General features: G+C 33.5%; 17 protein-coding genes and 1 long non-coding RNA gene across 23 annotated transcripts; 7 read left to right on the top strand and 11 right to left on the bottom strand.

Annotated features, from left to right (window-relative positions):
* Positions 1 to 2570: 2570 nt before the first annotated feature.
* LOC130636472 (potassium voltage-gated channel subfamily A member 6-like) lies at positions 2571 to 4060 on the top strand. The gene has a single exon (XM_057446210.1). It carries the CDS (start codon positions 2872 to 2874, stop codon positions 4048 to 4050), a length of 1179 nt encoding a protein of 392 aa, XP_057302193.1. The 5' UTR covers positions 2571 to 2871; the 3' UTR covers positions 4051 to 4060.
* A 64-nt stretch (positions 4061 to 4124) lies between these two features.
* LOC130636471 (mediator of RNA polymerase II transcription subunit 12-like protein) lies at positions 4125 to 35219 on the bottom strand. 4 transcript variants are annotated; one of them, XM_057446205.1, is made up of 43 exons: positions 34757 to 35219; positions 34498 to 34660; positions 28832 to 28894; positions 26825 to 26866; positions 26528 to 26572; positions 24532 to 24636; positions 24003 to 24086; positions 23449 to 23535; positions 22804 to 22879; positions 22341 to 22504; positions 22055 to 22165; positions 21558 to 21709; positions 21133 to 21391; positions 20525 to 20624; positions 20284 to 20411; positions 20023 to 20157; positions 19441 to 19540; positions 18718 to 18911; positions 18369 to 18510; positions 17668 to 18001; positions 17197 to 17553; positions 16504 to 16612; positions 16189 to 16319; positions 15887 to 16003; positions 15621 to 15762; positions 14709 to 14838; positions 14057 to 14263; positions 13545 to 13673; positions 13040 to 13194; positions 12760 to 12855; positions 12484 to 12555; positions 11345 to 11547; positions 10696 to 10828; positions 10551 to 10619; positions 9047 to 9307; positions 8194 to 8379; positions 7509 to 7782; positions 6699 to 7437; positions 6322 to 6574; positions 6136 to 6220; positions 5591 to 5722; positions 5236 to 5370; positions 4125 to 5107 (listed from the first exon to the last, which is right to left on the bottom strand). In XM_057446205.1, exons 2-43 carry the CDS (start codon positions 34591 to 34593, stop codon positions 4884 to 4886), a joined length of 6756 nt encoding a protein of 2251 aa, XP_057302188.1. In that variant the 5' UTR covers positions 34594 to 34660; positions 34757 to 35219; the 3' UTR covers positions 4125 to 4883. The 4 variants fall into 4 exon arrangements, with proteins under 4 accessions (XP_057302188.1, XP_057302192.1, XP_057302191.1 ...); XM_057446209.1 differs by lacking the exon at positions 5591 to 5722 and having other exon boundaries at positions 34498 to 35219; XM_057446208.1 differs by lacking the exon at positions 13545 to 13673 and having other exon boundaries at positions 34498 to 35219.
* An 82-nt stretch (positions 35220 to 35301) lies between these two features.
* Positions 35302 to 46025, top strand: LOC130636473 (tetraspanin-6-like). The gene is made up of 7 exons (XM_057446211.1): positions 35302 to 35497; positions 40411 to 40602; positions 41651 to 41725; positions 42821 to 42889; positions 43134 to 43328; positions 44163 to 44246; positions 44882 to 46025. The coding sequence occupies exons 1-7, from the start codon at positions 35432 to 35434 to the stop codon at positions 44945 to 44947; spliced, it is 747 nt and encodes a 248-aa protein (XP_057302194.1). The 5' UTR covers positions 35302 to 35431; the 3' UTR covers positions 44948 to 46025.
* An 8249-nt stretch (positions 46026 to 54274) lies between these two features.
* Positions 54275 to 57998, bottom strand: LOC130636470 (uncharacterized). Its single transcript, XM_057446204.1, has 2 exons — positions 56602 to 57998; positions 54275 to 55041 (listed from the first exon to the last, which is right to left on the bottom strand). Exons 1-2 carry the CDS (start codon positions 57673 to 57675, stop codon positions 54361 to 54363), a joined length of 1755 nt encoding a protein of 584 aa, XP_057302187.1. The 5' UTR covers positions 57676 to 57998; the 3' UTR covers positions 54275 to 54360.
* Positions 57999 to 58587: 589 nt separating this feature from the next.
* On the top strand, positions 58588 to 61604 carry LOC130636464 (uncharacterized). 2 transcript variants are annotated; one of them, XM_057446197.1, is made up of 3 exons: positions 58588 to 58749; positions 58928 to 60040; positions 60394 to 61604. In XM_057446197.1, exons 2-3 carry the CDS (start codon positions 59603 to 59605, stop codon positions 61153 to 61155), a joined length of 1200 nt encoding a protein of 399 aa, XP_057302180.1. In that variant the 5' UTR covers positions 58588 to 58749; positions 58928 to 59602; the 3' UTR covers positions 61156 to 61604. The 2 variants fall into 2 exon arrangements, with proteins under 2 accessions (XP_057302180.1, XP_057302181.1); XM_057446198.1 differs by having other exon boundaries at positions 58591 to 58738.
* Positions 61605 to 61748: 144 nt separating this feature from the next.
* LOC130636465 (tol-Pal system protein TolA-like) lies at positions 61749 to 66805 on the top strand. The gene is made up of 6 exons (XM_057446199.1): positions 61749 to 61923; positions 64188 to 64259; positions 64807 to 64949; positions 65341 to 65540; positions 65831 to 65984; positions 66455 to 66805. Exons 1-6 carry the CDS (start codon positions 61764 to 61766, stop codon positions 66647 to 66649), a joined length of 924 nt encoding a protein of 307 aa, XP_057302182.1. The 5' UTR covers positions 61749 to 61763; the 3' UTR covers positions 66650 to 66805.
* A 504-nt stretch (positions 66806 to 67309) lies between these two features.
* On the bottom strand, positions 67310 to 98489 carry LOC130636467 (platelet-activating factor acetylhydrolase IB subunit alpha1-like). Its single transcript, XM_057446202.1, has 6 exons — positions 98480 to 98489; positions 70279 to 70378; positions 70074 to 70163; positions 69455 to 69571; positions 68875 to 68997; positions 67310 to 68118 (listed from the first exon to the last, which is right to left on the bottom strand). Exons 2-6 carry the CDS (start codon positions 70348 to 70350, stop codon positions 67855 to 67857), a joined length of 666 nt encoding a protein of 221 aa, XP_057302185.1. The 5' UTR covers positions 70351 to 70378; positions 98480 to 98489; the 3' UTR covers positions 67310 to 67854.
* LOC130636994 (uncharacterized protein K02A2.6-like) lies at positions 74694 to 78794 on the bottom strand. Its single transcript, XM_057446849.1, has one exon. The coding sequence runs from the start codon at positions 78792 to 78794 to the stop codon at positions 74694 to 74696; it is 4101 nt and encodes a 1366-aa protein (XP_057302832.1).
* LOC130636469 (MORN repeat-containing protein 4-like) lies at positions 81149 to 82784 on the top strand. The gene is made up of 3 exons (XM_057446203.1): positions 81149 to 81368; positions 81484 to 81639; positions 81940 to 82784. Exons 1-3 carry the CDS (start codon positions 81335 to 81337, stop codon positions 82218 to 82220), a joined length of 471 nt encoding a protein of 156 aa, XP_057302186.1. The 5' UTR covers positions 81149 to 81334; the 3' UTR covers positions 82221 to 82784.
* On the bottom strand, positions 86205 to 103897 carry LOC130636463 (ubiquitin-associated and SH3 domain-containing protein B-like). Its single transcript, XM_057446196.1, has 8 exons — positions 103770 to 103897; positions 96469 to 96655; positions 95664 to 95717; positions 94311 to 94497; positions 93560 to 93758; positions 92118 to 92287; positions 91139 to 91341; positions 86205 to 88372 (listed from the first exon to the last, which is right to left on the bottom strand). The coding sequence occupies exons 2-8, from the start codon at positions 96564 to 96566 to the stop codon at positions 87118 to 87120; spliced, it is 2166 nt and encodes a 721-aa protein (XP_057302179.1). The 5' UTR covers positions 96567 to 96655; positions 103770 to 103897; the 3' UTR covers positions 86205 to 87117.
* Positions 103898 to 104031: 134 nt separating this feature from the next.
* On the top strand, positions 104032 to 109391 carry LOC130636466 (uncharacterized). Of its 2 annotated transcripts, none has more exons than XM_057446201.1 (6): positions 104032 to 104130; positions 106073 to 106231; positions 107265 to 107351; positions 107673 to 107747; positions 108384 to 108681; positions 109203 to 109391. In XM_057446201.1, exons 2-6 carry the CDS (start codon positions 106081 to 106083, stop codon positions 109297 to 109299), a joined length of 708 nt encoding a protein of 235 aa, XP_057302184.1. In that variant the 5' UTR covers positions 104032 to 104130; positions 106073 to 106080; the 3' UTR covers positions 109300 to 109391. The 2 variants fall into 2 exon arrangements, with proteins under 2 accessions (XP_057302184.1, XP_057302183.1); XM_057446200.1 differs by having other exon boundaries at positions 104034 to 104130; positions 107265 to 107408.
* A 3002-nt stretch (positions 109392 to 112393) lies between these two features.
* LOC130636462 (protein boule-like) lies at positions 112394 to 115139 on the bottom strand. Its single transcript, XM_057446195.1, has 4 exons — positions 114553 to 115139; positions 114357 to 114428; positions 113906 to 114109; positions 112394 to 113763 (listed from the first exon to the last, which is right to left on the bottom strand). The coding sequence occupies exons 1-4, from the start codon at positions 114559 to 114561 to the stop codon at positions 113314 to 113316; spliced, it is 735 nt and encodes a 244-aa protein (XP_057302178.1). The 5' UTR covers positions 114562 to 115139; the 3' UTR covers positions 112394 to 113313.
* Positions 115140 to 118192: 3053 nt separating this feature from the next.
* Positions 118193 to 136410, bottom strand: LOC130636459 (hormone-sensitive lipase-like). Its single transcript, XM_057446191.1, has 9 exons — positions 136167 to 136410; positions 129681 to 129902; positions 126210 to 126514; positions 125122 to 125358; positions 124061 to 124240; positions 123597 to 123719; positions 122655 to 122841; positions 120867 to 122434; positions 118193 to 120291 (listed from the first exon to the last, which is right to left on the bottom strand). The coding sequence occupies exons 1-9, from the start codon at positions 136291 to 136293 to the stop codon at positions 120046 to 120048; spliced, it is 3195 nt and encodes a 1064-aa protein (XP_057302174.1). The 5' UTR covers positions 136294 to 136410; the 3' UTR covers positions 118193 to 120045.
* Positions 136411 to 138349: 1939 nt separating this feature from the next.
* Positions 138350 to 142155, bottom strand: LOC130636461 (rhomboid-related protein 4-like). The gene is made up of 3 exons (XM_057446193.1): positions 141277 to 142155; positions 140521 to 140568; positions 138350 to 139146 (listed from the first exon to the last, which is right to left on the bottom strand). Exons 1-3 carry the CDS (start codon positions 141959 to 141961, stop codon positions 138686 to 138688), a joined length of 1194 nt encoding a protein of 397 aa, XP_057302176.1. The 5' UTR covers positions 141962 to 142155; the 3' UTR covers positions 138350 to 138685.
* A 138-nt stretch (positions 142156 to 142293) lies between these two features.
* On the top strand, positions 142294 to 157828 carry LOC130636460 (dynein assembly factor with WDR repeat domains 1-like). Its single transcript, XM_057446192.1, has 16 exons — positions 142294 to 142463; positions 144744 to 144816; positions 144983 to 145074; positions 151349 to 151401; positions 151489 to 151547; positions 152076 to 152198; positions 152281 to 152320; positions 152407 to 152466; positions 152718 to 152825; positions 153184 to 153290; positions 153363 to 153450; positions 154851 to 154906; positions 155164 to 155314; positions 156608 to 156700; positions 157213 to 157282; positions 157411 to 157828. The coding sequence occupies exons 1-16, from the start codon at positions 142424 to 142426 to the stop codon at positions 157443 to 157445; spliced, it is 1248 nt and encodes a 415-aa protein (XP_057302175.1). The 5' UTR covers positions 142294 to 142423; the 3' UTR covers positions 157446 to 157828.
* Positions 157829 to 160547: 2719 nt separating this feature from the next.
* LOC130636457 (glutathione reductase, mitochondrial-like) lies at positions 160548 to 170031 on the bottom strand. Its single transcript, XM_057446190.1, has 14 exons — positions 169786 to 170031; positions 169363 to 169389; positions 168718 to 168806; positions 166154 to 166223; positions 165921 to 166053; positions 165405 to 165459; positions 165172 to 165271; positions 164833 to 164922; positions 164293 to 164466; positions 164034 to 164075; positions 163764 to 163833; positions 161997 to 162128; positions 161587 to 161720; positions 160548 to 161227 (listed from the first exon to the last, which is right to left on the bottom strand). The coding sequence occupies exons 1-14, from the start codon at positions 169939 to 169941 to the stop codon at positions 161078 to 161080; spliced, it is 1422 nt and encodes a 473-aa protein (XP_057302173.1). The 5' UTR covers positions 169942 to 170031; the 3' UTR covers positions 160548 to 161077.
* A 17336-nt stretch (positions 170032 to 187367) lies between these two features.
* On the bottom strand, positions 187368 to 190644 carry LOC130635464 (uncharacterized). The gene is made up of 3 exons (XR_008982161.1): positions 190232 to 190644; positions 187895 to 187963; positions 187368 to 187813 (listed from the first exon to the last, which is right to left on the bottom strand). It is a non-coding gene; the product is annotated as an uncharacterized LOC130635464 (long non-coding RNA).
* A 2384-nt stretch (positions 190645 to 193028) lies between these two features.
* Positions 193029 to 193597, bottom strand: LOC130636993 (N-lysine methyltransferase KMT5A-like). The gene is made up of 3 exons (XM_057446848.1): positions 193564 to 193597; positions 193344 to 193509; positions 193029 to 193257 (listed from the first exon to the last, which is right to left on the bottom strand). The coding sequence occupies exons 1-3, from the start codon at positions 193595 to 193597 to the stop codon at positions 193029 to 193031; spliced, it is 429 nt and encodes a 142-aa protein (XP_057302831.1).
* Positions 193598 to 228676: the final 35079 nt, after the last annotated feature.

Here is a 228676-nt window from a genome sequence, read left to right as displayed (position 1 = left end):
AAATTTTATTTTTCCAAAGTGCGCGTAAACTAGATTGTGCGAAATTGGAAACACGAACAATGAGATATTTTTTCACACAAAGTTGAACTTAATATTAAAGATCATATCAATAACCACAATATCGTTAGTGTTGTAAACAAAATGAGAACAATTTAATAACATTTTAACCTGAAGCCATATTTCTTGATTCTCATAACAAGTTTATAACTCTCTAAGTCAACACATTAATTACACATATAACACCACTTTTTTGTCAAGCTCTAATCTTATATGAATATGTTAATATGGGTCAAGACTTTTACCCTGCTTTGTAAGTTTGACCTATAACCGACTGGTTGCCTTGTGGTAGAGTGTTCAAACCCTGACTGAGTCATGCAAGAGACTACAAAGTGTGAATCAATCCTTTCTGCTTAATGATTAGCATGAGAATAGGATTGATATCTTAGGCGGTTGTCTAGTTGAGCGGCTGTTGTGTTTGCACGCCTTCTGTAGCTCAAATGGGAGCTTTAAATGCACTAGGACCTCCTTCGCAGGACCCTCGTTGATAACAGTTCTGTTAGTAACTGAAAATGCTATCCTTGGTAAATAATAGCAATAATAATCATTTTTTTCGTGGACTAAAGCTGAATTTCCGCGAGCAAAATAGATTGGAGCAGAGTTATGGAACAAGAAAAATATCCAAATCTGATTGGCTAACTGCTAATTATTCTTTTATTTTTATATATTTTTTTTATCCACAAGAAAATAAAAAGATCTTAACTTTTAGATTGGATCGAAAAGAGTCAAAACGAAAAATTTTAGCAACCAGTCAACTTCTAGAAATCACAATTTTTCGTTCCTATAAGTTTCATATCGTTTTTGACTGGAAATTCAACTTAACATTTTTGTAGACGGGCCTGCTTGCAGATGCTTCAACAGAAGCAACTAAGGTTCATTAACAATACTACCTTGACGTGGACGGAAACAACATGTACAGAATGCAAAATTCAAGTTTGACTTATAGCTGAAATAAAGATGCAGATAAAATGCATTTATTTTCACGTCTCATTAATTATAAATTAAATACCTTGACATCGAATTGAAAGTTAAAAATGTGTAAGTTTAAAAATAAAATAAGAACAGTACAAAATAAAAAGACATGCATTTTAAACTAAAGACAGCGATATAAATATTTAAATGAAATCAATCCTCCCAAATGTATAAAAAGAACTCATGGTTTTGAGTCATGCAATGAATTTTATGGTCGATTAATTAATGACAAAAAAAAAAATTGGCAGTAAATTTCAGTCAGAAATAGAAGGACAAAAAAAGACTTTTTTTCTGAAGAATTGATCATGATGTTCAAGAATTTGATTTGTTATTTATGGATTGGAGATTATCAAGCCACTTATTTATTTATTTATTTATTTATTTATTTATTTATTTATTTTATTTATTTATCTTTGAAACTTATTATACACGTTGACTGATGCGTTACGAAGAACCGTGTATCGTATAGCCAAAAGTCATCAAACTAAGTTTTTGTCATTTTGGAAGAATTTAAACTTTTCTCCGATTTTTATATGTGCCTTTATTATTATCCCGGTAGAGGCTTTTTTCAGAGAGACGCTTGTTGTCTCTGATTCAGATCAAAAAGACTGTAGATTTTGTATTGCTGTTATTACTGAAATAAACTTTCCTTCAAAAACTCACCTATTGTTAAAAAGTCAATAACAAGTGACAAAATATTGACTCGGTAACATTTTTTAACAATCAATTTTGCCCAAAGCAGCAGTTAATTATTCTTCGGACAATTTTGTACAATTTACAGACCAGAAAAAAAATGAAGTCATAAAACAGATTTTTGTTAAAAACTCCGCTTCTACTGCATTTAAAACGTTTATACTTAACACACTGATAGGCGTGGACAAAATCTAACTTCTGTCAAAATTTAAACAAAAGGGTGTCATTTTTGTTCAGTTTACAGACCAGAATGTATTTTTACGTTTTGGTCTGTAAATTAGCTGTTTGGTCATTGAATCATATCAAAATTATAGTTAAAAAAATATCTTAATGTTGATTCTAACTGGCCTGGTGTGTGTGTTTTGCAAGGATTCCAAAAATAACTTTTGCTCTGGGCAAAAATTCTGCACGGAATGAAAATATCAACATTTCCAATCGTCCTAAAAGGATTTATTAATATCTTTCATGTTAAGATATACATTAGTTACGCTCTATATTAAGTTTTGTTTAAAAGTCTGGAAACAAGGTTGATCCAACGTATAATATTCAAAAATATATATAAATAAAAAAATGGTAAAGCAATATCGCGTTCATATTTCCGTTTATTTTTATTTCATTTTTTTCTCTTTTCTTTGTCTTGCAGTAAAATATTATTGTGTTCTTTATAATAATTGATATTATTAGATATATTTATTATCGTTATTATTTTGATATATTTAATTTGCTTCCGCAATAAGGATGACTCCAATTCAATTCTTGCAACCTCTTTACCAGACCTATTTTTGGCACTTATGCCTTTACGATGAAAGAAAATTTTGTTGTTTATATTCTGCAAATATGTTCATGACAAACATTCTCATGCATATATCGTGAAACAAAATATATTATAATGCACTTTGTAGACCAATGAAACATCTGTTTTTAAATAAATTTTGAGCTTACGAACACGAATATTTCTTTTGATCGTGACGTAACCTAACACGGAAAGAAAGAAGATGAAATATATTCGCCGCACTATTTCTAATCACAAGAAGATTTAGTTTAAAGTATTTATTTTATTCTAAACAACGAATTTTCTTTTCTTTCCTTTAGTATACACGTGAAACTAACAACAAAAGCCATCACGAATTAACAAAATCGTAAACAAACATGGCTGTTAATCGAGTAAAGATTAATGTTAGTGGTTTATATTTTGAAACATACGAGAATACGTTGCGACGGTTTCCACAGACACTTCTTGGATCACTGAAAGCTCGTAAGTTTTTCTACGATGAGTACAAACAGGAATACTTTTTTAATAGAAACCGCCAGGCGTTTGATGCAGTGTTATTCTATTATCAATCGTTCGGTATTTTACGAAGACCAGCTACTGTTCCTGAAAATATATTCGAAGAAGAGTTAAAATTTTTTGAAATTGAAAGACCCAGTGAAAAAGTTTTAACCGCCCAAAAAGTTAACCAGTTTTCGTTAGGAGGAGACATACCCTTGCCTAAAAACAGATTACAACGTAAGGCATGGATCCTATTCACACGTCCATTTTCTTCTCGTTCAGCAAAAGTAATCGAACTACTAAACATCGTTATGTTGACGTTGTCATTAGTAACGGAATGTGTAAAATCAGTACCAGAATCAAAGTCAGCCTCCGTATCTTATTTCATAGATCATGTCTGCTACGATTGGTTTTTCTTTGATTTCACAGTAAGATTTTTAACATCAAGAAAGAAATATACATTCTTGAATTCCTTTTCAAGCTTGGTAGACGTTTTAACATTTCTGCCATTTCATATTCAAATCGTGCTTGAGAAGATCATGACTAATAATTTTTCATTTGCCCGCGTGTTAGGTCTTCTACAAGTTATTCGCATATTGAAAGTAACGCGGTATTCAAGTGGTGTACGCGCACTTTTGTACACCGTGTATATGAGCTGGAAAGACTTACAGTTATATGTCATCATTGTTATTCTACTAAACACATTAGTCGCCTCTTTCACCTTTTTCTTCGAAGACGGAAAGCCGGGAAATCTATTAACATCAATTCCAGAAGCAATGTGGTGGAGTGTTAATACGTTTACCACAGTTGGTTACGGTGATACTTATCCCAAAACAACATTCGGTAAAATCTTGGGTTCTGCATGTTCCGTAGCTGGTATTATATTTTTGGGATTACCTGTATATTGCTTGGTGTCGAACTTTTTGTTGCTATGGGAAACGATTAAAAACATGGATGAATTAGGCTTTGCCAGTAGATTAAGAATTTCTTTCAAACGAATGAAACGCGTATGGATGTTGGAAAGCAAACGTTTGAGGAGATCACTTTCCAGAAAATAACCAGTACTGCGTATATAAAAAACTACAGGAATACGACATGCGACCAAGTGGAACAAAAAATATAAATAAGCACATTATATTAAATAAGTTTGTTTTATTTTTAATATTGTACAAAAAATATTAACTTTAAAATTCAATATTACAAAGAGGCTAGCATACTATATGCATCTGCAACCGTGAACAAAATTATTAAAACAACTTTTTTGTCATTTTTTAAATATGGCCAAAAGGTCTAATCGTCAATGCTCTGCAACCAGCTAGCTCAAAATCGCTACTTTTGCACACACGTGCAACGAAATAATGTAAGTCGAGATCCATAAAGGTTAAAATTTTTTGAGAAAATAGTCATGCTGGCGTCTGAAACAATTAGCCGATTTAACAATTTTTAACCAAATAACTTATCATAAGTTATTTGGTTAAAAATTGTCCTTCAAATAAGTCCTTTCTAAACAATGACAAGTTGAAATAGCCTATGTAATTACTTGTGGTGGTGAACTTTAAAGATAGCTGTCTTCTTTAAACATATTTTATCCATGATTGTGGTTGAAGAGACAAGAGTTGACAAAAATATACACTGATGATAAAGTGGTTGTAATTTCTGAACTTTGGTGAAAACAAGACTAGTTTTGTGTATTATACAGGAAGTTCTGTGAGAATCCGTTCAAAAAAATTACAAAATGGCGCAAAAATTTCTTTCCGCGAAAAAATTAATTCAGGTCGATCTATTGTTTTTATTACAACAAAAAGACGAAACTTGCTTGCCAAAAAAAATTGAAAGAAAAAAAAGAAGAAAAAAATTGGGAAACTAAATTTGTAGACTTGGAACTAAAGTCCTAAAAAGGTCCTTGGTTAGGAAACTGTCCTTGCTGGATTTGTCCTTGAAACTGCTGCATGAGCATCTGTGGTTGAAATTCGTTTGATTGTCCAGATAATTGTCGTTGAAACATGTTGATGTTAGCCTGTTGTTGTTGTGTTTGTTGTTGTTGTTGTTGGAAGTCATTCTCAGGAACAGATAGTTGACGTTGCATGGTGCCCAGTCCGCCCTGCATACCCATACCTTTTGACAAAGTAGTTAAATGTTATAGCAACTCACCCGCTTGATAGTGTTTCATTAAAGATCCTAAGGACAATTTCAATCTCGTAGCCGAGTTGTGAAGTCTGTAGAAATAATTTTGCAAATCCTACCTTTCATCATCATTTGTTGTTGATACAAGGCGGTTTGGTTTCTTTGTTGCTGTTGTTGTTGTTGTTGTTTTTGTTGTTGTTGTCTTTGCAATTGCTGAATATGTTGTTGTTGCTGTTGCTGCAATAAGTTTCCTCCTGATATCAAAATGACAGCAGGTTCAAATTAAGTATAGTTAGAAATTATTATCCTCTCTAGTATCAGCTTTGTGCTTTTGTTTTGTAGGTGAAGTCATTGTAATGTTTCTGTATTTAAACGCAAGATGTTAGAAATAGAGCACAATTATTAGGTAGGGAGAAAGGGTACAAGGGTTTGGTAAGCTGGCATTGGTGGGTGAAAAACAACAAAACCACCTACTCATCAATTGCTGTTCGGGTGGTATGATACGTTGTTGATTTTGGGCGGAACTGTGTAACAGTTGTCGTAAGGTGGATTGTGTCGCCCTCATTGGGTGGGATTGTGAAAAGTTGGGTTGTTGAATTTGTTGACCTATATAATTCGTAATTCTAACATTAATATAATCTTCTTTGGCTATTTTCGACTGTTAGCCATTATTATAGAAAGTAACACATCAGATTTACTTTGCACATAACAAAAGGCAAATTAATGGTAGGTGCACCAAAGACAACCTATGCTGAATACGTTGGGGCTTTTTTTGGATACCTTAATCGCCTTAGTATTTTTCCAGCACCTATTGGAGTTAAACTGGAGAAGGACTTAAACTGAATTGGTAACATTGAAATCAGTAATTTTTTTTAACTACAGATATTATAAAACACTAACGATAGATGACATAGACTGTTGTGAAGCATTACTAATGAAAAGAAACTGGCCACAATCATTAGGGTGACGAATAGTAACGCATCAATTGAGTACAAGTAAACATCATGCAATTAAGTAACCTGTCATTTTCATTTGTTGGCTCATTAAGACTTGTTGTTGGTTACCCATATTCATTGAAGGTACTTGCACGTCTGTTAGGTTGACCTAGAAGAATACAAAGCTCCTGACTTTTATACTGACCACGATTACAGTTGAAAGATTGCTTGATTGTAACAAAGAATGGAAATTGCTTAACATGAACCTACGTTAGGTGCTACTTGTTGCGTTGCGAATCTTTGTTGACTAAACAGATCAGCCTGTTGCGGTTGCTGCTGCTGCTGCTGCTGCTTTGGCTGTTGTTGTTGTTGTTGCTGTGGAGCTTGTTGTCTAGAAAACTGTTGCAGTTGCAATAACGGACTGGACTGAAGGTTGGGGGTTTTCTGTCTTAACATATTTTGAAGAGCAGTTTTCGCTGAATCGTTAGTTGCACTGCTTGTCATGGTTGCAGTTGGAGCTATCCTAATAAAAATTATGAATAACGACATCAAAAACTTGCGAAACTCAGCATACCTCCGCCTTTTTTATTGCATATACATATACAGGATTTATAGTGAGAAAACAAAAAAAAGGTTTGGCTTTGTACCTATTCGGTGGTGCGTTGGCTGATGACATCATTGATTGCTGCATCTTTTGCAGTTGAAGTTGCTGTTGTTGTTGCACTTGTTTCAGCTGCTGTTGCTGCTGTTGTAGGGACTGTTGCGTCTGTGCTTGTTGTTGCGTCTGTGTTTGTTGTTGCGGCTGCTGTTGCTGTTGTTGTTGTTGTTGCTGTTGTTGCTGTTGTAGTGATTGGAGCTGCTGTTGCTGTTGGGACTGCAACTGATGCTGTTGTTGTTGTAAGTGTTGTTGAAGCTGTAGCTTTTGTTGAAGTTGTTGCTGCTGTTGTAACAGTGATTGTTGAGCTGGTTTAAGTTGTTGGTTTGGCTGTTGTCCTTGCTGCGATAGAGTTTGTTGTTGCTGTTGTTGCTGCTGTGGTTGCTGCCCTTGCTGTGACAGCGTTTGTTGCTGCTGCAGCTGTTGGGCTTGTTGCTGCTGCTGTTGCGCGAGAAGCTGCTGTTGAGCGAATGAAGACCCTGCTGCAGTCACACTTCGGCCCTGCATCTGTACCATTTTCTTTTGCTTGTTATCTGGCGCCAACATTTCCGGTTGAGGACTAGTTCTGGAAAGTTGTCGTTTTAACTGGTTTGAGCGTTGACGTTGAAGTTCTTGATGTTGTTTTTTCATCATGGCAAGCTTGGTAGCATCGTCCATTTGTTCGTCATTGGTGAGAACACTGTTCTCGTTCACCGAAGGCAAAAATTGTTGATTCGAATTTAAGGGAAATCCTAGATAGAGAATAATAAAGTTTAGAGAGGTACAGTCAGTAAAATAACGGAATGAAAGATTCACACAATACCTGCTAGCGCTACCGGGGTGGAGGGTTGGCTTTTTAAAACAGCTTCCTCTTTTTCGTCCTCCTCTTCTTCAGGGTTGGCGTTTAAAAAATAACTCATCGGTTTCCTATGTTGATGGGTATGACTAATCAGGCGCATAGATTCTTCTACGTATCGCAATGGGCGTTTCTCTATGCGAACAGCACCAAACATGGACAGCGCAAGCGGAATAGGACTTTTTGTGTCCTCCAGCAACTCCCAAGCACTTACCTTTTGAATGCCAGTACGTTTAAGACCCTACATAACAAAATGTTACCGTTAAAATTCGCTTGGGAAAATAGTAAATTAAAACTTACAACAAATAAACAAAATTACCTTAAGACTATTTGTTTTTCATGAAAAACAAGTTAAAAACAATTCTTAGGAAAATAACCCGAATTTTGCTTTAGGATTTTATCACTCTACCAGGAAATAACATTGTTACAACTAGATACAAATTGTGAAAGGTGTTTCGTGCAAGATACGTGAGAAGAAACGGCTCAAACACAGCCTTATGATTTAAGGCAAGATATTTTAGACTATTCGCAGATGATTTCTTGAATGATTTTTTATACTACTGTAGAAAAAAAAAAGAAACTTAAACCCTCCCGCAAAACCTCCTCCACAAATGCTTTGAGAGTACTTTTCATTTAATGATAAATCCCTTACATATTCAGGTTGAGGCGTGCTCTCCTCCGTTTTGTTTTTATTCAGAGGAGTTGAACTGTTGGTCTGTGTTATATCGTTCGGTCTGATTGGCTCAGTGGTGACAATTTCACAGAGGGGTGTGTGCAACGGAAGAAGTTCTTCGCAATGTAAAGTGGTAGCTGTTATAGCACGATTAGATAATTCTTTCTAGAAAACAAGATCACAAAAATCACAAATTTAAGCATTTCTTAAAAGTCAAGCACGTCAAATGGATTTTATAGACTTCTAGGTATCTCTAAGTTTTTCAATTTTGATTTTAATAATTTTGCTAGTTCTCTTCTAAGACTTTGTACGCTGGGTGTTTTCCCCTTCACAACACGCAATTCCTGAGTTTTCCCGGATATTTAGAGTTGATTATCAAACATAATCTGTGATCTTCAATTTCATAACAAAAATCTGTTTTTTAAGTGTTCCTATTTTATCCGGGACAAATTTTGATAAAACAAATTTGAGGGGTAATCTAAGAACTGTAACAGAGAATATAAAATTCCAAGAGAACGATACTTAAATACTTCTTATAAACTAAAACGAAGAAAAAACTTCAAAAGTATTCTAGTTTTTTGGGGGGTTACTAGACATCCTATTGGCAACATTTTGTGCACGGCATCAAGGTTGTGATTTTGAATAAGATTTTTTTTTTCTAAACTAGTAGTCGACGTACGTAAAATGATAATTTTTACAAGTGAAAGTTAACATTCCCTCTAATGCTTTAGATAAATATATATATAGATAAAATATACATTAAGTTGCTGTTTATTGAAGTATTCGGCGATTACAAAAAAGCTAATTAACAAAAAGCATGCGAGTAACCCACCCTTAATCTTTTAACAACAGTAGAAAACTTGTGGGTATCATTGGGTAGCGTTTGTTGTTGACTGGGTGTGGCCGCTTCATTCTGTTGCACCGTTTGAAGAAGGATAACAATCATGTCAGTAAGATCAGTGCACATAGAACTTCTGCTATGATCGTAGTCCTTCAGAGGTATAATACCACACGCCAACAAATAAAACAATGACACGATCCAATCGAATAGTATCGTGTTAGTTTTTAAAATAGTATCGAACAGCATGCCAATCTAAACGATAAAATATATAAAACAAAACGGGTGTCAAATAGCATTGTTTTCAAATACCCGTAGACAAAAACGCCTTTCAAAAAATTTGATATTCCATCTTTAATATTAAATGTAACAAAATTGTACATTTATTTAACCTATGCTTTATTTTTACTTCTAATCCATGTCATGTTGATTTCAATTATTGAAATTGTTCAACCATTAATTTCTTTTGTTTCGAATTTATTACCTGATTGGTTTAAATTATTCTAAAATGATAAAGGCGGGAACTTTGTGTTCTGGAAAACAGTGATTTATGCAACAAGAATTAACTTGCTATATAACAAAAAATACAGCAGGCAAATTTTCTTGTTGAATATCACATTTATCCATTCTTGGAAAATTTTACTCCACGTTATCTCGAGAAATATTGCTTTACTCCTTGTGGATAAACCATATGTTATCATCCACCCGTAAGCAAATCGCTCTGTCAAAATTTTTTTTTAGATATTTGACATCGAATATCGTAATTATTTAGACACTTATCCGCTTTTTTATCTCAAAAGACGCCTGTTTTGAATAATCATAGAACATTTGTTTTAAATAATCTCAAAGAAGGAGAATGGCATACCTTGGATATAATGGCACATCTAATCATTGTGTATGTATAGAATGTAAAATGTTTGTTTTTTTTTTTTGGCGCAGAGAGATGAGATAATAAGTAGATATACAATAGGTAAACATAGGTTATTGAGATTTATTAACCCGAGGTGATTTATATTCAACGACGCGCAGCGGAGTTGAATATAATATCACCGAGGGTTAATAAATCCAATAACCTATGTTTACCTATTGTATATATGTTTTATTATATACCCAAAAGAGATTGTTATAATTAATATTACTAATTTTTCAATTCTTGCATCATCTATGTCCCCGAAGCGATTCATTTTTGTTTCGATTTCTTTGTTTTGATGTTTTTGTAAAAAAAATTTTCTCGACAAAAAAGTTCCCGCCATTTCACGTGTTTAGAAATCGACCAATCAGAAAACGGACCACTAAGAAACAACCAATCACAGTTAATTACGATAAAAATTAATGAGGCGGAAAGGATAAAATCAAAACATGCGTTTACGAATGTTTTGTCAAAACTATTGTTACGTCACAAGCATTGAATAATACGGGTGGAATACGATTATTTATTCAATGGCTGTTTTTGCTTACGGGTATATAATAATAACATATAACGTGAAGCACAACTTACTAAGTTTAATCTCAAGTGGATCGCATCCAGAAGGGCGTTGGTTGCTTCAGGTGACAAATCAAGCTTTTCCTAAACGTAAACATTAAAGAAATTAAGACTAACTGACGTATCTAGTGCAATCACCTACTAGGTTTAAATTTCTCACTTCTTCAGGAGCTACTACCAACGACTGAAGTTGCTTCTGTAAAGAATTTAAAAAAATGGATTTGTTTTCTTCTTGGTTACGTAAACAACTTGAGATGAGCGTGAACAAGGTCTTCTGCGAGTTAGCTGTTAACCTGTTTATGAAGTGATACATTAACATTTAGTAAAATCAACAGGAATGGAATCTCGAACAAAACTTTCCACCAGACTACTTTAAGCCTTTCTAATTCAAATTATTTAACGTCGAAAAACACATGCCAACACATTCGCTTGGTTTACGTAAACTTCACACGTCAGTAATTTATATTTTATTTTGTGATCGCATGCTCCCATATACAGAGGCAATAAGAGTGAAACTTTTGTAATTCCAAGTTACATCCAACTTCAACACAAACCACAAATTACCGACGCGAATCAAAAAATTTTGTTAACGTGTCGGTATTCGCCTCAGCAATTGCCGAGTGACAACGTGAATTGCCGAGTGACAACGTGAATTGCCGAGTGACAACGTGAATTGCCGAGTGACAACGTGAATTGCCGAGTGACAACGTGAATTACAAAGGCTGATTTATTCCTTGATCTTCAATTCTGAAGACAATATTTCTTGTTCTTTTACATAACAACAAAAATAAAAATAAAAAACAGTTTACTTTGAGTTACTACCAGATGGATTCCACCATTTTCCTTTCTCCATAGTTTCTGATGCAGACTTTAAAATTCTTCCTTGTACATTGACGGGCAGTTTACTAATCAAAGGACCAACAAGAGAACTCTTTTTATGCTGTGGCTCCTCATCTTCTGTCAGTGTAGACATGACAGCACGTCCAATTGCTGACAACAGTCTGGATGTGTCCTAACATAAATAAGAAAAGAGAATATTTTATAATTAAACGAGTGACGACATGGCGTCACATAGAATGATTAAGTGTCAGATTATGGCCACATAACATCGACTTGGCGTGGAAAATTTGGCGATAAGGTGAAATGATTTTATTAGAGGGAATTTTATTTAGCGAAAATTCTTCAATTCTAGTTTACATTAAATTTGGCGGGCTGTAGTTGAGAAATTTATTTATTTATTTATTTATTTATTTATTTATTTATTTATTTATTTATTTATTTATTTATTTATTTATTTATTTAAAAATATTTATACAGGATGAGGACTTCAGTAATTTGCAAATATATACATAAAGACAAAAAAACTGCTATCAATGTCCGTCTTGTCTGAGAATAAAAATGGAAAAAAGCAGTAAAAACAGTAAAAATAGTAAAAACGATAAAAACAAACAAAAAATTAATCAACTAGAAATGCAACAGTATGCATACAAGGTGTGAAGTGACTTCATGGGGGAGCTAAATAAAACCGGCTTTTTGAAATTTCTGCAGTGGAATCTCTTATCTCGAACTCGCAAGGGACCAAAAATTTGTTCGAGATAGAGAAAGTTCGAGATAAGGGAAAGGAAAATACCTTAGGCGGACCGAGACTTAAGTTCGAGATAAAGAGAACTTCGAGATAGAGAGTAGTTGAGATAGAAAGATTTCACTGTACTTACTAAACTAGAAATATTTTATTGTACGATAAAGTAAAAAATATATTAAACAAAAATCGCCATTTTTTAAATATTTCTACGAAATATTTAATTTTAATAGGATTTAAAAAGAAAAAAAAGAAAAGATATTTTCTTCAGTGGACCTGTATTTAACTGCTGTATTTAACTTCTACAAAGATAAGAGAATTTAAACTATTTAGCTAAGCTAACCAAACATTAGTTTCTTCATAACATACCTCTTTATTACATATTTTCATTAGAAATTGCAACTCAATTGATGAATGATGCAAACACCATTTATCCAAGTTCTAAAAAGTAAATATGTTTAAGATAAAGTTGATAATACAGAGTATCTGATTGCGCCATGATTTTTTAAAAAACAATAGCGGCGTTCCTGTAATACACTGCATTTGTTACAAGTAAACAAACAAACAAACAAGAACAAACAAATAAACATACAAACAAGAGATGTTCTTCTTGCGCCAGAAAAACATGAAAAGTCGCTTACTTACCTTGCATATGCGATTTGTGGATAGTTGAAAATCAATATACTGCGTTGAAGACGCACATGGGGTTTTGCTTATCAACATTGACATAAGATTTTGAACCTAAAAGTAAATGTGATTTTCAGTATTCTGTATGTTTGCTACGAAAGAACGAACGAACGAACGAACGAACGAACGAACGAACGAACGAACGAACGAACGAACGAACGAACGAACGAACGAACGAACGAACGAACGAACGAACGAACGAACGAACGAACGAACGAACGAACGAAAAATTGCATACTTGATTAATTGTTAATTCTGCATCATTAAACCCTTTTAACAGAGTATTTTTGTTTTCATTGAGCAAGATTTTATTTTGAACCCAACTTTGATCACATATGTGCAGTAGACAATTCCTCGCTAAGCTGCCAGTATTGACTGCTTTATCTTGTGAAGCTAAAGTTAGAAATATGAAAATAAAGATTGAATCACATTTATAACAGATAACATTTATGCTTAAGTAAGTATGCCAAAATGTTCAAAAATGCAAATAAATCTGATAATACTTGTTCCTTCCGTTCCATTGTGGTGTGATCTCCAAAGATGGGGGACTCGATTTTACTAGATTCAGTGGCTCTTATATTTTGACTAGCCTGATTAAGGGGTCAATATTTACTCTCCCTAAAGCTGGTGAAGGAAAGCTTCAGGACACCATGAAAGTTCCTTGTCCTTTGGCCGGACTTTTTACTTGAGAATTGTCAGTCACATGCAATAACCATTATAACAGATAAGAAAATATTACGTACAAGACGATTTTGCTTGAGAAAATGGCACGTCGAACAAATCTGTATTTTGCGGTAAACCTAACGTTTCATTGCTAAACAGAGTGTCAAAGACTTCGTCGCGTGACGAGGATTCGGTTAAATTGTTGATAGCTACAATAAAAAAATACTACCATACACTCTAAATGAGGTAGCTAGGCCCATATTAAACAACCACTTATTACTAACCTTATTTGTACAATTTGTTGAAAGAGTATTGTGGAAACGATTTTAAAAAAAACAAAAAGAACGAAACAATTTCCTTTTGACTATGATTTTGATAAAACAGGTCTTGGTTTTAGGATAACATTTGTGTTGAAACCAATTGTAGGCTAATGATTTAAAAATCTCATATTGAAATAAAATTAATGATTAAATGAATGAATGAAGAATGAATAAAGGAATGAATGAATGAATGAATGAAGAATGAAGAATGATTGAATTAATAAATGAATGAATAAATGAATGAATGACTTCATCAAAAACAAACTACAAACCTTTCTCCCCAATAACAACCAGTCTTTTCAACACGAGAAGGATGTGCTCCACACTTATGTTATTTAGTTCACCAATCAGCAAATAATGTTCGTAAGGAGATTCTGCAAATTCATTCTGATTGACTTGTGAATAATGATCCATGTTGTCATTAAGCAAGTGTTCCAGAATAAGAATGGTTAGCTGAATACCACTGCTTGATTGCAGACCTGTTTAAACGAGCAGAACTTATGTACATAATTTTTTAAAAGAAGACATGTAGACAAGACATGTGCGGTGTAGACTGACAGGTAAAGGGTTATGTCATGTCGCACTCATAATTCATAAAATTTATTGACCTATGTAGATTTAGGATTAAAATCAAGATTTAACATGAGTATCAAAACAAACAATAAATAAAATAAACCAACCACAATTGTCACTTAGGGCCAGAAAAGGTAGGGCAAACAAGATATTATGATTTGTTATATTGCAACGTAAACATCAACGTCCGAACTTCTTAATTCAAAAATCCTAACCGCCTGCCTGCCCCCTCCCTCACCCACCCTTATTAATCAACCTGCTTATATAGGAAACATATAATGCTTTCATGCTGCATTGCATAACTGCCTATTTCTTTTGTAACCTATCCCTACATATAAAATCAAAACATACTTTTGCTGGACCAGTCTTTTAACGCTGAATGTGTCACTTTTGATAAAAAGTCGTTCAAGTTAAAGCAATGACGAGCTATCAACACACACACAAATATTGCAAGCGACTGCTGGATTGCAGAGTTGCCGAGCTGAAAAAAAACACTATTTAGAATACCATGCTATCTGCACAATTTACCGTATAACCTTCGCCCCAAAATAACATTATCACCAGGGTGTCCATTAAATTAACTCTTATTTTCCAGACAGCGCGGGAATCTTCTGACCCTTTTTTGACTGATTATTATTGGGCAAATACAGATATTTTATTGGAATCTTGGATTACGCTATACAAACAGCATAATGATAAAAATTATTATAAATTTTGAGAAGTCTGTATAAACAGGTTACCGTAATGCTTCGAATAATTCGAATTATTAAATTTTTGACATTTTTTTTTTGGGGGGGGGCTTCTATTCTAGGGGGGCGTTTAAAAGAGGGTGCGTTTATTAAATTTTTTACACTTCGTCTCTTTTGCAGATTTTAAGGATACCAACCTTAAACCTAAGATTTAGGAAAAAAGTAAGTAAGTATGCTTTTACTATCGCCTCGCATAAACTCCCCTTATGAGGGAGGGGCGTCTATTCGAGGGGGGGTGTTATTTAAAACATGACTGAAAAGGGGGGCGTCTATTCGAGGTGGCGTTTGATAGAAGGGGGCGTTTATTTGAAACATTACGGTAAACTGAAAAATTTCTTACATTTTTCTGACAGAAAAGAGAAAATTTGCTGACATTTTGAGAATATTTCGGACAGAGGGGACACCCTGATCACGTGCAATAAAGCTGATTATATACATACTTTGAAAGGTAATAAAAATAGTTATGGTGTTGACTTGCACGTGTAAAAGAGCGACACAGACAAAATCTGCTTACATTTATAGAAGTTATAAGATCCTCGTATCCTAATCCAGGGTTCGATGGGCAACAGCAAGCATTAATCACGCCAAGCCATTCTGTACGTAGACCAGCAATGTGGGATGTTGCCTCACAACATACCATACTGATGTCATGCAGCCTGAAAATACACCAGCATAATGTATTACAAAAACAGTTCATCGTTTGATAAAATCTCCAGAAAAAACGTTTACAAATTCAAAACCAACAACTGCTTAAACATTTTCCATATAGTTAGTCATTACCTTTTCTGATTTTTACATTTTGTTACTGCCAGCACTGCATTACAAACAAAACTGTACAGTCTTGCAGGTCGATCGTTAGTTAGAAATTCTTTCCAAATCACATCCAACTTCATCTTCCTATATTGGAAACATATTATTTATTACCAATACTGTGTTAAAGTTGGACGGTGCGAGATTTGGAAGATATGTGTTTCCACATAAACTTAATGTTGCATGCAAGAAAAATGAGAATCAAGTTTTAAAACAAGCCTATGGCAGATATGCTCAAAGTTTGTCCAAAAAAGAATGCTTTGTCAACCAACCTGGGGTCTTTAAAACATTCAGAGAGTAAAGCTGTGTCCCATAGCAGGCTGGTATTGGAAGGTTGTAATGGTGAGCAAATCGCAGCTGCTATTTTACTAGATGCAGTACTGAATATATCAGCATATCGATGCTAAAAATAAATTATTGGTATGTTAACAACCTTATTCAAAGAACTTAAATTTTTTTGAAAATTTGCATTGATGAAATGTCCCTTCTTAAAGTGTAACATGATGATGCAGGATATTAAAAAACGTTTAAGACCCGTAACCCGGCATTTCACATTGTCATTTTAAACAAATTCTTATACCACGTACCTGCAAATGTAAACAGGATTCATACATGTCGTGAAGCAGTACCATAACACAACGCTCAGTTGAACCACAATATGCTGGATCAGCTATGTTTTCTACTGTTTGCAATAAGCTGAAAAATTATAGTAGAGATTTGTGTTAACCGAATGGTTCAAACCACGTGATATATTTGATGTTAAACAATAAAAATATTAGTACTAAAATAAAGCATTTCACCATAAAATATCAGTCTTCCTCCTTAAAAAGCCACATAAGATTTACTTCTATTTTTTAGCTGTACTTTTTATAGATGAAAAAGACATTTTTGATTTACTGAAAAGACAATAGACAAATAAACCGTGCCTTTTAAAACTAGAGAGATGGAGATAATTTCTTCCAGACCCAATGATAATATCTGCTGTCACTGCTATAATTGTAGCAGGACAAAATCCAATAAGTCCTTGTTTTCAATAGACAAAGAATTTTACTGCTGAATTATAATAAATGGATCTTATAAACAATTTATTTCAATGTTTTCTCATTTGTGCCCTTTGCAATGTCATTTTTGGTACTAGACTTAGACTTCTTGTTTTTATGTGGCCCGGATTAAAAAAAAGATATTTTTAGCAAAGAAATATAATATGCACTTGTATAAATGTGTAAACAGGATTCATACATGTCGTTAAGGAGTACCATGACACAACAAAATTATCTTACCCTCGGAAGATGTTTCCACAAGCCTCTGAAAAATTTAAGAAACAAGAGTAGTATTTGCGAATGTAGGACACAACGATGTGCAATTTCGAAGGTTGATCGCTATACATGTAAGTATTCTCGTCATCCTTGATAAATGCGTGTTCCCGAGGCGATATAAAAGAACTAATGAATTGCATCAATCCTTGGATATTCCCAGACATTTCCAATAAATCAAATAACAAGGCTAATTGAAATGCAGATGGAACTCCACCGAGCACCCCATAATGGCCAAGGTCTTGTTGTTTTACGTCTTGTAATTTAGCAGCAAAATTTGTTGATAAATTGTACTGATCATGAATAGGCAGTTGTTGGAAATTCCTAAGAAAATAATAAATATACAATAACTATAAACAATGTACAAAATATATAAGTAATTACATGATCAAAGTATTTTTTTCAAAAAACTTAATTAAACTTAAATTTGTTCCTTACTTTAAGATTTCTGTCTTTTTCTCAGTTAGGTTCTTTGTCTCTTTTGTTTTTGCACGTTTTTCTTCCTTTTGAGAAGAATCAAACAACTTAGATAACTTCTTTTCCATGTCACTGACATGCTTGATTTGTCCTTGACGGTTTGCACCCACTCCATACAACAACACAAGTCGTTGGTTACTGTCATGGGTCGTTTCAGAGTTAGGCGGTATGGGAAAATGCAAAGCAAATAACGCATGCGCTTCTTTTCTAGATCCATCTTTGTCTTCTTGATTTTCAAGTATTAGTGTTGTAGGTGGCGTATGAGCAGGTGAAGTCATCCCAAACAAAGGAGGTGCTAAAACAAATTGAAACAGATTAGACAGGACCACAACAATGTGTAAACTTATAGAAACTTTATAAAAACACCCAACCGTGACTTATAGTGCTCCCTTAAAAACCCAGGTGAAAATAATTGTTTTTAATAGAATCCAACTCTGCTGGTACTTGGCAGTCTCAAAAAAACGGCCAAGGTAGTTAGTAAAAAGAAATTTCAAGTCGTTATGAAAAGCACAGAAAACGAAACGCAATTCTTTGTGGTAATTTGTTAACTACACACTACACTACGTATACTTAATTTTAATTTCAAACACCAAAGGTGAAGCTACTTCTGTAATTTCAAATTCGCCTTTTGGGTAAAATAACTAAAAAGAGAAAAAAAGAACCTGCTTCTGAGACGGGAGTTCCATTCAATATGTTCTGTAAATCACTGTGTGGATCCATAAAAGCATCCAACTCAAACTTCGACACACCCGCCTGGTAATCATGATCATTTAAACTTGGATGACGAACTTTAATTTTTTCATTCTGCAAAAAAGAGAAAATATTAGCAGACAGGACAATACAGACGCATTTCATCGTGACCCATTTGCGGGACGACACAAGGCAAATCAGACGTAGTACTCAAAGAAAAGAAAACAAACACTTTAAGTTAGTGTTAAGACTTGTGTCTAGGATATTGGCAGAGAATGTAAAAGATTAATAGTCTAAATATTTTTTAAAAATCCTCCCTACTGTGGTTGTTTTCTTCTCACTTTGTAGCAACCCACGGCATGATGAAATCTTTCTAAGAATTTCAGGTGAGAAATCACCCCGAGCAACCAAGGTGCACATGTATTTATCATGACTGAACACATCATAAGATATCAACTCCGAAAATAGGAGAACCAACTGTCTAAAAGACGTGTCTAAGTACGCAGAAGTAAAACCTAAAAAAAGTTTTGCATGAAGTCAATCGCAACCACAAATGTCTTGGTCACTACTTCAAACAAGACCTTAGGATTTAAAGTTTAAGTAAAAGTACGTAAAAATGTTTCACAAATGTTTAATCAATAATTTGTAATTGTGATTTTTGCTTGTTTGTTCCATTAATGACCAATGTTTACAAAGTTTACAGAACATTGCAGTTTTTTGTACATGCACACATAATATTGTAGGCAAAACAGCAGGACCATATAGGATAAAATGACTATCATTCAATTTCATACAGATTTTTTAAGGAGCACAAGATTCAAAAGGCACTGAATTTAGTTTTTTTAATTATATCCTTTAATTTTTAAAAAAACTTTCACCAATTCCAAGCAAATAATTCGTATTTTAAAAGAATTTATTTTGATTCTATGGCCTGTTGTCTAAATTTTTACTAAAATGAGTATGCCTGTCCATTGTCAAATTTAGCGAACTATGAAATAGCTTACTGAAGCTTATTAGAGTGTAATTTTTAAACTAAATACAAACCTGGATTTGGAGCTGAAGTATCTAGAAATTCCATTAAAACATCTTGATATGGATATGAAAGTTTCATGTTGTTTTCGCTCTCACCACTATCCTTAAAGATCTACAAAAACACACAAAAATGTAACAACAAAATGTAACCGCAAAAAGAAATATAAAAAGTTGCATGCTAAATTTGGGAATAGATAAAGTCGGGAGCAAACAGTTTATGCATCAATTGATTTATGTTTAACAAGACCAGGCGAACCAAATGTGAAGATAAAAATCTTTTCAACACCCCCAGTGGGGTGTTTTGCAAGAGGAATTGTTCCTAATTATGTAGTTTTGGGACTGTGGCAACAAAATTGTAAATTGATTTTCATTTTTAAATGAGGTATATTGTGTCCATGTACCCAAATTTTTCAAACTCCTTGTAAACTGTGCAAACATGTCCAACAATTTTCTTTTTGCTCACAAAATGCAAATTTTTTCACAATGATCCTGAAAATCAAATACTTGAAAATTAAAATTTAACATGAATCTGCAACACATGCTAATTTTACACTCTTTTTACACTCAGATTTCCTTTTACTTTAGCCTACTTACTTGGTCCAAAAGGTAATTCTGCCGCAATTGAATAATAGTAGCAGCAATAAGACTTCTATGTTTCCCATGTCGCTTCACAGTGGTGGCCCATTCACAAAGCAACAAAATAATTGGTTTGTCAATTTCAAATTGCTCCTACAAAAAATGTGGTTTAATGAAAAAATCAGTTTTCTAATTATGATGCAATTTAACTCGCAAAAAACAAGGTATATTTAACAATAATAAAGGTTATAGTGCATGGAGCACAAATAATCAACCTACTTTATAATCTACAGTAGCATTTTTGTTCATGAATATGGATTCGTGAAGTGTTTCACCAATTCCTGTTGATTTAGATTCATGAAAATTTGTCTGATCAAGAATGTCCAACACGAACAGGTATTCATCAGCTAAGAAACAATGCATATAAATATTATCCAAATGCTTTTAAACATTTCGCAGCTACATAATTGAATCATGCATCTGCTGTGTACCGAAATTCTTAGTAAGGGGCTAGACATACCTGTTTTGGTGCCTTGATTTGACGGAGATATCCATCGCCTTTCAATTGCAATACTTCTATTCCTGATTTCATTCTCCCGTTCCCTTAGTGCAGATCGAATCTACATAAAAAAGAAATTAATTTATTACTATTTATGGCCTGATTTATGTATGGCCTATCTTCTGTGTCATTTGTTGCATCCATCCCTATATTATTAGTTGACTTTGGTTTAGTTTACATGTATAGTAAAACACTGACAATATATTCTCGTGTTTCGTATCAATGCCTTAAACATGTTGAAAGGGGACGCATTTTTTATGGACAATGCCAAGTGATTTCATGCCTGTGCTGCTCTAACGTGGAAAAAATTTAATCCATAATTATTGCGGACCCTGGGGATTCTAACACTGCTTCTTTTCCTGAGCTTTTTTTATTCAATTTACTAAAACACTTATTACACATAAACCTATAAAAGTCTTAACTTTGTCAAGCATTAAGTCTTTACAGCCTAAGTTTGTATAAACCTTATACAAAGTCCTTGACAACACTGCAATGTAATATGTTTCCTTTTAACACACCAAAATACAATGGTCTGAGCACATAAACTATAGTAAGCAAAATTTACAAACCTGTTCTTTCTCTGTTCTTTCATTCTCATTATCCTCAGCTGAAGTGATAAGCAAATCACTTGGAGGACATGGCAGTTTATCTAGAGGTGATCCCAAAATATGTGATTTTGATGGATCCGTGTTATTTACTTTTGCTATGCTCCAAATCAATGCTGCAGGGCACCTTATCGTAATGGCTTGTATGATTCCACATAAAATGGTTACCATTGATCTATGTTGGTGGCAGCCTTTATATTCTGTCAACATTGGTAAAACAGGGCTACAGCATAAAAATGAAAGTTACATAGCATTTTGGCAAAGCTGTACTGTCATTACTAAAATATGTTGGCATTTATTGCCAACAATTTATCTATCATCTACGTTATCTACTGTTGCACACTGCAATATAAAAGGTGAAATCAAATAGGAAAACAGAAATTGAATACCTGGAACTTCGAATATTCAACTTCCCTTCTTGATCTACTTCCCTCAAACTTTGCATATTTTCTGCTGAAGTATTAATTAAATTTAATTTCTTGATTGCATAATTAGCCAATACGCGAGCTAAAACTTGACTTTGAACAATGGTGTCCAAATGCTGAAAAAAGGAAGTCAAAAAAATACAATGTTGAAGTTATACGCAAAGCTAATCTGTACTGTATCTGTAAAAAAAAATGCACACCTACCTGTTATTATGTTGTTTATGTACCTTTGGATTAAAGAAAACTCACAGACAGTTAACGTTGTTATTATTGTTATTTTGTTCAAAACTTTTAATTCATTGTCCATACATTTTTTTTATTGAAATTGAGAACAAATCAATTTTATATGTTCTTCAGTTGATTCCTCCAGGCAATTTCATTTAAAACGTTTTTCGTCTTCCTAATGAAATTGCTAACAAACATTTTTGCGATAAGAAGCACAATGACTTTCAAAAACTCACCCGTAGAATGAAAGGTAAAATATGTTTGAGCAAAGTATCGTCTTGATTTATTTTGTTGTTCATAAGTTCAATAGCCCATTGAAAGAATTCATTCTTGTCCAACAGTTCCTCCTGAAATAGAATTTTGAATATATATTAAATTCAAAGTGAAAAGTTATCCAACGTTTTTAGTTATCCAACTTTATTTAACATTGTGTCACTGATACCAGAAAAAATAGGAAAAACAAAGCTTCTACCAATAAGAGTAACAATCCAAAAGCTCTACCAATAACAAAATAACATCTACCTTCATCATCCATTCAGCAAGTAAAATTCCATAAGACCATTGCTTGTTAGCTGTGTCGATTTCCAATGGGGGTCGTTGACTTAAGCTTGTATATGGCTGTGAATAGTAATCTGATAGCTTGGTAAGTTGTTCTCTGAGAAACTTAATAATAGTTTGAGTCCACTCTAAAATTAAATAATATTACGTAAAGATTTAAAAAGTGAAAACGATGTGAAAAATATAACATACAAGAAGCATGAAGTACATCAAGATCTTGGGTGTTAGAAGTAACAAATTTTGATATAATGATCCTATATACACAGAAACATGCAAGGCCCTTAACTCTTTTTTAACAGCTATTTGATATTATTTTGATGGGTTATGTGAGGTCAACTTCGTATTAGCAAAATTACCATCGATGGGAAAGAAATCCTTGCACAAATCAAAATCTTATGACCTTATTTTAAAAACCAAAAAGATGTACCTGGATAAGGATCAAAGTTTTGTCTCTTCTTAGTCTTGCTCTCGGATATGCTATTTTGGTGTGCAGCATTGGTTATCTAAGAAAAAATATACAATTCCATAAGACAATGTCATGGATAGTAAACCGAGGAGAAAAGAACTATGGTAAGAAAGGTGGTGGCTAGGGCTATGGCGTTAACCTAAACCAAAACGTCTTTAAACAAATACAAAAAAAGTGCTTCTTAGGAAAGAAATAAAAGGAATATTGCTTATGCAAATAATAAAGAATTTACAGTAAATGTAAAGCTCAAAATTTTTACGTAAATTTTTATATTTTAGACTGCGCATGTAAAGGTGGCTTTTAATTAAAGGGTGGTCTTTAATTTGAGGTGACATGCTTACAAATAAATAATCAGGATATATAATGTATCTTTTAGAGTTTTTGTAGAGTTATGAAGAGACAAAAAATTCTGGCAACATAATTTAAAAAATAGAGGAATACTGGAAATAAATGTAATTTACAGTATTGAGAGCTTATTTGTCAGGAAACTTATTTGACACAAACATAATCAATGCAACGCAACCTACTTAATACAATATCGTGCGGGGAACAAAGGCAAATTATGTATTAGAAATTCAACTTAAATTCCAGAACATGTAAACATACCTTCAAAAACCATGTGGCACGAAACAAAGGAACATTATTATCTGCTAGAAAACTAAATATCTCATCCTTCTTATTAAATATTGGAACCTAGAAAATAAAGGAGCATAACAAGAAAGCATACTGGATAATGTAACAAAACAGTGATGTAATAACACCAAGGGTCGGTTTGTGTTCACCTTATGTAAACAGTTACAAAATGCATATTCATGTTGACTTTTCAACCACAAACAACTTAACAGTTTTAAAACAAGTGTGATCTTTAATTGTCATTAATGCATGTTTTTGACATGGTTGACTGACCATTATAATATAATCTTAAAAGATCTCTTTATTTTCCTTTACATTATTATACGAATAATTTTACAAGAACATATTTAGTTTATAAGTTTTTAGTTTTAGTTTAATTAGTTGGGATACTGCGGTGCTGTACTCTTTCTCTAAAACAATCCACTACAAATCAAAAAAAAATGAAAAATGAAGTTATACAAGCCCTATAATAAATAAACCAAATAGTGATAATACATTATAGAATAAAAATAAAAATAACAACCAACCTTTTTAGCTAGCTGGCTTAATGGCTTGGTTCCAGCTAGTTCCTGCATCCATTGTGCTACGTGGTGTTTGGATCTTGCTGTAACCTACAAAATAATGTTTTTTTTAAGCATCACTGAAACGAAACAAAACATACAGAAACAACAACAGTGCAGTTGTGAAGTGGGTAAATTAAATAACATAAATAACATGAACTTGACATGAAATTTTCTTTCAAAGAAAAACCAATTTATTAAACACTGTTTCAGCTTGATTGAAGGAAGCTAAAAATTCTTTAAATGCAAATATCTTGAAAACAAAAGGAGCTTTTCCAAAAATTCAAAATACCTTTTTAACCAACTTTTTAAGCTCTATAATTTAAGTCCAACATATTACTTTCCACTAATCAAGCGCGATAACCTTGTTTAACTTTACAGAAACTAGTTTAACTTTACCAAAATTCACATTTACCTGTGAATCAGTGAATTTCTGTAAAAGTTCATAGAATGTCTAATTTGTAGAACAAATAGAACATCCTATGTGGATACTTACATGCCAAAAGTTTTCTTTAATATTAATTTGTAATCTTTTTCTTGTATCCTGGACTGTATTATACTTTTGCTTTTGAAGTAGGATCTTGTTGAACTGTGTTGCAAACTAAGGAAGAGATCAGTCAGAAAATAAGCAACACTTTTTTCCTGGTGAGGTTGTCTTTTGCACTCATTTCTCATATTGGTAAATAAATACTAAGAACTTATATTTTAATGTCAGGTTCTCAGCCTTTATTTTACTTTATCAGTGCATTGGCCACCCTTTCACTGTGCCGGATTGCTGATACAGCTATCCATAACAACCACTATGATTTACGTTTTTTTAGTTGAATGAAGAAAAGTCAATCTTTTGGTTAGCATATCATGCCAAAACAAAGATACAGCATGCGTTTTTGATTAAAAAATTGTAGATATAGCTTATTACACAAAAATAAAGAAGCAAATAAATAACTATTAATTAAATTCCCCATTAACTTTACTTCTTAACAATAACTTTAAAACACCTTCAAAATAAGGATATATAGTTTTGAAGGTAGTTAAGTTTACTTAACTTTAGTTAATTGCTAAACGACATGGACTGGCGTTAGTACGGTAGCGCGTAGCTGTGGTTGCCATCTTAGTTTCACAGGCCTGGGCTCCAATCTTCACTTTGTTCGTTCGGCTCTTTTAGTCACGGTCTCGCTCCACGATTCCTCTTTCGCTCGTGCTAGCCAACAGTAGTTGTGGTTTTACCGCCCACCCATCCCGTCAGGGCATTTTTACTGTTTAGTTCATTAGGTTTTATTCAATGTGAATATTTTTAGGACATTTATACACGGGAGATGTATATATTTTGTATACGTTGTATATATATTTACTTTGCGTTCATGTGGTCTGAAAGACAGGGTCGAGGGGGTGTGTTGTGTATTTTAAACTCATGCTGGTATTCTTAAGTAATATTTTGCTATTCATGAACTATCAATCTTAAGCTGTCCTTGTTGGCAGTTTGTTAGAACCTGTCTTTGTTGACAGTTTGTTTAGAACCTGTCTTTGTTGACAGTTTGTTTTACTTATATTGATTGACAGTTTGTTTATGTGATCCTTGTTGACCACACTACATTTACGAGAAACTGTCTTAGACAGTTTGTTGTGGTCTTTGTTGACCTCTGTTACAATTAGATACAGTACACACATATCCTCCGAGACCCCTCATATCCGCCAAACTTGCAGTTTTTATTGTTGTTTTTCCATGCGCGTTGTCAGCAATTAATCAATAAAAATAAAAAGAGAACAGACATGTGAAAACACCATCAAAGATAACCCATTTCAGTAATCTTATTTTGAGCATTATATAGACAGAAAGACAAAAAAAGGGGGGGAGACATTTCTTTCTTTCTTTATTTTTTCTCTCAGTTTGAACCTGTAAAAAAGTGTCTACCTTTTTGAGAATTCGCGTTAATTAAATAACATCTTAAAATTTGAAATTTGTTGATTTGCTAAAACTACTACACACTTTGAAATCCAAATTCGATATTTGAGTTAATTTTTTATCTCATTTATTATGGGCCTGGTAATTACTTGCTTCGTTATTTTCATGTAAAATAAAATTATTTAGGTATGCTTACTCTTGAAGTTTTTTTTAATGCTGAAAAATTTATTTTTTTAATTTTTAAGCGTTTGAGCTAATTTTTACCTGCCATTTTTATTGTGAGCGTCAGAGAAAAAAAAAGTTTATGAAACTCTGAGACTCTTGCAGAAGCAAGTTAGAATTTTTAATCTTGTTAGAATTAAAAGATGACCAGTGATAATGCTAGTCTTTTTAATCAACATGCGAAAACACAGGTTCAGCAAAAACACAGGATCAAGAGGCAAATTAGCTAAAAAATCATAAAACCTTTCTCAACTTTTATTTTTGTTGTTGTTGTTAACAAAAATATGTTAATCCTATTTTATTGAATTTGGTGAATAACTTTTTACTTGGAGGATAACAATCCAATAATAAAAGAAAACTGACTTACTTTGGAAAGTTGTGCCATTGGTGACACTTCTCTTGCTGAGCCATACTATATAAGAGTAAAAAATGGTAAAATGTATAAAAACACACTCCATAATCAACTATGATAACTACAAACTTTATGATTTTTAAAAACAAGTACACTTTTATTTACTAAAATATACTAGTTATTCCAGTTCAGCGTTAGATCAACTTTACAGTAAAACATCTTTGTGTCAAGATAGTCAAATGTGCAGTTAAATGTGCGTGTGCAGTTAGTGCAACATTTGTAATGCATAAACCTACAAAAAAAATTACTTACATGTTGTCGTTGTGTCAGTTGAGTGTTTCGAAATGTCAAGAACTTTATAAAATAATAAAAAATGTCAAGTATATACAACGTACAGGTGTATGCAAGTACAGATATACACATAAAAATATTCTCATGGTTGTCACAATGGATGTAAATTCTATGGGTTACTTAATTAAATACATAAAACGACTTCAAGCATAAATCCAATTTGTGCACAACACCTTAAATTTCTATTTTTTACTACAGTACAGTCTAAATGTAATCTACCACAGATGCAAAACTTGCATGAGTGGTTAAATAGAACAACAACATTGTAGTAGCCTTTGTTTTTCAAAATAATACATTGATAGATAATAGCTTAGCCCGATCCATTATTTAAATTGCAATAAGTTGCAAGATTACTCTTAGTAATCTATTTTGCAAGAAGAAGTTATTAGGTTTGCGCCTTAAAACATAAAGACACAGTCTATTTAAAAACTGTCCTACAGGATCGTGAACTGCTAAAAACTATCAAAACAGGATTGCAAAAAACTAAAATGTTGCCACATTGATTTAAAAACTATCAAAGAAACAGCTAAAATATGGCCATACTTTTCCAAGTTATAAAAAAAGGATTGTAGAAAGCTTGATGAATGTAGTCGTAATTTTTTTGAAAACTATTAATATAGGATTATAAGAAGCTTAAATATCAACCCTTGGACGATTATAAAAATAGGATTGTAATCAGCTAAAAAGTTGAAGTAACTTATTTGAAATGTATCAAAACAGGGTTGTAGAAAAGTAAAAGAGTCGTTATTCAATCGCACAAACCTTTTGTATATTTTTGTAATAACAGTCAAAAGTCCGAAAAGAATGTCAAAAAATAGTTTTAAGCAATAACATTGTTAATTTTGCGATTGGGAACACAATTTGTTTCAGCAATCTATGTCAAATTTATTTCAGATTTATTTCTTAAAGTCGTTCCAAAGTATTACAATAAAAATAGCCTCTTGCACAATGTAGTATATGGTACTTCGCAAAAGAGTTTTATTATTCTCTAAAATCACTAAAAGTTAAAAAAAATTATTAGTATTTCTTTACAAAATCATTGTTTTTAATATGCGAAACTCATAAAAACCCATTTATTTATAACAAAAGACAAACAACTGCCAGAGCTAAGGAAAGGTTTGATACCAGGGACTGTCTCTACCATTGTTTCACACTCTATACAAATGGAAATGATGATTGGGGTCCCATCATCATTTTTAAAAATCAGTTACAAATCATTTTATGAAACGAACATGAAACTTTCTGAAATTGATTGTTATTTATTTTATTGTTTTTAACTTAATGTTACGAAGTGGAAGATTTTAAAACAAATCTAAAAAGCGTTTATACGGCAGATTCAGATCACTGTACTGTATTTTTACCACAAATAGTGCCTTGAATATTTTAACTTGTCTTTTAACCCTACTAACACTGGGCTTTCTTGGTCTAGTGAAACACAGAGGGAGACAAAAAGTGATTGCAGGCAAGCCTGAAACTTCTTTTCCTTAGGTGATAAAACAAGGTATACTTGTAGAAAGTCTTAATACAAACAGATTTCAGCTTTAAAACTAATTTGATGAATTCATTGAGATTAGAAATGATAACACACATGGCTATAATAGGCCATTTTACAATTTTTTTTATAAATTTGAATGTCGTAAAGGGATTCCTGCATTTAAAATGATATTTTTGTATGTTATAGAGGACAAAAAGTTAATTATATTTTGGAATTTTTTAAAAATCTTTACACCTTAGTAACCACCTGGTAACGAACATACATGATAAAAAATTTTATAACTAAAACAATATCTTACAACACTTATACATGCATGGCAGCAGTTTGTAAAATTTACAAAAAATCACCCCCATCTGCAAAATGCAATACTCTCTTTTAAAATATTAATGTGAAAGTCTGAGTGCTACATGCACTGTTGTAAGGGCCTATAACTTGATTGAAAACTAATTAAAAAGATAATAAAATATGAGTACCTCATTCTGAACAGCCAACTTGTTTACATAGCCTTGCTTGACATTCGACTCACAAAGATCATCCTAAAATGTTAGATGCAAAACGTGTTAATCCTTTACAACCCAAGCAGGGTTGCCACCCAAATTTGCAAACCAAATTAACTGATATTCCATGATTAAAAAGGGTGTTTTTCACTAATTTTCCCTAAAAGCCAGTTCCAGTGCCAAAAGTCCTAGAAACTAGATAATTAAATTAATGCCGCCGAGTGACACTTAAAATTTGCTACCACATTTTGACGAAAAACATAATAATTTTAATAATAAATATTTAAAGCGGCTGGGCCAGAAAATCACAAAAAGCTAAAGTTAGTGGATTGTTTTCACTGGGAACCTGTTTTTTGAAGCTCCTCTTGTTTGATGATTGTGGCATTTATTTGCCAAAAGGAATTTGGAACGCCTATAATCAGGAGCAATGTGATTCATGGCTTTGAAAACTAATATGGCATCAATTTTGATGAGTAAATTATTCAGTGAATATTCAATCTCTTTCCCAAGATAGGTACAGACACATTTTAATCATTTTTCTAGTTTTCCCAATCTACCTTGGGTGGCACAAGCTCATGCTGAGGAGCAGTAGTTGAATTTGGCATGACAAGTACATTAATTAAAAGGTTTTTTGTGTGAGGCGTTAAACAAGATGCAATGGTTCTAAATTTAGAATGTTTAACTATTTATGTCATTAATGTGCTCTTCCCATTTCTTTCTTTGATCAAATGTTACCCCGAGATATTTAACTTTTTCGCTCCTCTTCAAAGGAATATCCATATAGTTGATAGTTTTGTTCTCAAATTATTTTAACTAGCTGTGTTTGCCAAAAAAGATTGTTTCATTTTTGTCCGTATTAATAGTGATTTTGTTATTATTCAGCCAGAGGTCGATTTGCGAAAGTTCTAACTCGACCTGCAAGACAAGGGTATCCAAGTTTTTATGGGATAAAATAATTATTGTATCATCTACATATAGATGGTAGTAGTTTGAATTGCCGACAGAGTTTAAGTCATCAATATACAAAAGAAAAAAGCAGGGGGCCCAACACAGATCCCTGTGGCACCCCAAAAGCATCTTCATGAAGCAGATCTGATCTTGTGTCATTTACAAGAGTCAGCTGCATTTGGCCCGTTAAGTAGGACTTGAACCAGTCAAAGGCAGCATCTCTGATGCCAAAACACCATAGCTTTTTTAACAAAATTTTATGATCAGCTTTTTTAAAGTCAATGAGCACAGCACAAACAAAGTTTTGTTGGTCGAACTTAGTAAGAATAGACTACTGCAGTTTCTGTGGAAAAGAGTTTTCAAAATCCAGACTTTGCTCATGCACTAACTTTTTAAAAAAATTCATAGGAATTGGCAGAATGGAAATAGGCCGATAATTACTAGGATCTGTTTTATTGCCACTATTAAAAATAGGCGAGACCCTTTTAGTCTTCCAATATTTAGGTACATAACCAGTAAGTAAAGATTTGTTGAAAAGACTTGATAAACAAATACTTAAAACTAACGAACCTGCTTTTAGCAGTCGTGAACCAATTCCATCCAAGTCTGTAGCTTTATTAAGTGTTGGTAAAATAATTATTATTTCGACACTTTTGGTCTCAATAAGAGCCCACAGAAATTCGTGTCTGCTAACAGGTGGTTAACATTAGTAGTGCTAAAAAGATTTTTGAGGCTAGTTTGGCACCAGCACTGACAAAAAATAAATTGAATGTGTTTGAAATTTCTTTTGGGTGAGATGTTTCTGTACCATCATTTTGGACTACTCGTTTATTGGGGGAGTATTGCCTGACTTATCAGGAACCATTTTTTTAGGGTTTTCCATAGTTGTTTTGGCCATTTTAGAAAGTCCTGCAAAACGTCTTTATACAGTACTGTGAAAAGGTTTGTTAACATCATGGTTCGTGTTTATTTCATGTTACGCATGAACCACGATAGCCCAAGATGCATATTTTTTTGACATTGTGGACCTCACGATCATGTTTCGTGTACTACACGAACAAAAATTAAACTTCCACTATAGATAACTTCTATTGTAAAACCGTATTAGATCATAAATTAAAACAAAAACCAACAGCAAAAAATTAAATTTACACTTGTTGTTTTAATTCGTTGTCATAAAGCTAGCTACATAATAGATTTTAATCGTTCGTAAATCAAAATGTGATGTAAAAAACATTTCTATCGCCGCTTTTCGTTTAGAAACTTTTAAAATGTGATCTTAAAAACATTTTTCTCGCCACTTTTCGTTTATAAACTTTTAAAATGCAGGCCTCGTCAGGAAGAAAAATGCTGGCGTGCAAGCTTCGCACGTCATGATACTTCTTAATAATTTTGAGGCGTGCGTTGTTCGCACGGCATAATTTTCAATGGCGTTTGCTCATTTTTGTTCCATTTTTTTTTTGAATAATCATAGAACTCGCATACAGCAACACTAATTTTGCCATGTTTTGAAAAGCAGGTAATTTGTTGCGACGAAACTGACGTAGCAACAGAACGAAGAAAAATTATAAAACATGCAAGTTACAGTCATAAAACTCTTTCAGTTAACAACTTTTTTGTAAATATTTTTTTAGAGGTAAATATTTTTTATTTTTATATTTTTCAAAAAAAATATATCATTGAACATTAAACTGTTTTTTTATAAAAAAATCCCTCACGTTATTATTGTTGCTTCAATCTTAAAACATTCCCCCTAAACGTGACGTCCTGTTTCTATGGCGATGTTTTAAAACTATACAGATTGTTGTCTGAGTTGTAAAGCAATGTTTGTTGAAAAATATTCAGAAAGCAAAGTCTGCATGTGGCAATTGATCACCATAACTGTAATTAGATATGGAAAAGTTGCACTTTAAAATTTATTTATTAATTTCAAAAGAGCAACTAAATTAAAAAAATTAAATGGTGAATTAAAATTAATGTCTTTGTTTTTCTTTAATATAACTCGCGAGTAACATGATTTTTAAAGATTTACTTGCGAGTAGTTTAATTATTGATTACTCTTATTTATTTTACTTGCACTCGCATTGTACTCTCACTCTGAATTATTTTACTCACATTTATTTGTACTCGTAATCTCAAAGATGTGTAGCTTTACTCGCGATCGGCACTTTTTATTATTTCCGTAGGCTTTCATTGAACAGAACATTATTTAATTTGGTGTGCGATTAGCGCACGCCTGAGGTATTTAGTGTTTTTTTGGCGTGCGAAGATCGCACAGGAACATTCAAACATGGCGTGTGTGGGCGTGGGCGCGTGTGATCGCACGCCATTCCTGACAAGGCCTGAAATGCGATCTTAAAAAAACATTTCTATCGCCGCTTTTCGTTTATAAACTTTTAAAATGCGATCTAAAAGAGCATTTCTATCGCCACTATTCGTTTTTAAACCTTTAAAATGCGATCTAAAAAAACATTTCTATTGCCGCTATTCGTTTTTAAACTTTTAAAATGCGATTTAAAAAACCATTTCTATTGCCACTTTTCGTTTATCAACTTTTAAAATGCGATCTAAAAAAACATTTCTTTCGCCACTATTCGTTTTTAAACCTTTAAAATGCGATCTAAAAAAACATTTCTATTGCCGCTATTCGTTTTTAAACTTTTAAAATGCGATTTAAAAAACCATTTCTATTGCCACTTTTCGTTTATCAACTTTTAAAATGCGATCTAAAAAAACATTTCTTTCGCCGCTTTTCGATTATAAACTTTTAAAATGCGATCTAAAAAAACATTTCTATCGCCGCTTTTCGTTTATAAACTTTTAAAATGCAATATTTCTATCGCCGCAGACAAATTTAACTTTTCTGGACAAATGATAATTCGTAAAAATACAATCGCGTCCATGACAAAAAAGTATACACCAAGCAAAAACTACGAATATGGTTTTTTAACTTGATAAAACCTAAAAGAAACAAATTAACTTTAATCAAAGACTTTTTTAAAAAGAAAAAAAAATTATACTGGCTATAAAAATCGTGGAGCTTGCGAAATTAATCCTGGGACACACGATCCTTCGTGGAGATAATAATATTAGCGTGGTGGCCACGATAGACTGTTTGAATATTTGTTATACACATAAAGAACACGATTTTATCGTGGTTCGTGTGCACCACGCTCATTACACGAACACAACAAACCTTTTCACAGTACTGTAGTACTCGTTTTTGATGTTGATGTTGATTTTTGAGACCTATTACCTGGTGCCTTCTTTGTTTGAAAGCTTTGATGGATTTTGTTTTTGACGCTTTCTGTTTTAAGAAGTCTCTTTTTTGATGGCTATTAATAATTTATCAGTGACCCATGCCTCAACACGGCCGGAAAATCTATGTGTTTTGAAAGAGGCATGTTTGTCAGGCACTGTTTTAACATTTTTATTCAGTTTATCACATGCTTCATCAAGGTCATCATAATTATTAAAATATGACCAGTCTAAATTCATGAGGTCCTTTAGAAAAGCGTCTTCAATCAAGGTTCTTGTGGCTACAAACCTTAATAGTTTTAGGTTCAAATTTTGGCCTTTTAAATTATTTGACCACATAAACTAAATTGTGATCACTGATGCCTAAATCCATGACACCAGTTTAAGAAATACAAAGACTGTTAGAAAGAATCAAGTCAATAAGAGTGCTACTATTTTCTGTAACACGATTTGGCTCTGTAATATGTTGTTTTAGGAAAAGAGTGGAGCATAATTCCTTTATTTTGGAAGCATATTCTGTTACAGTTAAAATCTCCATTGTTTAAAATGAGTTCACAGGTTTTCAAAGATGGGCCTAACATGGTCTTTTGTCCAATCTTGTGACGCCCTGCCCAGTCTAAGACTGGGTAATTTTATGTCCAAAGATTGGGCAGCATCCTAAAGATTGGGCAGAACAGCAGCAATCTCTCTTTCTCTTTACTAATCTCATTAGATTACTAAAGAAAAAATAATGGGAAAATTTGGCAAGGAAATTTAGGCTTTCTCTTTGTAATGTTTTTTTGAAAACTTTTTGTGCAATGTTTAGGCTGTTTTCACTTGCAAAAACAAATGCGTTTTTTAACAGATCAAAATTTTGTATTAGCTATTAGGGGCCTTTGAAAATTCTTTTCAGGACCCGTTAGCGGGATATCACCGCTAAGATTCGGACCCCCTCCCCCCTCTCTTTTAGCGGATTTCCGTTTGTGAAATACACACATTCGGATAAATCTTGGAAGGTTCAGGGGTGTGTTTCATAGATAAAAGTTATCGGAATTGATGACAAGAGGAATTATGCTCGCTAACGACGAAGAATTTTCAGGTCACGAACAAATTTTTGAAATTTCTCAATCCTTAGCGGATTTTTTTTTCAAACTTCAGACCCCCTCCCTCCCTTTAGCAGCGCAGCGATATCCCGCTAACGGAGCCCAGAAAATTTTTTCAAAGGTCCCTTATATTCCAGAAGAAACCCTGGAGACCTGTAAACTTTTTTATTACAACATTGTTGTGTATAATTTGTCAAAATGTCAGGAATTTTCAGGAACTTCCAGTAAGGCAGTAAGATAAAATAAATATATTTTCAAAAATAAAGAATCAAACACAGGTATTTTAAGAAAAGGCTAGATACAGATCTTGCAAACATTTGTCAAAATATCTAATGTGCAAATTCGAAGTAATACCTCTTCCTGTTTGTAACGCTGGGGATAAATATCAGGAACACCTAAGCGTGACTTTTTCAGGGGTCTTGAGTAGATATCAACAACTGTTGCAGCCATGTTGATTTGTTCCACTTCCGTGAAACGTTACTTTATGTAAAAGGCCACAAAGAAGTACATTCCGGTCCTGAAATTAGACAAATCGGACGGAACAGAGAAAAGCTAAAGATAGATAGATGTGCATATTTTACATGGCTAGCCTTACAAATATCGAGGGATGTACCCTGTCTATTATTTCCAGGAGGGGCCATGGCTTAGATGGAGAGACCTGAGTATTTAATGCTCATTTTGAGCTATGATTCAGCTCCAATTAAGGCCCATGCTCTACTGGACAACTCCCGGCAACATCCAACGACCCGAAGCTATGGTAAAATTTACTCGCCCATATTAAATCGTCAAGAGGAATCGAACCCCAGTCTCCCGCACAGAGTACGAGAGCTATAACCAGTAATCTACGGCGCCTAAGTAAATCAGGCTAAATCCGTTTACGACATGCTGCTTTTTTCTTTAGCGATTAGACTCGTAGATTTCATTGTTTTTTGTGTTATTTATGCATCGATTCAACGCAGCTGTATTATCAGTAAATCAGACTCTTGTTATGTTATGTGGGTTAGCCTGATACACTTGTTCGGTTGGGAGGTTAACTTCCCTCCTATCTTGCCCGTTTTTCTATCTCCGTTCCTCTTGTGTTTTTTGTTTGTCATATTCCACTCGCGGATGGTTGAACATTTTGCAGACCAGGAGGCTTCACTGGATTTATTCGTTGTGACGTCCTCAAGGCAATCCGGTCACAAGTTCACAAATGCTGACTGTTGGTGTTGAGTGGTGAAGTGGTGAACCATTACAATCAAGTTGCCTCAAGCAGTTTTGCTGTTTTTCAATTTATCTGTGATTAGTGATGGGTTCACAACCATTAGTATCATGTATGAAGGGATGCTTCCTTATTTTCAATTTTGTTTTCTGGGTAAGATTACTTTTACTTTTGAACTTTTATAACAAGTGCAGCACATATGATTATAGATCGTTTCCCTCATATTTTTTTTTCTTGATAACTGTAGCTAGCTAAATACGTAAATAAGTTGCTAATGTTTACAAAGTTATATGTACATACATCCTAGTTTTTTATATATATATATATATATATTTTGAAATACAGGATTGAAAATGCATGGTCATTGTTTTTTTTTTCTCAAAAATTATCTTTTATTTTTAGGAGCAGACTTTACCAATTGCAGTGTCAGTCTTTTTTTAACTTATAATATCTTTGTTTATCATTAAAGTCCATGTTGTTTATATTTATGCTTGTGCAAATGCTGCGCAGAAGCATATCCTTTTTTCTCAAAGCTAAATCAAAACATTACATCACACCACAACTCATCTGTTTGACAAAATAATTCCTTTGACAACTTTAGGGGCTTTGACAAAAGATGTTTGACTTTTTTATCAACACATGGCCAAGGGGAAGGGTCACACCGTTTACCGTTAAAACATGTAATAAAGCTATGTATTTCTAGATAAAAAATTCTAATACAAAAATGTATATTCGTTAACCTACCAACTGCCAATACCAACTATAAAACTATATATAATAAAAATCACATGTTTTACGATCCTTGCTGAAAGTCAACTTGGATGTATCACAATAGATACTGAAAGGGAATGGTCCTAACAACGTGCCCACCATCCTGCTGAAAGAAAATATTAATACTTTTTCTGACATTTTATGGCAAATAAATAACCAAAAAATAAAGGTGTGTTTCTACAAAATTAAATTTACCAATTGAGGTAAAATTTACTGACCTATTTCATTACTTACTAATATTAATAAGGTCTTTAAAATATTAATTACAAACTGCCTAGTTTAATTTTTAGAAAAATATAACATTTTTAATTATTTATTTGAATTCAGAAGTAAGCATTCTACCATCTCCACCCTTATCAGTTTGACAGAAGCAATGCATCTGTATAGACAATGGACAATTTGCTTGTAGCATTTTTATTCAATGCTGCTAATCATAAAAATTTTTGTCATTAAAACCTAATTATTATATAAAACATGGCTAACTCTTATAGTTACGATCTTACTCAATTAACAAACAAGTTATAATTCAGAGTTTAAATCTCAAATTTTAAACATGAAAAATCGTGTTCCCCAAGGCTTAATCTTTGACATTTATTATTTTTACTACATAATAAGTTTACTTAATCATTATGCAGTTACTGTCATTTTTTATTTAAAACTAGGATCGGCATTGGAGATCAACATTTCTATGATTTTTTCCTTAAAAACTTAGATGGCTACTTGAAAGCTTGCACCTGCTGCAATTAATTTGTGTTAAATGCAAAAAATATTGTGTATGAGTTTTTTATACCCTCTGAGTTTTTTTATATAATAATTGAAGTAAAAATGGAAGTAAGGTAGATTTTAATTCTTATATCAGTTATGCCAAGAAATTTCAATCTCTTTAGTCCAAGGTTAAAAAAGCCAGTCTATCTATAGGTAAGAATAAAAAGAGGTTAATATATAGATGTATTTTTAATGTGTTTTTTTATGTGTAGACATAAACAAACTAAAATTACACTAAACATTTTCACAACACACAGTTTCCCTAGGTGAGTTTAGACAGTTTAATAAAACTTTTATTAATTTTAATTATTTAGGAGCACTTTCAAAATAAAAAATAAAAACAAAACAATGGTGAACTCTGTTTAACAAAACACCTTTTCACTATGCTGGTAATGGTTAGACAACCTGCACAATAAATATTGGTGCGAATAGATAATTGTTTTTTGTTTCCCAGGAATAATTTTCACTTTTGAGAAATATCAATTTACATAGAATCCATGCAGCAGGTGTGTTTTCATTCATAATAGATATTAATATGCACTGGTTGGTAGGATAAAGCCTTAATTTTCTCATTTGAAAAATAAATATTTGTTTTAAAAACACCTTTCCTTTCGATTATTTAGCATAAAAATAACATTGCCAAACTAATATAGGGGAGTAAGATGATTTTCAGATTTTAAAATTCCTAAAATTTCTTTGAAATTTTCCTAAAAATTGAAAGTAGTAAAACAAACATTAAAAATTATCCTTTATATAAAAAAAGCCACATAATAATCCATGGGATGTGATTTTTTTTTTAAGAATCATCACACCTTTTGAGGTTTCGAAAGTTTTGAAATAAAAATTTAGTTTTTGACAAATCTCACTTGAATGACCCATGAATTTAATAACTGTCTAACTTAACCCTTCACGTCCCGTTCCCGGACTAGTCCGGGATATTGCTGCGCTATAATAATCCTGATCCCAGACAGGTCCGGGATTTCACTAGGACCACTTTGAACGGCCCACACGGCTGCCCTGTATCTTTAAAACTAACAAGATCGATTTTTTTTAACACTAGAATAATTTATCTCTCATTTGCGCCCGATCTGGCGATTTTTAAATTCGGCTACCGTAAGTTATGCAGATTTGCTTTTCAAAATTAAAACAAAGATGACGACTGGATTTAGCGCATGCTGTAGCTCTGGATCTACGCCTTTTAGCAGCAGTAATGCATCATTTGGCCTCTCCATTAATGAACTAAACCTTGAAGAGGATAGCGATGAGAATTTAGTAGCAAGTGATGATCCAATTAACAGATTATTTGGCCAGAATGATAGTGAAGACGACGATTTTTTGGGATTTCCTGATGGTGGGGAAGAATGTGTTGATGAAAGTTCAACTGATAATGATGAATTGGCAGAACCTAGTTCGAAGAAAGCTAGAAAGGAACCAAACCCTTCTGGTTGGAACATGGGGCAATGGAAATCTGGTAACAAGAAGTTATATGCTTCTTTTGATAACAAAGAAACAAAGGAACACCGAAAATTCGATGGAAAATTATCAAAAAATGTTCCCCGTATAAACCCAATTAAAAAACTGTAACCTCTGCCTTAACGAAAAGTATGAAATTTTAACCTTTAAAGGAAACATCCTTTTGAACCATAAAAATGAACTTATATCAAAATGTAGACACCAAAACAAATTCTTGTTGGCCAGTTTTGACACTAATGACTGACGTCAAATGAAGTCATTGCATATACGTGAGAACATGATATTGAATATTAAACGTTAACTTTGTAAATTTTTAGTCAGTTGGCTGAAGATTGTGTTCAAAGAACGCATGAAACTTTGAGTTCCAAACGAAGTTGTTTTTTTTTTCATTTTACACGCTACATTATGTTTTATATATCTCAAAATTATGTTTTATATATTTGATAAGAAGTTCCTCTTACATTCCTTTTATTTGCTGGTCTAAAGCACTAACTAAGCATAGGTTGTGGTCCAATAAGCACAATTTGAGCATGGCTAATAGACGGATTGCCAACTTTCCTTTTATATACTTACAATTCTTACTGAATTGTCTATTACCGGAGTCGAACCGGGACTTAGTTAATGCTTTATGACCATTTTTAAAAAAAGAGAAATACCTTACATGTGTTTTAAACATAGTATTTGCTTTAAATTAGTTGTTAAGGTTTATTTTAGACTAATATTATGAAATTTACGAAAAATGTGTTTTTTTGCTAAAAACGCCTTGGATCAGGGACATAATGTGTTAAAAAAAGCCTGGGGTGGGAAGGGTTAAGACATTGACAGATAAAATCTGATTTTTCATATTCATTGGTTTTCATTTTCGCAACGTTGAAATTTAAGAACTAAAAGAAATAAGCCCTGAAGGAACAAAAGTTTGACCTAATATTTTAATTTTACCTTAAGAACAATGGATATGTGTGCAAATTGTGGAGATGGCAAAATATAACATAAACAGTGACCACCATATCTGTCATAATTAAAGAAAACCAATTAAAAAGAAACCTTTTCAAAATAAATTGTCAACATTAATACTTTAATACTCCCTTCACAGGATTAACGTTTCCACCTTAGACATGTTTGCTAGTGAGGCAGGAATATTAGAGAGGCAGAATTATTTTTTCAAAGGTCACAGAATTATGATGTGCAAAAAATCATAAAAATGCAATAGCTGTACACAAATCTATTCCATGCAGTGAATAACACAACTTTTACAACTTTATGTAAGCACCCATTATGGTAAGGTTGTGGACAAGTTCATTAATATCGGACCATATTTTAATGTTTTTTGGACATTGGTATCAGTTGTTTTAAGTTTATCAGAAAATGTTTATGAAGAATAGGTTAAAAAACCAATTTGATTTTAGATTTAGCATTATAGTCAGAAGTTCCTGAATATGAAATCCCTGTTTCATAACTGCAAATATTAACATAGTTATTAACGTTTGTTTCAGGAACAATAAATTGATAAAAAGCCCAGAATTAATAAAAAATGCTCTAAACTCCTTATTTTTATGAGTTATGTATTTTGCTTTGAATATGATGTTTTTAGGAACTTTCTGAGCAATTTTGCATATTTTTCCAGGACACAAATTGATAAAAATATAACACTTTAAAGCTACAAAAGTGTTAGGTTTTATCAGCTTGTGACCCCAAAACAAAAAGAGACATAACTATTTTTTTGCCATGTCCAAATCAGTGTCTGATATTTATGAACTTGTTCTTGTACTCACACCATGTGGTGAACAGAGAATGGGTAAGTGAATGTTACCATAGCACCTGGTTAAGCCATGTGAGGAAAATTGGGTAGATTGTATTCTGTGTGGGCAGTTGGATGTTGCATGGAGTTGTGTTGTAGAGCGCTGACCTTAATTGTGTCTGCGTATCTCAGGCTAATATACATATAAAATTCGCTGGTGTAGAAACCAGCAATTATTCCTGAATTCTTCAAAGTTGCGCTTTACACCGGTTTCATGCTGTGAAATGAAAAACATTAAAAATGTTGTTTTCAATTTTAGTTGACTGGTCTGGCATTGCTGATTATTGGAATACTGACCAAGTTTGCTTTCAATGACATAATGAAATTGTCAACTGATATTAATTACAATCTTGGTCCTTATATTATGATTGGCTGTGGAGTCTTTATTGTTTTAATTGGATTTGTTGGTTGCTGGGCAGCAGTGAAAGAACATTCTTGGGCTTTGAAGATTGTAAGAAATTTGTTTGTGCTATATATTATTTTTATTTCTTAATTAAACTTATCTATTTATACTTTCGGAAATTTTATTGGTCATTAAGTTCAAATGTTTACCTAATCGAGTCTTTGACATTCTCTCTTTTATCTTACTCTTTGTTAAACAATATTTAAAAAGCGCAAGGACAGAAATTACTCTCCATAACATCTAGCAACAACAGAGACGGTAATTTTTTTAGGCTTAATTTAGTTAAGAATAATGAATAATGTGCTATTTTAACAGAATGCCAAAACACCAAAATATTTGCAGTCTTGTTCAGTAATATTTTTGCATGCTTGTCCACTAATCAACAAAACAATTGCAATGCTTTTGCACAAAGCCATCAACTCTCCTATTTTTAAAATGAAACTGACAAGGGGCTTTTGTATGTAGAGTAGTCTAGACTTTCATGAACCATACATTTTATCTATATTATAATACCCGTATACGTCTGTCCGTCACGCAAAATGGTAGCTTAGCTGTGCAAGTAGCGAGATGCACACAATGCGGTATAAAAGGGACGGGCAAACCCATGGATTTTTCCACGGGCTAACGACTAGTCATGTATAAAGCAATGTACAATGCTGTCAAACTTAAAAATGTCTTGAAGCCTACAACTTTGCTGTATTTTGTCAACAAGTTATCAAAAGATCAAACTGTCATCATGGGGTAATTCTGATACAGAGTGTTAAGCATGTGTAAAATCCATAGCAATTAGCCTACCATTCTTCGCACCTACCATTTTGGCTCACAAATAGACGGATTAACACCGTGCATTGTTAGTATACACGTTTTTTTTTTACAAGAAACATGCAAACAACAAACATAGGCTCAAATTGGCAAAAAACTAAGAAACAATTTTTTTTAAGAAACAATTTTTTTCTAAGACATATTCTTCTCCAATAACCAGAAACTAAAGGCTTATTTCTCGAAAAAACTAAGAAACATTGAGCTTAAGTCCAAGTGCTTGTTTGTGTATAGCGTAAAATAACAGACATTGCCATAACCTTTTTGTTTTTTTTAGTACATGTTTGTGCTCATTGTTATCTTCATCATTGAAATGATTGGTGCTATCACTGGATATGCTTTCAGAAACAAGGTTTGATTTAACAATGTTTGTATACTATATATATATGGCATTGTGCTAGCCAGAATATGACCTTTCTTGGCATAAATAGTTTCGTTTTCGAATAAATTTTGTAGATAAAATAGTATGTAAAAATTTTGTATATAACTGTTATTAAAAACTTCATGGTTAAAGAAGAACTAATGATTGATGACAAGTGGGATTAATTGTTTATTATAGTGTGGATAAAAAATTTGTGATTCTTGATTCTCAAGATATTTAAGGTCAAATTGATGGCCATGACAGTGTCACTGAGAGTTTTCTGTCCAACAAACTACTGACTTGTGTGATGTACTTCCAACAGGATGTAAACAAATCCATGCTGAATGAAAGAAGCGAGGGTTGATGGTCTCCTGGGTTTGTCTGAGTATAATTAAAACAAAACAAAAAATTTTTTTGTACTGGACAAAGTTTGTATCAAGCAAGTTTTTGTATTCCTTGCAACATTTTCACTTCTTAAAGTTTGGAATAACAACACAATTTTACATTTGCAGCAGTGCAGATTTGTACTGTACTGTACTTAGAACTTTTTTAATTTGGTCTTGGTATATTCTGGTGAGCATATGAAGCAGGGAAGTCTTTACTCATTGCGACTAAAACTTCATTTATTATTCTGCAAATCTTGGGCTATGTTTGTCATACGATGTCAAAAATCAACAAAATATGTTTGCAACCGTAATATCATTTTATGGAGGCGAAATTTAGACCAAAACAGCCAAGAATTTCAAACATTTCAAATGTTTTTATTGCATAAAAAACATATATATAGTTTTTTTTCGTTAGTTCTCCTTTAAACTGGTAAAACTTCAACATTTGTCTCATAAAACATTTACTGAAGTTTTTTTTTTCATTTTCGGACGGTGATAAATTATCGGTTTTGTTCTTAAGTTTAAAAAAAAGGTACTATCTAGATTTGGCTAACGCTTTTTTCTTTTTTTCACATGTTTAATTTGTACTTTTAAGTTTTTTTTTTAGTTATAGGCATACTCTTTAAATACAGTGGCAGAGCTAATTTTATGCAAAAAATGCGAGGCTTTGGTTAATCATTATTTATATATTTTGTTTCAGCTTAAAAAAGGTCTGGAAAAAGGTCTAAGAAATGCTGTTGATAATTACAAAACTGATAAAGATCTCAAGGTAAAATCAATTCCTATCGTTGCCTTCTCAGTAAGAATATACTGTCATTCCAATATGAAGTCTGTGGAGTAGTAAGGACCCGTGAAATACGTTGGACTCGTTTTCTGTGTAATCGCTTTCACTCGATTGTCTTATCTAGGTGGGGAAAAAAATAATTTCTGCCAATACATCGCAAATTTGAAAAGTTTGGGAAAAATCTTCTTTTTCATATGTTATTGTCACTAACCTTAACTTTCTGCCATAGGAAGGATTGGATAAAATACAAGCAAAAGTTAAATGCTGCGGTGTCAACTCCTACAAAGATTTCTTCAACTCCTCTGCCAGTAACTCGACAGTTAAGTCTGTTCCAAAAACATGTTGTAAAAATCAGGGGTCACCGGATTGTCACTACAAGGATTTAAATGGTTTTACACCGGACAAGATGGGAATACACACACACGTATGTTGATTTTTGTTTGCTCATTGAGGCTGAATTTGTCAGGAAACCTCAATTTACAGCAGAACTTGCACAGTTTATTCAAAAGAAAACTTTTTTTTTCAATTTAAATAAATTTACGAATTGTTAGAGTTCAAATCTTCTCAAGTTTCTCCTGTGCGTTATCAAGCCTTTCAGTGTGAGACTGCGAGACTGTGTTGTTTTTAACACCTAAGGCCTGTTCTTTTGGAGTCTTGTTCCTGAAATTTACACTGCTAAGGTCAAGTGTAAAACTAGTTACGAAGTGTTGAAAAAGGTTTATAACCACAAAAAAGTGTCTATGTGGTTTTTCGCAAGTAGGTCTATGCTGTAAGAAGGTACACCTATTTTCTCAGGACATGTTTTAGTCTTTAAAGTATTTCCATATTAACATTTTTGCAACCTAATTGCTTTGGCACAGCTAATGTTTAAAGGATTTATCAGCGTTCTTATGTAATTTTTGTACTTGCTGTGTATTTCAGAGTTTCCCAAAACCCTGGAAAATGCCGAAAAACATTTTTTAAAAAGTGAGGGAAAATCGGCATAAGTTTTTGTGCGGAAGTTACCTGAATGAAACGGACACGAAATTTTGACTATATATCAGGGAATTTTGCTTTACATTTTTCGAGGCAACCTGTACGATACAAGTACATGTACGATACAAGAGCCTCTTAATAATTATAAAAAAACCCTTGAGTAAGTTCAACGTTAAATAAGATGCTTGCTAGCCATGATTTAAAATTACCTTGATTGTCATTAATCCTAAAATTTACTTGAGAATGTAAGTTTCTTATCTCCACAGCTGTTTTTATTTTTTAGGGTTGTTATAACGAACTCTTGGATCAAGCGAAGGGTAAATTCCTTCTCATAGGTGGCGTGGCTTTGGGAATCGCCTTGTTTCAGGTTTGACATTGCATTGTTTTAACGTTTTTTTTTACTTTGGAAGTAGCGGTACATCGTGCGAATTAATTTAGTTTCTCCCTTAATTAAGTAATTTTTGCAATTAATGGGTGATCGTATTTCGCGAGTAATAAATTTTTACAAAAATCGCGATTTATTAATTTAGTAATATTGGAAGAAGCTGCAAAGTTTCGTTACTGATCACTTAATCGATAACCCAAAATCCTTTCTTTTTATCCGTTTTGTTTTCGCAGAATATAAGTTTCGTGGGCATTTTTTTATTTTTGTGTAAATTGCGATTTCGCTGTTTTTAATTAATTTAAGTTCTTTGGGTTTTGGTCAAATTTTTTGTATTTGGCCTAAATCCTACATGTTAGATGCGCAGAAATTAGTACAAGGATGTGTAAGTAAAAATACAAAAAAATAATTTACCTCCCACCCTCCTAAACCTAATTAACCTTTCTTTGTGAGAAACTGACACAAGAAGAGTTATTCCTTGTTATGTTTCTTACCTCTTACGTACTGTGTTCTGCCTGTCGTGGAACAAAATACGCTAAACCAAGTGACAGTATAAAACCATCTTATTTTTAGATATCCTAGCTAGATTTCCGGAAGTTAAATTTATTTATTTATTTTAGATTTTGGGTGTGGTATGCGCTTACATCTTGACGAAACAATTCAAATCGAGTTATGAGCAAATGTAATATAACGCAGTACTGTAATTGGTATTAAAAGTTGGTTTCTTTTTGTGTCGTGGGACTTAATTTAGATCTTTTTTTATAAACCTTAGTATGATTAAAAATAATTAAGAAATTGGCCATCATGATCTATAAAAGAAGACATCGTTTTTCGCAGGTTATGGAAATATTCAAGAAGTACTATATCGTCTGCCATACCTTAACATGACCTTCACATTTTAAATGTCATTTTTTTAATATTTTCTTTATTTCAGAATAGTCGTAAGGCATTAGAAAAATCCACGTGTTTGCCCGTCCTCAAAATTGTTACAACTAAGTTAATAGAAATATATCGCATTTGCTTTTTTACGAGTAATAGTGTAAGAGACAATTTGGTATCCCGGGAATAAAAAGCCAGGTTTTCGCCCGTCCTTTATATATCACATTTCGTCTTTCCGTGTAACCCAACTTTGCGTTCCAAACAGACAGACGGCTTACGGGTATTAATATAAGAGATTTAGATTGGTTATTACTGATAAGTAATATATTTTGTTATTTATGTGTAGTATATATAACATATATCTTGTGTTATCCTAATACTGATCACTTTATGTTACGTATGCTGTACAATATATTTTAATATATATTTTAATCATGGTGTGTGAGTGTATACGTGTCTACTTCTCGCTTGTTGTTTTTCATATATTTGTGAAAATTTGAATGTGGTGTTCTTCGTTGTCTTTTGTAATTTCTTCATATAAAGGGATTAATTTTTTATGCAGAAGTTGAATTTTTTTGGATTCGGGTTTGTCTTATATCACTTCGGTAAGATTTACCACTTCATTAACGAAAAGAGAAAACACAACTGTTTTAAATGTCATTCTATTTCTTTTAGAATGCGTCGGCCGAACGTCGGTTTTTTTCACGGGGTGCCTGTTATTGATTCGCAGTGTTTGTAGCTATTACTTTTATATGTTTGTTGTTCCTTTTAAGCTTCATATATTTTTATGATGGCTGCAGAATTAATATTGTTTTATTTTGGAATGTTAGTCTGATTTTTACACCGTTGTGTGTTATTAAAGGGGAAAGACAATTCGTGACTCGATTTCTTTGTGTTGGTGTTGTTTGAGCTATGTTGTTGCGCTCCGAAAAACTCTAAAATCCCCTACAAAACAGATTCTCCACAAACTGTACAAATTATTTGCAGAAGAATATTGCGGACATCGTATATGCATAAGTTCTGTATAAAAAATTAAAAAATCGGTTTTACGCGAAATATTTCTACCGTAAAATTTTTAATTTCTTATATCCGCAAAAACTTTACCGCCAATTTTTTTATTTATTTGTAAACCAAAACCATTAAGTTCTGCGTTGCTTGTTTTTAGTACGAAAATACAAGTGAAATCTCTTCATTTCTCCATATTTTTGGCAATAAAATCTCATACATAACTGAAAAACCTTTAACTTTCTCATATTTAAGCGTGAGTGTCCAATACATGATTCATTCGAATTTAAATTTTTTCGTTGGTTAATTTTTTCGTTTTACTGATTTCTATGAATCATTTTGAGCAGGTATGTAATTTTTGGTCAAAAGCACTAAATTTTCTAAATTTTATTGTAATCAGCTCAAGAATCCCGCGTGCTGCAACAAACGCGTTTAAAGGAGATACTACAAAGCCATGAGAAACATTCAAGAAAGAACAGTGGGTTACTTAATACCAGTCATCTTTGTAGATTCGCTTATAGCACACGGCACAAAAAGTGTAAAGGATTACACTGTGTAGGAAATAAAAACTTCCCAAATATAGCTTTGCTAACAGACCTGGTACCAATAACAGTGACAGGTATCTGAGAAATAGTTGTCTAATAAAACTAGAATTCAAAGTTCAAAACGCTAGCCCAGCGGATCATAAGTTGGAGACAACGAACTTAGTAGAGATTTATGATTTTCATTAGCTACATCTTATTTTGGAGAAATAATCTAACGATGATCTACCAAAAATAACTTTTATCACGTAACCACGTTACGATTTTATCTATCACATAAAACTTTGTCTACCACGTAAGGATTTTTTATACCACGTAACGATTTTATGTATAACGTAACGATTTTATGTATCACGTAACGATCTTATCCAACACGTAACGATATTGTTCACCACGTAACCATTTTGTTCACCACGTAACGATTTTGTTCACCACGTAACCATTTTGTTCACTACGTAACGATTTTGTTCACCACGTAACCATTTTGTTCACCACGTAACCATTTTGTTCACCACGTAACCATTTTGTTCACCACGTAACGATTTTGTTCACCACGTAACGATATTGTTCACCACGTAACGATATTGTTCACCACGTAACGATCTTATCCAACACGTAACGATATTGTTCACCACGTAACCATTTTGTTCACCACGTAACCATTTTGTTCACCACGTAACCATTTTGTTCACCACGTAACCATTTTGTTCACCACGTAACCATTTTGTTCACCACGTAACGATTTTGTTCACCACGTAACGATTTTGTTCACCACGTAACGATATTGTTCACCACGTAACGATATTGTTCACCACGTAACGATTTTGTTCACCACGTAACGATATTGTTCACCACGTAACGATTCTGGACGTTACGATTTTATCTACCACATAAAGATTATCACAACGCGTGAACGATTTAACAATAACGCCATACTTAAATACTTGGCTCGTGTCGTGGTGTCGTGGTGTCGTGGTGTCACAGTTGAGTTCTGTTACTCTTGCTTCTAAAAATTGCAGAAATGACGTCACTCATAACAATAATAAACTTTTCAGCCGCTGTGACAATGAGTTTTTCTCGTGATATTTAAGCTATGACCTTGACTGTTGTGTTATAAAATGAATCGTTAGAAATTATTTTGAAAAGGAAAAGTTATATTAATGACGTCACTGGGATTAAAGATGGTGTCATGTTTGCCAATAATTTCCGTTGGGAAAAAAAGTAATTTAGAAAAGATATACATCAGATCAGAAAGAGCAACGCTGTTGTAAAGCAGATATGTTGGGGGATCATCCTCGTCCCCAGAGCTTGTTGCCTATTTCAAAGCCGCTAGCGCTTAATTGACGGCTAAACAAGTTGTTTTTTCGCCGCCGGTCCCGATGTCAAAAAGGTAAAAGCCCCTGGGGACGAGGTTGCTTGGGGGATGAGGTTAAACAATATAAAATACAGAAAATGAATGTAATGACATCATTGGGATTACAAATGACGTCATTCTCGCGTAGCGAGTTGACTCGATGTTGATTCTTCCTTGGAGGAAAAAAAAAAGACTCCAAGATTCATAACACCAACTTGGAGGAAACAAACCGAAAAATCGGAAGAGTATGCTCGTGAAGAAAAGTGCTGCGTAGGAAACGTGTTTATTTACAGCCAAATACTAGTGGCGCTATAGATTAGTAACTTTATAAAAGTCACTCTCATGACCACTTTGAAAAAACTGCTCCTTGCTCGATGCTTCAAGGGATGTTTCCACTCACCTAAATAAACAATTGCAAACGCGCTTTGCGTTCATTGGTTGATTTGAATGTGCAGTTTCCCTTAAGAAATTTAATTACTTCTAAGCTAATTTTGCATTTAGCCAAAGAGAAAATGCTCTTAACCAGGCTATTATTATTTTATGGTCGCTAGATTTTTTCTCTATCTGGTTCGTGTTTTATTCCAACAATCTAGGACAAAAATTTTGAAAGAAAAGCGGGTTTATCGTCATTTTTCAAATAAGGAAAACACGTCAAACGGCCAATGTTCTGCATCTGTAAAGCTGCGCAATCACTATTTTTAAACAAGCTTAAGCCAGGCGGAAAGCGTTCATTATTTGGTAATCGTATTTTCAACCTTAACTCAACGAAATAACGCACGTCAGCGCCTAAGAAGGCAGCAATATCCGTGAAAAACTGTACTGCTGGCGTCAGCAAAAAAACTAGATTCTTAGTCCACTCTGAACATTAACATGTGACAAGTTCCACTGTGTGAATTTGGTATACAGCATATGCATCTACTTAAGCGACAAATTGTAGAATTATCTATTTTGTCTCGATATATTTTGCCTCGGTAACCCGTTTGTAAGCAACATGTATTTTCATCTTGCCTCATCTTAATTCACGTAACAGTTTTTTTCAACGTAGGACTAGTTATAAAAGCACTGAGTTCTCTATTACTCGTAGAGGACCTAAACTGTGGAACAAAATCCTTGATAACGAAATGAAAACTCTTTTAAGATTTGACCAAATCAAAATGAAGCCATAAACTAGTAGCTTCTGACACGCCCTACAGTTTTTTTTTCTTTTTTTCATCACACAAACATTTAAAACGATTTTGGAAGCTTGTGATAAGACTACTACAGTCTTCTCTGTGGTCCTGTCACTTTAGCTAAACCTATGGATATGCAATCACGTATATTTAAATTCTACGGCATTGTAACAGCTATAGATTTGTATTTGTTTTTTAGGGAAAAATGTACTTCTTCAACGGCGAAGTAATTGTGGTGTGCAACAATTTTTGCGTCGCTTTGTCGTGCAACGTGTTTCAATAAAAAGGTTATTGTGTATGACTTGCCATCCCCTGAAATCCAAGTGTCACCCCCTAAACTTCTTTATTGTAAGCCTCTGAAATAGATTTCCGTTCGCGTGCGCATTGCGCTAACAATAAATCTCTTGCGCTTTTGAGCCTTTTGTGCTAAACGCTAAAAATGAAGCCAAATGAAACAATCCCTTAGAGTAAGCAACGGAAATGTTAACACCATTAAGAATTCCATTAAAGACAAGTGAAACATTCTTCTTACTTGTTTTTCTTCCACGCAAGACGGTTCGCGGTCATATGGCCACAAATGTATGCTGATAAAACCCAACATCGTTCCCAGGGCTATTTTACGCCTATCATATTCTCACAGGAGGGCTGCCCTATCGGAATAATATCAAAAGCGTGGAAGAGCCCTGGGTACTAAGTCAGAAAAACCTCATTTAATGTGCACCGAAATGAAACTCGAACCTGCAACCTTTTTAATTACAATCCAATTCCTCTACAAGTACACCATCTTCCATCTTTGTCACCAGTTCTTAAAAATATTGGCGTTTAAAAAACCCTGCGAACGACATTGCACCATCTCCGGAATAAATTTATAAAGACGCTAAAAATAAGTTAGAATTTACTTTGTGTATCAAAAATATCGGTTAAGTCACTTAATTTTACTGACCCGTTTTGTTAATTGAAATTTTAATGACTGAAAAGACTTTTGATCCAACCTTATTTCCAGGACCTAAAGGTTAACGTTTAATCGATTATTTTGTTTTTCATAATTTTTCCATGGATTTGTTGGTTTTTTTTTGCTATTTAACAGACTGAGAAATCATCTCTTCTTTAGACTCATGTTTTATTTAAAAGATAGATAAAAAATATTAAAATTATGGCTATCCGATGTTGTCCTATAATATATAATATATTTCGTATATTTAAATGTCGTTTAAAACAATCAAATTGACCCTTTTGCCGCAACTTCGATCCCAGGACATTTAGCTTTTTATATATGAAGATAAAACCAACGCTACATGACCTAGGACCCGTGTTGTATTTTGCCGCTGATACGCTCACAAAATAGCAACCAGACGACGTACTCTTTTTGCAGTTAATTTGCAGCCACACAATACACAGAAATGCCATAAAAAATCCACTGACTCAAAATGACTAATCAGCTAAAATTTTGTAAAAGAAAAGTTGTTTGTTGATTTTAATTATTTATGAAAATGGACATGTCTTACTCATGCTTGTAAAAGAATAGAGGTTTATTTTTGTCCCTAGAGCTCTTTGAGATAAACCGAAGTTTATCTCAAAGAGCTCTGAGGACAAGAATGTCAATAACTTTGTACCAAGAAGGTTAAGGTTATTTTTATACCCGTTACTATATTAAGAGTGGTAAGTATTTTGATACAGAACCCTCTTTGTTTACTTTTAACTTTGTTCAACCCCAGACCTTCTATTAACCAATTATTAATATGTAAAGATATGAAAACTAAGTCAAACTGATAATTTGGACAAAGACACGAAAATAATATAATTAAACGCAATAAAAAACCATCAGTTATAATAAAAAGGGTACCAATTTATATAAAAACCATAATTTGCGCAACAGGGAGTTCAAACAGGATGGCTTTCCCCGTTATGTGTTCACGTAACGATAACACAAACTTATCTGGACTTCTAAAAATACATTATCCTTTGCTCTGAGTTGAGGTGATGATTCAAATTTGAATACCTGATATATTATTTATATGTGCCCGTCATTATGTGCCCACATCAGAGCAATGTCGTTTATTATAAATTTATGCGGGAAATATATTCGTATCATGAAAATGGATCGTTTTTCTCTTAAATTATTAAAAAAACATAGTTAAAAATATGTTGAATTCACACTGTTTTAGCTTATTAAGAAATAGTTTGATTTAAATTTCAAGTTTGCCACGCTTATCTTCTCCATTTAAAGAACAATGGAAGGAAACAAATATTATATTCACTAAAATTTATATCTCCCTCGTGGAGCTTTTTTGACATTGGTATTTTCACAAACTGTTTGGCACACCATTTGATATATTATTATAACTTTGCTTACTTTTACCTCTTAGGTTTTTTTGAATTCATTAAAAACACAAGTAAAATAAAGTTTAATTTATACTTTGTTAAGATCCCAGGAGGAGAGTGTTTAATACAGGAGAGTGAAAATGAGTAACGTGTAGTTTGTTACGTCACATTATTTGAGCGATTAATGGAGAGGTCGCGAGAGTTAAACTAGCTCAGTCATAAACAAACACGCTTGGAAACGTTGCACGATATTTATTTGACTCAATTTCGTAGTTCGTGAACACACAGACGGACTGATCACACACACAGAGACCGAATTGATCGTGAATCGACAGAAGAAGTAATTAAAGTTCGTTTAATAAAGAGTTAAGAAGGGGAATAGATTATTTCCCTTCACCTAACGTTGTTAAAAATGAGTGATCCTTTGTTAAATCTTTTTGATGTGGACAGCGTAGATGATATTTTATTGGAAAAGCTTATCATAGAGCTTGGTTTAAAGAAGCAACACTTTTCACCGGATCCATTATGCTTCGTTTGTAGACAAGAACACTACATATCATGCCAGACGAAAGTGGACTTAATACGACGTAATTATTGTAGGCAGCAGAATCGTAATAGAATGATCGATCGATAATAAAAGATTTTAAAATTATGGTTAAAAAAACTTTGAGAATAAAATAAAAATGGTGGAGAATAGTTTTGCATTTTGTATTGGCAGGAAATGAGAAAACAAAGTAAACACAACCAATGATGGCGGAATGTTACAGCGCATTGTGATTTGTGATCCGAGCTTATATGGTGCGGCTAGCATGTTATTTAAAACATGTGACTCATAGTGATTCGAAATATGTCAATCGCGTCAAGAACAAACAGATCTATATTAGTCAGCAAAACATAACAGAAAATATTTGAGTGAGTAACCATGGAAGCAGTTCATGAATTTGAGTTTTTGTATGTTTTTTTGTTTGAAAGACGATATATTGCACGTGATACGTTAGTGTTTACTGAGTATGTTTTCAAGCCACAGATCATCAATGATATTGATTTTAAAAAAATAGCGTTATTAGTTTGTTTTAAAGGCTGCACTTTAAGATAGACGAGCTGCGGCGTCACGTAATATATCAACCTCGATCCCAGGACCTGTTGTCTCTTTTTGCATATCGGATGGCGAGAAAATCTATCAATAAGCACAGCGCCTAAGAAACAAAAAGCCCTGGGAAATATGAAGGCTTAAAATATAAACAACAGATCTCAACGACAAATTTGCAGTGAATTTGTTTAAATTTGTTACTAAGAAGAGACGAAGATAGTTACGCGAAAGTCAATTCAGTGTCTTCCCGTGTAAATTAGCAATTTGGCCTGTGTTTTCTTCTCTAGATACACGCACCTTTTTTCGAGAACAATTTGTCTAAAACAACGCCGACAAAATCATGCACAGCGATGCCGGCAATATTTTTTGTCAGTATTATAACTTTTTGACGTTTAATTATGAATTTAACCCTCACGAACGGAACATGTCTTCTGCGCGCTGGGAGGTAAAAACTATTTTTTAATTATTGTTTTTTTTGTATTCCATGTGCTTTTGTTATGACAGAAGATATTGTGTTAAAACACATACGTGTAATAATAAGTCAATTAAAATGTTTTCTGTCACGATTTTTGCACTCTTATTCGTTTTCAGATTTCCGAGCTAATCGCCAGATGTTATCAGGTGATGATGCATGTGCGACGAAATTTGTTTTCGAAACATCTGTCTTATTACAAACTTTTGTGGTTTAACGGCACATAAATGACGTTATAAAGATCGGTTTCCAACGGTAAATATCGTCATCCTCGATCCAAAGGCCGTTTCACTTTTAGAATGATTTTAAGGGTCGCCTTACCTGGGGTACTCGTCCCCAAAGCTCTTTGAGATAAAATATGGAGATTTTATAACTGAGAGACCCTGGAAATGAGTATGATTGGAAATTGTTTTTAAATTTGATTCGTTGCGATAGTTATATTCAAGTGAAAACCAAAAATTGTTTTGGAAACATCTACATTTCATATTATTCATATGAGTTTCATTTTAAAATTAAATTCGACTACGATCTTTCACAATTTTTTTTATATTATTTACTTTTATTCTTATTTAGATTTATTTACTTTTTACTTAGTGTAAAGTAAAACTGTCCTCGCCTCAACCTGAACCTCGTTGCCAGACCACTTTTTTGATTAATTTGATAGCGGCGAAAAGCTCTCGCTTATTCGAGTTTCCAGTTATCGAATGTCCCTCTTGTGCAGAGTCTCGTTCAACGCGTCTATGTTGTCAACTAAATAGAATTGAAGAATTCTGCTATATGTCGCATGACATGAACTACCAAGAATTTTGGTTATGGAGACTTAATCTCTCGTCAAACATTTAGTGGATAGATGGTCAAATTTTATTTTCTGTCAAAAATATAAAAGTTCAATTTCTAGACCTATTTTTATTTTAATAGTGTGTTCAATCTATGTAATTGTTTGATGCAAAATAAGTTGTGCATAACACAATGGTGCAAGTCATACAGATATGGTCTCGTGTCTCGTCATGAAAACTAACAATAGTCACTTCCTTCTCTAACTCTGCGAAAACGTAGGACGATGGGACGCAAAGGGACGGTTAGTACTCAAAAAGTCACCTTTGTATTGTTGTCTGTGCTTGTTTTAGTATAATACATGTCCTTTGAAACATTTTCTGTAAAGATAAAAAAAAAAAAAATCCTCGAATCTATTGCTGTGTAGCTAAAATTAATTTACAAAGAGCAACGTGAATCTTGTTTGGACAACCTTTACATAAATCCTCAAATTCATTGTGTGACGAATTTTTTCGGATGCAGCGGTCGTCTTTTATTGTAAACATGATGATCTGAACCCAACGGTTGTTCTGAATGATCGTCATAGTCGACTTCAAGCCTGGGATTGGTTCTGTGTGCTTCATCATACAAGCGATCATATCTTCTCATAAGAGGGACAGATTTAAGCTTTTTATTGACAATAAAAAGATGAACAAACATGTGAAGAGCGAATCCAAGATGTATGGGCTCTCCGCACTTGTATAAAACCAACACAATCATGCTCATATTTGCTTCTTCCGCTAACTCTTCGACCAAGCCGTCGTATACGTCGGTTAGAGAATTTAAAAACACGGAAAGAAAAGCCATCATCAAGAACGGTATCAAAAAATGGTTAGATCTTTTTTTTTTAACTTGAACTTTTACTAAGGATTCAATGTCGGTAGTCGCAAAGAAGTAAACTTGAATTAGTATGGATAGAGGTCTCAAGCAAGCTTTTGTTCCATTCCAACATAAGTATTGGTATTCACGATGCGATTGTGGAATAGCTGAAACTCGCGTAGCCCAAATCGTAGCCATCGCACCTTTTAACACCCAGAATATCAGCCCTATGGTGCCCATCCCTACCACCAAAATATCAACACCCAGTGGAAGCCTTTCTTTGTGTTTTTTTATTGACAGTGGCAACGTACCAACCTAAAGTAAAGTTTCAAATAAATATCCATATTCTAATACCTGTATACGTCTGCCTGTCAAGCAAAATGGTAACCGCGGTAGTGAGACACACGAAATGCGGTAAATAAGGGACGGTCGAACCCGTGGATTTATCAACGGGCCGCTGACTAGTATTTTCATATTGGTGCCATAGCTTCAAAGGAATAAGTTTTCGCGAGGATTTATGTTTGCGATTTTGCGTATAAAAAAGAAGCTAATTTTTAGACTTTGCGAAAATTAAATTTGGTGAGGGTAAAGCTAAAAATATTTCGCGAGGATTAAATTTCTACCGTGGCTCAATAGTGCCAATTCTAATGGCATGCTTTTTTGTTCGCTTGATGTCGACAATCGACTCGCTACTTTATGTGTCGACTCGCTACTTTTTTTCTGTCAATTCGCTAATTTTTGTGTCGATTAGCTAGCTTTTGTGTCGACTCGCTCCTTTTTTTCTGTCGATTCGCTACTTTTTGTGTCGATTTGCTAGTTTTGTGTCGACTCGCTACTTTTTGTGTCGATTCGCCACTTTTTTTTGTCGACTCACTACTTTATGTGTCAATTCGCCACTTTTTGTGTCGATTCGCTACTTTATGTGTCGATTCGCTACTTTTTTTCTGTCGATTCGCTACTTTTTGTGTCGATTAGCTACCTTTTGTGTCAACTCGGTCCTATTTTTTGTGTCGATTCGCCACTTTTTGTGTCGATTCGTCATTTTTTTTGTCGACTCGCTACTTTTTGTGTCGATTCGCCACTTTTTGTGTCGATTCGCTACTTTATGTGTCGATTCGCTACTTTTTTTTCTGTCGATTCGCTACTTTTTGTGTCGATTCGCCACTTTTTGTGTCGATTCGCCATTTTTTTTGTCGACTCGCTACTTTTTGTGTCGATTCGCCACTTTTTGTGTCGATTCGCCATTTTTTTGTCGACTCGCTACTTTTTGTGTCGACTCGCTACTTTTTGTGTCGATTCGCTACTTTATGTGTCGATTCGCTACTTTTTTTTCTGTCGATTCGCCACTTTTTGTGTCGATTCGCCACTTTTTGTGTCGATTCGCCATTTTTTTGTCGACTCGCTACTTTTTGTGTCGACTCGCTACTTTTTGTGTCGATTCGCTACTTTTTGTGTCGATTCGCTACTTTTTTTTCTGTCGATTCGCTACTTTTTGTGTCGATTCGCCACTTTTTGTGTCGATTCGACATTTTTTTTGTCGACTCGCTACTTTTTGTGTCGATTCGCCACTTGAATTTAATATTGTAATGTAATGCCTCCTAGGTAGCGTTTAAATTGTACTGGGTAAAACTAGCTTTTATGAATAAAACTGTACAAATCCATAAAAACATAATCCAAAGAAAGTTTGATTTCGCTAAAAAACTAATTTCTAGAATTGCAAAAAGTGATAAAAATTCACGAACAAAATTTCACGCATTTCGTAAATACGTGAAATTTAATTAACGCGAAAATATAATCCCTTAAGTTAATATACAACTAAAATATTCATAACAGAAAGCACCTGAATGAAGTTAGTTGGGCCGAAATAAAACATACTTGTCTTATAAGAAATCCGACGCAGATAGCAACAATAATATCAGCTGAAATGCCGAATAAGCCTGTCCAAGGACCAAGATATTCAGTGTACTGCAGAGCATTGATTAACTGCAATGCAGCTAGACACATACCACATATGAACCCCAATCCTGCAAGTCTAGATGTCTCAACTTTAAATATCTCTTCCTTCTCCAAAGATGGAAATGTAAGTTCTTCCAGAGGGCTGCATGTTCTTGATTTATTTTTGTTTTCATTTTGTGCAAGTCGATGATCAATGACAAGAGAATGCTCAATGAATAGCATACACAAAAGCAGACGATAATCTATCAACATGGCGGCGTGAATAGATGCAAACACACTGTAACCCCCTTTTAGAACATCTTTTACTATTTTTTCTCCAACTTTATCTGCTACCATTATTGATTCCAGCCACATGGAAAAATTAAACAGGGCAATAATTTTTAGATACCATGATGCACCACATTCTTTGTTTTTGGCAGGAATTCTGTGACGTAAATCAAAATGGTACAATCCAGCCTGCAAAAGTTTTTGAATCAGTTCTGCCATGATTAAAAGCGCTGAGAGAAAATCATTCTCAATCAAAGCACCAATGAATAAAAATAATTCTAGAACGGCTAACAGTAATGTAATTATCCAAGTAAAAAACGACATATGGGGATTACCTTCACCTATCGCTTTTATGTCGTCGTCTTGACGTCTTATGTCGAAAAATGTGTACGCTCCATAACATATGATGCCGATTCCGAATACAAAAATTACGACAATCTCATAAATAAAGTACGTTTTTCTTTGTACTTCTTGATAAGACAAGTCAGCCGTCACCGTTACTAAAATTGAAAAGAACAGCATCCCAAGATTGCATTCGTTTCCCAAAGATTTCTTGTTCCCTTTTGAGTACAAATACAGTATAGCTGACATTAAAACAAGCGACACGATGGACAAACCAGAAAACAGCATACTGGTTTCCAAAGCAACGTCGGTTTTAAAGTTACATACATCGGAAGAAGAATTAGAGGACATGTTCTGTATACAGGATGCGATCAAATACTTCATCTTGCTAAAAAAGTTGAATTGCTGATTATGTGAAGCAAATTGAAAACTGTACTTGGCTCTTGGTATGTTACTGCGATGTTGTGTATTTTATCAACGTTTCCGTTTAGAAATCCACATATGTTTTTTTAAACTACTCTTTGTTAGTTTTTCTTTCTCCGAAAATAAAAGTGTTCTAAGAATGAAACGATTAACCACAGTGAAACTATTTTAATATAATTACTCTCCCTCATTGTGCTATTACTGGATAAATTCACGGAAAAACAAAGGATTAGATTAAAAAATAATGGAGATGTCAATGAGCGACAGTCTCAGCATTAACGCTCTGAAATTACTATTCCTCAGTCTAAAGAAACTCGTCCCCAGCGCTCACCTCCTTAAAATGATATGTCCACTTTATTTGGAATGCTTTAAAAAAAATAAAAATTTATTGATAAAGGGACAAATAAATGTATATTTTAAAATACAGCCTGGAATAAATCAGTCTAGAAAATCTGGGTAAACGAAGGTTTTGAAACATGTAATATAAACATCCAGGCTTGTTAATAGACGTCGTTATTGAAGTCTTCTGCAACTCTTTTTTCTAAGTGTAACAATTTTAGAATAAGTCAAATTTCAACTAAATGCAACCTCGTCAGCACTTTTTACGGTTTATGTAGGTTGCGTCTAAATATGAAAAAACTAACAAGGCCTGGGACGAGGTGAGAAATATAATTTTCAAGGAAAAAATTCGCCTAACACGTCCAGCCTGTGCTCTATCGTTGTTATTTCCAATGTTACTAACCTCGTCCCTATCGCTTATTTCAACATGTTGCTATCTGTTATGACACGTAGTGAAACAAAGAAAGTGAAATCTCGAAACGAGGTTGTACAGCCATTCCAAGTCATTTTAATGGGCTTTATAAAGATATAAAAAATGTCATTATTTACAATGTCAACATTAAAGCTGTCTTGTTGTGTTCTTAGAACGTTTTAAAGTTTGTTTTTAAGAATTCCAGTGTGTTTTTCTACATGCTACAAAAGAAAGGCTGGATTAAGCAACTTAAACTCTTTAGTGCACTGGGAGGTGAGTTACTGGTAAGATGCATGTCGGGTTTTTTAAACTTCATAACTATAAAAAAACTTTTTATTACCATAGTTATATATGTCTCTATGTTTGACGTTTAAACAAACTATTTAGAATCGTTTTTCTTTTCTTACAATGTTCTTTGTTGTTCCACGTGCACTCTTAAAAGCATTGTTATTATTTCGTTAGGCATATCGTTCAGGTATCAAACATGGAGGTAGCAAAATGTTTGGTAGACCCTATGATGAACAGCACTGTGAGAAATATGACTGATAATTCAACATTATGCAATATCTCGCCAGATGTTAACTTCCAGGCGACTGTGCTGTTCTCCATATTGTATATTCTTTCGTACACTCTGCTGACTGCGGTTCTAATTTTATATGCGTATGGAGATAAAAAAGATCTTGGCGTGCATTGCAACATGGGATTGATTTTTTTCGCTTTTTTTATATCGACCATAGCGGATTTATCGTATCAAGAATCTGAGAATTTAACGTACTCAATCTCAACAACTATCGTTGTGTTTATATTTGGAATTGGTGTTACATTTGTCGCCAGCTTTTTCTTTTTTGACATAAGGCGCAGTGCAGGAGATCTGAGAGTGTTGGGTCATGGTCATGAAAATATTGCAGACTTTTTATGGACCATAACCAAATTTGTTGTCTTGCTTGAATTGTTTCTACTCATTGGTTCACTCGTAGCAAATGATTATATTGCTTCAATTCTTCTCTTATCTGGCTTTCTTCAAAAACTTTGTCAAGCTTGGTTGTATAAATATAGTTTACAATACAAAGTTCCCGCCAAAATAAATGTTGTGGTGCATCTTGGTATTTGAAGATCGTTGCTTTATTCAACTTTTCAATGTGGCTCGAATCAATAATGATTGCCGATATACAAGGGGATCATTTCATAAAAAGTATCCTAAGTGACAGTTACAGCATTTTTTCGTCAGGGTATGCCGCATTGTTGATAGACTATCGACTTTTATGCTGCATCCTCTTCGTTGAGCATGCCATAAAAATAGACGGTTACATCCGTGAAAAACAAAACGACGAAGCAACCGCCTGTCGTCCATATACTCCTGCAGACGAGCTTGACCATGATAGTGTGGAAGCATCTGAAGAGTTTAAACATGACACATCTTTGCTAGCTGGAGGAGGTTTCCTGTGTGGTATGGTGCTTCTTGGTCTTCAAATCATAAACGGTCTTCAATACAGTTACTTAGGACCGTGGACAAACATATTTGGTATCATTGCAGATTTTACAACAATAATTTGCGGCTTCTTCGTTGTTCAAAAGGTTTGTCCATTATGCTTAAATCTTACCTCACCAATTTTTTTCTCTCGGAATAATAAGCGTCGGGGGACGCTTACTCGGGTGATAAGTAAGCTTAATATTTTAAGTGAAAATAATGAAGGATATTACACATAACATCAAATGTTCTTGAAAGCACCATATTAAAATGTAATGTGCTTTACACTTAGATTTTTCTTCCAATTTGCAAATCATCTTCTGCAATTGCTTCTTTGATACCTTAATCTGCCCGTCTTTGTACGAAATAGGTTTTGATTTTAAACACAAATAGTTAAAGGAATTTTATTTTGCTTAAACGCTTTTGCATGCACTTAATAAGTTCATGTTTCTATATCCAGGTGAAAAGTGCACAGATTGCAAACCACACTCTATTTTCAGTTGGCATCGACATCTTAATGGCTTCAATGGGAATATGTGGGATGATATTTTGGTGTCTTAAAGGTACAATGACATCAACATGGGCTGCACGTTCACGAAGAATCCCTAATAACACAAAACAATATGACTATCTCTGCTGGAATGCTATTAAGTTTTGGTGCAAGCCCTTATCAATCGTGTATCAAATTTATGTGTTTGTGAAAGTCGATATGTACTCTGCTTGCACAAGTGAAATGAAACGAAAGAAAATAAATCACTTCCTAGTTCCATTACTTATGTTGGCGTTTCTATCGGTGTTTCTCAATACAATCATCGATGCTTATACTGGGATTATCGAGACGTTTGCTAAGAATTCAGAGATGAATATTCTGTTCATGACGGTGTATAAATGTGGATCACCTCTCCACTTAGGGTTTTGTCTACATCTTTTCCTTCACTTTTACACGATCAATGGAAAATTGACATCGAGTAGAAAAGGAACAACACCGATACAATCGCCAGCAGCAACAACAGAATCATTATCTACAACAACAGCAACAGCAACAACAACAACAACAACAACAACAACAACAACAACAATGACAACAGCTGCGACAGAAACAACAATATCATCTAAATCGTCGTTTCAACACTTGAACACAACAGGCGAACAGAACCAGGCGTACAGCAATGATGTTGATGAAAAGTTGAAACCATTACTTGACAACCAACATATCGCCTAGCGGGTTGTTATGCCTTTAAAACAAACTGACTATTATGAAAAGGAACTTTTAACTTTCACATAAGAAATTTATCGTTCAATGCCGGGCGCTTCAAAATTTTAGAATTTTGTACTGGTCGTTTGTTCGGGGAGAAGGGATTATTTAAAAATAAGAAAATTTATTAAATAAACATAAAAATACATTTTACTCCGCCAAATATGAGACAGCTCACCTTATAAAATTGAATTCGTTGAAATTGAAAAGTATATATAGCAATGTATACTCGTTGTATTATAAACTTATTCGTCGGGTAGAAAATTTTCCTGAGAGTTCATTCACCTCATATTAAAATTATAAATAAACTTGGGCGCAGCCTGACGACGAGCCCGAAACCGCAAATTTTGTCCCGTAAAGGTTTTTCTTTATTAACAAAGCAGTTGGTCCTCTAACTTTGTTGGTATTAACTAACTTTCTGAAGTGTCACACCACGATTTTATTCAATTCTTTTATTTTTTAAACTGTGCGTTTTGTGTTTTTTATCTTATGCGCGTTTTGTGTGTGTGCAACGCCTTAAAAGAAAGCTCCAAAGTTGTTATTTAAAAAAGTATCTACGATGAAGAGTCAATGTAATGACTTCATTAAATAGCATTTTGGGCATTCGATTACGATTCGAATATGTCAAACCTTTTGTAACTGTGTTTACGGTTTCTGCGCATGGTAGAAAGTGTGTACGGTGGAAAAGTCTTTATAAACTTTACAGTCAAGTCTTCGAGGTCAAATCAAGTAGCGGTGAGAATTTTTTTTAGAACATTTTAAATAAAAAAACGTCTGGTAATAAATATATCAATCGTATTTCATGGTTGCAGGGAATTTCTGATTTTAATACTGATTTATCAAGCTAGCTCTAGATGTTCTCAAGAGTCAATTTATTAAAAGAGCTTGCATATAAAATATGTGAAAAATATTTTTCGCAGTAAGCATTTTGTTATTTGCTGTAGAACAAATGTTTGTCTGATATTTCGTTACCATTGTAAAATGCCTTAAATTCTCCTACCTAACTAGCTATATTCCGCATTTTGACTCTTTGTGTTTGATATTGTTGCTGTTTGTGAAGCCCTGGACTCGAGTCGTTAAAATACAGGACATATATTTGTTATAGGCAGTTTCTTTGAAATCTTTTTTTGCATGCTGTTCTTTTAAAACATGTTTTTAAATGTCCAATATCAGCTAAGTCAAAACACAACAAATTGAGTAGTTTCCTTTTCGCCATAGTAAATGTGTATTAATAAGACATGTTTAAAATATATATATTTTAACAAAATACACATATATATTTTAAACATGTCTTATTAATACACAACAAACTGAGTTATTTCGTTGAATTTGAATCAAACCAAACCTTTGAATTGTCCAATCACTAATTTGATAAAAAGTGATAGGAATAAAATTAATTAATTTTAGCTAGTACCCATATAAAACAATTTTTTGTCCTGTGGAGGAATTCAAACAATGTTGTGTGTTTTCCTCACAATGGGTTGAAAACAAAGTGTCCTATTCTGTGATACATCCTTAATTTTCGAGAGAATTTTTGCTGTAAGGATTGGCGCCAATGAAAACGACTTCGTACGTCGTAGTCTATTAAGAGCGAAAGGACTAGACCAATAGATGACTTGCCAATGTTTACAAAAGTTTAAAAGTTTGCAGTCCTTTTGCACATGCGCAAGCATTTCAGTAGGGAGAAAATATATTAACATACCACAGTAATAAAAAAATCCATCCAAAAAAGAAATATTCGCTTAAAATTAATGAATTTTCTTAAGAAGAATTAAAAGAATATAGTTAAAATTTAATTCCAGTTCCTCTTGGATCTTATGCTACCCCAAAAATCTCTAATGTTCACCATTTTACCCTGTGCGACTCCTCCTTTTTTACCTACACAAAAGTGCGCGCATGCCCATTGTTTTCAAAATCAAATCAAAACAACTGCTTCACGCGGAAAGTGGTCTATTGCGACCTGCCTGGGCACGTGAAACTGCCTGATTTACGTGTAAGGCCCTTATTAGGCTGCAAAAGGCCATATCACAGCCTTTAGAGGCCTGTGCACGTAGTTGACGGTTTTATAAGGCAATGGCGGCAAGTAAAGCAATTTGTGATGTGGCAATTGGTGTAGTCCTTCCTGTCTCAATGGACTACCCATTAAGACTGGAAGAACTAGACCAATTGCCACCTGCCTGGACGGGTGGAACCACGTGATTTAGGTGTAAGGCTTTTATTAGGAGTCAAAATGCCATATTACAGCCTTTAAAGGCCTGTACACATATTTGACGGTTTCTAAGGCGATTGTGTAGTTATTTGAGTGGATTGACTGACTTCTTAATTTGACTTGATTTCTTAAATGTGCATGGAAAACAACAAAGAATTTCTTTACGAAACCAGTAAAAGGCTCTAGTACTGGCAGTTTTCACCAATTTTAGTACTGAAAGTTTCTTCTTTGGTTTTATTTTTTTTACTACTTACTACTCTCTACGTTATTTAATCACACAAACTTATGTAGCTACAAAATGTTTATAAAAATATATTTCACAGAAAATTATTTTTATTAGTTTCTTTATTTTTTGCAGCGTAAAAAATCCATTACTGAATTTTTTTTATTTTTTGGAAGCTGGAGCCTTTAATTTCGTATAAACGGGTTTCTTATTTAAAAAAATGCGTGTAATTGTGAGCGCAACGCACTCTCCCTACAAGTCTCTACCAATCATGACAGACGATTTTTATTATCAGGCAAAAAGGGCTGATTTTGTCCTGTTAGACCTAAAAACTAAGCTAACATACAAAAGTTATTTAAAACTACTTTGTTTTTTATGTCCCATTTTCTTGATAAAACAAACTTCTATTTCATTGTTTCTGCAGTATTTTCAGTATTTCCGTACCAATGCAATTAATTTTCGCGAATATATTTCTTTGTAATTGTAAGCATATTTCCCCTCTTTATTGATGAGAAAATTACCCACTCATGTACAATAGAACCCTTAAAAATCTGATTTTAATTCCAGCTAGCGAAATGAAATCTACACCAAACCAAGCAACCACACTTGTACCGCCATTCAAGCTGTCGCCGGAACAAGGTAGGACGATTGATTGTAAATAGCCTGTGAAAGGAGGAACATTTTGCATAATATATAACTTTTAGAGGGTTTGTAGCAAAGCTGTTTTGTAACGAACGACTGCGTACCGTGAATTGCGAAACATAATCAAAGCTATTTTGTAAGTACCTCGTCCCCAAGGGCAACCTCATTCTCAGGGTCAACCTCATACTAGGTCTCATCCCTGAGCCGTTATTACGGAGTGGCATCAACTTCATCAACAAGGCAAATGCCCTGGGAACGAAGTTGCCCAAAGGTATCTTGTATCTTTTCTGAAGTTTTATATTGTAGGGGAGGAACTAAAAAGCAACACATTTGTATATCATACAACAGCTCTCTCAACTCATGACCCTTCTATATGTATACATATATGTGCCACGCTCCATCGTAGAGATATTTCTCTCCATCTTTGTTGTTGTGTTACAACAATCGGGACGGTCACCTTGAGATTTTAAGTTTGAGCAAGTTTTTTGAAAGCACGATCAAAGGTTACAACGGTTTTGAACTTAAATTGAATTTCTTATTTCAGTTCAAAAATCTCCGCACGGACTGGCTTACGATGTGCTGATAAAACCTCCCTCTGCTAGTAAAGTTATTCCAGAATATTCGCCCTCGCCTTCTTCGAAAGAAAAACTTATAGAGAAGCATAAATCTGCAGAAGAAAGAAAGAGAGTAGGAAATAGTTCTATTACTAATAAATTCGTGTTTCAGTGTTTTATTTTCGCGCCAATGCATCATAACGCGAGAAATAAGCATTGCCAAGGAGATCGATTTTAATTTCTCGCTGTCCTATGGTGAAAAGTAATACTTCTAGTGTATGAGGTTAACAAAAGGTATCTATACTAGTTTTTGCAGTTACTAATTTTGGCGGTGTCCTTGGCACACAAATTGACGAATCTCGATCGTGCAACGCATCGTCTGGTATCGGGATAAGTTTGAAATAGAAGGTCTTCGAGATAGACTGCTGCATGGTCCTCATTAATTAGAAAGAGATCTGTTTGTGACAGCCAATGTATCTTTCACAATTAAAACATTATAACCAGCAGTTTCATTTTCAATCTAGAACAAGGATTTTGTTGTGCAACAAAAACAAAAACAAAAGGGAGAGAAGATTAAAAACGCCCGAAGGCAAATCATCGAATCTATCGAAACCCAACAAAAACAAATTTTAGATAAAGTGCAGAAAAAGACGTTAGTTGTCGAGGAGAAGATGTCTGCGCAACAAAGAGAATTGGAGGAGAAACGCAAAGCGAGAGAACTCAGGTGAGAGATTCTTTGCGTTGTCGTGTAGCATCAGGTGGCAGTTGGGGCATATGCACAAGGAAAATCCGTGCCATCCTGCTTCTGACGCGCGCAATGAAGCCACTATACTATATGATTGTCAATTTAGCGCTAGTAGCTTTGACATCAGGGAAAAACCATGGGGACGCAAAGCATTAAGGAGAATAATTTTCGCGCGGAAACTTTTATACCGAGGAAAACATTTTTAGCAAATAAAATTATGAGACATTGCTGTCAAAGTCTGTGTTAAATGTCCTCCATTTCTCACTTAGAGCTCAAGAAGCAAAGAAAATACACGATGCTTTGGTGCAGAGTAAAGTCAAACAAACTGAAGCTAGGCTTGCTACGCTGCTGAAGATAGCCGAGCAAAATCGTGAAGCGAACAAAAAATCAATAATTGAGAAAGCAAAAGCCCCTTGTGAGAAGGTAAACAGATTGATAATTTTTGTGGATGGTATCATTCTGGATAAATTGCTAGTAAAAAGCTTTTTTGACACAATCCTCCTAGTTAACACATGGCAGAAATTTAATTTCCATTCTCCTGAAAACCTGCGCTGCTAGATTTAACCTGACTTTATAATCGTAAAAATACCCCGAGTTTATAATCGTAAATTGTAATTGTGTTCTTTATTAATACTCGTATCGTCTGTTTGCGCGTCATGGTTTTGAGAAATTTTCGAAATATTTTTAAAATAGCGAATGTAATACATTTTTACGGCAAATTTCCTTCAGAGAAAATCATCGCTTTTTGCTAGGGATACTAGGAAAAGCGAAGACAGAAGTATGTACTTGGGCGAATTTTAGTGGATTAGTGGATACCCATATCGCGATTGTCAATCGGCGCGCTCCATGAGTACATTATTATTGAAACATAATTGCACTTTTAAAATTTCTAGATTGAATTAATCCGTGCGGAGCAGCAAAAGAAAGCGGACGAGCTTGAAGAGAGAGTGAAGCAAAGTCTAACTGAGGCTGAAGAAAAACGCTGTGCGCGTTTATCAGGAATTAAAGAAAAATGTGGAAAACACGTGGAAGAAGCAAAAAGAAGGGCAGCCTCGCTTGAGGGAAGAAAAGAAATTCGACAACAATGAAACTTATGAAAATACAGAAAGTTTAAAGTTCAGTTTTGGTGTCCTGGCAAGCTACCGTCGCATCTCAATATTTCCAAGAAACTCTTGAATTAAAAAAAATTGTATCTAAGCATTGTAAATTTCAACTAAAACATTCATTAATTCTGTAACTCAAAAGGCTCTTTCTAACCCAGAGGTAAAAACACCAGGAGATACTTCCTAAGAGGAGACAAAAGAGCATGACAAAAAAATATCCTGGCCTCAATTATCAGGTCCCGTGGAAATTAATTATTTGAGAAAGATCCCGGGAAGATTAGCGAACGGCGTTGTTATTGAAATTTCGGGAAGTGACTTTCAAGTAAGCAAGTAAATTAGGAACGGATTGGAAGTAACGAAAAAATACTATTAATTCCGCATTATTTCTTCTAGCATTTACTGCTTCAGCTAATTCTCCATTACGCATGTGAGAAAGAAGAAGGGAAAATACTTTTTGGATAATTATTTTACCCCATGAATACAACCTCCAGGAATTTTTGACATGAAGCAAGCAGCGAAGAAAGTAAAAATAAATAGATAAAATGACGTGTTTCTTGTAAAGCTACAGAATTATCTGTATGTAGGTGTTTTTGTTTTTTGAAACACAGCAAGGTAGACTTCATTCGCAAATAAATAAATTAGAAATAAAAATAAGGACAGTGTATTTCGACAAAGTGAATTCTTTAAAAATCTGATCACTGAATTTCAAAAATTATACAATTGGTCTCTAAATAAAAAAAATTCAAAATATCTTCAAATATTAACAACACCAACACTAAGAAAAATTCAGACGAAAGGTAAATAAATATAAAAGTTTCACTTTTACATATTAAATATACTATAGCTGACAAAAAGTCACGGCAAAAGACAGCATTAAAAATAGCGCTTTCTTTCTAGAAGCAATTTTTACATATATTTTTGCAACAACAGAAATGTAGTGCTCTGGTTTCTCATAACAAAACGTGTATGCTTAACTAAATGGCGAAAACCGACAGGTAATATTAAAAAGTCGCCAAACTCTAAACGGAGTACCTTAAAACATATTTCTGATCTAATACGAGTCTTTGTAAATTTTTCACGCTGCACGCGGAATAAGACGGGCGTAAAAACAGGCTTACGCGAGGGCGTTGCTTTGCGACGTAACAGGACAGATTTGTTTTTTCTCCCTCATAAAAGCAAAAAAATAAAACTCAACAGGCGCCAGTCATATCAGCTAACAATTTTTTAACAAACCTAGCTATGATAGGACACGTTCGATTGTAACCACGTCGTGTGAGATGAAGATAATCCAACATGTCCTCCGGTGCGATAGTATCATCGTGACGAACGAACCCAGGGTCTGCAATCAAGAAGTAAGCGTTGGGTACAGTCGTGATAATTCGTTCCATGTTGTAGTTGATTTGATAGATTTTTTCGCGGATAGGATTTGCTTTTTCACCACGCGGAAATAGTCCCTAAAGAACAAGTTTTTGTTAAATATAAATAGAGACAAGCGCCCCGTGCCTAATAAGTAAATAAATCATTTCAAAGTGGGTATATATTTTTTTGTTTATGTTTCTTTTTTTTATTCGTAAAAATAACGAGAATAAAGTTTAAAAAATTTCCTTTTCTGGAAAAAATATTTATAATCGCCCCTGCGGAATTAACCGCCCCTACTGAATTAACCGCCCCTGTAAAATAAGCGACCGGGCGATTAATCCGTCATTTACGTTATTTTTGAACAGACGCATTGAGCATGCCCGACACCCTTTTTTATATTCACCAGCATTTTTAGCTATATTTTTTGGACCTATCTTTAACAACCTAAATTTTGTTTAAATTAAGACGTGTGAAAATTAATCTTGCGTATTTATATTGGGAGGTTTGGCATTAGTGTTGAGCTTAAAGAAAGTTGCCTAGGAATTCGTATATTCTCTTAAAAATCTTGATTGGTTCTAAAGGTTTTAAGTTTCACTAAATATGTATGACATGAACTAGCTCTGAGTGTGGTCTTCAGTTTAACGTTTTGAACCTTTTACATCAGTTTCAATATTTAGTTATTATAATTATGATGACGTCATAACCGATAAAGATTCCTCTAGATAACTTTTACAGGTTTTTTTAATGAGCTCAACTTTTTTTTGTTCCCAAGAGGTAAGCTTTAACTGTTGCTTTAATCCTTAATTTTAGACTGGTGTTTATGCGTAGTGAAAGAAGAATTAACTGCATACCAAAATAACAGTTTTAGTTTGTGGACTCTGGTTATAAACACTCCAAGCTATCGCCTCAAGTGCTTCTGATACTTGGTCGGCAGTGTGACCATGGTTGTTGGTTCCAACCAAAACAACAAGCACCTGAAAAGATAGAAATAGTTTTATAATGGCGTTGACAGAAATATTCCCTTTAAGCCAATAAGAAAATTCAGAATTGAAACTAAAATAAACAATTTTTGGCTGGGCTTAATATCAAATTTCCTGCTTGATATAAAAAAAGGAATGGACATTTTGATTTTTTTTTGCAAATATAACTTTCGCAAATTAAAGGAAAAATACTTTTACACTTCTATACATAAGCAAATCGATGCTCCTAGAAAAGTTCACAACAAACATTTCCTGAATTTGGTCAAAATTCACGATTTCTGCTTTAAAGGTTTCCACAGCAAGCAAGACTTTCCAGTTACAGCTTCAATTTGAACATATCAACAACTACAGACCTTGTGGACAATTTAGGCTAATCTCCATAATCTTCATTATACAGCTTAGAAAGGCGGTTATCCTGTTAAGAAGATGCAATTGGAAAAAAGAGTCGTACCTTTGGAGAACAATTTGATAGTAAACCATTTTCTAATCTCCATAAAACATGTTGAGTGGAATCACCACCAATACCTGCGTTAACTGAATGTAATGGTTGAAAGTAGTTTTCCCATGCCTAAAAAATAAATGCCAAGAAAACAAATGATATATACAAAGTGTTCATAACATGGAGGTGTTAGATATTGGAATGATAACACCTAGATATATTAGAGGCAGAAAACTAAAGCTAGCCTTCAACATCAAGAACAAATATCGTAGCAAAAATTTAAATGTTACAGTTTTGTCATGGGATATATTAATTATGTAAATAAGAATTAGCATCAGTAATGTACATCTTATTTTTTAGACAGCCCTTAGAATCAACTGGATGTTTTGTAAAGTGATTGTTTTGTCGGTTTAATTTGACTGAAAAGAACAGTCTTTTAGCATTTTAGTTAAAACGTAAAAAATAATACTTTTCTGATAGGTTCACAGCACTGAAATATAGCAAAATATAAAAGGCATTCTAGCTTAAACAGTGTGGAATTTTACACAAACATGTGGACTGAAATTCCACAATTTTTGCTTTATTAGTCCTCTCCTTCTCTAAAGTAATGCCATACTGCCTAAAAACATACCTCTGTGTCTCGCATTCGGTGAATCAGAGAGTCTCCAACAAAAAGCACATCAGGTTTTTTCAGCTGACAATCCGTGACTTGTCGTTCATGCTAAAAAAAAGGAATTATCATCTTAATTTTTGCTGTCTGGAATTCAAATCTCAAAATTTAAAAATTTCCACAAAATAAACTAATGTTATTCTGAAATTTGTTAAGCACTACACACCTGACTTCTCCATCTGTTGTCACCTTGAACATCTTCAACTGATGCTGAGACTGCAGCAGAGTTTGTACTCATTGTGTCATATTTTTCTCTTTTTTCAACTGCATTGAATAACAACAGATGCAAGTAAAATAACAATTTATAGTGGATAACACCTTTTGTATAAATGTTCAACATCATTAGCCAAGCAAGAATTTTTATATGATTTTAAAATAATCCAATTTAATTAACATGTTACATGAAAATTGTTCCATGTGTCTTTCTGTTGTTTTCTTATTTCTTTCATGTACTTCATGTCCATGTACTAAAAAGGCAGGACTTCAGTAAAACAGCTTTGAAAAGGGTGGCATTTCTAAAGATCACACAAAGAACCTATTTTCAAATTTCTAAAAAAGAAGTCTCAGTTATTTGCACTGGAATTAAAATATTACTAATAAAAACGAATTACACATTCCTTAAAGAACATTTTAAAATTGTAGTAATCCTGTTTTTAGCTGTCCAAACAGATTATTTACTCACTTTTTCAGGAATCTTTTTTACTATTTCTTAAAAATATGGATATTAACACATGTGAAAATGGTTTTGACTTATTATCTGAATTGTGGAGTCAGCAAAATAACAAACAAGAAAAAAATTGGCTTTTATGAGTTTTAACAATCTCAAGTTTTGTTTCTGTTTTAAAATAAAATTTTGGTTAACCACATTAACAGAACAGTTTTTTGTTTTTTGGTAATTCATGTTTTTGTCATTCTCTGGTGCTTAAAATGCTGTTAAAAGAAAAATGTCTAGAGTAAAAATACTCCTGCACACTATATCATATCTGCATGATTTAATTGGCATGTTTTAAAAGTTTTTTTTTTAATTTTAAAGTGCTATAAAGATCGTCGTAATATTTTATGTTACATGCCATCTTTGTCATTGTTAAGGAATTTCTTAAATAATTAATATATGTTTTCTACATAAGTTTACAATACGTAGCCAAGAGACCTGAAGCTTTTTTTATATTTCTATTTTTTTGGAAAATATAGCGTTGGTAAAACATTACGGATTATATAATCTATAGACAATATACAACAAAAATTGGCTAACTGTTTCTTACATTCCTGGCAATGAGAATACGGAGGCTGATATGGAATCAAGGAGAGGTATAGACAATAAGGAATGGATGCTAAATAAAAACACCTTTAAAAAAGTATGTGAAACATTGTCATGCAAGCCTAAAATTGACTTATTTGCAAGTCGCATAAATTACCAATTAAAACCTTTTGTTTCTTACGGACCAGATCCAGAGGCATTAAAAGTAAATGCTTTTATACTAGATTGGAAAAAGTGGTCTCCAATATATGCATTCCCGCCTTTTGCAATTATTGGAATGAATGAATATTCTGCCGTAAACACGGCAAGATCAGCACTGTCAAGTTTTTTACCCTTCGCAGAAGGAGAGCCTGTAGGAAAACACCCTATTATAAAAAGAGTAATGAGGGGGATCTTTCGAGAAAGACCTTCTTTCCCATGGTATATATGCATTTACTTTTGACGCTAAAGAAGTTTATTTAGACAGTTTAGGACCTTGTGATAAATTAAAATTACCTCAGTTGACTAAGAGACTTGTGACTCTAATCTGTTTACTTAGCGGTCAAAGAGACCAAACAGTTTTGTATTTGGATATTCGCTTTATACACATGATGGACACCTGTTGTACAATTTGCGTCCAAAAAATAACCAAATCAACCAGACCTGGTTTCCATGTGGCGCCGCTAGAATTCAACAAATATGAGAATGAAAATTTGTGCGTTTTGTCAAACTTATGACACTATCTACTGAATACGTTAGGCATTAGAGGTGTTTTCGTAGCGCTATTCATCAGTCCGTATCCACCACATAAACCGGTGATGACGAGTACAATAGGAAGATGGGTAAAATCTTGTTTGAAAAAAGCTGGTATAGATACTAACATATTTTTTGCACATAGTACAAGAGCTGTTTCAACGTCAAAAGTATTAGGTAAAGGTATAACTATGAGCGAAATTTGCAGGGCGGCTGGATGGACAAACTGTAAAACATTTGCAAAACATTATAACAGAACCATCGTAAAACGATTTTCTGAAGGAATCTTAGAATAAAATGTAAATAATTGAGTTAAAACAGAGGTTATGAAATCTCAGAAACCTGGTATGTTTAATACATCACGATAAATCTGGAAATGACGCGATTATGTGTGTTCTATAATAAGTGAAAAATAATATAAAAATATCATATATAAGCCGGTCGACCCCGATTACGTTCGTTCTAAAGTCTAGAATAATATTTGACTGTCATACATAAGTCGGCCTGTCCCGATTATGTTAGTTCTATAATAAGTGAGAAATAATATTAGACTGTCGTATATAAACTGGCCTGCCCTGATTATGTTCCTTTTATAAGTGCCAAATAATATTTTTTGAGTAATAAGCCGGCCTGTCCTGATTATGTTGCCCTAATTATGTATTTTCTGCCCTGTTCTTAACCGGGCAAGCTGCCGTACTTAATCAGGGCAGCGTTTATTATCCGGGACAGAACATTACCGCTTTACCGCTTTAAAAAATGTCTAGAATCGAGCATATTCAAAGCATATATATATATATATATATTCTCTCTAATACATTAAAGATTCAGTTTTACTATAATACAGCAGGCTGGCTCCACATACTGCACTTTCGCACCCAGTCAGTTTTGTATATAAATGTATACATATAGCCTCTTTTCATATTTTAGGGGCACAGCAAGGCAGTGCTGCTTCAATTAGTTATTATCGCTTAATCGTTTTTTAGGAGAAACTAATGCCAAAGAAACTTTGACGAGTTCAAAAACATCATGAAATTAGAAGAAAGAACCTATTTTGGAGAATAAAAGTTGCTGGACCCTTAAAAATAAAGTTAAATCCTAGCCTGGAAAAGGGACCCAGCAGGAGAATGCAGAATGGTATAATTTGGCAAGCATAGCTAGGTACAACTTCGCCAGCTAGCTAGGCTTTTAACTGTGAGTAATGTAAAATTATATTAAATTATACTTTTCTTCACAAAATCAGAAAATATATCTATCTTTGGATATAATTGATATATCCATTTTCCCATATGGATCAAACTGCATTCTCTTCTTCTTCAACGCGGAAGTTCTGCCATATTTAAATATCGCATTATAATTTGAAGACCGAATTCCCCGTGTTGATTCACTGTTCCTCTAAGGGCCATATGTAAGGTGGCGCCGTGGTCTATAGAATAAAACTACCACCCTAAATACTACCCAACCACTAACCTGATTTACCTCGCTTTTATTGAGGGCAGAAAATTTCGCGAGCAGGAAATTTCATTCTTTTTTCGCGCTTTTTTTTCATTTTCGCGGAATTTGGAAATAATTATAAATCAACAAAACGCATTGATGTTTTTCAAGTCGCGAAAGATACACAAAAAACGGGTAAATCTCAAAATTGGTGATTTTTTTTCCTAAATCATTAACTACAATAACATTTAATGTTTTTTTCATTCTTTTTTGGTTTGCTACTAACATTTTTCGGATATCCCGATTTCTCTCACAGTTACACGGTAGTTCACGGCCGGACATTCAGTCTGCGCATGCGCAAACTTTGTTTACGTTATTTTGAAATTCCCAGCCAAAATATCAAAGTTTGTTTATCGTAAATCTACGCATGCGCAGACTGAATGTCCGTATCACAGTGGGATTGAATGGACGTGAGTAACGGATACAGACTTTTGATTACTAATAATAATAAGAAAGAGAGAAAAAAAAAAGAATTGTTGCCATCCTCAGAAGATTTCAAATGAAGTGATCTTTTATTTTCGCGAATTTTTTTTCTACGCTAGCTATTTCCGTTTTAAAACCGACAGAATTTGTATCGGCCTTTTAAATAGCCATAAAACGTATAAACAGAAATTTTTTTAAAATCGAGATTCTTGTTTGCAACAAATACATTTTACCTTTTATCGTCATGGTGTCTGAAGAAGTGTCTATGGACAAGTGTAGTAGTTATCTATCATCAGATAAAAAGTATTCTTCTGATAAAAGAAGCTAATCACATATAAACATAAAGTCTGATATCAGATGCTGTGACACCATCTTGGATCGTGTTTTTGAGAGCGAGCCGAAACTCACGGCATCCGATATATACCTAGTAAAATATATTACAATCCCTCTTTTTCTCGAAGTTATTGTTGTTGATTTCTTGATTGTTTGTTTTATAACATGTTCACATATTTGCTTTTCAACTCAGTTCCTCTGCACGTACATAAAACGTTTTTGTTCTTCAGCTATACACATCGGTCTTTTACTATATACATCGTATCGTTCGTCTGCTATATATATACATCGTTTATCATTATCGTTCTTGTTATCATTATCTTGTTATCGTTCTTATTTTTTCTCTAAGTCTTCTTCTTGCGCTTCGGATTGATGATGACGTAACGCTCTGTAGTTTTTCTTTGTCGTTTCGGGTAGGTTTTTGCACCGTTCTTGTGGTTTTTCTTTTCGTATAGATCTTCTTCTTTGTTATGGCCATCATTCGGTTTAGATTGTTGGTTCTCATCAAAATTCGCATTGCTTGAGCAGGTACAAGGGTCTGCCCTGTTTCGCGCGTTAGAAACACTCGATTGCTTACCCTTCGCAGATCTATACAGTTTCGCGTGTCCGTTTGCTCGTAGAAACGTTTTTCCTTCCTTGTTTCGAACCATGATGCTTCGTTTGTATACTTTAATGATGGTGAAGACTTCCTTTAACCAGGGCGGTGAAAGTTTGTTTTTGTTGTCGGTAAGATTTTTCAACAATACCTTTTGTCCGACTTCAAAAGTGACAGTTTTTGCCTTGCGGTTCTGGTCGGTGTTTTCCTTGGATTTCTGTTTGTGCTTTTCATCATTCTTGTTTACTTCTATATCCAATTCACTGTTGCTTTTCACAAGTTGACTAACGTCAGGAAGATCATTCGTTAGCGGTCTACCGAACATCAGTGTTGCAGGTGGAACTTTAGTTACGGTATGAGGTGTGGTTCGGTAACTCAAAAGGAATGTGTCAAGAGTTTTACGCCAGTCCTTTCCAGTGATGACAGCAGTTTGATTGTGTCGCTTCAATGTGCGGTTAAATCTCTCAACCTCACCATTAGCTTGTGGCCAGTATGGAGTTGTACGCCGGTGTTTTATACCATGTTGTTGAAGGTATCGGCTGAATTTGAAGGACGTGAATTGTGAACCGTTGTCAGTTACAATTGTTTTTGGATAACCAAAAATACTAAAGGTTCGCTTCATAACATTTATTATGTTTTGCACACCAGTGTTCTTGATAGAAGAAACTATTGGGTATCTGGATCTGTAATCAATCAAAACTAACAGGTTGTCACCAGAGGGATAAGGGCCTTGAATGTCCATTGCAATAGTGTTCCAAGGTTGTTTGGGAATTTCTGTTGGTTGTGACGGTTCATGCCTGGTGGTGGAGGGTGCAGTTACTTGGCAGGCATGACAGGTAAGTGTTAGATCTTCGATTTGTTTGTTCATCAGCGGCCACCAAACTTTTTCACGTAATAGTAGTTTAGTTTTGGTTGTTCCTTGATGCGTAGCATGTGCTATCTGCAACATTTTCTGTTGTAGAGTGCTTGGGATGACAATTCGTTGTCCTTTGAGTAAAATGTTATTCACAAAGGATAACTCATGCTTTGCATGTCTGTATGGATTCAAAGCAGAATCTTTTGGCCAGGCCTTCGAGTTAATGGCTTTGGTGACTTTTTGAAGAATGATGTCTTTTGCAGTTTCATCTTGTATCTCTTCGATATTGCAGCTTTTAGGTACTGCTTCTGCTGCTGTAAAGTTGATAAAGGATTCAATTGAGTCGTCAGTTTCTCCTTCACTGTCTGTACAAACAGGGTCTCTTGATAGTATGTCAGCAGCATTTTTGGCACCAGAAATGTATTTTAATTTGTAGTTATACCCTTGTATGCGAAGAAGCCATCTCTGGATCCTCGGTGGTGGAGATGTGGAAGTTGGTGACATTACGTGCAAAAGACTCTTGTGATCAGTGGTGATATCGAAGTCACGGTCATATATGAAAAAGTGAAAGTGTGTGCAGCCAAAGGCAACTGCAAGAGCTTCTCGTTCTGTTTGTGAGTATCTCTGTTCAACAGGTGTTAATGCTCTACTTCCATATGCTACCGGCTTGAAGTTTCCATCTTTCTGTTTCTGTGTAAGTATGGCACCAAGACCATACGGACTTGCATCAACAATTATGTCTGTTTCCGCCTCAGGATTGTAAAATGCCATAGTTTCAGAAGTGCAAAGTTTTTCTTTAAGTAAATCAAATGATTTCTGTTCAAGATCTGTCCATATGAATGGTGTATTTTTCTTGGTGAGTTTCCTCAGTGGAGCTGATAATGTACTGTAGTCTTTGATGAACTGACTGCAATAATTTACTAGACCAAGAAAGGATCTGACTTCTGTCGATGTTGTTGGTGTTTTGAATTTGTTGACTGCAGTGACTTTGGAAGGGTCTGGAGATATGCCATCTGTTGTGAGAGTATATCCACTAAATAAAATTTTATTCTTGCTAAACTCACATTTTTCTGGGTTGACACGCAGGCCATTCTCAGAAAGATTACGAAGAACCTTATCGAGATTGCGGTCATGCTCAGCTTGTGTTTTTCCCCAGATAAAAATATCATCAGAGATGTTCTTTGCCCCTTCACAATCAGCAATTACCATTTCAATATTTTTCTGAAAATGTTCAAAGGCACTTGAAATACCATATATGAGACGCTTGTATCTGAAAATTCCTTTATGGGTAATGAAGGCAGTAATGTTTCTGCTTTCTTCGGCTAACTCAATTTGATGGTAGCCTTCTCGCAGGTCAATTTTTGAGAAGACAGTGGCTCCATTTAATAATGGTAGGATTTCTTCCAGTTTTGGAATAGGATGCTTCTCTCTGATAATGGCAGTGTTTGCTCTGCGCATGTCCACACACAATCTAATTTTGCCATTTTTCTTAGGTACTGCGACAATTGGTGAAACCCACGAAGTTGGTCCATTAACTGGCTCAATGATATCTAATTTCAGCAGTCTATCGAGCTCTGCTTCAACTTTCTTTCTGGTGTGAAACGGCAGTCTCCTAGTTGGTTGCTGGATGGGGGTGACATCTGGATCAATATGGAGTTTCTGTTTGAAGTTGTTAAGTTTTCCCATTCCTTTGAATACCTTGTTGTTTTTGTTGAGGACTTGTTCTGTTGATACTGGTATGCCTTTTGACAGACTTCTGCTACCTAACTGGAATGTTCTATGGTTGATGGGTGTTGTAGCTGGTCCAATTCGTAATAGATCTAGCTGCTCAGCTGTTTTGTGACCAAGTAAATTGCCTCCTTGACCAGGTATTACGTAGAATTTTGCTAGTATTTTATGGTGATTTGCTGCAACTGTAGCTTTGAAGGTACCAGTGATTGGGAGCTTCTTAGTAGCATTGTATGGGTAGATTCGGGCATTGGATTTCTGAAGCTGGATGTTGCTGAATAAGCGTTTATAGGTTCGAAAATCGATGATATTTGTTGTGCTTCCAGAATCAATGATAGCAGTCATTTCGCTATTGTTTACTAGAACGGGGAAGTTATTTGACTTCGTAGTGTTCATCTTGTATAGGTAGATATCCTCATCTTCGTCATCAGAGTTTTCATGGTTGGTTTGATGAACTTGCTGTTTATTTTTGGTGCGGCACATTTTTGCAAAATGTCCTTTAATACCACATTTGTTACATGTTTTATCTCTTGATCTCCGACATTCATGACTTTTGTGGTTCTTCATACCACAGCGACCACATTCTGGTTTGTTGAATGATTTGGTTGGGTTGTTCCGATGTGGTGGTGCATTGGGTTTCCTATGGCTACGATGAGGTGGTCTACGCCCATGTAGTTTGTTGATTTGTTCAGAGCTTTCTTCTTCAGTGTCATGTTGTGTTTGTTTACCATTAGCTATTTCTTTGTTTTGGTGTTCTGCAGATTCAAAAAGTCGTCCAAGGTCCTGTGTTTTCTGGAGATTCAAATCAGTTTCCATAAGTAAACGTTTGCGGAATTTAATATTCGATGTTTTTGCTATGACCATGTCTCGGATTTCATTGTCAGTTTCTGATCCATATTCACAATATAAGGAAAGTTGTCGTAGACGGGTAATGAATTGATCCGTACTTTCCCCTACTTGTTGTGAGGCTTGGTGAAATTTATGCCTTTCGAAAGGTATGTTCTTTTTGACTGAAAAATGTTCATCAAATTTATGGAGGGCTTCTTCAAATGTTGTTCCAGGATCAGAGAAAGTTTCAAATATTTCCTGGCATTTAGGTCCAATCATGTGGAGTAAAATTGCCCTCTTTCTTTCATCATCCCTAACTCCACTTGCTAGTATGTAGTATTTAAGACTGGTCTGCCATTTCGTCCATCGTTGACCAACTGAAGTCGGTTCTCCATTTGGGTCAAAGGGTGGTATGGCTGGAAGTTGCAAAACGGACATGCTAGCTGCACAGAAATGCTCAGAGCGCGCGCACAAGTATAACTATCGCTTGAAATTACAAAGGACAGCCTAGCAAAGTTTCCTTTCGCACAGTAAGAGTCAACAAAATTTGTTGTTTTGATTCGAAAATTCACACGTCTTGTTTCACGCGAGATTGCTTTGTAATTATGAAATATACCTCTCCATGAGTTCTTGGAATCCTCGTCGCCAATTTGTAGTAGTTATCTATCATCAGATAAAAAGTATTCTTCTGATAAAAGAAGCTAATCACATATAAACATAAAGTCTGATATCAGATGCTGTGACACCATCTTGGATCGTGTTTTTGAGAGCGAGCCGAAACTCACGGCATCCGATATATACCTAGTAAAATATATTACAACAAGTCGCACTTAAGGTGTTAGGTAAGAATAAAAAGTTACCAACACTAATCCTAGCAAAGACTTTGTATACTTTTAGATAGTACAATAATAAATAAGTTAAGTAAAAGCACTTTATAAATAAATAATGTCGTCGAAAGCTCTTTAACGCTGTCGCATTAAAAACAAAACGGCCAAGAACACCAAGAAATATTACAACAGTTAGCCATGAATAACGCCATTTTAATAATGACGTTGTTGCATTTGTGATTTCCAGAAAGTTGCGAAACTTCCACGATGGCTAAACGCAAGGTGAAGAATAATCAGTATAAATAAAAAGATAAAAAAGTGATTTCAAACAAACCACTTGTTTAAAAGACGGCTACCTCTAATGCTGTGCACAGTAATGAGGCGGCTGCTGAAGAAGTTAAGATCTTGAAAGATGCTGCACTAAATGTCGCAGATGAAAAGAAACAAGAAGCCCTGGGGGCTCTAAGAATTTCCGCTCGCTACCAAAACATTTGATGACAACCAGCTAGTTCGTTGTGTTATCGTGCCAAACATTTGAAGAGGTTTGGTGGATGAAGCTCTGAAGATAAAGCACACAAGTGACATTATATGTTACAACAAACGCAAACAAAACGAAACGTGTCATAATAAACTCACATTATAAAAGAAATTGCTAACAAAAAATACAGCCTATCATTCATGGTTGAAAGTCTTGTGATTGAAACGTTTATGGTCTTAAACGGCATTTAGTTGACAAAAATTCAAAATTTTGATGTGACCATCATTTTCAGCATACTTTTTTTTATTAACTGTGCCAATTTTTGTCGAAAATGAAGTGTTTCAATTTTGGACCAATTTTGGCCTAAAATGACATTTAAGGTGGCAAAAAATTAAAATTTTGATCGCACCATCATGTTCAGCATACTTTATTTGTTTGCTGTGCCAAATTTTGTTGAAAATAAAGTAGTTTTAATTTTTAAACCAATTTTGGCCTAAAATGACATTAAAGGTGGCAAAAACCAAAATTTTGATGTCACCATCATGTTCAACATACTTTTTTGTTAACTGTGCCAAATTTTGTCGAAAATAAATACCAATTTTGGCCTGAAACGTCATTTAGATGACTTCCCAGTACTTAGGGAGCTTAATTACGAAGTTTAAATCTGCGACGTTGCAATTGACCATGGGACAGGGTTAGTTAGTTAGTCAGTTATACCAATACTATCCTCCTCTCAGAGGAACGTGAAATCCCAGGGTCGATTTTTTCTCAAAAAATGCTCCGAAAGAAAAAAACGACGGTTTTAAAAAATTTCCTACAATAAAAACAAAATGAAAACAAAGGCTGAAAATTGAAGTTCTGGTACTCTTTTTTCTGAGGTGAGACGTATCTGCATAGACGTATCTGCATAGACGTATCTGCATAGACGTATCTGCATGTCGCGTTCTGCCTCCTTTTCTGCTGCTATACGAATTGTACTAATTTTCCTTCAACACCCCGCGCAGCTTTAAAATGACGAAACAATTTCGTTGAAAATTGTCGTAAGTAAGTGAAACCCGTCAGCAATATTCTTTAGAGCGTGCCCTGGAACAACTGGCAGTTTTATTGATCGCAGGGGGTTCATAAATCGAAACGAAATTTCAAATAACATAGTGCAAGTGTGGGTGGCTGAGAAAACTTTTTGCTTTAGAAACACTCTGGAACCCTAAAATAGTTTCTTTTTTAACCTCGTTTCCAGCGCCTGTTACGATGCCCGATTACGAGGTTGCTTCTTTTATTCACTTTGAAATATATTTTTTCAAAATTTCTTTTAGCATAAAAAGTGAACTTGCTGGAAATACTACAAAGGAAAATGAAAAACAGTTTAAAATAGGCGGGAAAGTTCGAGTAACCGGCGTCCACAGTACTTACGATTGATACGCAATACACCCGACGGATCACCTTGTTGGTAAACTTGTGCTTGACCTGGGCGGGAGTGCTTAATAGCAAATTTCTTGTCTTTGTTCTCCCACATTTGCTGTAATTATAAAAGCAATACTTTGGACTACCATCGTGCTGATGGTTTGTTGTTTGTTCTGAGTCTCATTAATCAAATTAGTCACAACCGTTAATTGCGTTGTTGTTACTATCTAAACCAAATTGTTTATAGTGATTATAATAATGGCATAACAAAGATGTCGTCTCACTCTAGGTTGACGTATCAAGAAGGTAGCTGAAAAGTTTTAGTTGCTGGGGGAGAATATAGGAAGACCAGGAGGGGGCAGCTACGTACAAATTTAGCTATAGCTAGCTAGTGGGGTGTAAATCAAATTTATTATTATAGGAGATGTCTACGAAGGCTCATGGAACAAGGAAGGAAAGAAGCATGGTATTGGAAATTTAAAGTTTGCTGATGGGTCAATATATGAGGGTAAATTTGAGGATGGTTTTTTTAGTGGAGTTGGAACTTTAATTTATGCAGATGGATCAAAATATGAAGGTAATTTTAAAGGTTATTGCTATATGTTTAACAATCACGAACAAAAATAAATATTGATAGCTTAAGAGAGAATTGTAAGCTGATTTCCAAGTGACACATACCACTTTCCCCATTTAAAACATCTAGAATTTGGTTTCCCTATCCAATTTACTTCAAACATCATTGATGTATATGACCCTAAACATATCATTACAATTAAGTATAGGGTCATTTTGTCATCTCACAACGTTAAGTGATATTGTCATTTCATTTTAGTTATGCCAGTACACCCTATGATATCTGTAAACATAATTTTTTCAGGTGAATTTGCTGATGGGAAATACAATGGTTTTGGCACTTATGTAAGGTCAGATGGCATGTGTTATGAGGGTCGGTTTAAGGATGGTAAGGTTAATGGTCATGGTCTTATCACACATAATAGTGTAAGTAATGGTCAAACCAGATGTGAAGGACTTTTTGAAGGTAATAAACTAGTAAAACGGGAAGCATGTCCTGAAAGTATAGCAAAGGCTAAAAAAAGTTCAACTGAAGCAAGAAAGGTAAAATTAAACACCAGCAAGGGAAAAAGCCTGAGTCATTGATTACATTATTATATGTAACGTCATTGTAAAATTTTATTTTTCAGCATTTCTAATTTGATTTATTTAACTTTTGGAAAAATTGCTGACAGTTGTTTGCTTTATATCGGCAATTTATGCTCTGTTTTCCCATATAAACAGTTAAATTTACCGAAAAAATAAGAGGAAAACTTTTGTAAGTTTGAGTTACATCCAGCTTTAAAAATTTTCCAAAATGAATAAAGAATGTCAGCATTTGCTTAGGCAATTGAATTAGAATGGCTGTTTTTCACAACCTGTTTTTTGTGTACATCTACAAGACTATCAAGTACATCTTTTCACAAGCAAAATATTATGGATGTTGATATTTCTCGAAAATTAGGCCTATGAGTGATAAGCATATTTTGAGGCTTGATTAAATAAATGAATGTTTTCATAGAACGTAAATCCATTCTAAGCAACAACGTTGTACAGAACACGTGAGGTGCAGCGCATCTATATGTAAATATTATACGTAGTTTGTTTATTTTAGACTAATATATCTTGAGTTATTTTTAAAATTAATCTATTAATTAATTAATTTTTTATTGTGAATAATAATGCTTGTTATTTTTATTTATCGTAAAGGGAATTCTAATTATTTTAATATATATATTTTACATCATTTGTTTCTTATTTTATTCCCTCTATTCTCTCTACGTGCTAACCTTACTAATTATTATTGTCATCTCGAACTGTTAAGGGGACGAACTAATTGATTGATATACTAACGAGCAAATGGTTAACTGCTAAAAGGACCAAGACTGTAATAAACTTGCGAATCTAGAGGTTTAAATTTTGGAAAAAGTGGAACTAATTATTGCTGATTAAATTTTTGCGGTTTTTTCATTAACTGTGCCGTAACCACAATTTTAACATTGGGAGGGGGGCTATTTAGAAAAATTACATATATAAAGTTCGCTTTATATAGTGACCACCCAAGGCGCCCCATGGTGGGCGCTGAGTGGGAAATTTTTAAATTTTACATCTCTAAATTGGCGGAAAATACCCTTCCAGACGTCAACGATCTCATGGTTGAATGTTAAAAATCACGAGAAATGTTTCGATATTTTGGTAATTTAGAAAAGCTGCATTGTTTTATTGCCATCAAAATTTAGATAAAAATTTCCATCAGAAACCAAAAGGTAGAAAGAGATATATACATATTTACATTACCACAATAACATAAAAAATGATGAGAACACTAGAATTTGTAAGGGTGCTGGTGTTAGAGGGTGTGTCCAAATAAAAGACTACTTTCTTGTCATCTATACTTTCTTAGCACACATTTCTTTGTTACAACCAACCAACCTGCACTGCCCACTGTACCTCTACTTATAGGTTTCCTTACTTGGGCCTAGCCTCCCTGATGTGAGCTCAATTAGGCACAGTATACTAAAATGCACTTGATAGGAACTGGGGAAAGCTGGGTACCAGACTCAACTGGTGTAGACTTAACCCAAAACAAAGTGGTATCCAGCTACAAGAAAGAGGAACAAGGTTTTACAACTAATATATCTCACACTGGCACTTTTTAGAAAATGCGGTTCAAAGCTGAAAAACATCGTTCGCTAACAGCATTTGTAGCAGGCATAACTAACATCACTTTTCCCACTTTTATAACGTCAAACAAAAGTAGTTTTCCTGGATTATCTAACTTGTGGAGAAATGACACTAAATCTCTCTCTCTTTTTCTCTACTTCTTTCTTTCTTTCTTTCTTTCTTTCTTTCTTTCTTTCATAAGTCGTTAGATTGTTTAAAATGAATAGCGAAAAAAATAAGCTTGGAAGTTAGATCTTTATCCGCAAAAAGCTAATCCTCGTAAACGGTACCAAAATAAAGGAATTAAAACTCGTGCATATAATTTAAAATCCGTTAAATTTAAACAGGTGTCCTTTAAAAGAAATTTGTTGTATCTTTCATAAAATTCCAAATACAGAAGCTCTTTCGGAGATACGATAAACATAAAAAACGAGGTATAATAGGACTGATTGGTAAATCTAAGGCTAGAAAAAAAAACAACGCAAAAATTAATGTTAAAATTTCGTCAATTTTGGGGTCTTTAGTTGTAAAAATAATCCCAGAAATCCTCTTTTTTGTTTACCCTTGATTAACTCTACTGCTAACCTTAACCAACTGGTTGATTTTAATTTGAAAAGGAAACAAGCTATTTGTTGACAAAATAAATAAGGAAAAATGGCATACTTATGTTTATCACATATGTTTTTTTCTTCGTTTCCAACGACTCTTGATTTTCCGAACTCTCGCTTTTTGGAACATTTTTACGTTTCCCTTGAAGTTCAAAAAAATCGAAGTACTACTGCAGAGTGATTTTTATCGAGCTTGGTGTTTGTTATGGTCAAAACTTTTCGAGAGATATAATTCGGGTTTTTGTTTGAAATTATGAGAATTAAATGCCGTTGTTTTGCAAACTTCAAAATTTATTTTCTTTGAAATTTAAAAAAGCCTTGAACCGCTAAATTATATTGAACGAAAATGTAAAAAGTTTTATGAGGGAAAATTAATTCTAAGAACATGCAAAAAATTTCATGTTGATACGCGATATTCTTAATGTTTGCTAATTTTTCGCCGTCTTCTCTCATTCATATCAATAATGCAAAAATCCCTGGGAACAAGGGTGGATTGCTGGCTATTTTTTGGTCATAGGGTGCAGTTAAGTTTTTATAAGGTGGGAAAAAACTAATGAAGAAATTTTACCGTAATTCTTTTTTATTTTTTAATTACCGTATTCTCTCTATTTAACGCCCACCCTCTATTTAACGCCCCAGTAAACGCCCACCATAAAACATCAAAAACCGTATTGAACGCCCCTTCTCCATTTAACGCTATTTATATATTTAACTCTCTAATTATTTCGACTAAGTGTGTAAGCATTTAGTATATTAATATGTATTTCTAGTGATAAGTAGACAGTTACAAAAGTTTCAAATCAAGAAAAACAAGGAAACGTTCTGTGGTTTGATTTTTGATGTTTAGCTCCAGCGTAACAAATTTTCGCTTGTATATTTCTTCATCTAATATACCACTGTTTTTCTTTTCCAATACATGTAACAATCGTACTTTGCAGGTAAACAAGTTGGATCAAATGACTCTGTTGAATGAACAACCAGAGCCTCGATGAGGACCCATTCGCAACGAACTCCGATATCGAAGAAGCGAATGTTGGATTCAGCATAATAGTTCAAGACGAGGATGATTTTGTAGAAATCTAAGATTTTTTAAATGATTTTCTTAGGAAAATAAAATCTATTACTTGAAACTTTCAATTGTTTTTAATAAACGCCCACTCTCTAATTAACACCCATCCTAAAACATCAAAAATTATGTAAACACCCAGGGCGGTTGAAATAGATAGCAGTTTTTAATTTTTCTAACACTGTGTGTATAGGATTCATAATCATCGCAGTTATTTGGGAAGAGCGTTACCTTTGAAATTGTTAAGGGCTTCGATAACCTCATTTTGACGGCCTTAAAGATCCTTCACGGACAAGTTTCTTTTGTTATTTGCATTTTCCCCGACTTTTTGTATGACCAAAAAAAATTTTCTTGGCACTTCCGTATGAAAATTAGTTAAGAACACAAAATTCTGAATTTCAAGTGACATAGTTGGCAACTGAGATGAGTTTGGCACCACAAATCCCCCTTATTTTTCTTGCATTAGGAAAGTTTTACAAAATTCGCTGACTTTTTCCATGACTTTCTTAAAACTTCATACTCTAGCCAGGGACATTTTGTAGCAGAACCGCAATGTGAAGCCAGGAATAACCATATTATCTCAACCAAAATGTCAATGTCAAGGAAAAATTAATCCTTTTTTTTTCCAATATATAATCATAAATATGTTTAAGACAAATAAAAATTATATTTGATTTATTACATGCAAATTTAAATCACTTTTTAGCTTTTTTTAAAAAACTGAATATAAAAAAGTGGTTTTAATACACTGAAAAGCTACAAACTAAATACTCTAATGTGATTACTTTCAATAAAAAATTTCGAGTGCAAAAACAAATTCCAAATTCATTTCGAATTTCTTCCCGACTTTTTTTAAAAAAGGCAGTTTTAGAGTATTTCCATTTTATATGGTAACCTTTTTATAGCTACCAATTACTGCCTGGTTTTAAAATTTGAGGATTATTTTGCGATTTCACAGTTTATTTTCACGGATTTGGTGAAATTTTTCCACTAAGAAAACTATTTTCACGTTGACAGAAAAAAAGTTACCAAGGATCAATGTAAAAAAAATATAATACACATACATAATTACCTAAACACAGATAGGGTGGCTACAATTTATTCTTATTTTTTTACATATAAATATTAAATTAAGTGAGTTAAGCCGGAGCAAAAATGTTCCGCCGTTGTCATATAGCAAATAAAAAATAAGCCGTGGTCATATAAACTAAACAGAATGCAGGTAAAAAACGATCATTGTAAAAAATGGTAAAAGTGCTGATGCTTACTACTATACTGTAAAAATACGATAAAAAGTGAAATAAATAAATAAATAAACAACACGGTTCGTGCAATGATCATCAAGAAAACATTCGATGAGAATTAAGAACATTACAACTCGAGGTAATTTAAGGGAATTATGTTCGAACTAAATTTTCAAAATAAATTCTCTGTGAAGTGTACGAACACTGAAAGATCAGTTTATTAAATTTTAAAAATAAAATGAACTTTGTTCAGCTCGGAGGAGAAGTTTTTATGCATGGGCACAAGTGATTCTGATCTATTCTGTGGATTAAAAGGATTCTAATTTGAATTCTTATAAACCTATAATTCATAGCTAAGTGTAATCAATTAAGCATAAAAACTGTTAACAATAAATATATTTATACGCTTGGCGCAACACGTCCTACCTACCGTAAGGCGGACCGGGCGGTGCAGTGGATTCTAAAACTCTCCAATCAAATGCTTGGTTTTGTCCATGTGCTAAGGAAGGAATAGGCGGCTGGACTAAAGACCATTTTTTGGATCCTACTTCCTCTACTGAGCATAAACCGCAAAACGGAACTTTTTGTACAACTCTCACCAAATCGTCCGTTTTCCGAATCGGATTACCCGTTAACTGTCTGGTACATACATCTAAAGTCGCTGAATGGCCAACCATTAACACGTTTCCACTTGATCTCTTTGAAACCGCTTCAACGAAACTGTGAGAGCGGTAATAATATTCGTCTGTTTTCTCATGTAAATTAAACTGCACAAAAGGAAAATGACATATATAGTTCCGATCGATACTTAAACCATAATCCGCAAGTTCATCAGCTGTCATAAACTTAGGAAGTGTGTTCCTGCACCATGCCATCCACTCAAAGAGAGCTGGCTCCAATTTAATTCTAGTCTGTGTGTCCATTAAACCTTCTAAAACAGAAGTAGCAGTCTGTATACACCGCAGGGACGGTGACGAATAAACTTCAGTGAAAGTGATTCCTTTCGCGCGAAGTGCCTCTCCTATTAACCTCGCCTGAAACGTTCCAATTTCACTGATGGGGCCGTCCAGAAAAAAATCCTTTGGTCCTCCACGTCGTGTCGGTATACGTCTCGGTAAATTTAAATTGCGTCGATGGTAACCTTTATCGTCGATATACAAGTGGAACCAGTCGTGTCCAAACGTCAAGTCAACTCGTTCGGCGTGACGCATGAAGAAAATACGTCGCGTGGCAGGAAGATCGCTTTTCAGTTGACTTGCTGTGAGTGGCTGTGTCTTGTTTTCTCTGTCCATTTTTCTCAAACTCCTCCTCTCCGTCTCATTGCGCGACCGCGCATCGGCTGGGCCGTCGTCTCTTCTAAAACTGGCGCCGCTTGGTGGCCGTTGCTGTTCAATGTCAACAGAGCGATGTCTTAAATGATTAGACACGGAAGGATTAATGGCTGTCGAGGCGCGAATAACTGGTTCCCAGGTTTCGGCATTCTTCTTCCCAAATTTGTCTTGTCCTGACTGAAGATGAGGTCGCGAGTTGCTACGTAGGCTGCTTCTTAGTGGATTATCTTTCTTTTCTTTTTTAAAGTTCATTGATTGTGAGCGACGTGGTACTCTGCGGTTAGTTCTGTCTTCCAAGGCTTGTGCTGGTACACGTTCATTTGTTGTTTGAGAGATGGGTAACGACCTAAGTGAATAAAAAAGGTTAATATACATCGTTAAAGACATGGTAGTTAACAGATAGCGATATGCAAGACGAGAAAAACAGGTCTAGGTCCAGACAGTTATGTTAAGCTTTTCTGTATTCAATTTTTTTCTGCTTTAACACTGCCTGTTTTTGATGTAACTTACATCGAAAAAAAAACTTCTACAAGCGAATGGGCAGCAAAAAAAACACAGGTTGTCAATAAATTCCAGTCCTCGTTCTATCCTAAACAAAAAACCTGCATCGAGGCACGATAGTGGAGTTGAGTTAACTTTGTTCACCCAACATGAAAAAGAAGTAAAAATAAGAACTAAGACAAGCAAACAAACAAAAATGCATAATCTGATAAATCAGTCTTATTAATTTTTTCTAGTGAGCGCTTTCTGAATAGAAAAAAGTTTACTCCACTACTGCTGTTGTACATGTTCTGTTGAATATAACTCGCCGCACAGCAGGGCGTGAATTGAAATTGTTTGTACATGTCTATAGTGTACACATGCACAGATATCATTAAATTTTAATTTTAGAAGAATTAGAGCGTTTACTCGAAAAGTTGAAATCGTAAATTATGAAAGTAAAATTAAAAAGACTTTGTGGATTAAAGTTTCTTCTGCTTCAAGATATGGTAATTTAATTTATATGGTTAGTTTGGTGGTGTAATTGTCCTCCATGCCCATAGGAGTCAATGATTGGGAAATGCAGGTATATGTAAACTGGTTGGCCATTCAAATTAAAATTCTATCGCAAAATAATATTAATTCTCGCGTCGCATTCAGAAAAGTATTTTTTATGGATTCGTATGATATAAAAAAAAGTACAGGGTAAAAAAGAATCTATGTATCTTGTATCTTTATAAAAAAAAAACAGAAAAAAAGTTACAATAGACTAGCTCGCTAACTGGTATCCTGGATTAGTCAGATCTTTACTAAGACAATTTAATTCCGCTTGAATTTACTTTCTAAAGTTAGACTAAAATCAAGTCAGACCCTGGATAAGTAAAAAAAAATGGACCTTTGCGATAGACGGCTTTTTTAGGACTCCGCAAAATCCTATAGCAAAATACTTTGCTATAGGATTTCGCGGAGGACAGTGGATTTTACTGCAACTACATCAAAGTCCGAGAAAAAATTATTGTTCATTTAACCACTTTTAGGAAAATAAAATATTCGTTAAACTCATGGTTGATATTTGCGCTTCTAATTCCACATATAACAAGAAATCTGCTACAAAGACCTATATTCAGCAAACCTTATCCAGCTAGTATTTTTTGTGAATGTCAAGCAATATTAGAGACCACCGAGAATGTAAACATAGAAATCATTATTCTATTAATAGAAACAGTTGTCAAATCAAAACACTAGACTTCTCAGACTGGACGGGTGGGTTAAAATTATGTCTATTAGACGTGTTTAGTAGGAAGTAATCGGGTTTAAACTGCTACGATAAACACTAAAGCTAAACTTTTTTCGTGTTTTATTGCCCACTGTTCCCAGTTTGCTAGTCACGTTAACCAATAAAACAGAGCAAAAAAAAATTCCAATCCAAAACTTTACCATACAAAAACAACAAAACTTGCCAGAACATTGTCAACTTGGTCAAACCAAAGTTGATTTGTCGGAAGCCTGTCCCCTAGCTTTGGTCCTCGAGGCTCGGTCTGAAATGATTCTGCCTTATTGATTCAATTAACTGAAATAATCCTGTCTTTGTCGAAAATGTCTTTAATTATTTCATTAAGTAATAAACGTATCAAAACAAACAGGCCACGAAATTTTGTGGTTCGAGGAGAAGAAAGCTTCGTTTGCCGCGATTTCACCTAATGGTGAAAGATTTTTTATTGCCCTATTTTGTTGTTCAGGTAACGATAGGTTAACTACCTACAAATAGGGTAACGATTACTGAAAATACTCATAACGAAAGAGAAAAAATCATTTAACCTTTTATAACTGCAAATAAATACGTATTCTAACAATAAAAACTACAGTGGAATCTCTGTAACTCGAAACCCTTTAACTCGAACCGCTCGTTAACTCGAACGAATTCGTAGGCACCGTGAAAATTTCCTAATAAACTCTCAAAATCAACTCTCTACTACTCGAATCATTCTTGTTCAAAAAAATATTGTTGTTGGTCATGACAGATATTTCTTTAGTACAAAGAAGTTTAAACGAAGGTTATAAAATGCTGCTGCTACTATAGTACGTAAAATATTTTTGGTTATCTCAAATCAAATATTTTGTTTTTGATGTTTACTGGTAAGTACATCTGAAACGTACTTATTTTGACTCTATACAGCCATGAAAATACTGTCAAATTGTTGTTACAAAGATATATAGATACTTAGTTGTGAAATATATTCATTTATTTGTTATCAAAGTAGTTATATTGTAGTTATTTTAGGATTACCAAATCCTTTTTTTTTTCTCTTTCCTAAAATTTATTTTGTGGATGCCACAAAATAATTTTTGTTCGCCTCTCCTTTGAATGTTACGGTAACGTAACGTAACGATCGCTTAACCTCAAATTTCGTGGTCCAAAAATTATTTAAATATTACGATTTTTGACAACATTTCTGCAATGTCTACGGATCTCTGCGGCTTTTACTTATAGGGACAGCTATACCGACTGATTATTTCGCGACGTTACCACTATCGCTTCCAAAAATGGTCGACGAAAGAGAAGAAGGAGAAGGGAAGAGGCCGAGACCTTAATAAACTTAGTATAAAAAAGTCTAGCAAACAGAAAACTTACAGATTTTTCGTCCACAACCTCCACTCAGCTGTTTTCTTTGTAAAACTCTCTGGAAAGAAACCAACTCGACCAGTCTCAAAATCAGTTCCTTTTCTCCATCCTTTATGTTTTGATTGGTTGATATCCATGACCACGTGACAGTTTTGCCTTAGGTCCAGTTCGTCTGATTTTGAAACTTTGTAGTCGTGTAACACAATTTGAAACTGAAAGAAAGGCAAAGCTCCTGGATTAGAAAAAAAAACCCCGAAGGTAATAAGTTGATCTGTCTAAGCAAAAGTATTAAGTAATGAGAGCAATATATAAAATTTGAAGTAAAGAGTACCAAAACAGTATTTGTACTTTACTGTCAGCGATTTTTTAAAAAATCGGAAAATTTGCGCAAATCAAAGTATTTTGTTAACCGCGAAATTTAGTTCCGCAAAATTTTAAAATTCTTCATACTGTCTTAGATTTTATGAAAAATACCGATAAACTTTAAAGATTATCCGCAACCGCGAAATCCATAAAAAAATTTTTTTTTTTTTCTGAGCGCGAAACTTCTGATAAAGTATAAATATTGTAGTATTCAATATTGCAAGAGGACAAACTTTTATTCGTGACAGAGCTATCCATTCACCAAACAAAGCTTTTAAATTTCCTGATAGATTGTTGTTTTATCATTATCAGAGTTCGAGCTACCCATACCCATACATTCCAGTATGTGGAATGTATGTTGAATGTGGAATAGAAAGAAGTGGCGGAAATACTAACGGGAGGCGAGGCGGTACGTTTGCCGAGATGATGTTTGTTCAGCCTTTACATGCAATAATACCTATCTCATAATAACTACGCTCTTATGCCAAATCCACTACATATTACGCATAATACGCTCTACCACAATACGTCCCATCACATAAAATGCCCTATAGCACAATACGCCCTATCGCACAATACGCCCCAACCAAATCACACAATTTTCCTTTTTATATAATCGACCTACCTGTTTACCATTAAACCTTGGGTCTCTGGAATACACATTCAGTTCCCATCTAACAGGAGCACCAAGATTTAATTTTGCAGCAAGGCTTTCAAGCTCGGCAGTTTTAGCAAGATCGAAGTTGTATGCGAGCGTTAAATGGAATTGCCTTTCTTGAACTTTGATATGAACACCTGGAAAAAAACAATAATATGAAATAGACTTGAGACTTCAGATGAAATGTGATGAATACTAGTACGTCTAGCACACCCAAATTTAATCTTTCATTGTGAGCATCGTAAGCAGGTAAGTTGTTTTACATAAACTACCTCAAAATATGTTTAGTGACTGACCCCACATTCACAACCTGACTTCAAAGTATAAAAAACACATCTGTGAAAACGACATAACAATGTGATGTTAAATATTTGCAATCGAATTAAGGAGCCAATCATCTCTTTGCAATCGAATTAAAGAACCAATCAAGTCTAATTATAACTATTAATACTTCAATCAATCGTTTCCAAGACAACTTGTGCTAAAAATACACCAGGCTATAACAACCACTCTATTTTTTACTTAACAAAACACCTTCACTGTTTAGGTGCCATGATGATTTTAGATATACTAGGTATAGAAGTAAATAAAGACTTTTAGTAATAGATCGCATCCTGTTCAAACTAACAGAAAACATTCCAGATGTTTGACAATCTGTGAAAAGTCTAATCTTATCCTGTTAAAGAGAAATCCAAGGTGATAAATAATGTCGAACTTATGCTGTAGAGTACAGAATGCAAAGGTATGGTATAGAGAATAACTGAAGGGGTCTGGTATGCAGATAAATGAGTGCCATTTCAATGGATTTCTTATTTTTTTATTTTATTTTTTGGTAAAGTTGGTAAATTTTAAATGTGTCATTTACAGACTAAAAACTACAATAGAAAATAGCACAACAGAAATAAAAATATTTTTAAATGTCTAAAAATATAACATGACATTATATAACTTATGCAGAATAATATTAAAAATCAAGATTTTTTCCTGTGTATGCAGCTACAAAACCTGAAAGTAATCATATTTAACACCTACACGCAGTCAAAAATGGGTCATAAGTATTGAAAAAATGAAAGGAAAGGTAGAAAAATTGTAGCAGTCCTTGCCTGCTTTGAAGTAACATCACCATATTTTGGGACGTCTGGACAGGGGTTTATTCAGTGAAAATCTTAACATTACAGACCCTATTTTGAAAAAAAATACATGAAGCTACAATGTTGGCACACAGGCCAATAGATATTATTTATCACCTCGGATTTCTTTTTAGATGGGGAAGTTACATATCTTCTTAAATGGTAAAAGTGCTATTTATTTATTAGTTCATAACGTCTGCAAGTTTTTCCGACCATGCACCAACAATGAATAACTGCGACAGGTAAGGGTAAAAAACGTACACAAAAAGATTACCATACCTAATTTTGATAATGCTTCTTCCACAACAGCAGAAAGTATATCAGCTATCCAGGACGTTGCACATTCATTTAAAAACAAACCAATATAGCCCTCAGAACGCTGTAAAATTAAATTCAGTCTTACAGACTGACTGGCCAATGCCGTTTGTACGGTTTGTTTTATTATATCCAGTAATTGAGGAAGAGTAGAATCAGACGCCTAAAAAAACAACACATATAGATTGCTTGGTATTTTAATATGAGGCATCCTAAAAAATATAAGGCAATGAATAAAACCTCATCATTGAATAAAGCACCGTTGTCATTGTGACTTTACACTTTTCAGTATACCACTTACAAGTGTGTTTACATGGAAAATAAAAGTTTAGTTTGTTTTAGAGCTAAGCCTTGCACTTCTTAGCCTAAAAATACTAATTTTAACAATGCAAAACTGGTGGGTCACTAATACCCTAGTTTCTAGAACGACCACTGACTGAAAATAAAACTTCAAAGAATTCTAGAAAGTTTTCTTGAAAATATAATTTTTTGCAAAAAAGTTAAGAACAGCTCCATACGTTCATAGGTTTTAAGAAAAGTGGCTAACCAGGTGGAGTTACAGCCTTTTGAATTTAAATTTGCTTGCAACAGCAAAAAATTATTGGTGAGATATATTATTATTTACCTCCTTGCTTTGTTAACGTGTTGACATTGACATCAGCAATTGCTGTATGCCGACATGAATCAGAAAGACCAGGTTAAGTTTAATACTTACTTTAAAAAATGAAGATATAGTTATGTGAGGGAAAAGATTATGAGCTGAGTTTCCACCACATTTGGCAAAAGAATCCTCATAGAATTTTGACACCTCTGAGAGGAGAGGTCCAGTGGGACACAAAAATATGATGTATTCCCTTTGGAACCTTTGACTCAATGTTGGATCTCCACTGTGTGCAAGCAACCTAAACACAAAAGAAGATTTTATTTATTATTGTTTCTTGCTGGATTTGACACTAAAGAAAGAAAAACAACTTGTGCAAATATAAATTAACTGTATTAATCAAGCATTCCTGTTTATTGCTAAAAATGACAAAATAAAACGTTAACAAGCAAAGAACTAAATAGAACAAAAACAAGTTATAAAAAGAACTTAAATTGGTTTTTACACAAACCAAAAAAATTTGCAGAAAAAATATAGGAAAAATAAAAATAGTACAAAATAGTTCATTAATCATTATAACGGGCTAATAAATAAATAAGGATAATCTTTTAATTTATAATCAAATTGTTCTATTGCAGATATCGAATTAAAAAACATGTACATAACAAAATTCTTTAAATTTTAAATCAATTTATTTCATCACAGGCTTACAATGCTGCAGATTAACTGTAATGAGAATACATACAGTAGTCAGCGTATTTACACAATAACTTTAAATAATTGTATAATCCTTACATTACAAAAATATTTTCCTTAAATGTAAAAGATACGAAATAAGTTGACAACAAAAAGTGCCATAAGGAAAAAAGTATATTTTTTTATACGTCATTCCACCTTCTAGTCCTATCAAGAGATAATCTAGGCCATCACAATTCCGCATCCCTTTTTTTGGCGTTTGTATTAAGACAGTATTTAAATTTTGTAAAAAGAAAATGTAGAATTAAAAACATGTAAAAAAAAAAATCTTTATTTCTTTTTCTTTCGCATTTTATTCCTTGATTTCGCAATAAATTCATCATTTAAACAGAAAAAACATTGCAAGGCTTTTGTTAAAGGTCCATTTACTAAATTTCAGTGGAAAAATTTGACAATGTAGGTCATGTTACATAACAAATTGACAATATAAAAAAAGTAAAAAAAAAATGTACTACAAATATACTACTATACTAAATATACTATCATATAAAAAAGATGTCCAGAATGACATACTTCTCAAAGTTGTCTGCTGCTGCTGCTGCACAACACGGCGAAAAAAACAAAAACTGCCCTCAGTTCTCAAAGCAATGTTAGCTTGTCTCTGATGACCTCTGTGATAATTAACTCCACAAAAGAACTATATGTTGTTTAAAGTCAAACAAAGGTCTTCATTTTTTTAGGGAAATAAGATTAGGACATCATTATACATACCATTTTAAAGTTGTTTCTTTATCCTTGTGTCCTGTAGCACATAATGCTTTATCTCTAAATTAAAAAAAAGTATATTAACTAATGCATCTACTCTATTGGCATAGTGCAAAAGGTTACTGAAAAAAAATTACAGGATTTAAATAGACCTTATAAAGTCATTTGCAAAAGTTTGCTGACTGTAGAGAAGAAAATCATTTTGCAGGTGATGCGGGAATACTAAAAGCTGTTGCAACAACAATTCAGGGGTCCCAGAAAAAAAATTACAGGATTTAAATAGAACACATAAAGCCATTTGCAAAAATTTGCTGACTGTAGAGAAGAAAACCATTTTGCAGGTGATGTGGGAGTACTAAAAGCTGTTGCAACAACCGTCATTGTAGAAATAGGTCATAGAATCGATTGATCGGATTTGAAATTTCAATATTTCATTTCTGAAATGATTCGCGAAGACGGCATTTCATTATGCAAATTTCGAATATAAACCTGAATTGTTTTCGTAAATTCCTTTGCAAAAACTGTATTTTAGTTTGCAACCTGAAAATTTGTGTATTATAAACTTTTGAAGAGACTGATTTTAATCTTACTTAAGTATTTTAAGTTGTAAAAGCGATAAGCCATTCCCAAGATGTTATTAATATACATCTAGTGGCTGTGATTTTTTAACTTCTGTAGAACAATAGACATCATAAACAAAATAACCTGTGAAATACTGTTTTCAGAACATGCAAAGGAAATGAACACTCTAATTCAATATTTAATAACATGCTAAATTTTGAGTATATATACATCGAATGAAGAAACTTACACATTGTCTGATGTAAACTGTTTTTCTTTTTCCAAAATAGCATTACTAACTTCTCGATGGAACTGTAAATATGTTTTTCCATGATTTGACCTCGCCATTTAGCCGCCCTACACAAATAGTGTGTACAGCACAAAACAAAAAGAATTCACCTTCTGATACATCCTAGGAACTACATGTTGTTCTAAATCTAGAGGAAGAAATATAACTATTTGATATATATATATGCTTATTCTTAACATTCAACATTGTATATTATAAAGATAACAAAAAGTATAAAGTTTTTTAAATAGTTATTATAAAACAAGAAAAGAGAACAACAAAGATTTAATATTAAAGAGAAAAAAATATAAAAATACAAATACAAATTACTTCTTCTTCTTTGAAGATTAGAATTTACCAAAAAATCGCATAAGTAGTTTTTATTTTATTTTATTAAATTTTATTCATTTTTAATGAATAAATTGCAAATAGTTTAAAACCAGGTGGGAAATGTACAATATAGAGGATTTATAATGCTGAGGGAAAGCAGTCACATCAGTGATGCTAAAACACTTTTACTATGCAGCAACACCATTAAAATAACTTCATAACTATTTATTTAAACAAGATATCACAAAATCTTAATACAAACCGTCAACCAAACCCAAAGTTTAATCATAAAAATAAGTGTAATCATAAAAATAAGGGAGGACAAAACTATGTAAAGTAAAACACATTCTTTTATCAGTTGAAACTACATTGTTGTGTCTTTAAGAAACTTTATTAAACTACTTTACCGTCAACCAACCCAAAGTTTACAAAAGTTTAAGGTGTGGTATAATGGCACCATTTTGAGAATTTTTGTAATAAATTGGTGAAGTTTGAATGCATACCCCTATAAAGACCAGATGAATGATCAGCAATTTTTATTATACCAAGATGACATCATAAATTATGCAGAAAATTAAGTCAATTTTTACAAAAATTATTGTCCCTTTGTGTCCCTTTATAGCCTGAAAAAATGCTATAATGAAAATTAAAAAGTGTGAGATTTGAACGAACCACTAAGGTTAAGGAAAATTGTAAAATAAATTTTTTCTTGTACCTTTCGCAGTGACTTCACAACGAGAAAAGAATTATACAGCGAATTTTAACCAAAAAATACCGATTCATTTTCAAGTGATTTTCAAGTAATTTTCTATACCCTTATATCCTATAGATTAATAAAGGATCGCATTTTGCATAACAACTTGTTAGATTTACTTTTACTAGCCTTCTACATAATGTAAAGTTTATTATAAACACAAAACAGTTAAATGTTAAATGTATTTTTTAGGCTTAGAGATGTTGAGTCCACACAATGTAGGGTTTTTCAAGGATAAAGAAATAATTGATAAATCAAAAATGATACCAATGGAGAAAGATAAGGATAATGCTGACTCTCTTAATCACATAACTTTAGATGACCACATTTGCCATACAGGCACAACAACTATGAACCGCTTAGTTCACTTGAAAAATTATTTCTTCCATACAAATACCTGTTTAGGTCACATTAACGATTTATATCCAATTTGTGTGCATCCTCTCTACGTTCATATCGGACAATGGTCGACTATAATCCAACAAGTTACAAAAATGAGCTTTTGTATTACAGGCTTTGGAAAGAAACAGAGCTTGATTGTTTGACTGTGACATTCAAGACTGCATGACTTTCCGCATCCAACTCCATAAAACATCTATGGTCGCCATTAAGCAATCAGTTGACATCTATAACACTGCACACTGGCATGGATGGGAAAAATATCCCTCCCCACCTAGATACACCTGCACAAAAGATTGACAAAAAAAGAAATTTTATATAGAAGAGCTAAGAACGCTTCATGTTGGACTGGTACTGCATTTATTGGGTTTCCTGTGGTGCTAATCCCTATTCCCTGTTTTCTGTTACTACTGTATTAGAAAGCAGGGAATAGTAGTATAGTACCATCATCGATCTTCTGGCTGCTCTTGTTTGCAATATTAAGGCAGGTAAACTCAGGATATTATATAAAAATATAAGGGAACGTGTAAACATATCAACTGTAGCACAAACAAAATAACCTTTTGCCGTTGTCAGTCTTACAAGTAATCATTGCGTTGATTGCCGAATTATTAAATTGTAATCAGATATAAGTTACCACTCCTGGTTAAAAATAAGGGAGGAAATTTACTTGGGCTAACGATTTCAACAAAACTTTCTGAATTATTTTCAACTTTTCTTAAAAAGGTGGCATTTACAGAAAATAAAGAAAAATCTTGGCAGCAAGAGCTTCAGTACTTGCCTAGTAAAACAAAAAAAGCTAGGCATTTATCACTCATTCAGTCAACCTACAAAACATCACATAAAGAATAAATATACATGTCGAGAAATAACCAAAGAACAAGCACGAATAAACCTTCCAAAAATATGGACATGTCCACAGATAGAGAGAAGGATCTTTAATCAGTCACCAGCAATAGTAGTAACTTGCTAACTCACTGGCTATGAACTCTCTAACTACCTAACTTCGCGACTATAAAAGTGCTCATACTCTAAACTTTAATGTTTTCAACTTTTCATTTACTTTCAAGGTTGTATTTATGTTTTTAGCAGGTTGTTCCTTATATAGCCTTTCAGTACATTTGAGGTTTTTTTTCGTTGAAAAGTAAATAGTTTCATTTTTAAACTTAGTTTGTTTGTTTCTTCAAACTTTCAGCTCTAAAACTATATAAAAGGATAAATACATTTAAAAAATCAGAACTCTTGTGTAGCATAGGAGCATTTTAACATGGTGGTGGATGATTTACAGTTTTTGGTAGAGTATTAATAGACGAGCAGTACAAACATATGGTGTTAGAGTCTCCTAGAAATAGGGTAAATCCAGTCATAAATGTGTGCCATTACAGATAATAATGACTTGTTTAGTTGGAGCTTTTGCGTGCTATTTAAAATAAAGGTTTTCAGGACCCTCGGCACTCATTGCCAGAATTTAAAAGTGAATCACAATAGTAAAGGCAGGTACTGGCTGTGGGGAGACAACAAGCATAGAATATTATTTTTCACTCTAGTTCTTCTGTTCCACTCAAAGGAGGGTGTTTTCCAAAGTGGGCATTTTCAAATCATACCCCAAGTAGGGCAAAACTATGTAAAGTAAAACACATTCTTTTATCAGTTGAAACTACATTGTTGTGTCTTTAAGAAACTTTATTAAACTACTTTAAGCTTTACTCTTTTCATGGAAAGATCAATGGACTTAATTTAATGAAAAATTGCTCTTATGAACACATATTTAATTAAAATTTAAACTTTTAATTAACTTTTTTAGCAAAAGCATGTCGAAAATAGAACATACATAGATACCCAGAGTAGGGCTAATCTTTTGGTTGACTTTGATTGCAATATCAACCACTCGAAGCATGATGCAATTTTTTGCTTACATATAGTCTAGATCGCACATGTTCAGGTTCTAAAACTTCCCTTCTGAATTTTCTAGACATGTGGCTTGAGTTAGTTTAGTATAAAGCGGGTATAGGTTATAAAATACATAAAAAAAGAATATATCACATCTGAGTCAAAGTGTATATATCACTTTAGCTAGCATAGCTAGCTAAGCTATTTCCAGCTGGCTAGCAAAGTATCTTTAGACTTTTAGTTTGCTTATGCATATGAAATAAAGTCTGTCTGTTGTTTCGACATTGTAGAACATTGTACAGTACTGTAAAAAGGTTTGTTAACATCTTGGTTCGTGTTTATTTCATGTTATGCAAAACCAGGATAGCCCACGATGCATATTTTTTTAACAATTGTGGAAATCACGATCATGTTTTGTGGACTACAAGAACAAAAATTAAACATTACACTGTAGCGTCGACGATAGATCACTTCTATTGTAAAACGACAAAGACTATTAGTTTAACAATTGAATCAAAAACTGACAGCCAAAAATAAATTAACACTTGTTGTTTCAATTGGTTGTCATAAAGCTAGCTATATAATAGATTTTAAACCTTTGTAAATCAAGGGGCGTCAAAATGGCATTAGGTGACTCTAACTTGATAAGTTGCTCTACGGGCAAAGTCAATAGTAAATTATACGGTCAGTTGGTTAGCAAAACAAAAATAATTTTAAGGGAAATGTAGGCTCTTTAAGAGACAAGAGAGGAGTCCTCCACCATACCTTAGTTTAAAGGGCCGATTGTGGAAGTCCCATGAAATGATGCCACATAGTGATAGTGTCACTTTAAAAAACACCCAGTTTGGTCTGTGAACGGTTGGCGCTAGGAAGGGAATCCAGCTGTAAAACAATGCCAAAACTCTTTATTAATGGCCTTAAGAACAGTTGATCAGACAAACTAGTTTAGATCTAACAGAGTCTAGATTACATTGGAAGAGGGTCATTAATATACCCCGTCCAACCCATGCTAGCATGGAAAACGGACATTAAGCCGAGAATGATGATGATGATGATGATAAGGGTGTTATGAGAAGCATATCACTAGCTGTCAAGGTTAAAAGATAAAAATACTTGCATGCTCAAAAACTTGTTTTTACAAGATTTTTTCTTGTGTTGTTTGAAAGTTATGCAACAAGAATTAACTTTGTGTTGTTTTGAAACTTATACAGCAAGAATTATTCTTGTGCTACTTCAAAAGTTATACAGAATATACTTGCGTTGTTTCGAAAGTTACACAGCAAGTTATACTTGCGCTGTTTCGAAATATATACAGCAAGTTATTTTTCTCCCACTTAATGATAAAAAAAGAAAGTTATTTTGATAAAAAAAATTTAATTGTTCTTTTAATGTTTTTGTGCAGCCTTATAAGAAAATCTAAATTTAAGTGCAAAATATTTCTACAGACAATATAGTTTTGTTGAAAATGTTCAAAGTCTTTTGCGGCATTAAAATTATTTAATTCATAACGGAGAAGAGTGTCATGACAAGTGTATTCATAAAAATAAAAATGACAAAATCCATGACATATCCAAAATCCATCTTTTCAGCAAGGTTTCGCCAACACCTAGGTTGGCGTGTTTACTAATTCTATTTTTTTTTACATGTAGAGATAAAATACTAAATATAATAAGGATTCCTATTATATCCTATTATTTTATTGCGATTTTATCGTGGTTTGTATGCACCAACCTCGCTACACGAGCACGATGTTAACAGACCTTTTCACAGTATTGTAGATTCGCTCTTTATAGTGATTTATCCCAATTAGCAGGGTAGAGTAGTCAGCATCTCGCACTAAGGTATAGGGTAAAAACCTTCAAAATCTGGCAACTAAAGCCACACAAATATTTTTGCCTGACTTTGTACAAGACTCCACTTTGTGTGGGACACATCTGATTCTGAATATCAAAAATTCTGATCTGAAAATAGGGTCAGTCACACAATATTTGCAAGACATCCACCCGCCTCACAATCACAAAAGTTGTGAAAACCCGAAAACTGTAAAGTCACGAAGGTGTGAAAGCCACAAAGGCACCAAGATGTAAAAAGTATGACAGCCTCTATAGCTCACTTTCCTTCCTATTTAAAAGCACTTTTCAAACAGTTCTCTTCTGCATTTTCACACTTCTCTTCTTTATTTTGCCGCTTTTCTTCTGCATGTGGTCCGAAACATTCTTTTCACAACTAAATTTAAAAATCTAATCTGCAATTTTACACCCATGGCCTGTATATTTTTTTACACTTTTTACCAGAAGTATACTTTGTAGTGGCACTGTAGGTTAGTGGTTATAACTCTCGCACTTTGTGCGGGAGACCAGGGTTCAATTCCCCTTGGCGGCGATTCAATATGGGCAAGTGAATGTTACCATAGCCCCGCGTTAACCCAAGCCATGTAAGGGAAATAGGGGAGATGGCACACTGTTTAAGCAGTTGGAAGTTGCAGGGAGTTGTCCAGTAGAGCACGGACCCTATGAGTCTGGGTAGCTGAAAATGATCATTAAATACTCTAGGACTTCCCATCTAAGCAATAGCCCCTCTTGGAAATAATAGACAGGGTAGATCCCTCGATATTTGTGAGGCTAGACATGTAAAATATGCACATCCATCCGTCCGTCCGTCCATCCATCCATCCATCCACAAATCAATGCAGATCAGTAGCAGAGTAGGTAATTTTATTTATCAAGACGCTATAAATGACAAAATAAATGGCTGCCCAGAGTCCTCAAAATCATGGCAGTGCCCACCAAGAAAACTACATGCTTTTTCTTTATAATGAATGTACTTTATAAGAATATCAGGTTGAAATTTAGATTAAACAATACAAATTTTGTTTTTAGAACAATAAAGAAATAAGAATAATGACCAGCCTGGTTAAAAAACGTGAATAAAAAAGATGAACAAATGCCTTAAACAGATACCACAATGTTATTTATTTTCCCTTGTCCCACGGGATTTTCACTGTATCCTTTCAAAAACGCAAAAAACCCTGGGGATGAGGGTGGTCCATCATATATTCAAAAACGTGAGTTATCAAAATCCAGCTCAATCAATATTCTGGACCAGAATTAGGTTTGGGAATTTTTTTGAGTTCATGGAAAAGAAGTGTTTTGAACGGAAGAGAAGATTTCGGAGGAATGAAGAGAAGTGTCTTGACTAAGAAGAAAAGTGTTTTTATTAAGAAGAGAAGTGAGCCATAGGGGCCATCATAAAAGACTAATTTAAAAGGGAAATTGCCAAAGTTGTTCCATACTATTTTCAAGAGTTGAATGCATCATCTTCCAAACAACATTCAAATTTCCAAAAGTAACTATTCTCGGATCAACATCATCAAATTTTAAAAGAAAAAACAAGGAACTTTTGAGAAAAATGAGTGGCATATTTAGATTTATCAGCAAAAATTATATAACATAGGAAATTTAGAATACCAAAAGATTATTAGAACAGAATTTATTGTAATTTAAAGTTTTTAAATTTTATAAGAGTTTGTCAATAGCTATATCTAACTGCAGTGAAAATTTTTCACTGCAGTTAATTTGTGAGGTCATTTCATAAAACAACAAAAGTTTGGCTACTAATAGAGGTAGCTAGTTGTACTTAGTGTATAAACTTGAAAATTTGTATGTTTCCATAAATTTTGGTGCTGAATTTAAATATGTTGGTCATTTTTATTGAAAATGATCAGAAAATTTTCTAGTATGTTAACCCGGATCCGAGAATAGCTAGCTATAGCTAGGGTAGTCTCTCTTACCACAACGCATGATAATTTAACATACCATAATACAACAGATAGCCAGGTAAAAACCCAACCTTTTTTGTTTTAGCTCTATAAAAATTTAGTTTTGTTAACCTTAGCTTTTCCTCTTCTTCTTCTTCTTCTTCTATGCCCTTTCGATTTTTTTTTGTTTTATTTATTTTAGGCGAGGCCAATGACTTCAAAGTCAATTGCTTCTGTAGACTCCTTTTCTTTTTCTTTTACATTTTAGAACTGAACGCATTCAACCATTTAAAATCTTTAAAATCAGTGCCGCCATTTTAGACAAAACCAAACAAATAAAAAAATAAATAATGATAAATAAATAAATAAATAAATAAATAAAATTACAGAGTCATGGGGGAATTCCTGGAATGACATGATTTAAAAAAAATTGTTTTTTATTCAGTCTGGGCTTCACGAGTTGTGCGAAGCAGACGTGTTGATTAATTTTCAGGTAACTACAAATATAGTGTATTTAAACGTCTTTGTATTGAAATTACTATCTCCTTTAATCTTAAGGGAGTTTAAAGTGTGTTTATGCAAATAGGTTAAGACTCTTATTACGAACTTTTTACTACAACTTCACTACGAAAACAAAACAATTCAACTGCGATTTGTAACTAACATTATGTGGCCGCTAAAAGGTCAATAGCTACGTTTTTAACGCATTGGTATCAAAAATAAAATAGAAATATTAAAAAATTGATAGTTAGCTAGTGAAGTAGGACAAAAAATGAATTATTAGCTATCTATAGTCCATAAATAACATTTCCGCATTTCAACCAAACATTAAATCTTGTGGTTCTACTGGGTTAAAAACCAGCAGAACCAAGCAAGACCCACGAAGATTTGAACCTCACATCCAAAAGACCAAAGCTTTCTCTATTTAACAGATGTTTAAAAAACCAACTGAGAAGAGACACTATCAATTGTCTTCAACTGTGTCTCCAGTTAAAAATAAATAGATACATTCATTAGAAATAACGAAAAAAATACTCTTTTTGCTTTTATATTTTGGTTAAGACAAGAAAAATATAAGTGTGCCTCATACATACCTTCCAAAAATGTGTAATAAACCTTTACAATAATTTGGAAAAACTAACACTTCATCACAGCTTATTTTGCGTTCAGAGGGAGGTAAACATCACACTTTTATAAGAGTTTATTAAGGAGAAAACACATACTTTCATGATAACTTTTCTTGCAGCGTTTGTTTTTAATGAAAAGTACACATAAGTTGTATCTTATTATTATTAAAGTTACCTGAAAATTTGAAAGAAATTGATATGAAGGAAGTTAAAAAAACTGGAGAAAACACGCTTTTGTCTAACAAACTCTTATAAAAACGATATTGTAAAACGATCCGATATTGTAAAACGATGGAGAGCCGTAGCAACGCACGTACAACTGAATTCTCGTAAAGGTGTATTGAAGTAATTGAAGAAAAAAATAAATTAAAGGCTGAAACCTTTCATTTTAATCTTTTGAATCTTGTTTCCTAAAAGTCTGTAAATGAAGGTAATGACTAAATGTTTTCTATGTGATCCTGATTTTTCTATGTCACACATGCATGTGCACTAAGGAGTGTTGCAAGCATTCGCATCCTGTCTATATACCATATTACAAGTCAAAAAAGTTTATGAGAACAAAACATTGCCTCTAAAAAGTGAATTTATGGGCATTATTAATTAGTTTATGAAGAATTTGTGGGAAAGAGTTTGATGGGACAAAAAATTGCAACTTAACCAAAAAATCATTCTTTCTAGCACATTCAACAATGTTCTTATTTTTAGTTTAGTATTTTTTTGGCTTTAGCTATGGTTTTTTTCCTGAATATTTTAGACAGTACTCTATCAGAACAATTTTATAAGAACAATGAGTCAACAATAAAAAAACAAAAATTTAAGAACAAAACAAGTATATAAAAAGGCTGAAATTTTACTGATGTTCTCTTTTTTCGTAAAAAATCATAAGAAAGAAAAACATAAGGTGTGTATCTCTTGAGACAGAATTGCTTGCAGAATTTTCAGAAACTTGTATATTTACTTTAGGTTTGCAGAATAATAAAAAAATAATAAAAAAGCCCAAAATAGGAGCAACAATATAGCCAAAATCTAGTTCTTAAAAGTGTAGCCCCATATATTTTAGCAACAAATGACTATAGAAAAATAAAAAATTCTTTAAAAAGAAAATTTTAGATGTGTTTTTTTTTAAGAATATTATCCATAGTAAAATCATTATTTATTTGTAATAGGGCAATAACAGGGTAATTAAGGTGCTAATTGCATTAATTAACGAGAGAAAGTGTGGTAAATTAACTTAACTGTCTTTGTTAAGAGCTAATCAGTTCCTTTTCATGTTATATAAATATTAAAATATTTTTTGTTTCTTGTTAGGTAAAATCATGGCAAAAGAAATTTCCAATGGTAGGTATGTGAATCCACATCCTCTCACAGATACAAAGGTAGCAACTGTCCTGACTGGGCTAGCAGTTTCCGATCTAAACAATGAAACAAAGCTGCTGCTGCTGATACTATGCGTTCTAGTGTTTTGTGGTATGTCAGTTTGTTATTTTTTTGTTGTCTTCCACTTGTCTCTGAGGCAAAATTTGTTAGTTTTTTGCTATAATAGGTCATTTTGTATCCGACCTAAGGGTTGCTGATCTTTTTTTTGAGCATTTTTAGTCTGAATTGTTATACGAACATTACTTTAGAATTCTACCTTGTTTTGTTCTTGAAACTCTCAAAAATTGTAATCAATCAGTATGGCAATCATGTCCATATAAATATTATTTTACACTAACTGTATATGTTAGAACAGAAACAATCATAGACAAAGACTGTTGTTGGTATAGCTTTAGGGAGAATTGCAAGAGAATTTGCATCCTGGATAGATCTTATTTTGTAGCAAAATTTTGGACTTCTTAGTTTTAAAAACAATGATGTAAGCCTTGGGCTGTTTCTATTTTTTGGCAAAATCTGTGGATCCAATTTTTACATAACAGTGTATATATAGAGCTCGGGGGTTTTTAAGTGGGCTGCCTGGAAAACTATACATTGAAATTTTAATTCTTGTGGTAACTTATTATTTATGGCTTATCCTCAAAAAGTAGATTTTGTTAATTCTCGATTTTAGTATTAAAACCTGTCGCATATGTTTATTTTTAAAATGCACAGAAATGCTATGTTTGTACAGCAATAATTTGTTCATCCCTTGTGATATTAACTTAAAAATCTTCTGAAATATTTTTGATTTAAAAAAAAATTGTACATAGATGATCTTTGTTGATGTCACCAAAATCTTCAAATCCTGATATCTTTTAAAACCACACAATCCTATATATATATATATATATATATATATATATATATCATTTTGATAAGCATTTTAAGCTGTACATAATACTGACAACAGACTTAACAATTTTCAGGGTTATTGCTGAGGTTTTCTGAATGAACTGGATTTTCCCATGGGTCATTTAACTAGTCTAATATAACGGCATGATAACTATGTATGACTTTTTTCGACACTGTTGCGTCATTGTGAAAGGTTATTTTTGACACGTAATGATTGTGATTGTCTATTTAGAATCAGACACTAATGAAAACGAATCTGCAAAGTGTGCTGAAGAAATTGTTGATGCAAGTAATGTTGATGTAGAATGTGAGGAAATCGGTAAAGAAATTCCTGTCAATGAAAATTTTAACGTCTTTGATGAAAACCAAAATCTTGGTAAATATCAACTATATGTATGTATCATGGAAAAGTTGTAATAGTAAACATCTCTAGCCTTTGAACAAGTGTCCATCAAGCACTGTCTTTTACCTATACAATTCCAACTGACTGAAAATCAACAGTTATACACCTAGTTTTTAATTATTAAGTTACTTCAGAAAACAGAGCTCATGAGCTCATGATAAATTAAACTTTGTTTACCTTTTTTGATTATCATTTTAAAGAAATATTTCTTGTATATTTTGATTTTTGATTTTGCAGTTCAAACAGATAAAGTTGGTGAAAACGTCCAAAAATTGGTTCCAGTTGAAATGGTGGAACCTATGACAGTTGCAGGTAAGCTTGTTGTTTCTTGACACACAAAACTATGTTGTCATAAATGTAATTTATGTCTTTTACTTTTTTCCATTTATCCTAATATAAACGTTCAGTAGCATAGAGGCTAAATATGGAGGTAAAATTAAGCATCATTAGCATATTCTGAGGTAATGTTTAAAATTTCAAACTAAAACAAATATTTTAAACAATACCACATAGAAAACAAGCTTGAGGTACAAAAACAATATACTCATAAGAAAACTTGTTATTGGAAAATGTAACGTACGTAATTGTTAGTGAGTTACTGATAAAGTATTTGAAACTGCATCCTCAAGTCTGATTAATCTGTTTGAAAGTTGTTTTATATACTAACGTGAGGGCATTTGATTTTGTTTTGGAACAAAAATACTGCGGAAAACACATTTTTAGTGCAAACCAATAATTTGACATGTCTATCTCAAACAGATACTGTGCTTTTGATACATTTCGTTTGAACAATCCAAGACCTTTACAGAATAATAATCTTCAATTGATTATTGAATCATTTTTAAAAAAATTTTAGTAACTCTTTTGTGTCAATTTTTTCTCAAGCAACCCACTACCTGCCTAAAAATGTACCTTTTATGTGAGTCATTTACATTTTACGCTATGTAGGAATTGAAGCACCTTTCAAGATAGATGATTTGTTAATGTTCAAACTTTCTCAAAGGATTAAGGACTGGAAGAAGTTTGCACTTTTACTTGGATTAGACTTTGGACGAATTGAGAACATTAATTGTGGTAATGACAGGCTATCTGATAAAGTCCTCGATGTTTTGGGAGTATACTTTCAGCGAAATGGTTTTCTGGACAAAAACAAAATCTTTATTGTTTTAAATTTACTTGAAAGACAAGATTTATGTGCAACAGTTGGATATTTACTTCACACGTCAAATGAATATGTCATGTTAAGGTAGCTATTTCTGTTTATTTTTTACTGTTTATTTTCTGGGTTTTTTTAATTTCTGTTTATGTTTGATTTTATGTTAGCTCTTCATTGCTCAGCAGGAAGCTCGTTGTAGCAATTTTTATCTATCTCGTTCATCCTTGCCCACCTGTTAGCATGAAGTCATGAAATTTACTTAGACAGGGGTTTCGGTTTTTTTTAATATGCCCACGGGGAGACTTCGAGTATTATGGTGGGGATGCGTTGTCAAAATATACACAAATCCTCCTAAATATAAACAAATTCTTCTTAAAAAACAAAATCTTTTTAAAAAACAAAATTTAAATATTTAGAAAAGGTTTTTGTGATGGCATTTGTGTCTTGGCTTCCTTTCGTAGTTTCTAAGTCCGCTCTATAGCTTTCTACCGGAACGGCTGGTTTATTTATTCGGCGAAGGTTGAAAATTCGCGAACGTATTACATTTCAAACTATTAATCCGTAAAAGACTCACTAAAAATATAACACCATCGCTGTTATTTTTATTTTAGAACATCAAGCAACCATCCTCCTGTTGTATGCATTGATCAAATGAAAACAATACACACGGCTACTGACAGAACGATCTCGTACAGATACTTCGAATAAAAATCTCTGCGGAGGAGATTCCATTAATAAAATTGTTTTAAATTTTTTAAATTTTCTATTGGATAGAGTAATTAATAAATTGTTGACTTATACCCTAGTTTTTTCATTACACTCTTTGATGTTAAGACTTTTTAAGATAAGAAAATTTAAACAAAAACTGTAAAAGTCACATGTTACTTTGTAAATAACCTTCAAATACCCTGAATTTAATCCAATAATTTGGCTAGACAACCTGAATAAGTATACATAGTACCGCAGTTTTCCAATTGATGCCATTTATTTTTAGGTATCAGTCTTTTTTGATTGCATAGTTATCGTTAGATATCCAGCAAGATTTATTCCGTCCATACTTGCAGTATGGATACACTAGGTTTGCTGACGCTTAGCGCTATTTTTAGCTCCTACGACTATAAGTATAGTATGACTGACTAGTCTTGCAGACTCCCAGAGACTGTCTACGACTTTTATTTGATAGTCTTAAGAACTCTGCTTATAATACGGGGACTTCTAGGAACGTTTTTACCCTGCTATTTCGTACGGAAGATTTGGAGGGAGGTGGGGTTTGTTAGGGCATTTTGCTGTCGTGTGGCAGTGAGTGCGCTAATTTGTACCACACAACAACACCTACCTACGGGTACGACTAAGAGAGCTCCTCAACCATGGAGATACACAGTGTCGGAATCAGTCTTCTCATCAGAGGAGTTCGAGGTTCGCCATAGACTCTCCTATGCAACCTCGTTCCCAGTGTCTGTTGTCTCTCTTCTATAAGCGGGACGGTGAGAAGAATGTTCGTATCGCCGTCCCGATGTCAGAAAAGATACAATATACCCTGGGGACGAAGTTGATCCGTATCATAAAAATAAAAAATAGTAAAAAGCTATGGGTAGATCATGGCATTAAAAATGTATTAGTATGTGAAGCAATGGTGGGAAAACATGGCGACGGTTAAGGAAGTTTTTTCGCTGGCCCTTCAACAAAAAAACATTTGTCCCGGTTTAGTCGTCGTCAATGTCAATTGGGTTATAGACAAACAATTTTACAAATAGTTTCTTTTTGGATACTCTCAAACACTCTCTCTCTGATTCAAACTACTCAATGCGCCTCGGCTGATGACATGGCTTTATAATACCTTATTACATGAAAATAAGTAGTCAACTTAATAAAGCGGGAATAATTATGATACGTGAAATTAACGCGAATTTCGGTATTTAAGTGTGTGGTAATTAACTTGAAAATGTTAGGGATCGAAAAAGACGAGGATGACGAAGATGACGATAAAGAAGATAGGATTAAAGATGTGGAATTTTTAGCTTGATATATTTAACATATCGCTTGTAACGACTTTTGTTGATTTGTCAAAAATAAGAAAACAACACTCTCTCCGTTTTATGTTTTATTGACCGATTTCTAGATTAACAAGAAGCCCTGGGGGCTCTAAGAATTTCCGCGCGCTACTAAAATATTTGATGAAAACCTGCTAATTCGTTGTGTTATTGTGCCAAACATTCGAAGGGGTTTGGTTCATGAACCTCTGAAGATAACGCACACCAGTGACATTATATCTTACAACAAACGCAAACAAAACGAAACGTGTCATAGTAAACTCACATTTTAAAAGAAATTGCTAACAAAAAATACAGCCTATCATTCATGGTTGAAAGTCTTGCGATTGAAACGTTTATGGTCTTAAATGGCATTAGTTGACAAAAAATCAAAATTTTGATGTGACCATCATTTTCAGCATACTTTTTTTATTTACTGTGTCAATTTTTGTCGAAAATAAAGCAGTTTTAATTTTTGGATAAATTTTGACCTGAAATGACATTTAGGTGACAAAAAATCAAACTTTTGTACCATCGTCATTTTCAGCATACTTTATTTGTTAACTGTGCCAGATTTAGCCGAAAATGAAGTGGTTTTAATTTTTGGACCAATTTTGGCCTAAAATGGCATTTAGGTGACAAAAATCAAAATTTGGATGTCACCATTATGTTCAGCATACTTTTTTTGTTAACTTTGCTAATTTTTTTTTGAAAATAAAGTAGTTTTAATTTTTGGACCAATTTTGGCCTAAAATGGCATTTAGGTGACAAAAATCAAAATTTGGATGTCACCATTATGTTCAGCATACTTTTTTTGTTAACTTTGCTGATTTTTGTTGAAAATGAAGTAGTTTTAATTTTTGGACCAATTTTGGCCTGAAATGACATTTAGGTAAGAAGAAATCAAAATTTTGATGTCACCATCATGTTCAGCATACTTTATTTGTTAACTGTTCCAAATTTTGTTGAAAATAAAGTAGTTCTAATTTTTGGACCAATTTTGGCCTAAAATGACATTTAGGTGACAAAAATCAAAATTATTATGTCACTATTATGTTCAGCATACTTTTTTTGTTAACTGTGCCAAATTTTGTCGAAAACAAATACTAATTTTGGCCTGAAGCGTCAACACTAGACTTCCCAGTAGTTAAGGAGCTTGGGTACGAAGTTTACATCTGTGACGGACCAACGTGAAATCCCGGGGTCGATTTTTTCTCAAAAAATGCTCCGAAAGAAAAAAACGACGGTTTTAAAGAATTTCCTACGCCTTCGGGCGCGGAAATTCAAAAAGAAAATCTCGAAATGATATAATTATATTTTTGAAAGGCATTTTGCAAAAGGTACATATAAAAAATAAGATGCGTTAAAATATACAGATGTTATTTTTTACGCCGCGAACTATTAATTAACAGAGGAGAAATCTATGTAGGTATGAAATTAACATGGTTTTAATTCGCTTTAATTAGTTGACTAGTTGTTTTCGTGTAATAAGGTATATTTATGCAAACACAGGCTTGGATTGGAATATATCTAATATGCAAAGTGCAGATTTCACAAGCAGGGCAATTTTCATCGTTAAATGTTAATCGACCGCCTGAAAGCGGTCCGTTGTCAGTCCGTTAAGGGGGATTTTCACGAAGCGAATTGAACGGCGAATTGAACCTGAGCATGCGCAGTTTTGTTTGTTTTGATTTCGCATCGTACTGCGCATGCTCAGATACAATTCACCGTTCAATTCGCTTCGTGAAAATCCCCCTTTAGGGTGCGATATTTTTCCCCATATTATTTCCTTTTTTGTATGGAGTTGGATTTTGGTGCGCAGCTTCGGTGCCATTTTATCTATTGTTTTCGCTAGGCCAAAACAACGTTACTTTTTGGATTAGGGAGATCATTTTCACACACTTAAAATGATTATCTCCATTAGTCGCTACGCAACGATGAGTTCTCCCGTCGATGAATAGTCTGTATCGGCGAAAGTAACGCGTGGGGCAGGTCCACGCAGGTAGGTTGCTATTGATTGACATATTACTTAATCGACTGCCTGAGGGAGGCTGTCATCAGTCGCTTATGACGCGATATTTTTCCCGACATTTTTCGGGTTTTTTTGTATGGAATTGAACTTTGGTGCACAGCTTAGCTGCCATTTTATCTATTGTTTTTGCAAGGCAAGGTTTACCCACGCGTGTAGGTTGCTATTGATTTTTGAACAAAGAAAAAGTTGTCCGGCGGTCGCGCTGGTGTGTCACCGTACTAGTTTGAATTTCATTAAATGTTGAATGTCCCATTAAATTGAATTTTGCTACAAACGGCGTGCCATACGGTAACAGAAAAAACTTCGGTATATTACAGCTAGAGCTTATTAATTTCTGACGTCAAATCAATAAAAATGTAACACAGATAAAATCAAAAATATAATATTTTACTAAAAAATATTTACAACCAAAACACAGGAAAATGTGAAAATCTTTTTTGTTTTTTTTTTATGAAAAGAAGCTTTGAATGCAAGCAGCTGCTAAACGTTTATATACAAATTAATACGATAACGAAAAATTACGCCTATGATATCTAATAGGTATATTTAAATACAAATTATTTACAAAATGAAATATTTTAAAAATTTTAAAATAATAATAATAAAAAAATTATACAGGAACTGTCAAATATTTGGCAAAAAATTACAACTTTATTATCGTCAATATGACGGAATAAACACAAGTTGTTGAGCCTGTGGAAGAAACGACGGTTGGTTGTAAAGTGTCGTTTCTAACGGCATGTAGAAAACGTTTTGTGCCGTTATATCGTTTTGACGTGTATAAAAATCACACGAAGGATAAATTACCGTATTTGACGGGTAGAAATAAGACGGCGCGACTGGTGATGTATATGTTCGAGGTGACCTCATCGGTGAATATGTTCGTGGTGGCGTCATCGGTGAGTATGCTGGAGGTGACGCCATCGGTGAATATGCTCTAGGTGGCGTCATAGATGGTGAAGGTACGGGTGATGTTTCACACGACCGACAATTACTGGTTGGCGACGGGAAGGTATATGTATAGTGCGGTTTTGACGGATTCGTCGTTGTTTCTACCACTGGAGTCGTTTCAACAATGCGAACCGGAATATTTGATGGCATGTCTTTTGACTAAAATAAATTAAATTAAAGTTATTGGTCTTTTATCCGTTTTTTACGTAATTTGAAACAAAGAAATTGGTGGAACGAAAGTTCTGTTCTCCTCCACAGGTGTTTTATAGCTAAAACAAAAGTTGTAGACACACTTTCTAACCTCTTTCTTTACAGCTGGGCCGACATTAATTTTCTTTCCCATGAGATAGACACATCCTTGTTTTAAAACTCTTTCAGCTTCTTCAGCTTTTGAAAATGACACAAACCCGAAGCGTCGTGATCTTCTTTGATCGTCCAAAACAACCTTTGCCTCCATAACGTTTCCAAATGTTCTGAAAAATTTTCCAAGATGATCTGCCGTAGCCTAAAATGAAAGAAGAAATTGAATTTAAACTTGAATTTAAAATCAAACCAATTTGGCAAACCTAAGCGAAAATGTTAAGGGAAATAATTAAAAAATAGAATAAATCTATATAAGATACAGAAGTATATGGCTTAGTTTTGCAGTAAGCACTCTTGCAAGAGACCGTGTGCGATCAAGGTGCGTGTTCAAGATTATAGAGAACTCACAGCGATTAAAATTTTTAAAAGTTGTACTCCAGCTACCTTACCTTTGGCGGAAGACAGCCGACGAATAGTCTGTTCGGGAAGTGTGTTCCATAGATAACTGACGCATGATCGCCCTACAAAAAGAGAAGGTCCAATAATTTCAGCAAGTTCAAAAAATATCTAAAAAATATAGCTATAACTAAATAAATTCTTTCAGAGATAAAATATAAGATATATATACAGAATATTTATCAATACCTTATCCATTTTTTGTAGATTATTGTTAAAAAATTATATATCTTTTTCCTGCACGTCTTTAAGTTAATGATGTCTGTCCGATGGGTCTTGTGGTTATAACATAAATCGAAAACAATGTCTATGCTGGGGGGATTTTTTTTCTATGCCTAAAATTAGCTCAAAGATTTGAGTATAATAGCCTTTATTTATCCGATTCACTGAAATTCGCTCTTATGAATGTATTTTTAACATCAGCCGTCACATTTGTCTGTTCAAAATTTTTGAAAACCCCTCGAGACTCATTAACATCTTACGATAAAAACACTACGAATTTCATTAAGACAATACAGAAGTTAGTGCAAAAAGAGCAAAAGTGATAAATCTTTCTTTTTGCTTTCCATTGTTAGCGGTTCATTGTTCTATTATAATTATGTTGTTCCTTTGGTGAACACGAAAGTTTGTTTTGTCTCGTTAGTTTCTGTTTTGATTAGGCTTTGTTTTGATTGGTTGTAAAAAGATGCCGAAAAATCATGCGCACTAGAAGCAGAAAAAAGTGAATCAACATGTTTTTTCAGTATTTTACCTTTTACCCATCCTCGTCCCCAGGGATTTTTGCCTTTTCGATATGATGTATGTCATCTGTCATATCGAAAAGGCAAAGATCCGTGCGGACGAGTGTGCTACCCTCGCTTTCCTAACTAACGCCATTATTTTGCCTTCCCTTATCACAAGTAGAAAATTCTGACGAAAAAACTAGGTTAATTTTGTCCTCTCAACAAAGTCCTAAAAACAATTTTGCTTTATTACTGGGTATTTCCCACAACTTATACACAAATTTTTTTTTCTAAGAATTCTTTTTCTAAGAATTATCAAGGTTCATTTCCCAAAATTTTAAGAATATTCTGAGTCAGACACAAAAGTCACGGAAATACTCATTTTTATAACATTTTTTTTGAAAGATTATTAGCCTTTTTTGGTTTGATCAATGTTTATATTTTTAACAATTTTGCTTAAGGATTTTCACGAAGCGAATTGAGCGGCGAAATATATCTGAGCATGCGCAGTTTTAATTGTTCTTATTGCCCCTCTGCCCCCGGTTACTACGGTACACCAATCAAAATCTCTCACCTGTGGAATCATTTCGAAAGTTAAGAAGACAAAAAAAAACTTACTTGGGACCAAAAATTTTAAAACTCTCTCATGTAAATCAACACAACACGAGAGACCGAAAGATAAACATCTTTTTCTGACATCAACAAATATTTGAGTAAGAACAACATGACGTAGACACAAATCTTAAATGCTTTGATCTAATTAATTCTGTCTCATTTAACCGTTTCGCTTTCTATTCTTATTGGACTTGCTTATCCCCGTCGTACACATGTGCACAATAAGATTTCACAAAGTAGGCTCCAAATGAAAACAGAAGTGAATAAGTTCAAGTAAACACAGCTAAGCATACTTTTTCGAATCGCAACTCCTTTTTTGAACTTTTTTTCCAATCGTACGATATTTGTACCTAATTTGGGTACAAACGTGAAAAAAACGATATATTGCTGCGTTCTAATGATAAACATCGATTTTTTCAATAAAATACAAACAAAACAAAAAAATAAGAATATTATACACTATAGATGATTTGCGAATTGTTTTGCGAATTGTTTACAAAGTTCCGTATATGCGCGCGCATCCTGACATACACAAGGAAACAAGGACCACACGGGCCGAATTGGCTATTTACGCTTTTTGAGAATACAAGATTGAAAATGCACTGAATTTATTTTTTCTAATCCATTATATAACCTGTTTAAGAGCGGCTTTACTAATTCATAGTTAATCTTATTTTTTCACTGATATTTTCGATTGTTGCAGTCTGTTATCTTTTGCTTGTGCGTATATGCGCGTATATACGTATGGCGCGCCGTTTTAGACATTAGTACTTTTTACCCAAAATAATTCTTCGGGGAATAATGCATCAAATGTTATTAAAAAGTATTGAAGTCTAAACCAACTTCCCCTGTTCGACGAGGTTAAAAATCATAGTGTCAATCAATAGCACTCAGCTTTTATATGAAAAAACATTCAGTGCTTCAACAAATAAGTACAAAGCTGGTGATCAACCTTGTCTCCAGGCCTCTTTTTCTCTTTTCGGCAATCTATTTCTTCTCGAAGTCGGATATAGTCAGAAAGAGAAGAAGAGGTTCTGGGGACGAGATTGCTGATGATATAACATTACACACCTTTTTATAACAATTAGACTTTTTCGGTTCGAGCAATTCTGAAAAAAATCGACATTTTATAATGATTATTCAAATCTGAAACCCCAGCTTTATTCTTAGAATAAGTCGGTGACCCGTGGAAAAATCCACGGGGTCGCCCGTTCTTTTTATACCGCAATTTGCGCGTCTCTCTACTAGCGGTACTATTTTGCGTGACAGACAGACGCATATGGGTATTATAATATCGTTAGCCCGTGGCCACGGGGTCTCCCGTCCTTTATATATCACATTTCGTGTTTCCGGTACAGGACGCGGTAACCCTTTTGAAGAGACAGAATACGGCTATTATTAAAGAGATTTTTTAAATTTTGATAATCAAGTTTTGGCAATATATTTTAAAAAAAACTTAAAAATGTGTAGCTGCTAGCACAACTCCGTACCCAGGACATTAAGGACTCGCGGTGTCAAGTAATCGCCAGCAGCTTTAGCATCTGAGTACGAGGATGGTATTACCATCATATGATAAATTTGCCAGCCATCTCGCGGCGTCAATAGAGTTCAAAGTTAAAGCTCTACTTTAACTTTCTCCCACTTCAACACATTTTTACACTTTATATTTGCAAGTCTTCCGAATTTTATCTAGAAATATTTTAATTTTTCGAAAATTTTATAAAATCTTGAGATATAACTTAAAAGTTTTGCAATTATGCAAAATTTTAAATCACTTGGATACTTCAAAACAAATGCTGGTATACCAGAGGATTTAGCCCTCACCCTGTCATCTCCGACCCAATAAATTAGTGTGCGTTAGGAACAAAAATTTTGCAAAGCCAGCAAAGTTCAATATAGCGAAAGTGATAGCACATAGGAAAACAAACAAAAGTATTGTAGCAAAAACCATAGATACAATTTATGACTTTATTTCAGTTATATTACTGATAAAGATCTTGCTTTAACGCAAAATTTTCCCGGAGGTACTTTTACAAAAAAAATAACTTATAGAACCTTTTTAAGACTATTTTCAGTTTCTGTCAGTTATTAAACAAACGAGGCAAAATTTTCGCCTTTTCGCGTATTATGGCCAAATTGGCGAAAATATATGCAAACGAAATATTTCTAAAGATACCCAGGGCCAAAAGTAATACTTGGGAACTGTTTCTCATAGATAAAAGGAGTGAAATTTTTCACGCAAAGAAGAAAAAGAAACGCTGATCCGAAGAGTGCCGTGGAATTTTTTGCTAACAATCATTCGTTTTTTTACCTGCAGAATTATTTACTCGCGAAAATCACTACCATTCAGGAATACAATGTTTGAAGACCATCCAGAAATGTTAAAAAAGTTGATAACAACCTCGTACCCAGGGCCCTCATTCGCACTTTTTATATTGGGGAAAAATCATAATCATGTTCACCTACTATAGTTAAATGAATAACAAAAAGAATATAGAGAATAAATGCATTTATACAGATAACACTTTCAAATACTATGCAATGATAAAAATAAACTTACTTCGTATACAATTTATACAACAAAATAAAATCTTCTTGTGCGCTTTTTATAAGAACATAAAGACATTCTCTACACAGGTTTACCACCTTTTTATAGAGTATAAACTTTTTATAGAGTATAAACTTTTTATAGAGTATAAACTTTTTATAGAGTACAAACTTAAGAAGGTTTAAGGATTTTTGATGGGAAATCTTAAGCTTTTTTTAAGAAGATAGCCGTATTGAGGGCGTTTAATATTTTTCCAAATAATTGAGAATATTTCAGGAGATTTTAAAGGTAAAGTAAGGTTACGAGTGAAGAACAAATTACTGTTGAATAATGTAGCATTTCCATGCATTCTAACTATAAAAATATTTGACAAACAATATAGTTTTGCGAAAAGAAAATTAAAGAGATTGAGAAGTTGTTAAAAAATCTACTTTTAGAGATTTGAGTGGAGTTTTATGGAAGCTTAGAAAACTCGAAGAAGTTTTAAAAAGACGTGAAAACCCTGCTAGATGGAATAAGAGTAAGAACATTACAGCCTCATCGTGTCAAGGACGTATTTTTCAACCAAGTAAAATTAAGATAATATAATAAAATCGCATTTACAATAACCGAAACAACCAATCCTATAACTCCTTCACAAGTCAGACGCGCAACCACATGTTTTTATTTGAAGGAGCAAGATTGTAAAATTTATGGACCCTTTGCCTTATTAGTTGACTTTTATACCGTAAATTATTCTAATAAACGCATCGAGGGGGTTAAATTCTGCTAAATCACCCCAACATTGGCAGAATTGTTTTGAAATTTTAACCTCCCAAATTGACTAAATAGCACTGTAATTTTTAAAACCATACTATGAAATTACTTTGAAAGATTTTATTTAAAATAAAACTTGCATGAAAACTCATTATTTCAAAACTTATAAGTCAGTGTTCCCCTTTTTATAACTGAAATATAGCTAATAGAAAGCTTTAACAAACAATCTTATTTTTATCGCCCTTAGGTTGCTTGAAGAAAGAAAACTCTAATAAACGCCTCTTTTCGGCTAAAGGGGCGTTTATTACAGGCGGGCGTTTATTACCGGAGGGTGTTTACTAGAGACGGCCTTTTTTAATATTTTTGGGGCGTTTGATAGTTGATAACTGGAATGTGTTGGTATCTTGAGAGTTTGAATTTTTTGCATAGGAAGTTAACATCCAAATAAATTTCTTTATAAAACGAACCGCACAAACAACCTCCAAAGCTCATAAATAGAATTCAACACTATGCAAATGTGTAATTTACAGAACAACACTTACACTGAGAAAACACAGACGATAAATAACCAAGATAAATAATTCGAAATAAAAACATAAAAAATACGCCGTGAAGCTTGTTCTGTTTTAATGTGCATGACTTCCACTTCAAATACACCTTTCCCGAATTTCATAAATTATAATAATTATGACGTCATCCAAAATTTTATAATGTTTGTGTTCTTCAAATAAGGATATTCAGATAGAACATTAAATAATCATAAAAAATGAAGTTTTTAGAACAATATAAGATTGTGGTTGAATTTTATTTAGATCTGAAGAAAATAATTATTTTGAAAACAAGGCTAATTTTGGAAAGCTCGGCTATATGAAGGGTTTGACCGTAACTTTCAGCTCGAAATTAAGGCACTTAACGAACAGAAATATACGAAATTAGGTAATGTGTTCCACCTTTTGCTAAGGAACTAATGTATAAGAATCATTTTTAGTATCGACCGCTTTAATTGAGTTTGGTATAATTAGGAAATTCGGGAAAGGTCTATTACGACACAGATTTGGACTTAAATGACGTCGAAGAATCTTCTCGTCGCATTCCCATTTTAAGCGACTTTTTTATGCAGGCAATCAGTAGATCGCATCCTTCCCTGGCTTCACCACTGAACACTTGAAAGTTTAAAAAACCATGCGGAAGTTTGTCGAGTACGTACAGTTCAGCTTGTTGGTCTAACTTGTGTAACTTGCGCACGAATTCGACAGAATCGTCAAATAATGGATCCAGTGAGCATGCCTACAGAAACAAAGATAGTGACGTCAAAGTTAATAGAAAATCAGGCGCTTGTAATAACTGCACGAAAAAGCTGAGAACAATACAATACAAAATTTTAAGAAGTAGTGTATTTCATCCAAACTTTTGGGCAAAAATCATCCTGATATATTATTAACACATTCTTAGCACAGTTAACAGTAAAAGATCTGAGTATGCAATTTGGTCTAAATAGCACCCGTAGAGTGCACTTGTTTAAACAGTCTAATTCAACCGACACACAGCTAGATTTCGTGGAGAAAAATACTTCAAATAAAACATGAGAAAAAAACTTTTTACATCAATGACAGGATACAAGTTTATACGTTGTTTTTTGCTTATAGTTCATCTAGGATGTAAGCAAAATTTCAAGATGAGCGTATGCTTAGGATATTCTTAACTTTTTGTCTAATTTTATCTAAAATGTTCTCATAGAGTAGGCTTTTTTAAATCGCCATCTGAAAACTGAAGATAAATGTTCTTAACTAGTTTTTTAAAACAAATATATAAAAAGAAAAGAGAAAAACAAGAAAAAATAACAAATAATAACAAAAACGCACCACGATGGTGATAGGAGGTAGCTTCTTCAATAACTCGTCACTCGCCAGATATGGTGACAAATAGGGGTCCTTTCCGTCTTGAAAAGCTTTTATCATACTATCAACCGCTTCTACCGTCGGAGTGTCATCGTTCAGCTTGCTCTCTTCCCTCGGTGTTAAAATCACACAGCTCTCAGTTGCCTTATCGTAGACTATTCTTGGTGAGTCAAGTTTTGGCGAGTCAAGCTTCGGCGAGTTTTTAGCACACTCGCTGTTCTTCTCAGACTGCAAATTTAAAGTCAATCCCTCATAACGTGATTTTTGCGAGGATAAAGTTTCTGTTTTTTTAGTTTCGTACAACTCTGTCTCTTTCGAAACACCTCTATTTACTCTTAAAGACTGACTGCGTCTTAACTTCGTGTCGTGTGAACACGACTCGACACAATCCGTATAACTCCTTGAGCGTGTTTTACTCGTGTGATGCAGTTCGTTTTTATGATGGTGTGAAGAACGATAGTGATGGTCGTAAACTTTTCGATGATAATCCAACTTTCGTTTATTCGTCGTGCAACAACAACAACTCGCGGACGAGTGTAAACATTCTTTACATATGAAGAAAGACGATTTAGGGTTTTTATCCTTTTTCTCAACGTTATTCGAAGTTTCATCTTTTCTATTCGAAATTTCATTCCTTTTATTTGTTGTGTTACTTTGAGCATCAAAATCATTTTGCGGCTGTGAATCGTTATTTTTTTGAGTTTTAATACCGTACACACCACCGATATTGTTTTGAACTACGTCGTTACAAGATAGACTGCGCGTTGTGCTTTTAACCATTTTGGCGGACGATTTAATGTCCTTCACCGCAGAGGTTATACCACCATTTTCCAATGGAAGCAAGTCTTTAGCACTAGTAATACTATCCTTTCCGTATATGTAATTTGCCACTCCTGAGGTCAGGTCTTGGACCTTCGTGGAAACTTGCGAAGTAAAAGAAGATAAAAACGAAGATTCTAAGTTCTCTATCGCATTTGTTGCTTTAGGTTGATCATCGTATTCTTTTTTAGCAGAAAACGAAATAAATTCATCCTCTGACACTTCCGGGTTTGTTCCGTTTAAAGAAAGGTCGTCACACTCCATCACAGACGATGAAGTTTCAGAATACGGAAATTCACTATAAAAGCTTTCCTGGTCTTCTTCTAAGATTTGATGTTTCAAAAAGAGACGTGTTTTGATCGTATTTAAATTCGATTCGGAAAACGAATGAGAGTGATCCAACTTATATTGATTGTACGGGAACCAGTTCTGTTCGGCACCTATGTCAATATCAAATGCGTTATATGCCTCTCCGCCATAACTGACGGAGTTAATTCGTTTTATGGTTTTCGATTTTTGCACCCCTCCAACATACGCTTCAATACATGACTTCAAGACACCCAACGGTAGTAAGGGGTCCATAAGACACAGTATACGCGATGGTGATGGTAGAAACTGGACACGGTAGGGTGGGTAAGCTACTACTAGACAGTCAGGAAGACGAAGATTTGCCTCGGCAATTTTCAATGCAAGACCAGTTACTAAGTTCGCACCTGAAAGAGTATACAAGTAATAAAAAGGATACTCGATATATACCTTCATATAGACACTTCCCGAGTAACTTTTAGGTTTTTTGTTTAGCATGATTTTGCAATCGCCTATCCTATCTGGAAACAAAATACCCTATTTGTAACCAAATTCTAATTCATTACTTATGGAAATTAGTACAATTGACAGACATATATTTCGAGCGTCACAAAATCAAAAACTCACCAGCTGAATCACCACTGAAACATATTTTCGCTCCTGTTGTTCCAAGTTTGTGCAGATTATTTAACGCCCACACGTAAGCAAAGTAAATCTCGTTTAAAGCTTGAGGATAGGGCGCATCAGGCGCAAGTGAGTAATCAATAGATAGTATTGGTATTTTCAATTCTTTAGCCCAGTATCTCAAATACATCTGCGATAAAAATATAGAGAAAATATAGATAAAGATATGACATAAATTCACACTTAAAATTTTGATTGAGAATTTTCACGAAAGCTAGTCAATAAAAGTGCATTATCATAATCATATAACAAAAACATTTAGTAGAAATAACATACGTTTGTTTTTTATATAAGAAATAGTCGGTGGCCTGTAGATAAATCCACGGGTTCGCCTGTCCTTTATTTAACGCATTTTGTATCTCATTACTGCGGCTACCATTTTGCGTGACAGACAGACAAACATATACAGGTATATAATATAGATAACGTCTATAAGCATATTCAGGCTCAGATAGTGGAATTTTTTAAGCATATGTAAAGCATACTCAAAAGAAATAACAGAGATCTTGGATATAGATATTATGCTCAAATTGATATTTAGTACCACTGATTAAAAATTCTTAACTTTCGGCTTTACTACATATATATGCGACTAATGCAAGCAAGAGCATTGATCATCGTAAAAAATGACCCAAAAACAAGAATTATTATTCGTTTAATGTTTCGCTCGTTTACACCTATCCTTTGCTTCGCTTATAAATTTCAAAAGTAATGTTTAACGACTAAAAAGTCAATGACATAACAGAATTCCTGATTGGTAAACTAACACTTGATAACGAATATATTTCAAGGACAGTCAACATTTAAAATTTAATGACTTGGTGACTGAAAAACTGGACGAGCGGGAGAAAAGAGAAAATACCAAAAAGGTAGACACAAACTAACTTCGTGTGATTTTGAAGATTGTGCAACAAACCCTCCTCCGTGGCAATGCAGCATCAGATATCTCGATTTGGGACTTGGTTTCGGTCCCAGCGACGTGATTGATTTCTCCTTTTCACTGAAATTCTAAAAAAAAATAATCTTTCGTTAAAATAGGAAATCTTTTAACCAACAAAAACATATTCTATAAAAACTTGATGGGAAATAACTAATATGCGATGTCTGCTTGCCAAGCGAAAAAAACCATAAAACCAAACGTTTGGCAAAGGGAATTCTGTCCACTGTCAGCATAACGAATGTGCAAAACACTCTGGGAGACTTTGGAAAAAGAATTAGAAAGAAATAACAAAAAATTAGACAGCTTATCTGGTACCTTTTATGGCACGATTATTTATGCAAGGGACAAATAAATTTTTTCATTATTTTTTTTCCACTCTTTAAAAACGCAAAACTTACATGTCACCTACCTGACCTTCCCGCCATGCATATGACAACAACCGGACCTTAACTCCTCGATGTTGTGCATATTCATCAGGAAATTTGACAGTGACTAGTTTTCCATCTGCATTAGTATACGATACTGGATCAGTTGGGATCAAGAATTCAGAATTCACTGCCATGGCTGGACACATTAACAATGGTGCATGCTATCAAAATCAGAATATAAAATGATTACGTCTTTTTTACAAGAAACACAAAGGTTTCTTAACATGGGGCTATAGACACCTTCAAATTGAGAAAGTATATTGATAGATTTACAGCTCTTTTGCTGAAAGCATTTTAAAGGCATAAAACAGGGGTCTGACTGTACAAATTTTCAGAAAAACTGCTTTGAAATTAGGAAACATCCAGCCTTTTTTTCTGATAAAAAAGACGTATAAACATTTAAAAATTGTTTTTATGATTTTTAAACCAGCCTAAAGTTTTTCTTAAACAGCTAAATCTAAAGCTATACTATGGATATGGATATGCCAAAACAGATTGCAGTTTAAAAAAATACACATAAAATAATTTGGAAGTAAGACAAAATTTATTTCGCTTTAAGGAAATAGAATACACTTGTTGGTGGCTTGTGGATAATTGCACGGGTTCGCCCGTATTTACCATATTTTGTGTGTCTTGCTACTGTGGTTACCATTTTGCGGGACCGACAGACGTATACTTATTATATATTATTATTATTCCGAATATTTATACAGGATATAGCCACTTCAGTGTTGGAAACACTGTTATCAATGCAGGTTCTGTGTTCGGAAATGTAGACATTAAGTATACACCGGTAATACCTACCCAATTTCCCTCATATGGCACGGGTTGACCTGTAGCTGTGGTAAAGGCACTTGCTAAACATGCCCGCGCTGTGGACTGAACCACAGACCTTGTGATTGCGAAGCAAACTGCAAAACCACAAGGCCACGAGCCACTACAGGTATTATTATAGAAATACCCTAGTTTAACTACAACTTTTATCAACAAAGGTACACATCCTAAGTTTACTTTCAGTTTAATCAAAAATAAAAAAATTCACCTGAACACCATGTTCTTCTGTCAGTGACCAAAATGCCCTGCAAAAATCTATATCAGCATTTTGGGTAAGTTCAGTAATTCTCTTGGCACGCAACTCAGGATCAACAACATATTTACCACTGTGTAGCATGGATGAAAGTGCACGTGCAAATGAATGGTTATGTCTGATATACCCATCTCCATAAGCAGCTAATGCAACCGCAACTACTTGTAATGACTGACGGACCGATTCGGAGTACTAAAGAGTAAAAAACTCATAAGCAATCACAGTTTTTCTGGAGTCAACGTCGAAAGAAGAATTATAAATGTCATATAACAGCAGAGGGACATAACATAGCAGCATTTGCTTTGCTGCTAATAAATTTATTTAAAACATGTTATACAGGTGAAAAGATTGAATCTTGAAAGTAATCAGTACAATGTAAATTCTACATTGATAATACAATGCTTCTGAATACAGTAAAAAATATTACGTGATATTTTAAGAATTACTTTCTCTGTTGTTAATAACTAAATTTATTTGTCATTCAAATTTTCCAAGAAAATCCCATAGATTGCTTACAACAAGCACTACGTAACCTGCTTTCAAGGCAGGTCACTTGAGGCAGAATTTTTTATGATTTAATTTATATAGCAGCCAATATTTATGCAAGAGAAAATGTTACTTTAAATGTTAAAGATAACTTTCATTAACTCATTCCCTCGTATTTGTGTCGCGTTGTTTAAAACAGAAAGATCAGGATCTCTCATATGTCACTAAGCACAATATAACATTTTATGCTGGCTACACAATAGCTCTGATCACGGTAAAAAAATAGTGCGATATTTCATTTTTCAAGTATTGCCTAGTTAAGGCTCGTATAAATCGTATATAAGGCACTAAAATAATTTTACAATTTAATTGATTTAACAACAGGTAATATCTGTGCATATGCAACTTTTAATGTTACAGATGGTTTCCTATAACTAACCTCTCCTTTTCTTAGATCTAATGCTAGAAAAGGCAGTATATATATAATATTATTTTCAAGGTAGTCTTTTACAATTAAGTAGATAAAATAAGAACATCAAAGAAAAACTTAAACACACCTGGAAGCCAAAACTTCTTCCGTAAAAACATTCTCGACTGATTTTTTCAAAATCTACCAACAAATCTTCAACAATGTTATCATGTGGAAACAAACAACCAACATCACTGTAATCTAACAACACAATAGTCAAATGGACAACTGTAAGTAAGCGAGACAAAACTTGAGTGTAGGATTCAAGTTCCATATAAACATGATATGAACGAAAAAATAATTTTTCTCTGCTTTTCTGTATTTGCATTGATAGTTGTAAAATTTTGATTAGGCAGGATTCAACAATACTGATTATACTTCGATAACCATTCCCTAAAATAAATATTGTATAACAACTATTAATGCTTAAGAATTATTAATGTTTTATAATTTGTTTTTGTAACCCTTATGTTGGCAAAAGTAGAAACTATAATATCCTTTAGATGTTAAATATCTCCAAATCCCCAAAATAGAATGCCAATAGTGATCTTTGAAGCTGAAATTTTAACATAAATAGTTGATGTTATCAAAAAGTATTGCTGACAGTCATATTAAAATGATTTTTAATTGTCATTGACAGACATTATCCATACATATTCATGATTCATAACCCAATACAAAGGAAGTTACAGTAGTTCAGGATTTTTACTTGAGAGCAAGTCTGATGTTTATGATAGCAGGTTTGATTAGACCAACTGTTATAAAACAGTCAAACTTCTAGCAGAAAAAATTAAAGCTAAGGCCCCCTTAGAAATCTTTCCCTTTGCTGTTTTCCGACCGACCTTCCCAATTTCTTGCCGACCAAAAAAAATCTGGGTCTGGATTTTTCAACATTCTTTTATTTTCCCAGTATTTCGCTGATTTCTGACCCAAAAACAGTTAAACTACCACCTCAATTTATTTTTCCATAAAGTATAAGTATGTTTAAATAAAAACATAGCAAAAAATTGCTAAGCAAATGAATAATCAAAACAACAGATTAGCACACTTCAAGCTTACACCATATTCGTTTTATGTAACAGGGACTAAGAACAACAACAAACAGCAGTTCTGAGGTGTAGCGATTGTAAAGTGCATGTCCCGGAGGTACAAAAAATAGACCCAGTGTAATACAGTAAAGCGAGGCTCACGAGAAGACCAGATTAGACAGTAAAATCACTTTTTATTTTGTCTGGCAAAAGGTAAAAAACTTAATCTGCCAGCCAACTGACCAACCCTGCGACAAAACTAAGACAAACAAAACAGCAAACCAACAATTAATTAAGGACAGCCTAAGTTTGTTTTTTGTTAGAATATTTGCACATGTTTTTAATATATAGTTTTAAAGAAGATCTATCTTCTTTTAACCTAACAAATAGACCAACTTAATTAATCTACTGAACCGAATTGACGCTGATAAAACTAATAATAAACATAAAGCCCAGGGGCTTTAACAATTTCCACGATGGAGTCAATATAACATAACACAAGCTAGTAAATAACATGAGTTGTTACGTAAAAAAATCTATCATGGCGTGGAATAAATTTAGTGTTTGAAGTAAAGCTTTGGTAGCCTTGCTTCATTAAAATTTAAAAAAAGGATGTACATAAAAACCTATATGATGCCATAGAAACAGATGTTACTATTCCTTCCACAAACAGACATTAAAAAAGCCTACGTATGAAGTTTTGAATAAAATTGATTGCTGCAGGATTTGAAATCTTTTTGAGTGTAATCAACCCTTACACAAAGGGATTTTTATATGAGCAGTAATATATTGAAACATTGAAGTGAAACAAACAAACTAAATGATAACAAGGACCAAGTGTTGAAAACAAAGTGACTCATATAGAGAGCTAAATTCCTCTGGAATTATTAAAAATTTACTGCTATAATAAGCTCTTGTTGAAAAATTAAAATTAGAAGATTAAGAACACTGGTATGTTTCTATCATGAGTTTCAGAGATGCTGTATGGATAGGATTCAGTCTTTTTTAGGAATATTTGAGTAGGTGTGCAATGAGTCACACGTGTAAACCAAGTAACGTGTGCGATGTAAAACGCACATGCAAAGAATGTTACGCATGCGTTACGGGCTCCGAGGTTATTTTTGTTGCGCATTCATTTTGCAGTAGAAAAGTGGGGGACGTTTTAAATTGTGAACCCCAAACACGATGATCGAGTAGACACTGGGAGAGTAGACACTCTCAAACTTAACTTCCTTTTCTACATGTCAGAAATAGTATGCATGACTATACTGTCATTTTTATATTTACTGTTTATTTTTCAGGTCATCACAAGGCAAAAATATGCTTTGTTTTCAAATTAAAAAAAATCATTATCCACGTGGCTTACATAAAACTTCCAAATTCATTCAGAAAGTTCAGCTACACCTTAACAAAATTTTTACAGAAAAAAAATTATACCACATGTGGGTTTCGTTTTCATTAAATTCGGACCTGCTATGGTTTCTAATTGCTTTGTCAAGTAAAGAAATTATCTATAATTAAATCCATGATAAAATGTCTATTCCACCTGCAAGTGCAGTTTTGCAGACTTGCTTCATCTGTGCTTCGTCGGCGTTCACCTCCGCTTTAGTTAAGAACCGCATGGCTGGATTTCTTGGTAAGACAAGGTTACCAACGATGAAAGGGCCAGGCAAAAGAGATTTATGTCTACGTAGTTCTTTTGACTAAGTCAGGAGTCAGTGAATAGCTATTGTTCAGGTTAGCTATGAATAAGCTTGCTCGTGGATTAAAAGCACCAGGACTACTCAATAATTTCTGAGATCTAAAAGTGTCCGACTAATACGGAAATCTATCGAACGTTTTGCCTGACGAGTCTCCAAATATAATTTCGAGGGCTGCCATCGCACGCTACAAAATGGAGGTTGATTTTGAAAACTCAATATTTTTCAGGCATGCGATTAATCACACGCCTAAAACGATTTAGGCGTGTGCCAAGGCGTGCGCATGCGATCGCACACCTCTCCTGAAAGACTGAGGATTTTGAAACTGCAGAGATTATATTGATTTATGTTCTATATTGCATCTGAATATACAAACCCTCACCAAAAATATTGAGGCAATGGCATTATTTTTTGGCTATTTTACAAAGTTTTAAAATGCAGCTAACAGACTGTGAAAGTTATACCTCTTCATATGCTTAGATTAGATAAGCTACATTTAAATTGCGCTAGTTACATTTAGTCAGAATTAAAAAGACTCAACATTTGAGGAAAATGGACATATTGATGCTAGCAAAAATTAACAGAGTTGGGATAAAACTAAATAATAGATATTAAGTCTGCTGTAAATATTGACTAGTTCAAGTTGCATGAATATGCATCAGTCTAACTTGATGCATTGTCGTGTTGCGAAGAAAGAATTTAAAAAACAAAATAATAATAGAATGGCGTGTCTACCACACATTCAATTTACACTTATTGGGTGTACTTGTGGATGTAGGCACATTCGCTTTCTCTCCAGGTCTGAGTAAACAATATATACATTACACATACCTTTACAAGTTGGACTAATATCAAATTTTCCACAACAGTTAGTCACAACCTCTAACGAAATCTGCAGTGGATCCAAAACATTTAAGATTGTTTGAAAGGACTTTGTATAATCTGTATGTCCATTCTTCTGTTTTTGATTGAAGTAGTTAGAATTTTCAGATGCATATTCACCGACTTGTTGGAACAATGTAGATAAATGTGCATACTCAGCGCCTGAACCACCTAAAAAGACAGCATTATACATTCATGCCAAACATATTTCACAATTAAGAGACACCACGTTAAGGGTGGACTTTTCACAATTTTTATAAAAAATCATATTACAGCTGAAAGAAGCAAAATATTCCCCAAGGTGATCTATATTACAATGTCAATGTTGCTGTCTGTCAGTGAGCTGAATATTGTAGAGGCAAGTAACGGTGAGAAAATTTCTGTGGACTTTTCTTACAGGTGAGTTTCTGTAGGTCTTGTGCATGGGGTTTTTCATGGGGGTGTTTATGTTTATGATGTGTTCATGTTCACAGGGTAACAGCTAATAAACTGAACTATTATAAAAAGTGAGTACACCAAAAACACATCCAATAATAGAGAATTAATGCAAAGCAGGTTTGGATCCAGTATTCTCAGTAACTGTTAAATAATTGTTTCCCAATTGGAATTTAATTTTACAATTACACTGATAAAGTTAGCATGTTCTTCCAGTATATAATTTAGAATAAGTGAAAGAATAAGATTCCATTAATACTTCAAATCACCATTGTATAAAAGTAAAAGACAGTAATCCTTGAATAAAATAATCCAAAAATAATGGTTTTTGTTTCTTTCTCTTAATTAGAAGGATGGATACTTTATCAACTTAGTTAATGGAAATAATATTTCTGTGTGATTCTTTAGTTATAGCTTGCTTTAGCTATAGCTAAAGTTTATTACATACATTGCTTTAAAACAATGTATTTTTGTAAAACTGTAACTTGCGCAAGTGATTGTGAGGCCAATCTGAAAAAAATCGAAAAAAAATTCAAGATACACGATATTGTTGAAACTCCCGCCTTCGTTATGATTTATATAATATATCATATATTATATGGTGGTGAAATACATTTGCTAGCTAGAATGTAATACTGCTGACTATCACTTAAATAGGCTTCTGTATGAGAAAAAAATATAAAAAAAACATTGGAGAACACGTTTGTTGTAACCTATATTTCTTTGTGCAAAAAATTTGCACATTTGTGACATAGACTTTCTTTTTACATAAATGAGAGGAGAACAGCTTACTGTATAAATTTCAAAACAAAACAATCTTAACTTGCTGTATAACTTTCAAAACAACACATATTCTGTATAATTTTGGAAACAGCAAAAAATAATTCTTGCTGCATTAACTTTAAAAAGGTTTTTGAGCATGCAAGTATTTTTATTTTTCCAACTTGACAGCTAGGTATTTTGTTAATTCAAAACAAGAGAACAAATTTATTCATTTTTATGGGGGGAGAGGAATTATTATTATATATAAATTACCTGGATGCACGATACAAAAACACAAAAAATATGCTTGTCATAACACCCTCCTTTGTTGTTGTAGAGACAGTAATTAAAGAATTGAAAATTGCACGCATTGACACCATAGAAACACTTTTGGCATGCAAAGTGTTGAACGCCTATAGACTTTTCCATTGACCAGACTGCTAAAACAGGACCATTATCACATTTTTAAATTATGGTAGAACGAAGTAAGAGAGCATGGAAGTAACTGGAAAATTCTACCAGCTGAAAATACTTTCATGCACAAAGTTATTCCTAAAGTCTAAATTAAAAATTAAAATGTTCAGAAGGATAATATTTTTTCTGCAAAAGTCTTTTAAACAAAAAACATATCTTGAAACATTTTTTAACAACAATAGTTTAGTGCATGATTTTTATGATCTTTTGCATGATGTTTTGTTGAAAAAAAATAGTATAGAATAAAATGTTAAGTTTAAAAAAAACAAAAAAAAAAACATGCACAAAAACAGTTTAAAAACAAAACTTGTTATGTGCGCGATTTATTTTTATCTTTCGCATAGTTAACAAGTTGTTCAATTTTAATTCTTTGCACTGATACCGAAGGTGTTTTTTTTTTCAAATAAGTTTTAACAATGAAACTCGCAGTTATGAGAAAATAATTACAGTATTGTTTTACCGTGAATCTTTTGTTAATTCACTCGCAAAATCACCCTCATAAAGATCATTAAAGTATTTATGATAAACAAAAGATAAAAGGGCTTTCGATTTGTAGGAAAAGGTATTGTATAGCGCACACGCGGAAGTTTAACTTCAAACTACCAAAAAATAGCTTTCAGTTAATAAATGCAGCATTAACTGTTTATCTATACTTTTTTACAGATATTGCAATGAAATCGGTGCAGCCTAGGAGGATAGAAATATTTCTACCTACCTAAGTGCAACAGATTGGTTTTAAAGATAGACCCTTTTGACACATGTTAAGCATATTCAAAATATCTCCATCTTCTTAAAAAAACATTTTTCATCTACTGGGACAATTTTTCATCTTCTGGGACTAAATACCCAAGTGTGCTCTTCATCGTTGAACAGATTTTTATTTTGTTGACTAAACAACGAAGCACCATTGTAACTCAGAATTTTTATCCCACCAAAATGATGGTTTAATTATATATTTTTCTTACAACTTGCAGGAAACTTAGTATAGGTATCCTTAAGGTGACGGTATACCTTTATTGCATCAAGAAATCGATTTTTTTTATAAGCCATTTATGCTAACGAAATGACGACTTTTCCAATAGTGAAACTAGTTATTTATTTTTCGAAAGGGAATATTGACTTTATCCAAATACTACTTTTTTTTCTAATTGGTCTTTCACCACACCTTCAAATTAAATAAGAGTTACGAGAGAATGTTTTTAACAATTATCATCCTCTTCAGTATGATTTTTAAAAATAAAAAAATCTTTATATTTCCTTTCCGAAAAGAATTGACTATCTAAAAAAAAAAACACCTCAAATCTTTTATTTCTAAAAATGCCAATTTAAAATGTCAAGTTTTTTTTAAAGACACAAACAGTATTTTACGCTGTTCATGTCTTCAAAAAACAAAAGAAGAAAAATTTAAAAAAATTTAATACTCCATCAAATGTAGACTGATTAGAAATCAAAATAAACATTGATCTTCTTCTATGCCATACTGTTCTGTTTCTGTAAATCATCAAAAAATGTATCTATTGTATTCTTGGTAACGTCTTTGCGAATAATAAAATTTAAAAGGACAACCTTCTGAATATTCATTGCCTTGGAAGTGTAAGTATCACCATCATTATGAGTATGCTTGAAAGGTGTGATATTTGAAAAAATCTTTAAAAAAGTTTTTCGTAGTGCTGTTTTTTCGTACACCATCTATATCACATTTCAAATCTCTTTTACAAAACTGCAGAACCTCTACAAGGGAGAGTGCTACTGTGCTCAAGCCAACATGTTTTTTTTATATTAAAAAAATCAACGATTCTCTAGAAAATTACATCTTAAAGACGAGAGTTTAAATTAAAAAATGGCTTTTTTGGAAAAAGTAAAATAAATAAAAAACAGAGATTTTGTGGAAAATAATTAAAAAAATCGTTTTTACATACATCTATTACAAACCTAAAGAACATCGAATGAGAGTTGGAAATGAAGTAGTTTTGTGAACAAAGTTACTTTTTTGAAGGAAGGGTGTGTTTCAAAATTGTCTCTGTACTTTTCACAAGTTAAAAAGTTTCAAATTATTTTATACTATTTGATAGGTATTTAAAAATGCAATTTTGTGATGTATGAATAAATAAACTTTGATTAACTATCGCTGAAAAAATCGCAATTTAAAAAACCATACTCAAAAGTTATACTGTCACCTTAAGGGAAACATGATGCAATGCACCCTTTTTCTTTTAAAAAATATATGCTTTATTGTTTATAACAATAGAGAAATAAGAATAATAACCAGCCTGGTTAGAATTTTGATGTTCTTATACAAAAACGTGCATGTTTTTTGATAAAAAAAATATTTCAAAATTATTAGTGTTTAACTCTTTTGCCACAACTCCTTCTTTCTATGGCACTGTAGTTACGAACCTTGATAGTTTTAGGTTCAAATTTTGGCCTTTTGAATTTTCTGATCACATAAACTAATTGTGATCACTGATGCCTAAATCCATGACACCAGTTTTAGAAATACAAGAACTGTTAGAAAGTATCAAGTCTATAAGAGTGCTACTATTTTCAGTAACACGAGTTGGCTCCATAATATGTTGTTTTAGGAAAAGAGTGGAGCATTATTCCTTTATTTTGGAGGAAAGAGCATATTTTGAAAGCGTGTTACAGTTAAAATCTCCCAAGATAAAAACTTCTTTTTCTTTTGGAAGTTTACTAAAACACTGTTTAAAATGAGTACACATGATTTCGGTACTCTGCAAATCACTACCTCCAGGTGGCCTGTAAACCGCACACGTAAATAGGTTTAGTTTTTTTCAAAAGGTGGCTATCCAAGTTTTCATTAACAAAAATCAGAACACTCCCAACTCATCTTATAGTCCTCCCTTACCCTACACTTCTTGATAAAAATATGAAAAACATCATTCTGTTACTTAAATTACCACAAACAATAATAAGATCATATGTATATATAAAACATAAATTGCATTGATTTGAGATAATACAAGTGGAGGGTTGGGACCATTTTCTTTTCTTTGTGTGTGCTATACTAATGCTTACCCATAAGATGGTGTTTACCTCAGAAATCCAAAAAAATTTCAGACCTGAAGAGTCAGATTACAGTGCCGATCGCGAGTAACGCTACACATCTTTGAGAGTACGAGTACAAATAATGTAATCTCTTTATCTCTCTCATATTTTTTTATGCCACAATAAATTTGTTTTACTTTCTAAACAACACAGTCTTTTTCACTATTTAAAAAGAAATTTAATTTTTTTAACTCAAGTTTTTTTAAGGTTTACAAATTAATATCTCTCGCAAAAAAATTAATACGTTGACTTAAAAAACTGTAGTTGCATGAGTACACTTGCAAGTAAAAATATAGTTATCATTGAGAGTATGATTAACAAAATTACTCCCACTCTCACTATTTAATTTTTGTACTCTTACTCTCGAAAATGTGTAGCTTTACTCGCAATCTTTACTCGCACTATATTTGAATTTATGGACAGTCTACTACACGAATTACCAACTGGATGAGGAGTTAATTTTAGCTGAGGTAAGATGTAGCTAGACGTAAAGTCCAATACTTGCCCTGTTTCCTGACATTTTTGCAAAGTTGTCTATAGATGACTTTTAATGTTTATGTTTTTACAAGATTCTTGAGCAGGCGCAGAAAAAATCAGAAAAATCAACAGGCAAAAAAAATGCAGACCTTAGGTAAAGCAAGTCAAATTATGGGTAAAAACTTTTCTATTGTGGCTGCTAGCATCCTTTCACTGATATGATCTAAATCTAAACTACATGCAAGCTATATTCTAATTTTAAAATCAAAAGATTCCTGTAACTGAAAATAAAGTTTGAAATGGACTGGTCCACGACTTACTGCCTGCATTATTTTGCCTGTTGATTTGCTTAAGAGGTCTGGGGATTATAAACAACACACGTCACAATAAGAGGGTGCGGATGAGCTACATACACCAGCATATATTAGGACGAGTTTTTGGCTGACTAAAATTGGCAGTTGATTCCGTGAAACCGCCCGTATTTTCCTGAACTTGCTTGAAGCATTCCCGAAATACAATTCCTTGTAACATACCATGTTGACGACAGTTGGAAGAAGGTCCCTTTTTTAGGCACTGTTTGGGTCTATGCAATTTTTTCGGGCGAATGCTTGAATTTTTTTTCAAAACGCCAAACTTGGCCGAAAACTCCTGCACTTTTTACGGCGTATGCGGCTTATCGGCACCCTTGAAACCATGAGGTTATGTCAAGGCAAGAGTGTAGTTGCCATATAGGTCTCTAACATATAATTAGCAAGCCGTATAACCAGCTAATTATACTGTATATACTGTATGTATAATTATTCTGTATCAGCTAGCTAGCTAACTATCCTGTTACAGGCTAATAAAGTGCTCATAAAAATGGATGGATTGTTAGGGAAGAGTAAAAAATCGATTCTTTCAAAAAAGTATATTCTGCAAATTATCTTCTTCATTGTGCCGACCTGGTAGCCTGTGTGTTGTGAGCAGTTTGTTATTATGCAGCTAGCTATATCTAGCTATTTTATAATGCTGATTGTGTATGTTGCAAGAAACAAGTGTTTTATTGATATTTGTTTACTTCTTTTTAAAAAGGAAAATCGATATTTTGATAAACGTCATGGTTAAAACCCCCTTCCCCCAAACGTCGAAATGACGTTTTTTTTGAAAAAAAAACGATTTTTGACTCTTCCCTCTCTTAAGCTAGTTAAAACGCAACAACACTACACCAGATAACACACATACCTAACAATGGTTGTTCGGTCATTTTTCTAAAGTTGCTTAATGCAACAGAAATGGCTCGGATGGGAAGCTTCAATGCAAAAAAATGAACAGTTTGGGATTTCAATAACGGTTTGCAGCACCGCCACATACTGCAACACTTCTTTGACCGCCATGTTTCCAGTGTGTATTTTGTGGTTGGTCGTCATGTATCACCGTGGAGCTGCACGAAATCCTTCCCGCATATAAATTGTTTAGATGATAAAGTAAAGATCCGCAATCTGTCTTTCTTTTCATGACAACCATAGCATAATGCCATCATGTACAAGGTACATTAGTATATAACATAAACTTTTAAACCTACGAAAGCAATAAAGAAACAAAAATAACAATAATAAAAAATAAATAAGCTTACGCGCCTGTCTGTCAGGAAAATAATTTTATAAGCGCCGATCACACCGTCTTAAGAAACGTCCCTTTAACGACTTATACGTTTTAGTTTTATTCAATTATTTCCATTTTCTGCAAAGTATGCTGAATTGGGAAGTAAGGTAACGAAATGAGTAGAAATAAACAACAAAGTTTGTTGTAGTTTTCATTATCACCCCATTTTTGTTCGTCTTTCGTTTGAATTACTTTGGATATTTTCGGAAATCATGCTGTTGCAATTAATTTATTCAGTTACCCGCGTGAATACCCCAGGTACAAAATTAATCTTAATCAAGTCTCTCACGTTATATTATGACTTTTAAAACAACAAAACCTCTTATCCAAGGTACAAAATATGTTTACCACGTTACCTTTGTTGATTAGGCACCCTCCCACAGTTCAAGCAGATTTTTTTGAAAAAAACCTTTTGTAATTTCACATGGAGAACTTTTACCTTTTAAGGTAACGAAACTGGCTCTGTATGCCTTGACAAAAAATTCGGTGCCTTTTTATTAAAAATAAAGAAATTTTCCAAATAGTAATAAGAAATTGCTGTGCAAGTGAACGTTTAGAAGTGATTGTGACAAGTGAAAGTTGACACAAATGAACGTTGACAGGTGAAAGGTGACACAAATGAACGTTGACAAGTGAAAGGTGACACAAATGAACGTTGACAGGTGAAAGGTGACACAAATGAACGTTGACAAGTAAAAGGTGACCCAAATGAACGTTGACGAGTGAAAGGTAACACAAATGAACGTTGACGAGTGAAAGGTGACACAAATGAGCGTTGACGAGTGAAAGGTGACACAAATGAATGTTGACAAGTGAAAGGTGACACAAATGAACGTTGGCAAGTGAAATTTGACAAATTAACGGTGACAAGTAAACGCTGACAAGTGAAATTTGACAAATGAACGTTGACAAGTGAAGATTGACTAGTGAACGTTGACAAATGAACGTTGACAAGTGAACGTTGACAAATGAACGTTGACAAGTGAATGTGTAAAAGTGACTATTCACATAAATGAACGCTGACACAAATGAACGTTGACAGGTGAGCGTTGGACGAGTGAACTTTGACAAATGAACGTTAACCAGTGAACATTGACACAAATGAACGTTGACAAGTGAGCGTTGAACGAGTGAACATTGACATAAATGAACGTTAACACAAATGAACGTTGACAAGCAAACGTTGGACGAGTGAACATTGACACAAAAGAACGTTGACACCAAAGAACATTGACGACGAATAAACGTTGAAGGCGACATGTTAGACGATAATAGTTAAGTGTATTCCACTGAACTTTTGAACTCGGTATTATGTTGTTTAGAAACACATTTTCATGTTATAATTTTCCTAGGGAAATACTTAAATTAAAAAGATGGAGTACTTTTCTCCTATAAAAATGTCGTAAATATTGGCCTTCACATTATTCTGGACAGATTTCAATGGCAAAAATGGTTCCACATTTTGCATTAAAACCTTTCAATCGCCAAAATTTATTCCACAATTTCTTTTCTTACTTTAAAAAAGGGTGTATAGTTATAAACGTTATGCGAACTATCACCTCATCTCACGTTTTATCGTAATTTGAGCTTTGAAGTTGGGTCACCAGGGCGTTGCTAAGCTTTTATGCCAAGAAATGTTACACTTTAAATTATAGAATATGATATACCTGACTTTCCATGCGACGTAGTATTTGATTTTGCCTTTAGAGCAATGTACATGCGCAAACATTGTTGTAGGTAGAAAACATAAACAACAGAACATATAAATATACCGTAATCAAAAAAACTTATAAAAGTCTGTAACAACAAATTATATAGTCCTATTAACAAACGCTGGAAAATTAAAGATTTTAAACTGCTTTTTTTAATATTGCTCGTGCCTAGTACATAGCGGCTGCCAATTTGAAGATAACTTGTCCCTCTGAACGTCGACAAATTGCACAATCCTCAATCTCTATCACTCATATCATGAATAACGTCTTACAAAAAAGCAATTTTATCTTGATATAATAAGTGCAAAGGATATCGCTGTTAATCGCTAATTAAGCATCCCAGTTACTTGAAAATGTCAAGGAAGAATAGTTGCTATACTTGAACATTTATTTTCGATCAAATCTTCTTAGTCGAGCACTTCTCATATCTTCTTTGCTGTCAGACGTAACAGTACTTCCTGGATCTTCACTACTATGTAATGCTGCACGTGGTAAAATGTCACTCATCGGATACGGTGGGGTGTTTATTGGGTATGGCAGTTGATTATTCTCTTCCGCAGTGTAGTATGGGTTATAGGGGGAAGAATGTCTGTCATTGACATATGGTGGTGCTAAAGGAGTGTGTGAAGTGGATTCTTCGTTAGTTAAATCTGGATAAAGTTTGTTTTTGTATGTAGGAGGATTGTCTTGTGGAATGTTCCATCCATATGGCGGCGGCTGTGGTCTGGTTTGTTGCTGGACCCTTGTTTGTTGAAGACTGTCGCTTATGGCACGCTGTAGTTGTTCGTCGTCGTCGTCGTCGCCTTTATAGTGACGTCTGTTTAGAGTGGGTCCAGTTCTCCCAGTATCTAGTAAAATTTTAAAAAATCATGAGTAAAACATTCTAAATGTAAATTTTAAAATTTCAATTTTTTAAAAAAAATTGCAAGAGAAAGTTTTAGTTTTTTGTTTTCTGCATTTTGCTTCACATCAATCCTCAAATACGTTTCTTTATAGAAAACCTTAGCTTGGATTTTATTAAAATTTTGTTAATTCGAGCCTCAATGTTTCTGAGTTTTATTATTTTACCCTGAAATGTTCTTAAAAAACTTTTATTTAAATGCGTATGTTTTTAGGGATTTTTTCTTAAGTGCTTAAGATGAAATACTGCAAATAATGACCTAGAATTTGATGACACGACCATACAAGAGGGTGAAACTGACAAAAACATTTTTGATTTATTTATCTTGTAACAGACACAGTTTAGTAAACACAACGTTATTTATACACCTATTACCCAAACCCCTTTTTACCTTTTACCCCCTCTGTTTTATATGTGTTAGTTTCTTAACATTGTTGAAGATTTTCCTCTAAAGTTTCTAAACCTAAGGTTCTTTATCAACTTATTCTTATGAAAAAAATTGTGTATTTGAAAAACGAATTACAGTTTCCCGATAATCTCGCAACCAAGAATAAAAATTCTAACCTAACAAGATCATTGTTTTCAAAGGAATTATGAAAAAATCAAGATTACTATCTTGTGTTTGTACTATTTATATAATTTACTTCTGAAAAAGTTCAAATAAAGACCCTCTTTATAATTTTTTTGGACAAACATTTTTCTGCATTAAAATTTCGCGTTTTTTTTAAAAAAACAATGTGAAATGTACATATTTGTTTAAAGAGGAAAAATCAAATGGTGCACAAGGCAATTTTAACCAAAAAAATTGTGACATTAAAATGACAGCAAAATTTTCATACAGCGACATTTATGCAAAAAAGTATTTGTAATGAATAAACAAGAAAAACTTTATTAAGTGTTGGTGCTAAAATAAACATCCAATATAGAATTGTAAATAGGCAATTAAAAACTTTTTTTTGTATTCTTACATATAAATTGGCCTACAATGATAAAAAAGGGCAAATTTATTTTCAATGATTGTTGTTGTTGATAAGCTTTTTTGGAATACATCATGTTTAAAGCATTATTGCTGTTTTTCTTAAAATTTATTCCATGAATTCAAAAATTTGATAATGAAAGGTAAAACATTATCTTTTAAGCCCAGACATTATTTTTTGAATTTTTATGAATTGACTATTTAGAAAAGTTGACAGTAACAAACTTTTGTGAATGGTCAATTGTTACCTTGAGACATACAAATCAGAAAATTTTCAAATGGTATGAAAAAAGGCTAAAAATCAGAAATTTTCTCCAAATAAGTAGTATGTAAATGGTAACTAACCTCTTGCTGTTCTTTCAAATGAAAAACGATGTGAATAATCAGTAAAAACTTAAAAAAAAATAAAAAAAGTATATTTACAATTGATTTATTGAAAAATTGATTTATTAAGGGCAAAAATTATAACAAAGTGGGGGAGGTATTACAAAGTGGGACACAACAATAGTCATTTTGTTTTTCTGGGATTTTTTTCTGTGAGATATAATTTCCTAATTTAAGATAGGAGATAGCAATGTAATAACAAACAGAAACGAACAATGGGATGGGGGGAGTTATTTAGTTATATATGTTCTGCACAGTCTAGAGATGTATGGCACAGTCTAAAGGCCAATTTCAAATAAAGAATGGTATAAAAAATTAAATTGCCTACTCTTGTCAAAAGCTGTGAAGATAAAAAATTTTATTGCCTTCTGGAAATAATGGCAGAGCTTTTACACTCACAACTGAAAAATGGCAAATTTTAAATCAATTGACTGACCAACTGGTTTTATCTTTGTTTTTTTTAATGAAGATAATTCAAAATAAGATCTATACACTGAAATTAAAACTTTCCAAGTTGCAAATTTCCAAATTAAAGGCTTCACTAGAAGAGGTTGGGAGATGCAAATGAGAAGTCATAAATGGAAACCAGCCATAAGTTAAAAAAAGTTCTGAAAAGCATGTGCCTGTGTATGACAAAAAATAATTCACAACGTTTGAGTGATATATTTATGTATTAATACCCAATATAAATTAATAGTGGGTTATAAAGACATATACCTGAAAAAATTAAGTCAATTGTGCGTAAAATCTTGGAAAGTGGACCATGTGTATACATCAGACCAACTAAAATACCAGCAAGATGCCCAGTAAAGGATGCATTTGGAACTAGAATTTGGATGAGTATTAATTCAACCCAACATGCATATCGCGATGGTACAGTGATAGGCATACCCATAACAGATACATTGTTATCTGAATCAGCAGTTGTGAGAACCTTAAAAGCAAAGCAAACAGCAGAAAATCCAGCTGCACATGAATATAAATACTGTTGATTTGAAAATATTTGAGCAAATATTTGATTAATCAGCAGCATAGTTATTTGAGTAAGAATGGAAAATGTTACTAATAGTATTAGAAACATTCGACTTTTTAATTTTCTTTCCAAAGTTATGCCTTTCCAGATGAAGGATACCATGTTAAAGTACAAATGCATGTCATCCAGGTGATAAAAAGAAGAATAAACCAGTCTAAGCCATTGATTTTTACTCATAACAAGATTATTACTTGTACATGCTCCATGAACACTTGGCATAAACGGTATCAGTCTCAAGTATATTGCAACATTCAGTATAACAGTTGCCAATGTAATGGGGGGAATCCTATCAGTACCAATTTGAAATATCTGAGCAGCTAACAACATTAAACCAAGGCCACGTCGTTGTCCAACAACAGGTCGTGCCATTCTTTTCTTGTATTAAGTTGAGCCAAACGTTTTATATGCCTAGCTAGAACTTGGGTTGTTCTATCGTCAGTAGTACGGTAGCACATAAATTAACCTAAGGAATATATATAAAATATCGTACTGGTAAACAATCTTAAGTCCACGTGTTTTTATTTTATGGGGTGATCCAATAAAAGTTTGCAGAGCAAAGCAATTTAAGACAATCCCTTTTAAACCATCACCATGTTGCTTTTAAAACGAAAGCGACTTTGTTTATTTTGATTGCGGTGCCCTAACTTATTAGTTGTTTTGAACAGTTACTGATGTAGTACATAATGTGGTGAGTGAAACCATTGAAATATATCTAAAGTAGACGGTCACATCAGCAGGATTTTTCATGCAGGACTAAAAAGCTGGCGGTGTGTCAGCTCATAATCAAGTGTCAAGTCAAACAAACTTTATCCCAGTTCCAGTTAGATCATTATGAAACTTAGAAGGTTTTTATTACGCTATTACCCACCAGGTATTTAAATTTTAATTGAATCCCTCTATTTGTGTTTTTGCTTGCCTATTTTTGCAGATTTAGTGTGCATACATTCTAATTAAAAAAAGCAGGTCACATGGGATTAAAATGGCTATTATTGAAATACATATTTTTTGAAAGCAGAAGATTTAAAAGACATTGATTAATTATATTATTTTTCTCTTTTTAAGAAAGTTTAATCAATTTTAAGAAAATGGATTAGACTTCCGCAGGCCATTTCTTGAATTCGGCGATTCAGTTCAGCTTTGTGTTGATTGACATTTTGCTTAATTGACGAATCACATTTATGCTACATCCACCATTTTTAAAATTTCGCAGGGTGAAAACAAACCTAGTTCGTAGGGGAAAGAATGTTAAAAAATGTGGAAATGGAAGAATAGCGAAAGGTAACCACAATAAAAATCTGTCTGGAAATAATGCTTAGCTATCTAGATTTTGCTCTAAAAATTATCTTTGCTCGAACTTCCTAACATTGTTCTTAAAACTCCATAATGTGTCTACCTCTGCACTCTCTTCACCTAAAATATGGAAACTTTTCACCTCCAAAAAAATTGTTATGATGTCAAACGGAATCACCGAATAAAACTGACCTACAAAAAGCACCCGCTAAAAAAATTACGAGTGCTATGGTGTGCGAAAAATCACTCGTAAGCAAAATTTACAAGTGTGATGTGAATATTTGCAAGTGTGATTAACTATTTTTGGGTTTACCACAACGTTATAAGCTATTTAAGCTGTATAGAAATGATTTTTGAATACAAGGGATCGTGTCCATGATCATTTTAAAAATAATTGTTTCAATTCGTATAAATAATATTTTATTTGAATCGATCTATATACAATTTTAAAATAGTTTCAAATCGCTTCATTGAATTGAAAATCGTTTCCCAATAGTTTTACATCCGTTTCCCAATTGTTTTTAAAAAAAATTAAAATTAATTCGTTTTAACGCTTCGTTAAATTCGTTTAAGTTCAAATCGTTTTAAAATCGCTTCTAATATAGCACATGTTTAACACACATCCCTGACTTCGAAAGAAATTAACTATCAAATTATGTAAATGTCTGCATTCTTCGTCTTAATAATAACAATTCAGGATCGTAGAAAGTGAAAAGATTGCTGTAGATTGTTTAAAATTCATGAAAGCGGAATCATAGAAAGCAAAGATTGTTTTAAAATTATGAAAACGGCATCGTAGAAAGCAAAAAGATTGCTGTAAATCTTGTAAAATTAATGAAAGCGGCATCGTAGATAGCGAAAAATTTGCCGTAGATCATTTAAAATTCATGAAAACAAGATCGTAGAAAGCGATGAGATAGATGTGGATCGTTTAAAAATCATGAAAGTCTTTTTCATCTAAAATATTTAAGAAGAATAAAAAAATTAACGAGTGCGATAAAAAGCACTCGTAAATTTTTTCACGAGTGTGCGGGCGAGTGCGCATGTGATCACACTCATCTTAAGGAATGACCTGTTCCGTGGTCTGTTGTTTTTATTACACTACTTTTATTATGGCACTGTAGCTTAGTGGTTATAATTCTCGCACTTTATGTGGAAGACCGGGGTTCGTTTCTCTGTGGTGGTAATTTAATATGGCAGAGTTAGCATAGCCCCCGGGTTAAAGTTCATACTGTTTCAGCCATTGGGAAGTTGCTAGGAGTTGTGCAGTAGAACGTTGACCGTATTTGGGTTTGCGTCTAGCTCAAAATGAGCATTAAATACTCTAGGAGTACCGATCTAAGCCATGCCCCTTCCTGGAATTATAGACATGGTATATGTTTCTCAATATTTAGAAATCTAGTCTAGTAAATATGGACATCTATTTCTCCACCTCTGCCACACTTCCCTATATGCTTGTCGTAATGCCCCTTCTTAGTTATGCTTTCGTTAAAGTTACAAAAAGGATATGCAAGTCACAAGCACATAGAAATTGAATTTAATAGAAGAACAAGTTTCTATTACAGGGTAATGATTGATAATGATTTCATTCATTTGATAGTGGCATAGTGTTTTTGGGATTCACTGCTAATGGAGCTTGCTCTGTGAATGCCAACCTCTCCCCCTCCACCCATCCCCACCTCTTAAAATAGATGTAGCTTTGTGTGTTGCACAAAATAATACTTCTAGCGTAGAATCAGAGGAAAAATGGTTAATTTTCTATTTAGATTTATGTGAGCGAATAAATGCTGGGTTCATAGCAAGGCCTAATATGCTTCTATGATATGATATACTGATATGCTCACATATTTTATTGTTTTAGGAATTATACTGGAATATGAACAAACCAAGGTTATGAAAACCAAATCTATTGATCTTTTAGATCTAAAACCAGAGTAAGTTTTTTCAGTGTTCACCATTGAAGAATGTACATTAACGATTGAGATTTGATTTTAACTCTTCTAACTCTCGTTATGTACTGACAAAGTTTTTACAGATGCAAAAAAAAATATATGTGCAATATAAATGTATACATGGCATAAAATTTGTATTTTACCATAGATCTGATGTTGATGCCATTGTTGATGAACTGGTTGTAAGAGAACCATTAATAACTACTTCACGCATGGAACAAGTTAGGAAGCTTATACTTAGTATCCTTTTGTTGTATTATATTTGACTTACATGAATTGAAATGTCTTCCCTGAAAGAAAGAAACTATTCTTAAAAAAAATTGTTAGGGAATTTAATTTTGTGAATAGGACCTCAGTAATTATCTAAAATGAGGTATTAAGGATTGCAAATATAGGTATATACGTGTTTAATGTTGAATTAAAGATTGCAAATAGTTACGTGTTTAATGTTGAATTAAAGATTGCAAATTGGCAACCTCAATTGTTAATGTTTTATTTATAATCCTGAATTTCATGCTCAATTTACAGGAAAATTGCGAATCACCTGGAAATACAAAATTAAAGATTGCAAATATTCATACTTGTTAAAAAAAATATGTAGAATTTAAGTTTGCAAATACTGTTCTTTCACAATCTTCTGTTCTGCATTTATTTCTTCCCTTTAAGGTATATATATTCTTTTTTCATGCAGAAATCTGAGTAACACAATGAATTAAACTGTCATATTATGAGATAGATTCACTGATGTTACTTTTTTTGTTTGTCTTTTCATTTTTATTTATAACCATAACTGTTATTTGGTTATAGGATGCAGATTTACTAAAAAAGCCAATGCAGGGCATGTGTTGTTTAGTTTAGATGATATTCTGCATGATTATAAAAAATAAGATGTTTTCAAATTTTATTAACAGAGAAAGGAGATAAGGAGAGATACATTAGTATTTTTCGCAACATTTTAAAGGTAGATATCACCCTATTTTTAGCTGTTTAAGGCACTAAAAATTGCTAAAGTTGCTCAGCTTCTGCGAGCTTTGCCCACTGGATCAACTAATGGTGTCACAGCTGTGAATAGATCTTTATTCTTAATTATGGCATAAAGCGTACATCTAAACCTAAAAGATATAATGAACACAATGACAATCTTGCCACTACATTCTCTCTCAATAAAACAAAATCATAAAGTATGTTCAACAAAAGAAACTGCAAGACACAGGAACACAATGTAAGAATGTAAGACAATGTCATCAAACATTTGAAAGTGTCATTTGGCATACTGTTATATTTGTTCTAATTAACCAAAACTCAACGGTATTTCAACTGTTCTCTACCGGATAGTATATGTAGCAGGTTTTCAGCTGAAGCAGTGCCTTTCGTAAGACAGTCAGCAATCTGATCACTTGATTTCATAAGAATGAGTTCCCCGATTTCTGCTTTTTCGACCATCTCACGAAGTGCACAAATTTCAATATACAATCGTTTATCTTCTATGACGTTGGTATTTTTGACTGCTTCCACAAGCGATTTATTATCTGATATACAGATAATTGGTATATCAACTGAAAAAATCTCTTTAATTAGGGCTCTGATCAACATAGCATGTTCCGCACCTTCTAAGAGAGCCATGGTTTCCGCACCCATGGCGCTTTTAACTACACGTTTTAACTTTGAGATCTCCAAATAAGTGGCGCAATTTTGCTCTCACCATGCAGTAGCACAACAAATCCACCTTGTAAGCCACCATTAATTAAATTTCCATTTGATGCATCACTGAAAAGTATGAGCGATGATACTTTAACATCTCCGGTGTTTGAAATAACAATCTTTACTTCAGTTTGCTGCAGATGTTTCAGCTGCTTGTTAGCTCTACGAGCATCAGCAACTGTTCCATGTCTTATGCGAGTGCTTAAATCACAGGCAACGTAAGCAGCATCAGGTCTAGTTTGTTTTGCTGCCCATTGAATTTGACCAACTAAGGCTTTTAAGTGACATGCTTCATATTTTGTAAGTGGAATTGTAGACGTAATTGGTCAAATTAATTGGTGGAATGTTACTAATGTAATTATGCTGATGAATAATTACTGCACCACACTCTTGTTCAATTTCTAATCCCAAAAAGTTAAATGACTTTGAATTCTCTTTACAAAGTAAGAATGTCTTACGTAAATGTGCAATGACAGTGTCATGAAACAAATCACTTCCAACGAAGAAGCAATCGTCAACATGACAGCAAATTACACCTTAGAGTGAAAGTTCTTTTCTCCAGAAAAATAATGCATTGTCATAAATGCTTCTTGTAGCTCCAACTTTATCGAATTCACTAGATAATGTCTCATACCAAGCGTGTGAAGCGTCGCACAAGCCATAAACAGGTGTTTTTAGTTTCTACAACTTGTCTGTGTTAGCTTCTGGTAATCGTGCTTTAATTTCTGTTTTACCATCATGACTTTTCTCAGTTATCACCCAGCGGGTTGTGATTATGTCTTGCCCTTTGTCTTCAACTTCATCATAAACATTGTAATCACGCCATTTAGTTAATTCTTTATGTTGAGCTTCACTAACATCACATGACTTTCTACATTATATACTGACTCTGTGTTTACGTTTTCCCAATCCAAAATGTTTTCAAAGTCAATTGATTTCATGGCTTTGGTTTTAACATCTTTGACATTCAACCAATTCTTATATACTCCAACTCCAGATTTTCCTACTTTACCAGCACGACTAACAACCATAAATTCAGCAAGTTTATTAGTATCAGGATCAATAAACCTAACCCTGTCCCTGACTTTTGGAAGGGTCACTGTCAATGACTGTTCATTGCAAGGTGTGTTAGAAACTTCTTGCTCAATGCTTGATTGATGTGTTGTTTCAACCTGAGCATGGGAAATAGCAGGGATCTCATTTGTATTTATGGCATGATCACTAGGAATGTCATCAAGTACAACTTCAGACGATGTGTTGATATCAAAATCGTTTACGCTTTCAAGCAACCCATTTGCTACGCTGTTTGAAATCTCATCACCGCAATGTTCTTCTTTGGTTGTAGTTTTCTTCACTTGAGGGTTTCCACTTGTGCTTTCCTGACAACTACGGTGTCCCTTCACTGATTGCAAGTGACAAGGACTTACTCGAACGTAAGTTCCTCCATGTTTAACAAGGACCTCTTTTCCATTAATGCCAAGGACTACACCAGGTCCTCTCCACTCTTTCTCTCCACGTCGCTTATAGTATACCAATTCACCATTGTAAAAATCTTTGCTGGTAGATGTCCGTGTTTGATCACTGAGTGCTGTTTTAATTCTCCTTGAAGATTCACTTTCAATGAATGCTTTGCGAGCAGCATGCAGGGCATTTAGATGATTCGCAATTAATTGACTGGGTGTAACTATTCGAAGAGCAGAAGGCTTGGCTGTAAGCACAGATGGGAGATTTGGATTGCGTCCAAATACAAGCTGATTGGGACTGAATCCACGGTTATTATGCAACGCATTCTTGGCACAAGTGGCCCATGTAAGTGCATTTTCAACAGAACAACTAGTGTTGTCAACAATTTTCAAAATCATATTTTCCAGGATGGCATTATGATGCTCACATACACCATTTGACCATGGAGCTTCTGCTGCTGTTGTATACACTCTTGTGTTTAACAGTTCTGCTACATCTCTTAAGAGCTCATTGTTGAACTCCCCTCTGTTGTCTGAAAAAATCGAGTTTGGTGTGCCAAAAATAGCAACCCAATGCTTGAGAATTGCGTCTACGATAATTTCCTTATTCTTGGATTTGATAATTGTTGATGCACTGCATCTAGAGAACACATCAATCATATGAAGTATGGTTAACTTTTTATGATTAACTGTCAGGAATTTTAGGTCCATGGAAAGGCATTCATTGACATCTGAGGCCATTGGTAGCGAGACAATTGGCCTTGATCGAGCCTTCATATATCTACTGCATGTGTCACAAGAGTTTGTAACATTGTCAATTTGCTGAAATAACTCTTTATCTTCAACATTTGCATTTTGGAGAAGAGTTTTCAGTTTGCTGCTGTCTATTGGATGTCCAAACTGTAGCTATTTTGCATTTTTCTTCAGGTGACTTTACAGTGAGATCGTTGACTGTGAATATAACTTTGGTGGCATTTTCACCCTGAGATGTTTTGTTAACAGCAACTTGCTTAGGTGTAAGAGGTATACAGTAATGGCTATTTGACGTGTGTTGTAAAGGAATGTCTCTTCCAAACATAGTGACTTTATCATTAACAAAATCAAGTTGGCTATTAGCTGCTTTCAGACTCTTTTTTGATAACAATAATGGTAATTCACAATCGACAACATCAGTAAGAATATGGGCTTGCATTCCAGCCATATTAACAGGGATATTAACTTGTTTAACTGAGGGGAAGCTTCCACCTGGCCCAAATTTAAAGGACTTGTTACTCTTACTTTCAGCTAAAGCTGTCCCTTTTGCCAAAGTGTCTATGTAACAGTCAAGCCAATTTTTACCACAAACTGTCGATGAACATCCTGAGTCTAGTAAAGCACATAAAGCACAATTCAAAGACTCAGACACGACTTGCTCCATAAAGCATTGTTACACACCCTTTGCAAAAAACTGCACATGTACTTCATCCTGTCCTTTGCTTCCTTTATTCTTATCAGGACAGTCATTCATGAAATGCATTATAGATTTGCAATGGTGACATTGCAATGGATGTCCATCAGGACCATTAGGGTTGTACTGGCTTCTTTTAGCGCTGAAATATTCGTCCACGAGTGTTCCAATTGTTAAAACGTTGTCTGTCAAACTTTTGACCATGTAATACTTCTTGCTCAACACCAATATCATTACTGTCTACTACTTTCACTTTGAGCACATTGATCATAAATGGCTTTTATCTGTTTTTTCATAGAGTCGTATGTGAGGGAAGGAACCGTAGCACGTGTTAGTTCACGTGTAGCTTTCGGTAAATCTGCATTTTGTAGTAGTTGATATGCAAGAGCTGCAGTTGGTAACTTAATTTTAAAACTCTTAAGTTTTTGATTCAGCTGTTCAAATTCATTTACATAATCACCAATCGACATTGTCTTGGAACGGTGAAAGGTCTCAAATTTTTCGTAAGCATTGATCTTCAGTAATGCCATAAAGTTTTAATTTATTAACAAGTTTATTTAAACCATCTTCTTCATTCAATTCTTCTTTCGTTAAGGCTGAACATGCCTGACGTACTTTTGAATTTAAACTCAAATAAACAACTGGTCCTTGTTTCTTCTTTGGAAGTTCTGTAACTACTTCCCATAATTCCAGATCATGTACCCATGCATCAAAATCCCCATCTTCAGAAAATTGGGGCAATCCATACTTTTGTGCCATCGTGATTGTTCCAGTTGCCATCTTCTTAACTAGCCTCTGCTACCAGAATGTGAATAGATCTTTATTCTTAATTATGGCATAAAGCCATACATCTAAACCTAAAAGATATAATGAACATAATGACAACAGCTGCCCCCAGACACCCTGCTGCTTTGTTCCAGCAGTCTGGTATTCCCAAAAAAATCCTGGATACATCGCTGTGCATGGTGCTTTTGCTAAACTTCGTTGTCCTGTCACGGTTTTACTGTTTATCTTAGCATATGCATTTCTTTATCTTGATATTGGTGGTGATATTAGCCTGGTGCTTTTGCTAACATTTGTTGTCCTGTCATGATTTTAGAGTTTATCCTTTGTGCCCATTTTTTATCTTGATATTCACAGATTTTCACTTTCGTGTTTCCAACGCATGCCATCCTTGCATAATAAACTAACTGATAACCAATTCCTGTAATTTGTTAAATATGAACAGTTAAGAAAAATAGCACACATGCTGTTGGAAGGAATATGTCTGCAGTTATCTATATTGTTTTGTGAATAAAGAGCATTTAATGTTACTAGTGATCATGAATTATTGTTTAAATAAATGTTCCCAGGTATTAATTTACTGCTGATATAAAAATGTTTAACAAATATTTTTGAATAAAAAGAATCACTCAATATAACATTTGCACAAGAACACTTTAAGGATATACTTTGTTATGATTTTGGCATCCATTTTCTTCTTTGTTTGAATGAAATTGCTTTTTTCACTCTGTTAAAATTTTTCAAATTATTGGTATCTTGATTTTTTCCTGAGAGTGTAGTGGACAGAAAACGAATAAGTTTATTGCATTAAAATTGATTGAAAGATACAATTGAAAACAATTATAAAATTAAAAAGAAAATTGAAAAGATTTTGCCTACTAGAAAAATATGTGGTACTGAAAAAAAGACATTTTTGTCAGTTTGGTTGGAATTTTTTTCATTTCATCATGGTTGGAATTAATTTTTTTTGTTCCCAAGTTGACCAAAAAATTATTTATGTTTTGCCAACCAACTTGGGTTATGGCAAACAAAGCATATTTTGAACTTTGAAAGAAAACATTAAAATACAAGTTTTGGGTATGAAATTTAAAACTACATTTCCTTAACTCAGTTATTACAGAGCTTCAAAATAAACTGGCATCTGCTATCACACAACGATATTACCTGTTCAAGGTAAACTTGTTAGATATTTTTGGACGAAATTGTTAATAATACATCAAAAAAACGTTTGTATAGCTATAGTATTATTCTTTTTTTCAGGTGTTAAGAGCACATATCTTACCATTGACGAATGTTGCGTTTAATAAATCAGGCTCAAGGTAATTCAGATCATAACCTGCATTTTTTATTCTCAAAATTCTAAAGCTTTTTATCCACTTCAAAACAACCTACTTATTTGATTTATTTATAAGAGAGTACAACATGAAAAAGGCAAGTTATTTTCTAAAAAAATTAGATGCAGTAAATCTGCCAAGAGCTATACCATGTTAATCGGTGAACATCAAAGTATACTCCTTGTTTTCACTGTCTTCCTCACAAACTGATAGGGTTATAAAAAAGCAGCACAAACAAGATAGACCACCATGTAGATTTGTGATAATTTGTATCTTCACACGGTCTCTAACAATAATAATTGTGTTCTGGGACTGCTTTTTGTCCAGGTGTTTATATTTAGTAAGTAAACAATACTCACAATATTAGACTCCCCACTTGTGTGCAGGCAGGTCTGATCAGATCCTTAGTTTATATGTAAATTTATTTAAATTTATAGGATTTATATTTGACGGGTCCTTCTAGGGCGCAATTACTGTGAAAGTTTTACAACCTTTTAAAATGTTTTATTTTAGTTTTATTACAGGTAGTTATGATCGGACTTGTAAGATTTGGGATACAGCGTCTGGTGAAGAACTGAATACATTGGAAGGTCATCGTAATGTGGTTTATGCAGTGGCTTTCAATAATCCTTATGGGTAAGAGCTAAATGAACGAATAAATGAATAAATAAAAAGAATTATGAATTTGATAGAATCTGATAGGGTTATTTTATTCTAGAGATAAAATTGCTACTGGATCATTTGATAAAACGTGCAAGGTAAAAAATTTTTGTTTAACATTTTTATATTTTTGATCCGTTTTCACTATGTTGACATAATTGCTTACTTGTCTTTTATTTTTTAGTTATGGAATGCTGAAACAGGCAAATGTTATCATACATTTAAAGGACATCTTGCAGAAATTGTAAGTAGACTTTTTTCTCTGTTGTTAATTTTACATTTGGCTAATGTAGAAAATCCTACTCAACAAACAGTGACTATAGTCCTATATTCATACATATCCATCTATCTATTTATTATAATGTCAGTCCTACGTTTTTCTGCTAATCTATGAGCCAAAATGATAGCTGCAAGTACTGATGGTCAAATTTCCAAGGAGTTTTTCAAGAGCTAGTCTTAAATTTTTTTTTATTTCTTTTAATCAATTTGACATAGGTATGCGTTACATTCAACTCACAAAGTACAATTGTCGCTACTGGGAGCATGGATAATTCTGCAAAACTTTGGGATGTACAAAAAGGAGTGGAATTAGCAACTTTAAATGTAAGTTAAATGTGAAGGTAAACTTCCAGATCTTTGTTATCACATTAGCATGCCAGTACGTACACTTTAGTATTGTTGCAGTTTAACTATATACCTATCTGTGAATGAGAGTGGTATTGCTAACTATTACAGAAATATAAGACTACCTAAAAACGTGGCATGACAACATAAAAGTAGTGTCCTAACCAACTTGTTATGGACATAACAGCATAATACAGGTGTTCGCTGGATGCTTATTAACAGGTTGTCTGTTCGTCCTCCAAAACCTTTAAACCTTGAATTGGTTTTAAAATGTTAGTCATACACGTATACAAAAATGGTGTTACATATAATATACATTAAATATACTTTATTCCAGGGGCACTCTGCTGAAATTATATGTCTAGCGTTTAACAGTTCTGGTGATCAACTTTTAACAGGGTCGTTTGACCACACCTGTAGTGTTTGGGATGTACAAACTGGAAGGTATGTTCGTTCAATAGATTATCCCTTTTCTTATCTTTGATATTTTAAAACTTTAATTTTTTTCCATTAAAGGAGACTTCACACACTTATTGGCCATCGAGCAGAGATATCCAACGCGATGTTTAACTTCGATTGCTCTCTTATTGTGTCTGGTTCTATGGTAGGAAGTTTCTTTCTATGGTTGTCTTTTCTTAACTTCTAAATAATAATTGCGAGATTTATTTTTGCGGGATTTATTTTTGCGGGATTTATTTTGCGAGATTTATTTTTGCGAGATTTATTTTTGCGATAATCAGGTGCAAAAATTGCAAATTTTGAAGTATAAATTTTTGAAATCCAGCCATGGATGCTGAAAATTTCGGAATAATTTTTCTCGATTTCAAAAGTATTCCTAATAGTAAATGGGAAAGAAAAAGATTACAAGTGAAAAAAATTTTTAAATCTAAAAACAACATCATAAATGCGAAAGAAGTATTAATTAATTCGTTGTTCAACATTTTATCACAAGACTTTTTTCAGGCGAGACTTACACGAATTTTGCAGAACTTACTTTGATATAGGGCGTAGTAACAAAATTAATGTCGCGAAAATAGACTGATCACATGATTAAAAATAATCCGTAAAACCTCTCGAAAAACCGTAAGCGTTTGCAAACTCTTATTTACGGGTTATTAATAAGTATAATTATGTCATAGTTTTGCGTGTAGGTATGTAACGGATGTGTTTGCTAAAGTTTCTGATCTTAAACATAGTACATACATCTAGTAAGGTGAAGAAATCTAGTATTTTATGTCGGGAACCTTATTATTTGAAGAAAAACTTTTAATTAACAATTATTACACGAAACCTTTGGCAATAAGGATGAAGATGATATTAAAGAAAGAAAAATTATCCTATAATAGAAATTCAAGAATAAATAAAAATACATGAGAGTTATTTTTAACGAATAGCCTATTTTGATATATTTTGAAGGTATAAAGTTTCTTCTTTTAAAGTAGTAAAATCTTGTTACACGAAAAAACTCAGTGTTTAAAACTGCCACTGTGAACACACTGTTGCTTTTAGTTTCCCCCTTCTGATTCAAACTTCAAATTTGAAAAACAACTCAAGCTGTTGCTAAACTTTTGGATCATTTAAATTTTTATTGTTTTGCTTTAATTGTAATTTAAATTGTACTTTCAAAGTTTTCTTTTTTCCAAAATTTTTTTTTAAAATTTTTAAATCGCAAAATTATAACCTGTGATTTTAAAAAAATTAAAATCAATTAGCATTTTAAGTCTCTGTTATTATACCGAATATACATAGCCACTTCAGTGTTGGAAACACTGTTATTAATGTGGATTCTGTGTTCTGAATGTATACATTAAGTGTATACGGGTATTGCCTACCAAATTTCCTTCACATGGCATGGGTTGACCCGTAGCTGTGGTAAAGACGCTTGCTAAACATGCCCACGCTGTGCACCGAACCACGGACCTTGTGATTAGAAAGGAGCTCCATAACCACAAGGTCAATTTCCCAGTTTGAAAGTTTATGTTATTTTCATTCTTATTTTTGTAGGATAAAACATGCAAAGTATGGGATACAGCCACTGGGAAGTGTATAGGAACACTAAGGTAAGTAGTAGGATTTTACCTCCACCCTCCTTCTTTATCTCTTTCTTTTTCTCCTCAACCCTGTATTTCTAGATCCGTATAAATGCGAAAAGATTTCGTGTGACATCCAACTCGGTGTAGTATTCTGAACAAAGTCTTTAGCAGCTTTTTACTTCGCTTTTAACCAGGCCTTATTTGAACTTCCGAAAGAACGACCTGCGTTTTACAGATGGGATGTTTTTATCAGATTGAAACGCACGTAATATGTTTACTTATAGAGGACACGATGACGAGGTGCTTGATGTTGCGTTTGATTACACCGGTCAATTCATAGCCACGTGTTCAGCTGATGGGACCGGGCGTGTTTACAACAGTACCACACAACAATGTGTGTGTAAACTGGAAGGCCATGAAGGTGAAATCTCCAAGGTAATTTGATGATATGATTTTTTAACATAGTGTAGTCAGTGATGTTTGTTCTTTTTACCAAATTACCTGGAACAGTCGCTTATCTGCGAAGAAAGATCTCAATAAAGCCTACTGTAATTTTAGTCGATACACGTATTTTTCTTACAAGCAACTTAACTTTTGACCTGGCACTAGAATTGGTTAAAAAATGCTTCAAAATTCCTACAATGATTTCTTAACTTAAAAGAAAATCAAATAGTTTAAAAGATTATTTAAAACCCTGTTAAAAATTACTCAAATTTGCCTACCCATTCGATGACATAATACGACGTTAAACACAAGAAGTACCGGAGAATGAATACAAATGACTACCTCATGAAAAACGGAACCTTACGGATTTTTAATACGGATGTATTTTTAAAAGCTCCGCTGAAACTTAAATAGTTACTTATATCCAATATTACCCTAAAGTTGCTTTGTAATCTTGCGTTTTGAAAATAATACTTCGTGTGATATACATGACTGATGTTGACTTACGATGTATTCTCCAACATCTTACAAACAATTCTTATTTCTTTTTCAATAAAAACGTTTATTGATATGTAAATCTTAGTGTTTTACGTAAACCATATTTAAAGTATACCAATCAGGTAGAAGGGATTAGTTGTGAGGACTCATTATCTACAATCTTCGTCAGAATGTTGAGACAAGACAACGAATTTCAAAGTTCGCCACCACAAGTAATTGCGTAGGCTATTTCTATATTAGACTCACACATTTTGAACTTGTTAAAGTTTACTTGTCGATGTTCAGAGAGTGGTCGTAAAAGTTTCAGAGAGTGGACTTGAGACTTAAAATATAAGTTTTTTGGTAAGAACAAAATCATCCCATATCTCGCTGACGTCAGCATAGCCATTTTCCACGACGTTGACGCCTTTGTAGGCCCCGACGTGGACTATTTTGGTGTGCGGTCGTATCAGAAAATGCGATTAGCACATTTTAAACGCAGCCTGCCGGGCGATCCTATACGTGTGTTCAAAAGTGTAACTACTTTTGAACACAGGCTGCAGAGCATTGACTGTTTGACCTTTTTGTCCATATTTTAAAAATAATGAAAAAAACTAGTCTTTGTTTCTATTTTTGTCTAAGATTGTACGCGCTTGTTTTATTGTGAGAATAGAACTTGAATGTTGGAAAGTAACAAAATCAAGCAAGCTTCAGGTCTTAATCACGTCGGTGCAAATCCAGAAAAAAAAATGTTAAACAATGGGTCATATGTTTTCTTAAATCCTGAAACTGTACTTTTTTTTATAGGTTATATTCAATCCACAAGGTACACGCATTCTTACAGCAAGTAGCGATAAAACAGCTCGACTGTGGGATCCCCAAACGGGTGAATGTGTGCAGGTATGCAGTAGGGTTGCTTAGACACTAACACTTTATTCTTGTGTTTATGTACAAACGACCACTTTCTGATAGATGTCCCTGTAAAATCTGCGGTAAAATTCACTTAGGTAGAAGGATAATACAAAACATCATTCGTTTAAATTTTGATGACGTCAGCAAAAAATCAAATGTGCCCAAAATTTCTAGAAATTTGTTTACCCGTTGGTTTCATTGTGTATAGCTTGAAACACTGATCAAGAAAATGTATAGGGTTAGCACTTTTGACGACAATAATCAATTCGAAACTGTAAACAAATCGCTTTTTATCAATTTACTGTTTTCCATTTTTTAAGCCTATTTAAATCAATATCAGTATGTTTAAGTAGAGTTCCTTTACTCTACACACAATTCCAACAGAACGGATATTGATGGTCTTTTTACTTAATGAGCAATAAAGTTATGAACGTTTCAAATTTATCGGTGGACGAAAGTGTTATGTTTTGTTGTGTCTAACATATATAAACAATGTCTAGATACTAGAGGGACATACGGATGAAATCTTCAGCTGCGCGTTCAATTATGAAGGGAATATAGTGTTAACTGGTAAGTCCCTTGTCTATAGTCTCTTGATATTCTTTGGTTTTTTTTTTTTTTATTTAGTATGTTTTGCATAATAAATAATTATAAACTTTATTTATATTTCTTTCTTTGTATTTCTGATTCTTTTGAAGGAAGTAAAGATAACACTTGTAGATTGTGGAGATAAGAATGGCAGATGGCGGAGATAACATTACATATAGTGGAGATGAAACTACAGCGCGATACCCTAAATCTGAATAAGTTAAAGATGATATGCTGCTTGGTCTTACATGACCGTCTTGCGAGCATTATTTTTAAATGAGAACTGTTCCCAAAATTTTCTAAAGAGTTCCAAGATTTTTAGTGATGTGTTAAAAATAAGAAATAATATAATTATGTAATCCTAATATATAGTATACTAACTTATTATATACTTCGTAAACCGTACGTGTATTTGCTAGAAGGATATTTTTGAAGTTCAATGTTTTTTATTATTTCTTGGTTTATTACCATCAGGCAATTTTGTTTCGAATTGATATGTATCCTAAGAAATACAGAGAGTAGATTGGCCAGGCCTGTTATCTTGTCACAAAATAGTTCTGTAGCTTTTGCGATCAATGTTTTGGTACACTTTTTCCATGATATAAACAATGCCATATTAAAACAATCGCCTCGGAAATTGTCAGAATTTTAAAGTGATAAATAATAGTATAAATGAAATAAATACTTTGAAAGCAAACAATATTTAATAAACCAACCGTTTCGTCAGGAAGTTCTACGGCGTATTACTGATTTATTCCAAATCCTCCATGGGAGAGTATTTGCTTTAGTTCTCCAATTTTGCAGAAAAAGTTCTTACTGTAAATGATCGATTAAGCCCCCACTCCCGAATACCCTCCCCCCTACCGAATACCCTCCCCCCCCTACCGAATACCCTCCCCCCCCTACCGAATACCCTCCCCCCCCTACCGAATACCCTCCCCCCCCCCTACCGAATACCCTCCCCCCCCCCTACCGAATAAGCCCCTTCCCCCAAAACCCATTTTAACAATTAAACCCCTGGGGGCTTAATCGAACATTTACAGTACGTTATAATAATTAATTATTTCAACTGACGCAGTAGAAAAATGAAGAAATTAGTAGAAAAATGAGTTCTAGTTTGTAAACACTGCTTTTATAAAACCTTAATGAAACGTAAAAATCAATAAAAAAAACTGTTATTGATTTATTTCGTTTTTTAAAACGAGCTTTAGCCTGTTGAAACTCGTTGTTTGATATGTTATAACGCTCTCTTTTTCCTAATTTTTCTCTGTTGTGTTCTTGAAAGTAAACTGTTTCCTGATAGCGTTTTCTTTAGAAGTCAGAGAAGTAATTATATTCTGAAGCATAATTCTTCTGTGTATACAAAGCAATAAAATGTTTGTTGACAGTTGCAAAAATGTGTTCACCAAAATCAACACACGATTATATATAATTCTTTTTTTACTTAATGTGTGCGCCATTTTGATATTTTTTCGGGTTGTAAACGAGTTGGCGCGCTTTTGGCTCATTTGAATTTTTCCACATAGAGCTGGTGCCGGGTTGAAAACGAGCCAGCACTGGTCAGCTCGCCTCATATAATCAGCCCCTAATAATTTTCCTACCGCTACACTAGACTGGTATCCTGCCGTGGTCAATAGTCTCGGTAGTAAAATCGGCGACATTTTAAAATTCTACCGGCTAAAGCCGTAGAACAATAAGAAATAACAACAAATCATATAATCCATATTGACAATACTGTGTGTCGCAGGGACCAGAAAATTTATTAAAAAAAAAATAAAGTTTTTTAGAATAAGGATGTAAAGAGAGAAAATCTGGCAAAGGAATCAAAATAATTGCGATAAACCATTGTCTACTCATTTGCGTTTTAACTTGCCACATGCTGTCCGAGAAATGCAATAAACCTCATTCTGCTTTTTAGTAAATTTGCACTTCAGGGCAAATTCCTTCCCAGAACATCTTGTATCCTTTTCGATATCGGGACGGCGATGATCGTCTCGCCGTCCCGATATAAAAAAATAACAGGCGCTGGCGAGAGCGCCATAGGGCTCAGGGGCCAAGAGAACTTGGGAACATGTATGTCTATAAAAGCTAATGCGTCCTACTGCGTGACATGCTAACTGCTCCACTACAATCATAGACATACAAAATGTCAGCTTAGTCCGCAAGTCATTGCAGTTATGTTTCGCACATTTGCTCATAAAGTGATTTTACAGCCGTCATTTATTTTGGAAAAACTTTGAATTTATATTAATTTTTTGCAGCTACTTTCAATTTCAACGAAAGAAATTTCAGCACAGAAAATTCGTCAATTTTCTCAAAAGTTTAAAAAAAAACTGGATAACATCAATTTTGATGGCAAATGCTCTTGTACATTTGGAGGACGTTAAGTTTGTCAACTAACTCGCTTAAGAAAAAAAATTCCTTTTTCGCCGTACACAAATTTCTCCTCTTGAGTTAAGGGAAAGTTCTGAAGTAAATAGCAAATGAAAATACGTAGGAATGTGAAAAGCGCTAAGGATGTGCTTTTTTCATCTTTTCTTTTTTAACACGACGTGATCAGTGGAACAAATACATGAATACTATTATATCTGAATCACCTTGATGCTTTTAAATTTACCAATATACAAAAAAAAAAAACGTCAGTTCAAGCAAAGTTCTTAAAAAAAAAAAAACAATAACAATTGGGTTAGAATCATTTTATTTCGTTGTTAGTGTCATACAGAGGTATGAATCTCCATGATACAGCATCACAGCTACAATCCTGGTCAAATTTGCTGCTGCAAAGCACCAAACTGTAACCCATCTACAGCTGATTGTTTCAAGTGGGTCTTGGATTAAGAACCTGATATTATTGTTCGACCAATAAGTATGGTCAGCAACCTCGTCCGAAGGGTCTTGTGACTCCTGAGCCGTTATTACAGAGTTATTACTGAGTCGCTATGGTCAGCTAATAATTTAAACATTCTAGAAGATGGTTGGAAAATGGCCACTGTGTAGCATCTTTGACCACGATTGTAGATCGTAATAAAAATTAAAGCTAAATTAAAAAAATAAGATTCAAAAATTCAAAAAAGTGATTAAATATAAACATAAATCAAAAATAACTTTGTAAGCGTCTACCTACTAAGAATCGTCCACTAAAATCTCCACTGAAAAAAAAGTATGGGCAAGCGAGTAAAATATTTCGCTGCCTTGATTACCACTGATCTTACAAAATCAATGATTCTCAGAATAACAACTACATGAATAGAATAGCTACAAAAATCTTTTAAAGTTAAAAAAACTGAACTTGAAAAACAGTGGCTTCCCAGCTATGTATAAATATTTCTCCGTATTAAATAAAATCAAAGGGTGACCAAAATGAGAATATCGATTTACTAAATTACAATTTGTCGTATAAATAAAAGTGATTTTTATATATCTAGAACTAGTCGATAACCCGTGAAAAAATCCACAGGAATTTGGCAGACGGCGGGCAATAATTATAATATAGATAAAACCGAACTGAAAACATATGAATCATGATCAATTTTAGACTTTCTTGGCAATTTCATAAAAAAAAACCTTTAGAGTAAGAATTCTTTACTGAGTAATTGAGCGGGAATATTCCAGTATGTAGACGACACAAAAATTCACAGTAAGAAGTTCACAAATATCTGCTTAATTGTCCGATAGCCCGATTTATAGTCCGATTTGTCAAATGCATAAAATTTCACGGAAACGTTTTAATATAACTTTAAAACAATAAATATTTTGCAAATAATGCACTCGATATGTTTACCGCATGGTGACAAGTTCTTCTGCTGCTGTAGGATGAATTGCTACGGTGTTATCAAAATCTTTCTTTGTAGCACCCATCTTAACTGCCACAGCAAAGCCTTGCATCATCTCGTCTGCTCCCATCCCAAGAATGTGGACACCGATTACCTAATAAATACAGAAGTCATCGCCTTCACTAACATAGTGTGTAAAGAAACAATGTTAAGCCACCCCTCCCGCCCACAGCCCGTAAATTTATTTGTCACCACCTTAAAAATACCTTTTAAATACCGCAAAAAATTTTCTGTCATTTTAGATTCTTATCTTTCCAAGATTTCAAAAGGAATTGTGCAATTTAATTAGCTATTTAAACATGAATGGGCGTAAATTGGCTTAGGCGTAAATAAAATTGGGCGTAAATTAGTTTAGACGTGAACTATATTAAGTGTAAACTAAAATGGGCGTAAGATGGTTGGGCGTAAATTAGCCTAGGCTTGAACTGCAGTGTATTTCTATTAGAGAGTTACCTTTTCTTCAGGCAGCAAACAAACCAATTTCATAGCAGTTTTTGGTTTATGCTCACTTATAGCGTAATACATGTTGACAAATTTCGATTGATAAATTTTGATTTTATCATCTCCATGTCGTTTTCTTGCTTCAGCTGATAAAATAAAAATAAACATGCAGTTACAATAAACATTTTGTCAATGCCTCTCTTTCAATTTTACGTAAAAAGAAATAAAATAGATTCACGATTAAAAGATGCTTCCCATAAAAGCTTTTATAAGAAAATTTTGTATGAATATATTTTCGCGATTTAGATGCCCCACCATATTTCGCAGATATGAAATTTTGCGAAATGGACAAAAAAAAAACGCGCAATGCGTCATAAAAAAATTTCCCGCCAAAAGTAATTTTTTTTTGATGTCTCGCTTACCTTCCGTAAGACCAACAGTACCAATGGTTGGATGACTGAACACAACAGTAGCAATATTTTCGTAATCCAACTTCAAGTCAGTTTCATTGTTAAATAAACGATGTGCTAATCGACGACCAGCAGCAACAGCAACTGAAATAACAAACACACATTTTTTTATAAGCAACACAAGTTTTTGCTGAGACTATTATTATTCCGAATATTGATACAGGATATATCCACTTCAGTGTTTGAAACACTGTTATTAATGTGGGTCCTGTGTTCGGAATGAATACATTAAGTATACACCGGCATTACCTACCCAATTTCCCTCACATGGCATGGGTTGACCCGTAGCTATAGTAAAGACACTTGCTAAACATGCCCGCGCTGTGGACCGAACCACGGACCTTGTGATTACAAAACGAACTTCATAACCACAAGGCCACGCGCCACATGTTCGATGTTGCTTGAGTTTCTTTATTTCACAGGCTCGATTGTTGCTTCATTCCTAATTCTTGACTATCTAGCCAATTTACATGTTTGCTTGATTAAGGGCTTCCTTACTTTCCTGATTTTTGTTGTTTATACTGTATCTGTTTTTGACTGCGAAGAAAACTTTAGTTTTTTTTGTGGATATGAACAAATTTGGATTCCATTGTTACTATCTCGCCTGCGAGGAGTATTCAAATACAGCTGTCCGTCCCAAAATGGAAATTTTTGGCTCTCTGAGCACCGACACGGGAGTAGTCGTGTGTTCGAATCTCATCTTGGTAACTATTTTTACTTTTTTTTTTCTTTTTACTATCTCGCCTGCGAGGATAGGTTTCCAACTCGTAACTAACTAAATGTCCCAAATGGTCAATTGCAAAAAGTTATGCTGAACATAATAGTGACATCATAATTTTGATTTTCGTCACCTAAATGTCATTTTAGGCCAAAATTGGTCCAAAAATTAAAACTACTTTATTTTAGACAAAATTTGGCAAAGTTAACAAAAAACGTATGCTGAACATGATGGTGACATTAAAATTTTGATTTTTGTCACCTAAATGTCATTTTAGGCCAAAATTGGTCCGAAATTAAAACTACTTTATTTTCGACAAAATTTGGCACAGATAACAAAAAAAGTATGCTAACATGATGGTGACATCAAAATTTTGATTCTTTGTCACCTAAATGCCGTTTAAGACCATAAACGTTTCAATCGCGCGACTTTTAACCATGGATGATAGGCTGTATTTTTGTTAGCAGAAATTGTAGAATTGGGTCGCATTGTGGATGTTTCATAGTTGTGCATTTTTAATAGCGAGATAGTTTATGCAGCGCCTGCATCTTATTATGTTTTTGAAAAGGAAATTCATCTTAGCCTTAATAGTTGATACCTCTTTTTCATTTCATTAGAAATTGGGTTTTCACCAAGATATTCTGGCTAACTTAGTTTTAACATCACTGATATTTAACTTGTAACACAGAAAAAAATAGTCCAACAGAAGAAATAATTCAAAATTAATACGATATGAATTTTTTTTTTACGACTTAGAGAGTTTATCGTGACAAAAAAAAGATGGATTCTGTTACCGCTCTACGCAAAAGTTTGTAGTACTTGTTTTAGAACTTAGGGGCGTTTTAAAATTTTTCCTAGTATTTTCGTTTGAGAGAATACTAGGAGAATTCCAGAATTTCAATTGCCACATAGATAATTTTCTGCTTGAAAGATAGCTTAGTATGATCAAGAAGGGTTTGGCAATAATGGTGCTTTTAAGAACAAATGATTAAAAAAATTACCTGGTGTGAGTAAAGCCTTCCCAACCACGTCACCAAGTGCATACACATTTGGTATCGATGTGTTTTGGAACTAAAAAAACAGATGAGCAAACTAGAAAAGGGTGAAATAAAATAAAATAATTACAAAAAATATACATAAAGAAATGGCTAAATTGTGGAAATATAAAAGACAATAAACAATTAAACGTGACACTGAAGAAAAAATACAAAATAGCTAAAGCTTATTCTTAAGCTAAAGCTTATTGTCAAGCAAAACTTACTGTTACTTACCGCATCTGCGATAACTTCTCCTTTTGGGTTTAACTCAATACCCTAAAAAACAATAATATTCATTCTATAAAGTCTTACCCAAAAGCACTTAATAAAAAATGTGTATGTTTTTAATTTAAAATTTGGAGCAGGATGGGTAAAGTTATACAGGAATATGGTAACCACAGAAGAAACAGAGAGAAAACAAACTCAATTGATGCATAAACGGGTGAATATAGAAAAAAAAAGTTTGAAAACACAAAAAAGGAGGTAGCATTACCATCTTTTCTAAGCCTAGACCATTTGTGTTGGGTGCTCTTCCTATGGCCCACAGTAGACAATCTACTTCATTTATTACCAGAGGTACTTTCTCACCATCAGGCGAAGTCTTTGTGAATGTGTTCACTGTCAGTAACCCTGTAGTAGCGTCTTTCTCCACTTTAATTTCATTTGACTGAAAAACAAGACGAACGTGTTTAGGCCTGGTTTACATTTACACCCTGCGTAATTAAATATGGATTTTTCCATTAAACAAATGCTAAGATCCCCATATGTATTTTAATAACGATGTTTAGATACATTTCTAATTCTGACATATATTTTACAGAGTGCTTTCTTATACAATGTTCTGTGAAGGTAACTTTTCTTTTCTACCTGTTTTTAGACCAAAGGAATTTTTTAAACACAAAATAACATGCTTGTTGGGCATGCGTAAATATTTAAATTACTAGAACAAAAATATAATTGCTTAATTTTTTATGATAAGATCAAATCTCAATCAATTTTACTGACATATTCTGATCAAGGACAGTTTCCTTACCTGTACAAATTTATGCAAGTTTACACCGACATTTCTTTCATGTTCTTCAGTAATGTTATCAACAATCATAGAATCAAATGTACGTAAAATCTATAAAAAAAAAAGGAATTTTAATTTATAAAAGATTTAAAAATAGTAAAGTCTTCAGTGTTAGCTACCAAACTTTACAAACACCCTTTGCGGTTTGCATATGTAAGAATTTGATTAAAAATTCTTATCAATTCGATAGGTTTTTTACCTTGTATGTTAGATGATGCACTAGATAAGCATTAAGTATTAAAAGATTGTTACTCCAGAAAAAGTTTACAGCTTAAAATATTAAAAATATTATGGAAATACCTTATTGGTTCTAATAAAGTGGTGTACTTCAGATCCAAGTGTTTTTAGTATACCAGCTAACTCTACTGCAATATATCCTGCACCAACAACAACACATTTCCTACAAAACAGAATGAGTATTATTTTAACCTCACAGCTGATTCAAGAAACACATTATAAAGTAGAAAAAAAGGTCCAAACACAGCATTTATATCAAAAAATATATGTAAAAAATATTTAAGAAAAAGAGTTACTTTGGTAAAGTTTCCAATTCAAAGAAACCATCGCTTGTGATACCATGCTCGCTTCCTGTGAAATAAAATATCAGCTTAAAATTTACTAGCACTTTTTTGCATAAGTCATCAGTTCCAAATTGATTAATACCTTGTTATTTTTCATGTGTATTTATTTAAGGTTAAAAAAATGAATTTTACAGAATATAAAAAAGTTTTCCAAAGATTTTTAAAAAATGGTTTTACAATGCAAGCAATTCTATGCATAGAATTTTCGTAATATTACGATTAAAAGAAATTTTAAAAACTTGAACACAGCAATTCAATTCATTATCATTAAAAAGCAAAGTCAACCAAAATTTTTTATTATTTTATATTTCTGTGCATATTTTTCCAAAATAAAAGGTTTGCAGTTTTCTGATGGAAGTGAAAAGAAACTCCCAGGACACGATGTTAGAACATTCTTAAATTTCGGAAAAAGAGTTATAATAATTTCTACAAATGTAAAAATAATCTCAGCCCAAAATGTTTTTTTACCTGGTAATTTTGGAACAACAGGAAAGCCACCAGTTGCAATAAGTGTGTGAGTTCCCCTAATTTGATGTTCTCCAACATGACACACTCCGTTTTCATCGAAAGTGGCGTGGCCTTCGAATTTTTCTACATGAGACTGCAAATAAAAAAGCACATGAAATATGTATGGCCATGATTAAAAATTGAATGTGTATAACAAATCTGCTTTCGATTGTCGCAGTAAACAAAAAACCAACCTTGTCAAGATTATTGGAATAAATGTTGTTTAATCGTTTCACATAAGCATCTCTTGATTCTTTCACTTTACTGTTTAATAGGAGAAAAAGAAAACAAATATTAAGTGAAGTTATATTGTATTCATACAATGTACCCCCATTCATTGGAATTACCAGAAATCTTATTATTAATGACTGTCTCATTTAAGAATCCATTGATAAGTCGTATTTAAAAATCATACTTCTTAAGAGATTGGGTTTTAAACTATATGAATACCCAAACATTGCATTGTTCAAAACATCAACACATAGACAGAGGAGCAAAAACTTCCCTTGTCTATCTCCTTTGTTTTGTTCTCTTCAAAACCTTTTGGTTTAAGTTTTACCTTTAATACACCCATGATAACATAAGTGCTTCATTTTCTTTTTTAATGGTTGAAACTTAAATATTTTTTAAGTTTGTTTTTTAATTCCTCAATTCCATATGTTTGTATTTAAATATTTAGGTCACAAACACTTGAATATCTCAAAAGAATGTCCGACGGATAGAGAAATGGTATAATTTAGCAAATAGTATCTAAGTCTCATTGCTACATGTTCAGGGGATTACACAAAACATTCTAATACTCAAAGTCTCAGTTATTCAGGGTTTTAATAAACAGGGGTAAATACTGTATGTTTTGTAACTTGAAATTTCAAAAATCTTTGGGATGTTTACATGCATCAAAACTAAGTTTAATATTCAAAAAACTTTTTAACTATAAAGTTTAAAACAAGTCAGATGTTTTGTAATAATAATGTAAATTTTCACTCCATTTTTTGCTCTGTAATCAATTTTTGTGATCTATTTACATTCAACATATTTTGCGAACAAACCATTTTAAGGTTTTTTGTGAAAAACTCTTTTCACAAATTTAGCATTTTTCGCAATTTATTTTATTACAGGCCTTTTTATTGAGATCAAGAACAGCATTTATTGATCTTGCTCATATCATAGGTGCTGGTTATTTTTTTACCAACTACAAAAAATAAAATTTCTGAAAAAAACTTTTTTCTTTTGGGAATAACTAGTTTTTCCAAAAGTTCAAAAAAGTTAATCTTAGCAAAAAGTTATTTCTAGTAATTTTGCTAAGTTTTGTTTTTGCAAAGTGGTCTTTCCGGGAATTTTTGTGCAAACAAATTCTCGTGAATATGGGTAAAATTTGAAAGAATTTTGAAAATTAATCTTTTAAAAAAATTTTTTATAGTGATTGGATGGGAAAAAATCTGATCTTTCTAATGGTGCAAAAATATTTTTAAAAAAATGTATTTAAGTTAGGGTATTTTCAAAAAATGAAAATAATTGTCATAAATCAGTTTTTTAGGATCATATATTTGTTCACACATAATCATCTTGGGTATTAATTTTTACTAGTCAAATATGTTCAAGGTTATAATGATAGCGGCCTCCAAGAAGAGACCAATTTTTGTATATAGTTGAAAGATTCTTTTGAAGTTTTTCTACAACATTTTCCATAAGAATATACTTTTCAAAGTCATCAGGTTTTTTGTGATTTTTGTTTCTACAATATGTGTTTGTTTTACCCATACTTGACTGTGTGTGATTGCGAATGTGAGCAAACATGTGCGGCATAAAAAGATGTTAAAATAACCTGTTAGCTAATAGACATTACCACAGTGACCAATTATTAATGCAGAAGTATAAGAATTCTGTAAAAAAACCTCTTTTTCACAGCGTTCATTTTTTAAGAGAGTACTTTGTACGTTTAAAACCTCTTTTACAAAACTATAAAGGCGCTGGGTGGAGAGCACCTCCAGCATGAAGAGGAATGTTTGATCTAAAAACGATTTTTTTTTATTTTGTGAGTTTGAGTAGAAGGCCAGTTATTATGAGTTTTCCGACGATCAGAGTTTAAAAATTGTGGAAAAAAAATGTATTACTAAAGATCTTCAAAAGTAACAAATGTTAAAATTTAACAATTGTTTTTAGATTAATGTTTTGTGATCCCAAAAAAGCACACAGCAAACATGAGCACCTAGTAGTTTTGTAAATGGGATCTCATTTGTAGGAGAGGGGTCATTTTTTATTTGTGTCTATTAAACCTTTAAACTTTATTTCTTCTTAATAATTTTTATACCATTCTATATATATAGGAAATCATACAATCTTTCTAAAAATATATACATGGATGTATCAAATAAAGTTTTGGTGAATTAATAGCATTTTAAAATATGACATCATTTTTGTATACTTACGCCTTAATTAACTTAAGTTAGCTTTAGGACTCCCAAAAAATTTCAGGCATGTTGAACCCTATTAAACTCAGGCTTTTAGCTTTTAAAAGGAGAAGCTACAAAAACCACCTTTTTAAAAGTGATGAAGGAGTCTCCACCGATAACCTGTTAACCGAGAAATCACCATGACAACATGCCGAAAATTTTTTGTGAGTCCTAAAGCTAACTTAAGTTGATTAATTTAACTTAGTTTAAATATAGAGAACTATAAAAGAATCTAAGTGATACACACTGTCCTATTGGTGATGTTATTCACACAAGTTTAATAACAAAAATAAAATCAAAGTCACCTCCAATTAAAACCATTGACGGTAACATCAAAACCATAATCGTTCATGTCGTGCAACATTTCGGCATGAAGTGCAGTATTGAACATAACCTGTAAGTCAGTTGTAAATCATTAAATGAACATGCAGGTTATTATATTTTATATTGTTAGTTTGAATTGTTTTAAAAATGCCAAGCTGCTTCCCAGTCCTGCTGATAATTATTGTTTATATAAAATCATAAACTTATAAACTTAATGTTATTTTATATTTCTGAATCAGTTGCAGAGGTAGTGCAAAAAACAGGCTCTACGTTTTTTTAAATGCTTTTTGAAAACAATACAACACTCCATCTAAAAAGTGAAACATATTAGTGCATAATGCTGCTCATTTTCTGACGTTTTCTCTCTTAATCAAGGTGTAGTTATTCGATCCTCCCCAGTAAATTAGCTGTGGTTCCAAATCACCAAATATAAACAAATTAGCTCCTTTGGTTGTATAGGTCGATGGATGTTGCAGTGAGTTGTTTGGTAGAGCACAGACCCTAATTGGGTCTGCATAGTTAAAAAATGAGCATTAAATGCTCCAGGATGCCCCATCTAAGCTGTGGAAATTGTGAGAATAGTCAGCAGTTTTGCCAGACTGTTATCGTTTACTATAAAAACTAACCTTTTTGGGAACACAACCAACATTGACCTAAAGAACAGAAAGTATATATATATAATTACGCTTCCTTCACACAAGAACATAATACTTGTTTTCACAGTTATTATGATAAGTAGTAATACTTGAAGTAGTGGTTTCAAAAGACAATGCCGCGCTGCTTTGAGAAAATCTGCGCGGAGGCTACTGCACAGAAACTGAAGAAAACAACAACAAACACGTTTGCCAGCCCACAGCGTGGGTATTTGGTAAAAAGGAAAGGTTGTTTTCAGTTTTAATATTGAAGTTATGTCTTCTAAATTGGTTGTAAAATGATTAGTAAGGTGCAATTAGTTGTACAAATAGCTTGAGTTGGATAAAAAAGGGGAAGGTTATTTTTACTCAACTGTGAAAAGGTGTATGTAAAAATATTTAGCTGTATTTTCTTACACATGTCCCACCAAGCCTTTTCTCTTCCACTAAAGCAACTTTTACACCAAACTCTGCTGCTCTTCTAGCACTTGCAATTCCCCCACTGCCTCCCCCTATAACTAGGTAGTCGAAAGTTTTGATGGGTGCCATTAAGACAACACTTCTTCTAAACATTTAATAGCTAAATTGTTCCAACAGCCACCTTTTATAGTTCGTTTATATGGGTCGTCAAATCCCAGTTATACATTGCTGTTCTGTTTTTCTACGTTGTGTTGGATAAGTTTTCCCTTTATCCTGAATCCGGTAAAGCTGGCCACGAAAATGTTTACATTTATAAAAAAGTTACTCCATCGCAGAAGTTATTCGAGATTTTGTTGAAATGTCATTGCATTAATCTGAAGGAGCGCTAAAAAGCACATGGCTGACCTCTGTGTAAGCATGATCTTGCACATTCCATTGATAAACATAGGTAAGTCGTCCACGTATTACTTCCTGAATATAAAGGAGATATAGTATTCAACATGCGTTAGACCTATGTACGTTCCCAAGCCTTGTGGAGATAATGATGTGCTATTCTCCATAAAGCACAAGTGTAGTAGCGTGTAGTAGAGCGTAGCAGAATGTATTTATCTGTAGTAAAGCGTATTTCTCTGTAGTAGAGTGTAGTAGCCTGTAGTAGCTTGTAGTAGAGTGTAGTAGCCTGTAGTAAAGCGTATTTCTCTGTAGTAGAGTGTAGTAGCTTGTAGTAGAGCGTAGTAGCCTGTAGTAGAGCGTAGTAGCGTGTAGTAGAGCGTAGTAGAATGTATTTCTCTGTAGTAAAGCGTATTTCTCTGTAGTAGAGTGTAGTAGCCTGTAGTAGAGCGTAGTAGCGTGTAGTAGAGCGTAGTAGAAGAGCGTAGTAGAATGTATTTCTCTGTAGTAAAGCGTATTTCTCTGTAGTAGAGTGTAGTAGCGTGTAGTAGAGCGTAGTAGCGTGTAGTAGAGCGTAGTAGAATGTATTTCTCTGTAGTAAAGCGTATTTCTCTGTAGTAGAGTGTAGTAGCCTGTAGTAGCTTGTAGTAGAGTGTAGTAGCGTGTAGTAGAGCGTAGTAGAATGTATTTCTCTGTAGTAAAGCGTATTTCTCTGTAGTAGAGTGTAGTAGCCTGTAGTAGAGCGTAGTAGCGTGTAGTAGAGCGTAGTAGAAGAGCGTAGTAGAATGTATTTCTCTGTAGTAAAGCGTATTTCTCTGTAGTAGAGTGTAGTAGCCTGTAGTAGCTTGTAGTAGAGTGTAGTAGCGTGTAGTAGAGCATAGTAGAATGTATTTTTCTGTAGTAAAGCGTATTTCTCTGTAGTAGAGTGTAGTAGCGTGTAGTAGAGCGTAGTAGCGTGTAGTAGAGCGTAGTAGAATGTATTTCTCTGTAGTAAAGCGTATTTCTCTGTAGTAGAGTGTAGTAGCCTGTAGTAGAGCGTAGTAGCGTGTAGTAGAGCGTAGTAGAATGTATTTCTCTGTAGTAAAGCGTATTTCTCTGTAGTAGAGTGTAGTAGCCTGTAGTAGAGCGTAGTAGCGTGTAGTAGAGCGTAGTAGAAGAGCGTAGTAGAATGTATTTCTCTGTAGTAAAGCGTATTTCTCTGTAGTAGAGTGTAGTAGCCTGTAGTAGCTTGTAGTAGAGTGTAGTAGCGTGTAGTAGAGCGTAGTAGAATGTATTTTTCTGTAGTAAAGCGTATTTCTCTGTAGTAGAGTGTAGTAGCGTGTAGTAGAGCGTAGTAGCGTGTAGTAGAGCGTAGTAGAATGTATTTCTCTGTAGTAAAGCGTATTTCTCTGTAGTAGAGTGTAGTAGCCTGTAGTAGAGCGTAGTAGCGTGTAGTAGAGCGTAGTAGAATGTATTTCTCTGTAGTAAAGCGTATTTCTCTGTAGTAGAGTGTAGTAGCCTGTAGTAGAGCGTAGTAGCGTGTAGTAGAGCGTAGTAGAAGAGCGTAGTAGAATGTATTTCTCTGTAGTAAAGCGTATTTCTCTGTAGTAGAGTGTAGTAGCCTGTAGTAGCTTGTAGTAGAGTGTAGTAGCGTGTAGTAGAGCGTAGTAGAATGTATTTTTCTGTAGTAAAGCGTATTTCTCTGTAGTAGAGTGTAGTAGCGTGTAGTAGAGCGTAGTAGCGTGTAGTAGAGCGTAGTAGAATGTATTTCTCTGTAGTAAAGCGTATTTCTCTGTAGTAGAGTGTAGTAGCCTGTAGTAGAGCGTAGTAGCGTGTAGTAGAGCGTAGTAGAATGTATTTCTCTGTAGTAAAGCGTATTTCTCTGTAGTAGCCTGTAGTAGCTTGTAGTAGAGTGTAGTAGCGTGTAGTAGAGCGTAGTAGAATGTATTTTTCTGTAGTAAAGCGTATTTCTCTGTAGTAGAGTGTAGTAGCCTGTAGTAGCTTGTAGTAGCGTGTAGTAGAGCGTAGTAGAAGAGCGTAGTAGAATGTATTTCTCTGTAGTAAAGCGTATTTCTCTGTAGTAGAGTGTAGTAGCCTGTAGTAGCTTGTAGTAGAGTGTAGTAGCGTGTAGTAGAGCGTAGTAGAATGTATTTCTCTGTAGTAAAGCGTATTTCTCTGTAGTAGAGTGTAGTAGCGTGTAGTAGAGCGTAGTAGCGTGTAGTAGAGCGTAGTAGAATGTATTTCTCTGTAGTAAAGCGTATTTCTCTGTAGTAGAGTGTAGTAGCCTGTAGTAGCTTGTAGTAGAGTGTAGTAGCGTGTAGTAGAGCGTAGTAGAATGTATTTCTCTGTAGTAAAGCGTATTTCTCTGTAGTAGAGTGTAGTAGCCTGTAGTAGCTTGTGTTTTACTGCGCTCACCCAGCAAGTTTGAAATACCTAGAATTCACAACATAGTTCTCCAAAAACGCAAAAAGCGTTTATCCATACATGATCAGCTTGTTTAAGCCTTACAGAATACGTAACAAGCAATGTATGTCCTAAATAACCTAAGGGAATCTGAGTGTTCACTAATACGCTAGTATTTATACATCAATCGTCAATTTCTCACAAGTTGCTCTGCGCAAAATAAGCTTTAACTTGGTTGTTGAATGTCTAGCGGTTTTACGGAAGAACAGTCGAAATTTCAGTACATATGAGCTGGAACTTGAACAATGGGTATGTAATGTCATCCATACTTCATAATTTTCAAGTGAAGAAATTGTTACTCTAGAAGTTACTCTACCGTGTTTGGCATTTGCGAAAAAACAGCAACAGAGTTTATAGTAAAAGTGAATGACGCCTTTTCATTGTGGCTTAAATATTTCAACGCAATGCATGATAGTCTTACACTGAGTAAAACGAAGCCACATCTGCATATGTTTGCATCTTACAAAGAGTTTTTCAATCACTAAATCAAGTGTAGTTACTAGGAAAAACAATGGGTGATTCGTCAGTGTTAATCTATAACATACAAAGAAGCAAATTTAGCAGGCCCGCTTAAATATTCCTTCTCACTTTCACATCTTTAGTTCTACTGTGCCCACCAAACGAGTTTGAAATACCTAGAATGCACACCATGGCCCTCCAATACGGTAAAAGTGTTTATCCATTAATGGTCAGTGTGTTTGACCCTTACAGAATACATTACAAGCAATGTATGTCCTAAATACCATGAGTAAGTCCGAGTGGTCACTATCACGCTAGTATTTATATACAGATCTTCATTTGCTCACAAGTGAATCCGCGGAAACTAAGGTTTCTCTTGATGGTTAAGTGTCATTTTGCGGTTTTACGGAAGAACAGTCGAAATTCCAGTACTTTCAAGCTGGAACTTGAACAATTGGCCTATAATGTCATCCATACTTCATAATTTTTAATTGCAGAAATTGTTACTTTAAAAATTGCTCTACCGTGTGTGGAATTTGCGAAAGCAATACAACAGAGTTCATAGTAAAAGTAAATGCGCCTTTTTAATGTGGTGTAAATGCCCAAACGCAATGCATGATAGTCTTACACCGCGTAAAACGAAGCTACGTCTGCATATGTTTGCATCCTGCGAATGACTTCTTTATCAGTAAATCAAGTGTAATTAGTAGGAAAACAACGGAAAATGGGCGATTCGTCAGTGTTAATCAGAATATCACGTACAAAGAAGCAAACTTAGCAGGCGCGCCTAAATATTCCTTTTCAATTTCACATCTTGAGTTTTACTGCGCTCACCCAGCAAGTTTGAAATACCTAGAATTCACAACATAGCTCTCCAAAAAAGCAAAAAGCGTTTATCCAATAATGGTCAGTTTGTTTGACCCTTACAGAATACATTACAAGCAATGTATGTCCTAAATACCATGAGTGAATCCGAGTGGTCACTGTTACGCTAGTATTCATACATCAATCGTCAATTTCTCACAAGTTATTCTGCGCATATTATGTTTGCTCTTGATTGTTAAATGTGTAGTTGTGGTTTTATGGAAGAATAGCCGAAAATTCAGTACTTTTAAGCCGCAACTTGAACAATGGATTTGCAATGTCATCCATACTTCATAATTTTCAAGTGTAGAAGTTGTTACTCTAAAAATTGCTCTGCAGTGTTTAGCACATGCAAAACACTGCAACAGACTTCATGGAAAAAGGAAATGAAGTATCTTCAATGTGGTTTAAATGTCCAAACGCAATGCTTGGTAGTCTTACACCGTCTGAAACGAAACTAAATCTGGATAAGTTTACATCCTACAAAGAGCGTGTTATCAGTAAATCAACTGTAGTTGGTAGATACACAAGGCGCATAAAGGTCGATTAGTCAGTCTTCATCATAGTACAAGATACAAACAAATAAATTTAGCAGACACGCCTAAATATTCCTTTTCAATTTCACATTTTGAGTTTTACTGCGCTCACCCAGCAAGTTTGAAACAACTAGATTTCACAACATGGATCTTCAAAATAGGAAAAACCGTTTATCCATACATGATCAGTTTGTTTAGGCCTTACAGAATACGTTACAAGCAATGCTGCGCAAATAAAGCTTTATCTTAATTGTTGAATGTCTAGTTGCGATTATACGGAAGAACAGTCGAAATTCTAGTACTTTCAAGCTGGAACTTGAACAATCGGCCTGTAATATCATCCATACTTCGTAATTTTTAATTGCAGAAATTGTTACTTTAAAAATTGCTCTACCGTGTTTAGAATTTGCAAAAACACTACAACAGACTTCACGGAAAAAGTAAATGAAGCCTTTTCAATGTGGTTTTAATGTCCAAACGCAATGCTTGGTAGTCTTACACTGTCTGAAACGAAACTAAATCTGGATAAGTTTACATCTTACAAAGAGTGTTTTATCAGTAAATCAACTGTAGTTAGTAGATACACAAGGCGCATAAAGGTCGATTCGACAGTCTTCATCATAATATCAGATACAAAGAAATAAATTTAGCTGACACGCCTAAATATTCCTTTTCACTTTCACATCTTGAGTTTTACTGCGCTCACCCAGCAAGATTAAAATACCTAGAATTCACAACATAGCTCTCCAAAAACGCAAAAAGCGTTTATCCATACATGATCAGCTTGTTTAAGCCTTACAGAATACGTAACAAGCAATGTATGTCCTAAATAACCTAAGGGAATCTGAGTGGTCACTAATACGCTAGTATTTATACATCAATCGTCAATTTCTGACAAGTTGCTCTGCGCAAAATAAGCTTTAACTTGGTTGTTGAATGTCTAGCGGTTTTACGGAAGAACAGTCGAAATTTCAGTACATATGAGCTGGAACTTGAACAATGGGTATGTAATGTCATCCATACTTCATAATTTTCAAGTGAAGAAATTGTTACTCTAGAAGTTACTCTACCGTGTTTGGCATTTGCGAAAAAACAGCAACAGAGTTTATAGTAAAAGTGAATGACGCCTTTTCATTGTGGCTTAAATATTTCAACGCAATGTATGATAGTCTTACACTGAGTAAAACGAAGCCACATCTGCATATGTTTGCATCTTACAAAGAGTTTTTCAATCACTAAATCAAGTGTAGTTACTAGGAAAACAAGGAACAATGGGTGATTCGTTAGTGTTAATCTATAACATACAAAGAAGCAAATTTAGCAGGCCCGCTTAAATATTCCTTCTCACTTTCACATCTTTAGTTCTACTGTGCCCACCAAACGAGTTTGAAATACCTAGAATGCACACCATGGCCCTCCAACACGGTAAAAGTGTTTATCCCTTAATGGTCAGTGTGTTTGACCCTTACAGAATACATTACAAGCAATGTATGTCCTAAATACCATGAGTAAGTCCGAGTGGTCACTATTACGCTAGTATTTATATACAGATCTTCATTTGCTCACAAGTGAATCCGCGGAAACTAAGGTTTCTCTTGATGGTTAAGTGTCCATTTGCGGTTTTACGGAAGAACAGTCGAAATTCCAGTACTTTCAAGCTGGAACTTGAACAATTGGCCTATAATGTCATCCATACTTCATAATTTTTAATTGCAGAAATTGTTACTTTAAAAATTGCTCTACCGTGTTTGGAATTTGCGAAAGCAATACAACAGAGTTCATAGTAAAAGTAAATGCGCCTTTCTAATGTGGTGTAAATGCCCAAACGCAATGCATGATAGTCTTACACCGCGTAAAACGAAGCTACGTCTGCATATGTTTGCATCCTGCGAATGACTTCTTTATCAGTAAATCAAGTGTAATTAGTAGGAAAACAACGGAAAATGGGCGATTCGTCAGTGTTAATCAGAATATCACGTACAAAGAAGCAAACTTAGCAGGCGCGCCTAAATATTCCTTTTCAATTTCACATCTTGAGTTTTACTGCGCTCACCCAGCAAGTTTGAAATACCTAGAATTCACAACATAGCTCTCCAAAAAAGCAAAAAGCGTTTATCCATTAATGGTCAGTTTGTTTGACCCTTACAGAATACATTACAAGCAATGTATGTCCTAAATACCATGAGTGAATCCAAGTGGTCACTGTTACGCTAGTATTCATACATCAATCGTCAATTTCTCACAAGTTATTCTGCGCATATTATGTTTGCTCTTGATTGTTAAATGTGTAGTTGCGATTATACGGAAGAACAGTCGAAATTCTAGTACATATGAGCTGGAACTTGAACAATGGGTATGTAATGTCATCCATACTTCATAATTTTCAAGTGAAGAAATTGTTACTCTAGAAGTTACTCTACCGTGTTTGGCATTTGCGAAAAAACAGCAACAGAGTTTATAGTAAAAGTGAATGACGCCTTTTCATTGTGGCTTAAATATTTCAACGCAATGCATGATAGTCTTACACTGAGTAAAACGAAGCCACATCTGCATATGTTTGCATCTTACAAAGAGTTTTTCAATCACTAAATCAAGTGTAGTTACTAGGAAAAACAATGGGTGATTCGTCAGTGTTAATCTATAACATACAAAGAAGCAAATTTAGCAGGCCCGCTTAAATATTCCTTCTCACTTTCACATCTTTAGTTCTACTGTGCCCACCAAACGAGTTTGAAATACCTAGAATGCACACCATGGCCCTCCAATACGGTAAAAGTGTTTATCCATTAATGGTCAGTGTGTTTGACCCTTACAGAATACATTACAAGCAATGTATGTCCTAAATACCATGAGTAAGTCCGAGTGGTCACTATCACGCTAGTATTTATATACAGATCTTCATTTGCTCACAAGTGAATCCGCGGAAACTAAGGTTTCTCTTGATGGTTAAGTGTCATTTTGCGGTTTTACGGAAGAACAGTCGAAATTCCAGTACTTTCAAGCTGGAACTTGAACAATTGGCCTATAATGTCATCCATACTTCATAATTTTTAATTGCAGAAATTGTTACTTTAAAAATTGCTCTACCGTGTGTGGAATTTGCGAAAGCAATACAACAGAGTTCATAGTAAAAGTAAATGCGCCTTTTTAATGTGGTGTAAATGCCCAAACGCAATGCATGATAGTCTTACACCGCGTAAAACGAAGCTACGTCTGCATATGTTTGCATCCTGCGAATGACTTCTTTATCAGTAAATCAAGTGTAATTAGTAGGAAAACAACGGAAAATGGGCGATTCGTCAGTGTTAATCAGAATATCACGTACAAAGAAGCAAACTTAGCAGGCGCGCCTAAATATTCCTTTTCAATTTCACATCTTGAGTTTTACTGCGCTCACCCAGCAAGTTTGAAATACCTAGAATTCACAACATAGCTCTCCAAAAAAGCAAAAAGCGTTTATCCAATAATGGTCAGTTTGTTTGACCCTTACAGAATACATTACAAGCAATGTATGTCCTAAATACCATGAGTGAATCCGAGTGGTCACTGTTACGCTAGTATTCATACATCAATCGTCAATTTCTCACAAGTTATTCTGCGCATATTATGTTTGCTCTTGATTGTTAAATGTGTAGTTGTGGTTTTATGGAAGAATAGCCGAAAATTCAGTACTTTTAAGCCGCAACTTGAACAATGGATTTGCAATGTCATCCATACTTCATAATTTTCAAGTGTAGAAGTTGTTACTCTAAAAATTGCTCTGCAGTGTTTAGCACATGCAAAACACTGCAACAGACTTCATGGAAAAAGGAAATGAAGTATCTTCAATGTGGTTTAAATGTCCAAACGCAATGCTTGGTAGTCTTACACTGTCTGAAACGAAACTAAATCTGGATAAGTTTACATCCTACAAAGAGCGTGTTATCAGTAAATCAACTGTAGTTGGTAGATACACAAGGCGCATAAAGGTCGATTAGTCAGTCTTCATCATAGTACAAGATACAAACAAATAAATTTAGCAGACACGCCTAAATATTCCTTTTCAATTTCACATTTTGAGTTTTACTGCGCTCACCCAGCAAGTTTGAAACAACTAGATTTCACAACATGGATCTTCAAAATAGGAAAAACCGTTTATCCATACATGATCAGTTTGTTTAGGCCTTACAGAATACATTACAAGCAATGCTGCGCAAATAAAGCTTTATCTTAATTGTTGAATGTCTAGTTGCGATTATACGGAAGAACAGTCGAAATTCTAGTACTTTCAAGCTGGAACTTGAACAATCGGCCTGTAATATCATCCATACTTCGTAATTTTTAATTGCAGAAATTGTTACTTTAAAAATTGCTCTACCGTGTTTAGAATTTGCAAAAACACTACAACAGACTTCACGGAAAAAGTAAATGAAGCCTTTTCAATGTGGTTTTAATGTCCAAACGCAATGCTTGGTAGTCTTACACTGTCTGAAACGAAACTAAATCTGGATAAGTTTACATCTTACAAAGAGTGTTTTATCAGTAAATCAACTGTAGTTGGTAGATACACAAGGCGCATAAAGGTCGATTTGACAGTCTTCATCATAATATCAGATACAAAGAAATAAATTTAGCTGACACGCCTAAATATTCCTTTTCAATTTCACATCTTGAGTTTTACTGCGCTCACCCAGCAAGATTAAAATACCTAGAATTCACAACATAGCTCTCCAAAAACGCAAAAAGCGTTTATCCATACATGATCAGCTTGTTTAAGCCTTACAGAATACGTAACAAGCAATGTATGTCCTAATTAACCTAAGGGAATCTGAGTGGTCACTAATACGCTAGTATTTATACATCAATCGTCAATTTCTGACAAGTTGCTCTGCGCAAAATAAGCTTTAACTTGGTTGTTGAATGTCTAGCGGTTTTACGGAAGAACAGTCGAAATTTCAGTACATATGAGCTGGAACTTGAACAATGGGTATGTAATGTCATCCATACTTCATAATTTTCAAGTGAAGAAATTGTTACTCTAGAAGTTACTCTACCGTGTTTGGCATTTGCGAAAAAACAGCAACAGAGTTTATAGTAAAAGTGAATGACGCCTTTTCATTGTGGCTTAAATATTTCAACGCAATGCATGATAGTCTTACACTGAGTAAAACGAAGCCACATCTGCATATGTTTGCATCTTACAAAGAGTTTTTCAATCACTAAATCAAGTGTAGTTACTAGGAAAACAAGGAACAATGGGTGATTCGTCAGTGTTAATCTATAACATACAAAGAAGCAAATTTAGCAGGCCCGCTTAAATATTCCTTCTCACTTTCACATCTTTAGTTCTACTGTGCCCACCAAACGAGTTTGAAATACCTAGAATGCACACCATGGCCCTCCAACACGGTAAAAGTGTTTATCCCTTAATGGTCAGTGTGTTTGACCCTTACAGAATACATTACAAGCAATGTATGTCCTAAATACCATGAGTAAGTCCGAGTGGTCACTATTACGCTAGTATTTATATACAGATCTTCATTTGCTCACAAGTGAATCCGCGGAAACTAAGGTTTCTCTTGATGGTTAAGTGTCCATTTGCGGTTTTACGGAAGAACAGTCGAAATTCCAGTACTTTCAAGCTGGAACTTGAACAATTGGCCTATAATGTCATCCATACTTCATAATTTTTAATTGCAGAAATTGTTACTTTAAAAATTGCTCTACCGTGTTTGGAATTTGCGAAAGCAATACAACAGAGTTCATAGTAAAAGTAAATGCGCCTTTCTAATGTGGTGTAAATGCCCAAACGCAATGCATGATAGTCTTACACCGCGTAAAACGAAGCTACGTCTGCATATGTTTGCATCCTGCGAATGACTTCTTTATCAGTAAATCAAGTGTAATTAGTAGGAAAACAACGGAAAATGGGCGATTCGTCAGTGTTAATCAGAATATCACGTACAAAGAAGCAAACTTAGCAGGCGCGCCTAAATATTCCTTTTCAATTTCACATCTTGAGTTTTACTGCGCTCACCCAGCAAGTTTGAAATACCTAGAATTCACAACATAGCTCTCCAAAAAAGCAAAAAGCGTTTATCCATTAATGGTCAGTTTGTTTGACCCTTACAGAATACATTACAAGCAATGTATGTCCTAAATACCATGAGTGAATCCAAGTGGTCACTGTTACGCTAGTATTCATACATCAATCGTCAATTTCTCACAAGTTATTCTGCGCATATTATGTTTGCTCTTGATTGTTAAATGTGTAGTTGCGATTATACGGAAGAACAGTCGAAATTCTAGTACATATGAGCTGGAACTTGAACAATGGGTATGTAATGTCATCCATACTTCATAATTTTCAAGTGAAGAAATTGTTACTCTAGAAGTTACTCTACCGTGTTTGGCATTTGCGAAAAAACAGCAACAGAGTTTATAGTAAAAGTGAATGACGCCTTTTCATTGTGGCTTAAATATTTCAACGCAATGCATGATAGTCTTACACTGAGTAAAACGAAGCCACATCTGCATATGTTTGCATCTTACAAAGAGTTTTTCAATCACTAAATCAAGTGTAGTTACTAGGAAAAACAATGGGTGATTCGTCAGTGTTAATCTATAACATACAAAGAAGCAAATTTAGCAGGCCCGCTTAAATATTCCTTCTCACTTTCACATCTTTAGTTCTACTGTGCCCACCAAACGAGTTTGAAATACCTAGAATGCACACCATGGCCCTCCAATACGGTAAAAGTGTTTATCCATTAATGGTCAGTGTGTTTGACCCTTACAGAATACATTACAAGCAATGTATGTCCTAAATACCATGAGTAAGTCCGAGTGGTCACTATCACGCTAGTATTTATATACAGATCTTCATTTGCTCACAAGTGAATCCGCGGAAACTAAGGTTTCTCTTGATGGTTAAGTGTCATTTTGCGGTTTTACGGAAGAACAGTCGAAATTCCAGTACTTTCAAGCTGGAACTTGAACAATTGGCCTATAATGTCATCCATACTTCATAATTTTTAATTGCAGAAATTGTTACTTTAAAAATTGCTCTACCGTGTGTGGAATTTGCGAAAGCAATACAACAGAGTTCATAGTAAAAGTAAATGCGCCTTTTTAATGTGGTGTAAATGCCCAAACGCAATGCATGATAGTCTTACACCGCGTAAAACGAAGCTACGTCTGCATATGTTTGCATCCTGCGAATGACTTCTTTATCAGTAAATCAAGTGTAATTAGTAGGAAAACAACGGAAAATGGGCGATTCGTCAGTGTTAATCAGAATATCACGTACAAAGAAGCAAACTTAGCAGGCGCGCCTAAATATTCCTTTTCAATTTCACATCTTGAGTTTTACTGCGCTCACCCAGCAAGTTTGAAATACCTAGAATTCACAACATAGCTCTCCAAAAAAGCAAAAAGCGTTTATCCAATAATGGTCAGTTTGTTTGACCCTTACAGAATACATTACAAGCAATGTATGTCCTAAATACCATGAGTGAATCCGAGTGGTCACTGTTACGCTAGTATTCATACATCAATCGTCAATTTCTCACAAGTTATTCTGCGCATATTATGTTTGCTCTTGATTGTTAAATGTGTAGTTGTGGTTTTATGGAAGAATAGCCGAAAATTCAGTACTTTTAAGCCGCAACTTGAACAATGGATTTGCAATGTCATCCATACTTCATAATTTTCAAGTGTAGAAGTTGTTACTCTAAAAATTGCTCTGCAGTGTTTAGCACATGCAAAACACTGCAACAGACTTCATGGAAAAAGGAAATGAAGTATCTTCAATGTGGTTTAAATGTCCAAACGCAATGCTTGGTAGTCTTACACTGTCTGAAACGAAACTAAATCTGGATAAGTTTACATCCTACAAAGAGCGTGTTATCAGTAAATCAACTGTAGTTGGTAGATACACAAGGCGCATAAAGGTCGATTAGTCAGTCTTCATCATAGTACAAGATACAAACAAATAAATTTAGCAGACACGCCTAAATATTCCTTTTCAATTTCACATTTTGAGTTTTACTGCGCTCACCCAGCAAGTTTGAAACAACTAGATTTCACAACATGGATCTTCAAAATAGGAAAAACCGTTTATCCATACATGATCAGTTTGTTTAGGCCTTACAGAATACATTACAAGCAATGCTGCGCAAATAAAGCTTTATCTTAATTGTTGAATGTCTAGTTGCGATTATACGGAAGAACAGTCGAAATTCTAGTACTTTCAAGCTGGAACTTGAACAATCGGCCTGTAATATCATCCATACTTCGTAATTTTTAATTGCAGAAATTGTTACTTTAAAAATTGCTCTACCGTGTTTAGAATTTGCAAAAACACTACAACAGACTTCACGGAAAAAGTAAATGAAGCCTTTTCAATGTGGTTTTAATGTCCAAACGCAATGCTTGGTAGTCTTACACTGTCTGAAACGAAACTAAATCTGGATAAGTTTACATCTTACAAAGAGTGTTTTATCAGTAAATCAACTGTAGTTGGTAGATACACAAGGCGCATAAAGGTCGATTCGACAGTCTTCATCATAATATCAGATACAAAGAAATAAATTTAGCTGACACGCCTAAATATTCCTTTTCACTTTCACATCTTGAGTTTTACTGCGCTCACCCAGCAAGATTAAAATACCTAGAATTCACAACATAGCTCTCCAAAAACGCAAAAAGCGTTTATCCATACATGATCAGCTTGTTTAAGCCTTACAGAATACGTAACAAGCAATGTATGTCCTAAATAACCTAAGGGAATCTGAGTGGTCACTAATACGCTAGTATTTATACATCAATCGTCAATTTCTGACAAGTTGCTCTGCGCAAAATAAGCTTTAACTTGGTTGTTGAATGTCTAGCGGTTTTACGGAAGAACAGTCGAAATTTCAGTACATATGAGCTGGAACTTGAACAATGGGTATGTAATGTCATCCATACTTCATAATTTTCAAGTGAAGAAATTGTTACTCTAGAAGTTACTCTACCGTGTTTGGCATTTGCGAAAAAACAGCAACAGAGTTTATAGTAAAAGTGAATGACGCCTTTTCATTGTGGCTTAAATATTTCAACGCAATGCATGATAGTCTTACACTGAGTAAAACGAAGCCACATCTGCATATGTTTGCATCTTACAAAGAGTTTTTCAATCACTAAATCAAGTGTAGTTACTAGGAAAACAAGGAACAATGGGTGATTCGTCAGTGTTAATCTATAACATACAAAGAAGCAAATTTAGCAGGCCCGCTTAAATATTCCTTCTCACTTTCACATCTTTAGTTCTACTGTGCCCACCAAACGAGTTTGAAATACCTAGAATGCACACCATGGCCCTCCAACACGGTAAAAGTGTTTATCCCTTAATGGTCAGTGTGTTTGACCATTACAGAATACATTACAAGCAATGTATGTCCTAAATACCATGAGTAAGTCCGAGTGGTCACTATTACGCTAGTATTTATATACAGATCTTCATTTGCTCACAAGTGAATCCGCGGAAACTAAGGTTTCTCTTGATGGTTAAGTGTCCATTTGCGGTTTTACGGAAGAACAGTCGAAATTCCAGTACTTTCAAGCTGGAACTTGAACAATTGGCCTATAATGTCATCCATACTTCATAATTTTTAATTGCAGAAATTGTTACTTTAAAAATTGCTCTACCGTGTTTGGAATTTGCGAAAGCAATACAACAGAGTTCATAGTAAAAGTAAATGCGCCTTTTTAATGTGGTTTTAATGTCCAAACGCAATGCTTGGTAGTCTTACACTGTCTGAAACGAAACTAAATCTGGATAAGTTTACATCTTACAAAGAGTGTTTTATCAGTAAATCAACTGTAGTTGGTAGATACACAAGGCGCATAAAGGTCGATTCGACAGTCTTCATCATAATATCAGATACAAAGAAATAAATTTAGCTGACACGCCTAAATATTCCTTTTCAATTTCACATCTTGAGTTTTACTGCGCTCACCCAGCAAGTTTGAAATACCTAGAATTCGCAACATGGCTCTCCAAAAAAGCAAAGAGCGTTTATCCATATATGATCAGTTTGTTTGAGCCTTACAGAATATATAACAAGCAATGTATGTCCTAAATACCATGAGTAAATCCGAGTGGTCACTATTACGCTAGTATTCATACATCAATCGTCAATTTCTCCCAAGTTAATCTTCGCATATTATGTTTGCTCTTGATTGTTAAATGTTTAGTTGTGGTTTTATGGAAGAATAGCCGAAAATTCCGTACTTTTAAGCCGCAACTTGAACAATGGATTTGCAATGTCATCCATACTTCATACTTTTTAGGTGAAGAATTTGTTACTTTAAAAATTGCTCTACAGTGTGTAGCATTTGCAAAAATACTACAACAGACTTCATGGAAAAAGTAAACGAAGCCTTTTTTAAAGGCTTTATCATTTTTATCACTCAATCAAGTGTAGTTGGTATATATACAAGAAATAAAGGGCGATTACCCAGTGTTCATCATAATATCATATAAAAAGAAGCTAATCTAACATGCCCCTGCAACTATTCCTTTTTAGTTTCACATCTTGTGTTCTTCTGCGCTCAGTCAACGAGTTCGAAATACCTAAAGTGCTCACCATGACGTTCTAATGTAGCAAAATGTGTTTATCCATACATCGTTAGTATCTTTAAGCCTTGTAGAACACATCACAAGTAATGAATTTCCTAAGGACCACGAGTAAAGCCGAGTGGTTAATATTACGCTAGTATTTAAACACAAATAATCCATCACAAGATATTATGCTCCACTAGAGTTTTGTCTTGATATTTCAATGTCTAGTTGCTGTTTCACGGAAAAAAAGTCCAAATTTCATTACTTCAAAGCTGGAACTTAAAGAATCGGTCTCTAATGTCATCCATACTTCAAAATGTTCCACTGAAACCATTGTTAGTCTAAAAATTACACAACCGTTTTCGACATTTGCAAAAATAATACAACAAACTTTATAGAAAAAGTAAATGAAGCCTTTTCAATGTGGTTTAAATGTCCAAACGCAATGCATGATAGCCGTACACTGTGTGAAACGAAACTAAATCTGGATATGTTTACATCCTACAAAGAGCTTTTTTAACGTGGTTTATACATCGAAATGTCATCCATACTTCATAATTTTCAATTAAAGTTATTAAAAGTCCGAACATTTCTCAACGGTTCTCAATGCGAAATAAAACTAAAGCTGGACATATTTGCAGCCTAAAGAGATATAATCAGAAAAAGTACTGTACATGTTTTGGAATACAAAACTTGTGGCAAAAGCAGAATTTTGCGTCAAAAATTAAATAATTTTCGCCCGGCCCGTTGTGAATCATAACGTGTAACCTACGTTCGCACGGAATAATTTTACCCGGAATTAAAGTTTTGCCGATTGACCCCTAAAATAATTAGAGGAAATAATTAGCTGGGATGATAGTAAAACTAAATAGGCAGTTTTCCTAACACTAATTAAAATCTTTTCTGCAATTTTGCTTCTAAATAAACATGCAATTAAACGTACCTGTAATTAAGTAAAATGAGAGTATATTTCGTAACTTTAAAGCATTTTTAAGGGAATACTATATATTTTCTACTATATGCTATATATTTTCCATCTTTTAATCCGGGTGTTTGTGTTTATATAAACGAGCATCCAAATTATTTAATCGAAGTCCCGGTCTTCCTACCCAAGATCTATCGAGCTGCTCGTTTCAAGTAGGACGAGGTTAAATATACCCAAATAGACATAGTTGCTTTCATTTTATTGACATCCAATTTCGTGATTTTATACATTTCGAGACTCCCTTAATAAAAGGAGTTTCGAATCGGTTTTTTTTTGTTTTGGTTTCTGAACATTATAGATTGCTATTATCATAATCGCTAAAGAGAATTTGTGCTTTTCACGGTTGAAACATATGTTTGGCAAAATTTTATCGGGAAAAAAAAAAGAGAATTAGTGGCCAAAGACAAATACGCCCATTGTGGCAAACATTAAACACTTGGAAAATTCAAATTGGTATCACTGAATGTGATATAGAAATTGATGAAATGCCACAGGGTGAATAGGGCAAAAATTATTTTTTATATCTCGTGGTGTTGATTTTTATTATGATTATCACAAACTACTTTACAAGTTACAGTGACAAATATTTATGTAACTTATCTAAACACCCAAGCTGAAATCCTAGACAAAATAGGCCAAAAAGGTTTAATTATGTATACGAAACGGTTAGCCAGCCATGTTTAAATACTTCTAGTATACCTTGGAGGAAAGAATTTTCTCCAAGGGTATACCTTATAGTTATACTATCTTAGCCAACTGCAGTGTCTTATCGTAATTCAAAATTTTCATAAGAAAATCGATTCTAAGCACTATCTTTGGCACGAATCATCACAAAAACACATACTTTTCACCATTTTGAATTCGCTAGACCGCCAAACTGATACTTTGTCGCAACGTTTTGGAAAAACGGTAATTTTCGGTATATAGCAGTTACCATATTGAAAACACCATAGTCATAAGATTGTTTACGATTTTATTAGCAGAATATACCTCGTACCCAGTGCTTTGGCTGCTCGCTCGTGTCGAAAAATGGTTAGTTACTGTAAACATAGGATTAACAAACATTTAAACAGGATTATTTTCAACATGCCTGCCGAAAATTGTCCTATATACAGTTGCACAGTTTCACAAAGGGCTAAATATAATGGCTTTTCTATTTTTAAAGTTCCTTCTGATGAGTTTTATTTAATTTAATTTACCCCCCAGAAACCGAAACAGAGCGTTTATGATGGCTAATATGTTGGTACAATTGCCTTTTTTGATTAAACATACAATTTTTTCAAAATTTTAAGGTTTTCTTATAAAAAAGCGTGTATTTACAGTCGCATATGCATCACAATTTGTGCTGCAGTCAACAATATATAGAGAAAGTTACAAAAGAGGTGATACTGGTGAGCATGATCTCCTTTTATAGCTGACGAAAAATATTAACATGTCTGAGGTTTAAGAGTAAAAAAGTGAACATGTAACGGGATTTGACTGATATATATTATTTGATGGATTTTGTCGTCATCCTTTATTCCGTTTTTATTTTAAGAATCGACGGTGGTAACGCAGTGTATGTCTTCTTAATGAGGACTGATTCGATAGATTCTGACCACACTCACTACAAGTTGCCGCTGCGCTATATCTTCGTTCAGCATTGTGGCATTCTTTTATATGCCTTTTCATATTGTGACATAAAGTGAATCTTGTGGAGCAAATTTCACAGTAGAAAAACTTCTTATTACTTGAGCCAATACGCTTCGGTCCGTTGAGGCCTGTCTGAAAAAACGATAAAAATACAATTAAAAATGTTATAAAAAACATTGCACAGCAAGAACGAACACTTGTTGCTCTACCCACCGAGGTACTACGAAAATTCACAGTTAAAGTAACTTCTTCAACATGATTCTCCGATGTATTTTCTTCTCTCTAAAATTAAAATTAAATATTACACTTCGGTTTTGTTCCATGGCTATAAAAATATGGTTGAAATTATATCACAAAACGGCCAGAACATCGGTTGGTTTTGTCGGGATTTTGTTAAACTTATCTGATAAACCTTTAACTGAAACATCAAAATGTGACTAGAAAGTCACTTTTTGTATTATTTTTAATGGTTGATTTTTGACTGGTGAAAATAATAGCTACTGAACAAGACCTAGGGCTTATTTTACCTCAGTCCTCAAGACAGAGGTAAAATAAACCCCAGAGCTTATTTTTTACCCCGTCTCATCGTGTAGCCACCCATGAGAGTTTGCCTGAAGACAGGGTTTCCTCTCCCCGGGGTAATTTTCACCCCAGGGTAAAATCAGTACCCCTAATCGTTATGCCAACGAATGTTGTACATTATGAAGATAGCTAAAAGTGCAATTTTAAATCATTTAGCACTTTTTATTTACTATATTACAATATTGATGTATAAATAGCCTTATTTGTAGGAGGGGGGAGACTACCTAGGTTCAAAGGAAATACACAAATTTTGATCATAAAATTTGGCATATGCGTAAAATAAGTGGAGCTATTAAATTTAAGTCATCCAACATAAAACAGTCTTAGAATATGTTCGAAGAAGTAAAATTTTAAGTAGAGTAGTATAAATTCTGTCACAGTAAACTTGAATGTGATAAATCTTAAGTTCTCATTTTTTTTAAAAAAAACCGTAAAATACACGAAAAGACATGATTCATATTCATCTCTTTGAAATAATAAAAAGCATCTAATAATAAGTTGACCAGGTGATGTTATCCTGGAAACGTACACAGAGGATAAGTCACAGTAGCTAATCATAACAAAAAACGTGTGTGAAATTGTAGAATGTATTTGACTATACAAAACAACCCTAACTCTTCTCTTCCTCTACATTTGAGAAAAGAGGAGAGAGGCACGGTAAATCACGTGATCATAGCAAACATTCCAAATGAGTAAAAAACCGTCAACATTTTCAACCTAACCTAACTCTTTTTAACAAAACCAATTTTTTTTAAAATGTTTATTTTCAATTAAATAACTTCGAAACAAATCTTTTTATAGATAGTATTTTGAGCTTTTGGTATATGCTTTCATATGGCATATATTACTCACGTCAAACGTCAAAAGTATTATTTTTAGACAAACCAGCGGACGTATCCTGTCCGTGATGAATTACGCGTACCACCTAACCTACGATGGCCCCTATGGCTCACTTCTCTTCTTAATAAAAACACTTCTCTTCTTTCCTCTGCAATCTTCTCTTTAACTTCTCTTCCAAAGTGTGAAACACTTCTCTTCCATGAAATCAAAAAATTCCCAGACCCAATTTTGTTCCGGAATATTGATTGAGCCGGATTTTGATGTTATCATTGTGCTAAATCGCGCTTTTGAGTAAATGACCTAAATGACATAACGGCTCCCGGCAAAAAAAAAATATGACCAAGTTGACTATAAACTATAGATAAAAATACATTGCGTTGTTTATCTTTTTTAATAATACACACCTTTTTAAAGGAATACCAAAATTCTAACCAGGTTAATCATTATTCTTATTTTTCGATTGTTCTAAACAAGACCTATTATTTTTACCCTAAAATCCCAACCTGATATTCTTATAAAGCACACAGTTATAAAAGGAAAAGCATGTGGTTTGCTCGGTGGACACTACCATAATTTTGAGGACTCTGGGCAGCCATTTTGTCATTTATCATGTCTTTCGATCAATAAAATTAACTACTCTCCAAGTTGAATCGATTATCGTGAAATTTTTTATTCATACATATCCACTGAGACCTGCTGCTGCAAAAACTGTTGTTAAATTGAGCGCGTGTCTGCTAAGTAAATATACTTGTCATGAAGAATATACAGTCCGTGGGTGCAGAATTGCAGACCAGATATTTAAATTCGTTGTTAAGAAAAAGTTTTGGACCACATGCAAAGAAGTGTTAAGTGCAGAGGAGAAGTGTCACTATGCAGAAGAGAAGTGTGAGAATACAGAAGATAACTGTTTGAATCATATAAGAGAAGTGCTTTCAAATTAAAAAGAAGTGAGCCATAGGGGCCATCGTACTAACCCACCCCGTGAACAGATAAAAAAATTTATAAGCGACTTTATTTGTAAAAACACTACTATAGCGGGGTGGGTTAGGTATCCTGCCTAAGAACTTTTATTTATTATAAAAAAATACATCGAAACACAAATCTATTGAAAACCTATTTTCACAGTACCTGGCTTTTGATTTTTTCTCTCCACTCCAAGATCTTTTATTTTAATTATTGATCAATGATCACTAGTGGCAGTTATAAATGTTCAGGTTGCCAGTCCAGAACATTATAATTCTTCATCGTGATTAAGTTAACGTTTTGTTGATGACTCGCCCGCATGAGATCCACCACAACAATAAAACTCCGTGACAGCGCGGAGCTGGATAATTACATTCTACTATAGTAAACCCGTTAATTTTAGTTCTCTGTTTGCTGAGTAGAGCGACATTATTCATACATTTTTTCTACAATAAATACCACCGAGCGAGCAACCATATCTTTACAAAAGTTATAACGTAAATTTTTCTTAGCTTCTTGTTTGTTGCCTGACAACTGCCCCCAAGCTTTTTCTATTTTTGGTATTTCCCTCCCTTCCATAGAACGATCGAACATATGTTTATCATTTTCATGCACCGTATTGTTAATGAGTTAATTTGATATGTTTTTCTTCAGTACGGGGGTGCTAACTTTTTAATCTTTCACTTACTTATTTTTTTTTGATCGGTCTTTCACACCTTTAAGTTAAATAGAAGTTACGAGTGAATGTTTTAACACATAATCCTCTGGAGCATAGTTTTCAAAATATCAAAAAATCTTTTATATTTCCTTTCCGAAAAGAAATGACCATCTGGAAAAAAACCACCTCAAATCTTTCATTTCTAAAAATATTAAACTATCGTAAAACGCCTTTAGTGTCTTTTTAAAAAAAATTGTTTGGTTTCCTATGGTATCATGAGTATGCTTGAAAGGTGTGATATTTTAAAAAATCTTTAAAACGTTTTTTCGTAGTGTTGTTTTTTTCGTATACCATCTACCGCAATGCTTCAAATAAACGCCCGGGGCGTTTAATGAAATTTTTTGACATTTTGGGAGAGCGTCTATTCGAGGGGGGCGTTTAATAAATTTTTAACACTTCGTCTCTTTTGCAGTTTTTTAGGATACCTATAACATAAAGTTAACAATATATCTAAATTTCCAAACTTAAACCTAAGATTTATGAAAAAAGGTGTTTATAGAAAATTTCCTTATTTTACCGATGTATCAAATATGAGAGATTGTGTTTAGTTATATTTATGAAATTTCTATAATATAATAGCACCATTTAAATTGCATTTTAATTAAAAGAGCAAAACAATAACAGTAATAATCATATACTTTCACTATCGCCTCGAATAAACGCCCCCTTATGAGGGAGGGGCGTCAATTAAAGGGGGCGTCTATTAGAGGGGCGGTTATTTAAAAAATGGCTGAAAACGGGGGGCGTCTATTCGAGGGGGCGTTTAATAGAAGAGGGCGTTTATTCGAAGCAATACGGTATTACATTTCAAATCTCTTTTACAAAACTACAGAAACTAACGTGTTTATCTAAAAGCGATTTTTTTTATCCTTAAAAAATCAACGATTCTTAAGGATGATTTTTTCTCGGAAAAGTAAAGTAAATCAGTAAAGGGGACTTTGTGGAAAATAATTAAAAAACTGAAGGACAACAAATGAGAGTTGGAAACGAAGTAGTTTTGAAAATGAAGTCACCATTTTGAAGGCAGGGTGTTTCATGTCTCTGTACTTTTTACAAGTTAAAAAGTTTTAAATTATTTTTATACTAGTTATTAAAACCCGTGGAAGAATCCACTGAAACAGTGTGCTTCTTATCACAAAATGATTTGTTGTGAATTTCATTTAACAAAGCATTCGTCACGGTAAATTTAATTTAGCATGCAATAAAATTCCTAACTAATGAATAAACTTTATTTTAACACATAATTTGTTTTCCACTTAAAAAACCTTATTTTAAATTTATTATGCATATCACAAAACTGTTTGTTGTTAATTTCGTTAAATAAAACGCAAATGAAACGTTCTACACAACAACAGTAACAATGTTTATTGCCCGCGACTTTCTCGTACATTAAGTTATAACAAAGGAATTATAATAGTTTAAAAACCCGTTACGGTAAATTTAAGACCATTTTCACACTTTTCGGATTGGTAGTGTTCCGGAACAACTTTTGTATCGGATTACTATGGTGTTCACACTGTATGCGGTGTGATCCGAGAAGCGAAACGGAATGATTTCGCTCCGATGTTCAAAGTGAAACGATTTCGCTCCGAAACAGCAATCCGATAACTGTGAACACATCAAGACGCGGGAAAACAATAAAATTTAATCTTAAAAATGGCTGATGACAAATGTAAGCAAATCACAATTTTATTATTTTCTCAAACAAGCCATTTCTTTCAGCATTGGTATGCAAGTATTGCAATTTTAAAATATCATATGTGAAAAAAATAAAGGTGGCATGCTTTATTAGCAAATCTGACGACGGAATGGTTCTATGCGGAACACACATGTGAACAGCCCGATACGGAATACCGCGTACATGTGTGGACAACTCAATGCGGAATGTAACTATTCCGGAACAAAAAGCAATCCGAAAAGTGTGAACATGATCTAAATTATCATACAATAAAACTTTATTAATTCGTTTTACATATCACATGATTCGTTTTAGCTAATTAAAAATGCAAACAAAAAGTTCATAAAATACAGAACATGGTTTTCAGAGGATGTTTTATTCACACTTCAAAAGAAGATCGACTTTGCCTGTTACAGACAGACACACTTAAAAACCATGCTTGAAAGATATGCCGTCACCTTAAACTTATTATTGGATTAAAAAAACTATATTCTATTGAGATGTTGATAATTTAAATTTTTGATATCTCAATTTCACCACGACTTGAAATATTTCTTACTTAAAAATTACTTTGAAATATTACTTACATTTAAACAGGAACTATTCTGATGCCGCCACCAAAGACTTTCCGAGTCTCCGTAATCATAACGGAGTTCCACACCTTTCTTCAGGTTCTCACTGGCAAATAGAGCGAGATGTGGGACTCCGTCAATGACGACTTTCTTCATCACACAATTTCCGTTTTCAGAATCGTTGACAAAACGTCCTAGCTGATGGGAGTGAGTACCATCGATGCTAAAATTTGGAAATAGTATTCATTTATATTTGCAGCTTGATACGAATCTTTTTACTAGACCAAAACGTTAAGGTGGTGAACCTACCATAGATGTTGGCCGTTGTGTATGAAGTAAAAAAGGTAACATCCTTTTCCTTGCTCTCCGTAAATTTTATCTCTTCTTTTACCTTCTTTCGCGGCTATCATCTCCCCAGGATATTTTAAAAGATACTCTCCCTTAATAAAATCCCTCAAAGTGACGACACCATAACCTAAACAATAAAAAAAACATTTGAAATAGCCCATTTTATCAACCCCAAACTTACTGCAATCCACTGGGTCTATGACCTTTAGCCGCATTTCCTTTGCTAGCTCTCAGATTTCACTAACGGAGCTAGCTCCTTAAGCCTTGGCCTGAATAATGCTGCATTATTGTTGTCGTTCTCAGTTCCCTATGTCAAACTACGCTTTACTACGAAAGTTGATAGATCATGAGACCGCAAAAAAATAGTTGATATAGGCTAATTTGAACATGCATTGCGATAATTTACAAGTAAATTAACACTTCACACACAAGTATATCTACTTAAAGAATTTATATACTGGTAAAAACGATAGATTAAGTCCCGACTTTCCTCTTGAATAAATCCTGATAAGTTTTACACACAAAAAAATATAAACTGATTTTGTATTGTTTCGTTACGTATAAAATTGTTCTGCAATTTACCAACCTTTGACGTTAAAACAAATAGTACCGTCAAAAAAACTATATACAATTAAGGAAGCGATTACGCTGCAATGGCTTCCTTCATCAAAAAATTCCCTCCTAAAACTGTGTTAACCCACCTTGTTTGGAACAATTAATGACGTCATCAAAAAAACTTTCAAACCCCAATATCTCTGCAACCGTTTGTCAAAGATATGTGATGCTATACATTTTCTTGATCAGAGTTTTAAGATCTATTCAATGAAGGAAACGGATTGTATACAAATTAGTTAAAAAAGAATTGTGCTTTAGTAGGTCGTTTGTCAGAAACATATGATTCTATAATTATTTTGATCAGCGTCTCAACCTCTACTAATTAGAGGCAACCAATGCACTAATATTCGCCATTTTTTTGTATATGCACTGCTGACGTTAGCGAAACATCTAAAACAACCTATTTTTTCAATAGTTTTCAAATAATATCACTAGTATATAAATATTTCGGTTCGATTAGAAACATTGTATTGCACACCGAAAGGGTGGAAAACTATCAATGGTTGAATCTTAGAATTACGGAAGTTGGTTTTCTTGTTTGTGATTTTTTTAATAAGGATGAACTTTTTTTGAATCTGAGTATCCTATTTCATCGACCCCGAACTTACTGCTTTGCTCTGAGTCTATTTACTTCCGTAGCCTTTCTTGTGCTAGCTGTCAAATCTCACAATTAAAAAAACATTAGCAAGTTGGCTTGAATATTGCTGCGCTTGTTGTCGTTCCCAGGTTCCTGTTTTAAGCCTGGCCCTCACTACGTTTATCTACGGAAGTTACTAGATTAGGAGAACGTTGAGAAATGGTCTATGAATGGGCTAAATCTGACCTGAGTAATTTGATTTAGAATCTTTTCTCCTATATACAATTTTTTCCTAATTTTGTTCTCGCTAAAAAAATTGCATTTTTTCTCTGTTTAAGAAGAAGCAATGCTACTGATAATGGATTTTGACGACATTGCAATAAATGGATGTTATATTCCCAGATGTAGTTTTGAACATTTTATTAATGCAGCAAAATGTGTATCAGTGTAACATGTGAGTATCCAGCTTCTGAAGCAGCTTTTTTAAGACTCTATTAGGCACCCTTTTTATTAGGCACTGTTCTCAAGTAAGCGCTCCTTGAAACTGAAGAGAAAGAGAATCTGAAGACCTCCTTTCTGAGAAAGGGTCCCTATAAAACAGTTTAAATATACAAATTCTACGGAGCCTTACTTCTTCTACCGGATGGTACGGATCAAACGCTATCTTATTTAGATGTTCGTGTGTAGTTGACGAAAGCTACGAAGGAGATGGGAACATTAATAGTAGACGGCTAATTTTTACTACAAAAAACTCTTCTAGAACCCCCTTTTTCAGTAAAAATATATTTTTATTCCAATAAAACAATTAAGTGCCTCTTCTTATTCTAAATATTTAATAAGCGCCTAGGCCCTTACGGTACTTTTATAATTAATTGTTTAAGGTTTTGCACATCACTTTTGAACACTTACCAATATCTTTACCAATATGCACCTTTTTGAATCCACGCCGGTCTATGTCACTATGTAATAATTTCATATGTCGGTTGCACTGTATGTCTTTTTTCTAAACAGACAAAATGATATATTACAAATATTCTCTTACAATAGTTATTCTGCTATAACTTTTGATACATTGTGATAAAACGAACCTGTCTGCTCGACTGTTGGTCTTATTTTAAAATTACATGAATTAATGTCTTCAAAAGGAGTAAATTGGTTTCTTTTTAATGAGACGAAGAAGCGGCCATGCTGATTGTCAGAGAATGAATATGTAATGAAATTTTAAATTAAAAGATGTGTCATTAACTTGGGATAAAGAGATACAACTTAATATTTTAGAATATTTTTTTTACGAAAGTACTTGTAAAAGACACATGTCAACAAATAAAAAAAAAAAAAAATACTATATAAGTTGGCAACCTGCATTTTTGCAGTACATTCAGCATGCAAACATGAGCAGTCTGTGGAGTTAAAAATGCATTTCCATTTTACTCCTACCTGCTTAAAACATACAGTCTGAAAATATGAACATCGAAACAAAGAGATCTGTTTGTTTTTAAAAAAGATAAAACGTACAGATTCAACCAAGAGGAAGAACGGTTTGATTGAATGGAAATTATCAATTTAGTACCATTGCTCACCAGCTATATAAATTTCAATTTAAAATATGTCGGCAAAATGCCAGGTTGACAAGCTGTGGTTGATTAAATGATCGATTGATATTGTTTACGACGTTATTTTTCTACGGAATTTTTTATCCGCATCCAGTTGCTTTGGGTGCATGTGTAGGATAGCATCCACACAACTTTTAGGCAACAATTTAAAAACACACTATTGTTCATGAGAAAGATGGACACTTAATAAGCGGAAAACGGTCACAAAACTGGTAAAATTATCAAATGGTGAGAACGCATGCAAAATATTAACTAAATTCTAACAGACTTTGTAATAGGTAGAAAAGCTTGGACCCATTCATTATTTGATATAGGCAATGACACGTACCTGTCTTTGACGTAATTCCATTTTTAGACAGCCAAGGATATTGTGTTATCTGCATGAGAATAAAATAAAGGATTCACAGAAGTTGAATCAAAATTGTGAAGTGATTTTTACATGGGAGCCGGGAGCTTAGACCTTCGGAAGCCGGGAGTCAGGAGCCCGAAGTCTGCCTCACATCCGCAGCCAGGAGCTCAAAATTTAAATACTATAAAGTACTGACCATAATAAAATTTTCATTTACTTTTATGAAAGAAATATACCTAACGTCGGAAATACTTGTACATAAAAATTAACAAAGAAGTAGCTATGAAACTTTATTTCTACACCAAACAGTGAAAGAATAGTTTATTTCTTTAACTTTTTCCTTTTTTTTTATTTATGAACGAAAGAGAACATGATATAGCTACTCGTAGATAAACTTAGTTTACTTAAAGTCTTTTATTAAGCAAAGGGATATATTTAATTGAGCCAGACTGAATCGGACATACATCACGGAATGACATATTCTATTACTATCCAAACTTGCTTACAATCTCGTCTCTTTTTGTAGGAAAGCCACAACCTCGTTCCCAGGATAATAACGGCTCGGGAGCCACAAGACCCTGGGGAAGGGGTTGGGAAAGCCAGACAACCTCAAAAACAGACAAAAGGTCCTGGGGAAGAAAATAAATCATTGATTGATATTCATTGCATCTTTTTCTCAGCCGCTTAGAACTCAGCGACAGACAAGTAAAAAAGTATTGAGAAATATGTAGTAGAGGTATCTCCTATCCATACACTATTAATTAAGATCAATAAAAAATAAAAGAAATTAGAAAAACTGATTTAAAAATCAAGTAATAAAAATCATGTCATAGAAAAAGGTTATGGTGACTTAAAGGTTAAGAGGTTAAGTTGCTTATAGTGTACGAGTAAGTGTAAATTTTTCACGGGCCAACGAATAGTCTCTTTGATAATAACCGTCGTCTGTTTGTCTGTCTGTGAAAGAGTCGTCTTGATACGGAAACACGAAATGCGATACATAAAAGACGAGCGACTAGTCTATATTATTATTATCTCTATAATAATACGAAGAGTTTGTCTGTTTGTTACAGGCAAAGTGGATGGTGCATATTTGAATTTCCGCGCCCGAAGGCGTAGGAAATTCTTTAAAACCGTCGTTTTTTTCTTTCGGAGCATTTTTTGATAAAAAATCGACCCTGGGATTTCACGTTCCTCCGAGAGGAGGATAGTATTGGTATAACTGACTAACTAACTAACCATGTCTCAAATGGTCAATTGCAACGTCACAGATTTAAACTTCGTACCCATGCTCCCTAAGTACTGGGAAGTCATCTAAATGACGTTACAGGCCAAAATTGGTATTTGTTTGCTACAAAATTTGGCTCAGTTAACAAAAAAAGTATGCTGAACATAATGGTGACATTATAATTTTGATTTTTGTCACCTAAATGTCATTTTAGGCCAAAATTAGTCCAAAAATTAAAACTACTATATTTTCTACAAAATTTGGCTCAGTTAACAAAAAAAGTATGCTGAACATAATGGTGACATTATAATTTTGATTTTTGTCACCTAAATGTCATTTTAGGCCAAAATTGGTCCAAAAATTAAAACTACTTTATTTTCAACAAAATTTGGCACAGTTAACAAATAAAGTATGCTGAACATGATGGCGACATCAAAATTTTGATTTCTTGTTACGTAAATGTCATTTTAGGCTAAAATTGGTCCAAAAATTAAAACCACTTCATTTTCGGCCAAATTTGACACAGTTAACAAATAAAGTATGCCGAACATGATGGTGACATCAAAATTTTGTTTTTTTGCCACCTTAAATGTCATTTTAAGCCAAAACTGGTCCAAAAATTAAAACTACTTTATTTTCAACAAAATTTGGCAAAGTTAACAAATAAAGTATGCTGAACATGATGGTGACATCAAAATTTTGATTTCTTGTTACGTAAATGTCATTTTAGGCCAAAATTGGTCCAAAAATTAAAACTACTTTATTTTCGACAAAAATTAGCACAGTTAATACAAAAAGTATGCTGAAAATGATGGTCACATCAAAATTTTGATTTTTTGTCAACTAAATGCCGTTTAAGACCATAAACGTTTCAATCGCAAGACTTTCAACCATGAATATGATAGGCTGTATTTTTTGATAGCAATTTCTTTTAAAATGTGAGTTTATTATAACACGTTTCCTTTTGTTTGCGTTTGCTGTAAGATATAATGTCACTTGTGTGCTTTATCTTCAGAGTTTCATGCACCAAACCTTTTCGAATGTTTGGCACGATAACACAACGAATTAGCAGGTTGTCATCAAATATTTTGGTAGCGAGCGGAAATTCTTAGAGCCCCCAGGGTTTCTTGTTTCTTTTGATGTAGCCGAAAATGTTATGTCTTAGATCATCCACTAAAAAAAATTAAAAATTTTGTTTTCACATTGCCTCTATTGTGGAGAGCTTAAAGCGCTGATCAGGAAAATGTATATGATCATGGGCTTTTGATGAGCGGTTATTGAGATAGGAGGGTTTAAAAATTTTGCTGACGTCAAGAATGACCCGTGAAGACAAAAAACGTTTTTTAAGAGATTTGTATTCCTGCTGCCTTCATTGTATAGATCTTGAAACGCTGATCAAGAAAATGTATATGATCCATGTACTTGTGACAAACGGTTGCAGAGATATTAGGGTTTAAAGGTTTTTTGATGACGTCACTCCGAAACGGATTTGGGGACCCAGGTTTGGAAAAGTTACCCAAATTGGTCCTGGTGGTCCCTAGCTACCCACCCGGTGAAAAATCATTAAGTGCATTGTAATGGCTTCATTAATTTAAAGTAAGATATTGATGTTAACGTCAGTGCACTTAAAACTTTGAGGCCAAATAACTTGGAAACGGAGGTGGTGACGTCAGTTATTCTTCAACGCATGGGTAAGTAGGGATTATCTGGGACCAATTTGGGTAAGTTTTCTAAACCTTGGTCCCCGAATCTGTTTCGAAATGGACGGGTTGACGACGTCATCAATAAACTTTAAACCCCAATATCTTTGCAATATCTCTGCAACCGTTTATCATATACATTTTCTTTAGCGCTTTAAGCTCTACACAATAGAAGCAACGTGAAAACAAGGTTCCAATTTCTTTTGTGGATGGATTGCTAACGTCATCAAAATTCAAAAGATGCTCCAGTTTTATTTCTATCCTGCCTCAGTGGATTTTTCCACACGCTTTCTCGACTAGTATATTATAATACCCGTATACCTCTGTCTGAAAAAAAAGAACAAGCAAACCCGTGGATTTTTCCACGGGCTATCGACTAGTACTATTAATACTTTTTATTTTTTTTGGCTCCCGATATATGATATAGAGCTCCTAGCTCCGGGCTCCCATTTTTCAATATGCCTTTTACATGTGATTAGAAGAAAGAAAATATGAAACTTTACCAACCAATAATAAACAAGTTATCGCATTTGTTCTCGAAAGATATTGGTTAATTTTTTTTAGCAATAAAAGTAACTAAACAAGAACCTTAATTTCACGACCTTTTATTTATCTCTTAATGTCCTGGGATCGAGGTTGGCTGAAGTGATTTTATTATCACTTACTAAAGACTCGTTTCCAAGATTTTTTCGCGAAGGACATCTGTTTTCATTTAAACTCCAGCTTCAAGGTAATATAATATAAAAGATTGAGAAAAAGAAAAAATGGTTTCAGATAAAACTCAGAGACTTCAGCATAAAATTGATCTCACCCAAAGAGCTCTAAAGTTCTCTAAACTGACGGCTGGTGTATTCCACAGGTCACATAAGTTACCTTACGCTACCTAACCACCCAAACATTTCAGTCTCTTAAAAAACTTAGTTCTCAGGTCTCAGGTAAATTAAAAAGAAATAAAAATACATATAATAAGAAACAGAAGAGTATGCAAATTATCAAGTCAAATTCGTGCCCAGTAAAAAGGTATTTGTTCACCAGCAATAAATCACGAATGGATAACATAGATAACATAAAAAATATTAAATAATTACTAAACACTCTCAAACAATGGTTTTGCAAGTACCACATAGGTGTGAAATGTATACGATAAATTGGCAATTGTTTTCAATTTATTTTCTCATATCATAATGCGCCTGTGGTTAATTTTTGAAATGAAATACCAACTTCGTCCCAAGCTCTTTTTAGTCTAACGTAAGCGCAGGTCGAATTAATGTGTTTATGGCGCTGCATTACCGAAAAGGGCTAATGTTTGCGCATGTTATTTTCGCGGAATAGATATTGAAATAGGCAAAAGCTGCAGCAAATCAAATAGAATGCTTATAATATAGTCCCGGGAAAGGTTTTTTGTTGTGATCATGTTGCGTTCATCCTAAATAATGTGTTCAAAAAGACAAGAAGCTCTGGTTACGAGGTTGAAAAAAAGCGTTGATTGTTCATTATGAAAGCATGTTTTCCTATTGTTTGTGACTCCTAAATTTTTTCCTTTTTACTATTGAAGTCAAGATGCCGAAATTTTTTGTTCGCTTGTTTGTTCTCTTGCTTGTTCTCTTCATTCTCACAAAGAGCGGCTTATATTTTTAAGATCCTCGTATTTTTAAGAATATTCCAGGCTAAGATTTGTCAAAAAGTTAAGAATACTGAGGCTGAAACGAAAAAACACTATTCTTATAACAATAAGCGTGTTTATCGGGTGAGAAATAGGGAGAGGGCAACAGTGGACGTTAAGTTGCGATGGCGAAAAAAGGGAGAGGTAGATTTGGCATATAAAAACACTCACCAGGATGTTCCGGTCGTATTTTCTGTTTTCTTTCCTCTCCGTAAAATAAAAATAAAAAGGCAGTCTATCCCTGTAATTAATAATCAATTGATATGAAACTGTGAAAAATATTTTATATGCTAATAATGAAATTCCTCCAAAAAATCTGCTACGATCCAACTAAATGAAACTCTCAAAAGCCTGATATCAATAGCTTTGAAAAACAAGGACATGCGTTTTAGTAATTGATCTTAGCAGGACTCGAATAAAAAAACAGAAAAACTTCACAAGCTGGTACTATATTTTCAGTTCAGGTTCTATTGTATTTGAGCATAGTTGATCATATTCTGCTTACTATTCTTAAATTGTTTTCTAGCTATGGTACCGATTGTTAAAAAACAATATAAAGCCAATGGTAATACGTCGATAATGAGCATTGGGAACGAAATCGGAACAATAAGCTATAATAACCATTCTTTTATTGTTCTACATATTCCGTGGTATCCACGTGGTTTGTGGATGTAAAATCACGCTTCACTTCAAAAAAAATTTACTTAAAAGAAAAATGGACATATCTGGGTAAGTGAACGAAGGTTTTCTCAAATAATATATTTATACTAAGCAATATTCCTTTTTAGTATTATTATTTAAAATACTGAGTATATTTTATATGATTTGATGAACGCATTGATACTCTCGCCACAAGAAAACAAAAAATTTCAGGGAAGACAAGAGCGATGAAAATAAGGAGCGAAAAGGAAAAAAAATATGATTATGAATATAGCAGCTACAAACTCGTTTCCCTAACATACTGTCACTTTTGACGTTAGCAGTTAACAAAAGACACGCAGCCAACAAAAGCAGTAACAATACGCCCTGGGAAAGGCGATATGTAGTATTTCTTATTTTCGTAAGAATTAAGTCGGCAAAACTAGTGTTACCCGTGGAAGAATCCACGGCCTCGCCCGTTATTTTTATAGCGCCTGTGTGCGTCCCGCTATTTGCGGTATCATTTTGCGCGACAGACAGACAGACGAAATTCGGCTATTATTAAAGAAACTAGCCGGTAGCCCGTGTAAAAATTCACGGGGTAGCCCGTCCTTTATATATCGTATTTCGTGTTTCCGTAACACGACTTTTTTCTCCCGCACAAACAGACAGACGGAATACGGCTATTGTGAAAGAGATTCGGAAGAAGGTAACCAAGCTTTAAGAGACACGGATAAAAAAGATCCCTTTCCTACAAATCAGCAATCTCGTCCCCAGGACAACTTTTTGCTTTTTTTATATCGGGACGGCGCGAAGAAGAAGTTATCAAAAAAGATAACAAAAAAGCGAAAAGAGGTCCTGGGGACGAGTTTGACAAATAGATCCAATTTACAAAAATATTAGGTTCTCATGTTTGCTGTTTGCTTTTTTCGGATAAAAAACATTGATCTAAAATCTTTTAAATTTTTAATTCATTTTTTTAAACATTTTTTACTTTTGGAAATATTTATTAGCAAAAAGCACTGTTAATATTTTTTAGAAAAAAAATGTAATTTACGTATTTAAAAAAACATTTTTGTACCATTAGTAAAAAGACCAGATTTTTTGCAGAGCACTGCAGATCCCATTTTCATTTAGTCGCGTAATATTTTTTTTTCTATACGGCGGGAAAAAATAAAATTTGAAAAAAAATTGATGAAAGTTACGATGGCCCTGAAGGGTCATACACTTCTCACCAATTTTTTTTACTTCCCGCTACTTTTTTTTCACTGCCCGCTTTTTTTTCACTTCCCGCTTTTTTTTCACTTCCGGCTTTTTTCACTTCCCGCTTTTTTATTCACTTCCCGCTTTTTTTTTCACTTCCCGCTTTTTTTTTACTTCATGCTTTTTTTTTACTAAATTCACTCTGAGCACTTTTATCCCTAGAATAAACAACACTTAAAAAATTTAGGGCTCGTATTTAACTAGTTCAAGAATAAACCAAACTACACGACGCCAAACGTAAATTATAACATTATCTAGATCTAGGATAAACCAAACTTAAATGATAATACTGAAATAAAACCATCAAAGATCTGCCAAATTTAGTTGGCCACCACCTAGTTGTTGATAATATGGAGTAGAAAAAGATGCGCGAATGATCAAGGCTTGCGGAAGTAAAAAAAAGCGGGAAGTGAAAAAAAAAGCGGGAAGTGAAAAAAAAAATAGCGAGAAGTAAAAAAAAAGCGGGAAGTGAAAAAAAAGTAGAGGGAAGTAAAAAAATTTGGTGAGAAGTGCATGACACCCTTCAGCAGGGCCATCGTAGAAAGTGTCACTTTTTTTCACTCAATAAGCCACGAAAGATAGCTAACTTTATAATTTAGCTTTTTGTAATTTCTGATAAGTGGATTAGCTATATAAATGAATTGAGATTTTTAACTATTTTCTTTCGACTTTTGTGATACGAATAAAACAGTAAAGATAAAAAAATGATCTTTAAACATAAAGCATATTGACTTGACCTTTTTTCTGTAAACAAATTGTCCGAACTTCCTTTCTTTGTATCTATTTTGCAGATTGCACAACCTAAACAAAACGGTTATCCTTGTTTTGTTAAAAAAAATTTAAACTGCAACATTAGTTGTTAGGAGAGGAACTTTAAATTTGTTATTGTAAAAGTTAAACAAATGAACACATTGATTGGTAAATCTTTTACGCGGAGCCAATTCATGTGCGATATTCGAAAAATATAGCCGAGCGGTAAAACTTTTATTTGTAAGGAGGATCGACATTGATTTTTAAAAGAATGTCTTAAGATCCAGTGCTCATAATGTAGTATTTATTATAGTGTAGTCAAGTTTAGCTTAAAATAAACTTATTTCTCATAATCCTGTACAAGTGAAACGCAACTTCAGGAACGAAAAGTTGTTTGATGGCGCGTCGTTTATTTATTTTTACGCAAAAGGCGCCTCTTTTGCTTTGCGTACAAAAGTTTTTTTACCGAAATTTGAGTCTTATTTATCGCACATGTGTTGGTTGTTATACACTGGCTACTGGTTACTTGTTGTGGAATTTCATGTATGTTATATCTTAGTCTTTCAACTGTGTTTTTACATTGATTTTATATCATTTTGAAGCTTAAAACATTTTTATTGCCTCATTTAAGGAACTTATAACTAGATATAGCTAGCTAGCTATAGCTAGCTACCTAAATTAGGTGCATCTTGGAAATTCATTCTGCAGACTTTGATTTGATTATATTCTTTAATTCTATATTATATTCTATCTTTCAGGTGTAACAGTGTTGCAAATAGTTTTGTATCTTCATTATGATGATACAAAAATTTGTCCTTTCAGATGATTCTTCATTCACCCCCAGTGTTGACATCAATCAAATATATGAATTTTAATCACAAGGTTTCACTTTATAGACAACAAAATTGTTGGTTACGTTACAAATTTATCGCCAATGAAGTCAACAGTTTTAATTTGTTGTTTTTTATTGAGCTTTTTTAAATCAAAGTGAAAACAAACAAACAGCTTTAGTGAATAACATCCTTATTAGATCATTAGATTTTGGAAATAATTCCTGTGTATCTCACATAAGAAAAAAATCATCACAGAATTAAGACGTCAATCACAAAATTAGGACGTTTCAGCTGACTCTTTTTTGCTCAGATTTTTGAGAATCACATCTAAGCTGTTGCTTTTTTATAAATTCCTTGTCTTTCATAAGTGAAATCGCAGTAATATGATGTGGCAATGGTACAAACAGGACTTGCCTATTGGGTTTTACAGGAATCGATTTTTTTGCTTACCCAGTGTTTTTGCTTACCCAGTGTTGTTTTTTAATTATATACTATAGTCATCTGTGTATATTCCCTTTTTATTCATGGTTTTTAACAATAATTTATTGAAAGAAAAAGAAAATATTATTTATATCTTTTTTTACTGTAAAAGTTCAGTACAGTTTTTTTTTTAATGTGACAGCACCCTCTATATGCAAGTACTGCTGGTACCCTTTACGATAGAACATTCGCACAGAAGCATAGATAGTTGAAAACCTTCTTGTTTGGGTACTTCTATTTTATGTAACTTTTTTATTATGTATCTACCATATTTCGACTAGCCACTGCCTGTGCACATTATAACCTAAAAAATGTATGCCTTTTTATCATAATAATTAATTTCGACATTATTAAGATATTTGGCACTAATATTCTCCTTTTAGTATGACGAACATAAATATCTAAAGAAAGAGGGCTTCCAATAATTACATATGTATCCCAATGGAGCCACCCATTTTCTATTTAACAATTGTCTTAATTCGGTTTTAGAGAGAAGCATAATTTTTTTTCACATCTTCTGTTATATTTTTAGTATATATATTAGTTTTTTTTTCATTTCTTCTAAACATTTTCAATAGAAGTGCTCAATCTATATAATTATACAGAGACTGTGTCTGTCTGTAACATGCAAAGTGAATTAAATTATTTGCAATTATTTTTTAAAAGTGTCTGTAATACATCCCCTATAAAAACGTTTTCTGTACGATTAAAATTGGCTAGAAAAAGTCATGTGATAAAACAAATTGATTTTATTAGTTGGGATTTTATTGCATGTCAATATAAATTTACAGTGATAAGTACTTTGTTATAAATGAATATACGGGCTAAGTCATGGTCAATTAACGTTATTATTGGGTCGTTTCCAAGAATTTTGCCTAAATTAAAAAAAATGTGTCCCATGCCTCTATATTTTAGCAAACAGTTTCATTTCTCATTAAATTGGGGTTTTTGTTGAGATACTAGTCTGTTCTATTGAGTCCATCACAGTTTTGACAAAAAAAAAAACAAACAATTATTGGTGGAAATATTTATAGCTAAATACTCCAAAATGTCCCATACGTAACTTGTCCCATTGCGAACCGCATTCAAACATTTCTTATATATTTTTCCTTTTCAGATATTTTGAATAAATGAAAAGTTAGTGTTTCCAGTTGTGTTATTTGTTAAGGAAGATTTCTTGTTTTTTTTAAGAAACATCATTTTAACTAGTCAATTATAATGGCTTCTAGACTGCATGGTCAGATTTTCGTGTCCCATACGTAACATTTTCTTAAAATGCCCATAAAAAAATTCACAAGATAAATTTCAAATCAAATTAGCCATTTAAGTCTTCCTCTACATTCTTGCTAATTTGACAATATGTAAGAAATATTAGAGTAATAAGCTACGGAATTAAAGTTTAACAACCATAAATGTCCCATATGTAACATCTATATTTGTATTATTTTTTCAAGGTGAAAGCCAGAAATTCCATGTGTTATTTATTGGCCCCATGGTATGAAACAATGAGAACCTATTACTGTCAAAAGTTATTTTGCCTGTACTTTGCCATCCTTCAATAAAGACTGATGTCGTAACAAAATGTCCTATACGTAACGCATCCCTTTTTAAAACGAAGACAAAAAGTGAGCTCTTTCTCATGCTTTTTCACAGTGACAACCGGACTGTTTTAAATGCTTATATCTAAACTAATAAAGAATGCTATTTGTCTGACAAAGGATTCAAACCTTAACAATTCTTCAATTTTTACAAAGATTAAACTAATTCGATTTTTTAGCCTTCATTATGCAGTACTTTGTTCAGCACTTTTCCAAGCCATTTACTTTTTATCATGACTTAGTTAGATTTCTTTTAATATAGCTTTGAAAAAGCACTTGAAAGCAAAATAAATTAAAAATGTTACGTATGGGACAATTTTGGTTCAATACATTAAGTTATTCTTAACTGAGATAACAAAACCTTGACTTGACAAATATGTAAGTCTTTCAGTCATAAAGTATCTCAGATGTATGATATTCAGTTAGAAAGTTTATATTTTCTGTAGGCCCTCTGTTTTGGTTTTTAAGTGCATCGGCAGGAGCACTTTGCAGTAAAAATTGTCCCATACGTAACACAAAACTGTATTTTTCTTTATCTTGGGTTTTCTTGTAAACAAAATTTCTTTTACAAAATGTGGCCTAGGATCCCTGAAAGTGTTTTTAATTAAGTTTTTGAATGAAAACATTTGTTTAGAGTTATAAACTTCCAAAGTAAGAGCTGTTATGTATGTGGGACAAAATATTACTACCTGGCCAGACTAGAGTAACAATATATTGATTTCTGGAATAGATCAAGGTGGAAGTCATTTAAATATTGAAAACTGTATATCTGTAGCAGGTTTTACTATAGAAATGATGATTTTAAAAAAAACTTTTTTTTTTATTTTTTTTTGAAAACTTTGGGCAAAATTCTTGGAAATGTCCCTATTGTTGTGTAATGTTTTTGAGTGGATTCCTCCAGGCGTTTTCTTAATGAAATTATCAACGAGCCTTTTTGTAATAATAAGCAAAATAAGTTAAAAAAAAATAGTGGATTATTCCACGGGTTTAAATAACTAGTATTAAAATATTAAAGGCAAGTGAACCATTTGTAAAATGAAGAAACAATTCGAGTTGGAACTAAAATATTCATGTATCAGCCACCATACTTTTTTCTTGGTTGAGGTCAAGTGTGAGTAGATAATCATTATTTTAATCAGAATATTTTTGAGAAAATGGTTATGGTTGTATTGGGTAGTGAATAGTTAATCTGATCATAAATCTTATTTTTTAGAACCAACTGTGACAGTGACGAAGAAAGTCAAGTATGTATATTTTTGTAAATGTTGTTTTATGGCAATACAAAGTTGGTGCCCTGGAACAGTTTCGTTATTGCCAAAGTTCATCTTACAATTTCTGTCCAAGCTTAGTTATAGTATAAAGAAACTGTCCAGTGTGAATGAATTGGTTTTATCAGAGTTGTTGTCAATTTTTAATTTTTTTGAACCAATGTTTTATCAGTTTGTGTTTTCATTCAATAAAATGCACAAATATTTGAAGCTGAGCCCATATTGCAGCATACAGTAGAAAACAGTTTTTATTTTCATACGTTAGTGACCTTTCAAAATTAAAAACATTGTGTCTGAATCCATGTTTTTTAAATTTATTTTTTTATATATTCATCAAACCTGTTTTTCTTTCACATTAATTTTTCTCTCTTCACACACAACTGACATACTGCCTAGCAGTAACCTGGACCATTGGTTTGCTAGCCAGTTCCAAACTCATCACACAACATGTAATAATATCATTCTAATTTTTCTCTTTATTAAAATTTTAAAGCAAGACCCTCTAAAAGCAGATACTTTCAACCTAATGTTAACATGATGAAGAGCTTAAGAATTTTTTTTATAACACATAACAGATTCAACTTTGGAACATGTTATAAAATGTGGAATTTGTTATGGTTATCCTAAAAACATTAGATCCTGTGGTCCTTTCAGTTTTCTGGTATCAATGAAGCACATATTTTGAAAACAAAAAACAAAAAAGAGTCCAAAAAGGTCCTGGTGGAAAGAAAGAGAATATGCTGAATATGTCAACCAAAACAATGTCCAATTGTTTTTTTAGATTTTATTCACTAACCAAAATGGAATGACCTATCTAAACAGAAAGAAAAAAAGTCTTTTCCAGGACTTTGTACTTAAAATATCTGGGGAAATTAAAGATGGCAGTAAGTTGTATTGGGTCCTTCACCTTACTCCAAGACCTGATGCTGGGGAGGTTGAGAGGTGTGTATGCTAATATTGATATTCTTCTTTTGAGATGGTGTGGTTAGAGTTTTTATTTTCCGAATTATTTTTGGGTGACAAAAAGATTTCAGGGGAAAAAATATATTTTTGAAACAACAACTTTATGGAAGGCAAATGTGGGCTTATTTTACTCCTACAGTGATTCTGTGATTCTATGGAATATATATCAGAAACAGAGAGGTTTGAAAAATGTTTTTTTCTTATACTACCACATGGATAAAGTACAGAAGAAGCTTTTTAATGATTTCCAATGCTTGCTGCTGATGTCACAACTTGACACTAGTGCTTGAAAAGAAAGTTCAAATAATGCTATTCCATTATTAGCCTTCTTTAGTTTTCAAGAATTAATTGTAACTGTAAACAAATTATAAAAAGTATCTTGAATGTACTTAATTATTAATAAAGGTGATTGTAAAAGTTATTGTATACATAATTTTCGTTCAGGCATATTGTTTTATCGCAAAACGATTGGCAGTCCATGGCAACATACATTAAAGGCGTGCAGCGTTATTACCCCAAAGGTAGTTTGGGTGTTGGTGCTGATAGCAAGACTATAAGGCATTATGTGCAATGGCTAAAATTACAATATGGGGAAATTGAGAGACCTGTATTTTATCAAAAAGTAACACATATAGGCTACCAAGGCAACAATTGCTGGGTGCTTGCTCCAGATGTAAGTGTTTCTTTATTTCAAATTGCTATCTGAAATTACTACATATTTTTTGACCTTTAAGGAAACAACCTTATGCCCAAGGTCCTGTGAAAAACGAAGTACACTTGTACCCAATTTACTTAATTTAATTGGCTAATGAGACTTGTCTGAGTCAGCATTGGTAATATTTTTTGCTAGTTACGTCAAGGAAGGCATTCATATGTCAAAGCAGTGTAGACATCGTGAAAATGCATTAAAATACATGCTTTAAGGTTACCGTAAAGGAAACAATTTTTTTTTCTAGGTTTTTTGCAAAAAATTCATGACATACAAAAAAAAAATTCTCTTTCCAATGACATATTTTATAGTCTATGAAAATATTTGAAACATCCCTTATTTCTGGAAAAAGCCTTTTTAGAGCTGTTATATCCTTCACACCTTTGAAAAAATATGTGCAAAATGAGTTGAGCATATTTTTTGTAAACATTATGCATAATATGGAACTCCCCTATAAAAATATGCATAATAATATTTTTTAGATAGTTTTTAGATAGCATATTCAGCATAAAGAAAAAGTTCGCACTTCTATCTTCTTTTTTCATACTCAGTTCACACATTTTTATAACACCTACGAAAATCTTTAAAAACTAATATCTCGTTAGTAAATTTTCGCATAAATGCCTTTACGTTTGTAGTCTCTTTTTCCGAAAGCTTCCTATTGGCTCATTAAAATTTTTGGTAATGAAAAGCTGAATAAATTATGCACAAAAGGTTCCCGGAATTTTTTGTATAAATTACTGATTAGCAAATTATGACGACAGAAAGAAAAAAATATGCATTTTTTTTAATGATTATATATAATTACAAATAATTTCATAACAACGTTATTAGAAAAAAAAAACGGGAACCTTTTTAAATTTAATTTATGCTGAATATAATGGTGCGAAAACGAGAAGTCTGCTGCCACGCGTTCCGAAAAAGAAGCTATTTAAAAACGTACGGTGAAAAAAAATTGGTGTGTGTTTATTTCATTATATTTTCTTTTTGGAAAATTACCATCTCACGAAAATACCACCATAAAAAAAGTCTTTCATCAAGCATTCAAAAACAAAAAACATAAAAAAAAATATAAAAGTATTGATAAATTATAAGGGTTTTTCTGTGACTACTCATCAAGTGGGTTTTTTCCTTTACAGTAACCTTAAGTGAAAGAAAACAAAGAGAGAATGAATGACTATAATTTTTTTAATTTTCATCCATCCTTCCAGGTCACACATAGACACGAAAGGAGAACAATGAAAGAAAAGCAGTGTTTTTTAGTAAAAAAGATAAAATTAAATACAGAATAAAATGTAAATATTTTTTGTTTTACAAAAAAATTTGCCCAAGAGAAAAAAGAGCTAATTAATAAAATCGTAATAATAAAAATACATAATTTTAAAGCAGTACTTAGCTTTTTGGAATTTAAAAAATGATTTATAATGGAGTAATAGGCAACACAGCGTTAATTCAACCAACTGCATTCAAAATATTGTTTCCTTTAAGTTTTTAATCAAGAAACTTAACAACTTTTATATAAGTATATGTTCCTACACAATTTTCCACGAAATACTGTCCATCCAAAACTAAGTGAACGAAGGACCATATGATAATTTGAAAATATAAAGCGCTCTTGAACTTCTTGGGAAAAATATTGTGATGGGCATGCTATAAATACCATCAAAAACAAAATAAAAGGATTGGTTTTTGTAATACACAAGCATAATATATCCTTTATTAGCCGCATTTTGTGTGTCTCACTACTGCGGTTACCATTTTGCGTGACAGACAGACACATACGGGTATTATATTATGGATATAATTAAAGGTTAAATTGCTCTCAGATCAATTCATATTCTTTAGAACTTTTAAACACCATTAAAGAAACCTGGAAGTATAATTCATACCATGTAGTATTTAAAATTCAATATGGGAAAAATTTCAAGGAAATTTAGGAGCATCTTCTCAGTTCATTTTTACATAATAAGAAATCAATATATAGCTGGAAAACAATATAATTTAAAAAAAATTTTTAAAAAATAAGTTTGTATTTTTATTTTTTTGTACATATTTTATTTTAGTTTAAAAACTGCTACATACCATGATTTTTATGAATAACAATTATCCAAAGGAAAACATGTTTACTAGTGAGAGTTCCAATAATCACGAAAAGCATTCACACGTTATAATTTAAACACTAAAAGAAATTATTGATTCAGCATATTTACTCTAGAAATTTTAAATTTATACTTCAAGTTAGTAAATTACTGTATAAATGAATTTTCCAGTCCAGTTTGAAATATTAAACTTATCTCTCTAAGATGTTTAACTTACAGTTGGCTGTGTTCATGTAAACTTAAACTTAAATACGTTTTTCGCAGAAAAAGAAAAAAATCAAGGACACATTTAATGAAGAAGGTTGATTTGTCCTGATATTATGTGTCTATTAAAAAAATGCTTAGTATATAATATTGTGATTAACATTGGCATAATGAGTAAATCCGGTAGTCTTAACATGCTGGAATTTATTTGCAAAACTTCTGAAATTTTCTAATCAAAAATACTTTACTGCAGACTACAAATCAAAAAATATTATAGCTTCTTGTCTCAAATCCAACCTGAAATGCTCACTAGCATGAACAATTTAGAGATAAGAGAACATGGAGATTTATAAGAAAGATTCAGAGCTTGCAATCTTTATAATAATAATTTTTTTTGTAGTGGTAGACAAGCTTAAATATTTTCTGAAAATTTTTGGCACATTCTAATATTATCAATATGAAATCCAGTCCAACATACATTTGAAGAAGTTGAAATTGTTGCTGATAATTAGTTGGGCTTGTCATTTTTATTCTAATTTCAAATCTTGTGCTCTTTATAGACCCATATTATTGAAGGTGAGGTGGTGGAAAAAGGACAAATGCAACACTTTTTTTTGCCAGAATATGATATGGTTGACGCAGAATTAAAAATGAATGGTGATCTGTTATCAAACAAATCATATTTTGTTGAAACTGTTACTAGGTATGTTACTGAATTTCATTACTTTTATTCAGTTCCATAATATGAAATCTTAATAATTGAATGAAGTTGGGTAATATTGCTGTTGCGTTGTTCCCTTTGGTTTAGTAAAGCTTGACAGTGGAACAATACAGCCCAGTATTACGTCCTTGTCTTTGTTGACAATTATAATAGTAGGGTAATTGCATTCAAGGTTTGACAAAAATAGCGTAACAAAACAACAGCACAATTAATACATAACAAACATGATGCAGTGAACGAATGATAACATAAAAAGCAATGATATTTTTTTACACATAATAAACAGTTATGTTAGAAACGCCTGATAATTCCAAGATTCTTTATGTATGAAAAGATAGTCTTTAAACATATGAATTGGGAATACTATTTCTGTCTATAGTCAATGTGTAATCTTTTGATATTTTTATTCAAGCATTATGTTTTTCCTTGAAATCACTTCTGGCTTAATATTATTCATGTTTTTCCTTAGGTACTGTCAGCTCTCTCGTTCCTTTGCCAGTAACCAGAGTGCATTTATGTTAAGTTCAGCATTTGCTCTAGTACAGTTGTTCAAAACTGTAAGTGGCCAAACTGCAGGTATGATAAAGTCCACATTTTCCTCATTGTTTGTATGTACTTGTTATGTATAATTCATTGATGTCTACAAACTGAAACCCCTTATTTTTTTCACACAAATTCACACCCGACAAGTTTGCAAGTAAGCACTATTGCTGCAAGCACAGCCTTAGTGTTGCAGGCAATCACTAACCACAAAGGTGTTGGGCCAGAATAGCGTATTTGCAGATGAGCTATAAGTTATTGTATTCTATTTGTCATCAGTAAGGGCAACTAATTCACACGTGCAATAAGCAGATGTGTTTGCACTAAAATATTTCTCAAATTGCCTGCATATACTACTAAAAAAATGAAAACAAAAGAATTAGTTCACTGGGATAAATGATGTCAGTTGTGTTTTTATTTGATAAGCTACATTGAGTATGATTATTGTTACTATTCCTAGGTGCTGATGATCCTAAATTTGGGCTTCTTGTGAGTCCAGATCGCAGTTGTGGGAAGAGCACTGCTACTATGATAATCATGATGGGACAAGGTTGCCCTCGTGACTTCCAACATCGTTTTTTGTTGAGTGGTGGAAACCTTCACACCAGTGGCTCGTCCAGGCAAGTGTTACATTTTAAACAATGGATAGTAAATGTAATTTAAATAGACCATTGTTAAAAACCTAAAACATTTTTTATACAGTCCATTACACAGAATTACCAGTGTAGTTATTAACATTCAGCCACCTTATTATTACCGATGTAATCTGTAGCATTGTAATTAATTCTCAATAATAATGAAAAAAATAATATAAAGAAAACTTAAACAAAATGCTGCAAATATTAAATTATAATAATAATAATAGTGGATTATAATATAAATAAAATTATATATAATAGTAAGAATAGCAAATTTAGGACTTTTTTCAATAAGATAACTTTATCATTTCATAAAATATGTAGTTATATCCATTTTTTTTACTATGATTGCCAACTCACGCATTTATTAGTGTTTACTAAACCACACAAGTTTGGTCCCAATCTGTTGTGAAATGGAAAATGGCAAAGGCAATATACTTGGAAAATTTTGTTGACAAAAATGCATAACTGCTGGCTAAAACAGAAAAGCAAAGGTTTGCATTGGCTAATAGATGCTGACATAAAAAATTTTAATTAGAAAGGCTGATAAATGACGCAACCCACATAAAGAAGGAATAAAATATAAGGCGGTGATGCCAGACAATAAAAAACAAATTTAAACATTGAAAAAACTGTGACATCATTTTTCAAGCTTCATGATCCAGCACTACCATAGTTACTATCTTGAGGTGAACTATAAATCATGTAATTAGATGGGGTCCGTGACTGGGTATGTTGAAAAGCTGAAAAAAAAATTAAAATTAAAGAAAGATTTTACAATTTTGCTTCTTCTCTACATTTTCTCCTCTTTTATACTTCTAAGAAACTGGCTTCCTTAGAAGTATAACTAGCCCTTATGGACATCCTTCAGATAATTCCAGCAAAAAAAATGTACTATACTAACTTATTTGTTAAAAAAATTCTCCTCAAAGTTACTTTTTCCTACTTTTACTTTTCAGTAACTTAAATTTAGTCTGGGTTTTGATCATTTATGTGCATTTGTACAGCAGTTAATATGGTCAAATTACTGAAGCTATTATGTACTGATTATCAGGGTTGCCACAAATCTAGAAAACATGGAACCCCTTTTTTGATTGAAAAAACTAGAGAAAACTTTGTCCAAACTAAAGAAAGCAAGGGGAAAGTTAGAATTTTTGTTTCAATTCTTCTTATTCTTTTACAAGGAGTTTTTTATCAAAGAATTTTTCATTTCCTAGCAAATTTCATTAATTATAATGGTATCAAAGTGTTTCCAAGTGAAGGTCTTAATACGATTTGTTTTTGTTTAAGGTTTCACTTTAAGGCGAGTGCGAGGGAAAAATCTTTTCTCAATACTATGTGAAAAGACCTGATTTTTTTATTAAGTAAAAAATTTATTCAAGAATTCTACATGGAATTTTACATTTATTCACAAACAATAATATTTGCTTATTAGCACACTTTCTAAATCATCCTGTATTTTGTGGTATAACAAATGAAAAAAAAAAATTTCAAATATTTCGCTGTTTAATGATACCGTATGTTTGTACGGGTGATAATGCATTCCCCCTAACCAAGTTTATGATGAAACCTTACCCTTTCAAAAGTTCCAGTGTTGTTAAACAGATTTTCAACCATCGCTTATCAAGAATGTGAAGAATTTCTCAAAACGCTTTTGGAATACTTGCAAATCGCTGGTGTGTCTTTCATTGTCCATTCTTAATAGAGCCAGAAGTTAGAACGATAACAGTTGCCACCATAGCCCTTCACAACTGGTTGAGGCGTGACACAGATGCTGGAAAAGTATATATTCCTAACGGACTCGACGATCATGAGGATATTGAAAATGGTACAATCATAGAAGGTGCTTGGAGATCATATAAAATTAGAGATACATGGATGCCCTTGGCTACAAGTCGTGGTAATCATGCAAGCAATCAGGCCAATGAGATAAGGCAAGAATTCACAGAATACTTTATGCAGGAAGGCTGTGTTCCCTGGCAATGGAAATGTGCGAAAGTAGATATATAAGTGAAACAAATAGTAATAACACATGTATGTTCTATGTACAACAAGAGATATACATTCTTTATATGTTTGTTTTCGAGAGATTTTCAACTTGTGTATGATTCATTTGAATAGTTACTTCCGTTAAATGGTGAATATGGAACCTGGCTGAACTGCAACATACTTGAGTAGTTTTGATGTTGAGGTGGTTGAATAGGTGGGATTGGGGTGCTTTGAGAATACATAGGAAAAGTAAATCCAGTATTGTTTCTCCTCTGATGTTCATAATCGAAGAAGATATCCATTATTCTCTTCTTCGACATATACCAATTGTTACTATCACACTGCATCAGGCTATCAGCTACAGTTCTGCCAAATAACTGCGCTCTATCACGAAGATCAGGCTCGCGTTGTGTTGATTGGTTTTCTGCTTCACGTGGTGATGCAGGCGGTGAGGATAATGAAGAGCTTTCCACACTTCCAGTTTTACATTTTGTTCTGCACTGATTCTGTCTGATTTTGATTCCTTTTTTTGCTTTTTTGAAGGAGGTACAATAGAATCACCAATTGTGTTGAACGTTGCTTCGATAAAGGTCATGTTGTTGGAATACTCCCAATTGGAAACATACACATCCCTTGTTCCAGATCCACTAGATTTTGACGCTTCTTGCCTCATATACTCTCTTTTGTAGGTTGTTACCAAGTTGTTCCATTGTTGTTTGATTTCATCCTTGCTGTATCTGTCATCTAATTCTCCTACACATTTATCAAGAAGTGCATTTAGTAGAACACAATCCCTGTATTCTACAAGATTATGATTCCACAAAGGGGGATTTAAGTGATAGTAATTAATCACTGTCTCAATATCAGCTGATTCAAAATTGAGCTTTTTTTTCGGCGTAGAAATTTCCTCCTTCAAAAATATCATCTCTTCATAAAATCTCCATTTTTTCTTAGGTGGGTCATTTCCATTCTCCTTTTTGATCTCTTTGCTCATGCACGTACGGAGAGAGTGGAAAGTTTTTTCAAGTGCCTCTTGCTTTCCATCAAAGAAAGATATAAACTGTCTTTTACTGCTGATCTTTTCTGTTTATTGTTGTTCTGGATCGTCATTTTTCCACTGTACTGGATTATCTTGATAAAAGTTTATGAGTGCTCGGTTTTCTTGCTCGTTCATTTTCAACTTTTCTTCCACACAACAACAACAATTCTTGTACTATGAACTTTCTGTTATGATTATTCAGCATTATCCAGAAAATGATGGGAGAAAATACTGTATTCTGATTGGTAGATTATCATCATGCAGCAAAAAAATGTTGCAAACCATGGGAGACGAAGCAACAACCTGAAACGTTGCTGCATGTTGTCTGCAACATTCAAAAAAAAAATGTTTCAAGAAATTAAATCGATTTGATTTTGTGCAACAATTTTTTTGACAAATTTAGTCGCATTGCACAAAAAAAATCCCATCATTTTACCCGGCTCCACGATGCAATTTTTTCATCTGCGTGCAAAATTTTTTCATCCACATTGCATGCGGATGAAAAAATCGCATCGTCTCTTGTTAAAACCTTTTTTTCTTAGTGTCCATTTTTGATTAAGTGGTGTCAACTTGAACGTTCCACGCCAACACTACATAATCATCTGTGCAGGGGAGTTTTAAAATCAAGCTAAATAGTATAGCTTTTTCGATTTTTTCTTTTCTGATTCAAACGGTTCTATGCAGATTTATAATGTGCTTTGTAAAAATATAAAGTGGAATTATGTTGAATTGAAAAAAAATACAGCCTTCCTAAATAGGATTTTTTAAAAGGTTGAAAAAAAGGGGTAAACGCAACGAAGGGGTAAAATCTTAGTTTTGGCAAAAACATATGAAATTAGATAATTCTTTAAAGATAAAGCCTACCAAATATCTATATAGTTTTGTATATATAAACGTTTACCCTAGGGGAAATATCCAGTTTTGATGCAGAACTAAATTTTATAATAAGTTTTTCAATATCAGGAGCATCATTATTTTTTGTAGGAAAATACAGTTTCTTTATAATGATGTACTATTTTTTACATAGATATAATGTCAGGAAGATCTTAACTGACACCAACTTATTGGTAAATATTAATGACTTGAATAATCCTTCTGACTCAACAGCTGATTTTCTACTCCAGTGCCATGATGGTTTGATGAGTGGTGTGAAGGAGACTGGTTTAATTTCCAGTAAGGCCAGTCTTCTTCTTTCGTCAAATCAACCAACTCCTGAAAGGTGACTAGAGTTATTGCATGTTAATTTTCTTCAAAATTGTTCTCAGGTGTCTAAAATATGCTGCTGATTTGTGAATAAAGTTGAACATGAGTTATTCTAATTTCTCCATTTTTTTTTTAATCTTTCAACTCTATTAATGCTGCTGTTTTAGATCCCATTTTTCTTTAACTTTTTAATAGCCCAGCGCTATAAAACTGGCAGAAATCTCCAGATAGTGCAATTTTAAGGATCTCAACAAATCAATGTGGTGAACACCCAGTTATTTATGTTTTGCTGTCAAAGGTTATCCTCACTGCAGCATAGTTTTGCCAACCAGCTTTTTAGCAATTTCAAAGGGCTGTAATCAAATGTACAAAAATAAAATATAGGACTAAAATAAGAATTATTTCTAAAAGTGATTATCCGTTATGGTCTTGGATAAACTCACTGCATTACTGCTGTTGTCATGGTTATGTTTGTTTTTAATATTTTAACGTTCTTCTTGTATAAATTTTGATTCTGATGGTGTAAATTTATTTCCTTAAAGGGATTTCCTTAAAGAGCTTTTTTTGTTTTCAAGATATTCACATTTAAAAAATCTCAGATTTAATTATGCATAAATTATGATGATGTCATATTTAAGTAATAGCAAATTTTGATATTATCTGTCATCAATAATTTTAGACCTGTTAAGGGATATGCATTCAAACTTTACCCATGCATAGATATTATAAAGGTGAATTGATTAACATATTTTTTTACCAAAAAGACACTTGTTGGCTCGTCCCAGGCCTTTTAATTTTTTGCTCTTTTTTTTTTTTTTCTGCATCATATTTATCAATCACTTTAGCATTATTACCATAGCAACAATACTTTATCACATTGTTTTGAAAAAGCCTGTTGTTTGTTTTTTATTTAAGAATTTGTGAAAAAATGAGTTTTGCTCGCTCTATTGTGTTTTAAGCTGTCTTTTTCTTTAAATAATCAAAATACATAAAATGTGACAAAGTCATTTTCAGCAGGTATCGATGAACACATGTGCAACCTGACCTTTACAACAAAGATGTACAGCATAAAGATGTGCAGAAGGTGTTAAGCGAACTACTGACAACTTTTTAAATATTTATATCCTATTAAAAGAAAAATCTGTTGTGCTAAATGTCAGTTGGTATAAAAAAACAAACAAACTTTCCAAATAAATTAAAATTAAACAGAATGAAAAAAATATGACTCTAGAACACGTTAGAACAAAACTGATCGAAGAAATGAGGAAAGAGAGATTATTTTATTTTAAACTTCAATTAAGCACTCCCTCCAAAAAAAACTTCATTTACATATGATTTTTTGCAGCTTTAATGGAGAACTATTTGTGTGATCGTTAGAACTTATAAAGTGAGATTCACACATGTATTTCTTTGTTTGCTTTTCAAAAGAAACTGTGTTAGAAGTTTGCGGACCAAAAGAAGTTAATCCTACTTCCAATCAACATTTTAAAAAAAAAAATTGGAAGTTGGTAGAGAACACTCCACATATTTTTGAAACAATTTTTTTTTGTAAAAAAATTATCTATATAATAATACTCCAGTTCTGTCTGTCTGTGACTTTTGCAAAGTGGATAAACCTTCTTTGATAAGGTCTATAAAACATCGTCTATAAATTTGTTCTGTAAATTACCAAACTTTGACGTTAAAGTAATATTGACGTCAAACGAAAGTATATTAAAATTAGTGAAGCCATTGCATTGCACTTTTAAATTTGAGGCTAAATAACTTGGAAACGGGTGGAAATAACTGACGTCATCTCCTGCGTAGGTAACTAGAGACCACCTGGGACCAATTTGGGTAAGTTTCCCAAACCTGGGTCCCCGAATCCGTTTCGGAATACACGGGTTGATGACGTCACCAACCCTAATATCTCTGCAACCGTTTGTCAAAAACACGCGATCCTATACATTATCTTGATCAGCGTTTCAAGACCTATACAATGAAGGCCGCAGGTATACAAATTTCTAAAAAAAAATTTTTGGGCGGTTGACTGGCCATTGCTGACGTCAGCAAAATTTTAAAACCCTTATATCTCATTAAACGCTTATCAAAAAGACATGATCATATACATTTTCTTGGTCAGCGTTTACTGCACAGTACAGGCAACGAATAAATTAAAATTTTTGTAATTGCACTGCTGACGTCAGCAAAAAATCTAAAACAACCTATTTTTCCATTGTCCTTCTGCCTAAGTGGATTTTTCGACGGGCCTTATCGACTAGTATTTATACTATTACAGTAGGTCTAAAATCAATGATGACAAAAAATGTCAAAATTTGCTATTACTTTAATATGACATCATAATTTATGCAACATAAATAAATCTGAAATTCTTTAAATTTGTATCTTGAGAATGAAAAAAGCTTTTTAGAAAATTTAAAAAGGCTTGTTAACCAACCTTTTAAGCTCTGTAATATAAGCCCAACATTATTTCATACCTCGGGTTCCCTTTAATTTATGTCTTTACGAAAAAAGCTTTTCAAATAATATGTCAACACTATCCTGTTTATTTTTTAATGATCTTTAGTGATCTTTACAAATGTTTTGATAGTAAACTTTTTTTCTACCCAAATTGTTTCACTTTTGTGTCCTTAGTTTTGACGCACAAACATAACATGACCGTTTTAAACATCCAGCTTCTTCATTATGTTTATATTTTCAGATTGGTGGGACGTGTTATGGAGTTCAAATTTCAAAGTTGTTCTGAGGAATTCAATTCAGAATGTGAAAGACTGCTTCGAGAAGAATTTTATCCACTAATGGATAAAAATATGGTAAATATGCAAATATTCTACTCTTAAATACCACTATACAAACTTAGCTTATACAAGATGAACAATTAAAGGACTATTGAAGTTTCAACTTTCATCATAATCCACTAATGGCTAAACTTACACTCATTTTATACAATACTTCTGCAGTTCCTTGGTTATCTATATTATGATACCAGTATACATCTGTCTGTCACACAAAATGATAACCGCAAGTAGCAAGAGAGCAGGCAATGCGGTATAAAAAAGACAATGCCACCGATAGTAAATAACAATTTTTTATGTGCAAACATGAAAGTCGGTGTGACTTCTGTGATTATGATATTTATATATTTTGGTAAGATCATCTTTATCATCTGTCACATATTGTTGAATTTTAAAGAAATGTGTTTTCTATTGTGAAATTGTAGTTTCCCCAGGGGTGACAGCTCTGAAACCCAGCTGCCAGTGACTACTATTTTAGGTGGTAAGGAATTGTGGAGATCATAAAGCTTCTATGTTGTTGATCTGAAAGTTATCATTCCTATTTTTTTAGTTTTGCAACAGTGACATATCCAGAGATAATTTGGGCATATCGTTTGGGCAGTATTTTTCCATAGTTTTAAGACTTCACAATGTAAAAACTTCACTATGCCTAACAAAAACAGTGGATTTTGATAGAAAAAAATATTATTGTTTTAAACGTTTAAACCATTTAATGAAAACCTTTCATTTTCATTAAATCTTTAATAATATGTGTTATCATTAGCCCAAATTATGTTTGATTGTAATTGGGTAACAAAGCAACAAAAATACAATATTTCATACTTCGTTAGTAAATTATGACAGCGTAGACTCTTATGTTCAATTGCTAGGTTCAAAAAAACAACAACAATGTTTTGTTTCTTTTTTGTAAAGTAAACAAACATTTGGAGAATGTGACAACTTTTAAATACAATGATATTGTTTCAAAATTTCTCAGCATTCACAGTAATATATCATCAAAATAAGGATAAACAACTTGTGCTTTTGAGAACTTTCGTTGTTTTAAAGATTTGTAACGTACATGTGTAGAAAGTCGACGGAGAAATGTTTCAGGTAACTTTTTGTGTGACAAAGTTTGAAATGAACAACAATTTTTTGTCAGACTTGCAAGCATTGGGTACATAAGAAGTGCAGTAGTATTGGTGGAAAGTTAAGAGCTGACATTCAGTTTGTATGCAAGCGTTGCAAAGGTGAGATTATAGAGAATGAATTATTTCCAGCTTTAATGATGTACAACAGTAGCTCGTTAGAGGTAGTTGAGAACTTCTGGTGATATTTTGGGCAGTGAAGGGGGTGTTGGAAGAAGTGTTACTTGCAGGATAGGTTCTGCTTGGAAAAGATTCAGAGAGTTACTTCCTTTGTTGACTAGCAGAGTCTTGTCAATTGAGTTAAAAGGTAGGTTGTATGAGGCCTGTGTAAGAAGTGTTATGTTGTACGGTAGTGAGACATGGGCAGTGAAGCAGGAAGATCTTGACCGTTTAGAAAGGAATGATATGAGAATGGTTAGGTTCAGATGAGCTAAGAAGCAGGCTAAGTATCCGTAGAATTAAAGATGTTATCCAGATAAGAACATTGGATTGGCTGGGGCACTTGGAAAGAATGGAGGGGAATAATTGGGTAAGAAAGTGTAGAGACTTGATAGTTCCTGGGGCAAAGCCCAGAGGAAGACCAAGAAAGACTTGGCAGGAGGTTATAAGGACAGACTTGCTACAGAGGAAGTTGAGTTTTGATCTAACACAGTCTAGATCAGATTGGAAGAGGGTCATTGTCCAACCCATGCTAGCATGGAAAACGGACGCTGAGTCGAGAATGATGATGAATGATGACACTAAAACCTCATACAATATAGAATTATATTTTTCTCGTTCTGATATCGTTGTTGCTATTTTTTATTAAAGAAACAGAAATATCTGAACATGAAGAATATATCCCAGTTGTACACAGTATCGTGTTATAACTAGTACATATTTTCACTCTGTTATTTGGATACGCATATCGATTGCTGGTATCAAAATTCCACTAAATACCTCACTGTAAATGCAAGCAGATTTGGTGATAATCAAATTTAGTTTCTGTGTGATGATGCAATTTTTTTTGTTCCATGGTGCGAATGCAAGCAAGGTTGGTTCCAATGAAACTGGTTGATCAAATCTCATTTTTTGTGATTATATATTTTATTTTTTTTGGGGGGGGAAGACTTTATCTCTTTTAATTGTGGAAATGTGCGTAAAAGTTAAGAACTTATTTTTATGGTTGCTCTTGGTTTTAATTCAGTGCAGAAGCTTAAATCTGAAATTTCACATTTCAGGTGGCAGTTGCTAACCTGCGCCTACTCTATCGTTTTGCGCCTACCCTCGTGTTTCATACATATGTTTAAATAATGGGTTGAATATAGGCAGTTAACACATCAAAGCAGATTGTTTGTAGAGTATGTGTTCAGGGTTTCTCTTATCCTAGGGATTATTGATCGCATTTGTCATTCATATGTATGACTTTTGGTATCTACGCACGAAGTCAGTGAAAAAGAATCTTGTGGAAGCTTTAAAAAGGATGCATCCAGACATGCAGAGTCGTCTTGTCAATGGTTGGGCTGATGTCATCATTGTTCGTTTCATGGTATTATAATGTTCATTATACTAAAAGTTTATGTTTTTCAGTTTTACTTTTTAGATAACTATTCCATTTTTTTTCTTTTAAATGGTGTACTATACCAGTTGTAAAAACTAATCCTCAAACCAACTGTTTTTGTGATGTATCATTTTCTTTACTTTCAATGACTTCCCTTGTGGCACATTTTTTCTAAAACATAAGCCTCGTAGGGCAGAATAGTTGTCTGGAATATCTACTGCTGACTAAATTATTATCAGCATTAATACCCAAGATGCAATCATTCAATTGCCATAATATTCTTAAAATTTATAGTCATAATTGCTAAGGATGCGAGCAAGGAAATGCAGGGGATTTTTTAACTGGAAAGTAAACTATAATGTCAATTTAATAATAATTTCCACTTGTGGATACAGCCTGCAAAGTAGTGGTTGAAATTTTGCAGTGCAAATTTGACTTTCCTTTTTAATTGGGCACTTTTTGTAACTTTTCGTCCAAATTTTTGCATATTTGTTTCAACCTTGGTAAAAATAACAGCCATAGTTTGTTAATTTACAAAAATTAAAACGAGTTTGAAAGTTAAAAAGTATTTATTTGTTAAGCTTTTTATACACTAAGTACATCTTCGGACTATATAAACAACTGTTTTAACCTTATTTTACTTACTTTTTGTGCCATAGACAGTTAAGTTTTGCTCATTTAAATTGAAATATTTTCAATTTAAATTCGCAGATATTATTTTCAAACATAATATCATAAACAAAGTAAGACAGTAAAAACAATAATTTAAAATGTTGAGCAACATCAAATTGCATCAAAAGCTGTGATAGTAAGACTGTCCGAAATCATTGGTTTTTGCTGTGTAGTGCCTCATGATTACTTTGGTGTTTAAACATTTTTTCGGCATTTGAGATTGATGAACAAAACTGAAATCTGCAACATATCCAAATTACACTTCTTGACTGGAATATGTTAAAATTCTTCTTGTTTTTACTTGTGAAGATTCTAGTATCCTTCCATCTAATTAAATTCACTTTCTAGATGATGTGTTTTACTGATCACTGTGACATTCAAGGTTTGTTAGATGATTTTCTTGCAACTATGGCAGTTGGTGATTCGGGCCAGACATATCCAGTTTTTCAAAAATGCTTGATGGTGGCTCTTGAAAGTGAGAGAAATAAAGTGAGTTGTTTTTTGTTTCCTTGGTGTGTCTGGTATAATGTGTTTATTTTCTACTCTTACTATGAAATGCTAACAGTTTTTGGATACACATATAAATTACAACGATTACCATAGTTTATCTTTCTACGTTCTTAATAACAAACTGTAGCTTTTCATACCAACAAAAGAAATAATGTACTGTTTACTCGCTTAATACTTTCACCAGCCATACAGATACAACTATTTAAAACTATTGCCCAATGAAGATGCGTTTTGACATACACAAATGTCTGAAAGATGACGTTTCTATTTTTTAAAGAATACTTTGAGGTGATATGCCATTGTCCAAACAAAAAAACAATCAACTTGGTCGTCTTCTAAGAATTAAGCTGAAATCCACTAAAAAGGATGTTTTTCTTTAATGGTAATGATTTATAACAAATATTCATTCTGAAAGTGATTTGAAAGACTTTACTACCAAGTTAAAGAATATTTTGTTGAGTTAAATTTTTACTTTTGTATAGTTTTTATATAATATTCTGGTATTCATCACCACTCACCATTCCCTATAGTTGCTTTCTCGTAGCCTTCTGACAGGAGACAGTAACATGGCCAAATATTTAGTGATTACATTTTGACTATGCTACTGTTTCTTTTTCATCAACCACAGATACGTTTTTGTTCATTTGTTAGGATATTTAAACTTTTAATTTTTGAAATGTCTTTCATTCACTATATATTGAGTATGTTATTTCTTCACTTAAATCTACAATTAAATTACAATTATTTAAGATTACCATACTGTCAGAGGAACAAAACAAAAGATGCATTTAATTTAAAGAAATAGTTAAAACCTTTAACTAAAACAGTATAATTTTGAGAATTATCTGGATCACTAAAAAGATAAGAAAGCTGATGTTGAATACTAAGGTAAAAGCATGTGTGGTTTTAATTGCATAGATAAATGTAACGGAAATTCATTTCGAGGAAAACCCATCCACAACTGGAAAATGATAACCAGCAAAGTACTTGCAGAACTTTTGTGATCCTGAATCGTGGTGAGTTGATTACAGAAGCACCTGAGGACAGCAGAAAAAGAAAAATTCTAGAAGCGTATTATATAAATAAATATAAGCCTATTTTAAATAACCAATTTAAAATTTTTAGCTTACATTAATCCAATTTGGCCTTGACTATTGATCGCTAATTTACTGTTTCTCCTTCTTTCTTGTAGGTAACTTGTAGATTATGCTAGGTAGTGTGTATTGAGGCTGAACTTACGCCAAACTGTGTCTATTAATGATGAAATATTTGGTTCTCTTTCTATCTCTGTATAGGTGGAATATTGGTTGCTACCACACACAACCTTCACTGACAGATCTGGGCAAGTCATCCAATCGATAGCTATTTCAAGTGCTATACTCAATGATGAGGGTTCGCCATTTAGCCCAGTAGATATTCCTGTAAGATTCTGATGTAATTTTTGTACAAATTGTATGTTTTTTTGACTTCTTATAAAATTTGGTTTGATGACAAAAATCTAGATTAAGTGCAGGAAGATGTGTTGGATTTCAATTGGTGCCAGTATTAGCTTTTTTCATTCTTTTTAATTCAATTTTTTTTACACTGATAACTCGGGTGTGCAGGACTGATAAGCATTAAAAAGAGAAACAGCTGTCCCATGCTTCTGGTGATTTCTGCTACTGCACATGCGCAGATAACATTTTCTTTATTTACTATAAATTTATTTATTTTCTCAGTCATTAAAGTCAAGTCTGATGAAACGGTATGGTAAAAAAACTGTGCTTCCTGTGAAATTCAAAAATGAGGAAAATGAAAATGATAAAAAATCAATCAGAGGTGAGTGTATGTTCCAAAGTGGAGTTTGTATATCTATGGATTTTGAAGTTATGAGATATCTATTAATTAATGAAATCTTTATGCTATCGCCAGTACGTTTCCCTAAGTTCTGTATAACTATGGCTGATTATATTCATATTCTTTTATGCAAACTAACTCATGGTAGAAATATTTTTTACATAGTAGAAAAATTATTTTGCTAGAGTCACACATTTTCCCACTGTAAGAACAATTTTACATAAAAGTATTTTTTATGCAAGAAATATTGTCTTTTGTTTGTCTTTTTTAAAACCGGAAATCTGGTCCTGTGAATTTGTCAATCTATAAACAGCGAAATCCTCCCCCCTCGCTTGAAATGTAACCGTCTGCTGAAAATTCTGCTACTTTAGTTCTGCAGCTACAGTGCTACAGTTTATATTCTGTTTGAAGTTTCTGAAAGCTAAATAAAAGTTATTTAACATATTTCCCGGCTTTTACATAGATCGCATGAATAATTCCCAAATATTGAAAATCATTTTTGTTCCATTTTTCAGGTAAAATCCAAAAAAATCTGGAAAACAGATTAATCATTTGTCCAAAACAAGCATTGATGAGTTTCAAGTTCCAAACATAATCCTAACAAGAGTTATATTCCACATTATAAAGGTTTCATAGAGATTTAGTGTCGAGTAATAGCCAATATCAAAGCCGCTGTTTGGGACCTAAAAAATTTGCATACAGGTGTCTAATAGATAAATATTGAACCTCCGTAAGTATTATAGCTATGAAACATAGCATTAAATCACTTTATATAGTGGCTACCAGATTAAAATTTACATCTCTAGATTGGCCGAAAATGCCCTCCCATACATCCCATGGTTCAATGTTAAAAAATACGATGAATATTTCGATATTTTTGTATTTTAGAAAAGCTAACATTGTATTGGCATAAAAATTTAAGTAAAAATTTCCATCAGAGAACAAAAGATAGAATGAGATACATATTTACATTACATGATTACAATAATATAAAAAATGATAAGAACAGTAGAAATTTTAAAGGTGCTGGCACTTTTTAGAAAATTTACATTGCATTTGGGCTTTTCAAAATGTACTGCCACCCCCTTTAAAACATTCAATGGTTTTGACCACGAGTAGAACATCTGTTTTATGTTTTTTATTTCTCTCTGTCTCTTTTTCTCCTTCTTTTATTTCTTTCTTTATTTCATTCTTTCTTTATTTCTTTTTGTCTTTAGTAGAAAAATTATTGGGGGGGGGGGGCTGCTCCCCCCCACTGCATCTACAAATAGACATTCAAACTCGCAGGAAACCAACCCCCAGAACAACATTGAAATCAAAACATTTATCAGGATTATACTTAGTAACTAACAAATCATTCATCAATGTAAAATAATTTATTTCACACTTAAATCATGCCAAGTGTATGTATATTTGACACATTCATCGGATTCCGCCCCCCCCCTGACGTTTTTTTTAATAACTCTTTTTTGCTATGTTATATGGCTATGAAACTTACTGAGTTTCAATATTTATTTATTAGACACCTGCATGCCAAATTTTTAGGTCCCATACCTTTCAGAGGCTTTGATATTGGCCATTACTTGAAACTACCCCTAAATATCTCTATGAAATCGTTATAATGGGGAATATTTAATAACTACTGTTAGGATTATCCTTGAAACTTGCAACACAACTTTGTTTTATTAAGAAGAATCATTTTGCATTTACCCGAAAATTGGAAAAAACCAGATTCTCGGGCAATTTTTGGCAATTTTTTATGCGATCCACGTAAAAACTGGAAAATATGTTAAATAACTTTTATTTAGCTTTTAGAAACTTTAAACAAAATGCAAGAATTCGCTCTGGAACAAAAGTAATTAAATTTTAAGCAGATAGTGACATTTTTAACAAATTTCAAGCTTCTAATGATGTCACAGAAAATGTGCTGACACAAGCAAAAATTTATTGCTGCCATTTTGTTCTTTTTATGACGTACTATAAGTGTGCCAAGTTTGATTCAATTTGAAAAACCCTATGAAAAGTTATTGAGGGGGGGGGGGGGGGGGGGGCGAAATGAAATTGTATGGACGAAGGAAAACAGTAGCCCATCCTTTTTTTTAATTGTTTTGTGTGATAGACCTCAAGTTTGCATAT

The sequence above is a fragment of the Hydractinia symbiolongicarpus genome, chromosome 3 (genome assembly GCF_029227915.1).
Source record: "Hydractinia symbiolongicarpus strain clone_291-10 chromosome 3, HSymV2.1, whole genome shotgun sequence".
NCBI lineage: Eukaryota > Metazoa > Cnidaria > Hydrozoa > Anthoathecata > Hydractiniidae > Hydractinia > Hydractinia symbiolongicarpus.
Note: the sequence above shows the minus strand (reverse complement) of the source record. Positions and strands in the feature narration are given on the sequence as shown.

What these genes read in the sequence shown, in the direction of transcription:
- LOC130636467 (XM_057446202.1), bottom strand. Translation starts at nt 70,350, where the DNA reads ATGAGTACAAACTCTGCTGCAGTCTCAGCATCAGTTGAAGATGTTCAA. An exon ending in ACAACAGATGGAGAAGTCAG is followed by an intron (nt 70,164 to 70,278) that starts GTGTGTAGTGCT and finishes CCTTTTTTTTAG; the next exon opens with CATGAACGACAAGTCACGGA. An exon ending in ACCGAATGCGAGACACAGAG is followed by an intron (nt 69,572 to 70,073) that starts GTATGTTTTTAG and finishes TTTATTTTTTAG; the next exon opens with GCATGGGAAAACTACTTTCA.
- LOC130636470 (XM_057446204.1), bottom strand. Translation starts at nt 57,675, where the DNA reads ATGAAGTATTTGATCGCATCCTGTATACAGAACATGTCCTCTAATTCT. An exon ending in TCGGATTTCTTATAAGACAA is followed by an intron (nt 55,042 to 56,601) that starts GTATGTTTTATT and finishes ACTTTACTTTAG; the next exon opens with GTTGGTACGTTGCCACTGTC.
- LOC130636994 (XM_057446849.1), bottom strand. Translation starts at nt 78,794, where the DNA reads ATGTCCGTTTTGCAACTTCCAGCCATACCACCCTTTGACCCAAATGGA.
- LOC130636461 (XM_057446193.1), bottom strand. Translation starts at nt 141,961, where the DNA reads ATGGCACGACCTGTTGTTGGACAACGACGTGGCCTTGGTTTAATGTTG. An exon ending in AATTGACTTAATTTTTTCAG is followed by an intron (nt 140,569 to 141,276) that starts GTATATGTCTTT and finishes TTTTTTTTTAAG; the next exon opens with TTTTTACTGATTATTCACAT. An exon ending in ATTTGAAAGAACAGCAAGAG is followed by an intron (nt 139,147 to 140,520) that starts GTTAGTTACCAT and finishes AAATTTTACTAG; the next exon opens with ATACTGGGAGAACTGGACCC.
- LOC130636459 (XM_057446191.1), bottom strand. Translation starts at nt 136,293, where the DNA reads ATGTGGCGGTGCTGCAAACCGTTATTGAAATCCCAAACTGTTCATTTT. An exon ending in GACCGAACAACCATTGTTAG is followed by an intron (nt 129,903 to 136,166) that starts GTATGTGTGTTA and finishes CTGTCTTTTTAG; the next exon opens with GTGGTTCAGGCGCTGAGTAT. An exon ending in ATGCATGGCGGGAAGGTCAG is followed by an intron (nt 123,720 to 124,060) that starts GTAGGTGACATG and finishes ATTTTTTTTTAG; the next exon opens with AATTTCAGTGAAAAGGAGAA.
- LOC130636472 (XM_057446210.1), top strand. Translation starts at nt 2,872, where the DNA reads ATGGCTGTTAATCGAGTAAAGATTAATGTTAGTGGTTTATATTTTGAA.
- LOC130636469 (XM_057446203.1), top strand. Translation starts at nt 81,335, where the DNA reads ATGTCGTCTCACTCTAGGTTGACGTATCAAGAAG. An exon ending in TAGGTTGACGTATCAAGAAG is followed by an intron (nt 81,369 to 81,483) that starts GTAGCTGAAAAG and finishes TTATTATTATAG; the next exon opens with GAGATGTCTACGAAGGCTCA. An exon ending in AGATGGATCAAAATATGAAG is followed by an intron (nt 81,640 to 81,939) that starts GTAATTTTAAAG and finishes TAATTTTTTCAG; the next exon opens with GTGAATTTGCTGATGGGAAA.
- LOC130636460 (XM_057446192.1), top strand. Translation starts at nt 142,424, where the DNA reads ATGAAACTTAGAAGGTTTTTATTACGCTATTACCCACCAG. An exon ending in ATTACGCTATTACCCACCAG is followed by an intron (nt 142,464 to 144,743) that starts GTATTTAAATTT and finishes TTATTGTTTTAG; the next exon opens with GAATTATACTGGAATATGAA. An exon ending in TGGAATTAGCAACTTTAAAT is followed by an intron (nt 152,826 to 153,183) that starts GTAAGTTAAATG and finishes ACTTTATTCCAG; the next exon opens with GGGCACTCTGCTGAAATTAT.
- LOC130636471 (XM_057446205.1), bottom strand. Translation starts at nt 34,593, where the DNA reads ATGGCTGCAACAGTTGTTGATATCTACTCAAGACCCCTGAAAAAGTCA. An exon ending in AAATGTAAAAATCAGAAAAG is followed by an intron (nt 15,763 to 15,886) that starts GTAATGACTAAC and finishes GTGTATTTTCAG; the next exon opens with GCTGCATGACATCAGTATGG. An exon ending in CCATCTGGTAGTAACTCAAA is followed by an intron (nt 10,829 to 11,344) that starts GTAAACTGTTTT and finishes CTTCATAAACAG; the next exon opens with GTTAACAGCTAACTCGCAGA.
- LOC130636465 (XM_057446199.1), top strand. Translation starts at nt 61,764, where the DNA reads ATGACTTCATTAAATAGCATTTTGGGCATTCGATTACGATTCGAATAT. An exon ending in CTGCAGAAGAAAGAAAGAGA is followed by an intron (nt 64,950 to 65,340) that starts GTAGGAAATAGT and finishes TTTTCAATCTAG; the next exon opens with AACAAGGATTTTGTTGTGCA. An exon ending in CGCAAAGCGAGAGAACTCAG is followed by an intron (nt 65,541 to 65,830) that starts GTGAGAGATTCT and finishes TTTCTCACTTAG; the next exon opens with AGCTCAAGAAGCAAAGAAAA.
- LOC130636462 (XM_057446195.1), bottom strand. An exon ending in TCGGCTGTCTTCCGCCAAAG is followed by an intron (nt 114,110 to 114,356) that starts GTAAGGTAGCTG and finishes CTTTCATTTTAG; the next exon opens with GCTACGGCAGATCATCTTGG. An exon ending in GCCCAGCTGTAAAGAAAGAG is followed by an intron (nt 113,764 to 113,905) that starts GTTAGAAAGTGT and finishes AATTTATTTTAG; the next exon opens with TCAAAAGACATGCCATCAAA.
- LOC130636463 (XM_057446196.1), bottom strand. Translation starts at nt 96,566, where the DNA reads ATGGCGAGGTCAAATCATGGAAAAACATATTTACAGTTCCATCGAGAA. An exon ending in CTATATCTTCATTTTTTAAA is followed by an intron (nt 93,759 to 94,310) that starts GTAAGTATTAAA and finishes TTGTTTTTTTAG; the next exon opens with GCGTCTGATTCTACTCTTCC. An exon ending in AGAAGCATTATCAAAATTAG is followed by an intron (nt 92,288 to 93,559) that starts GTATGGTAATCT and finishes GTTTTTTTCCAG; the next exon opens with GTGTTCATATCAAAGTTCAA.
- LOC130636464 (XM_057446197.1), top strand. Translation starts at nt 59,603, where the DNA reads ATGTGGCTCGAATCAATAATGATTGCCGATATACAAGGGGATCATTTC. An exon ending in GCTTCTTCGTTGTTCAAAAG is followed by an intron (nt 60,041 to 60,393) that starts GTTTGTCCATTA and finishes TTCTATATCCAG; the next exon opens with GTGAAAAGTGCACAGATTGC.
- LOC130636466 (XM_057446200.1), top strand. Translation starts at nt 106,081, where the DNA reads ATGGCAAAAGAAATTTCCAATGGTAGGTATGTGAATCCACATCCTCTC. An exon ending in TGATGAAAACCAAAATCTTG is followed by an intron (nt 107,409 to 107,672) that starts GTAAATATCAAC and finishes TTGATTTTGCAG; the next exon opens with TTCAAACAGATAAAGTTGGT. An exon ending in AATGAATATGTCATGTTAAG is followed by an intron (nt 108,682 to 109,202) that starts GTAGCTATTTCT and finishes TTTTTATTTTAG; the next exon opens with AACATCAAGCAACCATCCTC.
- LOC130636457 (XM_057446190.1), bottom strand. Translation starts at nt 169,941, where the DNA reads ATGTTTAGAAGAAGTGTTGTCTTAATGGCACCCATCAAAACTTTCGAC. An exon ending in TTGGTTGTGTTCCCAAAAAG is followed by an intron (nt 168,807 to 169,362) that starts GTTAGTTTTTAT and finishes ACTGACTTACAG; the next exon opens with GTTATGTTCAATACTGCACT. An exon ending in GTCAATGGTTTTAATTGGAG is followed by an intron (nt 166,224 to 168,717) that starts GTGACTTTGATT and finishes CCTATTAAACAG; the next exon opens with TAAAGTGAAAGAATCAAGAG.
- LOC130636473 (XM_057446211.1), top strand. Translation starts at nt 35,432, where the DNA reads ATGGGTTCACAACCATTAGTATCATGTATGAAGGGATGCTTCCTTATT. An exon ending in AGATGGGAATACACACACAC is followed by an intron (nt 43,329 to 44,162) that starts GTATGTTGATTT and finishes TTTATTTTTTAG; the next exon opens with GGTTGTTATAACGAACTCTT. An exon ending in TGGGAATCGCCTTGTTTCAG is followed by an intron (nt 44,247 to 44,881) that starts GTTTGACATTGC and finishes TATTTATTTTAG; the next exon opens with ATTTTGGGTGTGGTATGCGC.
- LOC130636993 (XM_057446848.1), bottom strand. Translation starts at nt 193,597, where the DNA reads ATGCGGCTAAAGGTCATAGACCCAGTGGATTGCA. An exon ending in CATAGACCCAGTGGATTGCA is followed by an intron (nt 193,510 to 193,563) that starts GTAAGTTTGGGG and finishes TTTATTGTTTAG; the next exon opens with GTTATGGTGTCGTCACTTTG. An exon ending in CACAACGGCCAACATCTATG is followed by an intron (nt 193,258 to 193,343) that starts GTAGGTTCACCA and finishes TCCAAATTTTAG; the next exon opens with CATCGATGGTACTCACTCCC.